The sequence below is a fragment of the Pseudochaenichthys georgianus genome, chromosome 3 (assembly GCF_902827115.2).
Source record: "Pseudochaenichthys georgianus chromosome 3, fPseGeo1.2, whole genome shotgun sequence".
Taxonomy (NCBI): Eukaryota; Metazoa; Chordata; class Actinopteri; order Perciformes; family Channichthyidae; genus Pseudochaenichthys; species Pseudochaenichthys georgianus.
In genome coordinates, this window is record NC_047505.1 from 11,916,046 (window position 1) to 12,182,780 (window position 266,735).

General features: G+C 41.2%; 1 protein-coding gene across 2 annotated transcripts; it reads left to right on the forward strand.

Moving 5' to 3' along the window:
• Positions 1 to 74,573: 74,573 nt before the first annotated feature.
• Positions 74,574 to 232,602, forward strand: cdh8 (cadherin 8). 2 transcript variants are annotated; one of them, XM_034079645.1, is made up of 12 exons: positions 74,574 to 74,808; positions 76,657 to 77,157; positions 124,205 to 124,499; positions 170,677 to 170,796; positions 199,778 to 199,945; positions 200,216 to 200,403; positions 206,568 to 206,815; positions 221,112 to 221,248; positions 224,116 to 224,237; positions 224,945 to 225,062; positions 230,121 to 230,372; positions 230,516 to 232,602. In XM_034079645.1, the coding sequence occupies exons 2-12, from the start codon at positions 76,900 to 76,902 to the stop codon at positions 231,007 to 231,009; spliced, it is 2,400 nt and encodes a 799-aa protein (XP_033935536.1). In that variant the 5' UTR covers positions 74,574 to 74,808; positions 76,657 to 76,899; the 3' UTR covers positions 231,010 to 232,602. The 2 variants fall into 2 exon arrangements, with proteins under 2 accessions (XP_033935536.1, XP_033935529.1); XM_034079638.2 differs by lacking the exons at positions 74,574 to 74,808; positions 76,657 to 77,157; positions 124,205 to 124,499; positions 170,677 to 170,796 and adding an exon at positions 191,142 to 191,256.
• The last annotated feature ends 34,133 nt before the right edge of the window (positions 232,603 to 266,735 follow it).

Consider the following 266,735-nt stretch of genomic DNA (forward strand, 5'->3'; position numbering starts at 1 on the left):
ATTGATTGAGCATGTTATGCTCAAAGGAGGGAGTGTCATGATTATACAGATATGTTGATTTCAGTGACGTTGTAGTTAATGAATAATAACATGTATTTAATAATAGGTCACATAACGACAAAAGGTATGCCGAAGCCTGGGCCTCCTCCAAGGAGAGAGTATTCCAGTTTTAGATATTAGATGAATAGAAGTGATGAATATGTCAGAACTCTGAGTAATATTATCCAAGTTTTGTCTACACAGGCTGGGAAAGCTACAGAGATACCAGACGAGACACCAGAAGAGACTCCTGTTCGGCCAGGTGAATGGGTGAGGGTGAAAGTTCACAAAGTGAGCTGATCCCGGTGGACGGAACAGTGAGAAGTTGTAATGCACTTCACACGAGCTCCGGTTTAAAGGTAAAGAAAAAGGAGCAAATTGACACCACCTCACACATGGTCACCCTTCACCGGCAACTTCCAGAACATTATTGGGAGTTAGGACTGATTTGGCAGAGCTGGAACAAAACAATAAATAGAAATAAGATAAAGATAGAAACAGCTCAAAAGACGAATTGTCTATATATTTTTATAGATTGTACACTAAAGTGAAAACCTATTTTTTGTTTTACATCTGAAAAAGAGTCCAATTTTCGTATACGTTATTATAGTACTCATTATTTAAATTCTGTAACTGACACAACCATGGACAAAATAGAGATGATGTCAAGAACAAAGCCAAATCAATTGTGGGGTCCCCTAGGGATAAGAGTCAGAATAGCATTGTTGATTGTGCTCATTACACTTGGCACCTTTCTGGTTGGATGGGGAGTACAATATCAAGTAAGACATGGATCCATTAGTCCACTCATAGAGAATGCCCACATCACTAACACAACTCCAGCTGTGTTTCAGAGACTTTCACTTATCCCCAGAGCCAAAAGATCAGCTGAGCAACAAGAGGAGGAGTTAGAAATACTCGGTCCCAAAGGTGAGGCGGTTACAATCAAGATGATTCACCCTATATGCAGTTCTTGTATCAAATGATGAGATGGGTTTAAGTGATCGGGATAATCAGTGATGGGGATTTACAGATTAGAGGAATCTCCAAATACACTGGATCCATGTTTTAGTCAGTACCAGAAACACTCCCTGTTAAGTTTATGGACAACCGACCGGTGACCTGAGCACAATTATTGAAAATGATTACAGTAGAAACAGGCTACTAGCCCACAAGTACAGCTTTGTACTTACAAACTCCCCAGCTGCAGATTGTGGCGACATTGCAGATATGTCCAGTCACACAACTTACTTATGTTCTAAATAACAGTGAGATTTAGAGTAATGGAGAAAATATGGGGACGTTCTTTTATAGTGTGTGAAATATGTGGTGCTTGAAACATGTAGATATTTTTAATTTATAGAAGAAAATGGTTTCCTGAAAGAGTTATTTGGAGTAGCCATGTTACAGTGGGTGAAAGCAATGTTTAGGGATATGGCACAACCATTAGTAGACATTAATTGGGTTTAGATGACATTTAACATCTAAGACAGATAGTAAGATTAGGAAAATGGAGTAGAAAGGATTGGATATATTTTTCCTCAGTGTGTTGGAATTAGCTATCGGTAATGCGTCCCGAGATCTCTCTCTCTCTCTCTGCCTGTCAGACTGCTACGACCCCATCTTCAGACAAATGACCTCACCACAGGAGACTCCTCCTCCCCTCCTCCATCGAACAGACAGAGAACCCGAGCCGAACCAACAACGACCTGAGGCATCCAGAACCAGCTCCACCTGAGGCATTCAGAACCAAACCAGCACGCTGACAATGAGGCAAACTCATCGGTCCCTAAATCAGGACACGAAGTTGCAAACTGAGCCACGAGATTTGGCACAAAAACAGAGTGGGTGACATGAGTGCGGAATACGCCCTCCATGCAACAGCGTAGAGACTGAAAAGGAGGAGATGAAATGCAAAGCAGTTGGGCCACTGGAAAGAGTTACAGCGGGAGGATTCAAGAGCGGATGGACTGAGGAGAGGACAGGACGGAGGAGAGGACAGAACCAGAGGAGTTGGCGTGGGCCAGCAGAACCTGAGGGGGTTGTGGCTTGACGACCAGAGGGGAAGAGAAGGAACACAGGAGTGAGTGAGTTTACACATAAACACACTTATTAGAAAATAATCCTAAAAACACACTGAGGGTAGAACATATTATTCAATCTTTTCATCATATAGACACATTATTCTTACAGAGATTCTTATTCATGTGAGAATTTGGGGAAGATTTAATTTGTTACAATATAGAAAGCAGACAAATCTTTATTTGAATGGAAAATGTTAAAGGTCGAGCTAGAACCAAGCCAAAGAAAGTATTCCAATCTAGAGTATTGATGTCTCCATTGTAGCATGGATATTACCATAGGAGAACTGTTAAGGTGGAAACAATATTTGTTTGTCGAACCAGATGTAGAGTTTTAAAAAGAAACTAGGCAAAGAGCGATTGCACATTTTAATTCTGAAAAACTAGTATAATTGGGAGTAATGCATACGGGGCCTTGGATCACTCATTTTAATGGTGCATATTTTCAACAACAAATATGGTTCAGGGAGAAGGGGTCGCTCAACCCACCCTGCAGATGTTTTAAATCTTACTTGCCCCTTCAGAGGGAGCGCACGGCACCAGAGTATGAGTTTTAAAAAACAAGTGCCACCACCTCCTAATGCTCATCCATTAATCAGTGATGACCTGACATTTAGAGACGTTATTTAAAAGTAGAAACATATCTGCCATGAGTGAACATTCCTGAATTGAACTACAAACCATTAAAGAAACCACTTCTGTTTTTAAAGTCCTTGTTAAAGGAAGGAGTAATTATCACATGCTCGGGCACCCAAGGTTCCACACACACTGTTAAAGGGGTTAGCATGGTTCTTCAAGGAGACCAGAATTGAAGATAAATTAGTATAATGCGTTGGTGATATTCCACTGGTTTTCACACCATTTCAGGGATTTTATCACATCATTAGAACAGACCACCCAAAGCTACTGAAGTGGGAACTTTCAAGTGATGAAACTCTACAACTGTTGTAACTGACCAAAATCTTCTCCCAGAAATGACTGTCTAGAATGCCGTACCCCAGAGTAGGTGTTTGGTGGTATCATGGAACTAAAACCTTGTACTCAGTCTTGCCACAGGATTGGACTGGGACCTGTGCACTAGCACAGCCAAGTGATGTTTTTTATGCAGTTAATCAACATGGCAAAAACCCCCAAAGCCAGTAGGGCTAAGAGACCAGTCCCAGGGGGAGTTTAGGCTCCACAGTGCACAAGGATAACATAGGGGGGCCTAGGAAAGGCCTAGATGTTGCATTTCCATGTCCTAACGTACCGATTGATCACGACGGCCTATTCTAGAGAACATATTACTTTCATACCTTAAATGGTATGAAAGGAGGGAGGGTACATTTCTCATGAGGAGACGGTTACAAATGCTAGCAGAACAAGACGACCCATATACAGATATTGATGAGATTGTTCAATGAATGTCCAGCTGATGTGATACTTTAAATTATGAAATCATGTGAAGAAGTGAGCAAACTAAAATGCTAAAATGGAGTGAATCTATTTATTCCAAGATAGTTTATTTATTCTTTATTATTTTTTAACTATTCTAATATGATAGATCTCATGTTTTATAAATCATTGCTATTTTAAAATGGTTTGTTTCTTTTCACTTTGTAAAAACAAGTGCCTTAACACTGAGCGTGGTGTGGGAAAGGTTTCTGTGAAAGGAGGGAGGAAGAAATGTTCTAATGCCGAGCCATTGCTGCCATTTTGAAGAATGATATTGAATGTTAACACGAGAAGTTATGCACAAAGGAACACTTTTATGTTTAAGCACAGTCAAAGTATTTTTTGTAAAGTTGAGCCTATTGAACCATTCCATTTTGATTGTATGTTTTTAATATGAGTTATGTACTATGCAGAGTTCAGATGAAGAACTCATTGATTTCAGTATTATACACACCTTTTAGGTGTGTAAGGAGGGACTGTTAGAAATTAAAATCAATGTTTTATGGCATAATGTACCTTAAACATACCGTCAGTTTAAATGCTATTTTATTCTGGAAAAACCCGGAAGTTCTCAATACCAAGCTTTTATTCTGAAAATCCGTCATGACGACATCCGGGACTACCGCCCATTAGTATCATTAAAGTGGCTATTGACGCCGTTAACATGTATTACATATAATGTTATGAAAGAGATAAGGAGGAGAAACGGCATGTGGAAGTAAGCAATGAATGTAAAATGTCGAAATCCTCTGTTTAACGCGATATCGGACACAGGCGAACGAGGGGGGAAGTCCCCTGCGTCACTACAGCTCCCAGAGAGGAGGAGCGAACAGCAGCGAACAGCCAGCAAGCGGGAAGGACGAATGCTTGGGGTCTTCTGCACGGCCATCACAGGGAGAGGAAGGCTGCAGCCTTTCTCTTCTGACTGAACAATATCCTGCTTGTAACATTACCGCGCTTTTTATTAATTAAAGTACCAATTTTGAACCTTCTCAGAGACTCCATTTAGTCTCCTTTTTAAGCTTCTTACCTGGACGCGAGAATAACGAATCCAGCATAACAGACCTCAACAGAAACTATGTTTTTAAACGATTATTTGTATGATTTGTACTGTAAAAGTGTTTACCTTTGCATACTTCGTTCATGGACTTCCACCAAAATTATTTCCTGTTATTTATAAAATGGTCACTTGAACCTGCAGGAGTCCACTCTTTATTCCAACCTGATCTCACCAGAATGCGTGACTCCACCACGACTTCTTAACACCACAATGCGTGGTGGAGTCACGAACTTTGTTACATTTGCGTGTCGGCACCACGCAAACAACCCCAATGTAAAGTGAATGAGGCTCCTTTGTCGTGGTGCACACACGCATTTCTACAACGTCCCGCAGTGAGCTTTTATTATAAAACGTTTTTTTAAATCTACTTTATATCTTGTAGTAACTGACGGGAGGCTTCTTTTATTTTATTTGTATTCATAATAATTAAAACAATTCGTCAGAATGTAAACATTACATTAGTTACGAATTTGTGTTCTCAAAAAACAGTGCATTGTGTGTAATGCAACTGTGATTTTTATTAAATTAGTTAGTTTTTAAGGAAGGCCAGAGCTTCAGCTGTGTCAAATAGATTGTTCCCTTTAGTTAACGTTATTTAAAAGATAATGATCATGTCCCCTGTATTGTATTACGAGCGTCCATTCCCATTGGATAACGGAGAATTGTACACCCGGAAGTAAGAAATCTCCTTACTGTCGATTGATTATACAGTGATATCTGCACTAATCATCGACTAAAAAACACAAAATTGTCCTTGTTAATTACACAACATTGATTGGTTTGAATTGTGTACAATGCTTTTGTATTTTCCCCCTTCAATTCGGAGAAACAAAGATTTTTTCGGAGTTTTTGGATGGCAGAAGACACTACACTACCCAGAATCCTCAGCTATCGTTTGGGACTACACCATGTGCTTAGCTTGACAAACCCCGTGATCAGTCCTCAAGCTCTTTGATTGGTTGACCTCCAACTGCATTCCATATAAAAAAGGTTTCGTAAAAGAGAAAATCATACTTTATTCAGCAGTGCTTGCTTTACTCTTTGAAAGTCATCACATGAATGCATTGTAATAAATGGTTGGCTGCATTAAATATTACACATCTGTCATAGTTCTTTATTTATCTACAGAGATCAGGCATCAGAATAGACCGGAAACTATTCTTTTACTGTTCTGTTTTAATTTCACAATAAATTAGTAGTCATATTTTGTTTTGATATTATTGTTTTTTATTAACTTCTAGACCTCTGGGTCATGTTAAGGCCATCTTTTCTGTGTTGCTGTGGGGTTTTTCCATCGCTTTTGTGTTACAAATATAAAGACAATAACAAAATAATATTCGTCGTAAACTAAACCAGAAACAGCAGTATATCTTATTTTGTTAACACTGTAAACTTGACAGCTTTTTAACCCAAACCACCTACTGGTTAAAGCACGTTATTACACGTTTAGAGTAATTGCAATGCAGGAAGATTGTGTTGCTTTTTAACGACTGTTTAAAATGCCTTTTTCTTAATGTCTTTCATTTTTGTAAAGCACTTTTGAATGTGTTATATTTTATGAAAACATTTAAATATTAAGAGTACATACAAAATAGTGGGAAAGTAGAAGGTCAATGATATAAATATAGAATAGAAAATATCAAGAAGATACTCAAATGATATCTAGAATAAAACAGTTTAGTGCCTGATAGGAGGATGTGCTAACTAATAAGGCTTTATTTAAACATTAAAGAATACTTTAGGTCAGGGATCACCAACTACATTTGTCCAAGGGCCGAAATGTAACCAATAGACACTATCGCGGGCCAGCGATTTTTATATAGCCCAGAATGTTATAAATAGTATTCAGATTATTTTTGGAATACTTGCTTTTTCCATAACAGATGGGTATGTTTTGGTGAACAGGAGACACTTATTTTACTGTTTTCATGGCTTATCAAGAGCACAAATACAACATCTTGGTGTCATTCTGGACAGCTCTCTCATCTGCACCCCACATAAAAAACATCACCCGGACTGCATTCTTTGTACTGTCTTAAAACCTTTCCTTGGAATATGTTATGAATTGTAAGGTGTCCTTGGGTGCTTTGAAAGGCGCCCCTAAATAGAATAAATTATCATTATTATTTATTATCTGAAACGATGTAATAACTTTTAAAACTGTTTCCAGTCACTTGCCCCATGCATTCAGCAGCAGCAGTCGGTTCACTTTGATTTGATCCCGTTATAAATGTCATCATTTAGACAATAAAGAAATGCTACATAAACGTTATCTTGCACATTTTATCTAACCATCTCCGTTTCTAACTTTCAATACATTTTAAAAGAGATCTCTCTCTCTCTCATATCTGCGTGCGGAGGGCGGGGCCTCACAGACACGCTGCATCTCTCTCGCTCACAGACATGCTGCAGCGCTGTGCAGTGTGCACACAGTCCTGCCGGTAATGAATATTACATTTTGTGAGGAAACTTTTCCACCAATAATTCCAATAAGTATTCACTTCAGGTTTACGAAAGTAATTGTAATCAGATTACTCGTTTTTCAAATGTAACGCCAGCTGAATATAGTTAGCCTACTTGATTTTTGTATTCTGATTACGTAACGCCGTTATGTATTCCGTTACAACCCAACCCTGCTTCTTGGCTACTGTCCCGCAGCTCCAGCCTCTCTGTTGGACTCTGTCGCTGTGGTGCAGAGCGCATTAACCAGACTCTTCACAACGAAGGATCACTTCTTCTTCAGGGGAGGGAAGGTTTCGCAGTACGCAGTCTACTGTCCCGCAGCTGCTGCCTCTCTGTTGGACTCCGGTACTGCACCTTACTCACGAGACGTTGTAAACAAAGAAATGGGTGGGGGGCGAACGCAGTAACCACTCCGCCAACGCCGCAGTAACTACTCCGCCAACGCCACAGTCACCCCCGTCGTGCGGGCCGGATGAGAATGTATGGCGGGCCGGATGTGGCCCGCGGGCCGCCAGTTGGTGGTCACTGCTTTAGGTTAAGGTCTTCATTTATAGGAAAAAAGCTTTGGGGGTATCTAAATATTAAGCCTGACAAAGTCTAAATTGCATGGTTTGTTTTGGAACTTGACAATTAACTTTCCTGCAATGTTAACTATGTTGAAGCACTTATTTTAACTGATATTATACACATTAATTATAATCTTATGTATGTAGATGGTATAAGAAATGTGCAGAATATGACAGTGTAATGGTGGAAGTATACACACATATTGATAGATGTCTTGTAATGCACTGTTGAGGAACCTGTGACTCAAGTTTTTCATTCATTACATAACTACACTGTTGTGTATATGATATGTCAATAAACCTTAGAAAATCTTGAAATCTTGAAAGGGATGTGCAAAATAGCAATTATATACAGTCTTTAATTAACTATTAGAGAATAACGAGTAATGAATATGCTTTAAACGGATCTGCAGATAAATATGTAGTCTTCTCAAGCACCAACTATCAAATATCTCGCCTGATTGTTGGCACTTGACAATCACCTTCACTGAATTTCACTCAGGTGTAACTAAAGTCTGATTTAAGGGCTGTTTATATTTCACATCATTAATCCAAATCTGTGGAGTAAAAATACCAGGTTAACCTTAAAGAAAGCCCTCAGGATTTTAAAAGACCCCCATCACCCCAGCCACAAACTGTTCTGTCTGCTGCCGTCTGGCAGGCGGTACCGCAGCATCCGGACTAAAACCACCAGACACAGAGACAGCTTCATCCCACAGGCTATACGATTATTAAACACCTGAACTTAGAAACAACATCCATAACATTCATCTGGCTGCTACTTAGAAATTATTTATCTAATATATCATATTCCAATCACTTGTATATAGACTCTTATTGCACTATTTTCACTATTTTGGGGGGGGGGGGTAGGACACGTTCGATTCCTGTTTTGAATAGTGTGCCGTCGATGGGTTTCATTCCATTTCAAAGTCCTTTTGGACGCTCTGTGTAAACTTCGTGCATCCAATCACAGAGGTTGAGGACTGATCACGGGTTTGTCAAGCTAAGCACACGGTGTAGTCCCAAACGATAGCTGAGGATTCTGGGTAGTGTCTTCGTCCATCCTAAAACTCCGAAAAAACATTTGTTTCTCCGAATCGAAGGGGAAAAATACAAAAGCATTGCACACAATTCGAACCAATCAATGTTGTGTAATTAACAAGGATAATCTGGTGTTTTTTAGTCTCGATGAGTAGTGCAGATATCACTGTATAATCAATCGACAGTAAGGAGAATTCTTACTTCCGGGTGTACAATTCTCCATTACCCAATGGGAATGGACGCTCGTAATACAATACAGGGGACATGATCATTATCTTTTAAATAACGTTAACTAAAGGGAACAATCTATTTGACACAGCTGAAGCTCTGGCCTTCCTTAAAAACTAACTAATTTAATAAAAATCACAGTTGCATTACACACAATGCACTGTTTTTTGAGAACACAAATTCGTAACTAATGTAATGTTTACATTCTGACGTTTTTTTTTAATTATTATGAATACAAATAAAATAAAAGAAGCCTCCCGTCAGTTACTACAAGATATAAAGTAGATTTTATTGTGTGCACCACGACAAAGGAGCCTCATTCACTTTACATTGGGGTTGTTTGCGTGGTGCCGACACGCAAATGTAACAAAGTTCGTGACTCCACCACGCATTGTGGTGTTAAGAAGTCGTGGTAGAGTCACGCATTCTGGTGAGATCAGGTTGCTTTATTCAAAGGCTCTCCGTACTGTGTTACACTGTAGAAGCACTCATGTGGGACGTGATGGCCGGGATCTGAAAGGCTACGGGTGCCATGGCAGGTTTACAGAGACCACCGATGAGAAATTGATCTGACAACCATTCAAGGGTAAATCCTTTCCACGAGTTAATTACTTTGGAAGAAGAAGAAAAAATGAACACGGCGGAAACTCTGAGACATCTGTGCAGAGTGTGAGAGCCAGGTATGTGCCGAGGGAACGTCACTACTTACCCACTGATGGATCACTCAAACTGCTCCGTGTGTGCTCTTGCTTACTCTAACTTTTTCTCCAAAACTCCAAGACGCTGTGTGACACACATTCTGTCGTAACACTGCCTATTGTAATACAAATATAAATGTTGTATGAACACATCAGAAAGGTTAAGGAATATGGTGGCAACTAATTGTATCTTAGTAAATGCATTATGAGGCAGTATGATTCATGATTGAATGCATTACAAAAAGTTGGAGTAATAATCGGAGGCAGTCGCAATTTCTACAGGCTCACACTTACCTGTTAGCATCTGGCATCTGTTAGCATCTAGCATCTGTTAGCATCTAGCTCTCCTGCTTACAAACGTTTAGCCATCCCTGCTTATACAAGTAGTAGTTTTAGTTGTCTGCGATCTGCGGAGGCCTACTCCCGCCTGTAGAGTACGGCTGTACTGAGGTGTTTTTCCTCTGGAGACGTCGCGAAGAGACGGAGCGACTCTGCATGCGATCTGCGATTTTCGGAGGCCTGCTCGTCGCGAAGAGACGGAGCGGCTCCACCTGTTGCTGCCTGCGATCTGAGATCGACGGAGGCCTGCTCCCACCTGTAGAATACGGCTGTAGCCTACTGGAGAGGTTTTTACCCCGGAGTCGTCGCGGAGAGACGGAGTGGATCCACGCTTCGGGCTTGGCCTGCTTCCACCGGGCGTGTGCTGCTGTGCGGAGGAGGATTTTACCACCGCTGGGGCCTGCTTTCCACCTGTCCTGGTTCTGCTGTTGCAGAGGCCTGCTTTCACCCCGGGGATACCACGGAGGGACCGGAGCGCTTCCACGCTGCTGTTTTCGCCTGTCCTTTGCTGCTGTGCTGATTTTGCTCCAGGAACATCGCAAATACTGTGTGCTGGTCTGGGGAAATGGCCCATATCGGGATTCTGCTGTGCCTGTTAACTGCTTCGGACTATGAGAAGATCTCTAGTCATTCTGAGAAGTCTACTGGATTCAGGTATGTTCTGCCACCCGCAGTGGGCATCCCTTGCAAAGGTTCGGATGTGTTGCTCAAACAATTACCGGTTGCCTTGTCACAGACAATCTGCTTGACAAAATATGTTTGTCTTTTTTGTTTTCCTGCGCTGATGGTTCTTCAGGACTGCTTCTTAAGCTCAAATCACATGCTCGTAGACTTTTCCGGTGTTTCTAAAGTAGATGACAATGTATGTGTGTCGCTTAAGAGGAAAAGATGCCTGTTTTTGTTGTTGTTATTACTGTCAGGAAATGTACAACCTAACCCTGGTCCGCCCAGTAGTAGTAGTCAGATCGCTACTCCTGCTGATTTTAAAGCTAGGTCTGGGTTGGGTCTCATCCACTTGAATGTGCGCAGTCTGTTAGGTAAACTAGATTTTGTCCGCATTTGGGCGAGCTCGACTGACGCTGACGTCATTGTTTTATCAGAAACATGGCTAAACAAATCTATTTTGGCCTCTGACATTGCCTTAAATAGTTTTAATGTGTATCGTACCGACCGGCCTAATAAAGGTGGTGGCGTTGCCATTTATGTTAAGAATAAATTCAGTGTAACCATATTAGTTTCCAAATCGATCAGTAAGCAATTTGAATGTTTAGCCTTAAATATAGAAGTGGCAAAGGGTCAACAGGTCATGGTAGTGAGTTGTTACAGACCCCCCTCAGCTGTCAAAGACTCATTGTCTTCACTAGCAAATCTTTTATCACAACTAGACTACAAGGAAATAGTGTTACTTGGAGATTTTAACTGGGACTGGTTAACTGCAGTGTCAGAGGATTTTAAAAACCATTGTATCTCTTTAAATGTTACTCAGATTGTTGACAGTCCTACTCGCCCTAACATTAAGTCCCCTAATAAATCCTTCCTAATTGATCTCATTTTAACTAATGTTCACCATAAATATTCATCTGTGGGAGTATTTGCAAATGATCTGAGTGATCACTGTGTTGTAGCCACAATTAGGGACACTAAGGTCCAAAAGGTTAAACCTCGCATTATCATTAAGAGAGACAAAAAACATTTTGTGGAGCAGGGTTTTGTGCATGATCTGTTTGATTTTGATTGGGGTAAAATCGATCTGTGTGCTGATGTAGAAACCGCATGGTCTTATTTTATTTGCCAGGAGCGCCATTGAACTTGACCTGCGATAAAGCCTTGACAGAGAACGTGTTAATGATGAAGCTGGGCTGACTGATGTGCAGTCATACAGGAGTCAGGAGGGGAAGTTGTGAGAGGTTGACCTTTGTGGACTGAATGCATCGTGGGCTCCCACCTCTCCGCTCGCTTGTTGGACCCATGGATGGTATCAAGAGAACTGGATGCAGTGTTAGAGGCGGGACCTTGATCATTGCTATGAAAGTTGTTCAGCCGTGCATAAAGCCAAAAATACCCTGACTGTCAGTGGCGAGCCGTCTTATTCTTGGTTTTATGGAGATCATTGATAGACATGCACCCCTGCGTACATTTAGAGTGAAGGGACGAGACAATCCTTGGTTTTCTGCTAATCTGTCCAGTCTCCTTCATGAGAGAAACAAGGCCTGGGCAAAGGCTAGGAAATCAGGCTCAGAGGTAGAATGGCTGCGTTTTAGGCAGCTAAGAAATAGCTTCACTTCTCATATCAAAAGTGCTAAATCAAAGTACTATCTGTCAGTAACCACAAAGAATCTGAATAATCCTGGAAAATGTTGGAAAGCCATTAAATCGTTATCCACCGGCGATATCCGTAATGAGCTACCTCCGTGCATTACCACAGCATCTGGCACTATATCGGACAGGGCTACTATGCTAAATTGCTTTAATGAGCATTTTGTGTCCTGTGGTTCTCTATTTGATTCTGTCACTAACTCTGCTTCTGTGAACACTACAGTATGTGACTCTGAAAAACGTGTGTTGGAAAACCCTTTTAGTTTTACCCCATTTACTGTTGATGTTGTTCGTGAAGCTTTAACCAAGCTAGATCCTAAGAAACCGGCTGGCCCGGACAACGTAGAACCTTTCTTTTTAAAGATAGCTGCAGATTTTATTGCTCCACCTCTTACTTCTCTTTTTAACCTCTCCCTCAGCACTAACACAATTCCAAAAGTGTGGAAGTCAGCGTATGTCCTGCCTTTGCTAAAAGGAGGGGAGGCCACCTTATTAAATAACTATAGGCCAATCTCTAAGTTGTTAGTTCTGGCTAAGGTTCTTGAACGCTTGGTGAGTGAACAGGTAAAGGTGTTTTTATGTACAAATGACATCCTGTCTAAACATCAGTCAGGCTTCAGAAAGCAACACAGCACCATCACTGCCTTAATGAAAGTGGTGAATGATGTGGCGAGTATTTTAGATAATAAGCAGAGTTGTGCAGCTCTATTTATTGACCTTTCAAAAGCGTTTGACACCGTCGATCATCACATTTTAAAGCAGAGGCTAGCCAGTATAGGCATGTCCAGCCATGCAGTGGGGTGGTTTGTAAACTACCTCTCTGAAAGGTCCCAATGTATTCATTTTGATGGGCTGTCTTCTGAGTGGTTGAACATTGCAAATGGTGTTCCCCAAGGTTCTGTTTTAGGTCCACTTTTATTCTCCATCTACATCAACAGTTTAGGTGAAAATGTGGATGAAGCTACTTTACATTTTTATGCGGATGATACCGTGATGTACTGTGCAGGTCCCTCCATTAAGGAGGCTGGTGTTAAATTACAGGCTGTTTTTAACATTATTCAGACTCAGCTCTCTGAATTAACGCTTCTTTTAAATGTTGAGAAAACCAAGGTAATGCTCTTTTCTAAAGCTATAAAGACACCAGAGCCTGTTTTAGATATTGTAACTACGCAAGGAATAAAACTTGAAGTGGTTACCTGTTACAAATACCTTGGTATCTGGCTTGATGATTGTCTCACTTTTAAACTTCATGTCAATAACCTGCTTAAAAAGCTGAGGGTTAGGCTAGGTTTCTTCTACAGGAACAAGTCCTGTTTCTCGCTTGAGGCCAGGAAAAGGCTAGTCACTGTGACCTTTTTACCTGTGCTGGACTATGGTGATTTGATGTATATGAATGCACCTGCCAATTGCCTGGTCAAGTTAGATGCTGCGTATCACAGTGCACTAAGATTTGTGACAAACTGTAAAGCATTAACCCATCACTGTACCCTGTATGCAAGGGCTGGTTTGCTTTCACTAACTGTACGGAGGCTCAGTCACTGGTACATTTTTATATACAAAGCCATGTTAGGGAAACTTCCATCTTATATCTGCTCCCTGATCTCACGGAAAATTGTAAGTGGCTACTGCCTGAGATCGCATGCTGTGTTTTTATTAAATGTGCCAACTGCTAGGACTGTCTTAGGGAAGATGGCTTTTAGATGCGCAGCTCCTCTGTCTTGAAATAGTCTGCAAATTAAATGGAAACTGAACAATCTGGTGCCACTAAATGTTTTTAAAGCTCGGTTGGATGCTAGTCAATCGGAAGCTATTGGTACCTGTTTATGTGGATAACTATGTAAATGATGCTGTATGATGTCCTTTTGTTGTTCTATTTATGTTTTTATGTTTCATGTGGAACTACTTGAGCAGGTCTCCCTTGAAAAAGAGATCAATGATCTCAATGGGATTTATCTGTATAAATAAAGGTTTGAAATGAAATGATAATTACTTTTTACATTCATTAATACATCCAATTAGTTAAGTTATTGCATAATGCATGTATTAAAACATGTTCCACCTAACTGCCTTATGTAATAATATATAATAAAGTTGAGGAAATGTCTACTCATTGTGTTAAGGCTGTTAAATGTAGCAGATGATTATAAAAAAGTGAACATTTTAAAAATGTTTTTTCTAATTATTACAAAATTAGCTGTTATAATATATAATATGAACAGTCAGTACATTTTGTTATAACATAAGACATCTTGCTTACATGCTCTCTAGTTATTGCACAATGTGTTGTTATAACATAATGATATGAACATGTATTACATTTTCTAATACATAAGGCGCTGTACATTTCATTTTGTTCTCCATTCATGTAAATGGTATGTTCCTACAATGCATCATTAAACTCACAAATCAGATTTGGTTATTTGGTCTCATTTAATTTTAGGAACAAATGCTGATTTGATAGCCAAGACGTATGTTTCCCTTTTTACACCATGTAACATCTTTGCCAGACAATTTACACATCGTCTCTGATTAGATTTGTGCATTTTAATAAAACCGTGGGTGAACCCCAATCTCCTCTAAGTGACTTTAATCTTCTCAGATTAGTCGATTTGTGCCACGCTTGAGTATAATGCAGTGAGAAGGGATGCATTTTTATGGATAAGTAGTCAATAACATCAGCATGTTACTGCCATAGTGCTCCTTGGCTGGGATCCAACCTGTTAATACCATTACAACAATACTGGTAAAAGGCCTGTTGGCTTGGCAAATTGAGCCACTGCAGGCTCGCTGGGATCTGATTGGATTTCCCCCCGGTCCTGCGGCTGGGAACATGTGTTTCTACCATCCCCAGAGTGGCTGTCAGTTTTCTGAATCCGATATTTCTCTCAAGTGGAGGAAGGACAGAACGGAGAGAGAAGCACCCATGGCTATTTGCAAAACACTCATTGTTTTATCTGCGTGGAGGCCTTCACAGTCCTCTCATTAATCAGTGACAAAGCCTTATTTAAGTGCTTGTTGTCCTGACCTATTCGTGACTGACGTTGGCATTTAAGAAATACCAGCAGAGAGCGTTGCCGTATCGGCAGTGTGGGTGGGACAGGAGTGTCCTGCGCCTAGCATTTCAGTCGGTAGCAGAGCCATTAATATGTTTCTCCTCAGAAGAAGCTGTCAGCTCGGCGACAGCCCCCTTCTCAGTCTCATCAGTCAGGGGGTGAAAGGAGTTCACTTGGGGTTGATGAGCTCAATGGGTGATCACCCTTTGTAATGAGAGCAACTGAGATATAGCGAGGAGAGCCAAGGAGAGACTAACACAGGGTGAATCACCTGTTCGGAAAGAAAAAAGAACGAATAGGGGAGCTTGAAAAGAGAGTGGATGAGAGATGCAGAGAGGAGAATGTGTCACAAAAGCATTCAGGAAGGGGAATCGGCGAGGTAGAAGAGACGCAAAATAAACACCACTGCCAACAGGATGTCATTATTATAATGATGAATATTCCGCCGTCCACCATTCCAACAGAAAGTGAATAGGCAGATTCGATGGATTTATTTCTTTGGAAATGTTATTTTAAAATGAAGTTATTTTGGTAAATCTAATGAAAAATATAACCAAAACATATTTTTTTAATGTTTTTAAATATTATTTTGTAGAATATCTTAGGCCCTCAGAGAGGGCCTAGAGGGCCCTGACGGCTCGCCACTGACAGTCAGGGTATTTTTGGCTTTATGCACGGCTGAACAACTTTCATAGCAATGATCAAGGTCCCGCCTCTAACACTGCATCCAGTTCTCTTGATACCATCCATGGGTCCAACAAGCGAGCGGAGAGGTGGGAGCCCACGATGCATTCAGTCCACAAAGGTCAACCTCTCACAACTTCCCCTCCTGACTCCTGTATGACTGCACATCAGTCAGCCCAGCTTCATCATTAACACGTTCTCTGTCAAGGCTTTATCGCAGGTCAAGTTCAATGGCGCTCCTGGCAAATAAAAGCTCTTCATAACTCAGCCACTTTATAAGCATGACTGGGTGATTGACAGTGGCATAAGTGATGAGGCGACAGCAGAGATGGATGGGAGGAAGAGTAGAGTTGAGACGGGAAGGATAGCAAATATTCCCATCAACTAGACACATATATTAAAAGGAGAAATCCAACCTGAAATGTTTATCAAGTGTACATATTTGTTTTAAAAATGGTACATTGCAGCATTGCTTTTCTGTCTACTTTCCTTTTTTTTCTTGATTGCAGGAACCCTTGCACTGCTGTTATCCACCTACACGTACACAGCACAGAGAGCCCTTTTTACTGAGAGCTTGTCAAAAACACAGTTCTGGGGAAAGTACAATATGACAAACTGAAGTAGATGTGGACAATAGAGGATGAGAGAATGTGCAACGGATGAATCACTCGTGACTTTTTGTATGAATACTCACTAAGTCCACAGTAATTGTTTCCAGAATAGAGTGGATATGAAGTGTGTTCACCTTTTATCAACTAATTGCACATTTACTTGCATTACATAACCAACTCATTGTGTTTCACTAGGCTGTTCATTTTGTTAAAAAAATTGAAGCAATTAAATAAATTCTATATTTATAAAACAAATTAAGGAGCGACTCAATTCAAGAAAATCAGATAAGAGAATACAGATCTAGTCACAGAACATTCTACAGGCAAAGTATCTACCCTTTTATTTACTTAACATACAGCATTATCTACAATCCTCTAGTTCAGGGGTGCCCAATACGTCAATCGCAATCAACCGGTCGATAGTGTGGATAGATCTCATTGGCATTTTTTTTTTAATTTAGCCTATCATCCATCCTTAGGCATTTGCCACTTGATTGACAAACAGGTAAGCCAGTCTGAGTTGCATTGTGCCATACGGGTTCATGCCGTTATGAGGGGGCCTCACCTCCTCATCTGAAGTGAAAATGCGGCGCAATTAGTATAAGCAAGCACGCCACAGTTTATCTGCCGTTTAGTCCACTAGCACCCCCCCCCCCCCCCCCCGACACAGATTGGGCAGGGTAGGTAGATTTGGGCTTGGTCATTTTAAAAGTAGCTCCCAAGCTGAAAAAGTGTGGGCACCCCTGCTCTAGTTAATGAAATTGGCTGTGTTACTGGCCTCAGGCCTAGGGGTACCTGGGCCAGCAGCAGACTCTACCTCTGTATAGTATATGAAAAACACACAAGGCAGAAATGTTAGCTTGTTTGTAGCTCAACTGCAGGATTTAATCTGCTCATTTGGAAACAATCCACAACAAAAGCATTTATCCATGCTCATTTCCATGAGGCAACAACACCAGAGATCAATAAGGCAACAGCATCCACATAACAACGATGACATCATGGTACAAATCAAACAGAACTGTACAATAAAATCTTCACACTCAGAACTCACTGTTATCCTCACACTCAAATTCCAATACAATACACACACTTCAAAGAAACATATACAACCTAACACAATCTACCTCTCATAGTCATTTACATCATACACCAAGCAACACGTGTCTACATAGTACTGTTTAACCTTAGCGTTAGCTCCGCTAGCCGTTAGCTCCGCTAGCGTCACATTGCACATAACTATACATAACTGCCTAAAACAACGATTAGATATATCACACTCAATCACAACACACTCATAACACTTATACCCCTTATACTGGGACACTATGGTGTCATTTGAAGGACTTAGAACCCACCTGTATATGAAAAACACACGAGGCAGAAATGTTAGCTTGTTTGTAGCTCAACTGCAGGATTTAATCTGCAGGTTTCTGCCCTTGCAGGGTTCTAGATCCTCCCGAGTGGTATCGCCCTCTAGTGATCAGTCCGCCACACAGTTGCAATGTAATACAGTTTAATGACTTCTAAAGAGACATCAACAATACAAAATATGGGGGTGACACTTTTTTAACTTAACTTATTTTTTTTAACAATGAACTGGTTTAACCCTTTACAGCTGTACTGAAACAAAAGTCTGTAGAATCTGTAGTTAAGTTCAGTGTTATTCAGTGGTCTTCACTACTCAATCATTAAGAATGAGTTTCATTGCATATGACACGACTCTCTGCCAGATTCTAAGCATGTTTCACTTTTGTGTGGAGCACCTTAGTCTGGGTACACCTGCAGTTGCTTCTTGTGAAGAAAAACAAAAAGTTAGGACAAGAACATTTTGGAAAGTTCGGAACAAAGTTTATAGATATATTTTTAAGTTAACAGTGTGAATACTTATTTCTCAACAAGAACAACACAGGTGACGTATTAAAAGCTCCTGTAATATAAATAGCATATCAACAATGGATCAACAGACTGCATGTAAGTGAATGGTTGATTATAATTCTAGCATTTATCAGCAAAATATTGTTATCGGAATCTTCTGGTTTCTGTTTGGAGTCTGAGAAGAGATGACAGGCCACATTTTACAAGGCTTTGGTTCTTCCTTACTACTTATAATGGTCTGTCAAGTTCCTAACCGGAATATAAACAATGACCAGTGCACAGAAGAGGAAGTGTTGGCCCGTAAGTAGTCATCTAAACGGAAAACAAATATTTTGAGCTGCTAAAATAAACGTGTAAAGGATTATAAATGTGTGTTGGGAAAAATAACTGCTCTTTGTCGAGGGTAAGCATCTTGATTCATGGTCAGCATACAAAAAAAAACGTCATCACTGCACCATTTTACAGTCGTCGGGTTCAGAGATCGATTGGACTCAAACCCAAACGAAAACACGAAGCACAACTGAATGCGATCGTTGACATTTGCTGTATGCGGAGATACGCAACTGTTTGCTAACATAACAACTTTTTAAGGTAATGCCACACAGTATACATGTTATACATCACTTGTTTCCACTGCCACAAAGGGACCAACAAATCAGTTATTGCATGTTCAAGAAAAGATTTATATGAAAAGAGGTCGTTCTTTGTAATTGTCCAGAAAACTGTCTACATGCAATATGTCATTTTTCTACGAGCATGCCTGGACAAACTATTGGTTTCTCCTCTCGCAAATCCTTTGGGTTTTAAGTAAGGGCATTAAGTTAAAGCGGCTCAAATAAGGAATTAAGTTGGATAATCAGGGATATTACAGTAATTTCCCCTCAGACAAATGGAGTTATTGCACAACACACTGTGAGTAAGGTTATAATATAATGAAGGTTTGATTGGCTTGTTGCTTATAACAGAAAATTAAAAAAAATTATTCAATATGTGTGATTGACCTTATGTACATTACGTTAATGTCCTGTGCATCCCAACATCTGTTGCACTAAGCAAAACAGATGTTGTGTTATGATCAAGGGCACTTTTTAATTGGGTTAATCGTAAAGCTTTAAATGAAATGGAATAACATGTATTTCCTTGAATCATTCATTTGGTTGATAGAAAAACACTGTTATAAAACTCTTCAGGAGTACACTAATTATAATCAGGGTAATTATGTTTAGAGATGAAACTTGAAGTGGTCTTGACCGAAGGACAGACAGTACGCCAAGTGGCTCGATGTTTTCCTGCTTTGGGTTTCAGTTCATCAAAATGAGCAAAACTCTTTGGAGTTTAGATTGCCATTGCTGAATGAGTGTAAAAAGGTCTATGTCGGACAGCCTTCAGTGGAGCTGTTAAAGCCTTCCATGGTCATACATGAAAAGAGGTTCATTTCAACGGGCTTTCAATATCATCACTCGTCCACATTACCATTAGCCGCTCTATATTTGAATTCAAGAAAATTAGACTACACTACTTGAAGTTAACGGATGAAAGGTTGTCTCAATGTACTATGCATGGGAATTATGATGGGGTCATAAAAACAGATCTTAAAGGAGTATTACCATTGTGCTGCACCGTTGCTTCCCTCTCTCCGACCAACTCCATCCCTTTTCTAGCCCCCAACCCCTAAACCCCCTCTATTTCACTCCTAAACCGATAATCCAGCCCCCTCCCTGTTGGGTCCACAGCCTCACTTTTTTCCCACGGATCACTTCATCCCACGTGTTGGTATTTGGAAACCCTGCTTGTCATCTAAGACCTATCAGAGCAAGGCAAGTCTTCCTGCCAGAAGTGATTATTAAAAGATGTAGGGGAGATGGAGAGGTGTGTGCGTTGGGGAGTGAGGTGGGTGTGGGGGGCAGTACGATGAGAAAGACAGGTGTTGTAGAGAGACGGAGAGAGAGAGGAGGCCCCACTTATGTCTTCCGATTCAAAGAGGGATTTTCACATTATGATTCTGCAACAGTGTATTGCATACTTCAAAGACCCTATTACAAAGACCTATTAGCATTCATGCTTCATTCACATGGAGAGTCCAACACCTGCATGGGAAACGGGCAGGATTTGCGGCGAGGAGAACTAGCTGAGGATCACAATGCTAGGGCGGATGACTTGGGGGGGGGGGTACTTTTCAGAGTGAGGAGTCATAGGACATGAATTTTAATTAATACCACTGTCTGAATGCTGCAATGGAGGAGAAGGCAGCAAATGAATAAGAACCTTGATGTTTATGCTTTGGTTCAGGATGTTTCATTGCAATTACACAAATGGAACACTTCTGAATGTATGGTTTTATTCTATATATTTTTCTCACAGAAAACAAATTCGACAAAAAAGCCAACAGTCGAAAGTCTTTTCTTTGGACCTTTCAGATGTTGTTGAGCCTATGGAGCAGAAATGAAAGAGTTTTCACATGTTTTACGTGTTGGTAAGTTTTTAGGGAAATGTTGTAATATTGCAACGTTGGGTTTAGGTGGGAGCAGAATTCCTGTATTTCTACTCACATTGTCTGAATACATATATTGAAAAACTAAGGGTTGATTTGAAGGATTGATTGCTTACTTCGCCCTATATCAGTATATAGCATGAATAATAATCACACATCAGTCATATTTCCTATGAATAGTCACTTATTAAATATGAATACCATGGTAGTCCCAAAAACAGTTCCTATCGTCAGAAAAGCAGAGACGGACGTCACACTTGGTGTGTCACAAAATGTGGTTAGTTTTTTTAAAGGGCCTCTGATTTTCAAAAACATATTTGTTTTCAGCAAATTACACTGCAACGGGTGTAAGGACTGCATTTGCCATGTACTATTTTCTCTAATGGATTAAAAAACATTTGGTGCTTTAGTTATATTTTTTCTCGGATACAAACTATATGTTCCCATTGCTTAAAGATTGTGTTCATGAATGCAAAATCTGTTTAGAGAGATTACCTTTGTGTAACATTTCAGTTTAACTTTCTATTTATGAGTTAAGTTGTATTGTACAACAGTAAGCAATAGGTGACCCTTTGTTCAAGGTTCTGTCTTTCAATGCTGTACAATATACATGACCCAAAAACCTGCAAGACACCGCATAGAAGTCAATGCAATTGATTTCCACAGCCATTTGAAAGGAATCTTTGTTATGTATGACGTCTATTCTTGAGTTCAACAGTCTGCTACTCTTTCTCACTTTGAGTTGCATACATGTAAATGGATTATGTCTATTTTCCACCAGCCTTAGGATATCGTTTATTCACTTAAGCATGCTCAAGCCGATGAAGGGCTTTTGATGCAACTGCTCTCTCTTGCTACACCCCACAAGCTGTTTGCTATGGTTCATTAGCTTTCTGTTGAGTTGACTGCTAACACTTTATATTGTTGCAGGCTGTTCATTCCACACATTTTCCAAGTGCTGCCCACTAGGAGAGCACGATTGCAGGAAGAGAGTGGCTGCCATTATATCGGGACAAATGTTGTGTTCGAAGAAGTGCCAGCGGAGTCGACAGTTTATTATGTGGACTGTGAAAAAGGTGGTATGCCATTAACCGTGATTCTTTTTGTTTGGCTGATTGATTTATCTTGTTAATGTGCTCAGAAAGAATGAGATGATAGAGTATAAACCAGATTCTGAAGAAAATAAGCATTATTGGGCCGCCAGATAGGGTTAGGGACACAGTCTGCGCCAACAGGGTCGGGAGGCTTTCTTTCAAAACATATTCCATTACAATTACATGCTGAAAAAAACCTTAGAAAATAAATAACTAAGATTTTGTTTAAAAAATGTGTCCTCCTAAATGATGTACATTATATGTTAGCCCTACATAATAGTATATTTGACAAATGCAGGTCAAGTTTAATACATGAATAGAAGCAAACACAGAATTGATGTTTAATAAATCAGGTGTCCACCTACTGCAATAAAAACAATTTTTTTACTGGCGCTATATTTTGAATAAAGAAGAAAGGAACCTCAATTATAACCAAAAAGAAAAATCCAGCAGTACATCTACATATAATGTATTTCTTATAATGTATTGTAACATTGTTGTCCTGCTTGTAATGCCTATATTAATCCGGGCCGTACTTTGTGTGGGTACAGTGACACCAACACACTCTAATTGGTTCATCTTAGAGTGTACGTTAGTGCACCATTTTTAAGGAAATAACCTCCAGGCGTTCCTGAAATATTGCATTAAGAAGAAAAGGACAGATGCAAGTTCACTTGGACGTTGAAACACCAAAATCTAGTCAGTCCAAGTAAACATTCGTGCTAAATTTAAGAATAACCTTCTAGGTGTTCATGAGATATTGCAGTCACGAGAATGGGATGAAACAAACAACCTCAACTCATTATGCCTCTTGTCACGACTGTCGCAGAGGCATAGACAACATTTGCAGTACCCAATATGTGAGAGATAATAAAGTGGTAGAATAATAACACATTTAAAGCAAGGGAGGTCTTTGTATAATGCCGAGTGGGGACATTGTTTCTGGAAAGGAACACTCCTGTTGAGTTTTTCAAATGTTATCTCTCAAAGATTTTAGCAACAAACGAAATTGCTTTCACCTCTATTTTATTAGGGTAACAGCAGACATTTCAGAGGTGGATGAATATCTGGAAAACCTTACAGGATAAAAGCAAAAACTATCGAACCAAACCTGCATTGTCAGACACCACAGTGAGGGGTGGAGGTTGGTGGACTAACCCGTTGCAGACAAGACTAGCACACAGTTACCTTGCAAACTGTGATCAGGCAGCAGAAGCAGCACATGGACATCAGCAGGCACCAGGAGCAGTTATCCGACCAGGCAGCAGACGGTTGGACCGATCAATACAGCTGCACGGAATAAGAAGTACTGGGCTTTAAATACAGATTGCACCTCTAAATGGATGTGCTTGTCTGCTCAGATACCTCCCAGTGTAAGTAAGCTTAGTTGGACTCATAGTAGAAAGACTTCCTCCCATACCTCTTCCTTATAATAACCGAGCAGCCCATCAGGTGCATGTTGCATGATTATCTATGGGTGAAACAGACAATAATTAGTGCTATTTACTGATATTACACTTAATTGAATGCACACATACAGCCTAAGGGCAACGTTAGAACACTTGGTCAAAGATTAAAACACATTACACACCTACTATCCATTTTATGTATCTGCATACACCTTTTACTTAGCTCTATTTCTGACTATAGCCAGCTGATGGATCCTCGTTTTCTCTGTGATCCATCTCCGTGTAAGACGTAGGAGCACTCGCCTCAATGAGAGAAAAGACAAACAACGATCAAAGTGGAATGAATAGAGAGGGGGAAAAAACAACAACCTGCAAAGTTAACACAGGATGTATTGCAAACGCTTTAATGAGTCTATTCTTAATTAGTGCCACGGGAAATCGATGGCTACCCCAAATGCTTGTCATTAACAAACGAGCAGACAGCTAACCCGTGGGACCCGAATAACTGTGAAATTGGGTGCAAAGCGTGTGTGGTGGCCTGCTGAGCAGAGCACTGACATGTGTAACATCTGGAGGTAAGAAGAGAATAGTTCATGTCTATCTGAGGCGTAAGAAGACTAAGGTTTACGACAATCTGGATTTGACCTTGACTCATCGTTTCTGTTATATTTCTGAATAAACAAAACAAAAATGCCCTTCTCTTTAAAATGTACCCCAAACAAAAAAAGTCTCACTTAAAATTCCAGGGAACTTTATTTCTTCGCATGTTTAAAGGGGCCCTATTGTGCTCATGTTCCAGTTCACATTTGTATCGTGTGCCTCTACTGGGACATGTGTCCATGCTTTAATGTTCAATGTTAAATGTTCTCACTTTCTTTTAGCCCTCTGTCTGAAACCAGAGCCCAGTCTATCACGTACAATGTGTTAGAGCGCTAGCCAATGCGAGTATTGATATCACGATGTCAAGGAAGTATTCAAAGGAAAACATATTTGAAATGGAAACAAAGGAAACAAATGATTGATTCACCACAAATACAACATTACTGTTTATTTTGAATGAAAAAAACCACTATTTCAAATTTGATTATTTTTTCAATTTCAAATGATGGCATTACATGTTTAACTTCATTAAACTGATGTTGGCTTGTTCATTTTTGTACATGTGTCTTTGTGATATCAGGCTTTATATATTATTATTGTTATAAGGAGCAGCTTTTACAGCTTTTGTCCTCAAATGCAATCATGACACTTATGTTTAACCTCTTTCATTTCCGAGTAAATCCGACTTATTAATGGATCCCCTTGCTTACTGATTAAGCTAACTGCAATCACCTTTCTAGAATTGAACCCACAGTTGCGTGATACACGACGGCATATCATGACAAACTCCATGAAAGACACTGTTGGTGTTTCAGAACTCTTGAGTGTGAACTGCGTCTTAACTTTATTCGTTTTGATATATCAAACCAGCAAACGGCATAGCGTTATAGAAGTGCTTCAAAGATGTGTCGTCTCATTTTACTTTACAGTAGGTATTTTAATGCTTGGAGACAGCATCATTTATTTCCATCGGGATCTGTCAGCGCGAGTTGCAGGCGGCGTATAGCTCCTGTTTGTGATGCCTTTGACTCGCTGAGAGTTTGATTGGAACACACACGTTTAAAAAAATGGGACAAGCCCTCTGACTTTGATGGATTTCCAGGCAATATTAGTCAGCGAGCATGTATCCCCCTAAGCTGTGGTGGAACTGATCGAGGTTGACCAAATAATCTGCCAATTCCCTCCCAAGAAATGCAGAGACGACAAAAAATCGTCTAAGTCTCCCAAGCCCTCATCCCCGAGAGCTGGATCAGCACTTGTGTCAAAATACCCGTTAAGAGCACAAGATTTGGACTTTAGAGAAGGTGGCGGGGAGGACTCGCAATTTCATGGTTTCACTTTTAATTCGTGTATAATCACACAATCGGGAGCGAGCGCCGAAGGCATTGTTCGAAGAATCGTGAACAAATGAAGCCGGAATTGTACAATCACGTCTTCACTCTTAAGCTTCCCACTTATTATTCAGGTAATGAGTCAATACTCGAGGACATATCAATGTTTGTGAGTCGTGTCGAGGGCTGGCCTTCAAACTCCCCACGCTCCCACTCATTCATCTCACTTCATAAAGCTTCAGGCTCCCGAGCCCCATAAGTGCTGGAAAGGATTGTGTCACTGTTTTTTTTCCCCGGCGATATAGTCAATATGGTTTATGAAGTTGAGGTCTCCCCAGGTCACATGAGAGCAGGACATGAAAGCCCGGCGCTCGGCCTCCACTTCACAAACAAGCTGTCCCTACTTCAAACGGGTGGCAAAGCTGGCCCACATTTCTACTCTTTTCACTTCCAATAGCCAACATCGCTAATGGCCGCCGGCTTTCTTCATCTCCCCTCTCCACCTGGCAACAGGGGTGGGGGGGCTCGCAGCCACGGCCAAAGGTAGGCCGAACTCTAACAGCTCATGGCAAATCGCTGAGATTTTGAACGTGGCATCATCAACATCCATTTAGAAACAATTTTCACTGAAGTGTAAAAAGCCTTTTTTTAAGAATCAGATTGTTCTTTAAAATGACATTTTTATATAAATATAAATAATGTAACCATGGAGTCTTTTCATTTTTTTTTATTAGTACGAATCAGAATTATTTATTTATACTGAGGACATTGGGTTTCATTACAGTGTGTATGGCAATACATACAGTGGTGTTTTAGGATTAATAATATGTTAATGCTGAATTGCACAGTTAAAGGTTTATTCATTTTAATTTAACTTCAAGCAGATTTCTTCAGTTTAACATTATAGCATGCTCTTATTTAATTTGTTGTCACCTAAGGGGTACTGTGTCATAAGGGTCACGACCTAAAATAAGTGAAAACGAGCAACACATGGATGAGAAAGGATTAATTGGAAAATGGAGATAAGAATAAACTGAGAATATTATAAATGGTTAATTTCCCACCACATCCTTTGACGTTCGCGGCTCTTCGTTCTCGGTGTCAGCCGAGGAAAAAGTGTGTGCCCAAGTTAAACCAGTTTTTGGGGCCAAGAGCTGGTGCTGCTGCAGTGGTCCTGGAACTGCTCGGTGGAAAAGGAGGTCTATCAAAATACAGTTTTTATAGTTTACAGAGCATGGAAGACTTAATTCCCGCTAAATTATGTTGATTAATCCACATTTGATCTCTTTGTTTCATGGACCTCATTGCTGGTTGACATTGTCCCCAATGGTGAAATCATTTCCTGATGTCTGCTTTGTTTTCTTGACATTTTGCCTCTATATTAGACACTATTATTATAATACCTCCAAGCTGTATACAATCTGTGTGTTTGCATACATGCAGCCTGCAGAATCATAATTCCTGTTTAATAATCACAATATATTTGCATGGCTACACTCTCTATTCCTTACATGGACCATATTTCACTCTATACTTCTCCACCGTGTTCTATATATTCTATAGGTGTAGGCTTGGTCAACATATGGTTGAAATGTCATCATTATTCCCCCCATATGCATGACAGTATAAATAAACATTCATGAAAGGTTTAAGAAATATGTACAAGGAAACATAGTGTGTTGGTTGTGAAACCGACAGAACTGTCTGTCAAACCTGGACGTATGATCCTTTCCCCTCACTGCCCCCGAGCATGATGTCCTCACCAGTAAGTAGAGACGGTAAACATCATTATCATCATCTCAGCATATAACATATCATTATAGTACATAGCAAGTACAGCAGCCTCCCGGTACAGTGTTGCCTTAAGGTAACATGGGAAATCACAGTAATGGAATCATTTAGGAATACAATAATTGTGCTTTTTACAGATGTAGTTTTAATGGCATTTCCAGTAACATAAGCTTCTATGATGTGTGTTTTTACTGATTGTTCCTACTTGTTATTTTATGTTCATTCTTTGTTAAGGGTGACTTAATCAGCACTGTCCCTGTTAAAGGTGGGGTTGGTAAGTTTGAGAAACCGGCTCGAGATACACTTTTTGTTATATTCCATGGAATGCTGTTAACATCCCGATAGCAATGAATATCTTAAGACAAAAAAATCCATAAATAAACGTCATCTGTGGAAGCCGTACTACTGTCAAAAGCACGACCAATCATCTGAGCCGGCCTGGCTAAAATAACTGGATGGCCTACCTGCCTGTCAGCCTTCCATCTGTGCACAAACTTATCTCGTGCCCTCATTGGTCATGTGCGCGTTCGTGTGTGTTGGAGGAGGGGCTCTGGAAGGAAGTGGCAGATTTTTCGGGCTGTGTATTTTCAAATTCTAGCGCACTCGAGCCGGTTTCTCCAAAATTACCTACCCCACCTTTAAATAAATGAGAATAAATTAAATAAGAATAATACACTTGTTTAAAAAGATGTCCTTTTCTCATATGTTTCCACCCCCACAAATGTGACAGCATCCATAGCATAGCATCACTTTCTAGTTAATTAATCAAAATCATATTTTCAGATAGAAAATGATGTTCATAATCATAAAAGGGTGGTTTAGAGGGTCAAAAGCAATGTACCAGACGTGTAAATGACTGCTTATTTTCTCTAATGTAATGCCTGTACACATCGGGAGCAAAACGAATTGAGGTGAAAATGCGGAATACTCTCATACGAATATTATATATCTTGGGCTTTTATTATGAAAGTTAAGAAAGGAAGGAGTGTAGGCTATATGGTATGTACTTCCTTCATCAAGGTTAAAAAAGAGTAATAAAGTTACAGTTTATGGAGCGTAAGTATTGCCGATTTCAAATGTTCATAAATATAGGCACAATTTGATGGGCTGATCCCTTTGTTCTTCCTTACATGGACCATATTTCACTCTATACTTCTCCACCGTGTTCTATATATTCTATAGGTGTAGGCTTGGTCAAAATATGGTTGAAATGTCATCATTATTCCCCCCATATGCATGACAGTATAAATAAACATTGATTAAAGCTCAGAAATATCACAATCACACTCAAACGTGCGCATTTTGCTGCGTAACAAAAGGGTCCAGTGTGAATGTTTTTATGACAAAATCAATAGTTCAACTAAGTATTTGTACAAGCAAATTGTATGAAAACAAAATGACCTAGCTGTGTTAAGCCTCTATACTTTCCACATTGGTCATAGCTGCTTCTATCCACTGATTCTGCACTATGCTGGTGTATACATGCATCCGTACGCATGTGTGTATGCAAACACAGATTATGCATCGCTGTCTCATCTGCCAGAGGAGCACACAGGCATGCCCTGCCTGTCTGCCACCCCAATCATCTCCACTGGCTCCCTCCACCCAACTTCCCCACTTCAGCCCAGTGTGTTGGGCCCCTCCCTCCCTTGCCGCCAATTTGACTGGAACAGCGAGTGCAGGCCGGGCAGCCTTCCAGGAGCCTTTCTAAAGCAGCTGAATATTCATCTTCATTACGGTATCACCACCCCCGCTCCGTCCAGGGCCGGGTCCTTTTAACAGGGAGCAAGTGATCCAAATGGGAAGGAGGGGGGGGTCAGACTCCAAGGGGTTGGTGGGAGGAGTTGTATTTCTCTTATTCTTCTTCTGTTCTTTCTTTTTTTACCGAATGTTGTGTAGGCAGTCTGCCCTTGTCAACGTATTTTTAGTATTTCCGTGGTGTTGTTGTTTTGACACAGTGGGAAGGAGACCTGGGCAAAGATGGCTGCGAATAGTTCTGGAGCTGATGCCATTCAACACGAGAAAAAACTTTGAAAAACGTCAAGAGCTGACAAATCCTGTTCAAGATATCTCAGGTGAACAGCCATTACATGTTCCGTTATCATTGCTGAATTCAAATTTCACACATTTGAAGTGTGAATTTCATTAAAATAGACGTGTGTCACGATTGATTTGACTGTTTATTGGTGGTTTGAGCATCACAGCTTTGAGCGGTGTCTTTCGTAGATGAATGTGGAGATCTGTGTCAAAAAGGCCAAAACGCTAATTTGCATAGCTGTACTGAGGCAATCAAAACATGCTCCATTGTGTGGTGCATATAAAACAAGAAACACTGAATATCTGAAGAAAGAGATGCAAAAATAACTTTTTCTGTTATTGCAAAGCCAATCAACACCTGAGAAATCACGTAAATCCACCTTGAGTAATGTCAATCATTGTGTTGACTTTCATTTTATTTTATTTAATCGTTTATTTGACAGGGACAATGCACATTAAGGAACACTTAAAACAAAAAAATGCGTCAAGTGTAAATATGCCAGATTTCAGCTTTGAGCTCATTTCCATCATTTTCCAGGCGCTTCCATGTCTGGAAAGTACATTTTGTCCAAAAGTGGTTCTTTGTGGATGAATTCCCCTAAGGGAGGGGGGGCAGTCCATGTAAACATTTATAAATAAAGCACATGCTTTTAAAAGACTTAACATTGTCAAGTGGTGGTTTGTCTTTCTGTCAAAACACCTGGATAGCTCTCTTGTACAGCTGTTCTATCAAATCAAGTTTTATTTATATAGCACATTTATAAAGGATTTTTGGTCGAGCCAAAGTGCTGTACATATAATAAAAATAGCCAACAGTAGAGACACTTTACAGCTAATACAATAGTTCTATGGGTTTCAGGTTTGTGGCACAAGCAAACGACTAGTTTGTCAAACAGTATTCAATGTAGGATAGCATCAGACAGTGGAGGTATGACTTTGCAGCATTGACAGTTAAGGTCTGATTTGTTTAAATGTTGCAAGTTGAATTTAATAGTATTGGATACTTTCTTAATATGTTTCTTAAAAGTCAGGTTCGCATACTGTTTTGTTTACGTTTAACTGTAAGCAAATGTTGATCCTTGTCCAAAGCTTTTGAGAGATGAGATTATGTCAGTCTTTTTCCCGTGTATGATGATGACCGCATCATCGGCATACATGTGCACATTCAACTCAGGACATACATATACACATAGGACACAACAATATTCTCTATATAAATATTTGGATCTTTTTTCGTTATGCATTGAGGATGAACCAGCCTCAGGAAACCAGCTGCTCTGTAACCTGATGGTAGGACAGCACATCATTGTGGAGGGGGTGTGTTATCTTTTAGGATCCTTAGGGCCATCGCAGGCACCTCTCACTATCCTTTATTCTCCGATGATGGACACCAATGTTGTTGTGACTTAAAAGTTACACTAGAAAATGTATATTCAGGGCGAACATATCCACAGTGTTTTTACTAAGCATCAGTGCAACATAATGTCACAACATATTTTCCATGATTCACTTTTCTGCCCCGTAAAACATAAACAATGTTGCTTCTTTTATCCATTTTAAGCATTAGTATTGGTGTTGTAATGGCATGTAACCAGGACTGCCCATTGATCTGAGGGACTGTGTTTCCCATTGGAGCATTAGCACAAATGTAAATATACCCTCTCCAAACAAGAACATGGAATGACGTTATTTAACTTTCAAAATAGTTTACGAGGACAAACGCATCTGATTGGCTAGTAGTCATTGCCTTTTTAGCCTAGATACTGGGTTGGTTATTTAGGATCATGATGAGGATCCACATTGGTAAGGGTTAGACTGGGTTAAGGGTTAAAGTGTTAAAGTCCAATGAAGCCATGTGTTTTTCTTTGTTTTCTTTTTGGCATGGCAACATTGACACCGTTTCAGTGTTCTAAATGTAAACAGGCCAGCTGAAAACTTACATCCCAACTAACTAAGGCAACTAGCATGTATTAGTTAGCTCAAATCTGCCAGTGACATTGCATCCGAAACTGGCTGGCAATTAAAAGCCTGCTTTCGTTAACTTTTGTAAATCAAGCATCCATGATCTAAAAACTTCAAAGTTGTTAATCTGGACTATTATTTTAAACTGCATAGTTGCTGTACCAAGATAAGCATGGCAGTCATAGCATGAAGATAAGCATGTTTAATTTACTGTAACAAAAGAACACACTAACTTATAACATAACATATAAAGGTTTGGGTCAAAGCAGGTACATTTAACCACAGGGGTTAGGCAGAGATTCGTCAGGATCCAAGGATCAGGCATTAGTGGGCTGACAAATATAACAACTGACTGGGGAAAAAGATTGTGTTGGTAATGAGACTCAGGTGAGCAGGAGGGTGTGTCGGTCAGGTTCCCAGGATGAGGGAAATCCGCGGGCATCGGTAGACAATGCAACAAAGCTTAATGAAGTGGAGACAAATGCGGACGGCAGAATTGGCAAAAACACAACTGAGAAATCTGTCATGGCGATAACAAGCTTGATACAGCTTTTTCATTCTCCTCTGAAGGTGAAGCATCAAACTTATTCTGTCGTTGTTCCTGCTTACCATCAGAAGTCCTCCTCTGTTTTCTTACAATTTGACAAGAAGGGCAAATAATGACAGTCACTCAGGGCGCATCAAGAGTTGGATCATTTTCAGCTCGGAGAATGCCAGGCCGTTCCTCAAAACTGCCAGAAGCAGGGAAGCGCACGGGGCCTGTGGCGCAGAACCAGCATGCTCTGCTTCAAACTCATTAAAAACAATTACAGGAAAAGGCCGCAGCTTGCCGCTTAAAATGTCTCCGGTGTGATTACGTCAGATTCTTTGAACTAACGTGACATATAGCATTTACATAAGTGTGAGATGACGGATAATGTAAGCTTTGTCAAATAATGTGAGCTAGGAAAAATAGTGGAAAATCATTGGTGCGGAGTTCTTGTTTGTGGTTTATCTCAAGGCATCGTGTGCACCTGAGGGCAAAGCGCTTCACAAACTGAGCCCCATGCAATATTCCCAGAGTCAAGGCTATTGCTTACTTTTTAAAGTATGTGTGTACATGTTACTCTTCTGTCAGAACAAATGAAGAACTTCTGCAAAACACTAGGCTTCAGGACAGAGACATTTTCTGCCAATTACATCAGTTATTTTCTTTTCAGTTCTGAGTCTTAAAGGGATTTGCCATCTTTTGCTGATATTCCCCAGATGCCTGTCAGAATATCCACCCAGCCTCTGCCTAATCATACGCAAAACACAGCACTGAAATATACATTACAGCTTTGTTTGGCATTGTTTTACCTCCTCGGCAATTAGGCGCACGATGCATCTATAGCCACTATGTTTTATTGATATGTGAGTCAGGCTTGATACCACCTACACCTCCTGAATATGCAGTGAACTGTAGGAGTGATTTGGACTGACATGCATCCAATGATGTGTAAATGTCATAAGTTGGTTTATAAAGGAAACGTTTTGCTTTCCACTTGGAAAGGACCATCTGCAAATGCAGTTTTAAGAAATATAAACTAGGTTAGAATGTTCGGCAGGTTATCAAATTGTACTCCTCTGTTGAGTGAGTAATTTTCTCGAAGTCAAAGTGTTTGCCTGAAAGCTTCGAAGACCTTTGGTAACATCGGTGTGCTCAATTTTCTCCGAACTAAGACGTTACCTCTTCGTAGAGTTTTCTTCTCCTCGGTGAATAGCCTTTTTCTACAAAAGTATGATTGAAATTGTCTGTGACAACCGCCACTCAAACTGAGCGGCCCATAACGACAAGAGAGCCAAGAACAGGCTTAATACTATTTATAAATCTCTGAAATGGCAGGGTTTGCAGGAAAGTGTGAAGGAATAAGGGATTGAGGGTAGGAGGTGGCGGCGTGTGTTTTTTTCCCCACCCCAAAGCTTCTTATGACCTTAGTGTTCCTCCAGTCTAAACATAGCCCCACTGCAGATATAATGGACCCTTCCAATAAGTACTCCTAAACAAGCATGCATTTTAAATCACTGTCGCATTGCAACACTGCTGTTCATGCTCAGTGGGAATGATCAGAAGAAATATGTAATAATTCATAGTTGTGATATTGTGTTCATCATCTGTATGCAAGCACAAAAGTTTTCAACGCAAAGTACGTTCATTAATTCTCCGAATGAAATTATCCTAATCCCTAAAAAAATAGTTTTATCCTACACACCATGATTTCAACTCTTGACTCTAAGGCTCCGCAATGTTCCAAAAGCACAGCAAGTGTTCAGTCCTACACCACCCAGTTCTAAGAAGTCCCAAAGGATTAGCCAGATTATTGAATCACGGCTTTAGATAATACCATCAGTTACAGTTTACTTCTGAGAACAGATTCAAGAAGGGGCAATATGGCAATGTTGTGAGTGTGCTAATGATAGCAGCAGACTTTTCCCTCCAAATAAGCAGATGCGGTGAAGTTTGAACAGCTGTCAAACGTGATGAGCGTGACACAAGTGCCTGCAGTGGAAACTCAGGGACTTTTCTCATGATATAGCGGCCTACACAGTAACAGATACCAGATGACAAATCGCGCTATCTGTGGAACACCTGGTGCGTCTCTTTGAGAGAAGATTCAGAGTGCAGAGGTATTACAATGTAACATATGCAGGAAAGATAAGTATAACAACTCAAAGATTACTCAAAATGACAACAACAAAGAAATCAAACACGCAGCTTTATGTCAGTTTATACGTACCATAGGCTTTTAGTATCTCAGAGTCTATAATCGTACAACTCCCAGTGGGTATGATGCATTGATAACTTATGGTACCCTCAAATGTGACTGAATCCGACTTTATGTCTTTGGTTGTGAGTTGTTCATTTAAGGTGCACATGTACACTGTCTCAAAGATGGCTCATATCGTCAGTTAGCTGAGTTTCTTCCCATTCCCCCGGCGGGGGCTATGGGGCTTAACAGGTTAAATTGTTTCGGGGAATGTTAAAGTGGTTCGGCAAATGTTAAAGTTTTTCGGGACTTGTACATTTGTCTCAGTTCTCGTAAAAGTGTTTCGCTAATGTAATTTTGTTTTATAAAATCTAATTTGTCTCTAGCTTTGTAAAAGTGTTTTGCATCTTGTTAATGTGTTTTTGTTAATACTAATAATAATAATAATAGATTTAATTTGTTAGCGCTTTTACAGGTGCTCAAAGACGCTTTACAGATATAGTGAAGATAAAATGAAATAAGGAACAACAAATAAATATATATATAAAGTTAAAGTCAAATAATACAAAAACAATCACACATTAAAAGCCAGATTGAAGAGGTGAGGTGATCAGGAGGACTTTGAAGCAGTAGCGTGGCGTGGGGAAATAATTAGGGGAAGCCAATAATATGTCCTTTCTTTTGGGTCGGGGGTGTGGTGGTCAATATAATAACGTAACCAGATGAGTGATTACAGCACCCGGTATCATTTTACACACATTTGTATCATACAGATGCAGGACTTACACACGCCTGTTATCTAACCGACAGGTCCGCACGCACTCTACAGCCGAAACTCTAATAAGCATTCATTCACAAACTAAATCAGGAGACCTTTAACGTCTTACGTCCGATTCACTCCTGTTTTCCTCGCTGTACACAGCTCCAGTTTGGGCATTGGCCTGTCATCAGATTTTATTTGTCGTTGCTGCTGTAGCGGAAGTTTAGTACAATTATTTTTGATTAAATACTCCAAATCTACACCCTCCATAATTGCACTTGCTTCAGTTGCTTGCTACTTTCTAACGGCGGTGCAGTGGCGCTATCTATCTTCTATCGATTAGATTTATGATTTGAAAATTATAAAAGTAGGGTAGACATGTGGATATTATCCGACTGAACAAAAAGTGCATTTATCTAACAGGTTCGTTTTCCACAGACCTTATTTCGAGCTATTTTCCAAAATCCTAGGGAGAAATCCCATTGCTTTTTTGTCGAGGGAATCCGAGCGCAGCTTACTTCCGGGTTTTAGGACGCGTCACTGCAACACTAAGTTGATGCGATTTGATTGGATTGTGAGGCAAGGGAAGCCAGCCGCCTCTGGCTTCCCTTGGCATGACCCTGACCAATCACAGGTTGGCAGGGGCATGACGTGGGCCTCATCTGATTGGTCAATCCCTCCATTTTTTTCACCAAGAGAAGCCAGTTTCGGCTGGCCCAAGCCCCCAGGAAGTGCGCCGGACTCAGATGAATATATTTGTGCTGGCCAAACGGCGGTACTACACTTCCGTTTGGTTGCAGGCCCGGAAACACTTTTTCCCATTGACTTCCATGGGGAAAGAGTGGTCTGTAAATCGTTGGATAATTTTTTTTAAACTAAATAAACTACCCAGTATGAACACTTGTATAGCCCTTATTAAAAACATTCGTTCCTCAAGTTGTAATAATGTGCTAATAACGTTATTCTGAGAGTTATTTCCCTCCGCATTATGAACGCGCATCTAACCCACGGGACCGCGCCCCCGGCACGTTCATGTTACGTGTCCCGACCAATCAGAGCACATGTGCTCACAGGGAGGGTCCCCTGCGAGATGGAGTTCATGACTTTATGAGCTGTTCATGAGCACTCATGAAACATTCATGAGCACTCATTATATGTTCCCTTGTCATGTTCATGAACCAAAATTCTTAAAATGCTCATGAACCATTTTAAAGAGCAGTTCATGACATTTTTATGAACATTGTTCATTCATATAAAGTTCCTGTTTTGCTCATGACAGACTTTTATGAGCAATTTATGAACTTTTCATGATCCAGCCAATCACAACATTATAATTAAAACCCCAAAAAGTGTGCATGAGTATTTCATGAACTTTTCATGACTATGAGCATTTCATGAATTTTGGATGATTGTGGCAAGTTCAGAATATTTTGGAATATTCATGAGCATTTTATGAACTTTTGATGATCAGTGTGATGTTTTTAAAGACCTCTTGAATATTCATCTACTATTTGAACATTTCTTTCTTTTTTAAAACTTTTAATCTTAAAACAAAACAATAGTGAATTTGAAACTGAACATTATCTGTATTTATTTTGGTGACATTCATATCATTTTATGGTTTATCTGTACTGTTTGAGAAGCAGTACGATTAAGTAGCGCCAAGGTGGAACCTTTGGCAGGTGAGCGGTGACATCTGGGTTACCTTAGGGGGGACACTTCCGCCCCCTCCTCAGAAGCAATCCAGACGATCAACCGGATCCTGTGTATAATTATTGCTGCTCCACTTTTCTGTTTTCTACAGGTCAGTACATAATGAAAATGATCGATGTTAACTTGTGTGAATTAGATATGATGTTGGAGATGTTTAGGAGAGTGTCTCAGAAGGTTTTGAGCATGTTTGACATAGTAACGGTATTTTAAAAATACTAAACTGTCGGCAACAATAGATGCCATTTTCGCGGGCTTCAGCCGCACCTGGGTAAATGTGACCTGAGCGAAGGCTCGCAGGCAGGTTATCTGCTGCGCACGGGTAATATGTTTTGTTTACCTGAGTGCAGTCTTGCAGGCACATTGCCTTGTTTTTTGTTTATTAACATTGACAGTGTATTTTTGTGATCTCCATAATATGTTATATTTGGTAAAGATAGATATATTGATAGAAAGTATTATTTGATAGCGTTATGTGTTTATAGATAACAACCTGTCCTTCACTGCAACCATAGCTGCTACAACCCGCTGCTCCAGATACATGCTTTACAACATCAGGAGGATGCGTCCCCAGCTGACCCAGAAAGCGACGCAGGTTCTGGTCCAGGCTCTCATCATCTCACGCCTAAACTACTGCAAGTCCCTCCTGGCTGGTCTACCTGCATGTGCCATCCGACCTGCAGCTCATCCAGAATGCAGCGGCTCGTCTGGTCTTCAACCTTCCTAAATTCTCCCACACCACGCCGCTCCTCCACTCCCTCCACTGGCTTCCGGTAACTGCTAGAATCCACTTCAAGACAATGGTACTTGCGTACCATGCTGCGAATGGATCTGGCCCTTCCTACATCCAGGACATGGTTAAACCGTACACCCCAGCATGTGCACTCCGCTCTGCATCAACCAAACGGCTCGCTGCACCCTCGCTGCGAAGGGGACCCAAGTTCCCATCAGCAAAAACACGTGGGTTTGCTATCCTGGCTCCAAAATGGTGGAATGAGCTCCCCATTGACATCAGGACAGCAGAAAGCTTACACACCTTCCGGCGCAGACTGAAAACTCATCTCTTTCGACTCCACTTCGAGCGATAGAACTATTAACAAAGCACTTATGGACTGGCTTATCTAAAGCCAGTTGAGTAGCACTTGAAATGTTTTTTCTCTATGAAACCTGATGTACTTATATGATTCTGTTTTCTTCAAGTTTGTATTTTGTTGGTCGAACGCACTTATTGTAAGTCGCTTTGGATAAAAGCGTCAGCTAAATGCAATGTAATGTAATAATTTATATTGACTATGTTGAATTTCTCCTTGAGATACAGTAATTGACTGTGACAGACAGATAACTTAAATGGAGAAATGTGATGTTTGTAAAGTTCAGCTATTTGAATGTAACTGTGTACTTTGAATTTTGAATAAGAAGCATTCCAGACGATCAACCGGATCCTGTGTATAATTATTGCTGCTGCACTTTTCTGTTTTCTACAGAAATTATTTATTGTTGCTGTGGTACCCAAGCTTTTGGGACCCGTAACAACATTTTTTGTGGAGCTGAGTGTCAAGAACTGCTTCAAATAGTGATAGGATTAATTGTAGTGCTCCACCTGTATGTTTGTTTGTTTGTTTGTTAATTTGAGTAAAGTTCCATTGTGATTGACATAATTGTTGTTTTCTATGGTTGCCAATTGACCCACAGTCAATGGTTCATGAACACTTCATGTACATGAACAGTTCATGAACAGTTCATAGCCAGCCATTGAATTATATTCAGTGACTGGGTATGAACTGTTCATGAACAGTTCATGAAGTTGTCATGAACAATTCTTGAAATGTTATTGGTTGAATATCCCTACACACTCACTGAAAACTCCATTTCATGAACCTGCCTAAAACCATATTCCATGAATTGTTCATGAACCATTCCAGCACAGGAGTGCCATTTAATGTTCATGTCACTTTCATGAACAGTTCATCAACTTTGTTATGAGCTGTTTATGAGCTGTTCATGAATATGGTTCACTAATATTTTATGAACTTTTCATGACAAGTTCATGAACAGTTCACTATCATCTCACTGGGGGTGGGGGCTGGAGCTATTGGAGCTACAACGAGCCGTTAAAGGCAGAGAGTGAAATTCAGTGAATACAATACACGGAGTTTACAGAGATGCTGTTTGAGAAACCAATGTGAGTTGCGTTTATCTTTACCCATGGATGCACAATAAGAACGGACCCATATCGTCTTACATGGACTGTATGATTACATCTTGTACCGTAAATGTTGTATTAAATAAAGTTAATATTACAAGTGTATGTATATATATATATATATTAGGGCTGTCAAACGATTACAATTTTTAATCAGATTAATCACAGCTTAAAAATTAATTAATCATGATTAATCACCATTCGAACTATGTCCAAAATATGCCATTTATTAATGTATATTGTTGTGGGAATGGAAAGATAAATGAAAGAAGGCGGATATATCAATTTAACATACAGTATCTATGTTTATTATAACATTTTTCTGCATGTCAAAATGAAAGACAACCCACACACCTATCAATCATCAAACCGTGGGGTCTTAATTCATTACGTGTTGATTTCCATCAACGGGGGAGTACACCCGACAGGGGGGGGGGGGGCTAGTGGAGTACTTCGTGACCACAGAGTGTGAACGTTGTGATCAGCTGTTTTAGCGCAGTTCTCCAGTGAAGGGGGGAGTCTCCCTCCGCAGCCGGTTGGCGTAGTTTTGGCACAGTTCCGTTGTACAGACCGGACGTTAACAGCAGCCCTGTCTGTGCACACGGAGACCGACTCTGTCGTCCGGTGATCTAACCGCCTTCTGGAAAAGCTTCACAAGTACGTCGGTACGCAAATGCGCTTTGTGACACAAGTGACGGTACGCATTTCAGATTACGCACATAACCTGCGTACCAGTTATGTGCACCCCTGTACCAGAGCCATATTATTACTATTATATAGCTCTGCCCTGTACTGCAGCAAAAGTATTCTGCGTCGGGACTTCCTGCAACAACACCACGCCGTTATCAAAGATGTTCTATTGTGAAGACGATCACTACGTGACAAAAGTGTTCAAAACCGTGGCTACTGAAATCAATCTTACTAACTGCTGTCTGTGCAATTTACTCCGCGCGAGTTGGCAGACTTTATTTTGTTTACTTTAACATCATTTTTCATGGTGGGGCTAAGCCATTTCTTGGTATGGGTGTAGCCTACCCCAGCCATACCCTGGCGCTGCCACTGGTGGCACGTATGGGGCGGCCATTCTGCACATGCGTTAAATATTTTAACGCAATTAATTCAAAAAATTAATTACCGCCGTTAACGCGATAATTTTGACAGCACTAATATATATATATATATACAGTGCAATAATTATTTCATGCTAAATGATGCTCTGTTGGATATCACTAGATCCTGTTACAGCGTAATATAAGTACATAACGATTGATGTTACATTAGCATAATTACTAGCTAGCCGCTAGCTGCTAACTGCCGCCTCGTTAATATCAAATCCATCATAATAACAAGTCATTACCATGCTGTCATGAACGTGCGGTGCTGTTACGTGTACGCAAATTGACGTGCTTGATGTGAACGAGCATTTTGGTTAAAGTTGCGCATGCGCTATGAGCGCATATACGGGTACTTCTCAGGCATGCCGGGTAATCTGTGACGTTCCACTCTCTCAAAAGTTGGGCCATTTTATCATCATGCGCCAATGAGCAACTCTCATAGGAATGAATGAGGCCCCCGCCTCCCACGCTGTATCCAGTTCTTATTATACATCCATGGGCTGGACTCCTCTCGCAACAGAGAGTGCAATCTACTGTTTCACCATAACATCTAGAGGGGCGCTGTTTCACTCTTTGTAAAATACTCAATGAGAATGGGGGAGAGATGGACCAGCAGCAACACACAACAAAGAATTTCCGAAACTAAACGAAGTGTTTTTATTTATTTATTAAAATTATAACTACAGTCCGAAAAAACAGGGGAAGCCTGTCTTCCCTTGGCCTCCAGGAGAAAACGCCACTGCTTTGAAGTTGATTCTTTGACGGACGGGGAGCCAGTGGAAGTTCTGGAGGACGGGAGTTAATGTAATTTTGTTTTATAAAATGTAAATTTGTCAAGCTTTGTTAAAGTTTTTCCAACTTTGTAATTCTCGTTTGCACTTCTCAGCCATCGTAACAATGCCATTAATTACAGTGCAATATATACTTTACTATTTACTACCATCATCTGGCAATTAACCTTTACACAGAGAAAGTAAAATGTCTTGGTAAAACCGTATTTATTTTTTGGGTTGTTTTTCAAATATTTTTTAAATGTTCTTGCTACTGTTGGTAAATATATATTTGCATCTGTGAGAGGCTTGTGGTAAAGTTAGTAAAAAACTCCAGGCAGCAATACATGGGATATTTTTTTCTTTACTTCTGTCACAGTCTCTCATCAGCCTGACTGTGGTCACCTACTCACACACCTGCATCACATCCAGTGGCCTGGTATTTAAGCTCCTGCCTCACTACACCTCTTTGCTCTCCACATGTAACGGAGCGTCCACACTACAGCTTCAAAAAAAGCTTGGAGCTGGGCGTGTCTGAAGCTTGGGGATTTTATTCGAGCAACGCGACCAACAACCAATCACATGAATCTCCCGCCCCCGACATACAAAGCAAAAAACCCGGGGGATTTTATGCGAGCAATATATATATATAAACTCCCCAAACAGGCGAAAACCTACCAGTTTCACCCACTGTCTCTGCCACCTCCCTCCATGACTGGTTCTTCCGGTTTGTATCCCGGTAGGTGAAGAGGGTCTGGTCATACAAAACCGGGTGATTTGCTACGGCGATAATTAGTTTCTCCTCCATCTTTTTTTGAAATATAGAAATGAACGGCGGGATATCTCTCCCAGCTTAGACGCGGTTTGATTGGCTAGGGCTTGAGCTGTCAGATTTTCAGAAACGGGATTTGATTGGCTGGCGCTGGCTACTCCGGCGTCTCAAGTTGAACATTGTTCAACTTCTGACGCCGGAGACGGCGGAGACGGACCGCTATGCTACCCACAATTCAGTTCGGCGAAAAAGCGAGAAACGTGACGTCAGATTGAAGCTGTCGACGCTGTCGTGTGGACGGGCCGTAAGAACTTCCCGCACTCTTTCCCGGAGTGATTTATCGTTGCAGACTCTGCCTGTTTTGGACCTACCTGTTATCTGGATTCCCCATTCCAGATTTCGATTCCAGCCCGTGTGTTTCCTGGTTCCTGTTTGCTTGTTCTGGTGGCTGCTAGGCGTTAGTGATGGCAAAATGAAGCTTTGAATGAAGCATCGAACCACTTGGACAATTGTGTCGGAAATAGGTTCATTTCTCGAAGCTTCAGTTACAGCGACCTCTCCTGGCGAAGTGCAAGGCTGCAGTGGGTTTAACGTATCTTTGCCTTGAAAAATATTCGATGCACACACACACTAAGACTGAATATCATGTTCTATTTGCAATTAAATATTGATAATTGTGTTTGTTGGGTTATTGAGAAGAGACTAGAGAGTGCTGGAAATTTTTTTGGGCGGGGTTATTTAAAGTTCAAAAGCAATGATTAAAAGTTCATCCAATACGGGCTTTGAACCAGCTTCGCGGAGGACATCACCGCATTCAGGACGCCGGCTCTATCCACTGGGCTATCTATTCCCTAAACTATTGAACTGTTTTTTTAATACTCTATTAGGGTCTGAGACCTAGGTCGGCGAAGCACGCAGCGACCGATAAACCTGCGAAATACACCCAAAACAGGGAAAACGACCGGCAAAAGCACAGAAAAGGTTCGGAAATCATGGCGGCTGATAGACTGCAACTTGCATAATTGATATCGTTACGAGCGATAACCATGCAAAACCCACAAAAAACAGGGAAAACGAGGGGCAAAAGCCCATTAAAAGTGGCCTTAATTATGACAGTAGGTAGCCCATGCGACTACAGTGACGTGGGCGATTTTGCACGTGCGTCAGAAGTGGTGACAATTGTGATGTGTAATTGGTTCCGGAACTTTAAGTCAAAAATTGCGTAGGCCACGCCCACTTCCGTTTTTAACGTAAACTCTAACTTTGGGTGCGGAGACGAACCAAAAAGCCTCTTGGAGGGGTATAAAATAACGTACAGGAAGTCGGCCATTTTGAATTTGGTGTCGGAAAAACGCGATTTTGCTTTACGATGATGTCATAACTCAAACTGACATTCTCAGAACGCCACCAAACTTCACGTGATGGTTAACACTGCGGCCCTGAACAGCTCTAGGTCAAAGCTGATCTTACTTAATATGGCGTTACCATGGCAATGGATCCTTCAACATAAAACACGGTGTCGCTGTAACTCCAATGGACACGGTCCCATCGTCCCCCAATCTTCACTTTTATATCACCGGTCCATGCCTCAACAGCTTTACATGAAATCTGAGATCTCATCATATGCCGTTGCCATGGCAACTGATCCCTCGCCATAAAACACAATGTTGTTCTAATTCAATGGAAAAACCTCCTAACGCCACCATACTTCAGATGATGGCTAATGGTCCGGCCTTCAACAGCTCTATCTCAATTAGGGGATGTCATCATATGCCGTTGCCATGGCGACAGATCCCTCACCATTAAACATGGTGTTGTCGTAATTCAATGGAAAATCGTCCAAACGGCACCAGACTTCATATGATGGCTAATGGCCCGGCCCTCAACACCTCAATATGACAATAGTGAGTTTTCAAGCCCTTGAGACATATATGTGTCAGTTTTGAGATTTCTTCAAATGTCGTTGCTATGGTAACAAAATGGTCGCTGTGAAACACGGTTGTCTCATAACTCCAGTTAACATGCTCCAAACGGCCCAAAAATGCACAGGTTTGATAACGATGTAGCTCTCAACACATCTAGACTTATTATGGGGTGTCATCAAATCCCGTTGCCATGGCGACAGATCACTCGCCATCAAACACAATGTTTGTGTTACTGCTGTAACTCAAAGACATTGTCCGATCGGCCTGAAACTTCCCACGTTTGCCAACGGCCGACTCCTCCAGACGCTCAATTGTCTTTGTGTTCACAACTTCTCCACATTTTGAAGTGTTTCCCGAGCCAGAACGACCTATCTTTCTTCCTGGCTTGCTCTATAATGATCCAATTCAAATGCAATTCCAACAACAACTCAACAGCAACAACACAAACTACGACAACAACCCACACATTGCGCATTGTTTTGAGAGAGAGAGAGAGAGAGAGAGAGAGAGAAAACATTGGCATACATAACAAGAAATAATGCAGACTAGGTAAGAGAGGAGTTTATCAAATATTTGTGATTGCTTGTGTGCATATTCTTATGTTTTTTTAATTATTGAAATATATACAGTTCTGTTTCATATGAGTGTTGAGAGCTGTATCCCAATTTTGACCTCAAAGTGCACCAGATTGAGGCATTTTAGGGGTGTAACGGTATCCGTATTCGTCCCGTACCGTCACGGTTCGGCACATGCAGTCACACGACGAATACGCCTTTTTTTTTTTTACGAGTGGGAAAAATTTCTCATTCAGGGCAGTATCCATTACACTATTTATAATCCAGGGGGCGGTATTGCGCCTAAAAGCTGTTTTCCAGCCGCCCTTAAACAACAAATGAAGAACAAGAAGAAACACAACAAAATGAACTAAATACAAGTAAAAGTTAGTATGGCGATTTCAGATAACACACATGAGCTAGAACCCACCTGCTTCTTTTAAATCAGCTGTGTGGGAACATTTCGGGTTCCCTGTGGACTACAATAACGATGAAGTGTGCGAGTGGTGGATCGGAAGAGGACGGTGTGTCGGCGTTGTTCGATAGCGGTGTGGTATGCTAATGGTAACACACGCCAAACATGCTAAATCACATCAGAAGGCATTACCCAGATTTGCCAACAACCGGAGCCCAGCAAAAGACAACAGCAGTTCAACAGCTTATCCCCGCTGTTTTTAAGAAGCCAATAGACATGAAAGCCGTGAAACCAAAATAAAAAATGGAAGCTTTTGGCATATGTTTTTCAAGACTATGCGCTCTTGAAACACTTTCTTATTATTTATGATGTAATATTTTCAAGACATTCTTTTTAGTTTTACAGCTTGATGAAACCTTTTTGTTTGACATCAGCCATTATAGATAATATGGCCATCTGAGTGTGTGTGGTACTGTTTGTGGTTTATTTTTAACTGTTTGATACAGTTAATTATTCAAAATGTCAGAGTTCCTTATTTTTAAACTGAAACTTGCACTACTGTTCAAAAATAAATAACAACAAACCTGTAATTATGCATTTGGGACTTTTTTTTGCTTTTTCTTGTTGTACCGAACCCGTACCGAACCGTGACCCCTGCGAACCGTTACAGCCCTAATGCATTTAACTTCAATTTAAAGAAAACAAATCTTCCCGGGGGTGCATGCCCCCGGACCCCCCTGGACGATGTGAGGTCCACCCACAAATACAACAGGTTCACATGATAGGCTACTAGATAAGTTTGCACACTCATTATATACACTACACATTTTTCTTGGATTTTTTTAAAATTGTAATTGACTAAACTCAGCCTATAAATAATGTTTACAGTTTTTCTCAATTGCTAACACAGTTTCTCAGAACACTAAACACAATTCACAAAACCCCACACCCAAAGTGCAAAACACCTAATTTCTCCTGCTAAATGAAGAACTGCACTCAAAACTACTTTTGCACCAAATATAACACACTTCATTCATAACAGATTGTTTGACCACCCAACTACACACTGCTGAGCATAATCTAAAGCACTTTCATCTGTTATGGGCTATGCTCTGTACATAGAGGTTTCTGCAGAGAAAGATTGCTTGAGTATACATAAATACAGTAAATGAAGAAATACAAATTAGTTGTTGAAAAAAATCACATTGTGCAACATGCCTCCCAGAACATAGTTACAGTTGTTTCTGTAACGCAAAACAAAAATGATGCTTCTTTCAAATACAAAAAATGTTGGAGCAAAAAACAAAGGAAAGGAAAAAATGCTTAGGCCGCAATGTGGGCTGTGTTATATGGACCAAGGTGGGCATGGCGGTGGAGGGCACTATTTTGTGTGATCGCAGCACACATTGTGATGTTGCCACCACGTTGGCCAGGGACATCTATGATGGCTCTGTGACCAATAATGTTCCTACCCGTTCTCCTGGTCTTTGTGAGGTTGAAGCCAGCCTCGTCAATACAAATAAATTCATGTCTGATGACATCAGCATCTATTTCCAGTACTCTCTGAAAACAAAAATTACAGTAACATCAATCAAAGTGGTTTGGACAAGTACAACAAAATGCTGTGCTATGTGTGGATTACTGAATCAATGGTCTATTACAGTACTTTAGTCAATGTTGTACTTACATCCGCATATTGATGTATCAGGTCTTTCACCCTTTCAGCATTTCTCTCAAAGGGCACCCTGTACAGCTGCTTCATCTGAACCTGGTTACGCTGGAGAACACGGGCCAATGTGGACAGGCTGACTTGCCTGATGTTGTTGAAAATGGTGTTGTTCCTTATGATGTGGCTTCGGATCTCTAAGGCTGCGGCCCCACGAGGACGAAAACGGCTAAACGCATAGGATTAACGCAAACGCAATCGCAAACGGCTTCCGTCCACATGCAATAATTATCCGGATAGTGTCTGCCCACACGAGACCGCTCCGTTTAGCTCCAACCGCTGGAGAAGCTGCAGTACATATGCAGGAGCCTCTACGTGGCGCTGTAACTTCCTCCACAAAAGCAGCGAAGAAGCATGGTTGTCATGGTTGCCTTTCTGTTTATTCTCCGCGGTGGGGGTCGAGGGAACCGGGCAGAGTTTTTCGCCAGTCAGCGTGTATTAAAGTTGAAATCTTCCGGACAAAATTATAAAAGTGCCGGTCAAAGGTCTTCTTTGTTATTTATTGAGCTTTAAAACAAATGAATAACGACTCTATATAATATAATGATAAAATACACGGAGCCTCTCTTTTTCCTCCTTCTCTTCGGACAGCGTCAGTGTTTGTCTCATGCAGCAGCTGATCCAGTAATGAGTGACCCGGCCGACAGTAAAAAATAAACATATTTATAACTAGTTTAGGGAGTTTGAGAGGTAATTAAAATAGCTAAGGGTGATGATCTGACTTGAAGTGTGTGTTTTGCTGCAGCGGGAGGAGCTGCAGGTGGGCAGAGCTGCGTGTCTCCGTCCTGTCAGATTAAACTTCACTCGCGAGAGAAAGATAAATAATCTGAATTCAGGATGCAGTTTACTTTGACGTGGGGGTGAGCAGCAGAGGTGGGGAGAGGCGGGGCTATTGCCTCATCATTATTGCTGTAGATGTTGCACAAACAACTGTAGCATGGTCAATAGCGTCCGGAGCACGATAGCAACTCTGCGATCCGCCATTGTTGTTGTTGTTGGTGGCGAAACACTTCAGCACTGGCGCGGGGTAAGCGGAGGTGAGCAGAAGAGGTGGGGAGAGGCGGGGCTATTGCGCAATCACTATCAGTGATCTGAAAATGTCCGTATAGGGCGCACACACGGAGCTGTTTGACCCCCCAGAGAGTGGCGTATGCATTTCTATCCACCTTGGGACCCGTTGTCGCTTCCTCAGTCGTTTAGTGCCATATTCGGTCGTCCTCGTGTGGCCGAACGGTCTATATGACACTAAACAGTAACGCAAACGACCAAATTCGTCCTCGTGGGGCCGCAGCCTAAGTGTGATGGCATTGTTTGCCAAAACCAAGTTTGTAACTGCTGCTTCCTGTGCCTCATTGAAAATCCTTAGCCTTCCACCTGCACCTCTTTTTTTCTCAGTCCTTCAGATAAACAACAAAGATATCGTGGTTGGTCAGTGTCTGTGTTGTATAAAAGTAAGTTTACCACAGTCAATTGTGCAGGATTTTTGTACAGTTATAGTATGCAACATGCCAACAATTAAATTACAGTAATGAAGTAAATACGTTTCACACAACAGATATAAGCACTGATATATCATGAATTATGCAGAGCTACAAACTGGTAACTAACCTGTTTTCAAGTCTAAGGGTCCGGATTACAGAGGCAACAGTAAATCGGCTTAGATTAGGCTGAACCCTCTGTCCAGCCTCTCTCATCGTCAAACCATGGTTGATAACATGGTCAATCAAAGTGGAACGTGTTTCTTGATCATTGGTCCATGTGTGAGGCATTTTGAATATCAGTGTTTTAAACCAGATAACACGTGAAATATATGTCAGATTCCTGTGTCTTATGTGGAGAAACGTGTGCAGTGGTTTGCAAAAAGTGCCATGTTGAGTTACAAATTGTGTGAAAAGCTGAAAACGTGTTTAGAGTTTTGGAGATTTGATCCGATGTTTTGCTCTTTGAGTGTCAATTAAAATAATTGTGCTTTATGTATCATTTTAGTGTGTTAGCAATCGAGAAAAACTGTAAAAAGGGGTTGAATCTAATGTTATGGATGATTTATAAAGATGTACAACCTTTGAACATATCCATCCAATCAGAACAATGCCTTGGACTTTTTCTACATCTGAACAAGAACAATCATGTAATTCAATTAAGTTATTGATCATAAAATGTCTTTTTCGTTGTTTCCGCTTTTCCAGAAGGAAAGTGCACAAACAGGAGTTCATGCAGTCCCATGTAAGCGATATAGTATTCAGCTACAGTGATCACTGGTGTGGTGAAGCTTTCTCAGTGACTGTAGGATGACTGGATCTCCTTCACCTCACTCCCCCTACTCACCGAGCTGCCACCGCTGTGTTCGGTTACAATTACAAGATTAATGGACGGGGTGGATTTTGGTTCACAAGAATTAATTGTGTCTCATTTCACTCCCATGCCCCGACAGATGAAACAATCAGGCCAGTAAACCTGGTGGTGATTCTTGTCAACACCAGTGCAGATTCAAATTAATAGACACTCAACAGGCCGTAACTTCCCCAGAGCAGACCAGGCAGGTTCAGGATATATAGTGGCTAATCACAAAGCACGGAACATTGTTTTGCTTTTTTCTCCTTCACTTATTTCCGACATGATTAGGGTCAAAGTGTTGTATACCGCGCATCTATCAGCTAAATGTCTGTACATTTACTGTAACCTCCACAAAAAGCATTATTTTCTAGTGGTTACAGTACATTTGGTAGAGGTAAAAAATGCAGTACATTTGGTAGAGGTTAGTTTTGTAGGTTCAGTGACAAAGCATTCTTTGCTAGAGCTGAAAAGGTCCTTTCAAAACTATAGAACAAGACATACCAGGCAATAAATTGTCTTTCTTGTTGTCTTGCATTGTAGTAGACTTAAAATTGACAAATGCAAGACATGCCCTACATCAGGGGTCGGCAACAGGCGGACCGCGGTCCGGATCCGGACCCAGACGCCGACCTATATGGACCCGGAGCTATAATCAATACATTAATAGGGGATTTTCGGCACCTCCCGCTTTTTTAATGCTGATTTGGGTGACTTGTCCGTCAGTCCGACTGACGGACAACTTCTCCCTTCAAAAAAGAAGACATCTAGACCGCAAAAATAATTAAACAAGCGAGTACCTGTTTTTCCTGGCCAAGGACAGGTTACTTGAACACAACACGAGCGTAACGTGTCTTCACGTGGTATATAGCCGCTTTCACACTGCGGTACTTTTCCCACAAAGGTTCATGCGAACTTAGTTCATGATCGCGTTCACACCAAAAAGAGCCGGTACTAAAAGTAGTTCATGCGAACCTTTTTACCCCCTCGAAAGTCCCTGCTAGAGAGCAGGGACTTTCGAGCGGCTCTTTTTTGAGAAAAGAGCTATATTCCTGATTGGCTGGGCGAATTGCAAACCACGCCCCGTAAAACTCCCAAAAAGTTTTGTGAAGCCGCCATTTTATTATCCTTGCATCTGGCGATTTACTCGGAAGGCTTCAGTAGAAGCTGCTGGGAGTCCCAGCAGCTTCTACTGAAGCCAGTCCGCAACTCCGGGGACTTCCGGCCGGGGACTTTGGGTGGCAGCTCTGGGTGGCAGCTCTGGGCGGCAGCCCTGGGCGGCAGTATACGCCGTGAAGTGGAATGCGGCCTGCCAGTAAACCCAAAGCAGAAGAAGAAGAAGTGACGTCAGCGGCTTCATTTGCCTAATCCACCCCCAGGGACTTTTTCTGGTGTGAACGCGATCTGTACTTAGTTCATGCGAACTAAAGAGTTCGCATGAACTAAGTTCGCATGAACCTTTGTGGGAAAAGTACTGCAGTGTGAACGCGGCTTATGTCTCGTCTGAAAGGAGTGCTGACAGAGAGCACCGGAACGCCACTCCAGCCCTTCAAATATTGCAGTACCCATAAGGAGCCGTACACATGCCGCAGTGTTTGCGTGGCTGTGTCTTTAGTTGTAAGCACAGTGGCGATCTGTTGTTATTAGCATCTGGTTAGCTAGCTATGCTAACGAATTTAAAGAGCTTTTCTCCAACCAGGTGGAAGAGAGCTCTCTCCTGAGAGGCTCAAATAACCTCAGCTCAGTGAGGTTAAGGCACACCTTGATATGATCATTATAGTTATTAATGAGACTAAATGAAAAACAGGTATAAAATACTATATGACAGTAACAAAAAAGTTGTTAAAAACAACAAGAATAGAGTTTAAAATGGGAGTGATTTGTAAAATATCCAAAAAGAAAAATCTGCTTACAGTTCTGTTTCATATGGGTGTTGGGAGATGTATCCATAGTTCTCTTCATGTTGCTCTCAAAGTGCACCAGATTGATGCTTTTAACTTCAATATTTTAAAAAAAATTCTTCCCCCCCCCCCCACTTAAATCATGTTCACATGGATAGGATACTAAATACATTTGCACACATCTTGTGTCCATATCTTTCTGTTTTGGTGGTCATGCCACACCGTGCACATGCATGCATATGTGAGTCATGGTAAGATATCTGGATTAAGAGGTTGCTTTTTCTTTGCACAGCATGAAAGAAAGGCCAAATGAATGGGCTGTGAGTTTAGTTTTTTAAGCAGAGGTTGAGTTCAATAATTTGTACGACCCTCGGAGGATGTTGTAAAAATTTAAAGGAAAAAGGTTCCCCACCCCTGCTGTAAATAATAATAAAAACCCTTGATTTATAACTTAACATCTCCGTCTCCTATTGATCTGAGTATATTATAAAGAATAGCCAGTTAATTGAAGCATTATAGCACAGGCCTTTGTCAGATGGTATATTACCAGCCTGTCCTCCTACAAAAAACGACCATATAGGTCGATTGTTCAGCAGCTAAATACGACCCAGAGTCACGTTTTAAAGTGTAGCACCTCCAGTGGTCGTGTAAGAAACAACATGCTCCTGTCGATTGCAAACGCTCCGGAGGGTCGTTTATTCACAAATAACCCTCTCTGGAAAATCCTAAATTGTGGAATAGTTTGGCCATTAAAATGCTTTTTTATTAGATTTCTAGCAAGAAGTGTATATTGTACTTTTATAATCTACGTCCAGTGGATGTGTAGGATCTACAGTTTGATAGATATACGAAGATGATTTGAGGTCTCGCCAGGAGAACGTGTATATGGGGCAGCTTCCATGTAAAGTTAGCGTGAAAACAGTTTTTCCGGTCTCGAAGTTTTCATAATAAACCGGAAGTATTCCCCACACTGTCAAATGATTACACAGTGATATCTCCATTACTCATCCACTAAAAAACATCAGTTTATCCTTGTTAATTACACAATATTGATTGGTTTAAATTGTGTACAATGCTTTTGTGTTTTTAACCTTCGATTCGGAGAAACAAATTGTTTTTTCGGAGTTTAGACACTACAGAGTTTCCGAAGACACTACACTACCCAGAATCCCCAGCTATCGTTTGGGACTACAACATCCGCCTTGCTTTACAAACCCCGTGATTAGCCCTCAAGCTCTGTGATTGGATATTGGAGTGGCAGTGCGACAAGGTTACGCTGTCAAACAGCTCTTTGAAATGGAATGGAACCACGCCAGACTATCCAAAACTGGACTTGGACGGGTCCAGCCCGCCCCCCCCCCCCCCCCCCCCCCAGAATTACACTTGCTGGCTATTGTGTGTTTCGCAACATGTTCTATGGCACGTCTCTACTGGGAAATGTAGTTTTAAAAGACGTTTTCGTATTTCCCACAATTAGAAGTTGCCAGGATTACACTGTATACATCCCTGGAGGTTTAGGGGATACGAAACACATTGGTGTTATCAAATTTAAAACATATAATTAATACATGGGTGAAAATTGCTTGTGTCCATAATGGGCAGCATTAATACCACATGACAGCTAAGGTCAGAAGAGCTTTATTTAACAGCTGGTCTTATGTCTGTGACCCCTCCTGTTGTTAATTGATAAGCCTGAAACATGCACTTGTCAAGGTTCAGATGCACATTTAGCAAATATGGCAGTAGCCATCGATCATCTTAAGATAAGATACTTTATTGATCCCAAGTTGGGAAATGTTTTTGTTACAGCAGCATGTAACTACTTTGTTCTACTCCACTACAATTCAGAGGTTAACCTGGTATTTTTACACTACTACATTTATTTTTGTTACTTTGCAGATTCTGATTAATGATGTGAAATATAAACAACCCTTAAATCAGACTTTAGTTACACCTGAGTAAAATTCAGCCTTATCAGTTTGTCTGTTTTGCACATCCTCCTGTTAATATCTTTGGACGTCCTGCACTAAACTGTTTTATTGTAGAGATCACTACAGTATCTTCTTGATATTTTCCATTCTATATTTCTATCATTGACCCCTATTTTGTATGTAGGCTACTCTTAATATTTAAATGTTTTCATCAAATATAACTTATTCAACAACTAAATTCAATAACGTGCTTTAACCACTAGGAGGTGCGTTTTAGACCAGTGGTCTAGTTAATAAAACATAATAATATCGTACATAATATGACTATAAACTTTATTGTGAAATTAAAACAGAACGTTAAAGGAAAATACAGTTTCAGTCTCTCGATGTGAAGCTTATGCATTGTACCATGAACCTGTATAGACCTGTAACAGTCAACTGCATGAGGAGTTGGAAAGGTAGTTCAGAAAATCAGTAATATCTTTAAAAACTACAAAAAAGTCCCTTTCTATCAGCTGTCCACCGTTATGGTGTAAATACAGACAGATCTACTAATTGGATCAAATATAAAAGTCAGCCGAATTAGTGTTGATACTGCAAGGAGACGTATTGTGTGAAAATAAATGGAAGATGTTGTTTAATTGTTGATATATTTATGGTCCACGTCACGTATTCAGTTTTGGCGGCATCTCTTCCAGTTTGTTAAAAGGTCTTCTGATCAGGGCTCTATAAATACATATCTAGGGCAGGTATGTAATATTTAATGCAGCCGAACCGTGTATTGCAATGCCGTTATGTGATGACTTTCAAAGAGAAAAGCAAGAACACTCGGAATAAAGTATTATTATTTTTTAATGTTTTCCGATTTCATATCACAAACACTATATCCCGACGTGCATTGCGGCGTGATTTTAGCCTATCAAAACCTCTGAAAAAAGAAATGTGTCTCTCAGAATCGAAAGAGAAAAACCTATGGGAAAAACACAAAAGCATTGTAGACAATTTAAACCAATTAATGTCGTATAATTAACTAGGATAAACTGATGTTTTTTAGTGGATGAGTAGTGCAGATATCACTGTTAAATCATTTGATCATTGGTTTTATTATGAAAACGTCGAGACCTGAAATACTGTTTTCAACCCGTAACTTTACATGGAAGCTTGCCGCATATACACGTTCTCCTGACGAAACCTCAAATCATCTTCATAATATCTATCAAACTATAGATCTTACATATCGACTGGACGTGGATTCTAAAAGTACAATATATACTTCTCGCTAGAAATCTAATCATAAAGCGTTTTAATGGCCAAACTATCCTACAATTTAGGATTTTACAGAGAGGGTTATTTGTGAATAAACAACCCTCTGTAACGTTTGCATTGAACGGGAGCACTAGAGGCCGACAATTTTAAAACGTAATTATAGGTCGTATTAAGCGCTTGAACAAACGACATATTTGGTCGTAATAAGGGCTTAAACAATCGACCCATTTGGTCGTATGAGTTGGAGGACTTGTTGCATATTACGCTGTTTTTTTTCTGCTTCGAATAGTTCTCTCTTTTTTCACCATACCTGTGTTTGCATCACTGTAACCAATGAGCACCTGCATGTGTATGAGAATGGCCCTGACACCATTTCAGCCCAGATTTACAAACTCCTGGCAGGACAAGCTCCAGCTCAATTCTCGCACTGAATTTAAAAAAAGTGAGAGAGGGACTGCAATATAAGAGGGAAAGAAAGAGAAACTTTAAAACTGTTCAATTGTTATGATGTGTAAAGACTGATATTGTTCTATAATCGTCTGAAACTGTTAAGTCATGATGTGAAATGGTTAAAAAAGAAAAAGGGAAACTCAAGCTGCTGCTACACTTTATTTTATTTATCTAAAATTAGGCACTTTAAGATGCATATATTTTCAAAAGCTATTTTATTTATTTTCTCTATTTTATTTTTAAATGCAGCCCGAGAGGAACATTACACATATCCACAGTATTTACTATATATCTGTATAGTTCAATGTTAATAGACAATACATATTGTTGTTTTTGAATTGTACTTTATTTGATTGGCAGTCAGCTGTTGATTACATGCAGACGTTGATAAAGCTGCAGCTACTTCAATATAGATCACACTAATTCAAGAAGCAAGTTAGACATTTTGAAGTTCCGGACCTTTGCATGGGGACATTTTCTCTAACTGGACCTCGTTGAATTTTAGTTGAATACCCCTGCCCTACATAGTAAACATTTCCTTAAGAATACATTGGATATATGTGATGTGCTGTAAGGCACACTCCTTAACAACATCAAATAAATACCCAGAAGCAAAGCTATTTTGAACTAACTAAACCGTATGGCAGCCTTGCAGGAGTCCCCTTCCCAAAACAGACACAGCAGTGCTGGTTAAGCTATCTCAACACACCCAATGGTAATGTGTTGTTATCAAAAGTTGAATATTTAGATTAGAAAAATAAACTTCCACACAGATTTCCATTCACTATAAGGCTCTGCTTGGTCATGCAGGGGATCATAGGCTTTCTCAAAGCTGATATAATCAATGATTTGACATCAGTAATGGATGAAATGACTCAATGTATGTTGAGGTGACACCCCCACAAATAATTATCACCCAACAGCGATTTTGTGGCCCTATCTTTACACTTTTGTTTCACTCTCACCGCTCTTGGTTAAAAAGGTCTAAAGACCCAATAGATACGACCTGCTCACTACCAAAAGTTAAGAGTTAGTGATTCCCTGGTAGAGATCTTAGCAGCTAAAGACCCACATTGTATTCTGTAGATGGTGGAGACCAAAGCAAGAGTGAATATTGGACTCCCATTCATCAGCGAACAGAAACCCAACACCAAAGGAACCCACATGTTGTACTTGATGTGTAAATACTAGGCAACATTTACTGTAACTAGTAATCCTTTAAACTTGAAATCTGTGCAGACAGGTTTACCGACCAATAATACACACAGCGTGGAAGTGCACCACCAGCAGCACACATGAGTCTATACTTTTTCTTTTAATGACAATAGACAGACCAACTGAAAATGTAAACTGCACCAATATATAAATTCCATGCAAACAGTTCACAATGTAGGCGTTTCAACACATTTTAACAAGCTTTTTTTTTTTTTGGTGTACTCTTTATTAAGTGATGTTCATAAGTTCTGGATCTACTACAAATGGATCACAATAGAATCATTTGGAAAAAATACTGTGATAAAATGATCCACCCTTCCTAGATGGATAGAAAAGAAGATTCAAGTGAGACTGTAAGTAGCTATATATTGAACAATATAACATATCAGAAATGACAATCAGATGGCGATATGCTTGTCTTGACCTCCTTTAGGGATATTTGAGAGCCTCTCATTGGTCTAAATCAGTCCCTCTACACATAGAGAACATCCTAACCTGTCCAGCACTGCCTCTGCAGCGTTAGGGAGAATGTCAAAGACCCTTTGATCCATTTTGAGTTTCCAGTGATGGATATTGGCAAACAGCTTGCCTCTGTGAGTAAGGATAACCTTCCATTTGATCAATCTTGCACCCGTCTCTAAGACTATACCCTCCAATAAATCAATAGCCTAGATGTGTTTGTCCTGGTGCATTCCATTCTCATCGAGCCCTTTCCTCTCATCCTGAAGTACCCTCCTCTCCTTTTGCTATTATCCACACAATGTCTTTGATTATTTATGTGCCTTTGTTCTTCTTTTACATTTCATTTTTTAGGCCTATTTGTCAAACACCATCTAAAAGCCGTTGCAAATTGCGTCGTCTGCTAATTTGTCATGATACAGTATTTCACAGTACTTCCCAGTGTTTGTCATCAAACATACTTCACACCCGGCTGTCTGTTTTGGTTAATTTTATAGAGAACAAAGGAAACTGTCTGGACAGTATACATCACCAGGGGAGAGGCCTTTTTGGACTGTGAAAGCTACACGATATGGAAAACCAAAGAAAGAGGGAATTTGATTGAGATTCACGACAATTTATCATCAAACAATGAAGTATGGCACTGAGAACAACAGGACTTGGGGTGTTAGCGTTAATATGTTTCCATTAAGATTATTCCAGCCTGGAGAAAAAAAACATTTTCCCTTTTAATTTCATGTTAGAACAGAGTCATTATTTTGTAATACTCACAGGAACAAGTTTGTGGATGCCGCAATTACATTTCCTGAACAAAACACTTTTGGTGCGGCGGTGCGATCCCTACAGGATTGACGGTCGCCTTCTTTCTCTCCCAAGATCCAGTGGAAGGGGGTGTTTTCTAATGACTTCAAATAATCTCACAGAGCGTCAGCCACATATACCAATTATTAATTAGAAACTGGAAATCCCTCCGAGATCTCGTCTTGGTGCGAGAAAAAAAAGAATTAGGTAGTCCCATGGTTGCCATGCTGCAAGCTATTTCAAGTTCATCTTCAAATGCAGGGTGTACTGCCAAGTATCCAAGGGATGTTCCGAGAGATCAATCAAAACATCTTAAGTGAGATTATATGATGTGTACATACACACAGGGACACACTTACATGATATCTTTGTTCTGGGTTTCAGTTATGCATTAACCTTTTGTCTAACTTTGTCCCCCAGTTACTTACTACTTACAAATGTTGGTTTAAAAATGTAATCAAGTACCTAGTTTGAAGCTTAAATAATCATTATAAGTCATCTGTTCCATCTGATTTGGAAATAATAAAAACCATTGGATTTCCAGCACCGAATACTTATGCATTGACTTGATAGTATCTGAATTATTTGTCTCTGAATTGTTCACATTGTCTAGAACTGCTTTTCAATGTTCACAAATTAATTATCAGAACATATACTGTATATTCAAGTTTCGAGTAACCGAGATTTGTTGAAAAAAATCTGTATAAATTCAGATTAAACATCCAGGAACCCAAGGAAAAGCAATGGATTCTAGATCAAGCCAAACATCATCCAGCCAGATCAAGCTTCGCTCATTTGATTCGTACAGTATAAGGCACAACAATGCAAGGACAGCTTAATTAAGAGATGTGAGAAATAAGGGGGGGGGAAATGACGGTATGAAAAAGTCAATAACATTTTATTTGTAGTTGTAAACATGCAAACGTGAGGTATTATAGTCATCAATAATCACATATCAATTAAACCAGCAATAACATGATGTATTGACTTATGTAGATATTTTAAGCAGGTGTTGAGAATCAGTAAAGGAGCATCATTTACATTTGTTTGGCGTCATGCCTGGGGTACGATTCAATATCTTAGTCCAATATTTACTTTTGAGCTGTTTTTTTTATCTCTGGCAATTCTTGAGGGAAATATCTGGCCCTTTTGCTGCTAAATGCTCCCCTATGTTCATTCTAGCTAGTTGCTGACGTTGTCTTGTTGCTGTCTGGTGCAGAGCAGCTGGTGTACAGTGTTTTTTTTTTAGAGCTTTATTGCCGTGAAAAACAGCAGTGACGAGTAGTATTTATGGGCGTTGGAGTATGTCAACTCACAACTCATACTCAGAAATTCTTGCTTATCTAGTAAACCTCCAGTTATTTCACATTTATCATAATCCACATACTATGCAGTTGGAACTCACTACATACTTACTTTCAGGTCATACTAAGAATTGAGAAGATAAAACAAGGCTAACCCTGACCCTAAAAATCTTGACATCTGGTGTTTTGTGCAAAAATCAATTCAGCTGTTAATGTACATGTGTTGCATAAAACAACACCTACAAGGGGAAATATCAACTTGTAATCTTGTCCGAATTCAAATGTTGAGTTGTACGACAAGCACCTGTATTGATAGTTATAGAAATGTGAACTCACATAGAGGTCAGGGGGTTAGTTTGTAATGTCTACAGCTTTTAGTCGAGTTGTCCTATACCCATTTGTAAATAAACAAAAATACATACTAGTAAGTTCTGGTTTGGAGAGTACTTTTCCTTGTTGTTTATGGCTATTGGGAAATATTGATATTGGTTGCTAGCTCACACTTACAAAAACCCGGCAAAAATACTACGTACACAATCGTCCATGCTGTGTATATATACTGACTTGTAAAATATATCACATCTATACCACTGACGTCACTGTGCATGAGATCTAAATAGTGTTAAGACTGTATTTAATCATACCTCCAGCTCTGTAGTCTGTATATACTGTAACATACTGTTAGAAATAATTGTACCTACATCTATACTTTATACATATTAGCATACTCATTACGTACTCTTAGAACATAACTGTTCACATTTTCTATGTATTGTAATCATATCTTCCTCGTTTTTTCTTTATTTAATATTTCACCTCGTGAATATTACTGTTCATTCTTTACACTTCTTTGCACTTTTTGCAACTCTGGTTGAATGTTGAATGAATGCTTCACTCACAAAATGACCAGTTGTATAAATTCCTTATCGAAGAAAACTTGCATAACTTCACAGTTAACTGTTATTTATCCCGTCGTATGCTCACTATCTTCCAAAAATAACGTTTTCTCTACAATTTAAAACACTTCCAAATAAAAACAAAGATTTCTATATTTGAAAACAGATGTTTTGTTAAAGTTGTGTTGTTGTTGAACCCCATTAACTTCCAAATAACACGTTTTGTTAATGATTTGCTTACCGTGAAAACAGGGTTTATGATTGATATAAAAACGTAATGTTGTGCTTTTTCCATCAGAATATGTAAATGGACAATTATTAAATCAACAATGTAAGACTAATTATGCTTTGAGGCAGAACTTATAATGTCTAGCACAATTCTTTTAGTTTTACAAATGTTCCCTCCATTCTTTCAGTGTCTCTCATTCTGCCCATGAATCAAATTGTACTCGACTGGCTCCTGGTTGACCATGACTGTAAGAACCTTGCATCTTCCATACATATATTGTGTACCACTTATCAGCAAAGACATTCATAAGACTCTTCCTCCGTCTATGGCCTGACGACAGAGCTCATCTTTCATCCTCGTCAACCAAGTGGCTAGTCTTCTTAATAAGCACTATTAAAGGTAAAGTGTCATTACCGCAGCACTCTGTCTATTCATTACAACCATCAATGTCTATTGATGTCCGTCCTCATCTCATCATAGGACTGCTCTGCTAGCACTTGTCTTCATCTATAACCTCCCTCTCACATTACATCCGATTAATGTCAAATTACCTCTTTTGAGCCACATTCAGTATTGCATCCCAAGGCTTGTAAATGTCACAACTGTAATGAGGCTGGTGGAGGGACAGACTGATGTTAATAGAAAGAGTCCTTACGTGACTTTATCTCAAGTTACAATACAGAACTGTCTACAAAATCAATGTTTAGAGATACTTAATCACATCAATCATATCAATAAATACAAATTGGTCACTTTCGTCGATCAAACAAACTCCAACTCCAAGAATTTGAGTTGGTTATTTGTGGCTTGTATAGACATACTTAAGAGACACAGCAATCACACTGCGTGGGTGTCATATCTGAAACAAATATGAACATTGCAAACTTTAACTGTGCGCAAAACGCTAGTTCACTATCTTGGTGTCTTGACAGTCCTTTGTAGGTTATGACCACTGTGGCCTCACAAGTGCATCACCTCTTCAACCGCTCCACCTAATAAGCTCTCACTAGAGCACAGTCACTTTCAAACAGAGGCTCTTAAAACAAGTGTAACACATCCAACACATGGGACGGGTGGCGCAGTGGTCTGTGCATCTGATCATCAGATCAAGGGGGGTGCTGGGGAACTCCAGTTCGAAACCTGCCGTTGTGTCCTTGGGCAAGACACTTCACCCGGATTTTCTCCTGTGGGTATTGTCCACAGTACATGTATGATATCAATGTGTACTTGTAAAAGTGCCTCGATGACTTTGAGGCGTGAAGATGGACGGTGTGGCGCAGTGCGCTGTGCAATGATCATCAGATCAAGGGGTGAAACCCACCGCTGCTGCGTCTGTAAAGCTGTTGTGTCCTTGGGCAAGACACTTCACCTGAACTTGCTCCTGTGGGTATTGTCCACAGTGACCATTGCATGTATAAAAAATATGTGTAATGTGTGTATCTGTAAAGCGCTTTGAGCACTGGAAAAGCGCTATAATAAATGCAAGGAATTATCCTGTGCATTAGCCACATTGACTTTCGAAGACATGCTAGTGTGTTTGGGACGGCAATGTTGCTCTGTTGGTCCATCAATCTCAATGGCTATTGGATAGAAAAGGCTAAGAAATTCCCAACACTATCCAAACTAATGGTTTCTGTGCTTTGTATGCACTGTATATGTCATTTACCAGCCTTCTCCTGAACATAGGTTCCCAGAAACAGCATTGTCGTAACGTTCCAAGAGAAAAAACAATTATTTTGGATTAGGTCTGTTTTTTGATAAATTTTTGTATTTGTATTTATTTATAGAAGGACCATGCATACAAAAACATTACTCTCAGCAAAGAGGAGAATTGCAATATGCCAGATTATAGCTAATAGCTAATTTCCATCTGTGGTCCTCAGGCAGGTTCATAACAATCAATAAACAAATAATAACATTGCATGATCTCTATCAGTCAAACCATTTTAAAACCGGATTTAAGTTGAGCTCAATGAATTAATACATAGTACACTTGAAATACACTTTCTCGGTCACTCAAATAATTATAAAGCCTGATTTAAATACAGGTTACGAACATAATACTTAGTACACTGCAAATACACTCAAAATAAAATATGACAATACAGATCAAATGAAAAAAACTCAGATTACATTGTAATTAATGTTGGCATGACTGGTTGCTTAATATCATTTGTTTTGCACCATAGGAAAACGAGTTAAAATCAGTACAGGTTTTAAGTTCAACTGGAAGAGTATTCCAGTGCTTGATGGCCGTAAACGAAAATGCTGACCGTCCAAAGGCAGTGCGCCTCAGAGGGATGGTTAGATCTGCATTTGATGCAGATCTGGAGTTTCTGCAACTCTGCTCACGGCGAAACTGAAAAAAGCCCCTCAACGGTGGTGTTGTAGAATTGTGAATGATTCTGAATACCAATCGAACTCGGGAAAGTAGAACAACACTATCAAAACTGAAAAGTTTGATGGTTTGATTTGAACACCAATGATGGTGTTTTAATGACTTTCTATCCATAACTTTTAAGGCTTGTTTATAAAGAACCTCAAGTGGTCTCATAGCAGCAGTGGCGGCGCTAGGGGGTGGCTACTTGGGCTCAAGCCCCGGATGTTTTCTGAAAAGCCCCGGATGTTTCACTTAAAAAGAAAAATGTCAGTGGCCTGCGTACTGCGTAGCCTTCCCGGCCCTGGAGAAGAAGTGATCCTTCCTAGTGCCTGACGAGTTTTAAGCTAATAGCCTATAAAGTTATGGATATTAGAAAGTTATTTTCATCGAAGCAGGCGCCACAAGCTGCAGCAGCAGCAGCAGTATCAGCAGCTGACAACAATGTCATCACCAGCAGTGAAGAAATAGATGATGTTTCAGGTTTGTGAATCTAATGGTGATATCTGCCCTCTGGCTGACTGAGTAAGAAGTGAAAAAGAGTGATGTAACGTTAATGTTATAGCTAGTAAACATGGGGTAACCACACTAAGTATACCCTTATATGTTAGTATGTATACAGAACTAAATGACAACAAATTATCCTAAGATGTAACGTTAAGCCTTCATACCTCAGTCTACTTTTAAGACACTAAAATAACGTATTACAATTTTTATTTTGTTTCCGTTTGTGGAAGTATACCAGCTCTCGTTTCAGTACACATAACGACGGAACCATAGCAACGGAACTGACAGGCAACGGAACTGACAGGCAACGGAACTGACAGGCAACGGAACTGACAGGCAACCCTCTGAATCAGACTCCGATTGGCTGTGACTGCATTCAGTGTCCGATTCAGAAACGTGACTCTTACACTCTTTACGTCACAAACAAAGATGGTGGATGAGAATAGATCTATAAAACGATAAGCAATGCGCCAGAATCAAGGTGAGACTATCTGCATCCTTTAAAACTCTACGCACATTCGTTTCACCGAAATAAGTAAACAACTGTATTTGAGTGAGTTAAGGCATTAGCTTGCTTCATGAAAGGGTGTTAATGAATAAGTGTTCTCCAGTGCCTTTTGTACGATTTAAGGTATTATTAAGGTAGGGTTAATGTTGCCCTCAAAGTGCACCAGATTGATGCTTTTAACTTCAATATTTAAAAAAAGAAATCTTCCCGGGGGAGCATGCCCCCGGGCCCCCAAGAGGAGGCGACGACCCCCCTAAAGGATGTTCGGTCCACCCCCCACTTGTAAAAAGTAGCACTTCACCCCTGCACCCCCCCCCAATAACTCCTGGGCTAAGCCCCGGATCTCCTACAATCCTAAATCCGCCACTGCATAGCAGTCTTAGTTGCTTGGGACCAGCAGGTTATACAGTAGTGAACATGTGATAGTATCATGGCATGCAAAAAGGTTTTCGATGCTTCTATGGTTAATGAGTTCCTAATATGTTTAAATTTGAAAATGTTATATTTCAGCTTTCTAGTCATGCTTCTAATATGGCTTTCAAACGTTAAAATTGGCATCCAAGATCACTCCCAAGTATTTGACCTCATTGACGTTTTCAATTATTTTACCATTCACACGAAGCTGTGGATGTGTGGTTGTTTTTTTCTTATTCGTAAAATACATTGTCACTGTTTTGTTAGTGTTTAAAGTAAGACACGAGTCATTTAACCATTGAGCAACTTTATGCAGCGTCAACGAGAGCTCAGAGGCAACCTGTTCAGCATCTTTCCCATGAGTGTAAACCACCGTGTCGTCAGCATACACACATTTTCTCTGGAAGTTTTTCCTTGTACGATGTGAGGGTCTAAGGATAGAGGGTGTCGTTTTTCTCATACTGAACAATCTGTGCTGTTGTATTAGCTGTAAAGTGTCTCTTAGGCTATTTTTATTATATGTACAGCACTTTGGCTCGACCAAAAATCGTTTATAAATGTGTTATATAAATAAAACTTGATTTGATCTGGACCTCCACATCCTCACAAACAGATGGGAGATCATTAATATATATGCTGAACAACAGCGGTCCAAGAATTGAGCCTGGCTTAGTTTCTGACAGTTTATCATTTATACGGACACATTGAGAACGACCAGCTAAATAAGACCTGACCCATTGTATTGTGCTAACTGACAGGTTGAAATTGTTGAGTTTTGATAAAAGTTTGGTATGGTTTACTGTGTCAAATGCTTTTCGCAGGTCAAGGAACACTGCTCCAACTATCCCTCCTTTGTCTAACTTAGCCTTGATTCCTTCCACTTATGGCGCGTTACCACTGCAGGCCTCGCTCGGTTTGGTTAGGCCTTATTAGGCCCTGCTCACTTTAATGCTGCGCTTCCATTACAGTTTAGGGACTGGGGTAGTTACTATAGTAACGCAGTGTAGGCGGAGCCGTGACGTCATCTTCAATGAGCGCCCCAGAAAAACAACACAGCCGTTAGCTCTTAGCACTCAGAGCTCACAGCTCCTCGTATCTGTTCAGAAACTAGACAAAAGTTAAACAAGTACAAACCACAGACTGCCTGTGTCATGGCGAATACAGTCGCTGGTTTATTTATGTCTGTAGGCCGTTGTTGTGAGTGTGGACGGTCGGAGCATATATAACGTTAGCTTAGCCAAGCTCCATTTAGAAAACACGCATTTTAAAAGGGTTTTTCGCCTGCCGTCTGTCTGCAGACTTGTCAAAGCATTAATTCATGGTTTTTACTAACCGGTATCAGTATGTTGTTACTTCGGCATCATTTAGAAACGTGTATTACAATTAAATCACGGTCAAATATGTTCATCTTGTTGTAGTTGTAGCTCCCTTGCCAGCGATTCTCTCTCTAGTTTAGCATACTCATCCCGACTCAGCCTGGTTGTTCCTGGCCCTAGGACCACGATTTAGTCGGGCCAGAAAAAAGGTGAATTGGGACCTGCTAGCCGGTACTAGATCAAGTGGAAACGCAACCAAAAACGGGCCCCGCATGGCTCGGCACGCTTAAAGCGAGCTACCCGCTGCAGTGGAAACGCGCCATAAATAGCAGCATGCAGTCTCAGTAGAATAATTGGTCCTAAAACCGAACTGCATAGGATGGAGTAGGTTGTTGTAGCTTAGGTGTGACACCAGCTGCTCTGCGACTACTTTGAACACAACAGGTAGAATGCTGATGGGTCTATAGTTGCCTACTTATTTCTTGTCGCCACATTTAAAAATTGGTGTTACAATAGCAGTTTTAAGAGCTGATGGAAATGTATTATCTTGTAATGATTGATTTGTAATATAGGTGATGGAGCTAGCTAAGTCCTTTTTATGTTTTTTTATAAATACTGTGTCTAGTCCCCAGTGATCTTTAGCCTTAGAATTTGATAAGGTGGAAAGGATTTTATTCACTTTAGTCTCATTTGTACAGTTGAGTTTGAGCACTTTTGTATCGTCAGCTAATGCAAGAAGCGGTTCTGTTACATTGAAACTGTGGGCCAATTCTGAAACAGACTCAATGAAGAAAGTATTAAAATGGTTGGCCACGGCTAGGCTATCCTGTTGTAGGGTTCCGTTTATCATAAGCTCAGTATTATAATTTTTTGAGTGATCCTTTCCAATAAGTTTGTCAATGGTTTTCCATAGTTTTTGAGAATTCCCCTTTGCCTGTCGAATAGTATCTAAAAAGTAATTTGCCCTTGCCTTTCTTAATTGAACTGTAACTTTATTTTTAAGACTTTTGTATATTAAGCGATCTGTTTCTAGTCCCGATTTTAAAGATTTCTTTAGAGCTACATCTCTTTTTTTCATTAATTCCCATAGAGCAGTGTTAAACCATGGTAACAGTTGTTTGCCAATACGCTTTTGAGGCATTGTTTTTGTATATTTAGCTACGGTTTGTTTTAAGGTATGTTTCAAATTATCACAGGCCCCCTCACAATTTTCACCATATGTCAAATCAAACCAGTCAGTTTGCGTTATTTCATTCTCCAGAATTCCCATGTCCCTCTTTGGGATGTACGAGATATATTTTTTACCCTTTGTTACATTGTGATTTTTGTAACGCAGCTTGGATAGCTTCCTGGCAACTAGAGTAAGGTAAGGTACATGCCAGTAACAAGATTGTATGTTTTTGAGACGCGATCCTCTTTGTTCGTTAAAATTAAATCCAACAATGTTTGTGATGATTTAGTAATTCTTGTTGCATTTTTAATTAATTGACTCATTTGAAATCTATCACTAATATCCTTTAATTTCGTCCTGCCTTTTATGTCTAACCAGTTAATATTAAAATCACCCATTACGATTGTTACCATTACACTGTTTGAGAATACTAGTTAAATTATCATAAAAAACACTCTTTGCTGTAGGTCAGGGGTGTCAAACTCAATTTCATCGCGGGCCTCATTAGCATTACGGTTGCACTCAAAGGGCCGGTTGTAACTATATAAATATACATATATAAATATATAATATATATAAAATAATGTATTATATTACATTATTGCCTCTGAATTGGATTATTATCGGATAGGGTAATAACTAACTACGTCTGAAAGCAGAAGTCTAGGGCAAATAATTGCAAGTGTCTTCAGTGCGCATGTCACAAAACGAGATGCATTGTGGGACATGTAGTTTATGGGCAACCTGCTTCTGTAAAGTGGCATGTAACCGTATAATAAACGTATTATAATCTTTGCAAGCTCTTGCGGGGCCACATAAAATGAAGTCGCGGGCCGGATTTGGCCCCCGGGCCTTGAGTTTGACACCCCTGCTGTAGGTGGTCGATATACAACAATTACATTAAAACACATTTCCTGAGATAGGGAGATAGTTATTCCCACACATTCAGTGGTATCACAGGATAATTCGATTTGTTTACTTTGCGGGGTATGGGGTCATACAGTATTCTTCCCAAAACTATGTCTGGCATCCTATTGGAAAAAAAACTATTCACCGCTTATGTTCGCTGTAAATAAGAAACTTAGGGCTTTAATACCTACATTTTTTGCATTGTTTGAATAAATTAGAATGTTATGGATTTGTCCTAAAGATATGATATAATAAATCGTTCAGCCATGCTCAAAGTGAAACTCTAATTCAACGCTGACCCGCAAACACAGCTCAGCTGCTTCCCTGTTCTCACCTGAAAAAAGACATGTTGCCCATTAATTAATGCTTACGATAGCTAAATTCAACATCTGCTAATTAATTGAAGTCATTTCAGTGTCAGCTAACAATGTTAGAACAGCATATAAATTTGTTTTTTAAAATGTGTTGGTGGGCTGTGTGTCATGTGAGTTAATTCACAAGAGTTCTATAAACCTCCTTTTATAGCGAAGCGTTCATGAATATTTAATATGTTGCTGGGTTTTATTGTCTCTCCCTGGCCATTTTATATATTCTCCACTTTATTCTCTCCTCCTGTATTTTTATGTTTTTCTGATCCCTCGGTTTGTGTTTTATTATATTGTTGTTGTATTGGAGTTTATGATTTTTATTTGCTGTTCTTTCGTTGGGAAAGACCTTTTTTCAGAAAACTTCTCTATGATAAAAGTTTATTATTATTATGGAGTAAATTAGGCCTCTATTCGGACATTCCAATAAGAACGCAATAGACTCAATATATATATAATTAAATATATGTAGTAAGAAAGCCTCATAATCATTCCTGATGCTGTGCTTGTTGCTGCTGCTGCTCTTCAACCTTGGATAGTCATTTGTCGCTCCATCCCCTCAGCGTCTTATTACATGCGTCCCCTAATGAACAGGAATAGAGTCCCTGTTTGTTCCATCAGCGGGGGACCGAGGACTGTCCTGCATAATTGGGAAGTAAGTGGAATAGATATGTGAAAGTGAATAAATAAGCCCAATGTAATGAGGACCAGCGATTCGACCGATGATAATTAAATCCGCCGTGTTTTTTAATTTGCATGATTAAGATGTTAGTTAACATTATGTTGTACCCACGCGTCGCAGGTTGTTCACTCTCAAAATATCAACATATCAGATTTCTCAACACTGCACTCAATTATCTTCAGGAGCTTTAAAACTATCAGCTAAATCAATTAACTTTAATCTGCAACCAATTAAAGTGTGACTTTTAGGAATGCTAATGTGTCACATGCTGTACTTATACTTCGGGCTCGCTCAAACACACCCACAATGTGTCAGCCACGTCAAGCGTTGGGGGGGATTGGATGCACATTTTCCGAACAAAACACTCAAAGTGTTTAAGCAGGAGGGGTATTTTAACATTCTCCTTACACTCCACTCAAATATAAGTTTGATTATTTTCCACGTTTCGTGATTCAAATAAGGTCAGGAGTGATTTGCATATTTTGACGTTTTAAATAATTCACAACTCAAAAAGAAAAAGGATTTTTAAAAACCTGCCGCAGTGGTTTTGAAAAGAGCCAAAGAGAAGGAACCAGCCAGGGTACTCAATTGTGCTGTTAATATTATACTGTCAAATGGAGAGGGCGACACTTGACAATGAAGAACAATGAGTATTTCCAAAGCCTTTTATGTCCACCAGCCACACGACTTTGAGTACAGCACTTTTACTGATATTCTATATTAACGTTTTATTGACCGAGACTGAGGGACAAGGTGAAGAGGAGGAAAATGAAGACACTTTTTGTCAATTCCGACACAGAGCCATTCCCCCTGCCCCCATCTCTCACAGTACTCTAATTCATGAATGGCATTGTAACGTCAGTGTAACCTTTCTTTTGCCCTAATGGTTTTGGCAGCAGCCCAGAAACTTCAGGAGATTCAATCTCTTGGTCACCTGGGAAATCCTGGTAGCATGATGTGAATGACCATTATTCCCAATGGTCTACCTTCAATTAAAGCTACATTGTTGATTGTTTTTCTCGATAATACAATCTTACCAGATGAGTTTGACATAGACAACAGCTTCAGTCTGAATGTGTCCGACCTTGGGTGTTTATACATCGTTAACTGAAACAAAACGTTTTACAACGTGAGCAACAAAATGTGTATTTAAAAAGATTAATATGAGCGTGTTTCGGTTAAGTTAAGGCCACTTTTGTATTAGGTTAAGGAAAGGTTGTGGTTAGGGTTAGGGTTACCTTGTGTAGAAGCCAATATGTAGTAATAACTATTCTTAATTTAATAACTGTCAGTAACGTAAACATTTTAACTACCCAATGTGTTAACTTACCAAACATTTTGAGAACAACTGATTTCCTGTGGAGCTAAATTGTTCACCTTGAAAACAATTCATAGGATTTTTACTGCAATCTAAATGTCACATGAAACCAGTGTAAATAAACCAGCTCCAGGGTAGGGCTGTACCCGGATATCCGAATATCCGAAAATGCGTTCGTTGGAGTACTATTCTGGTTTCAATTTCGTTATTCGGATATTCGTTTTATGGCAGCCGCGCTGTAGGCCTACTGCGGCAGCCAAATTGAATTTATTGAAATCTCCAATATCAACGTAAGAGCTTGTGCCTCTTCGGGGGTGCTAGCACTTAACCATAAACATTATCGTTTACTTTCTCCATCTTCATATGTAGATATTACTTTTTCTCTGTTAATCTCCGTCACGTTGTTTCCATAGCAATAACAACTTCCTGTCCGGCAGTGGCTCAGTCAGTAGGGGCTTGGACTAGGAGCTGTAGGGTTGCCGGATCAAGTCCCCGACAAGACCTAAAACATATGGAGTGTGGACTGCTACTTGGAGAGGTCCCAGTTCACCTCCTGCCCTGCCGTGGTGCCCTTGAGCAAGGCACTGGACACCCCCATTGCTCCCCGGGCGCTGTACAATATCTCCCCACTGCTCCTAGACTCCTGGTATTAGGATGGGTTAAATGCAGAGGCCAAATGTCACTGTGTGTGCTGTGTGCGTGACCATTAAGAGACGGTTTTAAAAAAAACAGCTCTAACTCTCCTTCAAAATAAAAGCATGTCCATACAAAACAGGAAGCCAAATTACACTTAAGACATATATACAACTGCAACGAAAGTAACAAACACAATGCAATATCCTTTTCAATTTCAAATAGCACAAATTGGGTTGTATACATTAACAAACAACAATACTGTAGAATAACAAAATGAATGCCCCGATTAAACCGAAATACAAGTGTTGAAGCGGTTCGCTGCTGATTACTACGCCCCTCCCCATGTGGGCAGAATATTCGCTGCTGATTACTACGCCCCCCCCCGTGTGGGCCGAATATTCGCTGCTGATTACTACCGAATATCCGGAGCCCGGAAAATGGTATTCGGGACAGCCCTACTCGAGGGTTATATGGAAACACTGTGGAGCTGTAACTCTCAACTCCCTGTATACTTACACTTGTAGAGCCTCACCCTAATACTTGGTAAACTTCTTGGTCTAAAAGTACAAGATATACATAACCATGTAGGATTTGTGTGATCTGCTGCGTAAAGATAACATTTTGGAATGTTGTTAACAGGAAATATCAAACTATTTTAAAAGTCTAGGGAGTATGATTTAGTGATATCTCGTGGTGAGGTTGCAGATTGCAACCGACTAAGAACCCCTCCCCAAACCCCTCGCCTTTTCAATGTTTCAGGGAACCAACAGTGTCCCTCATATTTCCCCCATAACTGTTAAAAGCCCATAGCTAGAGTTTTATCTATCCATTCTGGGATACTGTAGAGAAATGGGGGCACAACATGGCGTATTCCGTACGAGAGAAACCACTTACATGTGGATTTGACGTGTTCATTCTAGTCTAATGAATACACAAAACACACAATACTATTTTTAGATTACATTACATTACACATTACATTGAGCTGACGCTTTTATCCAAAGCGACTTACAATAAGTGCGTTCGACCAACAAAATACAAACTTGAAGAAAACAGAATTATATAATTACATCAGGTTTCATAGAGAAAAAACATTTCAAGTGCTACTCAACTGGCTTTAGGTAAGCCAGTCCATAAGTGCTTTGTTAATAGTTCTATTGCTCGAAGTGGAGTCGAAAGAGATGAGTTTTCAGTCTGCGCCGGAAGGTGTGTAAGCTATCTGCTGTCCTGATGTCCGTGGGGAGCTCATTCCACCATTTTGGAGCCAGGATAGCAAACCCACGTGTTTTTGCTGATGGGAACTTGGGTCCCCTTCGCAGCGAGGGTGCAGCGAGCCGTTTGGCTGATGCGGAGCGGAGTGCACGTGCTGGGGTGTACGGTTTAACCATGTCCTGGATGTAGGAAGGGCCAGATCCATTCGCAGCATGGTACGCAAGTACCATTGTTTTGAAGTGGATTCTAGCAGTTACCAGAAGCCAGTGGAGGGAGCGGAGGAGCGGCGTGGTGTAGGAGAATTTAGGAAGGTTGAAGACCAGACGAGCCGCTGCATTATGGATGAGCTGCAGATACATTAATGAAAAAATGTAATATTATATTCCCTTACTGTCGATACGTCAAAGTTAATCCTTAACATTGAAACTTGCAAGATGCATTTTTCTGGAACCAAAAATGGCCTCTTGGTTTTTTGCGAAGAGGCCTTATTTCCATGACGACAAGGTGTCACAGGTCATGCAAACTTAAACACCAAGTTGTTTTTCTCTTTATGACAGTTTTTCCTTGAAGGCACCTTTCCAAAGAGGAAAATATTTTTGCAGGATTTGAGGGTTGGGGTGACACAGCAGGGGGTGAGAGGGGGCCTACCAGTGACGATTACAATAAAGAAAAAGTAAAGAAGAAGGAGCATCAGGCTGAAAGCATAGTTTGCCATTCCTCAGGCTGGACACTGTTTCCATGAAGACTCATCAAAATGATTGATAGGTGTTAAGTGAGCCAAATGAGTATGCAGGGAGCTGGTGGTGGGGGTTCTCTGCAGAAATGTGTCCTTGATGACACTTACCCCTGCTTTAACAGGCTCATACCTGCGACTGAGAATACCCTGGTGTGAGCACGTTGTGTGCTTGAAGTGATTGGCCAGAGAACACATAACATATCGAGAATACAAGTCATGCCAAATAGTCAAGTCCCGCTGCGGTGAGTTGTGCAGAGTTTCAGGTGTTGAAGTCAGAAGCACACACTGCAACAGCTCTGTGATTAATACCACTGACAAAGCAGTAACTAATGATCGATTGAGGATGCTTGGATGCTAAGGACCATTTCCCCTTCACTTGCTTGCCTTTTTTTTTTTTTTTTAAAGCCATCTGATATTTTGATCACTGGCAGGTAGGTGGTGGAATTAATCACTAAGTTAAAGCTATAGAGCCTTCTCATTTTCACAGAACTCCACTCACAGAACGAGATTTTGAATGATGAGTGGGTTTCAGATTGACCTGATGTTAGCGGTGTGATTACCTTACGTTTCAGAGAACGTGCCATGCATGACAGTCATGTGGTTTGTGTAGAGTTGTATTAAGCATGAAGTAGGGTTTACGGTGTTGTGTCTGTCTGTCTATGTGTGTTGATGTGTGTCTGTGTGTCTGTCTATGTGTGTCTGTCTGTCTGTCTGTCTGTCTGTCTGTCTGTCTGTGTGTGTGTGTGTGTGTGTGTGTGTGTGTGTGTGTGTGTGTGTGTGTGTGTGTGTGTGTGTGTGTGTGTGTGTGTGTGTGTGTGTGTGTGTGTGTGTGTGTGTGTGTGTGTGTGTGTGTGTGTGTGTGTGTGTGTGTGTGAGGGAGGGGGCATCATCAAAGTAATTACACCACACCAAGAGGTCCAGCATATTGTCTGTGTTAAGAAAGAAGATGGAGTCACTGTTACGTCACTTATTGGCTTGTGGACTTGAGTTATGAAGCCTTGAGTTCAGAATGGTGTCCGTCCCCATCTTGCTTTAAACCTGAAGTGACACTGTGAATGAGGTAAAGTTGTATTTTTTGTAAAGGTAAAGTGGAAACATGGAAAGCACCCATAATGTGCAGCGCTGTGTGGTTGCAAATGAATAACAAGGTAGATGCACCCTCAAGCAATCCTGCTTGTATTGTACTCTAATTCAGACCATTATTTACAAACAATACATTGTGCTTTATCCTTTAATACGTCATCCAAGAAGACTATAAACTAGGGATTGAGGCCATATTCTTATTGGAAACATGTTTATGAAGATAATACATCAAGTAAGAAGTACAGTAATGTTCTCCTTCTATGCAATTGGACTTCTTTTTAAAAGCAATCTCTTATTGTGACCATAATAATGCAAAATTGAAGAAGACTAAGAACTAGAGATTGAGATCACAAACGTTTTGGAACAATCTTTACGAAGGTAATAAATTAAGCGAAAGAAGAATTCTCTCATAGACTTCTATGCAACTTATCTTTAAAACCAATGTAGGCTCCCCCTGCTGGCCATTAGAAACAATGTTACATGCACACTGGCACTGACTTCACTCAGACTTGGATGTTTTCCTCTAGGTTTACTTAAAGATGGGGTAGGTCATTTTGGAGAAACCAGCTCGAGTGCGCTAGAATGTGAAAATACACAGCCGGAACAAATCTGCCACTTCCTTACAGAGCCCCTCCCCCAACACACACATGACCAATGAGGGCACGAGATAAGTTTGTGCACAGATGGAAGGCTGACAGGCAGGTAGGCCATCCAGTTATTCTAGCCGGGCCGGCTCAGATGATTGGTCGTGCTTTTTACAGTACTACGGCTTCCACAGATGACGTTTTTTTATGGATTTTTTGTCAAAGCATTTAATATATTCATTGCTGTGGGGTAGGTAAGTTTGAGAAACCGGCTCGAGATCGCGAGAATTTGAAAATACACAACCGGAGAAAATCTGCCACTTCCTTACAGAGCTCCTCCCCCAACACACACATGACCAATGAGGGCACGAGATACGTTTGTGCACAGATGGAAGGCTGACAGGCAGGTAGGCCATCCAGTTATTTTAGCCGGGCCGGCTCAGATGATTGGTCGTGCTTTTTACAGCGCTACGGCTTCCACAGATGACATGTTTTTATGGATTTAATCATTTTAAAGCATTTAATATATTCATTGCTATCGGGATGTTAAGAGCATTCCATGGAATATAACAACAAGTGTTTCTGAAATAAATTACATACCCCACCTTTAAGTCTTCTTTTAATGTCTCATGTTTAAGTAAATATGATTATCTATTAATTCACTTTTCTTAACTTGACCTTCATCAGGCAAATGTAGTCTTGTATTCAAAACGTTGCAACTATTTTAATGTGTTTTGCAGGTTAGACAGGAAGCTTATTTGCAACTTTTAATCACCTCATCCCTCCTACACAAATGCCACACAGGATGGATTTGAAAAGTCGTTTCCTGCCCTGTTTACCGAACACAGCTGTGATGTTTAAATGAACAGCCGCCCGGAGCTGTCTTTTATCATACATTTAACTCTCCACACACACGTCCGATATGTGTCCGTCAATGAAAACTTCATTCATTCCATGAAGAGAAACATGGCTCAACATTTACAGCCTAATGTATTATGCAGCAGAGACTTTTAAATAAAGATGATTGGAGAATTCCCAACTGAAACGCAGCTGCAACATCAAAGTGTGAGTGGGAAGGAAATTAAACGGTACAGAAATAAATAATGGTAGACTTGATGTCTTTGCTAATTGGGATCTATGGCACTCGGGTCAAAAGGCCTCCACTGCGTGAGCCTAAGAGGCTGTTATGTTAAGGGGGAACAATAACATGTTGTGCTTTGACTCCCTGAATATGCATGCGCACACTTCAGGTTGAGTTGAGTTGGGAACGGGGAGATATCAGCATGCCGAGGTTTAATACTCCGTGGGTTGTTTCATCAAACGAGTGTCATAGCCCAGGGGACAACATCAACCTGTGTCACACAATACACTGGCCATCCTCTCCTTCTTCTTCTTCACTAATGAAGGCTGCTCCCCCCCTCCCCCCAAGGCTGCCAAGTATCCGGACAAACACTAGAGGGCCCTCTCTGTGGACAGCAGCATGGGCCCCCTTCTGCTGTCACTCACACTCAAACACAGCTATGCAACCATGACCTTTTCACAAACGGTTTTAATAAGACCTGGAACACTTCCTCTGCTACTTGTCTTTCAATAATGTGGGTTTACGTGTTTCCATCATGTCGAGAATACAAATAAACTGTCACTTTAAAGGGCCAGGGAATTCAATACATTGCCTTCAAGAGGATAGTTACTTTCTATTGTGCCAACTGGGCACAATGTCCATCTGTTTGCTGCCATCGAATGACAGAGTAAATGAGCTTCGGTTTCGTTTGACTAATTACCTGGCGTCCACCGATAACCGAGAGAGGCGAGGGTCATCTCAAATACAATTATAGAGTGGGGGAACATGCAGTAATGAGGGTTTTTACCTGCACACACCTATGTAATGTCTACAGCTACGGTGCACCCGGCAATTTGAGACGATAACCTTTGCGCGTCCGTGCCATGGGCAGAGCGGCATGCGTCCATGTGTGCGCCTGTTGACCCGGCTCCTCATCAACCCAATGAGCGCCGTGCAGGGGAGGCTCTCTTCGCCCCCGTGCATCTCTCCTCCAGCACCCTCCTCACTTTTCCAGTCGGCTCGCAAGCCTGTCGGAGCTCTTAACTACAAGCCCCACACTGCCTGTCTGTCACTCTACGCGTTGACAAACTGCGGGAAGGATATCTATGCCTCTTGCCTCTTCCGTTTTTTCCCTCGCTTTCCCATCAAACGCCTTTGAATGAAACGAATTGGGACTTTTAGTTTTTGCGTAACGAGAGAAACATCGTGAAATGATGCAGCAGCAGCAGCAGCAGCAGCAGCAGCGGATGCAAGTCTCTTTGGTAAGTCACCGTAAACCTAACAGGTATTACTGATGGTGTTTAGTGGATGGACTTCTTCTCTTTCTCCATAGCGGGGTTTCAGTGCTTTTTTTCCCCGGCACGGAGCCACGCAGCAAGTCTCCCAAAAGGTCTGCAACTTAGGCTGCTTTATTTATTCACATTTCACTCTCCAATGTCGCGATTGGTCTCGCTTAAATGCTGCTTATGCATGCTTTATTCCCGTAAACCGGACTGCTTGCGCGCTCTCGTGCCACATTTGATGCACTGACACGGGCTTATTGGAAACAACGTATCCTGAAATGGTAAAACTTCAGAGAGACAGGGAATTAAGGTAATGTGGGTACGTGATGCAGACTTTAGAGGCTGTTAAAGGCATGAAGTTGAAACTTATTGGGTTATTTATTGGTTTTATTTGACATTATAATGGAAAACGAATAGCTCATGCATGTGTATGGACTACCTTACAGCTCCGCCGCTGCCGGTGCTCGGTGTGCGGCTGAGCCGTCTGGACCGGCTGTTTTCTGCCGGGGAACTGTCCTACCCTCTTGGTGCTGAAACAGGCTGCTTAGTCACGATCCAAAATGACTTAAAATGCTCTAAAATAACAGGAACAATCTTATTTTCACGTAAGATATTTATGTTTAATTGGTAAAATGTATATCTGTATTTTTTCAGGTTTTGATTCTCATGTTCAAATGGTTTTTGCGTTTTTTCCTTAAATATATTCAACAAAATCTGCCCCAGTCTACGGGTTATAGTTGTAGAATGTCACGGGGTCCCTCCTCACTTCATGATATTGCAGTTGGCTTCAGGTGGAATGCGTTATTGTCCTTGGAATTGCTCTCCTGGAGCCACACACGCAATATGAGCACAGTGACATGCAGTGTGTGGCAAAAGTTACCGGAATGAACCGGGCTGTGATAGCATGTCCACCTGCATCAGATGAGTCTGAGGACAGCTCAAAGACAAACCTTTGTGTCTGTGCCTTTTTATTTTCGTCCTCTAGGTTTTGCATGTTTGGGATCAATGCATATCAGTGTGAAGCCACTGAGGTTGTAAAATGGATATTAAAGCTAAAACAGTTCTTGATTAAAGGGCAGAATTTACATATATTTCTCATCAGAGTCACTCGGATGTGTTTAATTTTGTGTTAAATAAAAGTTACATTTCATGCCTATGAGGGAAAGAGGTAGTTTGAGTGTTATAATACATCAATGTTGAAACACCGTCCCTGAATGCCTTCACATGTATCTCATCTGGATGATACCTGCAGCGCTGTTGACATTGTAGCGCTCACCTGCTGCCACTCCATCAATCTGAGGCTTAAAAAAATCTTGCGTGCAAGAATTTGATTGCAGAACGATGACAATAATTTCTACACAGAAAATGTATTGTGAAGACATTCATCATAAAGGGGAACATGTAATTGCTCAACATCTTTCCGGGATAATCCCCAGAACAACAGATTAAAGCAACGCAATCTGATGTTGTGGGCTGAATAGCCTCGGAGTACAGACATCCCCATTTGTGGTGCAATTGTAGCGGCCTTATATGGAAACACGACTGGGATAAAGTGCCATGAATGCTGCGGCAAGATCGTTCGCATTGATGAAGTGACATCTTGCCTTCTTGTCCCAAAATGAGAATTGTCTAAAAAACCCGTTTATTTTCCTTGCCTCCGAAACTGTTTTCCCTTCCCTTCTCATTCCGCCTGTCTCCTCTGATTAGTTCAAATGTTTATTGGCCTACACGCTCTTTATCCCTGCCTCCCTTTTTTCTCCCCCCACCTTCTTCAGACAACTCCTCAACACTTTAAGACAACTAACGGACAACTGCTTCCTTTTACAGGTCTCCCCCTCGGAATAACGCCAAATGGATGCTGCGCAGAGCTCCTCACCCCCTCACCAACTGCTATGGAGGCATGCCAAGCCATGCAAGTGACCTTTACCGCACCATGAATGTAGGCTCTGCAGTTCAAAGAGGACACAAGTAACCTTTTCTCATTATCTAAGAAGGAGCTGTTGATCTGACGACAGGAGCCAAAGAGAGACAAATAGACAGACAAACAAACCAAGACACACGGGAGACAGGATGCCACGGCGGTCAGAAGAGATGCTGGTGGATCTGTGGATGTCCTTGCTGCTAGTGTGGATTACTTGCGTTCCCTGCGTGTCTATGACTCCGATCATAGGCCCGTCGAAAAGTACACAAACGGGTGGGTCCGCAGCGGTGGTGAGCGGCCCTGGCGAAGGACAAAGATTACTGAGCCGCGCCAAGAGAGGATGGGTTTGGAATCAAATGTTTGTGCTGGAGGAATTTTCTGGACCCGATCCAATTCTGGTTGGCAGGGTGAGTGCTGTGATTGTCAGCGTTATATTAAGCTTTCTTATCGTGTGGAAACATTAATTCGGCCATTTGAATGCTCCCTCCGTTTATTTCTCCGTCTTCTTCTTCCCATGGGCAGTGGGAGGGTTTTGGGTTGTCAAGGGGAAGCAGAGATACGGGGACAAGAGAGAGGGATGGAATGCTTTTGGAAATAATTAAACTCATTAAATAATGGTTCTCATTCGCTGTGTTGGACGTGGAACAGATTTTAATGTTACTTTGGTACTATTTTCCACACACATTTTTTTATTTCAATCTACCATTTTTCACCCACTCTTTGACTTTGACATAGCATAAGAAAAACGTATTTAGTCGGTTTTCGTAATGAATAACACTGCGGGCTAATCCTGCGGCTAAGGGCCACCTGCTCCCTGGCCTGTGTGGAAGTGTCCGGCTGGTTTCAGGGGGTGAGGGGGGGGGGGAAAGCCCGGCCAAAGCAGCTTGTTCACAGCTCATTGCTGGGACTCACCTGGGGAGAGTCAGCCTGGCAGTCACGCTCACCCCCCCCACAATATCACCCAGCCACTTTGGCATGGAACGCGAAAGCAGGCCACGAAGGATATTTGATCTCGTTCAGTAATAGCTTTCACAAACAGTGTCGTGGCGCCTGATATTTGGTAATTTTTGTTTACGACACTTTGCCATTGAAATAGACAGCGTCCCCCCCATGAAGCAAAACAGCTGAGAAAAAGAAATCACTTTTAATTTCCTCTTGTTTATTTATGTTCCTATCCCTGGCATTGTCATATGGCTGCATCAATTAAACAGTTGCCACCATGTGGGATTTGCACCTGTGTTTTCCAACTACCATACGAACACAAAAATGCTGTTAAGTGATGCATTCAGTTTTTCAAGCGAGTCAATTAGGCAGCCTCTGCTGGATTCCACAATGGCTGCTCATCAAAATGCTGGAACACACAAACACTCATCAGGGGCCGCGGTGACCAAACATCAGACATTATAACTGCAGAAGTCTTAAAACACGGCCACAAAGACGGCATGTAATACCTACAATCATCACAGACCGAGTTGTGATTCATAATTCCAAGCTCACCCACAGTTTGAACACCGTGCTGCGTGAGTGTGAAACGCTGCAGGGGATTGGTGGCGCAAAATCAACTTCCCCCGTCATGAGGGATGCTTTCACTCAAGGCCTCTCTCAATGCTTTGCAACAAACTTGACAATATGGATAGGTTCGGCATAAGCATCTTCCTGTTGAAGGACATTCAAGGATTGGGCGCGGGTAAAAAGGGGGGGGGGGGAGCTCAGGATGAAGAAGAACTTGCCTTTTGCGAGGTGATGATGATGATGATGATGATGATGATGATGGGTTGCGTTCACTGCAAGGTTAAGTGCTCATGACTATGCCTGGCAGAGCTGAGATAAGTCCCGTGTTGAACCAAAGATGGCACGGTATTGGTTTATAAATCTCTCCCTTTTCTCTGTTTCTCACGCTTGATTACAAAATGAATCAAATGGGTGGGAGGTGTGATTCAAACGGGTCACGCAGCGCCGTGTATTTTGTAGTTTCCTGCTTTGCCTGTGCTATTATCAAGGAAGAGCAGGCCAGGCCTAGACTATTTCCACCTCATAGTTTTTTATTACCCAGTGTGCTCTGAGGTGTAATTATACGAAGCATCCCCAATCTACTGCCTGTGACTAGGCTCCCCTCAACTACACCGACGCCAGAGTGAGAGACGGTGCTTGTGAGAGGGACAGAGAGGAATTGTGCCATCGATTTTTAACCGCGTGTCATTCTCTGTGTTCTTTCTCTCGGCGGAGGCTATTAGCATAAACGCAGGGAAGTCGAGGGAGGAGGGTTTAGATGAGGCGGACGTGTGGAAGAGTGAGAAGGACGGCCACAAGGCGTGACAGCACCCTTCCCTTTCGCTGTTCTTCTCCAGCGCGCCGTTTTCCTGACATTGTGATTCACCGAACGCCGTGTTTTCGTCAGCCCCCGTCAGCCCCCGTCAGTCCCGCGGAGCAGACATGCGCTACCTGTTAAAGTGAAGCAGGAGAGACAGCTGTGAAAGCTTGTTGTTCGGATGTGGCTTTAAAAAGGAACACGGTGTTGGAAGGGATTTGAAGGATTACTCATCACGAGCCGGGGACGCTTCAGAAATAACGCGTCATTAAGAATAGAAACGGGCAAATGGAGTGTGAAGGTAGATAGGCGTGAATATATTACTCACACGGGGGGGCTTGGGGACACGCGCTCGCACGTTGTTGGCGACGAGTGGGAGATAGCTCTTCAACAGGTAGAGACCCTCATGTAGGCTATTGGAAGGCAACAGAGGGCACTTTAAGGTAAAGCAGCTCTTGCTTTACCATTCCACAGCCATAATGGAAAAGTGTAGCCTGGTTTTTAAAGTAAATGAGAGTCCCTAAGTGTTTAAGGTTGTTGAAGACCTTGCTTTGTTTTGGTATGAGGCCTAGACAAACCCGAATGCCATGTGTTCCCACCATTCGGCCTCTTCAATCAAAGATATGTCAATGACCCAGACACACAAAGAAGCAGCTCATTTACACCAGGCCATTCAAAGCAAACATCGCCTCAGAACAAACAGACAAACACGGAACAAATTGCTGTGTTTACATCAAAGACACGTCAGAATTCGTCCCTTTGTAATGCGTGGCAGATTGATGGCTTGAATATCTAACAGCCTCAGACGTAACTTTTCTAGACTCCCTTATTTACCCGACAATCATTAAGCATATGGTATGTGAGGATTGATAACGATGCGTCCCGCTCTGACGAATTGTTGCGCAGATCTGGTAAATTGACTGATCCCTCATCCCATTGTCCAACGCTTTTGTCCACCGCGGGATTGTATGTGTTATTTTTCGCACAAAGATAAATGATAATCAACCATTAATATTCATCAATTCAGGCTTGCACTGCAAGATTTCAAGGACTAACAGTGAAACAGAGCGGAAACAAGGCTTTGATTATTGATTCAGCAAAGAGAACGGATATGTTCCCAAGTCTTTGTGTGTGCTGAGAGAGAAATACAAGCGTCAGTCTTCCAAACAAGCTGTTTGACAGGAATCCCAACAAGATGGGCCAAAGTACTTTTAGATAGGTGCAGTAATGGAGGTCCGCAGGGTGTGTTGGCTTCAAGCAGAAGGGATAGTCTGCAGTTTAAGTGATGTATGCTTTGTATACCTCTACAATGGAAGACTCTTTTCTCGTACGGACTTTCCTGAGATGCTGTAATCCACTCGGGTGAAACTGATAAGAAACCAAAGCTTGGATTCATTGGTTACTTCTTGAGAAAACAGGTGCCCTTAATATGTATGCATGTATTTTCTGAAATGTGTTGCTCTTTTTTGGCACCTCAGTAAATCATTTTGTATCTGGGAAGTTTCTTTTTTTTGCCCCGAACGTTTTTTTTGCTTTGTTACCCTCTGCACTTTGGACTGCTGGTACACGATGTGGGATATCAGTCTATAAATACTGAAGCAAGCTACTTCTGCTCGGCTGGATTGCCTCGTTCTGTCTCTGTCCCCCCCACCTCCACCTCCACCTCTCTCCCCTCTCTGTTTCTCTGTAACCGGGTGATTATAGAGAGACTGACTCTTGAGCTCAAGTAAGCTCGCCTCCGGGGCCGATGAGGTGTGGCAAGATGACGTTGTTCGAATCTGTCCATGTGTTCGGCTTTGGCAATGCGAGGCAGCAAGGCAAAGCTGGGGTGGGATTGAGTCTTGACTGCAGCATACTCTCAGGTTCTCTGCCTTCCACAGGACAGACTTTTACTGGTTTACAGACCACATGTCGATCCCAGTTCTTGAGGTGTGTTTCCCCCTGCTGATGTTATCAGTGGTTATACGAATCATAGACATGGGTTAGAAGTGGCCTGCGAAAACCTTTTTCACATGGTTGATCACCATTACAGATACAATACATCACACACCTCTCGCAGCCTTAGTTATTATGTTGGGAGCAAAGGTGGAAGTAAGGTGCCTTAGAGTATACCACAGTCTGAAGGTGGAGGTCAGGGTGGGTCGAATGAAAACAGAACAAGAGCGCCCAGGAGCATGGAGTGTGTGACCATTGAGATACCAACCTCGTTTAGGGTACGTTACGCAACAATTCAAAAGCATGATTTTTTCCAAACCTAGCCAAGGAGTTTGTTGCATAACTCTAACCAAGTCATTTTGTTTGATTTCACAACGTTAACCATGTGTTCCCAGGACCGAAGTGGAGCGTCATATTTCCTCTCGTAGGGCTATACAGGGCTTTACAGCATTGCGTAAATGGGTCCTGACAAAGCGTCCGTATATGAGAATAAATTGTTGACCCCCTTCTTCACGGAGTAATGTCAACGTGGCCTTTGAGCAACGCTAATTCAACCTTCATTTGCATTAACCCCTTTCTAAGAAGCGGACATCTCGCTGTGCCTTTGATTGATTGATGCAGAGTGGGAGTTACCGAGAATAGTACCCGAATTAGTGCCAGTGATTGATAGCCATTATGACACATACATTATAAGCATTGGCTCGGTTATAATACATTGTCAAATACATCCCAAATTAGACGCAGTGAGAGGAGGTGAATCAGAAAGCTGTCAATAAACCGGGGAATGGAAAATCCCGTCTGTATGCTTGTTGGACTTCATTTTGGTTTCTCACACCCACAGCAGCTCGTGGAGATGCAGCTCTGTAATCTCTCTTCAGGCGGCACCACAAAGATCCGTATTGAGCTGCATTCGAGCAGCAGCTCCTCTGTCTCCCAGCCCTTAGATCTCCATCCCCTCCTCTTGTGTAATTTAGAAAGAAAAAAAACATGCTTACATCCCTCTGTTCTCTGCCTCCACCTCCTCTCCCTGCTCTGTCACCGCGCTCCTCTCTTTCCCCGAGGCTCACCTGTACAGTATATCACTGGTGGTGCCGGCAGGGCCATTATATCAATGGGCCATGGTCACAGTCTCCCTCTTCCTTTCCAAACCCTCCCAGTCTGTAATAAAACACAGGGCCCGGCGGTGGCTCCGATAGAGCTGTGGGATCACATTAGTGCTGCCCTCCAAGAGCTTGACAGGTTTTCTATGTCTCTGTGTTGTCGCCTGGTTCCCATTAAGAAGCAGTGTATGTATGTGTCGTACAGTAGTCCAGACGGCAGTGCTGTGGACTGAAATGAGATGAGCGGACAGGCTCAGATGGAGTATATTTAGACGGTAAATACAGCGTGTCCGTGAAGCTTTATAGCTGGTGTATCTTTGCAAACACTCACTGGTGTCATCTTCTTTGAAAGATTTCTCCCTAATCTGCTCTCTGTGTGTTTTGATCAAAAATGGCTGTGAATTCTGTTTGTGTTTCCAATTGACCAGTGACCTTGTGCTCGCTGGCGATATTGCTTTGAAAGCCACTGCTTGTATCTTAAATGTTATTGCTATTTTCAAATCGGCAGATCTTTTTTTCGAAATATAATTCCGTTTCCATGTCTATTTTCCGAACACACACACACACACATATAAACACAACGTGCCGTCTCTCCTCTCACATGTACCTAGTCACCGCTCTGCATTAAACCACACACTGTATTTTCCTCCCCGCGTATGACCACGAGGGAGCTGAAATCATGTTGCAGTTCAGTGTATCGCAAGGAGGCACATGACGCGTCTCGTCCGCGATCCCTGGAAGCTCTCTTGTGTACATGCATCAGCTGCAATTATAATTTAACAGGAAAGCACATCCATTCGCACGGCTTCAGAGTCCCCGAGCAAAATAACAAGCTTGCTGCTATCACTCACATCTGTGGCTCAGCGTGATTAAATCCATGTCGTACAGTGAGAGGCTCGGGCGGGGGCCACTTTCCTGAGCTCCTACACCCGAGCTAATTCAGAGTAAATGGCCCCTTTATGGTTTCACCTTGGACTGCGCCGCCGCGATTATCTCAATCCCATGCTGGTGTTTGTCAGTCAACGGTGTCAAACTCGTATGGCGAAACTCCTGAAAAAAGCCCCCGCCTCTCATTAATACTCCCCTACTCCCCACCCTTTTTTAACTGCTACTCTCATCTCCTCCTGCCTCCCTCACACTCTTTGGCCTGTGCGGAGGCGGAGCGCTTAGCAGGCTAAATCATCTGGCGCTCTGCCTTGAACTTTGCTCTAACTAATTTATAGGAATTAAAGCAGCTCACCTCAAACGCTTGGCCCGTGCACCACTCGGGCTAAATTAGTTTCCCAAAAAAAGGGCGGGATTTGTTGATACTTTATTTGGATTATTCATGTCAAAAAGCATCAAGAGATGCATTTGCAATTGACCAGGCTTAAGCCACTTGGCCTTTTATGTCTTGAGCTGGCATGTAAATGATTGTTGATAAGTCAGACAAAACACCAACCCTTGTATAATCGCGTTTCGAGGTGCGAGGCGTCGGACATCCTGCTTACTTATGAATCCAGTCAAAACACTGGCCCGAGCATCAGCGGCTGCAAATGAGGTTACAATTATTCAAATCAGATTATTCAAATCAAAAGATTATGATTATCTAAAACCTTCTAATTGGCCCGTGCGTCTAACATGGAAGTCGTGGGCACAGCAGCAGCAGCAGCAGCAGCTCAGAGATTCCTGCTCCGTGTGCCAGTGTGCTCTCTCAGAGCTCCATGTTTGGCTGCGCTCCCCAGGAGGCTTCCTCCTCTCCTATGGATAGAGCCCAGCGTATATGTGAAATGCTGCAGGCGGCTGCAGGAAGCTTATCCCCGTGCCTCTGCTCCCATGCAAGTCCCATCCGCCAAACTGGGACTGCCGGAGTAATCTGGTTAAGAATGGATGTTGTTATTGTGCAGCTGGATGTGCATTTGGCTTCACGGTTAGCTCGGAGCACACGTGGGCTGGAGAGACAATGGGGAGGGAGTTTTGGATCCAAGCGGGGGGGTAGTGAGTGCCTATTTCTGGCACTTGAAAAACGCCAGTCCTCCAACATCTCTTTACTTTTCCCTCCACATAATAACAACAAGCACGGTAAACAGTGGATGTGACATTTACTTGAGGGGTGTCTTCACCTATAACAGGTATTAAAGATGATGATTATCGTCGGCATGGAGCGGAAGGCGGAAGGTTGCTCACCTCAATCATTGAGTTGACAATAAAAACACACACACGGGAGAAATCAATGGTTTCGTCATTTGCTCTCTTCTCCCTCCCTTGACGCATCCACTCCTGACGCTGGTATCTGGGTGCCAACAGACTGTGGCTTTGACCTTTCTCACAAATGAATTATTTCGGTTTAATGATCCCTTCTGCAGAAAGAACAAAAAAAAGAGAGCTGAAATAAAAAGCCACGGGAGGAGAACAGGAGATGTAAAAGGGCACCCACACCTTTATAGACTTTTCTTTTCCCCTCCAACCCTACTTTCAGTCTGCCTGTGAAGACACCTGTATCCCTCTAATAAAGCCTGTGCCTTGTGTTTGCGTCTCCAAGGTGCATGTGATACATCTAGCCCGAGCCTTATAAATGAACCGACTTCAAGGAGAAGATCCTCTGGATGTAACACGCAGGTGGCGATGATGGAAACACACGCTTCTGTGTGTGTGTGTGTGTGTGTGTGTGTGTGTGTGTGTGTGTGTGTGTGTGTGTGTGTGTGTGTGTGTGTGTGTGTGTGACACTTTTGTTCCCTTTTCCACCCATGTTTGATTAATTCTTCTTCTTTTTTTCTGTCACATCAGAAAAAAGAGGGTGGGAGGTAGAGGAGAAGGTGGGGGGTATGCATGACAAATTCAAAACGTTATAATATAAATCCAGATGAATCATGAATGCTTAATGGGAATCAGGAGCCTAGACGTGCTGGATGTTAAAATTGTTCTCAAAGTATCCTGGTGTGAGTGCTTTGTCTGCCAGCCGCCGCGTGCACCAAAATGGACACGGCACGTTACGTCGCTTCGATGGCAACCAAATGAGGTGTTGGGGGACGACGAATAGCGGATGCCAGAAACATGTGACAAGCTTTTCGGGGAGTAGAGGCCGGCTGTTATCGAAGTCTGGCTAATTGCCTCTATCCTAGCCGCGGCCGCGTGTTGTTGTGCTCGTGGATCGGACATGCACCGTCTGATGAAATATTAACAAATCTTTGCTAACACACGGTCTTCTCCATTGTGTTTTAATGAAAGGCAGAGTTCCAAGAAAAACTTCTGCTATTATGAATAATAGAACATCCAATTAGTGTAACATCATCGCAGATGAGTTTGATAAAAGAGCTGTTCTGCTCTAATGTGAGGAGGAGTGTGAACATTTAGTTAAGTTATCAAAGTGTTTGAATGTGGTCGGGCCGCGTGGGTCAATTGCTTATGACTCGGCACTGACGTCAGACAAGGTTAAACTTAAGGGAGGTTTTGTTACGAAGATTTACATCCAAACACAACTTAAAGTTGAACTGAGCTGGATTTGGACTTTTTTCCTAAGGAAAGAAGCTTTGATGACGATACTGTGATACTGCACCTGTGTTGCCTTTTTGTCTTTGACGAGAGGAGGAAGTCATTTTTGTACATATTTGTGGAAGGAGTGCCTAAGCCCCAAGCTCCCACCGCAGCAGTCGACTGATATTTGAGAGAGGAACTGTTAACTTTATGAAGAATATCACATTACCTTCCAATGTTCAGACAATACTTGTTTTTCTACTCCCTTTCCCTTTTTTTTAAACCCTCACATAGGACATTTCTGTTTTTGCCTCATAAATTGTCCTTTATTTACAGTATAATCAAGTTTTACACATCCCATAAAATCAGCACAACCTCAGCTAATGATATCTGTCACTCATATTAGAGACTTATATACACTATAATAGGGGATATTTGGCTATAAATAAAAAATAAACCAAAAACGGAGCTTGAATTTTTAACTTATTTCATTAAAAAGAACTGCTAACCATAACATTGAAAGAAACATTCAATACAGAAAATTGCACACATTTATTATCATTGTATCAGAACTGATTAGAAGATTCTAACTTATTCTGTTCATTAGTTATGCCCATTCTTTTGGGCAGTGTCCATGGGCGTTCTTTTGCCAGGAATTGACATTTTTTGTCCTGCCAATTTTGAAGAGTACACATGATATATATCCTGTCCACAATCACACATGGCATGCTGAGCAGATTCGTCTGAATTTTCATCACCTTGAAAAATCTGCTCCAAAGCCTCAGCTGTAGTAAACTTCCTTGCCATACCTCAGTTTACTTTCAAAACACTAAAAGAACGTATTCCAAATTGTATTTTGTTTTCGCACGTGCAATTATACCGGCTCTCGTTTCAGTACACATAACAACGGAACTGACAGGCAACCCTCTGAATCAGACTCCGATTGGCTGTGACTGCATCCAGTGTCCCATTCAGAAACGTGACTCTTAGGTTGCCGTCGGATAATCCAAAAATCAGCTACTAAATTCTAACCCTATCTCCTATTCCTTGACCTCTGAGTGAAACGTCACGGGGTTAAGGGATAGTGGATAGGAGAATTCAAAAGGACTTAGGAGAAGAGACTGCGTTACTTTAGAGAATCCGACTGCACTTTCACTATCCGACGTGTTTATGATGCGCCAGCGGACGTCATTGTGTGCGTCTGCTGCTGTGGGGAAACTATGGAAACTACAGTTTTCTATACAGCGGACTACAACATGGATGTTTAATAAGAACGAGGGACTACTGTAAACTCATCTAGAGACTCTGCACCGTGCTCTGATGCTGCTGCTCTGCTTTATGAACGTGGACAACAGAGAAACATATTCTTCATGACCAAAGTTGGAATTGAGATAAAAAAGGAAAGTGAAACTTATGCTCGTCACCCTCTCCCTCCGGTCCACATTAATACAAATGATCCCAATACGTATGATTGTATGAACTATGAAAATATCTTAAAATCAATACAAATGTATTTATTATAAACGTTAGTCCTTAACATCTATCACTGTGTACATCACCATTCAAACGTCTTTTAAAAGTTGAACAAACCCCACACAGCTCAGTGAAATGTTGACTTTATTTGATCATTTCAGTAAAAACTAACGTTCATATTTCTCTTTTTGATTATAATACTGATGAACGTTCAGAACAAAGCACTTTGGCAACTTACCACATACATTTTAAAATGAGTATCCGCATCTTTTAAAACTTTACGCAGATTCGTTTCACCGAAATAAGTAAACGCCTCTCAATGAAAAACTTGTTAAGCCATGAGCCTGTTGTTCAGGTCTCAGGTTCGAAAATGACATTCCCAGAACAAATGACCATATCTTCCCTTCTAAAATGGTTAAATTAATAATATTTTTTCTCAAAGCAAGAATACACCTGTGAGTTGGATGTAGAAGTGTCAGAATCAATATAGATGTTTTTATTTTAAAGTAAATTCAGACACAGTAAAAAAATGTAAGTTATAGTGTCCGTCCAAAACAATTGTTTTACTTATAGTGAAAACCACCCTTGAATGATGGGATGGTAGACTAAACGCTTTAGGAATCCAAACTACAACATATAATAAGTACCCTGTATCAAGATTGATGCAAAACAAGTGAAATGTGACCTTTTTAGAGAGATTTAGCAAAACCCACTTCTGGGGTCATTTGGGTGGATTTTCCATATCTCTGGCCCCCTTGTTCGATTTTGCTGATTGACATCTCTTTCTAACCGTCAGAGCCAATGGAATCGAGGGGAACTCCCACATACTCCTTATTTGGTAATGTGTGTGTGCGAGACTGCCGCATAGCCAAGACCGGAAGCTGCGATAACTCTGGTGGCTACCATTAGCAGCTAACTTTTACTCTCCGATTTTTACATACAAATGGAATTATGGGTTATAAATAAAGAAACGTATTACCCAGAAACATTATTAACCTATGGATTAACCGATTCAGCCGCGTTTTTTCTCGTTTTAATGCCATTGAACAAGTCTTTTGATCAGATTGACAGCTACGGTGAGACGATCTCCCTAGAAGCTCCGTAAAGGTACGTGTTGTGATGTCTGTGTTTGCTTCCCCTGTCGCGAGTTCGGATCCCTCAGTGATGATATATATACCTAAATAATCTGTGGAACCTCAGCTTTAATCGGATATCTTGTATGTGCAGCTACGATAAGTAATAAGGGTATCTATTATCTTGAGTTCTGTGCCAAAGTGCGTTAGCATTTTTCGCTCAGGGGTCATTTAGATGATTCTTATGAGACTTATGTTTTGGTAAAAATGGTTTGTATCGTCAGTTAGCTGAGATTATTCCAATCTGGTATAACGCATTAATAGGTTCTTAAATATTAAGAGACACAGTGTCGTGAAAAAGAAAGTACCCGCCGGCGGGGACCTTGGGGTTTAACAGTTGTTTATTGCCGTTTTTGTAGTTTATTAGGAAAACACGGCATGTCTCTGGCTCAAACAGCTGAGAAGTTATGACGCTTTGAACATAACGTGATATTTGGGATCGTATACGGCCCCGTGGGTCTCAGAGGGTTAATAGGACTCATAGTACAGTTACAGGCGGTTATTTTCCTTGTATGTGTTGCCCTAATTGTCAGGTTGAGTTGCCAAGGGTTCTTTTGCCTTCTTTCCAATAAAATGGAATTTGATAGAACTCTGCTTAGGTGCTGAAAATATATTTGAAAAAACTCAACAGCAATGTCTCCCTCGTGAAATCTTGAACTTGTTACTCAAGATAATCCACAGAGTTTAGGAACTACTTATTTATCTAATAAAGAAGGTACTTATCTCCAACTTTAATCAACCTCAAAACAATCCAGATTGATAACAAGTAATACAGGTAAGAAGTTTGGATTCCACTCAATGTCCAATCTACAAAGCTATGTTGGAACAATTAGCTTTATATTGGAAAGAAGGCAGAAACTTCTACCTTTCTATATTTCCAATATTTGGCAAATCACACCAAAACTAGATTGATAAAGAGTACTACTGGTGAGAGGTTGATTTTGTGGTGAACTGTCTCTTTAAGTTTGTACTCCGCAAAGCGTATACCAAGCTAGGTGACAGCCACTTACTTGCATTTAGAAAGTGTTAGCCCAGATTGCTAATAATTAGCACTGATAAATCAGTGCTAATTATTATTATATAAGAACACCTGCTGAGACTTTGGCAGCTCTTCAACACTTAGTGTTGTGTCCAAATGACTCTTGGGACTGAGCAACAGCTAACCATTAGCCCATAGCTATTGAACTGTCTGAGTGGTCATTGGAAATGAAGTGAACACATTCTTTGTACTGCTCGCTCACACATCATTTGCACCAATCCCATAACAGTGCTGACACTGTTATTCACAACTAAATGGGATCCAAGTGAGAACACTACTGTCAAGGGCACTGCTGAAGAAAAAACTCAAATTGACTATTTTTATAAATGATGCAAAATGTTTCATTTCACTTACATTTTAAATAATAAAAAGCTTTTTAATAATTATAAGTATCAACCAAAGTGGCTGTTATATAATAGAGCTATCCATCTTCTTAGCTTATCCTGCTCTGGGTCACAGGAGGCTGGCACCTCTCCCAGCATGCACTGGGCATGAGGCGGGGTACGCCTTCCAGGCTGCCAATCTATCACAGGCTCTACACACATTGACACCTTCACACTCCCATTCACACCTACGGGCCATTTAGAATTTCCACTTCACCAGTTAACCTGCATGTAGCACCACAATGCGGCTTGTATTAATTCATGCTATTTTTAGCGTGTTTTCTCAAAAATAGAGCTGAGTGGCGTTAAACAAATATAAATAAGAGCTTGATTACCTTTTCAGAATTTAAGAAGGTTGCCAACAATATTATCCTTTGAGGAAATTATCTTTAGCAAGAAGTGTACTTAAAAATCTCACAAGTAGGCCTACGAGGAGCCGTCTCTTGGAGAGGGAACCCCCCGCTAGTCTCATGAGAAGAAGAGGGAACACTCTGCCAAATGGCACGGTGCCCTTTCATGTTACTTTCTGTTCTTTATCTGTGTCACAACGCCGTTAGCTGATGAAGACGTGGGAAACATGAGGCAGCGATTTTTGAATGGCTCCACAGATCTCGAAATGGGTTTTCATCCAGGGTTGTTGGAGATAGGGGGGAAACAACCTGGGCCAACCCCAACACCATTGTAGCCTCCATCTGGATGGAGGCTACAATGGAGGACCTCCATCACACAGGTCCTCTTTTCCCTCCATCTCAATCTGTGCGGCGCTCCCGGTGTTTACAGAAGCCGGCGCCCGCCTGAATCACCACTTGCCAAGATGTGGCGAGCTTATCAGTGTCTCTTCTTTGCACACGGCGGCACATAAACACCAACACACAGGCGCAAACACACACACATTGAGTGGCCAGATAAGAAAACATGACACTATCTTTTACCTGTGTGAGCACACACAAATGTGTCCGCAGTCAAAATGCTAATGTCATATCTGCTTTGATGACCTTTTCCTTTTTTGTTGATGCCCGGTGTTTCTTTTTATAAATACTCTGCTGATATCCTTGGATGTGTAATTACCCCGCCGCAGAAACACGATACCTCTTTATTAGTTTTCAGACAATGGCCTTCATCGTTCGGCTGAGTGCTGTGTGTGTGTGTGTGTGTGTGTGTGTGTGTGTGTGTGTGTGTGTGTGTGTGTGTGTGTGTGTGTGTGTGTGTGTGTGTGTGTGTGTGTGTGTGTGTGTGTGTGTGTGTGTGTGTGTGTGTGTGTGTGTGTGTGTGTGTGTGTGTGTGTGTGTGTGTGTGTGTGTGTGTGTGTGTGTGTGTGTGTGTGTGTGTGTGCAGTGGCGTAACAAGGTTGTGATTGCCCCCCCCCCTTGACAACGGCACAGCGAACTAAGAAGAGGATTACACCTGTTTCCTTGATGTTTGTCTCTGGGGAATGGGCCGGTAGGTCTACATAGACCGATTGCTATAATATAGCTTTTTATTTTGGCGTTGGGGGTCTCAATAGCGCCATAGAGTCCCCTATCGGGTGGGGCCCTTGGGGGAACTGTTGGACCACCGCTGGGCACAGCCAAATCCAGCCTCTCCTCCTGGCTGGCTGGAGAAGAAGGTTGCACAGCCACGGCCACGGATACAGCTTCACTTATGGAGCTAGATAGCAATGATGGTGGTGAGCTATCGTTAGCCTCCGGCTCCGGCTGCCGCTGCACGTCAACATTGCTAACGTTAGCGCTCGATTTCGAGGACGATGTATGACGGTCTAATTTTGTCAGTTTAGCTGTTACATCTCCTTGTTCTCTATTGTCCTTTCTCTTTTGAGTGCTGCTCTTGTGCTTTGGTTTGCTGCACATTATAAATGCAAGCTATTACATTTTTTATAATGCTACAGTACAGTACAGGTTGATTAAACGGTTCGCTCGTCACGCAAGGTATCACATGACATGAAAGGGAGCAGGGTCATTGGACAGACAAATTAATTTAGGTTGCTTGGTTACTTTGAAGACTGCGTGAACCGGTCAATGCCATTGGGGCCGCCAACAAAAAATATTAAAAAGGATATGAAAAAAAAAAATACTTTTTTTTTTTCATATTCTTTTTTAATTTAAATAAAAAAAAAAAAATGTTTTTTCTTTGCATGGGCCCCTTACTGGCTTGGGGCCCCGGTGCGTTGCACCGGCTGCACCGTCGATTGTTACGCCACTGTGTGTGTGTGTGTGTGTGTGTGTGTGTGTGTGTGCGCGCGCGCGTGTGTGTGTGAGAGGCTCTTCTGTCGTCCTGTTTACACAGCTGAATCCTACAGTACACCACAGTACAGGCTGCTGCTCACACGCCTACAAAAGAAGACGGATCAAGAGTGCGATTCTATTTATATGTCAACAATAATATCCATAATATGCCATTTATTATCCAGTTATTCATTTCATCGAGCTTCTCAGGAGAGATCTCGGTGGATTCATAAACGGATCAACAAGATAGATGAGAACAGTATGAAGGGATTTAACCCGAACGGTATTAGCCTACTACAGCATCGGATCCAGACGAAGATTCCGATCGGGTGTGTGTGTGTGTGTGTGTGTGTGTGTGTGTGTGTGTGTGTGTGTGTGTGTGTGTGTGTGTGTGTGTGTGTGTGTGTGTGTGTGTGTGTGTGTGTGTGTGTGTGTGTGTGTGTGTGTGTGTGTGTGTGTGTGTGTGTGTGTGTGTGTGTGTGTGTGTGTGTGTGTGTGTGTGTGTGATTGTGTGTGTGTGTGAACATACACAATGTAAAACCAGGCGCGGGATTCCTGCCTTTGTTGCATCAGTGGCGGTGAGCAGGGAAAATGCATGTCAGACAGGTCTCCGCGCATACTTAATGGGATCCTACTCTGCAGCGGCTCTGCATTTGTCGATAAGGATCACACTCCCCAGGTTCGACTCCGGGGATTAGGGCAGAGGCCGTTTGATCATGGTGGTTTTGCATGAGAATCACAAAGTCTCCTGAATCCTGTAGCAAAGGAGCTGACTTAGCTAATTGGGGGGTGCCGCTGCGTTCCGGGACGGACACTCTGTGGCTCCGCGTCGTGTCCCCAAGATGCCTTTGACAACGCCGCAATTACAGTGAAGTCAGAGTGCTGTGGTAATGATGCTTTCAGAGTGGAGGGCTGTTTTTGAGTTATGCAGCCAATTGACACTGGAACCACGCTTTCAAATCAAGAAAACACACATACACAGGGACTGGATAATATGTACGCAACTTATTCCAATCACAGCGGGCAATCAGACACGAAACTCAAAGTATATCCTGAAACGCTCCGAGGTGCGGTCCCTCTAGCATCCACATCGCGCTTAAAAGCAGCCAACGCAGCAAAAGCAGAGAGGGGTGGTGCCAGTTACGGAGCATAATTGCTACTAATGACCATTAGGAGTTTGGTTTTCATCCTCCAGGGGCTGGAGAAAAGGCCTTTCGTCTTATCAGTTCATTAGAAGCAAATAGAAGGGGCCGGTTCCTGCATATTAAGTAAACAGGGGCCTAACATGGTGTTACTCTATCAGGGGGAAAGCCTAATGGAGTGTTGGGAGCTCATCCTCGGCTAAAGCAAGAGTTCTAACAAATGGACAACTGCTCACAAACCCCTGCTGCAATTGTCACTTATTTCTCCAGTTATAATTGTATTCGTAAAAAACTAAAACTGAGATAAATAGTTGTATCAGCTCGAGGCATGGACTTTACTTTCCCACTCCTAGCGGCGGAGCGCTGTAGACCTTTGTGCCGCTCTGCAGTAAAGGCACTTGTGTTTTTCCAGCAGCAGTGCTGGCATCCAACTGTCAGCGATGGCAGCAACGTTTTTCCTCTCTGTGGATTCATTTGCATTATGCAAATAAAACATTGATATGGATCTTCTCCCCTCCGTTGAACATTTTTCACAGCAATTTGCCAAGCAAGTAATTACTTATTGATAGAATGATATTACACAGGAAATTGTTGTATAAAATGGCAAACTCATTGGTGGCAAAAAATAATAAGAATAATAAAATTAGAAATCATCAGTTAAATGGACATGAGTTTCGGAGGCTTGAACTCGTCATTTTTGTTCCCACTGCGCACTGTGGTTGCTCTCTGGTCTCCGTGGCTTTGTCTTTTAATGAGTTCCTAATATTATTAAATATACAAATTCACCGTTTCACCCGACTGCACTACGCAATGTTGTCGAGCCGCAGGAATATCAGCAATTATCCATATTGTGATGGAATAATACACCGTGTTTGTGTAACCTGTATGTGACATTGTCTCCACCAGCCGATAAAGCCCCTTTTCTCTGCTCTTTGGAAAGACGGTTGGGAAACAAAACTAATTCATTCTTCTGTTTAAGAGATGATACATCCTATCAAAACAAGAGCAGAGTATTGCAAACTGGAAATATGACTTTGCAACACTATTTTATTCAAATGGACGTGTTCAGTTTGTTTCAACGGTTTCAACACAACATTCACTGTTATGAATTAACAGGCTGGATTAAAAAACTGGTTGAATGTATTCGTTTTTCTTATATATATATATATTTTAAAGGCCAGTTTTAACATGGTAACCAGGCAACATCAAAGGAGCCCCTGTATGCTTTTTGTGGTTTTTTGCTTTCCTGTAGTGTGTTATATTCTCTTTGTGCATGTAAGTGGTCTGCAAAGGCTACAACCCCTGTGTTCCCTCCAGCGGGAGTTTCTCTCCCACACACTCCCCCCTGCCTGAAATGCTTCCATTGGACTCCTTTGTTTACTTTTGTAAGATGGTGACATCACTATGTAACATTTGCACTTCTATCGGCCAGCGCTCCAACACATTGTATGTGCTAAGGGGTGGGACATGTCTTATCAGTTGACCAATCAAAACAGAGCTTGACAGCTAACTAATTAGAGCAGACTGGGCTCTGGTTTCAGACAGAGGGTGAGAAGAGGTGTGGCAGCACGGAGACATCTCACAGTAGAGACACTACATACAAATATGAACCTGAAACTGATCAGAATATGTTTATAGCATTCAAAAACATGCAGCGCTTCAACACTGTCACCTCTGGGAACCTTGAGAAGAAAACTAAAATATAAATCAGTGTTAACTTCTGGAAACACGACTCATTTGTATTATCTTTTCATAATGACCCTTATCACAGTTATATTTGCCTTTGTCTGTTCCCACCTTAATTGCAGAAAGAAATTATCTCCACACACTGTGTTTGCTTCAGTTCCATTCTGGCTCTAATATCGAGCATCTCCAGAGATTGGCACCTGGAGGAAAACAGAAAAGAATGGGCCTGTGTGCAGCTGCATTTTCTTCCTCAGTAATCGAATCCCTCAAAAGGGGGCCATTTTTCTTCATCTCCCCAGGTCCACAGGACCTTTAAACAGAGCAAGGCACCAAAAGAAGGCGCCATACAACACAATTATAATTCCAATATAGTCTTGTAAAGAAAATGTAAACAGATAGCCAGGCTGCAAAAGCTGCCCCCATTTTCCCAGAAGACTGGTAATAAAGTAGAAAAGATATAATACTGGAAGAGGCTTTTTACCCCCTGTCCTTTTCTCACTCCAGAAATTGAAACGTGTGGCTCGCTTAGATGACGCTGGTACAAAAAAGGGAGATTTATGGGAGATTTAAAGGGGAGACGGCGAGGGGGTGGATTTTAGCAGAGGCGTTAATGCAGTTCTGCAAATTAACTCTAATGCACGCGTATTGATAAGAAGTAATGGTGGTTAGCATTGCTGGTAGAGCCCCCTCTTTCTGTGCATGTTTCGTCAAAGGGCTTCATTTCAGAGCCCTCCGCACTCTGACAGGGGACGCAAAGAAACCACCGACCCCCTCCAGAAATCTGAACAACAGCAAATTGGTGGCACATTTTGATTTGGAAGAGCGTGCTGCTTTCACATCCCGTTGTTCATCCCTTTCCATAGTTTGTTCCCCTCTCTTGAATATTCTGTTTGTTGTGTGCTGTCTTGGGGGGTAGCATTTGTGTTATGCCCGAATTAGTTTTTTCTCGCGTTTACTCTCCAATCATTGGAAGGCAGAGGAAACAGCAGTAGGCTGCTTATGATAATTTCCTGGCAGTGGTTGAAACTGGCCTAATAATAATGACTGGTAGTGGGAGCGGCATGGGCACACAGCTTAGGGCCGTGTGTGAGGATGCATGGGGCCAAATGTCTTTCTGCTGCACTCAAGCCACAGCAGTCAAGGCACTTCAAACCATCTATCATTTATAACCTCCGAAAGTCTTGTAACAGGGATGTGAGGTCAAGGGTGCAGTATGCAAATCAGCATTCATGGATTTCTTGCTGTTTTACAAACCGTTCACACTCCTAAACCTTCAAGTATTGACTATGATGCTCCAAATACCCCTCTCGACTGCAGTGGTTCTCAAACTTTTTCTGTCATTCCCCGCTTTGAACAGGTGGGCCTTTTCCAGCCCCACCTGTTCCTCGCCGCTCCAATACAATGGTAGGCCAAGCTTAACATGGTCAAATGTATCGTTCTATAACAGGGGTCTCCAACCTTTTTTAGGATGAGGGCTACTTTCAAAAAAGTAAAACAAGTCGTGAGCTACTTTTACTCCTCTTTTTTGTTTTTTTGCAGTGTATATATTTAGCACATTTTAACATTATTATATGCTACCTTTAACCTTTGTGTGCTGTTTGGGTCTGTGGGACCGGTTTTCAGTGAAAAGAAAATATGATTTTTTTTAAATGTTGAAGTTAAAAGCATCAATCTGGTGGACTTTGAGCACAAAAGCAATTTATGGATACATCTCTCACTCAGATGAAAGGGAGCTGTATACTTTTCAATAATCCAAACATCTTTAGAATATGATCACAACCAACAACAAATCATTTAAACTTGTGTATTCTTATCTTATGTTACCTAGTTAGCATTCTTTCTTTTTATTTATGCATATTTTACTAATCACTCCCGTTTTAAACTGTTTACTGTCCTATAGTACACATTGGAATGATTTCTTACTTTATTTTGTACAAATGGCTATATTAAATAGATAAAGGTGTGCTCTCTCTAGCTCTCTCTCTCTCTGTCTCAGAGGATGTGTGCTCCTCCGTGGCGATGATGGCTTGCGTTAAAAGATAATAATAAACATAGGCCTATTTGTAAAATGGGGGGACACAAACGGGATTTCGAAAAGTGTCACGGTCCTTATGAAGTGGTGAGGTGCCGCTCCACATTGCTTTTCTTCCTGACTGCAACGCTGTTGTGTCTGTGTGAGAGCGTTTCACATGTGTGTATGAGAGATTTTTACATATGTCTGCAAATGACTTCAGTTGTGTGTGTGTGTGTGTGTGTGTGTGTGTGTGTGTGTGTGTGTGTGTGTGTGTGTGTGTGTGTGTGTGTGTGTGTGTGTGTGTGTGTGTGTGTGTGTGTGTGTGTGTGTGTGTGTGTGTGTGTGTGTGTGTGTGTGTGTGTGTGTGTGTGTGTGTGTGTGTGTGAGTGTGAGAGCAGGCTCGGATTGGCCATCAGGAGATTCGGGACTTTTCCTGTTGGGCCGCTGCCGTTGGTGGGCCGCTGGCTCTGGTATAGGTGGGCCGTGGACTTTCACAACGCCGCTGCGCTGGTACCGCATCCGCCGCCGCAAACACCCGCCGTTACGGCTCTGGCGGCTCCGGCAGGTCCGGTGCAGCGGTGCTGTGAAAGTCCACTGCCGTTGCAAGTCTCCGGCTGTAATAATCCACTACCGCCGGCGAGGACCCAGGTTCGATTCCGGCCTGAGGTCCAAAACATTTTTTTTTAAAAATAAAAATAAATAATCTCCCTTTCATCGCGTCCATTCGCGACCCACCTATCACATCTCTGCGCCCCACCCCACACTTTGAGAAACGCTACTCTAGAGTCAGTTTGGAAAGAAACTCGTGGGCATAGTAATGAGTATAGACGAAAGTGACTCTAAAGAGCAACTAAGTCCACGTAGGGAGGAGTTCATAGTGGATGATTGGGTATAAAAACTCAACCTTGATTCATTTTAAGTTACCTAACGTGTCACTCATGTAAAGTAAACACAGTGCCCCTAGTAAAACAATAACTTGTAGATGTAACCCCTAATCTAACCCTAATATTGTATGTGAATGTATTGTGTATTCTCTTTTTAATTTGTGTTGTAAGATTCTTATCCTGCTAGTTAACCCCACTCTTTCAAAATGTAAGAGTAATCTGACTCATCTTTTTTTTTTATCAAACTGCAAGGACATTTTTTGTATCCTGATATCCTGTTACATCCATTACGCCGCCAAGCCTGGAAACAAACATACTTATTGTGAATCACAACATGTTATTTTCCGTAATCTTAGCAAGTACTTTGATTGCCTCAATCTAACCGAGTAGTAAAGTACTTAACTTGGTTTATGTTATTAGCATATCATAGAAATCCTAGCCCTTGCATACCTAATAATGCAAAATACGTACATATTCTGAATAAAACCATGTTCTTTTCCAAATCCTTACCAAGTAATTTGGTTGCTTCAATCTTACCAAGTAGTACTTAACTGACACCATGTACAAAACATTGTACACGAAAATAATGCACCGACGGTATACTCAGTGAGAAGTGACCCCAAAATGTCCTGACTAAATATCCAGATGTGACGAATTGACAATGTAACATTTTATGTAATGTATTTCGTAAATGTTCCGCAGTTTACACATTTAACCATGACGACCATAGTCTGCCGATGTTCTGAGCCATGAGGCCTGTGCGGAACATTTCCTGGCGTGAACTTTAGCATGACTGCGAGTGCAATCTCACTTAGCCCGGGAGAAGAGGCTCCTGGAGATGGTTAGTGGGATGAATGTGGCTGGCCGCGCAGTTTCCCACAGAGCGAAAATCAAAGAAAGAAAGCGAGAAGCATGGACTTGTGTGTACTTGTGTGCATGTATGACTGTGTGTGGGAATCACAGTCCAGGCCAAGAAGCGGCAAAGCCCGGCAGGCCGGTAAAGCGAGGAGGAGGAGGGCGGGGGGGCGATACAGTTTAGTGTGAGGAGGGGGAATGGCATGGTGCTGCTGAAGCTAGTCATCCGTCTGCTGTGACACCCAGCGTGGAAGATGTCCCCTGGGCTTGGGTGAGGCGGAGAGGAAGTGTGGTCGTGCAGAGGAGTGGGCGGCAGAGTGGAAGTGTCATCCGCTCTGTAAGTGTCACTGTCTCTGGTTCTCTGTGGCTCTGTGGCACATGAATCGCTGCTTCGCACTTTCTATCGCTTTCCAAAATGTTCCACCGCACAAATGGAAAAACATTGTTTTAACCCTTTGAACCCTGGACTGCTTCTAGAATGCCTTTCTACAGGCCTGGGGCTGGTTTTCGCTGGATATGCAAAACAGGGTCAATGGTCATGATACCAATTGTTGAGAACTCGAAGTCAAACAAATAAATAAATGAAATGTCCAGCTGTTGCCACTCTGAATGGAAGTATGCGACACTTCAGGGAACGTATTTCTTGTTTGGATGCACATGTCAAGGTAACCCTAACCCTAATCCTGGTAGAAATACACCACAGCAACTATTGTTTCCCTTTTCTATAGTCATTATTGTGCAAATGTACATATCATAACTTCCAGTCACTAAAGCTCCATGAATTGCACATCATGACCCGCTCTATCGAAATCAGTCGGAAGTCGCAACGGCTCATTTAAAAAATAAACGTGGATTTGCATAGAAAGATAGTTTTTCAGGGTTCGGGTGTTTTGTTTGATTTTAAATAAACAAAGTCTTGGCTTTCAGAATATCAAACTTTTATTTCCAAAATCACACGATAAATACATTTTTGAAGCTTGTAAAGGGAAGATGACAGGCACGTCACAGCAGGCATAACAACAGCCGGTGTTTCTCGTCAGTGTTTTCCCCGGGAAACAAACAATACACACAAACGCAAAATTACACAAACACACACACACACACACACTCACGAGCTTCCCCCAGACCAGTAATCCAAACGAAGATATTTTCCCTCCATACTACTTTGATCATTTATTAGCCGCTAATAGTGCTGTGTACCTGGACTCACATTCAGGTTCAGGTCCGGACTTGAACCCATGGCTTGTGTCAAGTTGTGAGAGTAACTAAAGTGAACTTATTGTGAGGTAATTATCAATTGAAAATTAACTCATAATCAACTCAAATTCATTGTGCTCCCTTCCAACTTGTGTCCAACATTTCTCTACAAAGTACAAATGTAAAAACAAATGTGTTTGCCACTTAGTCTACAAATGACTTATGACAGCAACTACAGTGAACTACAACAAAGTTCAAACATGTATTTCATTTACCAAACTAAAGTAACCAAACAGTCCCTGAGCTGACTGAGCCTAAATCCCTAAAACGTTGCTGAAAGGTAGAGTGTACATTAGACTATACGCATTACACTGTTACACACCTACTATACAGTATAGGCTACACTGTAGTGACTGTACAGTCAGAGTGTACTGTACTGTCTGTGCACCATGTATTTTCTACAACTCTACATGTGTACAGTATACAGTACATACTACATACATAGTGATGTACATACTGTTAGAAATTAAAATCAATGTTGATATGGCGTAATTTTGAATTAAATACACTATTTAATTTAAATAAATTTTATTCTGAAAAAACCGGAAGTTCACACTATTAACTTAATACTTTTATTCTGAAAATTATCCACTTCCGGTTAGCATTAGCATGTGGCGAAATGCTACGTTTTCAAACCGTGAATCGAAGGTGAAATGACATGTGATGTTGTACACGGAGCACACTGGGATTAGCAGTCATTTATTGACGCTGCATAACATTTATCAGGGAATGTTTAAATAACCACAGACACCAGAATATACGTAAGTGCTAGTTTTTTTGCGAGTCCAAGTACCGGTTCCCGACGTTCCGGTTTGAACTGGACTTGAACCGAAACTTTTTACAAGTCCAGTACCGGTTCGGCGTACCGGTACGCAGCACTAGCCGCTAATAATCAATCAGATCGATGGATTCCAGAGAAGAGGAAACTTTGAAGGCCTTTTTCTCAAAATGATGACTCTGTGACAGTCATTATATAATGTGACATATTTCGCTTAATATTTGGAGTACAAAAACAATCCTGATATCATTAGAAAGCTAGGATTTTCCTCTTTCCAACAGTGTATACAAGTATATCACACTCTCACATCTTCTTTGTCCCAAACTGTGATTTTTTCATTTGAAGGACTTTGCATTCTGACAGTACGTTATAAACATGAGAATACTTGCAAGATATCGGGACCAAACTGGCTCTCTGTTCGGTACAAAGGTAAACCTGAGTGTCTGAGTGTTCCAGATTGTCAGCGATTGGAACACTACTTCTAATGTAATGGAGTAGAGATTTTGAGGGAGTGATCCACACCGAGTCCTTGAGCGAGATACAACTGAACAAAACCATGACATCCCATCTATTGAAGGGATGAAGGGCACCACTTTTGTAAATGACTTTCTTAGCCCTTATTGGCAGGAGACACCGATGGGGAAACACAGGGAGAGACAGAGCGGAATGACTGCAACAAAGGAGAAGAATTGGGGAAATAGCTTATGTGCATCTCATCTAATAGGATGCTGGGGAGCCACAGTTGGAAGATGCTTTCATGGAGAAGAAGCATGAAAATTGTGCTTTGTTTGCCTGCTTGTCCACAGGTTATATTGCACACAACAAGCACACGGATAGGGCACATACCTAAAGAACAGCTATGCTATTTGGTGATGTAAGATGTGGGCGCATTCAGTATGCTGCACATATGATACTGGAGAACATGTGATCTGATGATCCTCCATTATGTTTTCACTTACATCCATTACTTTAGTAACAGCAGTACACAAGCATTTTGTATTTTTCAGAATTATACGTATGAGTACGTAGCAGCATGTAAATTACTGTATCAAAGATTAAAGTAATTTCTTTGTGGAATGGTCCATTATAAAGTGTTATTACTGATCCATTAGTTTGTAAGTAGCATGTTATAATCTAGTGGGTGAGTTGGAGTTGTCCTAAACATACTTATATACTGTTTTCTAGTTTGATCTGAAATTAAAAACAATTATAATAGAATTAGATATTTTTATTATTTTATCTTTTATTGCACTTTCTTCCTTTGACATCGAATGTTTATGTATTTATTTCAATTTTTTTCCTTTAGATTTCCTTAAACGTATCAACTGTCACAAAACTCAATGTCCCCTGGGAGAAAGAAAATATTCTGATTCAGATTTGTGTGAATATTAATTTTGTAGAGTAAGTATGTGCTATTCAATAATATAGTGGAGTAAAATATTTAGGAGGAGAAGAGTGAAGTGGCATGAATTGGAAATACTAAATGCCTAGTTATTTCTCACCGAAGCATTGAAGCTAATCCCCACTGTGTGTGTACACAATAGTTTGTCCTCTTTTAAATTTGAACTTATTCCACAATATCCAGCTTTATCCCCCAACCCTGGACCCTTCTCTTCTGCATCACTGGTGATTAATGGTGCTACCTTCAGCATCAAACCTCTCTCAGTGGATGACCCAGTTGTGCGATGGGGGAAAGACAAAGAGGATTCTAATGGCTCCTGCTTGCCAAGTGTGGTCATGATCCTCCAGCGCAGAGACAAGGCCTAATCAAAAGCCCCACACCGTGTGAGTGACAGCATCAAAGAGCATACTGCGGGGAGTACTCCCAACTTTCTGATTTCCTCGCAATTAAAGCGGGTGCGCAAATGGAAAACTCACACTGGGATGATTTCTGCCTTCTCTCTCCATTTGCCACTTTTCCTCCCGTAAACAACACGGGGCGCTTATCCCGTCCCGCCCGTTATGTTTGTGTACATTATTTCCCCCAACCCTCAGGGGGAGAGAGGGGGAGAGAGGGGGAGAGAGGGGGAATCTAAACAGAAAAGAGCAGAGGAATGAAAATGTAGAAAGGGAAAAGACGCCGCTGAGGAGAGGGGAGCGAAGGAAGTGTGAGCGAGGGCTGTATTTTCACACCATTACTATTTGTAGAGCGTTTTAGCACCCTGAGTAAATAAGTGTAAGTGTTGTGCTGCTGCATGAAAACATCTTTCTGGAATACGACAGCGCGACCCAAAGCAATAGTTGACCAAGAAACTATAAACACAAATGATTTGCTATGCTCAAAGACGATCTCTCAGCTCTGCTCCCCATTTTTAGTTTTTTTATATTTTGCCATAAATATTTCACTACAGACTCATCCAAATGTGAGGGCGAAAGAGGGATACAAATGTATTCTGTCTCCATCCCATTAGCGGATTGGCTACTGAAGTGCCGCTTCCTATCGGGGGGAACTCGAGCCAGGATGATGGAAATGACTTTCTGGCTTCTCTCTGTGTACTGCTACTACGAGGCCAGAAGAGTATTTCAAATCGAATTGAGTTTGTTGCATTCACAAAGAGAAACAATTGTTTGTGTACGACCAACACATTATTTCGCTTTCGGATACGCAGCCCAAACTTTTTGCATCCCGGCTATATTCACCTCTTCCAAAAAATCCCCTGGAACTGTTTGTTAATGTTATGTGATTGGTTTTGTTTCATACCTGCGTCCTTTAGACCTTCCAGTTCCCCCCCGCTCTCTACTCTCAATGTGGCTCCCAAGCTCTTCCATGTGGCTTTCATGTTATTAAATTAAAAGACCCCCGGTTGCTCGCAGCGCCCCACTCCACAGCAGCCTTTGGAAATACAGTTATTCTCCTGCCATTCTACTAACAATAGAATTACACGTAGAAGGAAACCATAGACATACATATGTTGTCAGGTAAAGCTTTAAGTGGCCTCTGGGAAATATCTATAAGACATTGTATTTCTTTTAATAAATACCAACTAATCCTACTGTAAAATACCAGATCATAACGTTTCTTACTTATCCCTAATAAAAAGGATAGCAACAACTAAACCAATTTAAATGAATAATAACTTAATAAACTCAAAATGTTTTATGGAAAAAATAACCCTGACATTTTTAATTAGGATCATATCTTTGACAATAAATGAGAACAATTGTTGAGCATAAAACGGTACTAATGACCCTTCGGTTAGACGGGATAATTATGTGATTAGGAATTAACGATGTATCCTTTATCTGTTAACTGAATAGCACAACAATATTGTTCATCCTTTATATATTTTTTGATTTGTGGATTGTTGTTTAGTTATTTCATGTATGACCCCAGCCAAGTATCTTGCTGTATCCCTGTAACCTTAACCCTACTTTCAAAAATTGAAAGTACAGTTTAAATTAAACCCCTAATGGTCCCATGCTCTCAAGGACCAATTCCTGATCACGTGGCGTCCTTCTTTTTTTGTTTTTGTAACCTTCCGTAAGGACAGTGCAGGTCAATATGTATGGCCACCCCGTTTCTGTGTGTAAGCATTTTTTGCCAGCATCTGGAGCGACTAAATGGATATTGGAAGCTGTTGCGGGAGCCGAGAGGATGTTGGACAATGGTTGAGATTGATGAGTGTTTGGGCGCTATCCCCGTGACCCCATCGCATCTGGCAGGAACAAAGTCAGGCAGGTGTGACAGCCAGCATCCATCTCGCAGTCAGCTGTAATAGGGAGGTGGCATTTGCGCACACACACACACACACGCTTGTTTTTTTCTACCCATTTTAGCAAGCAAGGATGCACATATCTATCACACAGAGGCCTGCTAGGGACGTATGCACAGTGACTCGAAAACAAAAAGATTTCCTGGCATTCCCCGCTGTGTGTCTTTCCAGGAAGGAGACGTTTTGTGACGCTGACTTCCTTCAAACGTCTGCGAGCTCTCATGTCTTATTATGGAAGACACATGACATGCCGTTCAAACGCGGCGTGCCCGCTCGTTAGCTCCGGACATGACAACCGTCGCAACATGTCCCCGTGAACGTGTGGAAAGCCCAGACAGCACACATGTTGGGATTCAAAGTGTTATTGTAGATGTAGGACAGCTTGATTTGGGGTTTTAGTTTAATAATAGATTTTAGCCTGTCAGTGTCCTTTTCTGGGATGATAGAGATTCTGCTCTGACCAAAAGGTCAGATCAAATCATTTTAAATGTGAAGTATTATTCAAATAGTGTTTTAAAGGAATGGGGTTAGGATATTCGGATTTCTTTCCCTCCATCATTTCTGAATCCCTGTCCATCTTGTAACTTGTCGACATATGTCATTTTACCTCGTATTTATCTTTGATTGCTCTTGTATGGTTTGTATTTTAAGAAGAAGAAGAAGACATACTTTTATCAATCGAGCACTGGATATTCAACCTACTTTATTTATTTAAATTATACACAGGTCGAAATACACATGAACACATTATATGTGGATGTAGAAACCCTTGCTTTGATATTTGGCTGTTTGTCATATGCACAAAAGCTACAGTGTATTGATCAATCTTGAGTTTAAGCTACAACAATGCAACATTAAATATACCTCACATAAATGTAAAATACATTAAATACTGCAGAAAAATAGTGCAAACCACAATAGAATATATAAAGTTAAATACTGTTGCTTGGAATATGTACTGTATACTATAATAATATAAATATGAAGCTATAAGGACTTGTGTGCGAATGAACATACATTTTCAGAGGGTTTTCACCAATATAAAGGAAATAAAAACAAGTGTATATTTCAAAAGCATCAACAAATGCAACTTTTCCAAAAACTATAGCAAGTCTGACGAATACAAAAGCTTTTTCCCTTTTTCAAACATATTTGTGTAGAAAGTGAGACCTGTGAGTCGTGTGACATTTAGGGAGCCGGGCCTGAATGCAGCCATGCAGGTTGTCTGCAGTAAAAGCCTCTCTCAGCTGGGTGGTCCGTGCCACCATTGTTAGTGCCTTACTGCGTCAAGCCCCAGGGTCCACCCCCCTTTCGTTGGCATGGAAAATCCCCCATGAGCCTCTTCTCTGATGTAAATCACAGGTAGGGGTAATGTGAGCCCGGCTGATGCACCGGCACTGTGGCGTGAAATCTCTGTTGACATTACCGACGGGCGATTCCAGAAAAAGACACAGAGCGAGAGCAGGGAGCGAAAAGAGAGAAGATGTGAGGAGACGTGAGCATTTCAGGGAGTCGCGTTTGAATCTTTTGACTTTTCCGACTCACCGTCTCGTCTTTGGCGTGACGGACTGAACTCGGTGGGCTTTCATCTGCAGTTTCTCATTGAGATGTTCTTTTTTCTGTCCTGTTGCAAGGATAATTCAACCTGCTTAATCTCCCAGCTTCAACACCCTCTAGGCCTCACCTGTTTTCTTACTTTCTTTGGGTAACCTTTTAACAGACAAAGATTGATTTAGTGTCCCCCAGCTCTGGTAGCTTTGTTTTCATGATGCGAAAAAGATAACTTGGAAATGAAGTGAGGGTATCAAGGGAATCAGGGAAATGGGTTATGAGGCAATTTCCATGCCCACTCCCCTCCTTCTCCCCAGCGCCAAAGGAACAGGTAAATGACTTTCATTTTAGTGTATGAAAATATGTAGTCTCGAGTATTCCAGGAGGGCTTTCTGTATCATTTATATTTCTTGCTTTTCGTGGAGGGAAAAGTTTGCCCTGTTTCGCCACAGGATATGATTATGTAAGCGAGAAAGATGCCTTGGATGTGCATCTAATGTGGCGTTCAAAGGCTGGGGGGATTCTGGCTCAGAGCGGCGCGGTAATGCACTCGATGGTCGCCCATGTGAGGTGAGGGTACGAGATAAAAGGAACGTGTCATCCCCGCGTTAAAACAACGGATGACTCCTTTCTTTTGTCTACTTTCCCCACTGTCTAGTGGCATCACGACACCCAGAGGGAGCGCTTGTTCTCGTTGCTGCCGTCCACTCCAAGGTGATCTGACATCCTAAAAAACGACTGCACTTTCACTCAGACAAGCGTGTTGACGTCGCTGCCTAGCCAAGACCCCCCCCTTCCTCCTCCACCTCCCTTACCAGTCTGTAGCCGGCTGCCAAGTGCTTCTGCGAAGAGGACGGCTTAATTGTTTCTGCCACAGCCATGCCTCTTCTTCATTTTTCTCCCTTTCCTTCCTAATCCCAGGGACGGGGAAATGGAGCTGTTATTTGCATGTCTAATGATACTCCATATCACAAGGCCTCTCAAAGGAGAAGGCACAGATGATTATTAATATAGCCAATGAAGCCCTAATTTACACAGCCTTTTGTTCTTAGGTCTGAGCAAAATGCTGCTTTTGTTCTATACCTTCTATGCTTTTAAAAAAAACATAAAGAGAGACTTTGAATGTGTTAAAGAGCAGCAGATTCACGCTGCCAGTTTGGAGGCTGTATTAAGCAACTGATGTACAAAAAGATACTTTGTCAGAATAATGTAGCAGGGATATTCATCCTACAGAGATGAGATCAGAACTCCTATTCTTGGATGTTTTACACAGACAGGCCACTACCCTTATTTTGGCAGCGTTTGGTCTCGCTCCATAACCCCCGCGTACATCTGACAGCTGTCCTTAGAGCAGATTTTGGCCGAATGCTCGCACATTAACCATTGATAACACAAAGCCATGCCTGCAGGGGTGTTTTAGGAAAGTGCCTACAGTCAGAGGCTTGATATAAGAGAAACACAAGTGCTAAGAAAAAGCTGTCAAAGCCCATTATTCAAGTCCTCTCCAAACGTATTGCATACCTGCAGGAGTTTTCCAACGGCAGCCATGCATGCCTCTCTCCAGCCGCGGTGGCAGTCGGCGTTGAAAGCGGCTAATTTGCAAGGCTATTCAGGTTGAGAACAATGACTCTGACAGCTCGATGCAGGCACCGTGGAGCACATCTGCATTTCTCCGCAGGAATAAGCCCCTAAGAATGGCTCCGGCACTCTAATTATGGAAATATGCGCATGTCTATATAGGGTATATGCTATACATGAATCACCTGAAACATGCTGATTCGTATGCAAAGAGAATCTGAGTTTTGACTGTGGTTCCCTGCACGTTAATTCATCCCAGAATCACAGTAGATGACGTAATCTATACTCTGACATACGGCACAGTATGTACATCATTAAAGGCGTGTGTTGTGTTCTCAGTCTTTAAGATGGAAAGTACAATCTACTTTTCACCCATCTATAATTAGATTAAAGTAGATGATAAGGAAAGCTACTGATCGGTTTATAGAATATCATTTCTTTAATGAATCCACATTAACAGCATAGAGAGCAGTTAGAAGTCGAAAGAATAAATCTGTTTTAAATAAATGTTGAGAAAAAAACATTCTTCAAGAACAAATGAAGGGCTTCTGGGTTTAATGGAGTATATTTATGGGGATTGCCGTCGCACTGTAAGTTTTAGTTTGTAAAAAGTTGTTTTATAAATGTGACATTTAAACAGGCATTGGAACTTACAAAAGAACAAACTGCAAAGACCAACCTGATCTCACCAGAATGCGTGACTCCACCACGACTCCTTTACACCACAATGCGTGGTGGAGTCACGAACTTTGTTACATTTGCGTGTCGGCACCACGCAAACAACCCCAATGTAAAGTGAATGAGGCTCCTTTGTCGTGGTGCACACACGCATTTCTACAACGTGCATTGTGTGTAATGCAACTGTTATTTTTATTAAATTAGTTTGTTTTTAAGTAAGGCCAGAGCTTCAGCTGTGTCAAATAGATTGTTCCCTTTAGTTAACGTTATTTAAAAGATAATGATCATGTCTTGTATTACGAGCGTCCATTCCCATTGGATAACGGAGAATTTTACACCCGGAAGTAAGTAGCCTATTCTCCTTACTGTCGATTGATTTTACAGTGATATCTGCACTACTCATCGACTAAAAAACACCAAATTGTCCTTGTTAATTACACAACATTGATTGGTTTGAATTGTGTGCAATGCTTTTGTATTTTCCCCCTTCGATTCGGAGAAACAAATATTTTTTCGGAGTTTTTGGACGGCAGAACCTACACTACCCAGAATCCTCAGCTATCGTTTGGGACTACACCATGAACCCCGTGATCAGTCCTCAAGTTCTTTGATTGGTTGACCTCCAACTGCATTCCATATGAAAAAAAACGTTTCGTAAAAGAGAAAATCATACTTTATTCAGCAGTGCTTGCTTTACTCTTTGATAGTCATCACATGAATGCATTGTAATAAATGGTTTGGCTGCATTAAATATTACACATCTGTCTTAGTTCTTTATTTATCTACAGAGATCGGGCATCAGAATACACCGGAAACTATTCTTTTACCGTTCTGTTTTAATTTCACAATAAAGTTAGTAGTAATATTTTGTTTTGATATTATTGTTTTTTATTAACTACTAGACGACTGGGTCATGTTAAGACCATCTTTTTTTGGTTGCTATGGGTTTTTTCCATCGCTTTTGTGTTACAAATATCAAAACAATAACACAATAATATTCGTCGTAAACTAAACCGGAAACAGCAGTATTTTTTATTTTGTTAACACTGTAAACTTGACAGCCTTTTAACCCAAACCACCTACTGGTTAAAGCACGTTATTACACGTTTAGAGTAATTGCAATGCAGGAAGATTGTGTTGCTTTTTAATGACTTTAATGCCTTTTTCTTAATGTCTTTCATTTTTGTAACGCACTTTTGAATGTGTTATATTTTATGAAAACATTCAAATATTAAGAGTACATACAAAATAGTGGGAAAGTAGAAGGTCAATTATATAAATATAGAATAGAAAATATCAAGAAGATACTCAAATGATATCTCGAGTAAAACAGTTTAGTGCCTGATAGGAGGATGTGCTAACTAATAAGGCTTTATTTAAAGAAATGTGCAGAATACGACAGTGTAATGGTGGAAGTATACACACATTGATAGATGTCTTGTAATGCACTGTTGATGAACCTGTGACCCAAGTTGTTCATTCATTGCATAACTACACTGTTGTGTATATGATATGTCAATAAACCTTAGAAAATCTTGAAATCTTGAAAGGGATGTGCAAAATAGCAATTATATACAGTCTTTAATGAACTATTAGAGAATAACGAGTAATGAATATGCTTTAAACGGATCTGCAGATAAATATTTAGTCTTCTCAAGCACCAACTATCAAATATCTCGCCTGATTGTTGGCACTTGACAATCACCTTCACTGCATTTCATTCAGGTGTAACTAAAGTCTGATTTAAGGGTTGTTTATATTTCACATCATTAATCCAAATCTGTAAAGTAACTAAAATAAATGTAGTGGATTAAAAATACCAGGTTAACCTTAAAGAAAGCCCTCAGGATTATAAAAGACCACCATCACCCCAGCCACAAACGGTTCTGTCTGCTGCAGTCTGGCAGGCGGTACCACAGCATTCGGACTAAAACCACCAGACACAGAGACAGCTTCATCCCACAGGCCTATAAGACTATTAAACACCTGAACTTAGAAATAACATTCATCTGGCTGCTACTTAGAAATTATTTATCTAATATATCATATTCCAATCACTTGTATATAGACTCTTATTGCACTATTTCACTATTTTTTCTGTGCATCTGTTTTATTGCGTAGCACTGTTGGAGGAGCCTGTGACCTAAGGGGGGGAGGGGGGTAGGACACGTTCGATTCCTGTTTTGAATAGTGTGCCGTCGATGGGTTCCATTCCATTTCAAAGTCCTTTTGGACGCTCTGTGTAAACTTCGCGCATCCAATCACAGAGGTTGAGGACTGATCACGGGGTTTGTCAAGCTAAGCACATGGTGTAGTCCCAAACGATAGCTGAGGATTCTGGGTAGTGTAGTGTCTTCTGCCGTCCAAAAACTCCGAAAATATATTTGTTTCTCCGAATCGAAGGGGGAAAATACAAAAGCATTGTACACAATTCAAACCAATCAATGTTGTGTAATTAACAAGGACAATTTGGTGTTTTTTAGTCGATGAGTAGTGCAGATATCACTGTAAAATCAATCGACAGTAAGGGGAATAGGCTACTTACTTCCGGGTGTAAAATTCTCCGTTATCCAATGGGAATGGACGCTCGTAATACAAGACATGATCATTATCTTTTAAATAACGTTAACTGAAGGGAACAATCTATTTGACACAGCTGAAGCTCTGGCCTTCCTTAAAAACTAACTAATTTAATAAAAATAACAGTTGCATTACACACAATGCACGTTGTAGAAATGCGTGTGTGCACCACGACAAAGGAGCCTCATTCACTTTACATTGGGGTTGTTTGCGTGGTGCCGACACGCAAATGTAACAAAGTTCGTGACTCCACCACGCATTGTGGTGTTAAGGAGTCGTGGTGGAGTCACGCATTCTGGTGAGATCAGGTTGGCAAAGACCTTCCTCCCATGATGTAGAAAAGAACCATGAGTGCACCTCGATGAACAATGGAAAAGGCAACACTTAATTCTAACCCTAAAATGGTTCCTGTGTTATTTGGGAAACAGCCAGTATTTTTCTTTGTGTAACATGGGTGTAATAACGGTGTAATATGGTTTTAATCAATATAAAATGTGCAATATATCACTAGAGATACAGAGTACTAGTTGTAACATGAAATTAACATTTTAAAATAAATTATGACACATGTAATTTTAGCCTAGATACATTTGAACGTGTTAATGAAAGGTTTGTTGCAAGTACTTGTTTTTCCCAACATATCGCCCATTCAAGGGTTAATACTGTATATCTGTACAGTGAAAGTACAGTTCAAAATAAGCCTGGAATAAAACATAAATTAGGGATGGGAAAAAGATAACCTCCCCTGCTGCGTGAAAACGTCTGAGTGCCCTACCTAAAGTCAAGAGATACATTACGATATCCTCCGTATGTTCTGACCTCCCTTCCTATCTCATTATTTGTACTCCCTATACACTACACCCGACTCTTGTTCCGCTCAACTTTCCTTAACGTGAGCCACAACAGTCCCCGCGTGAAACTCCACAGTCTGCCCGTGTTGCTCGTGACATTTAACAAGATCACAGGATCCCATGTTTGACAGATCCACGCTCATTTACTCAGCGGTTCAACTACGAACGGCCAAACGGGGGAAAGAGCCTGTGAGTGAGTGAAAGAAAGAGCGAGGGAGTAAGGGGGAGGAGGAGGGGGGAGTGAAATGTTGCGTCACCATCTGGACCGAGACACACATCATAGCGGAGAGCCGGCACATTGAATTAGACTTGCTACGGGATCCATCTGCACCTCGTGAAATCAATCTCATTGCTTGATTTGATTAGCTCGGCCACGCTGAAGAGAGAGAGAGACTGTTGTGCTCCTTGATTAAGCTTGTTTTCTTTAGCACCCCCCCCCCCCCCCCCTTCACCATGCTGTGTATACCGATGAGTTCTGTGCCCACAGGTAGGGTAATGACAGTAGTCGAGGTTAATGCTAAAAGATCCCCCTCTATTTAACACTCAGCATGCTCGCCGCAGCAGAGCTCATTTACACTTTGTCCACGGCTCTTTTAAAACGAGAACATTTCTTTGTGTTATTTATTTGTTTTGCTAAAATCACAGGTTGTTCTTGCGGAATTAATTCAAACTGCACTGCTCTTCACGGAAAGAAACATGCCGAGCAGCCAGGAATTGGTCAGAAGCTTCTTGGTGTTTCTTATGTACCCATTGTGTTCCTGGCGATGACGGTTGAGTCTGGCACACTCCAATGCACACACTGATTGTCTAATGTTGGAACAACAGGCTGTAATGAGCAGGCGGTACAAATCTTTACTGGATATTGCTCACATATACAATAGGTTATTCTTGAAGTGCTGTAGCCCGAAAGGCCTGGCCTCATTATGCAGAGTTGTATTATTTTCTTATTCTCTTTCTGTGGTGACACTGAAACATACAATGATTAAAATGCATCCACCCTCACAAACAAAAAGGCTTTTCATGGGTGGCTAAATCTAATTGTGCCGCCCTCTTGTTTCCAAAGGTAGCCGCTTTGACTTTGACTTATTCTCCAGAAGCAATAATGCACCGCTGGCAGTGAAAGGCAACACATGCGCCATTGCTCAAAGTGCAGGGATGGACACGGAAGACATTATCCCCGATTGACCTTGGTACAGATTGCACACACATCCAGGACAAATGATGTTGTGCTTTTTTGTATTTTGTTTGTCTCATTAATTCACGATTGAAAGTGAAAGGCAAACGCTTGCCAAATAATCCGTTCTCTGTTCTCACAAAAGCAGTGTGGAGAAGGTATAACACTGGGGGTCTCGGTACTGATTGTAATTACTGTAACTTTTCTGAGTGGAGTGCTTTTTCGATTACAAACCTTCACCTTTGCTTGTATGTGGGTCGTGACACAATCTCCTTTCCATTGTCTCAATAAAGGAATACTGTCTGCAGTGATAACACATGGAGAGGAACACTTGTTGGCCTCCATGAATACCTATTTGACCTCTCCATAGAGCAGTAGGTATTATTGTTCTGTCGCAAGAGATGAACCAAAATCCCAATGGATTGAATTCCTTCGTGGACAATGCAAGGCGACAACTATAGGCGCATTCACACTGCGGTACTTTTCCCACAAAGGTTCATGCGAACTTAGTCCATGCAAATTCTTTAGTTCGCATGGACTAAGTACAGATCGCGTTCACACCGGAAAAAGTCCCTGGGGGTGGATTAGGAAAATGAAGCCGCTGACGTCACTTCTTCTTCTTCTGCTTTGGGTTTACTGGCAGGCCGCAAACCACTTCACGGCATATACTGCCACCCAAAGTCCCCGGCCGGAAGTCCCCGGAGTTGGGGAAGGCTTCAGTAGAAGCTGCTGGGACTCCCAGCAGCTTCTACTGAAGCCTTCCGAGTAAATCGCCAGAACGCCGACACCTCCTCATCTCCACCGCTCCCATGTTTTATTTTGTGTTGCCATAAATTAGTCTCTCTGCGTTTCTGCGCTGGGCTAATGCTAATGCTAATAATGCTAATGCGAGGATAATAAAATGGCGGCTTCACAAAACTTTTTGGGAGTTTTACGGGGCGTGGTTTGCAATCCACCCAGCCAATCAGAAATATAGCTATTTTCTCACAAAAGAGCCGCTCGAAAGTCCCTGCTCTCTTTCGAGGGGGTAAAAAGGTTTGCATGAACTAATTTTAGTACCGGCTCTTTTTGGTGTGAACGCGATAAAAGCAACAAGTCCTCCAACTCATACGACCAAATGGGTCGATTGTTTAAGAACCTTATTACGACCAAATATGTCGTTTGTTCAAGCGCTTAATACGACCTATAATTACGTTTTAAAATTGTCGGCCTCTAGTGCTCCCGTTCAATGCAAACGTTACAGAGGGTTGTTTATTCACAAATAACCCTCTCTGTAAAATCCTAAATTGTAGGATAGTTTGCCATTAAAACGCTTTATGATTAGATTTCTAGCGAGAAGTATATATTGTACTTTTAGAATCCACGTCCAGTCGATATGTAGGATCTATAGTTTGATAGATATTACGAAGATGATTTGAGGTTTCGTCAGGAGAACGTGTATATGCGGCAAGCTTCCATGTAAAGTTACGGGTTGAAAACAGTATTTCCGGTCTGGCCGTTTTGATAATAAAACCAATGATCAAATGATTTAACAGTGATATCTGCACTACACATCCACTAAAAAACATCAGTTTATCCTAGTTAATTATACGACATTAATTGGTTTAAATTCTGTTCAATGCTTTTGTGTTTTTCCCATAGGTTTTTCTCTTTCGATTCTGAGAGACACCTTTCTGTTTTCAGAGGTTTTGATAGGCTAAAGTCACGCCGCAATGCACGTCGGGATATGGTGTTTATGTGATATGAAATCGGAAAACATTAAAAAAATAATAATAATACTTAATTCCGAGTGCTCTTGCTTTTCTCTTTGAAAGTCATCACATAACGGCATTGCAATACACGGTTCGGCTGCATTACATATTACAGATCTGCCGTAGATATGTATTTATAGAGCCCTGATCAGAAGACCTTTTGACAAACTGGAAGAGATGCCGCCAAAACTGAATAAGTGACGTGGACCTTAAATATATCAACAATTAAACAACATCTTCCATTTCTTTTCACACAATACGTCTCCTTGCAGTATCAACACTAATTCGGCTGACTTTTATATTTGATCCAATTAGTAGATAGGCTGTGTTTACACCATAACGGTGGACAGCTGATAGAAAGGGACTTTTTTGTAGTTTTTAAAGATATTACTGATTTTCCAACTCCTCATGCAGTTGACTGTTACAGGTCTATACAAGTTCATGGTACAATGCATAAGCTTCACATCGAGAGACTGAAACTGTATTTTCCTTTAACGTTCTGTTTTAATTTCCCAATAAAGTTTATAGTCATATTATGTACGATATTATTATGTTGTATTAACTAGACCACTGGTCTAAACCGCACCTCCTAGTGGTTAAAGCACGTTATTGAATTTAGTTGTAGAATAAGTTATATTTGATGAAAACATTTAAATATTAAGAGTAGCCTACATACAAAATAGGGGTCAATGATAGAAATATAGAATGGAAAATATCAAGAAGATACTGTAGTGATCTCTACAATAAAACAATTTAGTGCAGGACGTCCAAAGATATTAACAGGAGGATGTGCAAAACAGACAAACTGATAAGGCTGAATTTTACTCAGGTGTAACTAAAGTCTGATTTAAGGGTTGTTTATATTTCACATCATTAATCAGAATCTGCAAAGTAACAAAAATAAATGTAGTAGAGTAAAAAGACCATGGTTAACCTCTGAATTGTAGTGGAGTAGAACAAAGTAGTACATGCTGCTGTAACAAAAGGGGGAAGCTGGACCCGGGGGCTGGACCCGTCCAATTCCAGTTTTGGAAAGTCTGCCGTGGTTCCATTCCATTTCAAAGAGCTGTTTGACAGCGTAACCTTGTCGCACTGCCACTCCAACATCCAATCACAGGGCTTGATGACTAATCACGGGGTTTGTAAAGCAAGGAGGATGTTGTAGTCCCAAACGATAGCTGGGGATTCTGGGTAGTGTAGTGTCTTCGGAAACTGTAGTGTCTAAACTCCTAAAAAACTATTTGTTTCTCTGACTCGAAGGTTAAAAACACAAAAGCATTGTACACCATTTAAACCAATCAATATTGTGTAATTAACAAGGATAAACTGATGTTTTTTAGTGGATGAGTAATGCAGATATCACTGTGTAATCATTTGACAGTGAGGGGAATATATCCGGTTTTATTATGAAAACTTCGAGACCGGAAATACTGTTTTCACCCACGCTAACTTTACATGGAAGCTGCCGCATATACACTTTATCCTGGCGAGACCTCAAATCATCTTCCTAATATCTATCAAACTATAGATCCTACACTTCCACTGGACGTGGATTCTAAAAGTACAATATACACTTCTCGCTAGAAATCTAATCAAAAAGTATTTTAATGGCCAAACTGTTCTACAATTTAGGATTTTCCAGAGAGGGTTATTTGTAAATAAACGGGAGCATGTTGTTTCTTACACGACCACTAGAGGTGCTACACTTTAAAACGTGGCTATGGGTCGTAATCTAAGGTGCTTAAACAATCGACCTATATGGTCGTTTTTTGTAGGAGGACAGGCTGGATAAAAGAGTTCTCATGAACTAAGTTCGCATGAACCTTTGTGGGAAAAGTACCGCAGTGTGAATACGCCTAATGGATAACCTGGCAGTAAAAGAGGGTTGTCCTCAATGAGAATAACACTTTTTGGCACCATTTTTAGAATGTAAAAGACCTAACATATTTTAGATCATGGCTCGGGTTATACCTTTTCATATCCAATTTTCCACCACCGCGTATGTTCACTATACGGTTTTCCTTTAATGAAGTCTGTTGTAGATCACACCAGAAGGGGAACTTTTTCTGTCCAATTTGATAAAACACTACGTGCTATGAGACAGACTGGAGGGAAATTGTTCCCAAGAATACCTAAGTGTATCATATATCATGCATCGCGCCATCTGCTCCGTACATTCAAAATGTTATTGCAATATTTAGAATTACAGATTATTCATGTAAGTGTAATTAACAGAGTCAAAATCCAACAAATGGGAGGAAGAAGCGACAATTCATTCCCCGACATGTTTGAGCAGAATCTATGTGGAGTAACTATTTAGGCTAGCGTTGCCTTAGGGTGTACAGATGGGGAAAAAATGGTAGCTCTAATTTTACCACTTTTGGCAATGAATTAGCGCTCTTAGTCCCTCATTGCAGCATGAAGCCCTCTTGTATGAATTATTTGGATTTGCTTTGTGGGACTGGGTCACGTTGACCAGGAAAACTAGGCTATATTCAACACTGCACTATCAAATTAAAAAAAGTCAACATCTGGCCTTTACAAAAGGTGCTATGTTAGTGCATGGCCCTGAGGTTCCCATACATGTTACATAACAACATGCAATCTTATACAAATTGAATGGGTAACATGACATTTTACGGTCTGGTCATGCAACCTCGGCTAAACAAGTCTGTCAGGTTTAGTTTTGACCAGGATCTAACCAGACATGACATTTAGAGTCACCACCATGATGCATTATACAGTGCGCCACATGTTCACGCTGTAATACGTCCTCTGCAGTTTGCATCATTTGCTACATTAAATAACTTGAAGTCCTCCTCCACACAACACAACCACAAATGATATCCTGTGTTTGTTCTTTCTTCTTGTCAAGCAAAAAAGGGACTATACCTTTATTTAGTTTTACAACCCTACAGTAGGTTGTACAATTACATAACTTATCAAACGTATATTACATAAGGAAACCCTCAAGTTAAAGGTGGGGTAGGTAAGTTTGAGAAACCGGCTCGAGATCGCTAGAATTTCAAAATACACAACCGGAGAAAATCTGCCCCTCCCCCAACACACACGAACGCGCACATGACCAATGAGGGCACGAGATAAGTTTGTGCCCCGATGGAAGGCTGACAGGCAGGTAGGCCGTCGTTGTCCTTTTTACAGTATTACGGCTTCTACAGATAACATTTTTTTATGGAATTGTTGTCAAAGCACTTAAGATATTCATTGCTATCGGGATGTTAAGAGCATTCCATGGAATATAACAAAAAGTGTATCTCGAGCAGGTTTCTGAAACTTACCTACCCCACCTTTAAGTACCTTAAATACGAACATATTTAAGGTACTTGTTATGTACTTACTTAAGTATTGCCACTGTGTTTTATGATTTGACTACTCTGTATTTATCCAACAGTGACTAGAAAGACATTGTATGAACATTATAAATATATTGTGTTCATAAAGATCATAACAGTACTAAATTGTTTGTGCTCACTTGCATACAACCACTTGACCGTATTACCTAACCTTGTATATGAAATCAAGTTACAACTTACTTATAAACACATGTTGGAACTGTAAGTCACATACAACAATTGACAGTATCTGACATAATATAAGGGTCTTTCTTTTACTAGTAACATGACTTGATCATAATTAAGTACTTTTAATTGAATAGAGTTTTGAACAATGAACAATTCATTTAAACTTCTATATTCTTGCAAAGGGTCTGTCTTCTGTGTACAAAGGTGGGAATGGCTGTCCAACCATTATGAAGTATAAGAAAACCTTTGTGGTGGTCGTGGATAATGTTATAACAAGATGATCAAAATATACTACATTTGCCATTAAGAGTTTTAATAAGAGAAACAATTGCCTCGGCAGGGAGAATCAAAGAGTGCCACGATGTCTGTCTTTATAGCGATATATATTTCCTTGAACGACATTAAACACAACGTTACAAGGTTACTTTAAGTACACACACATACCGTTGGTTAAACAAAGCTACACTTCACAAAGACAGGGCAGTTCAACATAAATGGAGTATTCTTCCAAGTTATAAAATGCTTTAAAATGTGCTTTGATAATAGTTACAAACCATTATGGATCTCATTGAGTACTTGGAAGTATTGATACAGTGCTATAAGCAGATTATACCGCATTAGAAGGTTGTTTATAATGCATTTTAGCATCATAGAACGTGTTACTCTAGCGGTTGACCCTTACAGAGTACTAACTGAGGTAGCATTTGGAGGAGGCAGTGAGACGTGCTGTGTGCAGTCTGTTCCAGCAGACAGTAGCTGACAAGCTGCATCACAGTGACAGCATCTCCTCCCCCCCGCTCCTCACTTCACGTCTCCTTCTCCAGTCCTGCTGGTACATGCATGGGAGGAGCACACGACCTATCTACGATGTGCCCTGACAAGGAGCAATATCATTAGTTCCTCTGTCGGGCTACACTTAAGGATGTGGAACGCGGGAGCCCTAGGCAGGGGTGGGGGGGGTGGGGTGGGTTTGTGTGGTTGGAGCAGAGTCTGTAGAATCTTCCTCATTAGGACACAGTGATTGTTCAAGTGATTGCCATAAAAAGCTCGTCTTCAGCAGGAACTGACATATGTCCTCCTCCGCTGACAGAATAAGAAGTCCCAAGCAGTCCCTGATTGGGATTTGGCAAATGAAGGTGTGTGTGTGTGTGTGTGTGTGTGGTGTGTGTGTGTGTGTGTGTGTGTGTGTACAACAACAGGCACCATGCAAAAAGAGTGCTGTAAAGTTATGCCACGAGTTCAGCAGTCAACCAAAGCCTTCTTTATCGTTCTGAGCTGCAGCTTCCACGCATATGGCTGATTTGAGTACAGCAGCTTACGAAATAGTCAGTATACGCTTCCCCACACACACTTAATTCTCTAATGAGTGTTTTGTCTTCACGATAGATTCTGTTACACCAATACAATAAAGCATATTTATTACCTAGAGACCTTACATTGTAATACTTGTGGAGGTTGTCTGTGATTCCAATGCAGTGCTATGTCAGTAGGGTTAGGGTTTAGCTGCATTCACATGACATGATCTTTGCTTGTCGTGATGTTGGGTGCAGAGCCTTGTGGTAACAAAAGCCAGTAAAGTTGTGTTTCTACGGTTCCCTCCCCTGCTAGCTGGAGCCGCTTAGTATAGCTGTCATGTGATTGGAAGCAGTTCCAAATGTCAGCTGTGAACGAGATCAAAGTTGAAGTATTTTGCACTTAGAGCACATCGCTCTGCGACCATTTAGAGCGGTGCAGGCAATTAGGGCAGCGCGTCCACGCAGTCGGGCAGCTCTCATAGGAACACATCTTTGTAAAGTAAACATTCGGCAGAGCTTACCTTCCATATTTTGCCAGACACAGAGCTCGTATAATTACCGTACTTTTCGGACTATAAACCGCAACTTTTTTCCCCATTTTTTTTGTACAGCTAACGGCCACTAGGGAACCTCCTAAATCTATGGATTTTACAGGTAAAATTAACCACCTTTAACACTATGGGCTCTATGACCGGTCCGCGCCCGCCACCCGCCGGAAAAGAGTGAGACGGGTATCGCGCCTAAGTAAAAGTGGAACCGAGAGACAGAACGACAGCAAGACAGACGGACAATTTAGCTGCTGCGGCTTATATGCAGGTGCGCTTTATAGTCCGAAAAGTACGGTAGTAGTCTTCTGCAAATTGGTGTCTTTTAGTTGTTGTTTTTTTCGCTATCTTTTTTATTTCTGACTTGCTTTATTTGCCTTTTTGTGTCCTTGTAGAGAATATAATGACATGGGATATCATATTGTATAATCCCATAGAAATATAATCTGACTTTTTTTTACAACATTTCTGGTTGAAATGTGGGAGGTGACACGATCCATAGAGACCCATTCACAATGGAACATAATAATATATAAGTAGGCATGTATAATGTAATATTTAAAATATGACATATAACCTGATATTCTTATTTTTAAAGTATACTGTAGGCTGATACCATTGGATCGTTGCAGTACATTTCAGTAAATCACAGGTTTATCTTGTGCCAATGCCACAAACAAAACAAAATGAAATGGGGGTGATTCTGAATCATATGCGTTCCCTTGGTAATACCAGTCCTGTGCAGATAGGGCTTTAGATTGTACAGCCAAGAACACAAGGCTCTATTGCCACTGTTAGTCCTCAAACACAGTCAGGGATCATGATACTGTAATGTCACTTTCTTTCCTGAACACCACAGTCAATGTCGCTGACTGTCGGTGCTGTTTTAGTTTCCCAGGCAACTCACTTAATGATGGGGACCTGTGACAGATTCCCCCTTCAGTAATTGTACTCTTTGATGACTGTTTGTGCACTCCAGTGCGAAGGCTGTCTAGGAAGTGGGCAACCAGGGCATTTAGAGGAGACGTCAGCGTAAACAGCTGCAGCTGGTTACCCACCAACTTTCAGGGAATGTACAAAGTAGCAGATTATAGCAAAGCGATGATTGATTGCAAGACTTTTCTTTCTTTTTTATTAAAGAAAGAACATACTATGCCGTTTTTGTAGTAGAGGATTTAGTCATGGCTCGTGCTTACATAGAGAGGCGCACGATGTTGAAACTCCATTTGAATGTTACAAGCAGAGGAATTGATCTACTAACACAATGGAATGTGTTGCGTTTTAGATATCCATTCACAGGGCTTATCTGGTACATGACCTTCCACCTTGATGATTAGTTCTACAATGTGCTGCCCTCAGACAACACAAACCTTTGTATGTGGATATCAATTCATACATGTTAGAGCCAATACAGCCTGTTTTCTGATTAGTTGTTCCTTTCTTTTCTGCTTGATTTTTGAGGAAAACAATTTGACTAAGTTCATACCTAGTTATAAAGCAACTAAATGATCTTACCAGTCCATGACGATAAGCCAACACATTTTAACTGTGGTTGAATATTGTATTTTCATATTGCAATAACCAGGTCTTTGAGCCTAAAGGAACATGTCAGTTTATAAGAAATGTATTTGTACGTCTGCCAAGAAGATCAAGATTTTGGCTTTTTTTTGTGTTTTGTTTTGTGGCCTCATTGTTATGTTCTTGGTTGAAGGGTGTAATGGAAGAACCCATTGCAATTTGGAATGGAATCATTGGACGGTTACATGCATCATGTTTACATTTCGTTGAGATTGGGAAAATGATGAAAAACAAGGTCCTGACTGGAAAATGTGCACATGACCATCTCCTTAACTCTGAAACTGATATACATAAAACAGACCAAATGTTCTTTGGGTCCATTGTGTTTCCACATTTCGCCAGTCCATCCTTCACGTTTTTGAAATCACCATTGGCCTTGGTGGAGGTCTGAGCTCTCTGAGTGCCATTCTAGTATGAATTATCTTTTAAGGGCATTGTTATGCCTTTGTAGTTGAAAGTACAGAGATAAATGACTCCAATAAGAGTGATGGGAATAACAGGATGCATCAATCTCCATGGTCAACAAATACTACATTTGTATTGCAAATAATCAGCAAAAGCAGCAAGCCTAAATTCATTTGTTTAAGCCAGTGCACTCTCTCGTCTATATTTTATACTTATTGAACCATAGTTATGGATGGTTGTTCGTCGACGGATAGTTATGGATGATTGACGGTTTATTCTTGACCTAAAGAAAAGTGGACAAAAACAATGTCATGGTTGTTATGTCACATGGTTCTTACATTTATTTTCTTATAACAACTTGTATTCAACCATATAACACATGATACAAAAAGTCTCAATGGTGTCCATGGCCAAAGACGTCTTAAAGGTGGGGTAGGTACGTTTCAGAAACCGGCTCGAGATACACTTTTTGTTATATTCCATGGAATGCTCTTAGCATCCCGATAGCAATGAATATCTGAAGTGCTTTGACAAAAAATCCATAAAAAAACGTCATCTGTAGAAGCCGTAATACTGTAAAAAGTACAATGATGGCCTACCTGCCTGTCAGCCTTCCATCGGGGCACAAACTTATCTCGTGCCCTCATTGGTCATGTGCGCGTTCGTGTGTGTTGGGGGAGGAGCTCTGTAAGGAAGTGGCAGATTTTTTCCGGTTGTGTATTTTCAAATTCTCGCGATCTCGAGCCGGTTTCTCAAACTTACCTACCCCACCTTTAATACACATTCATATTTATATATTCATACATAACATAACATATATCACCAGCATATTGAGGGTGCACAGTATCCATGGAACTGAAGGTATTTAAGCTGAACTTGGTTGACTTTGAGCTTTAACACTAATTTTGACCTTGAATCATATCCGGATCAAACACATATTTCTACCTCAATGTGCATACAATTGTACTTGGGTGACCTTACAGTATAATTGCCATGCATCAAGATTATCTTGTGTATGTGTTGCTAAAAATATACATTCCATAACCACATCCAATATGCAAGCTGAAATAGTCCATTTGCACCCCTTTGAGAGCAACATGCAGCCATACATGCAGAGCTGCAGGCATACCACTACACACACGGAGTCACACGTAGGATAAAAAAACAATGACAGACCATCATTAATTTGAGCTCATTTAAAGAGTTTCTCAGTGGGCAGGATGTTGCGAGGCATTTGTGTTAATGAGCCACATCATTCATTTGAAATGATGGCACAATTAAGAAAACAAAAGTGCAAGGTGTGACAATTTAAGTGAATGTGCTTTGTCAGTGTCCGCAAACAACACCTCTGAGACACTATATGCATAAAAGCCAGCTTATAAAACATCGCGGGGGGGGGGGGGGGGTGAATTTAGAGGTCGGGATTCTCACCCGGCATATTTTTACCCCGCTATTTTGCACCCTATCCACGCTCCCACGGGAAGCGCTGTTGAAACACTGTGGCAGGAAATGAAATGAAAGCTGCTGAATGCAGATGTTGGTATACGTGTGAGTGTGGGCTCAGATGGGTGTGTGGGTTATTGAGAGGAATGTATATTAAGAACAAATACAAAGGAAGAGGGCTGACAGCCGTTTCACAACACTGCTGGATTTGTAAATGTTTTCCTCAGCGCCTCCCCTCTGAAAGTCACTCACCTCGGGGATCAAAAAGACTTATATTAAAGGCGACTTACAGTATCATAAGTGCTCCGTCTGTTTATGTGAATTAAACTTCCCTCATGTCCCTTTTTCCTTTGACCTTTTGTCATCTTGTGCTGTTGTATCCGCTACGCTCCAAATGTACCTTTTTTTTGTGTACGTACAGAAGCCTTTGCTCCTTTCCTCGGTCTACAGATGTTGAAACAGCCTAATGTAGCATTGTCACACTCATTAGTTATACTCAGCTCTGCGGCGAGTGGGAGCCATCCACTCAGCCTTGCACGTAATGCAGCCTTAGTGAACTAATGAAACTGTAATTACAAAAATAATGAGGAACATGCAGCAGCGTCCAGTAACTTAGGGCTAGCTATTTGCCAGCATGAATCATCATGTGCAGAGTTTCCTCGTACATTTTTCATGGGTTCTGGAATGCACATTCAAAGCACTTCTGGCTTCTGTGCATTCCAGACTGCAGGGAGCAATATCCCCCCACATTGTGTGTGTGTATGATGTATTTACAATGTATAATGAGGAACAATGTAGGCTAAGGTCCATTTCCTGTGCTACTTATAAAGCTATTGCCCCCAGTGGGCCTCATTTAGCAACGTGTAGGCTACGTTGAGCTACGTTTAGCATCCCTGCTAAACTAGTTGGGGCATAGCAAGGAGGAAAAAGAGCAACACATTACATGTATACTGTTATATGCATTGACATGGTGAGAACTTCGGGAACCTGCTGAGCATATCAACTTGCATTCATTACAACCCCCACAGCTGTCTCTGCTTCCACAGTGGAATCAAACTGAAGACTCCACCTTTTAACGTCATTATTTCCCATCTCTGTTTACTTGCAGCTACACACAGATTTGGATGTGGGTGGCAAGAACATCAAGTACGTCCTAGCGGGCGAGGGTGCTGGCACCATCTTCGCCATCAACGAATTAACGGGCGACATCCACGCCATGAAGAGGTTGGACCGCGAGGAGAAGGCCGAGTACACGCTAACAGCCCAGGTCGTCAACGCGGACAACGACCAGCCCCTGGAACCACCGTCAGAGTTCATCATCAAAGTCCAGGACATTAACGACAATCCGCCGCAGTTCAACGAAGGCCCGTACCGAGCGTCGGTTCCAGAGATGTCCGGTGTCGGTGAGTCACGATAAACACATTTCAGTTCTGGTCTGCAGCCTGATCAGTGTGTGAGAGTTCCAGGACGGCTGATCTCTAATGGGTTATTGCATGGACATAATGAGTGAGTAGGAACAAGAGGAAATGAGCATTGACATGCTTGCTTGTTATGAGTGTTTTGGCAAATGAAAATAGGACAAAGATAAATCATATAACTTCAGCCATAACTCAGTGCTGTATCGGTGTCATTCAAGGGTTCTTAGGATCTTCTTAGCAGTCTTTTTGTTACACTGGGTCAACACATTGAAATCACTCCCAACTTAAAGCCTCCTTGAAAGCTACACCTTCAAATTGGACAATTCCTTGGACTTTAGACATTGGTATCTCCACAGTGGCTGAAAGAATATTTACCGATCAAACAGCATTTGACACGTCCATCCCCTTTGCGTAATACGGGACTGTGTCTATGTTTACATGATTCTATGCACACCTTTTCACTCTTGCCTTCAACTCCTAATCCATTAACCCCTCGCCCTTATTCCACCTAGCTTAGCACGTTATACTTTTCTTGTTATGTTACTTGCTTGTAAGCGCTTTGAGCATCAGGAAAAGCGCTATATAAATGTAATGTATTTTTTTTTATTATTATATTCTCTTTATGACACATTATTGGGACCTTTCAAAGGATCTTATGCTCTTACTAAAGTGTTTTACCTTAGGACAATGTATGCTTTTGAAGTTACTCACTCAAAACTAAAAGCCAACTTATGTTAGACTCCCTGATAGCTACACCTTTTAATTTGGGGGCTAGACAAATCCATCGACAAAAGGATGTAACGACTAAACAGCCATTGAAACGTCCATTTCCCTTTGGTCTTTTGCACCTTAGACTGTGAGAAAAGCCATTACCTGCCAAATGTAAAAGTAATAAACATTGGTTATTTTATCTTAAAGCCAAAGTTATTTGAATGTGATGTTACAGATTCTTAACTCATCACAAAAAAGACATCTCGCATTTGGCTGAACCTTTTGTGTATAATTGTTGAGAAATGCTACCTTATGCTTTAATAAGCATTTGTGGTACCTAAAATAAGAATACAAATGTGTCCAGTTTGGGGAACATATATTTGTGCACGCCGTTTTTGGGATAAAACAACGTGTTGCCTTTGTTTCATGGTATTTTAACCAAGGATTTAAGCGTTTTTATTTTAAAAGCAAAATGGTTTTGAGTATAATTTTGTATCAGTGTCGTTTTTATGTTGGTTAGTACGTTTATATCAAGAACATAGGATCCTGGGAAGATAGGACCATGGTTACATACGGATGACCCTGCGCTAACACTGTACGTAATAACCCACTTGCAAATAATTCCAACTAAGAATGAACATCACCACATCAGGAAAGCTTGATTGAACTTGAATCCTAGAGGCTGAAAAGGCACCATGAGCACATTCCTGACATTCCACAGCAACATCAGCACTCGGCCGTCTGGCAAGCATTACGACAATGCTATTCTCAGCTTTGCATAGGTGAAGGGTCACACACTTTCTTATTGTGTGGAGCATTTGGTGAAAGTGTGGTATTTGTATTGCGTTGTTTAACATGTGTGCAGTCTATTATGTGGTATGAGCTGGTGATCACTGCGATCAAATATGTATGTGAAGATTAGAAAGTGCAGGATGTAATGTGTTGAAAAGCTGTGGGGAATTGACTAGGACACCACAGTGGATCACTTTATTTAGTATCAAAGGCATTCAAAATGTGACCTTTTTTCCCCCCTTCTCAACACAGTAGGAGATCTGAACAAACACAGCTGTAGAAAAGTCTATGCAAGAATCCTTTTAATTCAACATTCAAGCGTTTAAGTCTAATTATAGCAGAAGAGCATAAATGGTCTTACACTTAACTGTCACTTAGCTTGTCAACACTGACGGATGCTAATTGCCACAAGCTACCTTTCTTCCTTCCTCCACAAACTGGTACACAAACACTCTCCGTGTTGCCGTATGCTAATGTATTCATATATTCACATTCCATCCATGCATTTAAATGACCACTGCATAGATCACATCATTCAAATGTGTAGCCCATCGAGGATTGGCAGGAGCCTGGAAGTGGATCAGTACACTTTGTTGTTGTTTTTCTTCACGGGAGCCTTGCCACTGACCCCCAGAGCAGCGGGAGTCGTGTAGAAACATGTTTCCATCAGTAGCAGGAAAGAGATCATAGTGTGTCTTTATGCCGTTTTGACATCGGACGAGTTCAGCGTGGGTGCCGAGGTCTGCTGTTGGGCGGTATGCGCTTGTTATTGTGTTTTCTCATCAAGCTTCCTCTTGTTACCTGTCACGGAGCTGACACAACATGCTAGGGCAGATGGCGCAAGGTATGTAATGGAATCTCTTTTGGGAAATCCCATCTGTAGGCTGCAGCCTAGACGTCAGCTCTTGGAAGGCGATTTAGCATCTCGTGATCATGACTTCTGCTGAGGGAAGCAAAAAGGAAGAAAACACAGTGCAATATAATCCATGTAAACACGGAACAACAGTGAACTCTCGTTGTCTGAACTCCATTACTTGATCCCCACTGCTTATTGTTTTGGATCTCGCTTGAAATGCTAACGTATCTCTCCGAGGGTTTTGCCGGCGCAGTGCAGGGACATCCACGGTGATGGGGTAGCGAGCAAAGTGGTAGTTGACAGCACTCTGTGATTTGCCAGTGGGAATAATGCATAAGAAATGGAAAATCGGCGTCTCTTTGTTGATTGTTGTTCCCTTTTGTCACTACTGATTAATTAAACATTCAGTAATGCTCAGTTGTTCGCTTGAAAGCCTTTTTTTTTGTTTCTTCCTGCGAGTAGTTTTCCTCTTGTTAAGTTTTCGTGTGCAGCCGCACGGTGGGACGAACGTGATTCTCGGGACAAACAAACAAGAAGTCATTCATCGCCTAATATTCATATATAACCGGGTTCCTTTTACACTTTCATCTTTTGATTGCGTTGAAATGAGAATGTGTGCAGGCCTCAGTGGATTACTGGTGCAGGGGACAGAAAGCACAGGAAAAGGGGGAAGAAATTAAACGGATGTTGCTGCTGCATATAAGCAAATCCCCGAACTACGCATTACAGTGTAATCATGGCACATGCTAAGAGTCGACCAGCCGCCTGGTATTGCGTTCAGACAATGCTGAGGACGTGATTTTGCTTAGCGAGATCCCTCCTGCGTAGAATAACCAAACATGGAATCCGCACCGGCTGCTTCTCCTGTCGATGTTATCCACTTGTCAGTTCCACTCCAGGCTTCATCAATGTCTCAGCAGCTCCTCGCTTATCAGGAGTGTGTCCACGGCATACCCGGGACAAATATCAACACCCGCCTTTTATCTGCCAAGGACTACGGAGAGGTACAAAGCCCTTCTCATTGAATGTCACCATCCCCCCCCATAGGAAGCGGTCCGCACAGCCGGATGAGATATGTGACATGGGCCACGAGGTCGCCATGTTTCCTGCTCGCGGAGGAGCATAGAGGTTAATGGGAAATGAAGGAGAAAGAGCTTTTGTTCTCCCTTTTTAAAAGGCCCAGTCGGATAAGACGTGCGGCTCTCCGTGACTTTTCTCTGACTTTCATTTCCCTGAGAATGGAGGTGACTACCGTTCTAATTGTTCAGCGGATGGTTTCTCAAAGTACAGTGCAACAATGAGAGGAAGTGGAGAGCAGAGGTGGTGTTGGAGGAAGTCGGGATTGAGTTTGAGCATATTAATGTAAGGAGTCTGAATACAGGACTGCTGTGCTTGGTGGTTACTAAATGGTGCTGTTTGACAACGCATCTTGAAAGATGCCCACTTTTTAGTAATAAGAGAAAACAGCTAGTTATTTTTCTATCCAAATCCATAAGCCAGTGGAACACACAACACATTGTTTTTAACACAATTATTTATTCAGCAGACTTTTTCAGCGAATTTGACACAAAACAACACAAAACAATTGAATTCAATGAAATGGTTAAATAAGCAATCTTGATGCTAAATGCTCCACTATGTTAGCTGACTAGGAGCTGCCTGCCATGGTTGGAAATGAATTGGTGGGATGTAAAGCCAAGACAATGGATGAACAGATGGACAAAAGCTAGAGTGCAGTGGCCCGGGGAGCTCAGCATACTGTAACTATAGAAAATGAGAATGCGCTGCAAATACAGAAAACATAGAAATAAGTCCAGCACCACCCAATGGAAATGTAGGGAGGTAACTAACAATTGATACAAAATAACTTATTTATTTAGTAGATTTAGTAAATCTGCTCAAGTTCTGTACTTAAGTACAATTTACAAGTAGTTTTTCCATGTAATGCTGCTTTATACTTCTACTATGTTCTAAAAGGATAAGTTGTAGCAATATACTCCTGTACCTCAATAACTATACTTTTGTATATGTATTCTCTTTAGTGATTTAAAGTGGCCCTATTCTGTTTTTGGGGGATTTCCCTTTCCAGTAGTGTGTTATATATGTTTTTTTTTTTTTTAATGTAAAGGGTCTGCAAAGGCTCCCCCAGCCTGAAATGCCTCCATTGGACTCTACTTCCATTACATAATGACATCACTATGTAACACCCCGCTTATTGGCTAGCGCTCAAACAGATTCTGATAGGTTAAGGGGCGGGACATCTCTTATACATAGCTCTTTGGTTAATGTTTGGGGACATATTTTAGTTTCAGTTACAGTAAATATAAATACACACATTGCAGAATCTTTCTGTATTAATCCAAGACTACAATCTTTGACCATTTATACTTTGTTACTTGCTAAAAACGTCTATTTAATACATCTTAAATGATTATTCAGTTATACATTTCAGTCCCTTCGAAATGTATTTGCTGATGCAAATTAGTAATATATCAAGTCGGTTCTTTGGAGACAGTTGCATCTGCTGAGTTGGTTCATTATGAACAATCCTTTCCATAAACTCATTTGATCATCTTCACTAAGTGTAATAATTAGTGCAAATGTATCCACACATGTTTTTTTTAATTATCTATTAGATTTTGTGTTATGTTTGGTATAAATCCATGAGTTTTGTAATTTCCTCTGCCCCTAATCGTCAGACAAGTAAGGACAGTGTGGTTTCTTTTAATTGAAAGATATAAATTCTAATTAATATTTGATATTTACTCTCCATATTTCCCCTGTATTCTTAATTCCATATCCGATAGATAGTCATGTTTCCCATTCACTCCATGATCAAGTGAGTGTGTTGCTTATTTGAAAAAGCTTAGCCATGATAGGAATTGGAATTCATGTGCAGGGATAGCGCAGATCTCCGAGGATTAGTAGATCTCGTTTTCCTGTTAATGGGGTCTTCGACTTTAAGGCCAGTACAAGCTGACACATTCCCTCCGTATATCTGCCCACCATATGCTGGAATTACGAGGCTCTGCTCCCCGTCTGCAGCTAACAAGGGGGTTGTGATGTAGTTGGAAATTACAAAATCTGCTTGAAGAGAAGTTTCAGGTAATTAGGAGGAGGTCGCGAGACCATCCTCCCTTCGCGGGGGGGGGGGGGGAGGGGGCTGCACATGACAATAATTGCTACACTGCGAAACAAACTTGCTGAAAGTTGTTTTGCCGGATGGAGCCCGTGCGAAAGATGCCCCGGGAGTGTTGAGTGTGAGTGTACTTCATTATCAGGGCGATTAATAAACGGACGCGCAGACAGATGGCCCGTCTCCTCGATCAGCGGGCCGTGCTCTCCGATACCCCCGCAAAATGAGTACCTGTATGAAGGCACGGATCAGAGCCAAATGTGTCAAGATCTGCTAAATTGGAGCGCAGACATAAAATTGAAGTGACATTAATAGATTACCTGGAGTTGATTTGCATTTTCTCAGTTATTATGGGTGTGGGTAACAGGACTAACAGGCACAGACGTCTATGTAGAGGCCTTAATGATGTTTCTGATTACGCTCTCATCACCCGCGGCAGATGGGGAAATAAGTAAAGGCTTGTCAACGCAGATTTGGACGATAAATGAGGTGACTTGATCAAGGGGAGATGCATGGAAATGAGCGAGGCGCAGACCTTTATCGGCACTGATCGCCTCACGCTTTCAACATACAGCAGAAAGCTGTGTTGATAGATTATTTAATATGTATATGTTTTAGAAGTAATACACTCTTACATAATCCTGCATGAAAGATAACATTCTTAAATACAGCTGTATGTCTCATCAAAGCATGTGTTTCTGATAGATCCATCTATCTTTCTTAGTCACATTGCTCTGCACTCATGTATTTATCTACACATACACCTCTCTCAGATCAATACAGGGAAAGCTGAGCTATTTTCAGAGCATTTCATGCTCCACTTGGGCCAGCTGTTCTATTAATGATTGTGCTATGCAGATCTTGCAGTAAATCTCGAACATATCTCAGGCTAGGAATTTCTGAGTCTGAAAGCATTACAATGCACTTTTATTCACTTGAATAAACTGAGCAGTATTTCAGGCTTGCATCAACCCACATAAGTTGAGGGCGGCACATATTTAGTGGATCTTTTTATCTGGCATTTCTTTGTTGTGCTTTGAGAGCGAAGAGCGAGGTTGTCTGGTGTTTGTGTCTCTCTCCTCTCTGATCCCAGACTCTGCAGCTTGGCAGATGGACTGAGTGGCAGGGGGCCCCTGGCCCTTTAACATGGTGGGCAGCTGGGCCAGAGCTGGGCCAGTGCTGGGCCGGGGCACATCTGATGAGCAGGCTCCCGGGCTGGGCAGAGATGTGGCAGACCGAATGTGTGGTGGTGGTGGGCTCGCAGGCTGAGCTGGGGTCAGAGCAGTGAACCTGGCCGGGGCTGCGACCCTCTCAGGCCTGTCCGACTGCCAGGCAGTGTGCACGCCAGCATGCCCTTTGCTGTGGCCGTGCTAAATGGGGATAGGACAGGCCTCGGAGGCAGAGAGGATTTAACTGACATGCTGGAGTTTCTCTGCAAGTAACCTGCTACTCCCATCCATCTCACCTCATTTGGCAACAGCAGCTTCACTTGTGCATCTGTGTGTGTGTGTGTGTGTCCTCTGTGTCCTCTGTGTTTAGGTTTGCTTTAATCACATCTGTTTGCGCCTGTGACACTCTTCACCTGTCACTAACCCAGCACCATGGGTGAATAAACAGAACTGGACACAGGAAGCGGGGCCCTGTTCATTCCTACAGAAGTTGCCTGGTGGAGCATGAAGCAAAAAGGACTCTTGAGAACAAAAAGATATCCAGATCTTCAAGTCATCTCGGCCCATAGATCATTGTGCGCATTTTCCTTAAGCCCGGCCTCCAAGCTTTGTTACGGTTACGGGAAAATAACAAAGTTAAACACTGAATTAGAAGTCTCTTTCTCAATGTAAGTCAATGGGGAAAGGTGTGTTTGGGCTCAACACATTCACAAAAAGACTGACACAAAGTTTGTAGTACCAGCATTTTGCCGCTACACAAATGTGCTTCAGCGCCCGGCGCACTTCCTGGTGGGTTGACTTGGGCCCAGAGAGCATGAGCACTTTTAGTCCCGCCTCCAATTTGTCACGACACAGCTTTCCTGGCTCAGTTAGATATATGGAGGGGAGGGATATAATGATGGATTAATATTTTAGCACATTTTGTTACATTTTTAAAAGGTATTTGTGGGCCCAATGATGTCACGTGACTGACACAGAAGTTGTAGTACCATCGTGTTTGTCCAGTGCTTCAACAGCCGGCTCATTTCCTGGAGGCATGCCATCTTTTTTTTCTGCGATCATCCATTCTTCTCATGTCTGCAGCGACTGCAGCAGCTGATAGAGTCATTGCCTATTCAGCATGTCTTTGTTTCACGCTAAGCCACTACATTAGTGTATGTATAGAAACAAATGGAAAGTCAATTATCCCCCTCGCTAACACACATGCTGGTCCGGAGTAAGGGAAACAAACATGACGAAACACTCAGTCACAGCTGCTCAATATCAATACATATGTGTATTACTAATTCAACCAAATGTTATTTATTTTCCAATGTACCTCTGAATTATGGATGTAACATCATCAGTCACTCGTCCAGATGCAGTCAAAGAAGCCCTTTAGAGCCTCACGGGGCATTATTTAGTTTCTAGTACGCATGCAAGCAGGCACACGTGCACATGCACACACACACGTGCACTAATACACACACATTCTCTGCGTTAGCATAAAGCCGCGGCGCAGTCGTAAAGATGCTGTTGTTCAGGTGTAATGTGTCCCCGCTCCCCTGTGTAACCCGCAGAGAGGCACTCTCTTTGTAACTCACCACCTCTCTGCCTCTCATGCACACACTTGCTATGTGTCTCCTTCTTTCTGTACTTCTCCCTCCCCCGTTCTCCCCTCCTTCAGCTCGCCATCATTCTCTCTCGGCCTCTCCCTTGAGGGGGAACACAAAGTAGCTGGCTTCTAGGTAATGAAGCCCTTCAATGTGATCTGCATAAGATTGCCTCCCTCGCTGGCCTGGCTGCAGAGCCCCGATGAATAGCAAAAGACTCTCAATTAGACGAAGGACACAAAGCTCCTTCGCCACAGTGTCGTTTCTCAAACAAAGTCGCTCTTTTTTTGTTGTGCGCCGTGCCCATGAAGTAGAAAGAGACGGGAAAATGAAAAGGAAGGCGGTAAATAACAAACAAAGTTCATGAAAGGGAAGGTAAATGAGAGAGTGTGCAGCATGTCTACAAGCTGCCGTGTTTTTTGTTGTTGTAATAATGAGGAGAAGGATGCGAAAAGCTGAAGCCGCCACCATCTGTGTTGTCGCAGCCAGTGGATGTGATTAAATGGATTTCATGCAACAGGGTCAGTGGCCCACGGAACACGAGCGAAGCAAAGGTTAGAAATAAAATTAATTTGGCTGAATGCTTTTTTAAATATTTAAAAGGCTGCAGTGTTGGATTACACTCCTAAACAAAATATGTTTCCAGGGTTACTGTCCTGTTTAATTAAGTGCTGTAATGCACGTTTTTGCAGCGTTGGATTACATTTACAACTCGTCTCCCGCTGTCATACTGTCACCCACTGCTGATCATTGTATCAAGGTCAGTTAATCAATGTGAGAGTGAACACGAGGACGCAGGATCAGCAGCCCTGCAGAGTCACATCCATTGTGTCATCTGAAGACAGTGTAATGCCTTCACATGGGCAGATCCATTTACTGTGAAGTTCTCCCAAGTTTACTGGCTGACACTGGGAGGAAGCGAGTTATATTGTAACTAAAGCTGCCACTAGTCCATCGACGAAAAGATGATTCAGAACTAACTCTTTTAGTTGTTGCTGTCGTTTTAGCAACAATGCTGACGGACGCTAGCTTGCCTGCTAATTTTCGCTTGTTTTGTAGCACCACAATAGCCCAGTACACAAGTGAAATAGTTGTAATGTTGTCATTTCTATTATTTTTTTGACCAGGTTGTTTAATGATAAATGGCATGTTTGAGAGAATAAACACATATCAATAATACAACAACTGCCTTTGGCTTTTTGCTTGGCCATGGTGGTTGGTAAAGCCTTCCATCGGCTCGAAATATAATCTTTGCCCTTGTTAATTATCCATTGGTGTCAAACTGTTTTTTTTTCCACCGATTTAGCATTGAACCTCAACTCGAGGCTTGACAGATTTAAAAGCTATAAAACTAAATCAATCAAAGTACTTTGTTAAATCAACTTGCCTTCTGAACATCACACTGCATATAATGCAGGGCTTTGACTGTTAAATGATGTCGTCTCCAAGCTCACTATTCTGAGGCTTGACTGAACTCCTCCAGAGCCAAAAACATAAATTTGACTTTATTGTAACGTCAATGTAAAATTGTCCGTCCTTAAGTACAATTGCACTGCAGCCGTGATAATAGAGTGCTTTTTAATGGATACTTTAGTAAATTATTTGAGTCACCCTCATTTTGTACACCTAAAGTGACCAACCAGCTGTCCATATAACATCCTTTGTGTTCTCTGATCACAGCTTTTACTAGTCAACCTCCATTCAGAGCCCGACCAATGCGACTGCAAACTAAATGTAAGTGGATAAGCAAAACAAGAACGAGTCCTTGTGACCCATTGTGTACTTTACAGTGGACTTCTTCAGAACTTTCTGAAACCATTGATTTGAAGTACAAACAAGGAGTTGCTCCAGGGTATCGATACTCTAAATGGGAGCATAAGTTACAAAATGAACATCATGCTGTATTGTAGAATAATTCAAAGCTAAATATTAGGATCATAAATCAAGTGAGAAGCAGGAACATGTTCTCATACCTATACAGCCACATTTCAATATGCACCAATAGAGTCTTGCCCTTTGGAGGGAATGCAAGCTTAAGGGACTTTTCAGTCGCTATGTGACACACATTGTTTTGAAGCACACATATATCACGTACATGTGATTTATCAGCACGCTACAGCAGGGACCTTCGACCTTCGACCCCCAGCACACCACCGCAACACATGGCCTTGATGATGTTATTGCTTTTTACAACATAGCCCATATTTTGATGATAAAAAGGGTAGATTTGTTGACTTAGATGCAACCTCACCTGCATGTAAGACAGGGAAGTTTGATGCAGATGCCTGCAGTCTTTGGGCCAGTCCATATCACACCCTGCTGGAGATAGATCCGCTGTAGCTGGGCTGAAAGAGTCACATGACCACTTGCTCTTTCAAACAGTTACTCAGTTATTGCCTATTGGCCTCCATTCCACAGATGGCGCACTGAGCTGGGATCATTCACGGCAGTTTCCTTTTTCTTTGCTGCACAATGTGTTTGTGTTTATAATGTAAGAAAGAGGAGATCTGTAAATGTATCTTTACACTTCTGGAATAATTCATTACACATGTTATGGACTTAGCTATATTTCATTTCCCTTCAATATGACACAAAAGGTCAATTTTAAAAGATTTGTTGACATAACTTAATGTTATCAGTCAAAGGTCGGAAGATGAACTGTTTAATCAAGTGCTTGCAAAGCAGAACTCCCAGCAATGCTTTTTTGCATAAATCAACTACATTGTATCACACTTACTGGCATCCAAATATTGTTTTCAAAAAATATTAACATTTTTGTAATCGGTTCCAAAATATATTTGTGCAGAACGGATACCTTTCAGAGATCCTGTACTTGACCGAACCAACCTACGTTACATCACGTGGATTGACGTACATTAACATGCACAACACAAATAGAGGTACATGTACTACGATGTGCACTTCTGTTGCTTTTGGACATCTAATAATAATAATAATTCCTTACATTTATTATAGCGCTTTTCCAGTGCTCAAAGCGCTTTACAGATACACATTACATATATTTTGTATACATGCAATGGTCACTGTGGACAATACCCACAGCAGCAAGTTCAGGTGAAGTGTCTTGCCCAAGGACACACCGGCTTTACAGACGCAGCAGCGGCGCCTTGATGATCATTGCACAGCGCACTGCGCCACACCGTCCATCTTCACGCCTCGAAGTCATCGAGGCGCTTATACAAGTACACATTGATATTATACATGTACTGTGGACAATACCCACAGGGGCAAATCCGCACTGTCTGACAACTGTTTCTGCTTAAAGTCAGGATGGATGGATTGGCGTTCCATTGAATCTGTTCAAGGACAAACGCAACACATTTTTAATTCCATGTTGTCTGGATCTCAACACAACTTCCTGTGTGTGTGTGTGTGTGTGTCAGTGTGCTTCCTGATCAGTCGTGTTACATATCATCCACAAGTGACGAGGGGCTGTTTGAAGTCATGCTGGTGAGTAGGAGGTCCTCACAGTATCACTGCTATACACGAGCAGGTTCTGCAGTTCTCACCTTCAACTTGGCAAATGCTTACTCATATCTGCTAAGACGCTTTCTCGCACGCATTCTTCAGCACTCCGCTGTGGCTCGCCCATTCATAATTGAAGAATAGAGTTGTGGATATTTAATGCTGTGTTGTAGAGGCCTTTTTCCAACACACTCCTGCCTCCACTGCATTCATTCCACTTTGCCCCTTTGAGGTCCCCTCCTTGTATTGAACGGTGCGTCATCCCCACTTACTCTTGGCTTTTGTCAGAAAAGCAGGAACTTTTGCTCCACGGCTACGCGGCTGAAAGTCAACATGAATATGTGCTTCTGAGGGCTGCGCTCCCTTTTCATGCTTCAGGTGATTTTACAGTGTTGAGCAGCGAGAACAGGATCCCCTGAACTCTCATCCCTCCATTATTAATTGTCTGAGGTTCCCTGCAGGCAACAGGCGCTCGGTACTTTTAATATTAAAAGCAGGGATTGCAATCCATTGAAAGACATACTACTAGTTAATATAGAGTTACATTATGCTAAATATGTGTTTTTAGCTGTTCTTGTTTGTGCTGTGGATGCTTCAAGTGGCTACTGCCTGTCCTATTGGTCAACGCAACATAAATGCGGTTGGAACACATTCATCAAGGTGGTGGAGATTTGAGACTCGAGAGGCCCATCCAATCAGCGGCAGACAATAAAAGGGAGAGGCATACAAGTCGGTACAGCAAGGTCATTTGAAAAAGAAGCTGATAAGACGAAAGGATCAAATCTCCAGGACGAGCCTCCTCTTCATGTCTGTCCCTATTAACTGAAGCCCCTCGCCTGGCTCGCACAGCCCCGCCACGCCCTCAGCTGTCTGATACAATGAAGGGGAAGTAGAGGACTCAACTTCCTTTATTTTGCAATAAAATTAATGGCCTTGCTTGTAATTGTGTTGTTTAACCTTTAGTTTTTTCTGTTTAAGGTATGACTTTAAATGTTGTGTTATTGTATTTCCAAGCAGCACACAGAGTCCCATCCACTGTTTGGAGCTATAACTACGAAACGAAATGCACTTTAATTCATGTATATCCAAAAAAACATTTGGGATATTTTACACATCCATATTGAAGAAAGAATGAGGAATAACTTTGAATGTTTTTACTTAATAGCATTACATATTCTTGTCTAAAGGAGCAATTCAATTGAGTTTTGAACACATTGCAATAGGAGTTATTATTCATTATGTTGCTGATTAAACGGGGCACAAATAATGTACCCCATCTCCATTACACCTCCCCCCCCCCCTGTATCAGAGTTCAGTGAATGTTTTAGTTGTATCCAATCAGAAAACCATGTTCCTCCTCCAGTGTTATCCCCACAAAAGTAATGTACTATAATTTGTGAATATAGTAAAAATCTTTTTTATATATTACACATAATTGTAAGTATTAAGAGAATAAGAAATAACTATAAATGTTTTTAAGAATCGTTGACTAATAACTGAGCATAGTCATTATTCATTAATTTGCTGATGTAGTGCGGCACAAATATGAACCACAAGTCCATTTAGCTTCTTTTTGTTCTGGTCCGGGAAGCACTTTAAATGTTTATTCTTTTATTTCCTAGCTGAACTCCAACACACACACACACACACACACACACACACACACACACACACACACACACACACACACACACACACACACACACACACACACACACACACACACACACACACACACACACACACACACACACACACACACACACACACACACACACACACACACACACACACACACACACACACACACACACACACACACAGCAGGTTTACTATGTCACACTGGGGGCTGCTGTGTAATTGGCTGAATCTGCTCTCCAGCACGCTGCAGAGATAGCCCTTTAACATTTCACTTCACTTCTGGGGAGTGTAAACAAACCTTTGGATTACTAGGGGGGTAAATCCACATTCCAATATTTCTTTCGCCCCCGTCTTTCAAAATGTTCTGCCCCCACCCACGTTGAGAGTTTAGGGGCAGGTGTAGTTATTTGCTTAGTATGTGTGCATGTGTCTGTCTTCCTGTGACAGTCAGCATGTGATTCCACCGCTGGTATGCTCAGGTGTGGGCGAGTGTTTTAACATGTGTGTGGGGTGGACACTTTATGTGGCGGCATGCAGCTCTGTCTGTGTGTTCTCCGTGATGGATTGCTTGTCAGACGGCAGCATAGCACCGTTCTCACCATATGACGAAGACATTAAGTCACCAGTCACGTAGTGAGTTTCAACATTCCTCTGGGAAAACGCTTTAACCCTTCCCGCTCCGGGACGCCTGTCAGATGACAGAGTGTATTACTTAGAAAGGTGCTCGGTGCTAAAAACCTGCAGTATGGCTGGATTCAGTGGAGTTCAGCGTCAGTCACACATTGCTGTTAGATAGGCAACTTGCTGGGGTTGTAGACCAATGTCATTGAGGGGCTTGATTTTTGATTATTTTTTACAATACCTCTACAGGCTGTAAGAATAGACAATACATAATTGACGGAGCACATCTTGTTGCACCGCAGCATCATGGGGGAGTTGTTGCTCTGTCCTTTGTTTTTAATGCAACGTCATCCTCAGTGTTGTTGCTGCCCCCAGAATATGAAAATAGCACACTTGGCCAGAGAATACCCTATACAGTACATTCAGCCAATGCATTTGGGAGGGACTGTGGATCCTTATAGTGTGTTTCTTTGCATGAGCAACAGATTCTAATGCATACGATGGTGTTCAAATGTACTAAATTGTTATTCTAGTTCCAATGTAGTCCTTTTTTAAGCCTTATTATTAATTTGAGTCATATTTTTTACACACATTTGATCTCATACATTGTTTGTACTTAAACCTACACAAAGCAATTTACTGTAATTGTGTGCATCCTAAACGATCATTTTGTATATTCGACTAGTTTCAACAAGAAATATGAAGATGCAGTCCGCTTAAAAAACGGTGAAAGAATCAGGAATAACTTTTTTTCCAAATCATTGTGTTATGATAAATAACCATACGTTACTCACATCTGATATAACTTTGTTATATCTTGTATTATAGTATTTTTCAATTGCATTCAATATTATTGTAGTAATTACGTTAATTGACAGATACTGGTATATGAAACAACACAACCATCATCAGAACCAGATTCAGATATTACTCAATTCTGATTAGCCAATGGAAGTGTGGCATATATTTTTTTGATTGAATTCAAACACGTGATAGGAAGACAGACTCTTGCATAATGTCTAATCCCGTGTGACCCCGGTTTGCTAATCACTAATTTCATGTGCAAACAACAATTTCAACATACCGTGGTATAGGACAAACAGTTGTATAAAGTCCAGCAATCTGATCACTTTGAAAGTCGTATCATGTCTTGGAACCAATTTTAAACTTGATAGACCAGAATTCAAGCGACACGCTTCCTTTTCCTTCCTTGTTAACCCTAACCTTAACCCTGGTGTAAATATATATAGGGGAATGTTATTCTTTGTTGGTCTAATTGTATTTTCCCAAATTATACATTGGCTCTGCATTCACACAGAAATGTACAAGCACACACTGAAAGGTGTCTGAAGTTGTCCACTGAGCAGAATTGGGCTACACGCCTTGTTAAAGACATGTTGGCAACAGTGTACATTAGAAGCTCATTTATACCATTAGGAGTGACTTTGATCTCTGGTTTCCCGCTCTCAGGAGCTATTGCTGATAAAGCGCTGCAAAAATATGAACCGCAAGTTAATTTCCCACCAACGTTTTGCATGATGCTGAAACTTCTCTTTTCTATTATTATTTTTTCCCTTTTTTATTAAGGAAGCATAATTCACATTAAACACTTTTAACCCTGTGGCAGGGTTCTCAAATTAGGAACAGTTTGTTCATTTACCCGTGATAAAGTTGTTCATTAGAAAATATACTTTGCCTTATTCTTTGTTATTACCTCGCCATGGTAAATGCCTTGGGAGCAATTAAACATGTGAAGTGCCCAATTTTCCGTCCTCCACTTCCAGGCCTGAACTCTATCTGCACGTTGCACACATTTCCAATGAACTAATTAAAGTGAATCAATGACACAAGCCTTTAAAATGGTGGCATATGTCACGGCCATCAGTGGGTAACAAAGGACCCTCTTAATTATTTTGTTGATGCCGCTCCTGTAAACGGCTTGTCAAGACAGCAGACTCGGTAGCTTACTCTTTTCATAGGGATGCTATGTACATACACACACACACACACACAAATACACACAGTTTCTCTGTGTGATGGCTCACACTCTGCTTTATGAAAGACTAGTAATTGTAGTACAACACTGACAATGTAAGTGCTAAAGTGTGACGGCCCCCTTACTCCTCAAAAGTGCAACATCCCCTATCCATTATTGTCTCTTGGGAACAGTGTATTAGATGCTGACAACCATATCTTATCTTCAAGATACTTTTTTTCCTGTTGTTAGAACTCCTGTGACCTCCATTGTTTTAGTCCTAATCCAATTCAGAAAAGTTTTGTTACAGTATTTATTAGCATGATTATTTGTTTAAGAAGTAAGACGTAGTCACCGTAAAGCAGGGATGACTCCAACACGTCGATCGCGAGCTACCGGTAGCTCGTCAGCCCTCAATAAGTAGCTCGCCAAGCATTAGGAAAACACTGAAAACGGGTCCCACAGACCCAAACAGCACACAAGGGTTAAAGGTAAGCATATCATAATGTTAAAATGTGCTAAATATATACACTGCAAAATCGCGACTTGTTTTATTTTTTGTAAGTAGCTCTCATCCTAAAAAAGGTTGGAGACCCCTGTCGTAAAGCTACCCACTGGTACACGGATTATGTTTTTGCAGGTTTAAGTTAAAGGTGGGGTAGGTAAGTTTGAGAAACCGGCTCGAGATCGCTAGAATTTGAAAATACACAACCGGAGAAAATCTGCCACTTCCTTACAGAGCTCCTCCTCCAACACACACGAATGCGCACATGACCAATGAGGGCACGAGATAAGTGTGTGCCCCGATGGAAGGCTGACAGGCAGGTAGGCCATCCAATACGTTTAGCCGGGCCGGCTAAACGGATTGGATGTACTTTTTACAGTATTACGGCTTCTACAGATTAAATGTTGTTATGGATTTTTTGTCAAAGCACTTAAGATATTCTTTGCTATCGGGATGTTAAGAGCATTCCATGGAATATAACAAAAAGTGTATCTCAAGCCGGTTTCTGAAACTTACCTACCCCACCTTTAAGGTTTGGCGTATTTGACTCTTGCCAATCTTTGGATTTGGTCGTTTGCATCAAGGTTTTTCAGATACAAGAGAGTAGGGAAAGTAATGCTGATAAATACAATTTCATGTGACCAAAATGTTACGTCTAACTCAAAAGGTGTTTTAAAGTTCTAAGAAGGAAACATGGACAACGCCAACGACATGTCAACCAAAACTCGCGGAAGTGATTTCAAAACAAAAGCACTCGTTTGCTTGGAACGGTGATAATATAAACAAGGGGAAAGACGAAAACGCCCAAGACACACATTGAGCCCAGAAAATGAATGTTATTAAAGGAATGGTCCACTCATTAGATAATTAATCAAAACGTCAGTATTTAGTGAAACGTTATGTTTAAACCATACCCTGAAGAAATCAGCGATATTCCCCGGTAAATAATGATTTTATAGCTCTTTTTTATCAAGACCTGTATATTCCGTCTGGCCGCCGCCATGTTTGCCATTTTCAGTAGTCACGTGATGGTCGTGACGTCATCCATGCGTTCACTTTGTCAACACACGGAAACATGGTGGAGTATTTCAGTTCGGACTCGTCAGCAGAGGAACAAGTTTTGACCAATGTGAAGAGATTGGATGGGGGAATTCAGCCATACATATCAGTATGACAATACGACACCCTCTGTCCTAAGACCCTCACATCGTACAAGGAAAAACTTCCGAAGAAAACCCACAGTTTAAAGGGAACATGGGAGAAACCTCAGGGAGAGCAACAGAGGAGGGATCCCTCTCCCAGGACGGACAGACGTGCAATAGATGCCGTGTGTAAATTGAAAAGATAATACATTTGCAACATAGGTAGTCCAAATGTTTGGAAATGCATGTGTGTATAATGGGAAGATGATATAAGATACTATATGTATGCATGTAGTACCACCCTTGCTAGCGATTCCCTCTCTAGTTTAGCATACTCAGCTTCGTTGTCCCTAAGGCCATAGAATCACGATTTTATGGGGCCGGAAAAAACTGGGGTAAAATACACACTAGCCGGTACTACGCTATATGGAAAGGCCACCAAAAACTGTCCTGGCCTGGACGCTAAAACGGGGCTAGCCGCTGCAATGGAAATGCGCTATAACATACCTTATTCTTACTCCGAGCACTACTTCTGCTCCTCCGTCGCTTCACACTTGCAGAGGGCGATTTCTCAACTGGCCGAACTGGTGTCCTGGTCGGTGATGACACCAGAAAGACCGATGGTACTGCATCTCCATTGAGTAATGGTTGTTCCATAAATCCCATGTTATGTTTTACCATACTCTCAGAGTAGTCGTCCGGAAATGTGAAATGTTCGCTGCATACATGAGCCTGTGAATCTTTCGGTTCGGGCCGGCCACATTTCGCTAGCCACTGCCTCCGAATGTACTTCTTACGCTTACCTTTTGGCAACAGATGGAACCGAGCATTCCGTGGATTGTTCCTATCAGAATTGTGGCAATATTTCGCGATACAGTGAGGCATATTTGAAGAGAGAAACTACAGTAAATAACATGGAGATCAACGTGTCTTCGAAAACCAAACGCATGGATTACGTCACGTCCGGGAAATGGCGGCGCCCACAGTGTTGATGTTATTTCGGTATATACTCAGTTTAAAATCACTGATAATGTCATCGGATTAAAAAAAAAAAAAGAGAGACTGGCAGAGACTGGTCTGTTTTATCGGATGATAATTATTTAAAAATGAGTGTCATGAGCATACCATTCCTTTAAGGGCTGTAAATATGTGAGCCGCTCTATCGAAATCAGTCGGAAGTCGCAACGGCTCATTTCAAAATAAACGTGGATTTGCGTAAAAACAATGGTTGAAACTTTTATTTCCAAAATCACACGATAAATACATTTTTGAAGCTTGTAAAGGGAAGATGACAGCTCTCACTCTGCTCTTCCGCAGCGCCGCCCCCCTCCCTCCGGCTGAAATTATGAATGTAAGAGGATAGTAATCATAAATAACACGGCAGGGTCCGTTACAGTTTGTTTTCATCTGATTTCAAATAAACAAAGTCTTGGCTTTCAGAATATTAAACTTTTTTCGGCACATTCAGATGATAAATATAACTTTGAAGCTTGTAACTGCATAATTACAGAGGAGAACGGAGTAACTTAACGTCACAGCAGGCATAACAACAGCCTGTGTTTCTCGTGTACACAATACACACAAAACGCAAAATTACACAAACACACACACACTCGCGAGCTTCCCCCAGACCAGTAATCCAAACGAAAATATCTTCCCTCCGTACTACTTTGATAATTTTCTCCGCTGATAATCGATCAGATCAATGGATTCTAGAGAAGAGGAAACTTTGAAGGCCTTTTTCTCAAAATGATGACTCGGTGACAGTCACAGTATATAATGTCACATATTTCGCTTAATATTTGGAGTACAACAACAATCCTGATATCATTAGAAAGCTAGGAATCTCCTCTTTCCAACGGTGTATACAACTCAAAACGTGTCTTCGGGTCAATGCACCTGATTTCGATCCAATCACTTCCGCGATTTTCACACACATACATGCATTCTTCTCTTGTCTTCAGACATGCATATATTATTTTTAATATTAAATGTAAACATTAAGTGAATGTGCTTGAGAGCAAAATGTATAAATATCAACGTTAAAATGTATGTGTGAGTGAAAAATGTGTGTGAGAGTGACAGTGTATGTATGTAAAAGGAAAATATATGTATGTGAAAGGAGAATGTGCTTGAAAGGACCAGTATGAATTACTGCCTGTATGGCCAACCCAGTTTCACAAAAAAACGTGTAATAACTACGTTGGTCCACAACGTAGGACGTAGTATTTCTACGAAAACGCCTCTGAAATTGTAAAATCCCTACGTTTCTTTTCACCATTCATTCATTCCAATGGCTATGTCACGTGATCTTCACATTTCTCCCTGCAGAAAAAAAAAACATGGCCGAACTTCGTTTTATTCTCGGTGTAAAATGCCTATTTAAAGTTACTTTGGCCATCAAAATGCGTTTTGATGTCATTTGATGCGAGAAATATGAGTTGTTAATCTCAGATTATGTGTGCAGTGGATGTACATGATCTTTAGTTTGCTAGTTATTACGAAGATTACTTCAGGAAATGGTGTCTATACAACGTTTTCATTGTTACCAAGGTGGTTGCTAGGGACACTGCTATCGATATTATTTCTGTTATGTTGTGTAACTGTTTAATGGTTTTATCTTTATTGCTACCCCCTTCCCCGTCAATGTACAGTGTTGGTCCACAGCGCAAACGTATTAGTTTAACAAAATCCGCATCTAAAATGGTGCAGAAACGTTATTTTCCCCTGTGCAATTCCAGTCTCACATCTCACAGCACATCGTCATTAACAAATACCGGAAACAGACCGAAAACACTTTATTCCGAGTGTGCTTGCTTTTCTCTTTGAAAGTCGTCACATAACGGCATTGTAATACACGGTTCGGCTGCATTAAATATTACATATCTGCCGTAGTTCTGTATTTATAGAGCCCTGATGAGAAGACTTCTAGACAAACATGAGGAACTGCCGCCAACACTGGAAACGTGAGGTGGATCATAAATATATCAACTATTAAACAACATCTTACATTTCTTTTCACACAATGCGTCTCCTTGCAGTATCAACACTAATTCGGCTGACTTTTATATTTGATCCAATTGGTAGATAGGCTGTATTTACACCATAAAGGTGCACAGCTGATATAAAGCGACACCTAGTGGTTAAAGCATGTTTTTGAATTTCATTATTTTTATTATTAGATATTAATAGAATCCCTATAAAGTATGTTCATTACTCATTATTCTCTAGTTAAGTAAAGACTGTATATAATGACTATTTTGCACATCCCTTTCAAGATTTTCTAAGGTTTATTGACATATCATATAGGCCTACACAACTATGGTGTAGTTCAGGGGTACTCAAATACAAATCTTAAAGGTCCAAAATAAATGTTTCAATAAGACAAAGGTCCGTTTATTACGGTCATTCAAACTTTTAAACAATTGCAAAAAGATTCTTAACACGAGGTTGCAAAATCAAAAATAATCTGTATGCAGCAGTTTTCATTGTTATTGTGTCTGTGCTTGACCCCTCAGAGTCGCAGTGTAAAAGCTGAACAGTTATGAATAAAGGCAGCTGCACCCTCTTTCATTCAGCATTCCCATTATTGCTTTATAAATGTCTTGCCCCCTTGTGTGTCCACTGAGGTTCGTCAGGCCCAACACATCTTCAACAAACTCCCCCTTTGCCTCATCATAAAAACTCACAAACACCAGCAACTGAGCAATGTCAGTGGTGTCAGTGGACTCACCCGCAGCTAAGGAAATGCACTGTGCATTTTTTATTCCATCACAAAGTTGATTAATCAAATCACCAGCAAGTATTTATGTTCTTCTGGTTGCTGTGGAATCTGAGAGGGGGATTTGCTTGATTTGACCTGTTATTTTCTCTTTGTGTTTGCCTTCAACATGGTCTCCATCACTTCAGTCATGCATTATTTTATACTGCAGTTATTATCCAGTGGAAAGTCCTTACCTACTGGCCTAGTTCAATCAAAGTGGTTACTTTTTTTTGGCTGGGCAGTGTAGTTTTACACACCGTCTTATTTGACTTTCTCAGGACTTAAAACTGTTTTTTTGGGGGCAGACCCCCTCAAAGAAAAAAATATATTTACACATGTAAGGTCATCATCTTAATAGTTTTGTATGCTCATCCGTGAGCAGAGCATCAAGTTGACGTGTATTACAGCTGAATGCGGCGATTACCATTTTGTTCAGCAAAACGCCTCACAAACGTATTAAGATCAACAGCTTTAGTGCGTTTTGATTCAATGCTGAGTACAGCCAGACTGACAGTCTCTTCTTTGTCATTGTAGACCGCAAATACCTCATTCCTTCAGTGCTTGGGTCCGAATGCTTCTCGTTTTGCACCGTCCAGTTCAAATGAAATCGCCGCCAATCATATGTCCACGCTCGCGCTAGGACCGGGGGAGGGGTTACATGACGTGCATCTTGTGCTGCATTCACTTGCACTCGGACATTAGAGACTTTCTCTCATAAATGTCTGACGAGCGCTGTTTGCAGTCTATGGACATAGCGGATCATTTTGACTCGTTGCGTTGTGGCGATGTCTCGCAGATAACACAGATAATACATATGAAAAGTATAATTTGCTCAGAGTCTAGAGACAGTTGTGGTTCGGTCCGGATCCGGACCGGAGTCCGTACTTTGAGGATGCCTGGTGTAGTTGAATGAAAAACTTGGGTCGCAGGTTCCTCAACAGTGCATTACAAGACATCTATCAATATTTGTGCATACCTCCAGCAATGTTAACTATGTTGAAGCACTTATTTTAACTGATATTATACATATGTATTATACTCTTATAAGATGTATGTAGATAGTATAAGAAATGTGCAGAATATGACAATTTAATGGTGGAGGTACACATATTGAAAGATGTCTTGTGATGCACTGTTGAGGAACCTGTGACCAAAGTTTTTCATCTCCGACCTTGTCAGGTATTGAACAATCAATAAATAAAGAACACAGAATTATTAAATATAAAACACAGAATTTGTGTGATTATACTAAATGATTTACAAATAAACACCACTGCATATTTACAACTATACACATGCTGATGTAACGCAAATGTTTCCAACTTGGGATCAATAAAGTACATCTTATCTTAAGATGATTGATGGCTACTGCCATATTTGCACAATGTGCCTCTGAACCTTGACAAGTGCATGTTTCAGGCTCATCAATGAACAACAGGGGGGGTCACACACATAAGACCAGCTGTTAAATAAAGCTCTTCTGACCTTAGCTGGCATGTGGGTATATATATTAATGCTGCCCATTATGGGCACAAGCAATTTTCACCCATTTATTAATTATATGTTTTAAATTTGAGTGTTTCCTATCCCCTAAACCTCCAGGGATGTACACAGTTTAATACTGGCAACTTCTTATTATGGGAATTATGAAAACGTCTTTTAAAACTACAACTCCCAGTAGAGACGTGCCATAGATAGAGAACATGTTGCGAAACACACACTAGCCAGCATGTGTAGTTCTGGGGACGGGGTGGGGGAGGGGGGGGACGCGGTGGACCCGTTCAAATCCAGGTTTGGACAGTCTGCCGTGGTTCCATCCCATTTCAAGTGCTGTTCGACGCTCTGCACACTCTCCAATCACAGAGCCTGAGGACTATCACGGGGTTTGTCCATGGATGTATAATAAGAAGCGAAGCGGAGAGAATACTTACTTCCGGGTGTAATATTCTGTAAAGCAAATGAGCTGCTCCGACCCTCGGTCCTGACGGACTCCAACTTGTGTTTATTAATCAAACAAATAAATAAACACAAGGATAATTATGTGTTATTGTTGAGTAAATGGAGAATTGCACAGGGGAAAATAACGTATCTATTGTGGTGATTGACATTATTCACCCACGGATCTATGGGTTAGGGTATTGTTCTGCACGGACATTTTAGTGAGCCGGACTTCCTGTCTCCGCCGGTCTTCGCTTCCGGGGCATGAAGTTGTTTACATGTGTTTTGAGATGCTAAATAAAAGTCTAGCTTGTACCTTTGATACCCCGCCTCCGACTCCCATCTCTCGGCACCACACTATGCCACAATTTTAGATGCGGATTTTGTTAAACTAATACGTTTGCACTGTGGACCAACACTATACATTGACGGGGAAGGGGGTAGCAATAAAGATAACACCATTTTACACAACCTAACAGAAATAATATCGATAGCAGCTTCCCTAGCAACCACCTTGGTAACAATGAAAACGTTGTAAAGACACAATTTCTTGAAGTAATCTTCGTAATAACTAGCAAACTAAAGATCATGTACATCCTGCACACATAATCTGAAATAACAACTCATATTTCTCGCATCAAATGACATCAAAGGGCATTTTAATCGCCAAACTAACCTTAAAATAGGCATTTTCCACCGAGAATAAAACGAATGTCGGCCATGTTTTGAAATGTGAAGATCACGTGACATAGACGCCAGCCATTGGAATGAATGGTGAAAAAAAACGTAGGGATCTTACAATTTCAGAGGCGTTTTCGTAGAAATACTACGTTGTGGACCAACGTAGTTATTACACGTTTTTTTATGAGACTGGGTTGGTACGGCCCCTCATACACTTCCACTTCTCAGGCCCGCTTGGTTAATGCCTGAGACAAACACATATCCTGATGTGCCCAGCCTCCACAGGGCATTTCCTCATTCATGTGCCCTGTTCCTCAGCTGCGTTGTGCGGCCCATGCTGAAACACACACTTTACCATGAGTATGCATTAGTCCTATTATGAAGACTAATGGGCTGAGAGAGGCCGTGTTTCTTTTTGTGCCTTGCAATTACTTACTGTGCCTCCCTGTAATCCAAAATACTTACATCTTAGAGATATACATATAACGCATCATGGGGTAGAGGAGAGCCACCACTTATAGTCACAGACGGGCTGTAGATCATGTGAGTGTTGGTGGGAATGGTGACAAATAAATGGGTAAGATGTTGAAAGGCTGCATTGGAGAAAAAAAGGTCCACATAGCAGTTGTTTATGAGCATGCTTATTTATTTAAGGGTTGCCATAAATGCCCATCTGCAGCCCAGGAATCTGAAACACTTTGACTACTGTTGGAAAATCAACTGGCGGTGCTCCAAGTATGTCATCTTCTCCTCGGAGAGAATAGTCGGACGGGGCTGGATGGATGGATGAAAGGATGCCTCGACACGCTTGTTTTCTCCACCTCGTTACAAACGTTTCTGTGTTATCAAGAGCTTTGGCCTGCCACACTACGGCGCAGCGCTGCACTTTGTATTTGACAGTACTCTGCCTCACGGAGCTAATCGCCTCTTAATTCTTGCGTTACGCCCCGTCCGTGCACATGCATTTCAATCAAATAGGTGGTACTGTCCAAAAATAGTGCTGACGGCACTGCCTGGAGAGATTCGCCATCAGTCTCCCTGTCTGATCATGAGCTATTATCCTCTCTGCCCACAGACAGCAGGGAGAGCAACACCAGTGTCTGTTATCTTGATCAATACATAATCACTTTGCTGTCACCGCGATGGCGCTATCAAGGGACAGTCCAGCCCCACAGACCAGCCATTTTAGAGAAACCGTTTGGCACGCCATCATTCTGACCTAGAAAAGCAGGAGGCGGGGTGGGCATTGGCTAAGTGAAGGCTGGACTCATTTAAACAGTCATTGCCATGGGATGCATTATAACATTTTCACTATGCTTGGGTTCATTACATTCGTTTGCAGTGTGCTGTTGGGTTATGGGAGCAGAGCATTATTGACTTACCAACAGACTGACTACTGACAAGGAAGCAGCTATAGTAATTATAGTGGTTAACATTATTCATTACTATACATGGCTTTGTTGAACATCTATCTAATTGGCCGATGAATGCATTCGGAGATTTTGCAATTTCTGAGTAATAGACAGCTTTTTCCACATTTAATCATGTCATTGCACAGCCGAGAAGTCTATTTGTGTTCATGGTAATCAAATTATCTCTGGCAACAAGCAGGGAAAAAAAGATAATCGATGTTTTCCAGTATAATGTCAGACAAAGGCTATGCAGTCTTTCAGACTTACGGAAAGCTTTTTTAAACCAGATTTTCAAAACGTTATGTAAAGGGCCATTGCAAAGATTTAGTTAAAATGATCGTGTTGCTTCCGCTATGAAAAAAGACTCTGTTCCACTGCATACCAACGACTGCTACTGCAGAAACAGCAACGTAACTTAAAATGACAGCAGCACTGGTCGATGTTTACTGAAACTGTCCAAGTCTGTTCACTTTCCATTAACCAGTATTTAAACACTGCCAGAGCCCATATGTTTCCTTCAGTGTTTACTTCTTTAGCTGATTGTATTCTTTATTTACTGGTGATTATTTACTTACTTAATGAAGCCAAAGTAGCCACTGGGTTTTCTGATGGAATAAAACTAATGTTTCTCGTCCACAGCTTCCCGGCTTAAATCGACTTGATATTTTTCTGCGGATTGCGGATTGAACCGCACATAGTCCCTTGATCCTCCTTAGCAAAGGTCATGTTATGCTTAGCAGCATCTTGTTAGCGTTTTAACAACCTCTGAAATGCCCAAATTGACCAATCAGTATTTAATATTCGACTCAGCCGTGTAATAATGTATGTTAACATGTGAGCTGTTATGCTCTATTTGTCTACAAACAAACGCCATCATGGCAATGGTAGGTATTGTTTCATCAGGATTAATACATTGTTCAAACAATCCTTGGAAGGCAATTGCTTTCCAAGTACAAATTTATTTGATATCATTACAATTGTCAATGGGGTTTTGAATGTAGTTGTCTTCCTTTTAAAACAGACCCTGGAAGAAATGTAGCAACTACATAACTGTTTGTATGTAAAGAGGCCGATCCTGTAAGTTTGTATAGGTTTTTGTGCATGTTAGGGGTGTAACGGTTCACAAACATTTCGGTTCGGTACGTACCTCGGTTTTTAGGTCACGGTTCGGTTCGGTACGTTTTCGGTACAGCAGAAAAAATTATCACAAAACATAACATATTTTTTTTAAATTATTATTAAACTGTGAATAATGTATTCACTCAAATAAATACAAAATAAAATAAACATTAAGGTGCAGCATTTCGATGAACTGAAATAATCTGTATTTGAACTTTACTGTACTAGTACTCACAAAACATAAAATATTAGTTTTGGGTTTTTAATTATTATTAAACTATGAATATTCACTCAAATAAATATAAAATATAATAAAATAAACATTAAGGTGCAGCTTTTCGATGAACTGAAATAATCTGTATTTGTACTGTACTAGTTCAAAGCAGCCAGTTAGACATAATGACTTGCTTGTCATTGTATTTTCATGTTTTTTTTAAAGAAAGATGAACTTGTCCACATTGCTTGCCGAAAGGACAGATCAGCTGGCACTAGCAATGTCTCCTGCTGTGGAGAAAACCCTCTCTAGGGACAGAGGTAGCAGATACAGCCAGGTAGCGCTTTGCTAACATGGCAACATAAGGATATTTGGCGTTTGTAATAGCTTTGACTCGGTCTGAACTCTCTGCGAGCGGTGGAGGCTTAAATGCTAGTGGGAGTTGGGTTTGCACTTCAGTCTTTTGGTACCGGTGATATTCACGTTCGGGTGATGCCTTTTCAAATGAGTGCATGTGCAAGTCTGATGTATTGCCAGCCGCGTAACACATTGTAGTTGAACAATGCCGACAAACAGCGTTGGTTTGGTCCACCTGTCTTTGTCCGTCATCCTTGTACGTAACTGCGAAACCAAAATGTTCCCAAAACGGAGACTTCAATGGTGCTGGAGGATTTTCGAGCCCAACTTTATCTGCGTTCGCCATTTCGACAGTTCCTCAAATTACTGACTACATTTGAACGCATCCCTCTGACCAGCTCGTCCAATGAAATGACTTGCTCGCTCTATGACGCGCTGAACACAATGGGAGCAAATTACTCTGAATGCTGCGACGCAGCACCTGAGATTACTTCCAAGAAGTTGTTCACGTTCTCAATTTTTTACGTTTAACGTTATATTCGTTCGGTACACTTCGGTACACACGTGTACCGAACCGAAGGGCCCGTACCGAATAATTTCGGTACGGGTACGTGTACCGTTACACCCCTAGTGCATGTCAATCGTCTGCAGAGGCTAACATCGCAAGTTCTAGCCAGAGGGAGGCCCAATCCCAAACCACGCCCCACACCCTACCCGTACCCCTACACACTACCCCACCGTGGCGGAGTGAACTCTGTCTGTAGCCACACTCGCAGCTCAACGAGGCTCCCTCCTGTCAGATGGAGGGAGTAAACACAGCAGCAAGCTTTGGGACGTCCTCCCCTCTCTCCGGCAGGAACAGGAAATGCCGTAACTGTATGTAACAACGGTTTCAAATCACCATCTCTTTGACAAAAAATGTAAATTAACTAAAATAAAACTCCAAACATCTTTAATTGTGTTAATAGTTTTAAACCTGATGTTTATATGCGTCTTAGTTTTTACAGCAGTCTGTAAATATACACAACTTTATAATAACATGCACACATTTACCTTTTTCTAGACTAAACACAGGTGATCCTAAGTTAAACAAATATGAGGTTATCATGAGGTTCTTAGCATCGCAATTTATCAGCGGATGTTTGCTGGAACTACTTGTAAATAGCGTGTTTCCTGACGGACACACACAGCGTTGAGTCCGGTTGGTTTGGAACAGCACTTAATGTGGCGTGCATGTAAACATGTCACAATAGAGGCAATACAAATTAGATCCTGAAAGAGCATAATAGTGCCTTTTTTAAACCACTTGCTTTTAGCAACTAGTTAGCAAGCTTTTTCATCTGCAGCAAGTGACTCATAGCTAATAATCATATTGTATAAAACTAAAATAAGTATTTTTTTTATATCTGAGACCGAAGCATTTTAGCCACTAATAGCTATTAATAGTGATGACTAAAAGCTGCAGACCTAAAATATAACCTCTATTTATTATTATTATTATGACAGTATTTGTCATGTGTAGAACTCACTGTTTGCATAAACCACCAAATATTCTGTGCTGTCATGCACCTTCCTGCCCCTCTTTCCATTTTCTCCCCATTTTTCTCCCTCTCGCTTTTCACCCCGCAGTGTAAAGCCAGTCAGACATAAACAGTATTGTTTTACCCGGGTAGAGCTCACAGCGGGCCACTGTTAGCCCCGCGTCTCCTGCCACCCACAGCTCTCCCCATGCCTCAGTGATAACCCTTCTCCGTGGCTCAGTGGCTGCATACATATGAATGCCCCCTGTCTTCTACCCTTCACGCTTCTGAGCTGAGCAGAGCTGAGATGTTACACAGCTGCCATGCTTGATGGACGCGGGGATGTGCAGGAGAAGTGTGGCATTCCAAGCAATAGCAAATGAACTGTAATGGCACTTTCTTTTAGCGTGATTATAGGTATAATAGTACTTGAGCTGAGAGGGCTTCCCCGTGGTGCTAAGCATGCTGAGGGTGAATTCTGGGCAATGGGGGGGAAGCAGCTCATGTTCTTGTTGGATCAACTGGAAAATAGAACGTATATCTATACAAACATTATAATGAAGACTTTATGATAGCTTTGTCCGATGCAGTGGTTGGAACTTTGTAGAATATCATCACAAAGTGAGAGGAAGCGGTTTGCAGATTCTTTCTTTCTTCCACATTCATTTGATGTTTGACCTTTATCCTACATGATCACACATCACGTGAGCCATGCCTCATATTCCTTACCGCAAATGCACATTTCTGTGTATTTTGCACATTTCCATTCAAACACAACCTCTTTTATAACTGTACTGCTCTGTCACTTTATATTCTGATATACTGCATATTCTTGTATTCCCAGGGTATATTGAGGTATTTCTTTTAAATCATTTACACTTTATTCACACTTCATACTAAAATGAGTCAACTTATAATCATCCACATCTGAGACGGAAGCCTTTTTAGCCACTAATAGCTAGTGATGACTAAAAGCTGCGGCCCTAAAAAAGAACCTCTATTTATTATCATGACATTATTTGTCATGTGTATAAATCTGTTTCCATGTTTCCACATTTTGAAAACCATGGCACATAATCATCCTTATTCACATGCGTAGATGTAGAAAAGGGTTTCATTTTCAAATCCTTTTCCTGCCACCCTGCAGTACAGTAAGCATCTGAAAATGAGCATCTCCTGATGGCTCATGGACATCTTCACGACCTTCCTCTGTCTGATTATTCTCTCAATACTTAAAGGACATAAGCAGGCTGTACAGATGAAGCTGTGTTGTGGGATAATGTGTTGCAGAAATAATCTGCAATGTCCTTCCACAGCCATCGTGTGTCACATCGGGCTGCGTCCCCCAATTTATCTCCTTTCTGGTTCAGGGAAGATTCCTATTGATTTTCCATCACTGAGCCAGTGTACAGAGTAAATAGGAGGCGCGTGTCCTATTATTTCTGTCGGCTGATAAAACACGAGAATAGACCACCATGTCTTTATACTGGAAGGCCCATTTAGAAACCACAGGCCTTTCAATCAGCAAACAACAGCTGTAAATCACATTTAAATGTACAGTAATGGCATCATTTTGAAAACGAAGTGTGTTTAAATTAATGGTGTGCTATTAAATCCTGGCCATTTCCCGACGTGATTAATGAGATTACACTCATAGGGAAAACAAGCGTAAATTCAGGCTTAATGCGTGTTAAGGCCCGGATACACACCAAGCTGATTTCGGCCGCCGATGAGCGTCCAGTCGCCCTACTCAGAGTGGTGTGTCTCGCACCGTCGTGTCTTTTCGGCCGTGGCGATTCAATATGTTCAGCTTAGTGAAACACTATTTGCCTGAATGGGAGTGGAGCAGTACAGAACTTAAGTAAATGTACTTTGTTACTGTCCACAATCTGCCTAGAAGTATTTTAATGTTGTAGCTGGTCATTTTAAAATGTTTTAAAAATATACTGTTAGTAGGCTAGTTAAACTAATAATAATGCTACGGCTGCAGCTGACAGTTATGTAGGCACATTTTTATTTTTTATTTACGCTGTGTGATTAAAATAATAAACACAAATAGCAGGATAGGCACACATATTTCAACCCAGTCTCACGGCATTTCGTGTTATAGTCACGACATTTAATCTATTGATTCGTGATCACCAACACGATTTCCCCCTTTTTTTTCGTGTCACACAGACCGATTTTAAATGCAATGTATTTCTATTGATACTATGTTTTGTGCCTGCACCACGTCTTTTTATCTGGTCGGGTCTTGGAAGACCGGAAGCTGTGTGGTTCATAAAAATATTTTCTTACTCAATATCAAGCCACGATTATTGTTTTTATTTTAAATCGTATAATGTCTTTAAAATCTATTTTTGCCGTCCGTGAGGAAAATAAATGGGGCTCAGAACCTCAGAATACTGAAATCTGTATTTTTAAAATCTTTTTTTCCTTCTAATTTGTTATTATTTTCTAAATAACACACTGTTATTTACTCAACAATAGGAATGGGTATCGAGAACCGGTACTAAGTCAATACCGGTACCTGATTGGACGGTATCGGTATACCGTTAAGCCGCTGGACAAACGGTGCTGCTATCGGTATTATGTGTTACGTCTACTTCCTTAGTTTAACTCTAAACCATTCTGGTTGGTTGGGAACCCTTATCCCGTGTGATATATCTGGTTTGAGACCCCTCTGATTGGCCACTGTAAATGCCACTCGTCATCTCTCTCAACAGCGCTCTTATTATTGTTGTGAGACTCCCGCAGGCATGGTGGACAGAGCGAAGTGATCGAAGGTCTGGGTGCACTTTAAAAAATTTAGTGGCGATAGGGCTTCAGCCGTGCCGTGTGTAAATGTGACCTGAGCGAAGGCTCGCAGGCAGGTTAGCTGCTGCGCACGGGTAATATGTTTTATTTACCTGAGTGAATTCTTGCAGGCACTTCGCCTTGTCTTTTTTGTGTATATTCTTTCACACACACATACGGGTATTGGGCCGAGTGCGACACCGTACTTCCGGTATCCACCATTTCACGCGAGGTGCAAGCAGAATATCATAGTCTATTGCCTTAATCAATATCTAGTCAACTCTAAAATACCACATAAATGCAATGGCATGATAATATTATTGTGACAAGTGGGGTATTCACCTGGTGTTTCCAGAAATTAGATGTAGATGCAGCCAAAATCGACGAAGGCCACTTTCAAGGTTCGTTTTTCCATACATCTGCAGGCAGTCTTGTAAGGGCAAACCGACAACCCACACAGCTCTAGTCTACACTGGTAACGACTTAGAGCACACCCCTCCAGTCCAGAGATGTAATCCGAAGACATGCAGCGATTTCTTAGGTCGTTAATTCAGAAAAAAAACCTAGTGCGCTCTTTCTGACTACTTTAGCTAGCTGTTTACATTAGCACCTCCAGGAAAATGGCGTATTTATATATATATATATATGGCGCGCGTTGCATTGTGGGTAGCTCGTGACGTGACTGTGTGTGAAAGAATTAACACTGACAGTGTATTAATGTTAGCTCCTACACCTATAATAATTTGGCCTTTCATTGAATGCTTTATAAACCAGTTAAACGTACAGATGTCATTGTGAATTGGAAAACTGCATTTAAATGTTGTTAAAGGTCAACGTTTCAATGTATAGTTCAGCAATTGTTGGTCGTTTACTAGGAATTGACATATTTTAAGCTCAAATACATTGTTCTATGTTTAAACCTTCAGACACATTTTGACGTGTTTCAGTTCAGCACATCATTTATTTCGAAAAGCTTCGCAGTGAACAACTTAAATTATTCTTGGACACAAATGATATTTTGTCAGAACACCAATCCGGTTTTAGAAAACAACACATCACAACAACTGCTGCTATTAAAGTGGTGAACAACATAATTGAGGCATTGGACTGTAAAAAGTAATGTGCAGCTCTATTTATTGATTTGTCAAAGGCATTTGACACAGTTGATCATATCATCCTGACGGAAAGACTTCACAGTATCGGCTTATCTAGCCATACTGTAGGTTGGTTTTTAAATTATTTATCAGCGAGAACCCAATGCGTCCAATTTGGGTCCTTTTCTTCCTTCGTCCCGATAGCAAAGGGTGTGCCACAAGGTTCCATATTAGGACCCATTCTTTTTACCATATATGTAAATAATCTATGTAATAATTTAGCAAATGCTTCTTACCATTTTTATGCAGATGTCACTATTATTTATTGTTCCTCCGCTTCTATAGAGCAAAGTCTAGATTTCCTCCAGTCTGCCTTTGATGTCATACAAACCCATTTATATCAACTAAAGTTGGTATTAAATGCTGAAAAATCCATAGTGATGATATTTTCGAATGGCAAAAAGTTACCATCTATTCTACCCAAGATTTGTACTGCACAAGGGACTGACATTGAGAGGGTCACTACTTACAAATATCTGGGATTTCTTATTGAACAGAACTTGTCTTTCAAGTTACACACGGAAAATGTTGTTTCAAAGCTAAAAATAAAATTAGGTTTCTTTTACAGGAATAAATCCTGTTTCTCTTTTCAGACAAGGAAACATTTGATATCTGCAACGTTTTTACCTGTATTAGATTATGGTGACCTGCTATACATGAATGCCTCTGACCAATGCCTAAAGAGCTTGGATACTGTGTACCATTGTGCCTTACGATTTATCACTGGATGTGGATATCGAGTACACAATTGCACTTTATATGCTGCTGCTAATTGGCCATCTTTGTCTGCTCGCAGACTTTCCCATTGGTTGGGTTTTGTTTATAAATCTCTGCTTTGGTTGGTTCCCTCCTACATTTGCACATATATGTGTCAAAGAGAAAGTCTATATGGCCTGCGCTCCCAAGATTTTATTCAGATGCTGGTCCCTACAGTGAGAACAAAACTGGGTAATACAGCTTTTAGATATGCTGCTCCCACAGCTTGGAACAATGTACAGAAGGAGCTGAAACTCTCAGATGTAATCACTATGGGGGAATTCAGGTTCATCTTAAAGGACAGAGAGCACGACACCATTGGTAGATGTGAGTGCTCGTATATCCTAAAATCGTTTTAAATGTTGCCAGTTTTGAATGATTTTAATAGTTTGTTTTACTTCGCATATTGACTGGCTAATGTGCCATTTTATTTGTGTTTTACAGCTGTATTTGTCTGCCTGTCATGTCTGTGTTTTATCTGTTGTAACTTTGTACATGCTGCCCTTCTTGGCCAGGTCGCTCTTGGAAAAGAGATTTTAATCTCAATGAGTCTTTTACCTGGTTAAATAAAGGATATATATATTTTGTGATGATTTAAAAGTACAATCCAGAATAATATAAGTACTCGCCTTTATCTTTTTGCCATCTTCGCCTTTTTACCAATTTTTTCATATCACAGTTTTGCATGATGTCACTGTAGTACAATGTTTTAAGGATCTCTTGACGAGCTAGGTTGTCAGTTAGAAATGTCTGGATGAAGATGTAACTGATTTACATATGTTAAAAAATGCCTCTTTTCATCCTCTGTCTGAGGGAAAACCCCAAAAAGCACGATAGGGCGAGCCAGGCCCCTTTAAGTTATTTTATTTATTTTTGCTTTTGAGAAGCTAATATATAAGTTATACAGTTATTTCTGCAAGAAAATTACAATAAAATGACTGTTTAATCTTCATATGTTTAATCTTCATATCTTGTATTCATGTCTATAATTTTGAGCACCAAATTATTGAAAAGTATCGATGAGAGTATAGAAAAATACCGATACCGATAAGCAGTACCGGTACCGGTAAAATCCTAACGATACCCATCCCTACTCAACAATAACACACACTTATCCTTGTTTTTATTTATTTGTTTGATTCTATAATATCGGGCTTTTTTGCCGTCCGTCAGGAACTACATTTCAAAATAAAGTCACAGGAAACAGACGTAGGCGATACACAACTAATGAACTGATTATCCAAGATCCTCAGCTATGGTTGAAGCTCGGTGATTGGATGTTTTAGCCGCATTGCACGTTGGGATATGGTGTTTATGCGATATGAAATCCGAAAACATTTAAAAAAAATACTTTATTCCGAGTGTGCTTGCTTTTCTCTTTGAAACTAATCACATAACGGCATTGTAATAAATATTACACATCTGCCGTAGTTCTCTATTTATAGAGCCCTGATGAGAAGACTTCTGGACAAACTGGAAGAACTGCCACCGAAACTGAATACGTGACGTGGATCATAAATATATCAGCAATTAAACACCATCTTTAACTTCTCTTCACACAATACGTCTCCTTGCAGTATCAATACTAATTCAGCTGACTTTTATATTTGATACAATTGGTAGAAGGTAGCAGTGCACAGCTGATAGACAGGGACTTGTAGTTTTTAAAGATATTACTGATTTTTATTGAATATAAGAATGTAAATACTGAGTTGAGAGAATAGTCAGGGGTTTTGGGTGATGGGAGACACATCTATGCATTCAGAATTTCAATAGCTTACCATTAAATGACGGATATACCTTTCTGTCTGTGATGTTTTACAAATCAGATAGTAATGTGTAGAAGTAAAACATGTCAAATAATATAGCAATATCCTGTACAATTATGTGAAAACATGAATAAAACTACACATCTTCAGATGTTATACTTACATAAGTGTTCTACACTTATAATACAAGTATAATTTGTTGTGTTAACACCTTAAACTTGACAGTTTTTTAACCTGCACCACCTAGTGGTTACATACAAAATAGGGGGAAAGTAGAAGGTCAATGATAGAAATATGAAGATACTATAAGTGATCTCTACAATAAAACAGTTTAGTGCCGGATGTACAAAGATATTAATAGGAGGATGAGCAAAACAAATGGACCTTTATTTAAACATTAAAGAATACTTTAGGTTAAGGTCTTCTTTTAAATAAGAAAAAAGCGTTGGGGGTATCTAGAGATAAACATTAAGCCTGACAAAGTACTTAACGTCCAATATATTGCTTTCCTGCAATGTTGAAGCACTTATTTTAACTGATATTATACATATGTATTATACTCTTATAAGATCTATGTAAATAGTATATGAAATGTGCAGAATTTGACAGTTTAATGGTGGAGGTATACACACATATTGATAGATGTCTTGTAATGCACTGTTGAGGAACCTGCGACCCAAGTTTTTAATTCATTGCATAACCACATATAGTTGTATATGATATGTCAATAAACTTTGACAAATCTTGAAAGGGATGTGCAAAATAGTCATTATATACAGTCTTTAATTAACTATTAGTAGAGAATAACGAGTAATGAATATGCTTTATAGGGATCTGCAGATAAATGTTTAGTCTTCTCAAGCACCAATTATCAAATATCCCTCCTGATTGTTGGCACTTGACAATCACCTTCCCTGAATTTTACTCAGGTGTAACTAAAGTCTGATTTAAGGGTTGTTTATATTTCCCATCATTAATCAGAATCTGCAAAGTAACTAAAAAAATGTAGTGGAGTAAAAATACCAGGTTATTCTGCAGAAGCTTATAATTGTAGTGGAGTAGTATAACAAAGTTACAAAGGGGCTGGACCCGTTCAAGTCCAGTTTTGGACAGTCTGCCGTGGTTTCATTCCATTTCATTGAGCTGTTTGACACTCGGCATAACCTTGGCACACTGCCAGTCCAACATCCAATCACAGAGTTTGTCAAGCAAAGGGACTGTAGTCCCAAACAATAGCTGAGGATTATGGGAGTGTAGTGTCTTCGGCCATCCTAAACTGCGAAAAAACTATTTGTTTCTCCGAATCGAAGGGGGAAAACACAAAAGCATTGTACACAATTTAAACCAATCAATGTTGTGTAATTAACAAGGATAAACTGAAGTTTTTAGTTGAGTACTGCAGATTACTATGCAAACTTTGAGACCGGAAATACTGTTCTCACCCCAAGCTGTTGCCTAGCAACGCAATTCTGTTGATAGTTATTTTTTCATATCGCATTAACACCATATCCCAACGTGCATTGCGGCTAAAACATCCAATCACCGAGCTTCAACCATAGCTGAGGATCTTAAGTAATCAGTTCAGTGGGTGTGTGAAATACTGATTTCAGTATTCTGAGGCTCTGTGCCCCATTTATTTTCCTCACCGACGGCAAAAAAAGTCAACATTATACGATTTAAAAATAAAAACAATAATCGTGGCTTGATATTGAGTAAGAACATGTTTCCGGTCTTCCAAGACCTGACCGGACAAAAAGACGTGATGCAGGCACGAAACATACTACCAATAGAAATACATTGCTTTTAAAATCGTTCTTTGCGACACGAAAAAAAGGGGAAAATCGTGTTGGTGAACAAGAATCAATAGATTAAATGTCGTGACTATAACACGAAATGCCGTGAGACGGGGTTGCATATTTGCTATATCTTGCCCCACTGAAAAGGCACTGCACCAATACTGTTAAAATATTGGCATAGTTCATCCCTGTGCTGCTTGGCTCGAGCTGTAGCATGTAGCTATTTGTTGTTTGTATATATCACGCAGTCTGTCTTCTGGTTGCTTATTTTGAATGACGAATACACACTACTGCCGCCTGCTGGTAAGTAGTGCCGCCACATAACTAGGGCCAAGAAAGGGTGGGTGGAGGGGGTCTGGAGGACGGGTCTCGGGCGGACGGCCCGGGGGAAAGGCAGAGACCAAGGATGGGGTCTCGGGCGGAAGGCCCGGGAGCAAGGCAGAGACCAAGGACGGGGTCTCGGGCGGAAGGCCCGGGAGCAAGGCAGAGACCAAGGACGAGGTCTCGGGCGGAAGACCCGGGGGCAAGGCAGAGACCAAGGAGGGGGTCTCGGGTGGACGGCCTGGGGGCAAGGCAAAGTTCAAAAGGGGCGAAGGCCACAGCGGGCAAACTCAGGGGGCCGTGCATGAGGGCAAAAAGCAGCGGCAGGAAGAGTCAGGGGGCCGGGCCCGAGGACGAAGACCGCGGCACTCAGGGGGCCGGGCTCGAGGGAGAAGACCGCGGCTCTCAGGGGGCCGGGCTCGAGGGCGAAGACCAGACAGCTCCGGAGGCCGGGCAGGACCCGGTGTCGGCCGAACAGGAACCGGAGCCAGTGGAACAGGCTTTGGCAGGATCCCCCCACGGAAGAGGACCAGTAGTTGGCAGGACCCACGGTGAGACAGGTGATGGTGGGGCCTCCAACGGAACAGGACAAGGGGTTAGCAGGACCCCCGGCAGAAGAGTTGTCGGCGGGACCCCCGGCAGGAGAGCAGTCGGCGGGACCTCCAACGGCACAGGACATAGGGTTGGCAGGACCCCCGGCAGTAGAGTAGTTGGCAGGACCCCCGGCAGGAGAGTAGTCGGCGGGACCTCCAACGGGACAGGACAAGGAGCTGGCAGGATCCCCGGCAGAAGAGCAATCGGCGGGGCCTCCAACGGCACAGGACAAAGGGTTGGCAGGACCCCCGGCAGGAGAGCAGTCGGTGGGACCTCCAACGAGATGGGACAAGGAGCTGGCAGGACCCCCTGCAGGAGAGCAGACGGCGGGACCTCCAACGGGACGGGACAAAGGGTTGGCAGGACCCCCGGCAGGAGAGTAGTCGGCGGGGCCTCCAACGAGACAGGACAAGAAGCTGGCAGGACCCCCGGCAGGAGAGTAGACGGCGGGACCTCCAACGGGACAGACATACGATTGGTAGGACCCCCGGCAGAGGCGTAGTCGACGGGGCCTCCAACGGGACAGGACATGGAGTTGGCAGGACCCCCAGCGGAACCTCCAACAGACCAGGACATTGGGTAGGGACTTGAGACGTGACACGAGAGGGGAACTAGAGACGGAACTCCAGAGGGGACTAGAGGAGAGACTAGAGGAGGAACAAGAGGAGGGACTAGAGGAGGAACTAGAGGAGGGAACTCGAGAGGGGACTTGAGAGGGGAACTAGAGAGGGGACTCGAGGAGGGACTAGAGAGGGGACTAGAGGAGGGACTAAAGGAAGGACTAGAGGAGGGACCTCGAGAGGGAACTCGAGAGGGGACTGGAGAGGGGACTCGAGAAGTGACTAGAGGAGGGACTAGAGATGGGACTAGGGAATTGACTAGAGGCGGGACTAGGGAATTGACTAGAGGCGGGACTTGAGTAGGGACTAGAGATGGAACTCGAGAGGTGACTCGAGAGGGGACTCGAGAGGGAACTGGAGATGGGACTAGAGAAGGGACTAGAGAAGGAACTTGGGAAGGGACTTGAGTAGGGACTAGAGAAGTGACTAGAGGTGGGACTGGAGAAGGGACTAGGAAAGTGACCTGAGGAGGGACTATGGCAGCTGGGACCAGGACTGGGGCCGGAACCATGGCTGCTGGAGCACGGGCTGGAATCCTGGCCCTGCGTCTCCTAGAGGCCTTTTGGAGACTCTGTGGACCTTCAACAGGACAGTAGTCGGATCCCAGGAAAGGGTTAGAAGCTTGTGACAATTCTTCAGGGCTACTTGTAAAGGTTTGTAGCCACTCAGGCAACAAGCTTCTGAGCCAGGGCTTGCGAGCAACCTCCCGGCGTGCCTCCTTCAAAGCAGCCTCTTTACTCCGTCTAGATGAGGCGTTCTTCCAGGTGTAAAAAATGTACTCCAGAGAGTACCCAAGACATTCCGCCTGTGGGGCCAAAACATTAAAATCTGCTGAGTCCAAATGAGGTTGGTTCATTCTGTTACGAATGGGTGAAGCAGGTAGGACTCAAATGCAGAATAACGAAAAGCGAGCTTTATTAAATAATAAAGCTGTGGCAAAAACAAGGCAGAATCCAAAATATCCAAAGCAGCACAAGGAACACAGACCGTGGAATAACATGGAGGGGAAACAATGAACCGACATGGAACACAGGGGAAGACTAGACTAAATACATAGAAGGGTAATCACAGAACAAGACACAGCTGTACAGGGGAGGAGAAACACAAGGACAACAGGTTGAACACAATCGGGTAATCAGGGAGGGAAACAGACAGAAAGCAGAGAAGCAGGAAACGGGGGTGAACACTTTACACAATAAAACAGGAAACCCAAAGACAAGAAAAACACCAACACAGACAAAACTACAACGTGACATAACATGAGAATCGTGACACAGAGGGACATTTGCTTTCCCAGGAATTGTAATCTTTCAGTTTCTGGGCATTTCTCGAAAACAGAAGGACAAGTGAGTCGAATCCATTCGGACAGGAAGTAAACAAGATTGTATTCATCAATGGTAAATCAAGATGCCAAAGCAGTAGCATGCACTAGTCATCTTCCATTTTCACAATTTTTATGTACCCCAATTCCTGCCTCCACCATTATTTGTTTTCAGCCGCTATTCAGTTTTTTCCCGTCCTTGAAAGTCTGTAGGTGTTGTGTCGCTATTATTGTAATCTCAACAATGGTAGAAGCTTGAAATAAATAATAATGCCAGTCACTCTGTGGGCTACAGAGGGAGATTTGCTTTCCAAGGAAGCTTCAATGTCATCCTTCAGTGTTTGGACATTTGCTCAACAAAAGGAGAATAATTAAACAAATGAATTTAGGCAGGAAATACCATGATGGAACCTACTTCCATGAACATGTTTGACCATGTAGTGAACAACACTTTTTTAGATAAAGATGCACAAGCAGTAACACATACTGGTCATTAGTCTTACACTTGGTAAAGACTGTCTTTAGGATTATTTTTGTACATCCTAAATCATTCCTTCATTTTTTCTCGTCCCTTGAAGTTTTATAGGTGTTGTGTTGATATTATTGTAATCGCCACAATCAGTGGCACAATTTTTTTCCTGAAGCTCAATGAGACTATCATGGTCAGTAAAGGTTGGTTCATCTTCGCAAGATAGTATGCTGTTCTGAATACAGAATATGTCTCTGCAAACACAGTCTCTGACACAGCTCTCACCAAATTTCCAACTAAATCCTGTCCACCCTTCTCCGTGAACTCCTGGGCTATTTTGTGTGCTCTGGACGTCTCATGTCGTCTAATCTATTTACCTAACTTTCTGTCCCTCCACTCTAACCAAGGATGCCTGTTCTTAAATTCCATAGCCTGACTTTCAGTCCACAAGGCTGGCCAGGAGCTCTCATCTGTGTCCGAAACAAGGAGATAATATAAACATTGTGTTCTGTTTATGACTGCACACACACACACACACACACACACACACACACACACACACACACACACACACAACACACACACACACACACACACCACACACACACACACACACCACACCACACACACACACACACACACACACCACACACACACACACACACACACACACACACACAGTATCTCGCTCCCTTTCTCTTCCATTGATCCACCACACTAACGTTGATCAAGTTAGCTACAGTTACGTTAATGATAACCATGCTAATTTCACTTACCGGTTAAATTTGCGGAGCGCCGGGCTCGTTCTCTGTCACCTTAGGACAGCCACCTGACATGGCTCTTCTTCTGTAGTGGTAATAGGGGAAAACTTCGGAAAACATTGAAATATTGTCGTCTGTTTTCGTTTCATGTTTGCTTCCTGTTTAGCACTCCGCGAACTTGAATGGTGGACGGATCAAATTCTGATAACGTTAGAGAAACTTGGGGTTTGTCAGAGCCGTGTGTTGCTGTTGCTTAGCAACAGGCCACAGGCGACGGAAGCTCCAGACGTCCAAAAGTATTAGCGAAGAGGCGAAAGCGTGAAAGCGCAGTCACAAAATGATGTTCATCGCTCATTTTTAAGAGGGTATACGGAAATCACTGGCATTTTCTAGTGGGTATACGGCGTATACCAGCGTATCACGTAGGACTACACCACTGACCACAATGCTACAGGCTTCAAATAAAAGCCAGAGACAATATCCCTGGTACAATTGAGTTTTTGTGCCTGTTTGCTTGGCCCACAGCTGCATCCATTTCTGCAGTGTCCCTGACATTTTCTGAGCATTATTAAGTGGGGAAGGACGAGCTAATCTGCACTGATTTGAAACAGGACCAAAACACAGACTTTCCTAATCCCTTGTTTTTTTTATCATGGTGTTGTGGAGCATTGTACCCCTGTGGGAGGGGAAAGGAAGAGGGAGCTATTTCATGCTTCACCGCTTCCACTGTTTTTATGAAGATTTTATTTTCCCTACCCTCTATTTCCCCCCACTTCAATCTTTAGTGTAACCACATTTATAAAGCCTGTTTGCCATAGTCAGACCACCATTTAGAAGCACAAAAGTAATTTTCATAATTAGGGATGTGGTGCAGTGCAGCCTTCTCCCTTGTAGTAGTGGTAATGTAAACTTTAAGGCCGATAAGAGTCTGTATCTCGGAGAAAAGGAGGTGCAATTTCTTTAGCTGTCTCTCATTTTGTTCATTTGACAATTGCAAAACACCTTTGTCACACATGATAAAATGTGTGTTCTGCACTAGCACACCAATTTGGATTATTGCACACATCTGTCGGATCCTCCTCCTTCGCGTCGAAAGGAGCCAGTTGAGGTGGTTCGGGCACCTAGTTAGGATGCCACCTGGGCGCCTCCCTAAGGAGGTGTTCCAGGCACGTCAGCTGGGAAGAGACCAAGGGGTAGACCTAGGACCAGGTGGAGGGATTATATCTCTTCGCTGGCCTGGGAGCGCCTTGGGATCCCCCAGTCAGAGCTGGTTGATGTCGCCAGGGAAAAGGAAAGTTTGGGGCTCTCTGCTGGAACTGCTACCCCCCGCGACCCGACCACGGATAAGCGGGAGAAGATGGATGGATCTGTCGGATCACATTCATATAATTGGTGTTTCCTTACAATCCTGTCAACCAATTTGTTGGATATTTTATTTGCTTATCTAAGACATTTGTGGCAGTTTATTAAGCAGAACTGTGAGTAGCAATAGAATATCTTGCCGTTTATTTCCTAAAAAATATAGAGTTATGGCCTGAGTGGCAGGTTATTGCATTCAAGTCTATCAGCAGCTCACATCAAGTTGCTGTGGTTTTTCTGCTAGCACTATTGCAGAAAACACAAACACGGGTGAAAAGATAGAAACTCATTGATCTGCTGTGAACTGCAAAAGGCACTGGGTGTAACAAGCGGTATGGAATTTACAAGGTAAGCTCTGGAAACACAACAGCATGGGTCATCATAAGATTATGAATTACAAGAACACTTCTGTCTCCGAGGACCACTTGAGGTTCTCTCTCTGTGAAATAATTGGGTTGCAACGGTGCAAACCGCTACTCCAGTTAAGGTGTAAATGTGGCTTTCTCTTTGTTTTGCTGTTACAAGACCACTGATTTGGCGGCGACTATAAATCAATGGTAGGGACACGTGTCGCTGACGTAATAAAAGAAAAAAAGATAAGTATAATGGATCTGAAAAACATCTAAGCAAACTAAGACTAAAATAGTTAGTTTCAACAAGACATCATAAGGATACACTCTTCCTTGTCATATTAGTCAACATGATTTGCAGATATCTGTTGAGAAAGATTTGAGCTATTTCTTTCCCTACTAAGAAAATGTAAGAGATGTGCTTCAAATGGTTGTATCCCAGCTAATAATTGTTATGCAGAACATTTAAAAAAATACAAGTTGTACCTTTTGTGTAAAGCTCAAAGAAAGGTCTGGTACATTAATGATGTATTTTTCCCCAATCCACACAACAGCTGTGAGTCATATCTAACTTCACTAACACGTTTTTATATTCATGGAATCCAAAGTCTTAGAGCTGACTTGCCATATCAAACAATAGATGAATGTACAAACAAAACGCATGTGTAAAACCACAGACTGAATACAACATGGGCCGAGTCTCTGTGTCAGAGGCTACAACTCCTAACTTCTGGATAATCTAAAATGGGCTCAATGAACAGGACATTTGCCCCAGCAGCTAATAACATGAGCGAGTGCCATCCTGTCGCTCAAAGTGGCCACGCCCACAATACTATATGAGTAACCACACCTTTGATTTGTAATCATGTTGTGAAGTTGGCAATGTAAGGATTGGGTTTGACTTGCTGGAGCAAACCTCAAGGAACTATTGTGCACTACATAACCACATTACGTTTTTTACAACATTTCATTCATTATTTTCATTTATGAAAATGGAAAAAGCACGGTATGATGCAGTCCGTTTGCCATCTTTGGTATAGTGTGATTTATCAAAGGGCCTTGAACTGGAATGTTTTGCTTTGGAGATAAAAATATGTACTCAAAGAGTTGTATTTGAACTTCTTGTGGATCCAAGTATATGAAGTCATGACTGTCTTGCACACTAGTCAGAGGGTCAGCTGAAGGTTCGTTCAGTGCTTGTAGAGGCAGCAAAAGACAACACAGGCCGACAAGAATACAGATGTCTGATTTGTGAGGCTCTGTGCAGGGATTGTGTTTCCACCACATCTGGCACTCCTGTTTGATTTTCTGTTTTTTATGTCATGACTGAATCACCAATGTCTGATCCAGAAGTTGGCAGAGGTCTGCGCTACAGGCTTTTTCCTCTGCAGTGGACAGACGCAGGTGCCGGTGGCGGGAACCTGTGCCCTCTGCGGCAAGGGACGTCTCCCTTTGTTGTCAGAACACCTCTAAACATCTTTCACAGAAACAATTACCATACCATCTGTAGCTTCCTGCCAGCGTGTTGCTCACCGTCAGCATGTCAGCTTCTTTCTCTCTCACTTCCTCACAACAAGGCTGATGAGGAGCTAGCGAGGGTCACTGGGAATTAAATGGAGGTGTTTAATTGCGTTATAGTCTCTTTATTCCATTTTTCAAATGTATCTCACCCTAAAACCCTATAATGGAGCTGTAAATGGCGGATCGAATTGTCACAAATCTATTTTGTGATTAGCCTTGAGCGTCGGTATATTGATGAAGGTCCTTGCGTACATTTCCTGAAAACCTCAGAGCTAGTTTAATAAAGAAACCCCATTTACATTGAGCATTGTTGGTATGGAGGTAATGGCTCATTGCTCCTATGTAAAAGACATGGGGATAAGCGATAAACATTTTGAGAATACATATGCCCTTGATTACATTAACGTGGCCAACTTTTCTTCAGAAGTGTTTTTGTGTGGGTTTTCAGGCTTTAAGTGCGAAGACGTCATTATATTTTAAGCGTTCAGTGTGTATATGAGAGACGAGGCAGTTCTTCAAGACCAATTGCTGTGAAAGAATAACATGGCCATCCATTGATTCTGTTACATGTTTTTACGGACGACATTTTGGATACATTTGTATGTCAGAAAACATTTGAAAACAGGCGTAAATATCAATGTCCTCATTTTATAAAGAATGTAATGTCATGACATTACATTGCATTTAGCTGACGCTTTTATCCAAAGCGACTACAATAAGTGCATTCAACCAAGAAGATACAAACGTGAAGAAAACAGAATCACATAAGTACATCAGGCTTCATAGAGCAAAAACATTTCAAGTGCTACTCAACTGGCTTTCGATAAGCCAGCCCTTTATTAGTATATAAGTGCTCTGTTAGCAGTTCTATCGCTCAAAGTGGAGTCGAAAGAGATGAGTTTTCAGTCTGCGCCGGAAGATGTGTAAGCTTTCTGCTGTCCTGATGTCAATGGGGAGCTCAAAACCCACGTGTCATATAAACAGGACATACATTTTATATAAAAAAGTTCCTCTGTGGATACGTCGAGTATAAAGTAAAAATGAAACTCTATAATGTTACTCAAACTCCACTCCAGAGTATTAAAAAAAACAAATGTTAAGAAAATGGCCGTAAAAGAAAAGCATTTCAATAGTCCATATACTGTGAATACTTTAGTTGAAAATAAATGATATCACAATCAAACTCAATATTAACATAAACACCTAAATATGTATTTTGGATGGTTCTTTCCACCGGTCCGAACAGCATTTTAGCCCAAATGAGTGCATCAAAACTATTTTGGCCTGTGGTGTCTGGCTGTGTATTTCGAAGATAGTCAAGAAGGTTTGGAAAAGCATGGGGAGGTATTTTGATTGGACTTATACCCATTTAGTATATATACATGCTTTTATTTTAAATAACTGCCATGTGTACCTTTTTTTCACTGACAGTTGAAATGACTGTGAAGTTAGCAGCTGCTAAAAAAATGTGTTTTGGATGCAGTATTCAAATGTATATCTGGCGTTATTTTTCAAATTTGTATCAATTAACATTAAAAAGTACATCATTGAAAATGATTGTTGTGACTTAAGTTTGTTTTTATAATGGGTTGTATCAATTGAACATTGACATATTATTTAGGGTTAGAAGTGTTATGTTTCTTTTGTATTTTCAAGGTTTCATTGACACATGTTGTACAACCGTGGAGGACTTTGCTTTTTACGGAGATTCCCAACCCATCCCAATCATTTTCATACTTTTCCTTTGTTCTATATATTAAAATCCGGATAGAAAAACAACAATATCAATATCAAGCATGCCGGATACAGATGATACCTTTTTTTTTTTTTTTTTTGGTAAATCAACCCCACACAGGGTTGAATAGTCTCATCTTGATTGGCACAGCGATGTGGAGATGATTGCCTACAGAGTCATAGTTCCTAACTCTGTCTCTCTGCCCCACAGGTACCCCAGTTACCCGGGTAACAGCTACAGATGCCGACGATCCAGTGTACGGGAACAGCGCTAAACTGGTGTACAGCATTCTGGAGGGACAACCATATTTCTCTGTGGACCCCAACACGGGTAAGTGCGGTTCTGTGCTTGTTGGTGTTTTAGTTTTATAACATGAATCTCTTTTCGATGGAACAAATGTGAGGCCATCCCGGAGCATGTTTAACAAGTTGGTTTCAAGAGTCACCTCTTCAGGACAGCCATGTCAAGTTGATACAAAAAAATGGAAGACACAAAAGCAGGACACCTCTTTGGGGCCCTTTGTCAGCCAAACAAATATTCATTGTTTGGCTGACAAAGCCCGCCAAAGATCTCTCGAGATAGAAACGTTGCTTCATTCAATTTAATGGGAACTATTAATACAGCGTGCAAATCCTTTGTCTGTTTCTAACCAGCGGAGAGCATAATGTATTACAAAACGTAATGAAGGGAGGCCACGCCCATAATGGAACAAAAAGGAAAGAAATGGGCTTAACAGCGAGACAGTGATTACATCTAAGGATTATTTCAGAAGTGGTTTTCTTCTAGACGGGGCCAGGCACATCGGGTCAGAACCTTAAACATTGTCCTTTTTCATTACCTGCTCGACTTAGATAAATGAGCTTACAAGGTCACCTCAGGTCAAGTGGTGGGCTACCGGGACTATAAGTACGTCGAAATCACTGTCGGAAATAATTTGTCCATTGAAGGCTTTAATTTATTGTTAGATGTATGAATGTAAGCTCCTATCTCAGCTGTGTGGCCCATTTTAGGCTTTCAGGACCCAACTGTGAGTCAGACCGCCAACCAAACATGCAATTAACACTTTACAACGCAAGACTCATGGAATTAAAACATATATATAATTATTTAATGTCATTTTCACACCTCAAAGCTATTTTTTTCCAAGCTTTTAATGATCACCGGCATTTTGACTACCACTTAGCAACTACTCTTCCTGGGTAAAAACAAGTACATGTTGCATTAAAGTGAATCACATATATCGGATGAAAAACATCTAAAACAAAAGGAAAGAAAAATAAAACAAACAGTTTAAAGTGAGTGCACAAGTAACAGTAGTTCCACTATAGTGACGGAAATAATTTACTATAATATATATATAAATGACCAAGAAAGTTTAGCATTGATTATAATATAGTCATATATGTTCCAAGACATTTGTCTGGAGCTGCCTGGTGTTTTGTGTGATCATGTAGGCTTTTTCAGAAAAGACTATTTCACTTTAAATTAATGTGTTATGGCAAATATTAGCTATACTTTATTATATACCTCTGAATTTAACATTACTTTGCCCTAAATTAGTTTCTGAAAAAGGAAGGGGAAAACAACTCCTTAATGAAGCCTACAATTGAAGTTAAAGCCATTATGCTATATGAATATTGATGCTACAGTTCAATCAAGAATGTCGGCAGATAAATGTCTGAAATAGCAGAGACGATAATAACAATGAACCCCCTAAGGTTATGTGTATTCTGATGATGTCAGCTGTGTTTTACAGTGAGTTGTTTTGTGTCTGTATTGTATCTTTTGTCTCAGAGTTACAAAGTGGAAGAAAAACCTTACACTCATAAATTGTCCTTTGTGCGGCGGCAGCAGTTACTCCCGTTATATTAAGCCACTGTGTATTTTCCATTAGAAGTGGCTTTGTGGCTTTGTTTCCGCGGTGAGAGGCAGACCATGAAAGTCAAGCCTCTTCACGTCAAACACACCATTCAATCAAAAGCACAAATGACGTAATCCGTGTGCACAAATTATTAAATCAAGTGCAGAAAGGAGTTTGTGTTTCTTCTCAATGAGAACTCGCAGGCTCAATGACGGGAAGGACTGACCAAATGAATGAGCACAACCACAGACATTGGTTGTTATGCAGATGATGAGGAATAACGTGAACTTCCAAAACACATTTAACGACAGCATATACATATTTGATGATGATAATCAGTGGGAAGTTTTTTCTAACTTCCTGTTCCAGTCAAAAAGCATGTCACCAAATATTATGAGTTTAAATGTGTGTGATGCACAAGAGGAGGAAGTGTTTAAGTATGTTTAGTCTTGGATCAGCTGTAACATGCATCATGATGCATTGACCCTTCAGAACGTATGTGTTTCTTAGCAACACACCTAACAAACTATGATGATCTTATTGAAGAGGCCCTTTTATTCTTTTGGGGAATTTCCCTTTCCTGTAGCGTATTATATAGCGTTCTGTGCATGTAAATGGTCTGCAAAGGCTACAATCCCAAAGCTCCCCCCAGAGGGAGTTTCTCTCCCACACACTCCCCTCCCCCTCCCCCCCCTGCCTGAAACGCCTCCATTGGACTCCTTTGTTTACTTTCGTAACACTTGCACTTGTATTGGCTAGTGCTCCATCACATTAAGGCTAAGGACTGGGTCATCTCTACGCAGTTGACCAATCACAACAGAGCGGGCCAGCTAACCAATCAGAGCAGACTGGGCTCTGGTTTCAGACAGAGGGTGAAAAGAGGTGCTGCAGCACAGGCAGTATGAGAAAGAAAAAGAGCTTTTTGAACATTAAAGCATGGAGACATGTCCCAGGAGAGACACAAATAGGAACCTGAATGTGAGCATAATATGTCCTCTTATAAAATAATGCATCACGGCATATACAACTATCCAGCAGTTTATAAAGGAGCAAAACATTAAACATCTACAACAATAAAAAATGCAATATACAGATAAATATCGACATTTAGCAGCACAATGACTTTTAATACTTGTTATTTTTTTCTGATATAACTTCATTAATACTATTACATTTACTAAAGTAAAGTTTTAAATGCAGGACTTATATTTCCATATGGCGTTACATAAAGTTAAGGACCTGAATGCCTTTGGATCTAACCAACACCTTATATAATTCAATGTGATTATATGTTAATACTTTACTTTTAAATCAGTATATAAGCCTTTGTAATGCTCTCCGTTTGGAGTCTGTTAAAAAAAGACTGCACTGAGGGAGATGGTACCTTTAATATACATGTGTGCATTAGCCTAACATTTCATTCATTTTCTGAAGGCAGAGTAAAGGCATTTAAAAAAAGCCCTTCCCAGTAGACTAAATGACAACGTTGTTAACCGCAGTGCACACGTCTCCCTCACCAATTCTCTGCGAGCCCTTCAGGGACAACACGTGAACTCTGAAAGGGAGCTGACAATGCTGGTTATTGTTTAAAAAGTTGTGTAACATCAACAGGACTGCAGGTAACTCGGCCCATCTGTTATTCGTGATGTTTGTAGATTACGGCTGTGCGAGGCTGCTGTTAACTCAGGCTCCCGGGCGCGCTCCATTTCCCTCTACAGATGCACACTTATGTGCAAAGCATCAACAGTAAGCTGGGGCAACACATGTGTATAAGTGTGGGCACTACAACTGAAATAAGAACGGTATAGCTTGCATTAAAACATGAAATAATGCAGGAAAACAGATTGTTTATGTGAAGAAAATAAATAAAAACCCACACTGCTTCTGTGCTGAGAGAAAGACCCATATGTGAATCCCAATAATACTCAAAAGATTCAAAGGTAACATGATATACTTAAAAGAAAAGTAAAAGAAAACAAATAGTGAACAATTGAGTTGCAAGAAAAATATATAATATAGAATAAGATAAACAGAATGTTAATTAAATACGTGTTCAGGAGAATAAACAGTGTGTACTATAATAATATATACATATGTAGATATACGGGATGTATACAGGATGAACCCATTATGAACATACAGTATGTAGATGTTGACACTTGGCAGTTCTCCAAGGTCTTATTGTCTGTTTATATTAATACATGTAATAAGGTAACATTTATATCTCGCAGATCTCTCAGACTGACATCACTAATGGAAAGTATTATATGCACACAATATTACCCATATGTGATTGCGATCTGGATACTACAATCACCCAGGCCTGCTGAATGAGAGGGAAACACGTGTAGCCTTATACAGGAAGTAGAGGCTACGGAGACACAAACATGTGTTGGAGCCATGTAAAGCTTTTGAATTTGTAATGACAATGTCGTACCGGTATATTTTACAGTACGGAAACAAATGTATGATTTAAAAATATATATATTAATAGGAACTATTAATCTACTTTTGTGATCAAATATTTATGTGTTGATAATGGGCACCTTTTTATGAAAAGCTTCGGCCCAAACTCCCTGTTTCTGGCACTTAAGAGCTGATGTATCTTTTCTTAATGATGATTTAGAAGCAGTATCTCTCGCACAAAAAAATAACTCAATAAAATACCAACATCTTAATAGACATAGAGATACATAATTCTAGGCAAGGCAAGTTTATTATACAGCACCTTTCAGCACACGGCAATTCAAAGTGCTTTACTAATTAAAATAAAACACATTCAAGAATAAATACAGCAGAAACCCATTATAAAATGGCAATTAATAACAGGCATTAAAAAGCAAAGATAATAAAATAATAATACATGAATAAAAGCCATTCTGCAGTGTGGATATAAAAAGCTCACTCAAATGCAGCGAAAACAAGATACGTTTTTAGTCTGGATTTAAAAGTAGTAAGAGTTGCAGCGGACCTTTAATGAATTAATTCCAAGTAAAAAGACCAACAAATATATATATATAACTGTTAAGTTGTTAGCATCTGTATGGCAAAATAAATGGTCTTATTTTGGGCAGTAAAGCATTAAGTATTTGCACGGTACAATGCGTGTTCACCAAACACGGCTAAGCTAAGGCAGACTTCCTGTTTTATGGTTTGCTTACTTCCTGTTGGATGCCCTAAAAACGTCCACTCCCCACGAGGTGATTTGAATCGGCACATCTTTTTGCGGACCCCGAAATGAGTTTAATAATATGTGTTGTTCTGTTAACTTATCATCTCCGTGCCCGCTTTTAGAAAATCTGTCGGACCCCCCTTGCCTAACCTCAGCTGGCACTTTTGAGACAAGTGTATGGTGTTCTATCATGTGTGTCTTGGTTTAGCTTTGTCATCTGTGACCGGCTGTGGTTCATCAACGGGCCCGCATGACATTAATTATCAAAACTACTAAATGATAAGATTCACGTGGGCATCAGTGAGTTGCCTGTTTCCATTAGCTGATTGGCCGTCCTCAATGCTAAATGGGCTCACATGCTGCTCTGTAACATCATTGCATTCAAAGTAATAATAATAATTACTTCTTCCTTTCACAAGGCAGACTCTTCAGTAGCGTCATGATGCATAAAGTTATCTCCAAACAGACTCCAGATTGGATCTCTAATTGCTTTTTCAGCTGACTTTTAACATGTGTCTGTAAGCAATATGATTAAATAATGGTTGAAATTACATTAATAAGAAATGAGATGGAAATCGACTGCTCACAATTTGGAAAACAGCACACAATAAACAAGATTGGAGAAAGGGAGGCTCCAAATGTATGCACATAATTAGAAGCGACGATCAGCTCGACACAGAATTCGGGCTCGTCTTCACTTCTACATCGGCATCGTATTCTCCCTGCATCGTGGCTTTAGAAAGCGCGCTGAACGGACCATTTAAGCATTAGCATTCATGCTCGGTGTGATTGCGCAGCCCATGCAGATGGCTCATTCGAGTTAGCCAGATGTTTTGATGAATGTTAATGACAAATAAAAGGTAAAGGGGAAAACAACCATGGGGATGCGTTTGACACTTACAACGCCACATTGGAAATGAAAAGCATTCAATAAATAAACAAACATCATGCCCCAATTCATCACTGGGTTAATGGTCGGTGAAAAGGGAAAAATAAAGTTGAGGCAAATATCTATGGAAATGAGTGTTTGTCTATCCTCCCTTTTCAGTGATTAGGAATTAATTTGAATAATTAACGATGATCAACAGAGATGAGAGTGTTGCTCATGGCATGATGACGGAAGTGTGTGTGTGTGTGTGTGTGTGTGTGTGTGTGTGTGTGTGTGTGTGTGTGTGTGGTGTGGTGTGTGTGTGTGTGTGTGTGTGTGTGTCTGTGTGCACGTGGAAGAGGGAGTACAAGTGGCTTGTTTGTGTTACTCTTCTTATTCGTGGGTTAATTTGTTTGCCTGACTCCAGAGGAGGTGGGTCTACCTTGTTGATGCTGCTCAACGCTCAAAGCTTCACTGCTTGGACCAGTAACACAATGCAGCATAAATGTTGCTTTTGCACAATAAGCTTGAATAGTGATATATATCCAATGTAATACATTCTTGAGCCACTTATTCTGCACAATGAATTAGTTCTCATTTCATAACATTCCGATCCCTTTGTGAAGATCCAATGTACTCATTGAGAGGAAGGTCAAACCACAAAACCAGAACAAAGGTTTATCAAAATGATTGCTTGAGGCAGGTGTTTTCCATTCAAACAACATATCGACCAGTCCACGACCCACTTTATAATTCCAAATAGGCGATATACTATAACACTGCCTTCAATAACTACATGTCAGAATAATATGGTCAAAAGCATACATAATTGTACACAAGGGAGACCGGTAAACCTTAACAGCAGTTGTTGTTGTTGAAATAATAATATAGTGTCCAGGTATGTGTTTTCCAATCAAATTGCACCGCGAGCAGTCCATTACCGACTTGGTGATTCAAGATATGCTATAACACTGCTTTAATTAAATAACCAGAACACAGTTGCACAATAACAAATTGCTTTCAATTCACTTGAAAACATCCAGAATCTTATGTAATAAAGTAGTTAAAGTATGTATGGACTGAAAGCTACAGTATGTTACGGCGTATCACCTTGTAGTAAATACACCTAACATAATCCAATAAAAACGATATATACAAAACTGTACCAAAATAGTGGAATTTATTCAAATGAAGTTCAAATATAATGTATGTGCTTAAGTGGCTATTAAAGCCAATTTGATTATTTCAAATGATCATTTCAATGTTTAAAATGGCAACAATTCATTGTTGCAACAATAAAATGTTCACTCTGTTGTTCAGTGGGCCTGTCGTGTGAACATGTGAGAAGATACATTACATACTGTTTGAGGTTTTAGCTTAAAAGTGCTTAAAGATATTATCTTTTTTCCATGTTTTATTTTCATCTTTAAGAGCGCCTTAGGGTCCTCTGGATTTACTGTGAGACTCAGCACATGGATCATGCTGTCTATTCAATTAGATATGATAAGTATTATTATTGTAGCTGTACATTATATTGAATGTATACTAAACTGTCCTATAGTTTAATGTTTGATCTTTTGCTGCATTTACAATATTATGTAACTTGTCCCAGTATCTCTATACTGTATGTATGTATGTGTATTTATGTATGTACTGAATGTATGTATGTATGTATGTATGTATGTATGTATGTATGTGTATTTATGTATGTACTGTATGTATGTATGTATGTTCTTGTGTTTCAAATACTTGTAATTGTATCTGGATTTGTTTTTATTGGAGTCTAATGAAAGTGTTTCTGACAGGAAGTAACATAAGTAACATAAGATACATCAGTACCTAGAGAAAAATATGTGTCTTCTCAGTAAATGACTATGGATATAAAATATGTCTGATAATGCTTGGATACTGTGTACCATTGTGCCTTACGATTTATCACTGGATGTGGATATCGAGTACACAATTGCACTTTATATGCTGCTGCTAATTGGCCATCTTTGTCTGCTCGCAGACTTTCCCATTGGTTGGGTTTTGTTTATAAATCTCTGCTTTGGTTGGTTCCCTCCTACATTTGCACATATATGTGTCAAAGAGAAAGTCTATATGGCCTGCGCTCCCAAGATTTTATTCAGATGCTGGTCCCTACAGTGAGAACAAAACTGGGTAATACAGCTTTTAGATATGCTGCTCCCACAGCTTGGAACAATGTACAGAAGGAGCTGAAACTCTCAGATGTAATCACTATGGGGGAATTCAGGTTCATCTTAAAGGACAGAGAGCACGACACCATTGGTAGATGTGAGTGCTCGTATATCCTAAAATCGTTTTAAATGTTGCCAGTTTTGAATGATTTTAATAGTTTGTTTTACTTCGCATATTGACTGGCTAATGTGCCATTTTATTTGTGTTTTACAGCTGTATTTGTCTGCCTGTCATGTCTGTGTTTTATCTGTTGTAACTTTGTACATGCTGCCCTTCTTGGCCAGGTCACTCTTGGAAAAGAGATTTTAATCTCAATGAGTCTTTTACCTGGTTAAATAAAGGATATATATATTTTGTGATGATTTAAAAGTACAATCCAGAATAATATAAGTACTCGCCTTTATCTTTTTGCCATCTTCGCCTTTTTACCAATTTTTTCATATCACAGTTTTGCATGATGTCACTGTAGTACAATGTTTTAAGGATCTCTTGACGAGCTAGGTTGTCAGTTAGAAATGTCTGGATGAAGATGTAACTGATTTACATATGTTAAAAAATGCCTCTTTTCATCCTCTGTCTGAGGGAAAACCCCAAAAAGCACGATAGGGCGAGCCAGGCCCCTTTAAGTTATTTTATTTATTTTTGCTTTTGAGAAGCTAATATATAAGTTATACAGTTATTTCTGCAAGAAAATTACAATAAAATGACTGTTTAATCTTCATATGTTTAATCTTCATATCTTGTATTCATGTCTATAATTTTGAGCACCAAATTATTGAAAAGTATCGATGAGAGTATAGAAAAATACCGATACCGATAAGCAGTACCGGTACCGGTAAAATCCTAACGATACCCATCCCTACTCAACAATAACACCACTTATCCTTGTTTTTATTTATTTGTTTGATTCTATAATATCGGGCTTTTTTGCCGTCCGTCAGGAACTACATTTCAAAATAAAGTCACAGGAAACAGACGTAGGCGATACACAACTAATGAACTGATTATCCAAGATCCTCAGCTATGGTTGAAGCTCGGTGATTGGATGTTTTAGCCGCATTGCACGTTGGGATATGGTGTTTATGCGATATGAAATCCGAAAACATTTAAAAAAAATACTTTATTCCGAGTGTGCTTGCTTTTCTCTTTGAAACTAATCACATAACGGCATTGTAATAAATATTACACATCTGCCGTAGTTCTCTATTTATAGAGCCCTGATGAGAAGACTTCTGGACAAACTGGAAGAACTGCCACCGAAACTGAATACGTGACGTGGATCATAAATATATCAGCAATTAAACACCATCTTTAACTTCTCTTCACACAATACGTCTCCTTGCAGTATCAATACTAATTCAGCTGACTTTTATATTTGATACAATTGGTAGAAGGTAGCAGTGCACAGCTGATAGACAGGGACTTGTAGTTTTTAAAGATATTACTGATTTTTATTGAATATAAGAATGTAAATACTGAGTTGAGAGAATAGTCAGGGGTTTTGGGTGATGGGAGACACATCTATGCATTCAGAATTTCAATAGCTTACCATTAAATGACGGATATACCTTTCTGTCTGTGATGTTTTACAAATCAGATAGTAATGTGTAGAAGTAAAACATGTCAAATAATATAGCAATATCCTGTACAATTATGTGAAAACATGAATAAAACTACACATCTTCAGATGTTATACTTACATAAGTGTTCTACACTTATAATACAAGTATAATTTGTTGTTAACACCTTAAACTTGACAGTTTTTTAACCTGCACCACCTAGTGGTTACATACAAAATAGGGGGAAAGTAGAAGGTCAATGATAGAAATATGAAGATACTATAAGTGATCTCTACAATAAAACAGTTTAGTGCCGGATGTACAAAGATATTAATAGGAGGATGAGCAAAACAAATGGACCTTTATTTAAACATTAAAGAATACTTTAGGTTAAGGTCTTCTTTTAAATAAGAAAAAAGCGTTGGGGGTATCTAGAGATAAACATTAAGCCTGACAAAGTACTTAACGTCCAATATATTGCTTTCCTGCAATGTTGAAGCACTTATTTTAACTGATATTATACATATGTATTATACTCTTATAAGATCTATGTAAATAGTATATGAAATGTGCAGAATTTGACAGTTTAATGGTGGAGGTATACACACATATTGATAGATGTCTTGTAATGCACTGTTGAGGAACCTGCGACCCAAGTTTTTAATTCATTGCATAACCACATATAGTTGTATATGATATGTCAATAAACTTGACAAATCTTGAAAGGGATGTGCAAAATAGTCATTATATACAGTCTTTAATTAACTATTAGTAGAGAATAACGAGTAATGAATATGCTTTATAGGGATTCTGCAGATAAATGTTTAGTCTTCTCAAGCACCAATTATCAAATATCCCTCCTGATTGTTGGCACTTGACAATCACCTTCCCTGAATTTTACTCAGGTGTAACTAAAGTCTGATTTAAGGGGTTGTTTATATTTCCCATCATTAATCAGAATCTGCAAAGTAACTAAAAAAATGTAGTGGAGTAAAAATACCAGGTTATTCTGCAGAAGCTTATAATTGTAGTGGAGTAGTATAACAAAGTTACAAAGGGGCTGGACCCGTTCAAGTCCAGTTTTGGACAGTCTGCCGTGGTTTCATTCCATTTCATTGAGCTGTTTGACACTCGGCATAACCTTGGCACACTGCCAGTCCAACATCCAATCACAGAGTTTGTCAAGCAAAGGGACTGTAGTCCCAAACAATAGCTGAGGATTATGGGAGTGTAGTGTCTTCGGCCATCCTAAACTGCGAAAAAACTATTTGTTTCTCCGAATCGAAGGGGGAAAACACAAAAGCATTGTACACAATTTAAACCAATCAATGTTGTGTAATTAACAAGGATAAACTGAAGTTTTTAGTTGAGTACTGCAGATTACTATGCAAACTTTGAGACCGGAAATACTGTTCTCACCCCAAGCTGTTGCCTAGCAACGCAATTCTGTTGATAGTTATTTTTTCATATCGCATTAACACCATATCCCAACGTGCATTGCGGCTAAAACATCCAATCACCGAGCTTCAACCATAGCTGAGGATCTTAAGTAATCAGTTCAGTGGGTGTGTGAAATACTGATTTCAGTATTCTGAGGCTCTGTGCCCCATTTATTTTCCTCACCGACGGCAAAAAAAGTCAACATTATACGATTTAAAAATAAAAACAATAATCGTGGCTTGATATTGAGTAAGAACATGTTTCCGGTCTTCCAAGACCTGACCGGACAAAAAGACGTGATGCAGGCACGAAACATACTACCAATAGAAATACATTGCTTTTAAAATCGTTCTTTGCGACACGAAAAAAAAGGGGAAAATCGTGTTGGTGAACAAGAATCAATAGATTAAATGTCGTGACTATAACACGAAATGCCGTGAGACGGGGTTGCATATTTGCTATATCTTGCCCCACTGAAAAGGCACTGCACCAATACTGTTAAAATATTGGCATAGTTCATCCCTGTGCTGCTTGGCTCGAGCTGTAGCATGTAGCTATTTGTTGTTTGTATATATCACGCAGTCTGTCTTCTGGTTGCTTATTTTGAATGACGAATACACACTACTGCCGCCTGCTGGTAAGTAGTGCCGCCACATAACTAGGGCCAAGAAAGGGTGGGTGGAGGGGGTCTGGAGGACGGGTCTCGGGCGGACGGCCCGGGGGAAAGGCAGAGACCAAGGATGGGGTCTCGGGCGGAAGGCCCGGGAGCAAGGCAGAGACCAAGGACGGGGTCTCGGGCGGAAGGCCCGGGAGCAAGGCAGAGACCAAGGACGAGGTCTCGGGCGGAAGACCCGGGGGCAAGGCAGAGACCAAGGAGGGGGTCTCGGGTGGACGGCCTGGGGGCAAGGCAAAGTTCAAAAAGGGGCGAAGGCCACAGCGGGCAAACTCAGGGGGCCGTGCATGAGGGCAAAAGCAGCGGCAGGAAGAGTCAGGGGGCCGGGCCCGAGGACGAAGACCGCGGCACTCAGGGGGCCGGGCTCGAGGGAGAAGACCGCGGCTCTCAGGGGGCCGGGCTCGAGGGCGAAGACCAGACAGCTCCGGAGGCCGGGCAGGACCCGGTGTCGGCCGAACAGGAACCGGAGCCAGTGGAACAGGCTTTGGCAGGATCCCCCACGGAAGAGGACCAGTAGTTGGCAGGACCCACGGTGAGACAGGTGATGGTGGGGCCTCCAACGGAACAGGACAAGGGGTTAGCAGGACCCCCGGCAGAAGAGTTGTCGGCGGGACCCCCGGCAGGAGAGCAGTCGGCGGGACCTCCAACGGCACAGGACATAGGGTTGGCAGGACCCCCGGCAGTAGAGTAGTTGGCAGGACCCCCGGCAGGAGAGTAGTCGGCGGGACCTCCAACGGGACAGGACAAGGAGCTGGCAGGATCCCCGGCAGAAGAGCAATCGGCGGGGCCTCCAACGGCACAGGACAAAGGGTTGGCAGGACCCCCGGCAGGAGAGCAGTCGGTGGGACCTCCAACGAGATGGGACAAGGAGCTGGCAGGACCCCCTGCAGGAGAGCAGACGGCGGGACCTCCAACGGGACGGGACAAAGGGTTGGCAGGACCCCCGGCAGGAGAGTAGTCGGCGGGGCCTCCAACGAGACAGGACAAGAAGCTGGCAGGACCCCCGGCAGGAGAGTAGACGGCGGGACCTCCAACGGGACAGACATACGATTGGTAGGACCCCCGGCAGAGGCGTAGTCGACGGGGCCTCCAACGGGACAGGACATGGAGTTGGCAGGACCCCCAGCGGAACCTCCAACAGACCAGGACATTGGGTAGGGACTTGAGACGTGACACGAGAGGGGAACTAGAGACGGAACTCCAGAGGGGACTAGAGGAGAGACTAGAGGAGGAACAAGAGGAGGGACTAGAGGAGGAACTAGAGGAGGGAACTCGAGAGGGGACTTGAGAGGGGAACTAGAGAGGGGACTCGAGGAGGGACTAGAGAGGGGACTAGAGGAGGGACTAAAGGAAGGACTAGAGGAGGGACCTCGAGAGGGAACTCGAGAGGGGACTGGAGAGGGGACTCGAGAAGTGACTAGAGGAGGGACTAGAGATGGGACTAGGGAATTGACTAGAGGCGGGACTAGGGAATTGACTAGAGGCGGGACTTGAGTAGGGACTAGAGATGGAACTCGAGAGGTGACTCGAGAGGGGACTCGAGAGGGAACTGGAGATGGGACTAGAGAAGGGACTAGAGAAGGAACTTGGGAAGGGACTTGAGTAGGGACTAGAGAAGTGACTAGAGGTGGGACTGGAGAAGGGACTAGGAAAGTGACCTGAGGAGGGACTATGGCAGCTGGGACCAGGACTGGGGCCGGAACCATGGCTGCTGGAGCACGGGCTGGAATCCTGGCCCTGCGTCTCCTAGAGGCCTTTTGGAGACTCTGTGGACCTTCAACAGGACAGTAGTCGGATCCCAGGAAAGGGTTAGAAGCTTGTGACAATTCTTCAGGGCTACTTGTAAAGGTTTGTAGCCACTCAGGCAACAAGCTTCTGAGCCAGGGCTTGCGAGCAACCTCCCGGCGTGCCTCCTTCAAAGCAGCCTCTTTACTCCGTCTAGATGAGGCGTTCTTCCAGGTGTAAAAAATGTACTCCAGAGAGTACCCAAGACATTCCGCCTGTGGGGCCAAAACATTAAAATCTGCTGAGTCCAAATGAGGTTGGTTCATTCTGTTACGAATGGGTGAAGCAGGTAGGACTCAAATGCAGAATAACGAAAAGCGAGCTTTATTAAATAATAAAGCTGTGGCAAAAACAAGGCAGAATCCAAAATATCCAAAGCAGCACAAGGAACACAGACCGTGGAATAACATGGAGGGGAAACAATGAACCGACATGGAACACAGGGGAAGACTAGACTAAATACATAGAAGGGTAATCACAGAACAAGACACAGCTGTACAGGGGAGGAGAAACACAAGGACAACAGGTGAACACAATCGGGTAATCAGGGAGGGAAACAGACAGAAAGCAGAGAAGCAGGAAACGGGGGTGAACACTTTACACAATAAAACAGGAAACCCAAAGACAAGAAAAACACCAACACAGACAAAACTACAAACGTGACATAACATGAGAATCGTGACACAGAGGGACATTTGCTTTCCCAGGAATTGTAATCTTTCAGTTTCTGGGCATTTCTCGAAAACAGAAGACAAGTGAGTCGAATCCATTCGGACAGGAAGTAAACAAGATTGTATTCATCAATGGTAAATCAAGATGCCAAAGCAGTAGCATGCACTAGTCATCTTCCATTTTCACAATTTTTATGTACCCAATTCCTGCCTCCACCATTATTTGTTTTCAGCCGCTATTCAGTTTTTTCCCGTCCTTGAAAGTCTGTAGGTGTTGTGTCGCTATTATTGTAATCTCAACAATGGTAGAAGCTTGAAATAAATAATAATGCCAGTCACTCTGTGGGCTACAGAGGGAGATTTGCTTTCCAAGGAAGCTTCAATGTCATCCTTCAGTGTTTGGACATTTGCTCAACAAAAGGAGAATAATTAAACAAATGAATTTAGGCAGGAAATACCATGATGGAACCTACTTCCATGAACATGTTTGACCATGTAGTGAACAACACTTTTTTAGATAAAGATGCACAAGCAGTAACACATACTGGTCATTAGTCTTACACTTGGTAAAGACTGTCTTTAGGATTATTTTTGTACATCCTAAATCATTCCTTCATTTTTTCTCGTCCCTTGAAGTTTATAGGTGTTGTGTTGATATTATTGTAATCGCCACAATCAGTGGCACAATTTTTTTCCTGAAGCTCAATGAGACTATCATGGTCAGTAAAAGGTTGGTTCATCTTCGCAAGATAGTATGCTGTTCTGAATACAGAATATGTCTCTGCAAACACAGTCTCTGACACAGCTCTCACCAAATTTCCAACTAAATCCTGTCCACCCTTCTCCGTGAGCTCCTGGGCTATTTTGTGTGCTCTGGACGTCTCATGTCGTCTAATCTATTTACCTAACTTTCTGTCCCTCCACTCTAACCAAGGATGCCTGTTCTTAAATTCCATAGCCTGACTTTCAGTCCACAAGGCTGGCCAGGAGCTCTCATCTGTGTCCGAAACAAGGAGATAATATAAACATTGTGTTCTGTTTATGACTGCACACACACACACACACACACACACACACACACACACACACACACACACACACACACACACACACACACACACACACACACACACACACACACACACACACACACACACACACACACACACACACACACACACACACACACACACACACACACAGTATCTCGCTCCCTTTCTCTTCCATTGATCCACCACACTAACGTTGATCAAGTTAGCTACAGTTACGTTAATGATAACCATGCTAATTTCACTTACCGGTTAAATTTGCGGAGCGCCGGGCTCGTTCTCTGTCACCTTTAGGACAGCCACCTGACATGGCTCTTCTTCTGTAGTGGTAATAGGGGAAAACTTCGGAAAACATTGAAATATTGTCGTCTGTTTTCGTTTCATGTTTGCTTCCTGTTTAGCACTCCGCGAACTTGAATGGTGGACGGATCAAATTCTGATAACGTTAGAGAAACTTGGGGTTTGTCAGAGCCGTGTGTTGCTGTTGCTTAGCAACAGGCCACAGGCGACGGAAGCTCCAGACGTCCAAAAGTATTAGCGAAGAGGCGAAAGCGTGAAAGCGCAGTCACAAAATGATGTTCATCGCTCATTTTTAAGAGGGTATACGGAAATCACTGGCATTTTCTAGTGGGTATACGGCGTATACCAGCGTATCACGTAGACTACACCACTGACCACAATGCTACAGGCTTCAAATAAAAGCCAGAGACAATATCCCTGGTACAATTGAGTTTTTGTGCCTGTTTGCTTGGCCCACAGCTGCATCCATTTCTGCAGTGTCCCTGACATTTCTGAGCATTATTAAGTGGGGAAGGACGAGCTAATCTGCACTGATTTGAAACAGGACCAAAACACAGACTTTCCTAATCCCTTGTTTTTTTATCATGGGTGTTGTGGAGCATTGTACCCCTGTGGGAGGGGAAAGGAAGAGGGAGCTATTTCATGCTTCACCGCTTCCACTGTTTTTATGAAGATTTTATTTTCCCTACCCTCTATTTCCCCCCACTTCAATCTTTAGTGTAACCACATTTATAAAGCCTGTTTGCCATAGTCAGACACCATTTAGAAGCACAAAAGTAATTTTCATAATTAGGGATGTGTGCAGTGCAGCCTTCTCCCTTTGTAGTAGTGGTAATGTAACTTTAAGGCCGATAAGAGTCTGTATCTCGGAGAAAAAGGAGGTGCAATTTCTTTAGCTGTCTCTCATTTTGTTCATTTGACAATTGCAAAACACCTTTGTCACACATGATAAAATGTGTTTCTGCACTAGCACACCAATTTGGATTATTGCACACATCTGTCGGATCCTCCTCCTTCGCGTCGAAAGGAGCCAGTTGAGGTGGTTCGGGCACCTAGTTAGGATGCCACCTGGGCGCCTCCCTAAGGAGGTGTTCCAGGCACGTCCAGCTGGGAAGAGACCAAGGGGTAGACCTAGGACCAGGTGGAGGGATTATATCTCTTCGCTGGCCTGGGAGCGCCTTGGGATCCCCCAGTCAGAGCTGGTTGATGTCGCCAGGGAAAAGAAAGTTTGGGGCTCTCTGCTGGAACTGCTACCCCCGCGACCCGACCACGGATAAGCGGGAGAAGATGGATGGATCTGTCGGATCACATTCATATAATTGTGTTTCCTTACATCCTGTCAACCAATTTGTTGGATATTTTATTTGCTTATCTAAGACATTTGTGGCAGTTTATTAAGCAGAACTGTGAGTAGCAATAGAATATCTTGCCGTTTATTTCCTAAAAATATAGAGTTAATGGCCTGAGTGGCAGGTTATTGCATTCAAGTCTATCAGCAGCTCACATCAAGTTGCTGTTGGTTTTTCTGCTAGCACTATTGCAGAAAACACAAACACGGGTGAAAAGATAGAAACTCATTGATCTGCTGTGAACTGCAAAAGGCACTGGGTGTAACAAGCGGTATGGAATTTACAAGGTAAGCTCTGGAAACACAACAGCATGGGTCATCATAAGATTATGAATTACAAGAACACTTCTGTCTCCGAGGACCACTTGAGGTTCTCTCTCTGTGAAATAATTGGGTTGCAACGGTGCAAACCGCTACTCCAGTTAAGGTGTAAATGTGGCTTTCTCTTTGTTTGCTGTTACAAGACCACTGATTTGGCGGCGACTATAAATCAATGGTAGGACACGTGTAGCTGACGTAATAAAAGAAAAAAAGATAAGTATATGGATCTGAAAAACATCTAAGCAAACTAAGACTAAAATAGTTAGTTTTCAACAAGACATCATAAGGATACACTCTTCCTTGTCATATTAGTCAACATGATTTGCAGATATCTGTTGAGAAAGATTTGAGCTATTTCTTTCCCTACTAAGAAAATGTAAGAGATGTGCTTCAAATGGTTGTATCCAGCTAATAATTGTTATGCAGAACATTTAAAAAATACAAGTTGTACCTTTTTGTGTAAAGCTCAAAGAAAGTCTGGTACATTAATGATGTATTTTTCCCAATCCACACAACAGCTGTGAGTCATATCTAACTTCACTAACACGTTTTTATATTCATGAATCCAAAGTCTTAGAGCTGACTTGCCATATCAAACAATAGATGAATGTACAAACAAAACGCATGTTAAAACCACAGACTGAATACAACATGGGCCGAGTCTCTGTGTCAGAGGCTACAACTCCTAACTTCTGGATAATCTAAAAATGGGCTCAATGAACAGGACATTTGCCCCAGCAGCTAATAACATGAGCGAGTGCCATCCTGTCGCTCAAAGTGGCCACGCCCACAATACTATATGAGTAACCACACCTTTGATTTGTAATCATGTTGTGAAGTTGGCAATGTAAGGATTGGGTTTGACTTGCTGGAGCAAACCTCAAGGAACTATTGTGCACTACATAACCACATTACGTTTTTTACAACATTTCATTCATTATTTTCATTTATGAAAAATGGAAAAAGCACGGTATGAATGCAGTCCGTTTGCCATCTTTGGTATAGTGTGATTTATCAAAGGGCCTTGAACTGGAATGTTTTGCTTTGGAGATAAAATATGTACTCAAAGAGTTGTATTTGAACTTCTTGTGGATCCAAGTATCTGAAGTCATGACTGTCTTGCACACTAGTCAGAGGGTCAGCTGAAGGTTCGTTCAGTGCTTGTAGAGGCAGCAAAAGACAACAAGCCGACAGAATACAGATGTCTGATTTGTGAGGGCTCTGTGCAGGGATTGTGTTTCCACCACATCTGGCACTCCTGTTTGATTTTCATGTTTTATGTCATGACTGAATCACAATGTCTGATCCAGAAGTTGGCAGAGGTCTGCGCTACAGGCTTTTTCCTCTGCAGTGGACAGACGCAGGTGCCGGTGGCGGGACCTGTGCCCTCTGCGGCAAGGGACGTCTCCCTTTGTTGTCAGAACACCTCTAAACATCTTTCACAGAAACAATTACCATACCATCTGTAGCTTCCTGCCAGCGTGTTGCTCACCGTCAGCATGTCAGCTTCTTTCTCTCTCACTTCCTCACAACAAGGCTGATGAGGAGCTAGCGAGGTCACTGGGAATTAAATGGAGGTGTTTAATTGCGTTATAGTCTCTTTATTCCATTTTTCAAATGTATCTCACCCTAAAACCCTATAATGGAGCTGTAAATGGCGGATCGAATTGTCACAAATCTATTTTGTGATTAGCCTTGAGCGTCGGTATATTGATGAAGGTCCTTGCGTACATTTCCTGAAAACCTCAGAGCTAGTTTAATAAAGAAACCCCATTTACATTGAGCATTGTTGGTATGGAGGTAATGGCTCATTGCTCCTATGTAAAAGACATGGGGATAAGCGATAAACATTTTGAGAATACATATGCCCTTGATTACATTACGTGGCCAACTTTCTTCAGAAGTGTTTTTGTGTGGGTTTTCAGGCTTTAAGTGCGAAGACGTCATTATATTTTAAGCGTTCAGTGTGTATATGAGAGACGAGGGCAGTTCTTCAAGACCAATTGCTGTGAAAGAATAACATGGCCATCCATTGATTCTGTTACATGTTTTTAACGGACGACATTTGGATACATTTGTATGTCAGAAAACATTTGAAAACAGGCGTAAATATCAATGTCCTCATTTTATAAAGAATGTAATGTCATGACATTACATTGCATTTAGCTGACGCTTTTAATCCAAAGCGACTACAATAAGTGCATTCAACCAAGAAGATACAAACGTGAAGAAAACAGAATCACATAAGTACATCAGGCTTCATAGAGCAAAAACATTTCAAGTGCTACTCAACTGGCTTTCGATAAGCCAGCCCTTTATTAGTATATAAGTGCTCTGTTAGCAGTTCTATCGCTCAAAGTGGAGTCGAAAGAGATGAGTTTTCAGTCTGCGCCGGAAGATGTGTAAGCTTTCTGCTGTCCTGATGTCAATGGGGAGCTCAAAAACCACGTGTCATATAAACAGGACATACATTTTATATAAAAAAGTTCCTCTGTGGATACGTCGAGTATAAAGTAAAAATGAAACTCTATAATGTTACTCAAACTCCACTCCAGAGTATTAAAAAAAACAAATGTTAAGAAAATGGCCGTAAAAGAAAAGCATTTCAATAGTCCATATACTGTGAATACTTTAGTTGAAAATAAATGATATCACAATCAAACTCAATATTAACATAAACACCTAAATATGTATTTTGGATGGTTCTTTCCACCGGTCCGAACAGCATTTTAGCCCAAATGAGTGCATCAAAACTATTTGGCCTGTGGTGTCTGGCTGTGTATTTCGAAGATAGTCAAGAAGGTTTGGAAAAGCATGGGGAGGTATTTTGATTGGACTTATACCCATTTAGTATATATACATGCTTTTATTTTAAATAACTGCCATGTGTACCTTTTTTTTCACTGACAGTTGAAATGACTGTGAAGTTAGCAGCTGCTAAAAAAATGTGTTTTGGATGCAGTATTCAAATGTATATCTGGCGTTATTTTCAAATTTGTATCAATTAACATTAAAAAGTACATCATTGAAAATGATTGTTGTGACTTAAGTTTGTTTTTATAATGGGTTGTATCAATTGAACATTGACATATTATTTAGGGTTAGAAGTGTTATGTTTCTTTGTATTTTCAAGGTTTCATTGACACATGTTGTACAACCGTGGAGGACTTTGCTTTTTACGGAGATTCCCAACCCATCCCAATCATTTTCATACTTTTCCTTTGTTCTATATATTAAAATCCGGATAGAAAAACACAATATCAATATCAAGCATGCCGGATACAGATGATACCTTTTTTTTTTTTTTTTTTGGTAAATCAACCCCACACAGGGTTGAATAGTCTCATCTTGATTGGCACAGCGATGTGGAGATGATTGCCTACAGAGTCATAGTTCCTAACTCTGTCTCTCTGCCCCACAGGTACCCCAGTTACCCGGGTAACAGCTACAGATGCCGACGATCCAGTGTACGGGAACAGCGCTAAACTGGTGTACAGCATTCTGGAGGGACAACCATATTTCTCTGTGGACCCCAACACGGGTAAGTGCGGTTCTGTGCTTGTTGGTGTTTTAGTTTTATAACATGAATCTCTTTTCGATGGAACAAATGTGAGGCCATCCCGGAGCATGTTTAACAAGTTGGTTTCAAGAGTCACCTCTTCAGGACAGCCATGTCAAGTTGATACAAAAAAATGGAAGACACAAAAGCAGGACACCTCTTTGGGGCCCTTTGTCAGCCAAACAAATATTCATTGTTTGGCTGACAAAGCCCCGCCAAAGATCTCTCGAGATAGAAACGTTGCTTCATTCAATTTAATGGGAACTATTAATACAGCGTGCAAATCCTTTGTCTGTTTCTAACCAGCGGAGAGCATAATGTATTACAAACGTAATGAAGGGAGGCCACGCCCATAATGGAACAAAAAGGAAAGAAATGGGCTTAACAGCGAGACAGTGATTACATCTAAGGATTATTTCAGAAGTGGTTTTCTTCTAGACGGGGCCAGGCACATCGGGTCAGAACCTTAAACATTGTCCTTTTTCATTACCTGCTCGACTTAGATAAATGAGCTTACAAGGTCACCTCAGGTCAAGTGGTGGGCTACCGGGACTATAAGTACGTCGAAATCACTGTCGGAAATAATTTGTCCATTGAAGGCTTTAATTTATTGTTAGATGTATGAATGTAAGCTCCTATCTCAGCTGTGTGGCCCATTTTAGGCTTTCAGGACCCAACTGTGAGTCAGACCGCCAACCAAACATGCAATTAACACTTTACAACGCAAGACTCATGGAATTAAAACATATATATAATTATTTAATGTCATTTTCACACCTCAAAGCTATTTTTTTCCAAGCTTTTAATGATCACCGGCATTTTGACTACCACTTAGCAACTACTCTTCCTGGGGTAAAAACAAGTACATGTTGCATTAAAGTGAATCACATATATCGGATGAAAAACATCTAAAACAAAAGGAAAGAAAAATAAAACAAACAGTTTAAAGTGAGTGCACAAGTAACAGTAGTTCCACTATAGTGACGGAAATAATTTACTATAATATATATATAAATGACCAAGAAAGTTTAGCATTGATTATAATATAGTCATATATGTTCCAAGACATTTGTCTGGAGCTGCCTGGTGTTTTGTGTGATCATGTAGGCTTTTTCAGAAAAGACTATTTCACTTTAAATTAATGTGTTATGGCAAATATTAGCTATACTTTATTATATACCTCTGAATTTAACATTACTTTGCCCTAAATTAGTTTCTGAAAAAGGAAGGGGAAAACAACTCCTTAATGAAGCCTACAATTGAAGTTAAAGCCATTATGCTATATGAATATTGATGCTACAGTTCAATCAAGAATGTCGGCAGATAAATGTCTGAAATAGCAGAGACGATAATAACAATGAACCCCCTAAGGTTATGTGTATTCTGATGATGTCAGCTGTGTTTTACAGTGAGTTGTTTGTGTCTGTATTGTATCTTTTGTCTCAGAGTTACAAAGTGGAAGAAAAACCTTACACTCATAAATTGTCCTTTGTGCGGCGGCAGCAGTTACTCCCGTTATATTAAGCCACTGTGTATTTTCCATTAGAAGTGGCTTTGTGGCTTTGTTTCCGCGGTGAGAGGCAGACCATGAAAGTCAAGCCTCTTCACGTCAAACACACCATTCAATCAAAAGCACAAATGACGTAATCCGTGTGCACAAATTATTAAATCAAGTGCAGAAAGGAGTTTGTGTTTCTTCTCAATGAGAACTCGCAGGCTCAATGACGGGAAGGACTGACCAAATGAATGAGCACAACCACAGACATTGGTTGTTATGCAGATGATGAGGAATAACGTGAACTTCCAAAACACATTTAACGACAGCATATACATATTTGATGATGATAATCAGTGGGAAGTTTTTTCTAACTTCCTGTTCCAGTCAAAAAGCATGTCACCAAATATTATGAGTTTAAATGTGTGTGATGCACAAGAGGAGGAAGTGTTTAAGTATGTTTAGTCTTGGATCAGCTGTAACATGCATCATGATGCATTGACCCTTCAGAACGTATGTGTTTCTTAGCAACACACCTAACAAACTATGATGATCTTATTGAAGAGGCCCTTTTATTCTTTTGGGGAATTTCCCTTTCCTGTAGCGTATTATATAGCGTTCTGTGCATGTAAATGGTCTGCAAAGGCTACAATCCCAAAGCTCCCCCCAGAGGGAGTTTCTCTCCCACACACTCCCCTCCCCCTCCCCCCCCTGCCTGAAACGCCTCCATTGGACTCCTTTGTTTACTTTCGTAACACTTGCACTTGTATTGGCTAGTGCTCCATCACATTAAGGCTAAGGACTGGGTCATCTCTACGCAGTTGACCAATCACAACAGAGCGGGCCAGCTAACCAATCAGAGCAGACTGGGCTCTGGTTTCAGACAGAGGGTGAAAAGAGGTGCTGCAGCACAGGCAGTATGAGAAAGAAAAAGAGCTTTTGAACATTAAAGCATGGAGACATGTCCCAGGAGAGACACAAATAGGAACCTGAATGTGAGCATAATATGTCCTCTTATAAAATAATGCATCACGGCATATACAACTATCCAGCAGTTTATAAAGGAGCAAAACATTAAACATCTACAACAATAAAAAATGCAATATACAGATAAATATCGACATTTAGCAGCACAATGACTTTTAATACTTGTTATTTTTTTCTGATATAACTTCATTAATACTATTACATTTACTAAAGTAAAGTTTTAAATGCAGGACTTATATTTCCATATGGCGTTACATAAAGTTAAGGACCTGAATGCCTTTGGATCTAACCAACACCTTATATAATTCAATGTGATTATATGTTAATACTTTACTTTTAAATCAGTATATAAGCCTTTGTAATGCTCTCCGTTTGGAGTCTGTTAAAAAAAGACTGCACTGAGGGAGATGGTACCTTTAATATACATGTGTGCATTAGCCTAACATTTCATTCATTTTCTGAAGGCAGAGTAAAGGCATTTAAAAAAAGCCCTTCCCAGTAGACTAAATGACAACGTTGTTAACCGCAGTGCACACGTCTCCCTCACCAATTCTCTGCGAGCCCTTCAGGGACAACACGTGAACTCTGAAAGGGAGCTGACAATGCTGGTTATTGTTTAAAAAGTTGTGTAACATCAACAGGACTGCAGGTAACTCGGCCCATCTGTTATTCGTGATGTTTGTAGATTACGGCTGTGCGAGGCTGCTGTTAACTCAGGCTCCCGGGCGCGCTCCATTTCCCTCTACAGATGCACACTTATGTGCAAAGCATCAACAGTAAGCTGGGGCAACACATGTGTATAAGTGTGGGCACTACAACTGAAATAAGAACGGGTATAGCTTGCATTAAAACATGAAATAATGCAGGAAAACAGATTGTTTATGTGAAGAAAATAAATAAAAACCCACACTGCTTCTGTGCTGAGAGAAAGACCCATATGTGAATCCCAATAATACTCAAAAGATTCAAAGGTAACATATGATATACTTAAAAGAAAAGTAAAAGAAAACAAATAGTGAACAATTGAGTTGCAAGAAAAATATATAATATAGAATAAGATAAACAGAATGTTAATTAAATACGTGTTCAGGAGAATAAACAGTGTGTACTATAATAATATATACATATGTAGATATACGGGATGTATACAGGATGAACCCATTATGAACATACAGTATGTAGATGTTGACACTTGGCAGTTCTCCAAGGTCTTATTGTCTGTTTATATTAATACATGTAATAAGGTAACATTTATATCTCGCAGATCTCTCAGACTGACATCACTAATGGAAAGTATTATATGCACACAATATTACCCATATGTGATTGCGATCTGGATACTACAATCACCCAGGCCTGCTGAATGAGAGGGAAACACGTGTAGCCTTATACAGGAAGTAGAGGCTACGGAGACACAAACATGTGTTGGAGCCATGTAAAGCTTTTGAATTTGTAATGACAATGTCGTACCGGTATATTTTACAGTACGGAAACAAATGTATGATTTAAAAATATATATATTAATAGGAACTATTAATCTACTTTTGTGATCAAATATTTATGTGTTGATAATGGGCACCTTTTTATGAAAAGCTTCGGCCCAAACTCCCCTGTTTCTGGCACTTAAGAGCTGATGTATCTTTTCTTAATGATGATTTAGAAGCAGTATCTCTCGCACAAAAAAATAACTCAATAAAATACCAACATCTTAATAGACATAGAGATACATAATTCTAGGCAAGGCAAGTTTATTTATACAGCACCTTTCAGCACACGGCAATTCAAAGTGCTTTACTAATTAAAATAAAACACATTCAAGAATAAATACAGCAGAAACCCATTATAAAATGGCAATTAATAACAGGCATTAAAAAGCAAAGATAATAAAATAATAATACATGAATAAAAGCCATTCTGCAGTGTGGATATAAAAAGCTCACTCAAATGCAGCGAAAACAAGATACGTTTTTAGTCTGGATTTAAAAGTAGTAAGAGTTGCAGCGGACCTTTAATGAATTAATTCCAAGTAAAAGACCAACAAATATATATATATAACTGTTAAGTTGTTAGCATCTGTATGGCAAAATAAATGGTCTTATTTTGGGCAGTAAAGCATTAAGTATTTGCACGGTACAATGCGTGTTCACCAAACACGGCTAAGCTAAGGCAGACTTCCTGTTTTATGGTTTGCTTACTTCCTGTTGGATGCCCTAAAAACGTCCACTCCCCACGAGGTGATTTGAATCGGCACATCTTTTTGCGGACCCCCGAAATGAGTTTAATAATATGTGTTGTTCTGTTAACTTATCATCTCCGTGCCCGCTTTTAGAAAATCTGTCGGACCCCCCTTGCCTAACCTCAGCTGGCACTTTTGAGACAAGTGTATGGTGTTCTATCATGTGTGTCTTGGTTTAGCTTTGTCATCTGTGACCGGCTGTGGTTCATCAACGGGCCCGCATGACATTAATTATCAAAACTACTAAATGATAAGATTCACGTGGGCATCAGTGAGTTGCCTGTTTCCATTAGCTGATTGGCCGTCCTCAATGCTAAATGGGCTCACATGCTGCTCTGTAACATCATTGCATTCAAAGTAATAATAATAATTACTTCTTCCTTTCACAAGGCAGACTCTTCAGTAGCGTCATGATGCATAAAGTTATCTCCAAACAGACTCCAGATTGGATCTCTAATTGCTTTTTCAGCTGACTTTTTAACATGTGTCTGTAAGCAATATGATTAAATAATGGTGAAATTACATTAATAAGAAATGAGATGGAAATCGACTGCTCACAATTTGGAAAACAGCACACAATAAACAAGATTGGAGAAAGGGAGGCTCCAAATGTATGCACATAATTAGAAGCGACGATCAGCTCGACACAGAAATTCGGGCTCGTCTTCACTTCTACATCGGCATCGTATTCTCCCTGCATCGTGGCTTTAGAAAGCGCGCTGAACGGACCATTTAAGCATTAGCATTCATGCTCGGTGTGATTGCGCAGCCCATGCAGATGGCTCATTCGAGTTAGCCAGATGTTTTGATGAATGTTAATGACAAATAAAAGGTAAAGGGGAAAACAACCATGGGGATGCGTTTGACACTTACAACGCCACATTGGAAATGAAAAGCATTCAATAAATAAACAAACATCATGCCCCAATTCATCACTGGGTTAATGGTCGGTGAAAAGGGAAAAATAAAGTTGAGGCAAATATCTATGGAAATGAGTGTTTGTCTATCCTCCCTTTTCAGTGATTAGGAATTAATTTGAATAATTAACGATGATCAACAGAGATGAGAGTGTTGCTCATGGCATGATGACGGAAGTGTGTGTGTGTGTGTGTGTGTGTGTGTGTGTGTGTGTGTGTGTGTGTGTGTGTGTGTGTGTGTGTGTGTGTGTGTGTGTGTGTGTGTGTGTGTGTCTGTGTGCACGTGGAAGAGGGAGTACAAGTGGCTTGTTTGTGTTACTCTTCTTATTCGTGGGTTAATTTGTTTGCCTGACTCCAGAGGAGGTGGGTCTACCTTGTTGATGCTGCTCAACGCTCAAAGCTTCACTGCTTGGACCAGTAACACAATGCAGCATAAATGTTGCTTTTGCACAATAAGCTTGAATAGTGATATATATCCAATGTAATACATTCTTGAGCCACTTATTCTGCACAATGAATTAGTTCTCATTTCATAACATTCCGATCCCTTTGTGAAGATCCAATGTACTCATTGAGAGGAAGGTCAAACCACAAAACCAGAACAAAGGTTTATCAAAATGATAGTGCAGCGTTGAGGCAGGTGTTTTCCATTCAAACAACATATCGACCAGTCCACGACCCACTTTATAATTCCAAATAGGCGATATACTATAACACTGCCTTCAATAACTACATGTCAGAATAATATGGTCAAAAGCATACATAATTGTACACAAGGGAGACCGGTAAACCTTAACAGCAGTTGTTGTTGTTGAAATAATAATATAGTGTCCAGGTATGTGTTTTCCAATCAAATTGCACCGCGAGCAGTCCATTACCGACTTGGTGATTCAAGATATGCTATAACACTGCTTTAATTAAATAACCAGAACACAGTTGCACAATAACAAATTGCTTTCAATTCACTTGAAAACATCCAGAATCTTATGTAATAAAGTAGTTAAAGTATGTATGGACTGAAAGCTACAGTATGTTACGGCGTATCACCTTGTAGTAAATACACCTAACATAATCCAATAAAAACGATATATACAAAACTGTACCAAAATAGTGGAATTTATTCAAATGAAGTTCAAATATAATGTATGTGCTTAAGTGGCTATTAAAGCCAATTTGATTATTTCAAATGATCATTTCAATGTTTAAAATGGCAACAATTCATTGTTGCAACAATAAAATGTTCACTCTGTTGTTCAGTGGGCCTGTCGTGTGAACATGTGAGAAGATACATTACATACTGTTTGAGGTTTTAGCTTAAAAGTGCTTAAAGATAATTATCTTTTTTCCATGTTTTATTTTCATCTTTAAGAGCGCCTTAGGGTCCTCTGGATTTACTGTGAGACTCAGCACATGGATCATGCTGTCTATTCAATTAGATATGATAAGTATTATTATTGTAGCTGTACATTATATTGAATGTATACTAAACTGTCCTATAGTTTAATGTTTGATCTTTTGCTGCATTTACAATATTATGTAACTTGTCCCAGTATCTCTATACTGTATGTATGTATGTATGTATGTATGTATGTATGTATGTATGTATGTATGTATGTATGTATGTATGTATGTATGTGCTTTATGTATTGTATGTATGTACTGTATGTATGTATGTAGGTTCTTGTGTTTCAAATACTTGTAATTGTATCTGGATTTGTTTTTATTGGAGTCTAATGAAAGTGTTTCTGACAGGAAGTAACATAAGTAACATAAGATACATCAGTACCTAGAGAAAAATATGTGTCTTTCTCAGTAAATGACTATGGATATAAAATATGTCTGATAATGCAGTCAACAACACATTTAAAAAGGAAATTACAGTACTAGCCCGGTTAGCAGAAAATTGAAATGGTTGTGACAATAATACTCAAAAGTATAACACTCAAATAACTTCAGAATAAAAGCCAAAAAAGTGTGTAAAAGGAAAGTAAGCCAGTTGGATAGAAGCAATGACCAAGTAAAGCCATTTTACGGAAGCCAAGTTAAGGAAATAATGGTGAAGGCTTAAAGAAACAGATGAAACAATGAATTTACTCCATTGCAATCTTTCTGGTGATTGTATGTAAGTATTTTGTAAAGAAATGTCCAACTCTTGTCACACACATTCTCTAGTTGTTCAGATCATCAATGCCGTGTGTGACCTCCAAGAGCAAAGCTGACCCTGAAAGTGTGCTACATCTTGAAGGAAAATACTTCAGAGGAATGGAAAATGTTATTCATCACAGCAAAACATATTCTCATTGTCTGATGCAGCTCAGGACCAAGGCAGGGTGTCATGCCAAAGCCTAGCCTTTATGAGGGGTTTTATATTCATTTGATGATCCTGCGGGCCTCTGTTTCCTGAGTGGATTATCCGAATATGCCGATGCTGAGCCCTTTTTATATTATGCGCCGTGGCAGAGTCAATAAGGTCCATTCTGCATACAATATTCAAGATTATACAAGACAGACAGCATAATTCACACTCAATCAGAATACAAATGACTGCAGACGGCGGAACAACACACCAACACAGCTAATTCTCAGGGCTGTAGTCATGGCCACCTTGCCATGCTCTCAAAGACCTGGAGTAAACCTGTAGGGATTCCTTTCTTTAACCTTTTGCTTGTGTGGACCCCTTGTTGTGTGAAGTCATGGTGGAAAATAATGCAACCTCCAAACTGAGAGTAAGTTGGGTGTGAAGGTTACAGAATACATTCCTCGTTTTTCTCCTGCATGCTCACGTGAACATCGTTAAAACGATGCAGCAGAGTATATCTGTCATATTTATAATTGCACTAATGTGTTATGAACTGTTTCCATCTTCAGCGACCATAAAAATTGCTCTCCATGCGATGGATCGGGAGATGAGAGAGGAGTACCTTGTGGTCATACAGGCTAAGGACATGGGAGGTCACATGGGGGGCTTGTCGGGAACCACGACAGTCACCGTCACGCTAACGGACGTCAACGACAATCCGCCAAAGTTCTCTAAAAGTAAGTAACTGTGTGGCCTTAAATGTCCCAAATTGAATTAGGAGGAAAAACCAATAACCACCCGTGTAAACTAGTGTTTCTCTGATTGGTTATAATTGGGGAAAATTAATGTTATTTTGTAAGTTTCCTCAACCACGCACCTCAAGTTCGAACTGTTGTTAAGTCTAATGAGGATTTAGTGCTTTAGTGCTTTCCCTGACTTTCTTAAATTGACTGACTTTCTCAACAATTTCTCAACAATTCTCCAATCCAATGTCTATTCCTCCACAGGTTTGTACGAGTTTGTGATCCCTGAAGACCTACCGATAGGCAACATGGGCGGCAAGGTGAAAGCAAATGATAGAGACATCGGTGATAATGCCAAGTCAACGTATAACATTATCGAGGGAGATGAACAAGGCATGTTCGAGATAGTCACCGACGGGCAGACACAAGAAGGGATTCTTCGGCTGAAAAAGGTAAGAACTTGAAACAGCTGTAACATGGCTCTGCTCATGCTTTCTCTGTCATTGTAAAGGCCGCTACACAGCAACCTCAGACCAAAGAACACGTACCGAAGGCGTCCCGACTTTTATGTCCGCTACGTCGCCTGCATCGGCTACGCCGCCCGCCTACGCTCCCCGCCTACGCCGCCCGCCTACGAACACACCGCAAAGACTTCAGTCGACGAGTGGTAATAACTGTCCTTACCAGCAGGCAGCGGTAGTGTGTATTCGTCATTCAAAAGAGGCAACAACCAATCAGAGTGATTTCTTTGGCCGACTTTCTTTGGGAGGCCGCGGGAGGTGTGAACATGTGCCGTAAAGCAACGACGGTGCGGGACACACCAACCTGAGTAGGGCGCCGCGAATGCCCGACTGCCTCTGACTCCCAAAATCGGGTAGGTGTGTCAGGGCCTTTAGAGACCGTCAAGGTCCAGGAATGTGTAATACAGCAGGTGTTAGCATTCGCACTTGAGTTTTCCTTAAGCCCCGCCTTTGATCCGCTGCTCGGTTTCAAGCCCAAGTATTTCATTTCAATAAATATCAATTGATGAATGATTCAATAAAGATTTCAGGGTCCTACATTTCCAAAATAATAGTCCTTGCATCAAGCTGCTCCAGCTTCATTATTAAAGACATAAGCTAAAACTATACATATGTATGTATGTATTTGTAACATTGTATTAACATAAGTTCAGAGTTGTTGTTCTCTTTCGTATTGTTTTTAGGGTAATTATTTTCCCTTGTATTGTTCTGGAGAAATGTTCACTCGAAATTCTAACATTAAATATGAAAACACCAGGGCCTGCACGACTGTAGAATGTAGCTTTTTTCCCTATTCCATTAAAAAAACACTATTCCTTTCACATGGTGTTTTCTTGAGTTAAAGTATGAGCTTTCTAGATGGACTTTCTGTTTATGTGGACATTCAAGCAATTATAGGAAGTTTAGGGAACTTTTTTTTCAGAGAACATTTCCTTCTGGCATTTCAGTCTTGCCTATTTAGATGTAGAATTATTAGCTCATGTAGCATTCTAAGCTCATTATAACATATTATATAGTGATATCGATCATTGTTCTAACTTTAGTTGAATCCAGTTGAGCTGACACCCACAATGTCATCACCATAGACACAGATGGTCTTTACCTAATGCTTCCAGATGTTCTTTGTGATGCTAGCACAACATGTGACAGCTTCACACATCTACCACATGCCCCATAGCAACATCAGCAAAGCAGTTGCCGGTTAATTGCCTTGCTAAATGAAATATTAGTAATAGTTGTTAAGACAAGAAAACACAATTTTCCTGAGGAAAGAGTGTTAGCGACACTCCTGTCAACAAACCTAAGAATCTTACCTTGAGTCAAACGCATTAGCGCATATCGGCGTGGCACAATCTGCTGCCGGTAAAGTGTTCACAAGAATACCATTGTATTCATCATTTAACTTTGAAGAAGAACCAAGACACATTCTTTCCTGCTGATTGAATAATTATCCAAGGATCTCACACAATTGCACAATGTAATACGTTTCTAGATATCCAATATGAATATTTCCTCAAGCATAAAAGCCTTTTGAGCCCGTATATCGTTGCTTGCCTGTAGACATTTAAAGCACCCAATCCCGTTCCCAATTGGTTCTCAATACGGAACTGTGAGGAATAGACATTAAAAAAACGCAATGCTTTTATATTACACTGTGACCCGCAAGCATGTTTAGGCGCAGCTGTATCTCAAGGACATCTGTGGAGAATCAAACCAAGGTTCTCGAATCAAAGACACCAACGCTGTTTATATATGTATGCATTCCATATTCTACTTCTACCTTGCTGGAGGACGTTTGCATATATAGAATCATACGTGATTGATGGATGGGTGTTCTTAAGTCTTGAGTCATGGTTGGTTCGGCGTCAGGAGAGCAGAGCTATACATCACTCAAAAGCAGAATGCCATGTGTTGTGATGTAAAATGACATTACCCCAAGGACATGTGGTATGGCTTTGTCAAAATGTGAACTGTGTGGGAGATGGAATGGATAAGAGATAAAGCAATCCGCTGGTACTTCAATCCACAGCCACTAAAGAAGAACAGCAGTGCCGGAGAACAAATGCGACACAAAGTTATAAAATGTCCAACTGTTGACACAGCAAATGTCACATGTGTTAGACTTTTATTCAAGCTCCACTTCCATATCCTACAGAGGGGGCCTCGATTTCTCAAATCCTGCTCAGCTTTCTCTCTGCAGCCTCAAGTTGGTTGCCTTAATCGCTTAAGCAAGATAGATTATTGTGTTGGGGAAAGTAGCATTTGCACACTTAGTGTTTTCGCAATCCCTCCAGACAGGTTAAAAGAAGCGGTTGTTATGCTTTTACTCTTTTGTTCTACGTCTTCACTGGCGTTATCCTCAAACAAGGATGGCAGAAGAAGGTATTCATTGTAACTCTTTCCCCAACACGCCCTGTTGCTGCCAACTTCTGTACGAGTCTTTGAACTCCCATCTAACGTAAAAAATTGAATTATTACACATCCTTTGCGGCAAGGTTAAAAACATATTGATCTCACTGAGGTTGGAGAGACACAAACCAGGCGAGATATTCTTTTCTGTTTGGGTTTTTAAGCTTTTTATCTGCCAGCCCCCAGGCCTGTCGAGGGATGTTCGTGGGATGCTGAGCTTTCACCCCTGCAGCCAACACTGAACTTTGAAGTCTCTTGGCCTGTGTGTACATTCTGATTTGATTTAAGAGACACCAAAAGATGACACAGCAGTGGCGTGGGACATGGTCTTGGTGGGTTTTCCAACACGGGATAAACTAGACGGTCACTTTGTTGATTTGTGTAAGTCTGCTGTGCCACATTCCGAAATGTCTTCATAAGCTTATTTTTTCCAGGAACAAATAATAATTTAAACTGGCTATGCAACCTTGACTTAGTATGTGGCTCCACTGTTTTTCTTTTGCTCTCATGAATCTCAAATAGTATCTGTTCAACAGTATGCATACTAGCAAATATCAAAGCGGTTCTCGCTGGCTTACTTATTCTAAGTTTATTGAATTAATAATTTGAGCTGGTTAGAATATGACTTGTGTTTATTTAAAAGGGGCTGCCTTTATTTGATTTTGAAAGTAATGAATCAGACTTACAGTAACTCGGCGAATCAGAGAAGCCACTGTGTTCTTCTTAAACCACCATTTAATTGAGTATGCCAGCCAGTGAGAGCCCCTTTCCCCTCCTTAGGGCATTGGAAACAAATATAATGAGTTGCTGTCAAGTGGAAATATTTCAATATTTTGATAAGGGGAGAGCCAATTTTCCTGGAATTTAATGTGGAGTAATTTGCTAAATTAGTTGTTACTTGTTGCTAAAAGAAAAAAGGCAGCTCACAACTACATCTTCCATTAAAAGCTGCCTTTATTAAATGATGTTTTTATCTCCCCCACAGGCCAATTATATTGTCTATTATATACTACAGTATCATTGACTGCAAGACAAATCGCAAACAAAATTCAAATCGCCTAGAATTAAAATACGCCTTACCTCGTCTGTTTCAGGCCACATTTTGGCTTTTATCATGGCTTAAAAGTTGACATCTAAAGAAAAGTTTGGTCTCATTTTGAGCCAGACCATCTGCAAGTAAATTGCATACCTGATAAAGTATGCAAATATCTTCACCACCATCTCGATTGTGAAGGTGCCGGGAGAAACAATTTTGTGAGACTTATTTGTTGGAGACAGAACTCAGAAAACTGTACTCTACTTAGTAACCTTTTCTAGTATTAACAACTTATCAAAATATTTTGGCTAATGTGAATGATGTCCCTAATAGTGCTTTCAATCCCCAAGGCCAAACTCCGGAGCTTCGGGGACAGAGCCTTCTCTGTGGCAGCCCCGAAGCTCTGGAACTCCCTCCCCCAAGAACTCCGTGAGTCTGAGTCCCTCACCCTGTTCCAGTCCCGCCTCAAAACCCACCTCTTCAACTCTCTATCCATAAGCCCCCCCCCCCTCTCAATCACCTTCCTCCTGACTGCTTTTCTGTTGTGTTTTGTTTCTTTTTGGTTCTGTCTTTGTTTTAGTTTTGTTTGTCTACCCTCCCTCCCAAATGTAAAGCGTCTTTGGGTTCAGAAAAGCCCTATATAAAATTAATATATTATTATTATTATTTAATAGTGACCAAACCATGGATTTATCATTCAAGTCAGAATGTCCCTTAGCTGTTGAGCATTTTAGAGTCTGTAAGCTCATTGTTTTGTGACCCACAGCCTCTGCTAGAGAGATTAAAAGTGAATTTAGCATTAACATTCAACAAGTGGCCAAAACAGGACTCCAAATGTATGCTAATGCCGTCCAGTGTCCGCTGTATGAATTATTATTTGCCAAGACATTCGCCAGTATTTCAGCGTTTAACTGCCCTGATGAAGAACAATGTCCACTTTAATACACAAGTGCTATTTATTACCCCTTTTGATATAATTTGTTGACTTCCTCTTTTATTTTTGAAAAGGCATTCTTTCAAAATAAGTTTTCCTTTCTCTCTTGGTGTTTTCCCACCTTTGTGATTATTTGCCCCGCCCTGATTCTTTCCATCTGTGTGTAATCACCGTGTAGCCCTCATGCGTGCTTCCAAGCTCTCAAGTGTTCTTTTAGTTATTTGTCTGTTTATCTGCTCTGCCAAATGCTGTCCTTCCCTGCCTGGTTTCGGATCCAGAGTATTCTCCTGCCCCCCCGTATTGGACTTGCTTGCCTGTTTGATGGATCTCCAGGAGAAGAAGAGGATGGGGAGGTTAATAATGAAAGTGTTCCAAATAGCTTCCTCGACCATGGCGGAGCGGGGATTGGAGAGGCTTCGGGGCTTGGGCTGTCTACTAGTGCCCTGATGGCAGGAGTGTCAAAGCCTTGGGTCGCCTCCCCCGTCTCCCCGGCTGCTTCTGCCGTCTCACAGCTGGACCCCCAGACACCCCACGTCCCCCCGTGCACCCAGGAACTCTCAGCACCGGCCCTGTCTGACCTCAGGGACAGATCCTCTTGCTCTCTCCCTCTCTTCCTAACTGAATACATTACCCGTTGTATTCATCTCCCTCCTCTCAGTGCTTCTCTCTCCTCTAGCCAGCTCCTATCCCCTCAAGCGGCAAGGCCCAGTTTTGATTTCCTTATAAATCGCGGTTATGGAGCGTGGAAGTGACTTGATCCCATTATTCTCGTCGTACGAGAGCGACCAGAGGTGATTCCGAATGAAATTCTGACATTCTGGGGTGTCCTCAGAGATTCCACAAGGCTAAAATTGTGACTCTCTGCTTCCTTTTAAATATTAATGACGAGCCATCTGTAAAATAAAATACTGCATAGAAGTAGCGATTAAACAGATATGTCAGTCACACAATGACACGTCCTGTGCAAACTGTTTTTATTTCTCTTTGGAAAATTATACCTTCTGTTCTCATTCATTGTATGTGAGCTGCTTGTGGTAGAAGTATGAGAGCTCTAATAATCAGCTGTCACTGAGAGCATTAGTAGGATTTGTGTTCTTTCATGCAAGTAAAGGCTGGGACTTTTCAGATTAAAGCCCCCTGTGTGTTTAATGTCTACGTGGTAACAACTTATTTCCAATGATTGATATGGCATTATCATTTTTGTAGAAACATTTGAAAATGTGTTTGGATGCTCTGTGCAGTCAGCTCGTGTTTGCGGAAAAGCCTGTGTCCTTTCTTCCGTGTTTCTCAATACTGCCACTTGAGGGCACCACACTTTTTTAAAATAATTTTAATCACAGAGGGTTTAAGTAATTAAGGGTTAACATTAGCAAAAAAGTCAGTAAAAATCTTAGCAGCAGAAAGCCTACAAACGTATCAGTCAAGCTCCCACATTTCTCACAAAGAAACTTGATAGCAGTAAAAAAAAAAACATGTTAGTTGTACAATTGGTGTGTATAATATGTCATATGTTGCATCTGTGCAGCTTTCAAACCAATATTGAGAAGTATATGTACATATTCTCAATGTGGTGGAATAGAAGTGTAAAGTAGCATGACATGAACCTATTCATAATTGTGCAATACCTGAGTAAATGTACAACTTTAGTGTACACATGTGATTTGTCAGGAAGCAGGGTGATACTCACTGCTCCTCTCTCTTTGGTACTCCTTACAGGTGATAGATTTCGAGAGCAAGAGAGCCTACACCCTTAAAGTTGAGGCCACCAACATCCGCTCGGAGCCCAGCAACGGTGTGCCCTTCAAGGACACAGCTACTGTTAAGATTGTGGTGGAGGATTCCGATGAACCTCCCGTTTTCCTGAAAGCAGTCTACGTGCTAGAAGTGAATGAGAATGCCCCCATCAACACAGTCATAGGCAGCGTCACCGCCAGGGATCCGGACTCTTCTGCCAGCACTGTCAGGTGAGAGAGTGGATGCAATTCCACCAACATTGATTGTTTCCTGGACTTTTATCATTGGTAATCACTCTCATTGATATGGGTTGAAAGGGCCCTTACCCATAACCATGCCAGTTTGCCAGCAAGCCCCCGCCAACACAGCTATAGGGACTGTCACTGCCAGGGATCCAGACTCTACTATGGTAAGAGAGTGGATGCCAGTTTTCCCAACATTTAATTGGTTAATGGGTTTTTATCAGCCTCATAATGTTGGGTTGGGGAATGCCTTACCCCTAACTAGGGTGTAACGGTTCACAGAATTCACGGTCCGGTATGTACCTCGGTTTGGGGGGTCACGGTTCGGTACAACAAGGAAAAAGCAAATGCATAATTCCAGGTTTGTTTTTTTATTTATTTTTGAACAGTAGTGCAAGTATCAGTTTAAAAATAAGGAACATTTTGAAAAATGTACTTTATTACACAGTTAAAAACAAACCACAAACAGTACCACACACACTCAGATGGCCGTATAATCTATAATGGCTGATGTCAAACAAAAAGGTTCAATAAGCTGTAAAACTATATTACAAAATAAATAATAAGATAGTGTTTCAATCACAATCAATAAAAACCGGGGTCCTCTACTATTGCATAAGGGCGCAGCATAGTCGTTGAAAAACATATGCCAAAAGCTTCCGTTATTTATTTTGGTCTCTCGGCTTTCATGTCTATTGGCTTCTTAAAAACAGCGGGCAGAAGCTGTTAAACTGCTGTTGTCTTTTGCCGGGCTCCGGTGATTGGCAAATCTGGGTGATGCCTTCTGATGTGATTTAGCATGTTTGGCTTATGTTACCATTAGCATACCGCACCGCTGTTGAACAACGCCGGTGTTACCGAATAAAATGTGGGACGAACAACTGGTGATATTTTATAACGGTAGGCAGATGTATCGGGGGCGTGGCCTTTGTCGAATAACCAGGAAATACACATTTCGATCACTTCTTCTGTCGTTTACATTCATCTTTTGGTATAATTGGCTGGATAGGAACACTTTGATGCACATTCAGTACCAGTGTGTGAGGTTGCGATGCCGATATCCGGACGCGTACAGCGAGGACTACAAAAAGACACATGAGGTGACTGGGGATGTGTGTTCAAAACATTGCAAGCTTGAATAAATCATTTAAACCATTTATTTTTGCCAGACTTATTACTGAATATCGTTCTTAATGCGATACCAAGTCCATCTGAGACCGGTGTACTGTACACCTTCAGATACGCTTCAAAGTGAAGCACGTTGTTTACTCACAGTTTGAAAGCAGCGTGGAGAAGTCTTCAGCTGTGGAGCTGTCATCCGCCCAGGATAAACTGTGATACGACTTCTGTGGCTTGTTCTCGTTGTCAGTCTTATATTTGTATCATGTATCGTTATTAATATGTCGAGTTGATTTGAGACCCGTTTATACTTTCACACCCATCTCCAACGCAGCGTGGAGAGCTGTGGTAAACTGTGATCCGCCCAGATTAAACTGTGATACGACTTCTGTGGCTATCAACCAGCGATCATGTTTAATATTAAAGACTACACACATATTTATCCCTTATCATAATATTCCGCACTTATCCAGATACAATGTGACTGTTTACTCGTTTTGCAAAGATAGAAGCAGAAATGTCATTGCTACATTTGCAGGGATATTTAGAATTTAAAATGCTGCTTGATCGTTAATTTTGTTCTCGGCAAACAATATTATGAATCCTCTATTGAAAAATATTATTCAGTGTCCATCGACATGAAAATAACAACAAAGTTCATGTCGGACTCAAACCTGAGTCCCAATAGCAAACATCTCTCGTGTCATGCGCGTTATGAGTGAGCCACGGGTCAATACGATGTATATTATCATCACAGGTTATTTACTCACATTAACATTGTTAAAAGACTCACCGCAGCGAGGCCCCCCCCCGTTGACAGTTCACTAGCACCCCCCCCCCCAAGCATTCGAACGTGTCACATATTTTAACAATCAATTACTTAAATAAGCCTTTGATTATGTTCCGGCCCGCCATCTAGTGGCTCAGAAAAAAATTGGCCAAACTTACTTGGCGACCCCTAGTATAGTGGATACTGCCCTGAATGACAGCCCCCGTCTCAGGTCGGTTAAATGAAATCCTTGCTTCCCTCACTTGCGTCGTTTCCCTGCGTCTAGTCCAGGGGTACTCAAATACAAATCTTAAAGGTTAAACAATAAGTAAAAACAATAAGTGTGGCTTGATATTGAGTAAGAAAAAGGTTTATAACGCTGTGAGCATGGGTCTGCGGAGAGCATTTCTCCGCCATCCCAACTTAGCAGCCCGAAAAACGTTTACCCATTTAAACAGTCGTGGTAGGTACCTTGTTTGTTTTAAACATCATAAATACACAAACAACAATGAATACTTACAGGTTGTGTACCCGAATCTCCCGCTGGTCCAAACAAAGTAGGAACAGCAACGTTCTTCAGTGCCCTACGCTGTACATATCCGCCATGAATCGCTGAAAGGTTTGGGAAGCTTTGTTTCGTGAAAGGCTGGCAGAGGGTGCGGCCTCTGGGTATCCCCACGTAGCGATTCCAAGGACGAAAATGAGAAATCTCCAACGAGGTTTTCTGTGTTAGAGTTTTCCTCTCTACAGGGTGTACTTTGAGGGTTTGTGACTCTGCAGACCGTTTACATGCAGGAAAACCTTCATAACACACAAGGGGATGGGTAATAACTGGAAAAGCATGACATGGGCCCTTTAATTAATTCAAAATGGGAGTACAGTTTACTGTAAGTTTAACCTTTCTTTGTTTCCCATTTGATATTGACGGCAGTGATACGATTGAGAAAGAAAAAGTTCTTAAGTGTAACTTCAAGAAGCGATGTAGAGTATAGGTTAATAATGAGTCCTTTCAGGCTATAATGAGTTATTTAATAAAGGCTTGACACCAAGGCATGCAATTAAATCTCTTCATGCCGGTGACCTTTTGGAGGATGTTGCAGTGTCTTCGGCAGTGAGGAAGCGTCCCTCTCATTTCTACCAATGTAAAAAAAAAGAAGTTGGTTATGAGTTGAAGGCAGCACAACTTTCACATTCAATCTTTGACCAGCACTGCTATATTCTCCTCTTGTATGACTTATTCTTGGAAATACCACAAGGGCACCTTGAGGATAGGTTATACAGGCAATTTCTCTCCCTCCATCTTGGCATTTCATTAATTCTCTAGCGACTTGCTGACCGCATTCCAGGGACAACACTCAACAGGTTGTGTGTAATTGCCAGTGAGCAGCGAGTAGTCTGGGTTTCAAAGATTGGCTGAAAGCAGTTCTCTGCATTCTACTTTTTTCTCCCCACCACTTTTCTGGTGGCATCCTCATGTTTTAGTGATGAGACTGCCAGGACGGACTAAGCCCAAAGGTTGTGTGGACGCCCTTTCCTTGGTTAAACGTTTTTTTATGGTTAATGACATCTGTTTTCATCTCCGTCCTTATTTTGCTGTCATGGTGGATGCTATTTGGTTGAGCAGTTATTTGTATGTTAGAGTGAGATACAGAGAGCAGTTCAGCAAGGGATGAAGTAAATCATTAATACTTTTCAAATCTGCAAATGGACTACTTAAATAATCAATTAAGTTTTATTTGCATTAGTATTATTTAGTTTTTTGTTTAGGCAAGGTAACTAAGAATGGGGAAGGAATCGGACACAGCATTGTCTTAAAGAAATAGTGTTATTTCATAACATAAGTCCAAACTAGTTTTTATACTGAACAATTCCTTTGTGATTATGTGCATGTCACAATATTAGATGTTACATGGTAAATAATGTGGCCAACTTAATTTATAAGTTATCTATAGACAAACAAAAAACAGCTATACATCCGATTCATCTTGAACTTTTTTTATTGTGTATGTTTTTATGTGTGAAATTATTCACACAATATTAACATTTGTGTATAATTAACATTGTACATTTTTAAACATGGTTATTTTCTATATTGGTATTTGTGACACCTAATTCCAACCAATAGTCCAAACTATTTTATAAAAAATATAAAATCAATACATCCTCCCACGGGTGAAGAAATAACCTGAGAAGTTTTTAAGTATTTAATTGAAAAATGATTTCAATGATTAACTAGTTGATCGATGAATTAACAAACACATGCACAGAGAAGAGACATGTTATTGCAAATGTCTTATTGTATCTTAAGTGTAGACAAGTCCAGTACATTACTACATTAAACAGTCTCATACAATAATTTTCTTCTGATTTATGTGCAGTATTAATAGCCCGTCATGTGTTCGTTCTTGTTTCTCGCCTTGTACGGGGCACCATCATTGGAAGAAAAAGGGCCTACATAATGAATGAGTGTGTATGCAGATGACACCCCCCTGCTGACTTGATCTACTCACACATTTGCTGCTTTGACACTGTCCAGATATACACATCCTGTCTTGGCACTTTAATATTAAATGTTTTGAGCATGATGCAGTGTGAAATAGGTCATAAGATACCAGCTTCGTTCACTTAGTCTCTTGCCTATTTGGATTCTTCTCTCTTTATTTGTTTTTATTTTGCCCTGAGGTCATTCACTTACACTCACAGTGTCTATTTAGCTTTTAATCATCAATTTTATTTCTTTTTTTGGAAAAGCCAGGACAATGGATTGTTGCTCCGGGGCTTTGTGCGACTGTCAGGCGCCCAAAAATGTTCTCGCAGTCAAAATAAAACCTTTTGAAATTGTTCTCAAGTACTGTTTTAACACAGCTCATTATCAAACTTTCCATTCTCCGAGAGAAATTAGAGGAAGTTGTAAGTAGCTAATAGAATGCTGCAATAATCATCTGCCAACTCCTGCAAAGCCACTGATCAGCGTGGAGTCTGCTCCAAGATTACACACACACAACCAGACATGTTGGTGCCAGTTTGCATTTTGTCACAACAAATGGCTTTGCCTCAACATGTGATTTTCTTTGAAGTCCAAAACGTACATTTTGTATTCGAACAAATGTTCAAGATGAGCGTTGATCTATCACAGATGTCAAGTGTTTTCTTTGTAGGGGGTGAGATGAAACAAACTATTCTTACAGAGAGCTTAATATGATGCATCATCCCTTACCAGCACCATTTGATCTTACTTCACATTTGTATCTGAGCCTTGAGCTGATAAAATGATTACAGTGTGGAAGATTTTAATCCTTCCAGATATGCTGGCTAACAGAAGGCTGTAGCCTATGGGGGTTATTCCCTATCTTTATTCAAGAGCGTGGTATTTAAATTTGAGAGCATACTTTATGTATTTATTTCCCTCAAACCCTGTCATCGCACTCAAATAGTGCCTGCTTGCACTTAGATTGACTCTGCTTCTGCTCAAACTGTACGCTTGCACTCAAGATATATTGCTGCTTACAGATTTGTTCTGCTCTCAGATTTATTCTGTGCGCGCTCGAAACTTTTGTGCAACAATCCTGTCAAAATCCCTCAACCAATAGGAGGCCAGGTGTTCTTGCGGGTGCGTTCGCTTTACTTATTACAGCGTCCCGTAAGGGCGGTTACTCTTTGGTTTATAAACTCCCGCCTCCACGGCTTTATAACATAGCATACTGCACTTGTTTGATTTACAACTTTTTTTTGGGGGGGGGGGTTAAGCACAGTTAGTATATGTTTATAAAACGGACAAGTCAAATCAAGCAATCTGATGTTTCTTAGCCTTGATATAATGAGCGTATATCCAGGGAATAGTTGTTGTTACTTTTCACAAATCAGTATCCCTCCGCGTCTGAGAACTGTTACATTACGTCCGTCACAAAACTAATTAACTAACTAACTAACTAACAAAGCTTAAGATGGAAACATTTAAGGTTAACTTCGACCTCCGGGGATGGCCTTACTATGGAGGAGTGGATTGAGAAGTGCCTATCTCCAGAAAAAAAAAGCACCTAAACGACGACATTCGCTATCTGTTATTGTTGTTGCATAGCAACCACCTCACACTATGTGCAGAAGGCAACAAAGGGACGATTTTATTTTATTCCCGGGCTGATTTTTAGTCCCAGTCCGCCACTGAACGTAGCTATTATGTAAGGTAGTTGTAAATCAAACAAGTGCAGTATGCTATGTTATAAAGCCGTGGAGGGCGGGAGTTTATAAACCAAAGAGTAACCGCCCTTACGGGACGCTGTAATAAGTAAAGTGAACGCACCAGCAAGGACACCTGGCCTCCTATTGGTTGAGGGATTTTGACAGGATTGTTGCACAAAAGTTTTGAGCGCGCACAGAATAAATCTGAGAGCAGAACAAATCTGTAAGCAGCAATATATCTGAGTGCAAGCGTACAGTTTGTGCAGATGCAAATCTAAGTGCAAGCAGGCACTATTTGAGTGCGAGGACAGGGTTTCAGGGAAAGAAATCAATAAAGTATGCTCTCAAATTTAAATACCACGCTCTTGAATAAAGATAGGGAATCACCCCCATAGTAGCCTTAGTAACGCCTCTTACATGATGAGAAGGATGTTCTTTGTAATAAAGAATCCTCACTGAATAATCAGCCTTTGAAACATACTTTGTTTGCAGTGCATGCAGGGCTGCTATTAACAACTAGAAAATGCATTTCCTGCTGAAAATGCGTGTGAATGCTGTAATTTTTTTAACTAAACCCATACGTCACCAATAATGTATAACATATGTGGAACATGTACATGAACAGTATGAAGTCTCCATCAGACAGAACATAATAGGCTGAGACAGTCTTTAAACTCCAGTCTGTTTGTCAGTGTTTGTTTCTGTGCTGAGTACCTAATCATAACACCTAATCATAACACCTGTGTGTTAGCCCAGAGATCAAAGGTGTCCATGGTTACGACGTTACCAAACACCTGTGTGCAGAGATCAAAGGTTTCCGTGGTGATGTGCAGTGCTCTGTGAGAGGAGAGCCTTTCCATTGATCTGAATGAGAGATAAACCTCTTACATTTAAATGTTTTGCTGAAGAACCGTAGCAGCTATCTGTGAAATGTCAATGCGTGGAGCATCTCAGGACCCTGACGAACATCTGAGTCTGCTTTTTGTGTACTTTTGGGTCAATAATGTGGCATTTTTGGCAGAATTACTAAAGATGTGCAGCTGCTGCTCTGAGGAAAGATCAGGCTGAATTTACAATGTGCATTAATGGAGACATATTGAAAGAGGCATTTTGTTTAAGAGGTTTTCCTACGTTTTTCATGAAAAATGATGTCCAAGGAGTTTAGGGTTTGGGAGTTATGGCAGGTTTAAAACATTTGTTGGGCGAATTTCAAGCACTCCTCCACTCTGTTTTGAGGTCAAAGCACTCTAGACTTAACGAGTGGCACAATACACACTAATGTTAATGTTGGCGCAAGGTGTAGGTAAAAGAGGACTTGAAGGTTCCCATTGAGTTACATGTTAAAAAAATAGTTAAAATAGCTGAATATTTTAAAAAGTGTAAAATATTTTGAAAAAGTTGAAAGTTTCCCATCATGTGCTGAAAAGGCTGAATATGTTTGATATTTGAATGGTTTCTGTAGCTGAAAGTAGGCTGAAGTTATTTGACGGCAAAACATTGGCTGAAATAATAAGAAGAAGATGATTAAAGAAACAGAAGCACTATTGCACATCATTCACACTAATTATTTCCATTCTCATGATTATCCATTATTAATCAATTGATCATTCTGTCTTTTAAAAATATGAAAAATATGAAAGGTGGCTCCATCAAATGTTCTGCTTTATCTAAACCAACCCTTCGAAGCTCAAATCAATTCAATAGAGAATGATATAAAACAGGTAAATCCACACACTAGATAAGCAGTCACCTTGTTATTGTATTAGTCTTTGATTGAGATGATACTTACAGGGGCCCTTTTAATGATTTTGGGGTTTTCCCTTTTGTTCTAGATAGGTTTTTTGTGCATGTAACTGGTCTGCAAAGGCTAAAATACCTTTCACTTTCTGCATGTGTTTCCGACTGTTTCATCCTTGTTTCAAGCGACGTTCATTCATCTCGATTTTTCAGTTTTCTATCATTTATTTTTCTTCTAAAGTTTAAGAGAATTTAGCAGAAAATCTTGGAGTTTGATGTGTGGCAATTCTGTTTTTCTTCTGATTGACTAATCAAAAACCCACAAATCATTGTAGCTCTTAAAACAGTCTTTGTTTAGGTGAAGGAACACTTTTTATTTAAAGACTACTTTTTTAAATTTAAAATACATTTGATCAACCAGGGAATGAGGCAGTCAACACATGTCGCTCGTTAATCTCTACACTCGATTTACCCATAACTTACACTCATTAGCATACAATTATCGTCCTTCCTCTTGTCTCTTTTACTCATCTTTTATTTTGAATCTTTGTCTCTTAAGGATGTATAAGGGAAAGAGCATCCCAAAAAGAAAGCTGAGGTTAGAGAAGGTTGATCTATAGTTGAGGAGTGGCAGCAGCTTCTCAGACCCCCATCTGAACGAGCTACTGATTAGAATCACTCTCTGTCTCAATCCCCCCCCTCCAGCCGGACCAGACTAAACCGGTCTGAGTCTGAACCACTCGGGGGCGGGTGCTCTGGTGGGCTGCCATGTCCTCTGCACTCAGGAGACAAACAAGCCCTTAGCTGTACTTAATGCAGCCAACCAACAACATTTCAGGTGCACTCCATGAAATGCTGCCAGTATTGCTTCTCTCTGGAGCCTGTGCTCTGTCGTTTTCTACCTGACTGATCACAGATAAAAGGCAATGTGAGATCTGGCAGTCACTGTGTCTGACACAAACTGCCTATAGAATCCCTGTGACTGTATGTCAGTCCAACATATTGATACTGTGACAAGCATTGGCAAAACTAGCCTTGGATTTTAAACAATTCTATTTGATATCTTTGTTTTCGTCCTCCGTCTATTCTCGTCTTGGTGAGGGAAATGTAATGTAATTCTGTAAAGCTTGTTTCTTACTGCAGGCGTCGTTATGTTGCCTGAGCACAGCTGACAGCTAACATGATGTATGGTAATGCAAGGACTCATGTAAACTGGGTGGTTTTGAAATGTAATGTCGAGAAGGCCTTTTCCGCAGGACTTGTGGTTTTGTTATTTATGATTTACTATGGACCCTCCAGGAAAACCACGTTCTAGTAACACCTATATAAAATGCGTTGGCAATATAGAAGCAGTCAGCATTCCGGCGAAGGCCAACAACTGGGTACGGAGTTGGGGTTAGGCTTACCCTAACCCTGACATGTGTGGAACTCCCATTGGAGTTTCTGACATGAAAACAAGCAAAAATGTCACGGAGGCATTTTTTACTCTGCAGATACAAAAGGGAAAAAGCATTTGCTCTGTTGTTTTTCTATGTCCGGTCAGCATTCAGGGCACGGCCAAACATGTGGGTTAGGACTTGAGTTAGGGTTAGCCTGACCCTAACCCTAAATCCGTGGTACTCCCAATAGAGTTGCTGACCTTTATAACAAGCAAGAATGTCACTGAAGCATTTTTGTCCCTGCAGAAAAAAAAGGGAAGGAGTTTTTCTTTTTTTGTATCCATTCCTGCCAACTCGTCAGACACTCACACAGATGATACTCTCAAGGTGACACAATCACACTGTGCTCACATACGAAGGTGCACATTATCCTTTTCTTGGTCGCTTAACCTTTTCAGATAATGATATAGTATTATGTCATACAGGAAGTACATCATTACAATTTGGATGTACTTTCTCAGTATACACAAATTATGATATAATATAAATGGAACAAATAAATGATAAGATGTTAAACAGAATATTAATCACTTAATTACAATCATGATTGTAAGCAGCTTGACTTAGGGCTTGTGTAAACTGACTCTTGCAAACGTTTAATAGAAAATGAATTTTGTTTTTGTGAAATTACTGTCAATTTCTTGCCTTATAAAAGTTACAATCTCAAGGGATTGGAGAGAAATAATGTCCTTGATTCTAAATGAACGAGCAACGTCTCCTTGACATGAATCCCTAAAGCTAGAGGTCACAGATCATTCCTTGTTTTGTCCGTGTTTTCCTGTCAGTTTGCACCTCATTGTGAAACACAAGTCATTATGCAGCAGTGGGATCAATGCTCAAGGTTCTATGGTGCAGATGTTGTGGACTGTTATAGTGAGCATGTTGTTGGGTTCATCAGGCCTATACATTGGAACATATTATTATCTTCCTTTTTGTATGACATGTCATTACCTTTATAATATACCCGTATGATGTACAAGAGTTAGTTGCGGAAAGCTTTAACACTTGCTACGCAGCTGTTACGGTGTGTGAAGCAGGTAGGACTCAAATGCAGATTAACGTACAAATAATTCCTTTATTTCAAGGCTATGCTGACAAATACAGAACAGAACAGAACACTCACCGAGGACAAGCCAATACACAAGGAGGAAAATACCCATAACCAGACATACAAAACTACAAACGTGACAAAACATGAGAATCCTGACAGCAGCGCCCGGTAAATATTAATGGAGAAAATCCTATGACACGCATTATGTGATGGCAAGCGAAAATTCACTGGGTAGCATGAGCAATGACCGGGACTAAAGAGACAAAAGATTGCCACCCACAGAAACTCAAACAGAGAAGACGTCCGGGCCACAGTTTGAGTGACAGATGATCTTCCACAAAAACAGAGCAGAGACGCCACATCAATGAGCCAAGGAGAATGATGATGTCACTGATTACAGCTTATCTATGTGTATGCAGTGAACAGCTGCTGTCACACTGAATAGCTTGTTATGTTTCTATATTGAGGTTGAATAAATTGTGCTGCGGAGGACGCAGGTTCTAATCCCGCCTAAGGTCATCCCCTCTATCTCCCCCTTTCAAATTTGTATTTCTAAAAAAGGATAAACTGGCCAAATAAAAATCATCTTTAAAAAACGATATTTGTTGGTGGTTTCCAACATGTTTTACAAACTGCCTCCCTGCAAGGTTACACCGTTAGACTGAGGTCATCCCAATGGCGTTTAAAGTCATGTGTAAAGCAAAGCTGAAACGAGGCGACACACACTGTCACACGCAAACACATTACCACATCACACTCAGGGAAACCGCGCACGTACCACGCTGGATATCATTTTTTTTTATTTGCTTTTAATTCTTTTCACATCACGTTGTCAGTTTGAGTGACAGGTGGCAGAACATTTCAGGGTCTGTCTCCTCGCTTCCACGTGAGGCTGTCAGAGTTTGACTGGGATCCACTCAGTCTGCGGGAGTGAGGCTGCTCCCAGGTGGTTTGCTGCTGTCTGGCTGTCTTGAAAGTGCTTTGCGTCTGCAGGGCAGGAGAGAAAAGAGAGGGAGAGATGGGGGGGTGGGTGAGGGAGGGTTTGTGGGCTGGGAGTGGGTCCTTATGGACCTCTCCCAGCCCGGCGTCTAGAGGATTTTACACCATTTCATCTCAGAAATGGAAATGTCACGGCTCGGTACATCTCCCCAACAATTGGAATCTGGGCCAGTGGTTTTATTTATTTCATTTCCTCCCGTTCTTGTATAAGCAGCGCCCTCCTTCATATCAATTGTTGTTAGTGTGGCTTTCTGTGCTTTTCTCTTTTCCATCTCTCTGTATCCCTTCTTCCCTTTATAGCAACACTGGAGGGTTCCTGCCAACAGGTCTGCACTGATAGGGATGAACGGCTCTGCTGCAAGACCCAGGGTTAGGAGGGAAGGGTGAGCGGGGCGCCTGGTGTAGAGGGACGGCTGTGTGGGGACAGGGGGGCCGCGGAGAATTGGATAGGGGGATTGGATTAGGGAGAGCTAGAGACCCAGCTGGATGGAAAATAAAATACTTTGTGACTGTCGAGTGGGTTAGAGGGGGACGAGATTGTGAGGGATGATAGAAGAGAAAGGAAGGGAGACAGTTTGTCCTGGAGGCACGGAAACACGTGGCCTTGTGTTTTAGGTGGGTCGGATGACAGTTACGCATAATGGCAAATGAAGCCAAAGATGACCCATAGTGACGGATCCTTTTTTAAAACTCAGTTTCGTGTGGGCTCGTCCAAAGAATCTGGCTCTGCATGCCGCCACATGAAGGAGCGATGTCACAGCTTCCAGTAGCACCCGCACATTCTCTTTCATGTGCATTCCAATTTTTCTAACCAACTGCTCGAGTATTTATTTTTTTCCTGAGGAGTTGAATGTCACTGTGTCCTTAACAGAAGTTTCAACAAGTCAGTGTGTCAGAGGCAGGGTCACAGAGAAACTGAATCAAGAAAAGGAATTGATTTGTTTGTTATTTAAAAGTCTACTCCTTTTTAAATGAGTACTGCATGTGTTGCTTCATGACCTACACGTGGCGAGTGGTTTAAAAAGCAAACAAAATCATTTAGATCAGACAAGGTCACACAAAGCAAGCCGGTCATCTCCATTACATCAATTACCCCCCTCCCCCGCACTGTGTTGTTAAACCTCATGTGTGACACAATGCTGTCCTAACTCATTAATGCAAAGCCTTTGGGGGCCATTGAGTGTTGTTAACCCTGTTTGGGATCTGTCAACACCCCGTCTTTTATTCTGACATGACACGTACTAATGGTCTTTTTTCTGTGCATGAGGGAGGTGTAGCAACGATTGGGGGGGGAGGGCTTCTCTGACCTTATTAGGCTGTAATGCCCGATGTTGCTCAGGTTTAGGCTGTAATTATTCCATAGATAATATTGATTTCTTTCTTTTTATGTAAATCACTAGGCAGTCCATATGGCAGGGCGTGATCTGAACTGAAACCTATTTATGGAATACGGTAATAGTTTGATCAACTGAAGCCATCACATCAGTTGCTCTACCGTGCGTAAAGTGTGTGCCAGAAGGATTAGAGGTGTGAGAGAAAGTAGATTGAGTTGACAGCATGGAGCAACAAGATACAGACCCTGACCCTTCTTTCTATTATTTAAGAGGGGGCAACTCCACCGCTTGCAAAAAGTACCGTACTTTTCGGACTATAAAGCGCACCTGCATATAAGCCGCAGCAGCTAAATTGTCCGTCTGTCTTGCTGTCGTTCTGTCTCTCGGTTCCACTTTTACTTTGGCGCGCTACCTGTCTCACTCTTTTCCGGCCTCCAGCTTTTCCTGCTGGAGCCCGCCGCTTAAAGGTGGCAGGCGCGGACCGGTCATAGAGCCCATAGTGTTAAAGGTGGTTAATTTTACCTGTAAAATCCATAGATTTAGGAGGTTCCCTAGTGGCCATTCGCTGGACAAAAAAAATGGGGAAAAAAGTCGCGGCTTATAGTCCGAAAAGTACGGTAGTCTGTTTTGATAGAAGTCTATGAGAAAATTACCTTAATTCTCACTTGATTTATAACCTCCATTAAAAAATGTTTAACAAGCTGTTTTTAAGTCCTCACGTTGTCATTGATTGTTGTGTTTAGAGGGAAAAGCAGGGTGTGCATTAGGGCGTGGCAACATTGTGATTGACAGGTCGCTTAGGTGTGATTAAGCCCTAAATCTTTAACTCGTTCACAGTGTCTTTTCACTTCATTAAAGTGACTTCTAATATTTTGGTTGCCTGTAATTGTCTTGTTTAGCATTGGGTTGTACTTAGCACGACCCTCTGGTGTCAAAATGTAAAACTCAAGTCTTTTGTACTGTAGTCCAGAAATCAATGTGTGATGTCATGTTGACTATGACCTGCACTTCTTGTAAATAGTCCATTGTTCCAACCAAAGTAACACTTGACAATTTTTGGCATGACTTATCAGCTTTTTACGCTATGACTGTATTAACACCAGGACCAGGTACTGTTCCAGGCTACGCCATTAGCACGACAGAATGGAAAATACTACATTCATTCTACAGGAAGGGCTATCACAGGCTTGTTAATCTATAGGATAAGAAGTATAACATAAATGAAAAACATATATAGAAATAGGTCATTTTAAATTATTTTATTTTACTATTAATGTAGGCCTACCATTAATTGTGCTGGGTACATACGTATACTGTACGTGTATTTATTGTAAAGGTACAACTGTCATAAACTGTATGCTCAATGTGTCTCTAGGTAAAAGGACCCTATAGATATTTTTAAATACATGTTGTTTAAATGATATGAAAATGTACATGATTGTATTTGATGGACAGGATGGAGTGCAATTTAGACAATATGAGGTTCAGACCTCGGCTGCTGTTGGTAGGAAATTATAGTAATCAGACCTCTTAACATTGTAATGTCCCTTTTATGTACAGGTTTCTCCTGCTGGGTAGGACCCTGTTAGCCACAATACACAAAGGCTTGCCAAAGATGCTGCAGTGGGGGCTTGCTGATGATTGATTGTAATTGCAGGTACTTCATCGATCGGCACACGGACCTGGAGAGGCAGTTCAACATCAACGTGGACGACGGGAAGATCACACTGGCCAAACCGCTGGACCGCGAGACGGACATGTGGCACAACATCACAGTGACTGCCACAGAAGTCCGTAAGTAGACCCCTGACTCTGCTCACCCCTGCTGTGAAGACCATTCCTCCTGAATTCCTATTTTTGAAAATCAGCATACTATTTGACATGTATTAATAAAACATATTTTAAAACTTGGAACTGCAGGGAGACACATACAATATCCCCTTCCTCGACTTCATAAGTTGCCTTTGTCAAAGGAATCACTGACCTGCTACACACCATCCTCTGCTCAACACTATAGCACTTTGTACACGGGCGCTTCTAATCGCTCTGAACGTATGGCACAAACAATTAGCATTTGAATCCACAGAGGCATTCCATTTGTTAATTTGCTGAGTTTTGATTGAATTAAACAGCTCAGTAGTCAATTTGTGGAAGTGCAAGAACATTAAGACTTATCAAATAAACAGTTTTAAAGACATGCTTCGGAGTGGATCGCTCCAATGCCAGCATCCATTACAGATTAAAGAACATCTGCAAACCGCAAAACTCACTGACTATGTCAAAAATCTTGCCGGCAGAGCTACAACAAGCTCAAACCATATGTAAGGCTTTATTTGCATACAGATTGTTTCAGGGGGGCTGTATGTTGTGATAAAGGTTAATGTACCCCTTAAAGCTATTGGAATAGAAATGTACACAGCTTGTAACTCTTTTTTTCCACCCCCAGTCCTCTCTCCATCGCATCCTTTATCTGTCCTTTAATTTCCTTAATCAAAGGAAACACACGTTAATTGACAGAATGAAGTGAATGCCAACATGTTGTCATGATGTTTTGGCCATGCAACACACACACACACACACACACACACACACACACACACACACACACACACACACACACACACACACACACACACACACACACACACACACACACACACACACACACACACACACACACACACACACACACACACACACACCACACACACACACACACACACACACACACACACACACACACACACACACACACCGTTGAATGTGTCTCATTTGATAAGCCTTGTCATTTTCTCGCACCCATACATTTAAAGCATGTTGCCATGCCTCCTGGCAAAGTAACTGTGGCTCGAGATAGTGGCATCTCTGAGAACACCTAATAGGAACTTGCCAAAATATACAAGGCAGTTTTGCTATTCTTCACGGATGGGAGGGACGTCTGTGTCTTCTCTGGCGTGAAGAGGAAGAGTGTTCTATCCTGATGCCATTTGCGGCCCGCACGTTCTGCCGCCTCGCACCGGTTGACATCTGACTAATCAGACTCTATTCCCTGTCTGCTGCCGGGGGAAAGTCACTTTTGTGGTGGGGGGGGGGGGGGGGGGTTCTGTCTCCCTGTCTCCCTCTGCCCTAATCCATCTATCACCGTCTATCAGCCTGTTAATTTCCACTCTCCTCCCTGTTTACCGCGTCTTCTTTAAAGTGGCCTGTCCAGGGGCCTTTTTTCCTCGGGCATTCTGTCCACTGCGCTATGTTAAGGTTTTATTTGAAATCAATTAGAATTAATACAAAAACATGTATATTTGTCTGGTAAAGTTGTTTACCAGACAAGCTTATTGTAGCTAACAAAAGGTACCATACACAAACCCTACTCTGGCATTAATGAGTGCATTTCAATGTAGGAACAAGTTTCTTGGGAAATAAAGGTAACCCCAAATTATCATTATCTTGTAATCACACTGGCCACTCCAAATAAAAACATTTCTTGCTGCTCATGATTACTAATTTAAAGAGGCCCTATTGTGGTTTTTGGGATTCTCCCTTTTCCTGTAGTGTGTTATAGGTTTCTGTGCATGATAATGGTCTGCACAGACTAATTTCCCAAACTCCGCCCCCTGCCTGAAACACCTCCATTGGACTCCTTTGTTTTCTTCCGTAACATAGTGACATCACTATGTAACACTCACTATTCTAGTGGCTACTGGCTAGCACCACAAATTGTGCGTGATAGGAGTGGGACATCTCTAAACGGTTGACCAATCACAACAGAGCCGGCCAGCTAACCAATCAGAGCAGACTGGGCTCTGGTTTCAGACAGAGGGTGAAAAGAGGTGCTGCACAGGCAGTATGAGAACAATAAAGATATCTTTGAACATTAAAGCATGTCACAGTTAAAGAGCCACTTTAAAAAAAAAGCCTTTGATATTAGGCAAGAGAGTTCTTGCTATTGGCGACCATGACAGAAAGTCTTACTGCAAACGAGATCCTAGGATGCCCAAAGAAAACCAAGACAATACACTTGCCATTCATTCTACTTTTAAGGTGACAGTAGGGGCAAGTAAATGAATAAACAGAAGTCAAAATTAAAACACAACAGTATCATTGGCTAAAGTGGCACAACCCTCTTAGGCCCACATAAATTGCTTTAAAAGTTATCATTTGCACTGCTGATTAATAAACACCAACGTTTACAGGGACTCTCGAAAGGCACTGTCAATTACCAGAGATAAATTATTCAAATCCTATCTAATTAATCTGCCTTTTATTGTCTTTTTAGACTTCAGTTACCAATGACTTATTAATATGCATGCTTTAACCCTGATGTTTTAAACATGACGGTGTTCAGGGAGATTTCCAAATGCACTTTGAATGGGAATTTGTTCTTTCTTTTCTGGTGCCTAGACTCTGTTACGCATGTGACACCCGCTGAAATGTATATTGATGTGACTTATCATGTGTCCTCCCATCAGCTCAGGAAATGAAGGGAGAAATAAGGAGGGAAAATAAAGGAAATGAAAACTAGGTCACAGAATTTACCTGGGAGTTCATGCGTAACCTTGTTTTGTTTACAGTTTGATTGTCTTTTCTTATTTCTCTCCCTTTTTTGATTTCCTTTCTTTCTATCTATCTATCTATCTATCTATCTATCTATCTATCTATAATAGGAAATCACAGTCAGATATCGAGGGCAATCGTTGCCATCCGAGTAATGGACATTAATGACAATGCGCCTGAATTTGCCACAGAATACGAGGCCTTCCTTTGTGAAAATGGGAAACCTGGACAGGTAAGAAAAGAAGTGGCTCATTCATCAAACCACTGATCTATCTTCTCTCTCTCACTCCCTTTGCTTCTGTCTCTCTTTCCTCCCCTGTAATGATTGGCCACATTGAGTTATAGCCTATTTATTTCTCCGGGAAACTACAGAGGTGGGAGTCCAGTCCCTTTTCTCCCTTCCCTAGCTCTCCCTTCGCAGTGTGCGCAAAGCAAAAGGCGGAATGAGAGCGGTCAGCATTGATCAGAGTGGATTGTAATTCAAGACTGCCTTTCATGTCCTCCTCCAGATGGCACGATGGTTACCCAAGCCAAAACACTCTAGACAAGTACTTAGCATTATCCTTCTCATCAATCGACCTCATTGGAGGGACCTATGCACGTACAATAGGACGCTTTATTGGAAGGACTGATCAAAAAGCGGAGCCTAAAAAATAATTCTAATTTCCAATCAATCATAACGGCACGATAAGACCTATGATGACGGATTATCAGATAGAGCCAGGAGCCTGAAAAGAGTTCCAGACGAGACAGGACCTCATTGATAATAATCTCAAACTCCGGGAATGAATAGGGCATATATTTCATCAGGTGTGATGCAGCCAGTATTAGACTGAGGCAATCTGCGGTGGCAAAAACAGAGTAATGAATAGGCTGCCTCCTCTAATGACTTCCAGTCCCTCTCTGTATAATCTTCTTGTCTCTCTGCTTTCAACACAGGTGATCCAGACTGTCAGCGCGGTGGACAAAGACGACCCAATCCAGGGCCACTACTTTGACTATCGTCTCGTCCCTGAGATGCTCAACAACCCCAATTTTACTATAAAAAACAACCAAGGTGAGGAAGAAAAATAACTTACTTCTTTGAGTGAAGTCTCTCTACATTTCTTTAATGGCTTTCCAGGCTAATCGCTAACCCTCGGCGTGTTAGCCGTACTCGAGATGAAATGTGGTGGATCAGTATAGCTCACAATTAGCAGATGTGAAATTGTCTGGACACCAGCTTCTTTTTTACTCCCCAGTGCGTTTTGAGGGAAACTAAATGAATGGGATCCAAATGGCTTTTCCTGGTAGTCTTGCAGCTCAATGTAGGGTGACTTCCTTCCCTGAGCTGTTGCATTGTGGCAGATGGTGCTACATTTTTTGCTAAATACTCTGTTTTATTTGCCGTTTTTGCTCTGTCTTTATTCCATTCCTCTTCGCCTGCCTCTCCTCCATAACTGGCTCCGAACAGGCTGTGTTCATGGTGACGTTGTGTAATGTGTTCAGCTCTGGGCAGATCTTCTTCATATGGTACTAGCCTTCTGTTTCGGCGTAGAGGCTGCAGGCTAACTTACTGCAAGTGTCCATAAAATTCAGGTCATCAAATGGGCTCGCCATTTTTAACAAAAAAAAAGCTTTTACTTTTGAAACAGGTACTTCAGCAAGGTGGAACATGAGTGTCAAAATCACAGGCAATTCAAATATATAGATATAGTGTTACCTCTTTTGAATGGAAGGGACCTAATCATATTTTGACTGTCGAGAACATGCAAAATCCTGTCGGAAAACGGAGAGATGGTTAACAAGCACTTACTTGCTGCAAAATACTCTTAACTGCGGATCAACCTCAAAGGATATACATAATGCAGGACCTGGAACCCTGTCCTTTTGTTAAGAAGACATTTCAACGTTTCTTAAGATGATGTTACAGATAAATCCCCCCCAGAAATGTTTTCAGATTATTCATAAACACAGACCTGCGTTATTCCAAACAACAAAAGCCCTAGTCTTTAACCACAGTAAATATATGTTGTAGTTCTGCTCTATATATACTACATACTGCACCAACCACTTGTCTACGGTATTGCCGATTTCAAAGAGAGACAAGAAGCCCGTCGCACCATATCCCCCAACACTTCAGTGCCTATTTCTATCTGAATGTGCAGCTGTAGGAGACACTTGAGTGAAGAGCGTCAGGCTCCTGTGAACCTCCGTGGGCTGTTTTTGTTTGCGATGATGGGTTTAATTGTAAGGATTGTACAGTGAAGAGGTTAGAGGCTGCTCACACTGAGGAAGAAGGCCAAGGTTTTGACCAGCTGTATAACATACCAAGCACTCTGTCTCAGGGGTTCACCCGGCGGGGTCGCAGCACAGGCCAGCAGCAACATGCATTCACTATGCTGCCAAGAAATATGGCTGATAAAAAACCTTTCCAGAGTGATTTGCACCGTGTTAAGGAATTATAAAATAGTCTTGCAGTTTAATGTAAAACAACAAAGAAAATACCCCTTTCTCATTTAATTAGAACTATTACTTAATCTGGTATAATCAGTATTTCGTGGTGGAAAATATTTTTAATTACTTTACAGTTAGTGAATGTATCACAACTCTCTACTGATGTTTGTCAAGTCTGGTTTTAGCCTTTTATATTATTCAATAACCTGTGGCAATTTTTTTTCTCGCATCTCGTAAATTACGGCAGCTCGTTCGGTGTCCCAACACTTCAATCTACTACGTTAAACGATATAGCATCAGCAAACAACTTCATTGGGTTTAGGAAACCACATTACTTGACGAGATTTATGTAATGGTAATCGGTATGTTTGATATGAAGTTGAGGTTGACATGAATAAAAAGTATGTCAACATTAACATTTGCTTCCACACAGGACACCCGCACCAGCCTCCTGGTAAAAGTGTTCTGAACCATCCAGCCACCCATAGACTTCTTTCTGACCTGACTTCCTACTTTTGGTCAACCATAACAAGAGATTCTGACAGTGATAGGCTCTTGCCTATAGTTGCCGTGGGAGTTAGAACGGCTCCTTTTGATTTGATTTGATATACTTTATTAATCCCCGTGGGGAAATTGTTACTCTGCATTTGACCCATCCTAGTGTTAGGAGCAGTGGGCTGCCATTTTGAACGGCGCCCGGGGAGCTGTGTAGGGAACGGTGCCTTGCTCAGGGACACCTCGGTAGCACTTGGTCTTGCCGGGACTTGAACTAGTGACCTTCCAGTTGCCAAGCCAAGTCCCTATCGACTTCACCACCACCTCCTTGTGGTGACAGTGGCTGTGACACTGTTCAACTATCTATATTACAGTAGGATGAGGCAGTATGCATGATCTTTTATTCCTTGGTAGACAGCGACACTGACTCTGAAGCCGGTCAACCGCCAGGACAAAACACAAAAAAGCCAAATTAGCTTTGGCTTTGTGGCTAATGTACTCTTGTCCTACAATCACGGAGACGTGTCTTGGTTGCAACTTGTCTTGCTGTATGAGCAACGAAACATACATCCACCTTGGGGAACATGCTTGCTGATGATTGCAGATACTGCAGGCTAATTAGCTAATCAGCTAAAGCACCGTGAACAGCGTAAAGAAAAACCCTAGCCGCAAAAATATCAGTGTCCGCTAGTTTAGAAGTTAATTGTTGTGGTCCTTTTTTTTATATACCACTGCCAACCCAATAATGTTCTTAGCGTGTCAGCTACATTTCGCAGTGCAAGGTTGCTTTTATTGTGTCGCTCCATCTACTCGAAGGCTGGGAGGCTAAAGGGAGAGTTTCTGTTTTATCTCTAAAATATTTGTACCCCGTAAGCTATATAGTAAAACAAATATTAACAATATAAAAATCATGTTGACAATGATTGCCTAAAGGGATGGATTTTTTAAGTTTGACTTAAAAAGCTCAGAATGCTATACAGGCGGGAGTAGCTTGTCCTGGGAACTGAAGGGTCGCTGGTTCAAGTCCCGATCGGACAAAAATAAAGACTATGGCACGGTAGCTGGAGAGGTGCCAGTTCACCCTCTTGGCACTGCCGAGATGTCCTATAGCAAGGCACCAAACCCCCAACTGTTCCCTGGTGCCAGGAATCCTGGGAGCCTCTTCCCTTTGGCACCTGTTCATATAGAAATGCATGTGTATCTGTATAAGTCCTATGCCTGTGTGCATGTGTACTGTGTGGAACAATAACAGAGAGAAAAACTGAGAAAATAAAGAAAATGTCTTCTTCTTCACGTTAAAAGAGTGAAGAACTAAGTAGGGACCGATATTACATAGCTGTTTCGCAAACTCATGCAATACTGTACCATATATTACATTACGTATGCATGAAACCACTGCATTTACTAGAGCAACTATCCATAACATCAGTATGCAGTAAAACGAAAAGAAAGAAAAGTTTAAACAAAGTTATACTACTTGTACCAACATTACCCCTTTTGCTCCTTCTCATTCGTTCATATCATGTTGCTACTAATTTGGCATGAATCCACAGCTGTGCTTAGTTGCTCACATAATCTTAAGGGACTTCAACAAAATGGTTTCAGACTGTTATGTCAATGCTGTCATTTAGAACCTCCCCACAAAGCTATTTGTAGCAAACATTTATTCAAATGAGCTTTTGTTATGATGATGATTAATATTCAATGTACAGAGTTTCATCAGAACCCATCAGCTGCTCGATGAAACACTTTTATTGCACCTTAAAATATAATAGATAGTAAAAAAGAGAATTTTTATAACTCCTGTAAGTTCAATCAATTTGAAGGTTATCTGCACACCTGCCTCTCTCTTTGAGTAGCAGACCTTCCCTGTCAATTGGCTGACAGACAAGACATGTGTACTTCTATTTTTACCATCAATAGTTAACATAAAAATGACCTGTATATGAAGACGAGCCCTGATGGATTTCTTCAGTAGTATATACTTGCAAACTCTCCATGCACTGCGGAATGATCCAAATGAAATGGGACAAGTTGATGCTCATAAAGCAGAGCGTACCCCTTTGTGGCAGAACATAAATCTGAGCATATGTTCACTTGAATTACAGACTGTGCAGAGCAAATAATGATATGATGAGGCTTTGCATCTTTTGATCAAATTTTTTCTCTCAGCACGGCTCGTCTCTTTGTTGCGTATATCACAGCATCTTCTTAACCCTCCCTCTTCAGTGCACCCTCAAGCAGAGAGACAAAGGTTACACTATCAGACATTCTTGTACGTTTTCCATAAGATCAGCAGGAGTAGATTCTTATGGGAATGCAAGTGTTTGATAATGTGATCAGGGTAAGGAGAGCCAGCTAATGAGCAGACAGCTTCACAGAAGTGTCATCAAAGAGCAGCTGGCACCTTTCTGGGTCGACATGTGCCATCTTCTAAGTCAGTGTCGCCTGCATGGTCCCTTGATTCCTTGGGCTCTCAAAGGGGAATAGCCAACTTTGGCTCGCCCTTCTTCATAATTCCCAAATTGGAGTGTGGACAAAAAAGGAAGGTGGCTGAAATCGATCTAAACAAATCAAATCAAGTTTATTTCTATAGCACATTTATAAGCGATTTTTGGTCGAGCCAAAGTGCTGTACATATAATACAAATAGCCTACAGTAGAGACACTTTACAGCAAATACAACAGCACAGATTGTTCAGAATATCAGTATGAGAAAAACAACACCCTCTGTCCTTAGACCCTCTGTCCTTAGACCCTCACATCGTACAAGGAAAAACTTCCAGAGAAAACCCACAGTTTAAAGGGAACATGGGAGAAACCTCAGGGAGAGCAGCAGAGGAGGGATCCCTCTCCCAGGACGGACAGACGTGCAATAGATGCCGTGTGTAAATCGAAGAGATAATACATTTGACAGCATATAGACCGAATGTTAGGAAATGCATGTGTCTGTAATAAGAAGATGAATCCACGAGGATGTCAGCTACAATCCTGTGGAAGCCATCTAAGGCATTGGCATTCAAGAGTGTTAGAAAGCCTAGTGACAATTGAAAGGAAATTAGTTTAACCTCATTCTGCATCGATTTTCACACCACTTAAAAATAGTACTTCGGTCTGATGCTAACATGAATAACAATGGCGTTTTCACACATCTTCATCTCTGGCTTTACCTTTCTCTCTGACAGACAATTCAATCAGTGTCTTGGCCAAGCATGATACCTTCCGGCGACAGAAACAGGAAATGTACTTCCTGCCAATCATTGTGACGGACAACGGGAATCCACCAATGAGCAGCACCAACACCCTGACCATCCGAGTCTGTGGATGCAGTAAGGATGGCATCGTCCAGTCCTGCAACGTGGAGGCCTACGTCTTACCTATCGGCCTGAGTATGGGAGCTCTCATCGCCATCCTGGCCTGCATTATACTGCTGTTGGGTGAGGAGTTTCTTTATTTTGCATTGCCACATTATTGTTAAAACTTCCATGATCTGCTTGTACTAACAGAAAATGCACCTGCCAAAGCTTGACCGAGACTTCTATTTTCTATCTTCCTTTCTGTCCCTCCGTCTTTCTGACAGTAATAGTAGTACTATTTGTGACCTTGAGGAGACACAAGAATGAGCCTCTGATTATAAAGGACGATGAAGATGTGAGGGAGAATATCATCCGTTACGACGACGAAGGAGGCGGCGAGGAAGACACGGAGGCCTTCGACATCGCCACGCTGCAGAATCCGGATGGCGTCAACGGCTACCTACCGCGCAAGGATATCAAGCCCGACCTGCAATTCATGCCCAGGGCGGGACAGCATTCTGGTCCAAACGGCGTGGATGTGGACGAATTCATCAATGTACGGCTCCATGAGGCAGACAATGATGCCACAGCGCCGCCTTACGACTCCATCCAGATCTATGGATACGAAGGTCGGGGATCCATGGCCGGTTCACTTAGCTCACTGGAAACGGCATCATCAGACTCGGATCAGAACTATGACTATCTCAGAGAGTGGGGCCCACGCTTCAGAAGACTTGGGGAGCTCTACTCAGTGGGCGAGAGCGACCGCGAAACCTGACCTTTGGTTCGTTAGAAAAAAAGACCTTTCCGATTTCTTTTCTGTCCACATACTTGTGTGTTAAACGCTAGGGGGTTTGCTGGCTTTTAGAAACTGGTGTTTAAAAAAAAACTGTTAATAACAAGACAGGCCAACTTTTTGTATTCTTCTTAGAGTGAGGTATAGCAGTCGTCATCCCTACGTATCACTACGTCAAGCGCATTGTAATTGTTGAGCCAAACAATGTCTTTATTAGGAGATCTATGATTCTTGTGGAGTGTAACTTAGATTCCGTTGTGGAGTGTCTAGCAGTATTATGGGTGTTAGTCAATTGCTGAGGCTGCCAGTAGCAGCAAAACCCTGGGATTGCTGGTAGTTGCCTGATGAAAGGGAAAAAGGAATATTGTTGGGTTCTCTGAAGCGGACATTTCATGCTCCATGGACAGAAAGTTGGGCCTCAGAAAGTGCAGAATGACTCTTGTCCGATGTCCCCACCCAACTGATCGGCAATATGAAGAAAGTGACAATGAAAAAGCAATATATGGTCTACATTACAATGATGAATGTATGTATGATTTGAAAAAGGCAAAAAGACAAACCAGTATTGGCTTTAAGGTGAATTTGTTATAATTTGATATGTTCTACGGTGGCCACATTTATAATCTAAAGCCCAGAGAGGCTTGCTTTGTACAACTCTTTGTATTTACACGCTACAGGTGTGGATCGCAGGTGTTACTAGCCTATAAAAGACTGACGCGAAGACAAAAAAGAGAAATGTAGAAACTCTGAGGCCTTCTTTTTACAGAAGCAACATTAAATACAATTGTAATCTACTGTTTTTTGACAAGAGATGTGTTGATTCTTCATTATTGTTCTCAGTTTTTGAATTTCTGTTATTAGAATCATCTTTTATTCTGTGCTGACAATTTGAAGTGAGTGTGTTTTAGATTCTTTCACATTCAGCTGTTTTTTCACTTGAACACTATTTCATAACAGCCAAACCATATCATGAATTTATTGCAGTTGATAATGTAGACTAGATGCAAGCAAAGCAAACAAGAGCTCTAAGTAACAATACAGACGATCGAATTAATTGGGACTGCAGGAATGGGACCTTTCTGACACATGCTAATTCTGTGTAAAATATATCTCATAAATTCTGAGGTACAGCCAGTGAGCGTCTGAGCACAATAGTCCAATTGATACCAGAGTATATGTGACTCTCCCTAAACATCAAATCTCATTTAGGGAACACAGATTGCATTAGCCCAAGAAAAAGGAAAACACAAATCAAGACTATGTGCATATTGTGCTTACACTGTATGATATCAATAAAAAAGACTTGTAATGTACATAGAGTTACCGCTAATGTCATTAGCTTTCAATGAGGTGGTAGGTTTGTCTCTGCACGTTAGCTCTTGCACATAATGAGAATTTCAATGGCACTACAGCTGCGTGCATACTCAGTTTGTACTGATACAGTATTATGGCAGTTCTCGGTAGACTTAACAATATATATGGAATAGTCCTACATGCAGATCATATTTTGTACTGTGCTTTACTGCTTATAAATGTGTATGTTCAATTATTTACTCCCTGTACTGTAATCTAAGATACCCTGTATTGTTTCCTACTTTGTGAAATATATTTTTATAAATATCACTGATTGGCTGTGGTTTTCTTTTGCAGATGAGAACTTGAGGGCAATCAAACCTTGCACATTGGATATTCAAATTGTTAATGGGATCTTCCTACCATTTGTATACACCAACAAGGGGCGAATTACTTGTAATATGATAATTGGATAATGGCTTCAGAGAGAGCTGTCTGAAGTTTGAGAAAAGAACCCTAATGATGTTGCAGTGATGTCATCAGGGTTATTCGGCCAATGGCTTGGAGGCTACAAACTAAATGTGTTTAACAAACTTCAGGTGTTGAGTTTGAAAGAGTTTACAAGACATTGGGGAACTAACAACAGTTGCAAGTGATGGCATTATGAGAGCCAAGTTATTTTGGAGTTTGATGCTAGAGTTAAGAAATCTACTACTTTTGAACTATCGTTTGTTCAAACTGTGTCTTGTGATTCCCTCAACTTTATGGAGGTAGGTTGCTACAATGAATCACCTGGTCTGTTTTGGTCCTTGGTTTCTTATGGGTTTGACTAAAAGTTATTGCACCAATTATGTAAATGACAACATTTCATCAGCTCGTGGAAAGCCTTGAAGGTTGAAGAGAAATATCCAACATTGTAATGTAAATGTAGAAAATACAACTGGACCCATTGTCAAAGTAACAGGAAGGCTGCGCTGAATCTCGTATGCTTCATCAAACAGTGACCCTCTTTGTCACATAGCATATTCTGGCCATGGGCTCCTTTAAAAACACACATTGTTTGTTCCATTGTGTTTCCTGCTGCTGTGGTAAGCACGACATGGACTTCTAACCGACTTGACTCAACATTCTAGTACTACAGCTTTAGAACTGAACATGCACGCTAAGACAGCAGTAAGATCAAATCAAGTTTTATTTATATAGCACATTTATAAACGAATTTTGGTGGAGCCAAAGTGCTGTACATAAAATAAAAATAGCCTACAGTAGAGACACTTTACAGCAAATACAACAGCACAGATAAGAAAACAAACCATGGAGGAAAGAAAAGTCAAATGCTTATCATTTCCCAGCAGCTTTTCCTTAGTTTTAAAATGGTTATGATGTTGAAGGCAACCCTTCATCCCTATACAAGTTGCCGTTTTGCTTTCCAGAAAATAAACTGTCTTAAGAATGTGCTTTATCAGTTTGACATTATGAAGTTATGACAATTCAACTTTTATAAAATATAGCGAGCAATGCTGTTTAAATAACTTTCAGGATTAAACAGAATGTGTCCCTGTCACACAGATAGGAACAGAGCAGTCCTTTCAAATATGGTCACACTGAATTATATATATATAATTCTAAACAGCAAGATATAATTAGAATAATGCGACCTAATCTGCCGTCTATCACTATCTCTGTCTTATCAAACCAGGGGAAAAACAATGTAGACTTGTGTACGACTGTTATTCCCATCTCAGAGTACCAAGGGAGATAACAATTATGCATTAGAAAGGCCTTCATTAAAAATAATTAATCTGGTACGTAAATTGTGCTGTGTTACAGTGATATTCATGTGCTTCTGTCATTTATTTTATTTTTTATGAGCAAAGAAGATTAGATGTAATGCAATTTCCCGTTTCTTGCCACTTTTTATTTGTACTTCCCTTTGTTATCCTTTTTTTATACATGTTAAGCATTGTCTCATCTTTGTTAATCTTGTTGAAAGATTAGACTTCTGTTCGGCTCTATCTGATATTGAAGTTTCTCATAAATGACAAAAGATATTTGATCGTATCAATTACCGGCTGCGCCTCACTGAAGTCAAAGGCACAGCATCACACAAATCCACTTGTGCGTATGCCTATATATAGAGCGTGCAGTACAACATATAGGCAGTCAATTGCTCTGCTTGCTAAAGTTCTTGTAATAAAAACAATATGGATACTATTGCCAAAGATACATTTGATGTCAAAGATCAGATATCAGAGGGCTTATCATCTGATTCCACATTGCTTCATACCTTTTCCAAACTTTCCAGGAGAGGTGTTGGTGGTTCAGATGCTTTTACCCTCTGGGATTGGAAGTGATGTTAAATCTGGAGGCTGCTATCTGTACACAGCTGATCCATTAGTCAGAATATCAGCCACGGAACACATTTTACCGCCTGATATCTACAGCTGAATGATAGCACAAATTTTTTTCCGGAATGTACGACCCCGGCAGGTCAGCAGACTCATTTGTAGTCAATCTTCATGCACCCCCACTGCTGTGTATGGCTGCAGGTCTAACAGAGGTTGCCTAACGAAACAGTAAATCAAATTATATTCTTCGTTTTGTCACGTAATGGAAGTGTCCCTAGGGTGACAACCTTGCACTAGGTGTTCCCTGCTGATATTTGGAAGATCGTATAAGGCAGGCTCGTGGCTCTGGCTCGTGTAGAAACTGTAATTACTGTTGCCTGACAGAGATGCCCTCAATTACAAACAAACTTTGGTGCATGCAAATTAGGAAAGCCACTCTCTCTTCTGAATTTTTGAGATATGGGTATCATAGGTTGCTATGTCGTACTCCATGTTTGTTCTTTGTGCTTTTCATATTTACCATTGTACTGTTTGGATTGCAAAGTGTTTCCAAATTACTACTGTATACCTCAAATGGTATGTAAGCGCTTTCAGTTGTTGTTTTTTTAACCATAGTACATTGTATTTGTTAGTAACTAAAAAAACGACATTTGCTAAATGAATCAAAGCTTTTCAGACATTATCTCCCTAAGCAACTTTCCTGTTTTAAGTACAGTCCTTATAGTGTTAAGTATTTTATTTCAGAAACTAAAAATACCTCATGCTCTAGTCTAGTGTATTGTTTTATTCAATGTCTTTCCCTTTTGTATCATCTGCACTGTACAGACAACAATCATCTGCCTTACGGGCCATCCACACTACAGCTTCGACAGCTTCAAAAACGGTTTCCAACACGTCTGCCCATTGACTTTGAATGGGGTGACGTCACGTTGCCTCGCTTTTCACCGAACTGAATTGTGGGTAGCATAGCGGTCCGTCTCCGGCGTCAGAAGTTGAATGTTCAACTTCTGACGCCGGAGTAGCCAGCGCCAGCCAGTGTTGTAGTCAAGTCACCAATTCACGAGTCCAAGTCACCCTCAAGTCACCACTCTTCGAGTCCGAGTCCAAGTCCGAGTCACCAAGGGAGAGTCGTAGTCGAGTCCGAGTCCAAGTCCGAGTCACCCAAGGAGTGTCCAAGTCGAGTCCGAGTCATCATTACCTGTGTTCGAGTCCGAGTCCAATTCCGAGTCACTTAAGAAGAGTCCAAGTCAAGTCCGAGTCACAAGTCTTCATGTATTAATCTTCGTGGATATATGTTTTGAAATGTAGCTGCTCCTCTACATTGCTGTTATCCTGTCTATTGGACTGCTGTGAAGCGAGTTTGGCTACAATTCTTGTAATAGGTCCTATACAAATATAAAGCTTATTTCTAATATTATTATTATATATAAATAAACTATATTTAAAATGAGTTACCTTTTAGAGAAGTGATTATATTTGTATGCCAATATTTTCCTATGGTAAAGTTTTCGTTTTGCACTTTTATTTTAATAGTAATAAGATCGGGACTCTTATTTTGAAGGAACTTTTACGGGTTAAATCAGTTTACCGATAAAGATTTATCCCCAGAAAGCACATGGCTACATTCTGCATGTTAAGTAGCCATGTGCTTTCGTTATCGGCTGAATCTTTATTTATTGATTAGATCACGTTACTCTGATGATAGTGTTCAAGACAGCCTATATGTCTGAACTCAATCCTTAGAGTAATGTGTTACGGAGCCTTCTCTTCTATATTGTTTCCACATAACGAGCATTTTGCGCTGCTCTTTTCCAATGTGGAAGCAGAATGTGTGAAAGCATACAGCACGATGCGGGGTGTGTCTGTAGACATCTCTAGACTGGAACAGCGGGGCCCAGTACGTGAACTCGCCATACAGGAGAGATCAGACTCCAGAGAAAATGTGCTCGAGTCCGAGTCCAAGTCGGAGCGTCAATGTACGAGTCGAGTCCGAGTCATCGTGGGGGGGGGGAATTCACGAGTCCGAGTCCGAGTCCAAGTCATCCTGTGCGAGAATTCACGAGTCCAAGTCCGACTCGCGTCAATCAGTGCGCGAGTCCGAGTCGAGTCACGAGTCCCGAAAATCGGCACTCAAGTCCGACTCGAGTCCGAGTCCAGGACTCGAGTACTCCATCTCTGGCGCCAGCCAATCAAATCCCGTTTCTGAAAATCTGACAGCTCAAGCCCTAGCCAATCAAACCGCGTTTAAACTGGGAGAGATATCCCGCCGTTAATTTCTATATTTCAAAAGAAGATGGAGGAGAAACTAATTATCACCGTAGCAAATCACCCGGTTTTGTATGACCAGACCCTCTTCACCTACCGGGATACAAACCGGAGGAACCAGGCATGGAGGGAGGTGGCAGAGACAGTGGGGGAAACTGGTAGGTTTTCGCCTGTTTGGGGAGTTTATATATATATTGCTCGTATAAAATCCCCGGGGTTTTTTGCTTTGTATGTCGGGGGCGGGAGATTCATGTGATTGGTTGTTGGTCGCGTTGCTCGAATAAAATCCCCAAGCTTCAGACACGCCCAGCTCCAAGCTTTTTTTGAAGCTGTAGTGTGGTCGCTCCGTTACTCTCATACAAAAACAAATGTGTCTGAATTCTGTGATGAAGTAACAACATCTAATAAAGATGGAAGATGTCCTTTATTTATACTATTTCTTAATATCGGTAAACCCGACATGGCTTTGGAAACATAATGTGTCTGATGTGTGTGTGTTTGGGTTTTGATTTAGGCCCAATTCCAAACCACACCTCTTGGACAAAAAATGTAAATTAATAACAAAAATAAAACTCCAAACATCTTTAATTGTGTTAAATTTTGTAAAGCTCTTTTAGTTTTAAACCTGATGTTTATAAGCTTCTTAGTTTTTGCAACAGTCTGAATGTAAATATACACAACTTTATAATAGAATTCACACATTTTCCTAAGTTAAAAAAAAAATTAGGTTATCATGAGGTTGTTAACATCGCAATTTATCAGTGGATGTTTGCTGGAACTACTTGTACACAGCTTGTTTCATGACGGACACACGCAGCGTTGAGTCCGGTCAGGTAGGGCAGCAGGTGAAGTCAGGACCGATGCAGATTCGCTGTTTGAGGGCTTGATAACCCACTCCCCCTCCACACTCGTTGGTTTGGAACAGCACTTAATGTGGCGGACCCTCCGCGTGAACATGCAAACGGAGGGGTAGTGTGTAGGGGTAGGGTGTAGGGGATGGATTGGAATTGGGCCTTAGTCTGCTTCCCTTCCTACTTGCTGAACCTCAGTACTTTTCCATTCACCCAGCCACTCCCACCCACTCAGCTCACCTGGGCTCCCAGCTGCATCTCATCTACAACCGAGCCAGTATATACGTTTGTTCTTGCCACTCATGCAAGCCTCTTTAGAACTTGGCTCTGGACTGGTTTCCAGTTACGGACCCTGACCTGTCCGGTAAACCTTCTGAGATCTGCTTCCACGTCCTTGGTCAGTGTCTCCCCTTGGCTGTTGGCTGTCACTGGGGCGGCCTACCTACTGGCTTCCTGATCCTTGGCCCAGCCTTAACCTATCTTTTACCTGTCCGCTACATGTAGGTCGGACTTTGTCACTACTTGTGTTGGTTAATTGACCTACCCTTCCCTGTACCTGCTGAGTTTTGACATTAAAGGTCATTACTGGACACCACCCTCTGTTTCCAGGCACACATCAAATCTGTTACCAAATCCGCCTTCTACCATCTCAAAAACATTGCCAGACTCGGCCTTCACTCTCTGACTCTGTGGCAGAAACACTTGTACACGCCTTCGTCACATCCCGTCTGGACTACTGCAATGGAGTCCTGTCCGGGGTTCCCAGCAAAACCCTGGACAGGCTCCAACACGTCCAGAACTCTGCCGCCAGGCTTCTCCCCCGCACCATGGCAACATATCACCCCCACCCTCATCCACCTCCACTGGCTGCTGGTCAAGTCCCGGATTCAGTACAAAACACTGCTCCTCACGTACAAGTCCCTCCATACCCTCGCCCCCCAGTACTTATCGGACCTCCTCCATCCCTACACCCCTTCTCGGAGTCTGCGGTCCATCCCCCGCTCTCGCCTCCGAACTGTTGGTCACAGGACGTTCAGTGTTGCGGCCCCCACCCTCTGGAATGCACTTCCCGAGATCCGTAAAGCTGCCTCCCTGGACATCTTCAAATCATCATTAAAACACACCTGTTCACCCTGGCCTTCGGGCCCTAGCCCTTTATTGGTCCCCCGGCTTCCATTATTTTTTGTTTGCCCTTTGATTGTCTGTTTGTTTTGTTTGTCCACCATGTACAGCGACCATGGGTTCCTTGAAAGGCGATATATAAATATCATTTATTATTATTATTATTACCAACTGTTCCTTGCGTCATGTGTGCTGCATTTGGGTTATGGACCCAGCGCACACTAGAGGGTTTAAGGCACCCTTTAGAAGAGCAGGGCCCGGCTGGTAGATCAATCAATCAATCAATCAATCAATCAATGTTTATTTATATAGCCCAATATCCCAAATGTTACATTTGTCTCAGTGGTCTTCACAGTGTGTACAGAATATCAGTATGACAATACGACACCCTCTGTCCTTAGACCCTCACATCGTACAAGGAAAAACTTCCGGAGAAAACCCACAGTTTAATGGGAAACATGGGAGAAACCTCAGGGAGAGCAACAGATGAGGGATCCCTCTCCAAGGACGGACAGACGTGCAATAGATGCCGTGTGTAAATTGAAAAGATAATACATTTACAACATAGGTAGTCCAAATGTTTGGAAATGCATGTGTGTATAATAGGAAGATGAATCCACGACGATATCCATCCAGGACCTATGATCCAGGACCACAGCCACGACTCAAGATCCAGGGCTCGAGATCCAGGACACAGGACCGCAGGATCATCCATGACTCCGGATCCCGACGTATATAGACACCAAAAAGAAAGACATTTGGGGAAGCTGGTTTAATCGGAACATGAGAGTACACAGGTATAGACAGAGAGAAGGAAGAAGTAAGATGTCCCCTGACAAACTACGCCTATATCAGCAAAACTAGGGGCTGAATCTAATCAGCCCTAACTATAAGCTTTATCAAAAAGGAAGGTCTTAAGCGCACTCTTAAAAACGGATAGGGTGTCTGCCGCCCGAACACAAACTGGAAGCTGATTCCACAAATGTGGAGCTTGATAAGATAGATCGGCTCGCCAGTAATGGGGGATGTACTGGTGGATCAAACCATAACTGTTTCCTAACCAAAGACATCTTTGCTCGCTCGGCTATTGTTGGCTGATGGGTCTTATGCCCTCACCACATGTTTTGACTCTTGTGCAGGACGTTAGACTCTGTGACAGATCTGGCCTGCTGCTGGGTCTAGATCGGGATTATTTGCCTTGACCCGTCCTTGCCAGCACCGTGGATATTCATCTCCTTGGACATTAACCAATTAGACCATGCCTCTCTGCATGCTCCTATTAGGCAACCACTATAGCCGCGTTCACACTGCGGTACTTTTCCCACAAAGGTTCATGCGAACTTAGTTCATGATCGCGTTCACACCAAAAAGAGCCGGTTCTAAAAGTAATTCATGCAAACCTTTTTACCCCCTCGAAAGTCCCTGCTAGAGAGCAGGGACTTTCGAGCAGCTCTTTTTTGAGAAAAGAGCTATATTCCTGATTGGCTGGGCGGATTGCAAACCACGCCCCGTAAAACTCCCAAAAAGTTTTGTGAAGCCGCCATTTTATTATCCTCGCATTATCATTATTAGCATTAGCCCAGCGCAGAAACGCAGAGAGACTAACTTATGGCAACACAAAATAAAACATGGGAGCGGTGGAGATGAGGAGGTGTCGGCGTTCTGGCGATTTACTCGGAAGGCTTCAGTAGAAGCTGCTGGGAGTCCCAGCAGCTTCTACTGAAGCCAGTCCCCAACTCCGGGGACTTCCGGCCGGGGACTTTGGGCGGCAGTATACGCCGTGAAGTTGTTTGCGGCCTGCCAGTAAACCCAAAGCAGAAGAAGAAGAAGTGACGTCAGCGGCTTCATTTGCCTAATCCACCCCCAGGGACTTTTTCTGGTGTAAACGTGATCTGTACTTAGTTCATGCGAACTAAAGAGTTTGCATGAACTAAGTTCGCATGAACCTTTTGTCGGAAAAGTACCGCAGTGTGAACGCGGCTTTTGAGACCATGCAGTCAAGTGTTCTGAAGGGAGTGTTGAACTATAATTGGGGACACCTCCAGTCTGTCATCTGGGTTCCATCCCCAGTCCATTGGCTAGAACGAACGGTAGAACCAGGAGATGGAGATGGCCCTACGGTGCAGGTCTCTAAACAATCCTTGTCCTTGTAGCAGGGCCGGTGTTTGGCATAGGCGACATAGGTGGTGGCCTAGGGCGCCAGATCTGGGGGGGCGCTGCACTGGCAGCTCTGGGAGGGAAAACTATTATTTTTACTGTTTGTGCTCATCCTAACTTTCGGCCTTGATGTAACAACATTCATAATTAGGTAAATGTAACAGCCTTTTCACCCCGGTTACACTTTCCATTTGCCCTGTACGATGGGCGCTGGAAGTGATGAAAGTGGGGGATGTTGGCTTATCAGGCGCCCGCAGCTCACAGCCAAAGTGCGAGTGAGCGTGGGAGCGAGCGAGGGAGAGAGAGAGAAGGGCGCACCGGTACCGGCGCCAGGGATGTGCACAGGTACGGGCTAATGTTGCCCGGGCATGGGAGAGGTTATTTTTTTTTTTCTGTTGTGGTCGAATCAACATGATAAGCCACAATTACTATTGTAGTGTCTCGTTGCGGGAAACACACCAGCTTCATTTTTCTTCTACTACTTCCTTTACTTCTTCTTATAGGCTATGTAATTGCCCGTGACATTTTGAATAAATAACTTGTTTCAGTGTGAGCTCATTCCACACAAGTGTTTTAAACCAGGTAGGCCTACGTTTTTATTATTTATGTTCTATATCGCTAAGTGTGTGATTACACATGTTACGTATTATATATATTGTTGAACTGTCCTGTCGGCTCCCAGACCGTGGTCGAGGAAACAGGGGGGATGACTATATGTCGTCTCCCAGGGCAGAAGCAGCCAGCTTTGGGTTCAATAACCCACTTTACTGAAATGACTGGAGAGAGACGAGCTCTTCTCGGGAGGTCGTTGCATTTATTTCGCTCTTCTGTTTCACAAGATACATCACAGACCTCTGCTTTTTCCTGCTGCCTCGTTTCATTTCCAGGAAACATATACACCGCTCACTCACTCTCGCTCTACCATACCCACACCCACATGCACGCGCCACACCCCTCTCTTAAAGGGGTAGCAATCTCACTCTGCATGACCCTAATGTCATAACAATATCATATGTATTATACTGTATTGGTGCCGGTGCGTTAAGACCACCTCTAGTGTCGGATTTTGGAAAATGGATTTTGAGTTTTCTCATGGCAGGGACTTTACTTCCTCTTGACACCGTGGGTTATTTAAAAAAAAACACCTACATATACAGTACTTGTTATTGTGCTTCTGTCTTTCTGTGTCTTTTCATCTGCTCCGTAAACTCCTATTAAACATCCATGGTAAAGGAGAACACTTCGCTGTCCCGCTTCATTGTAGGATTTCTGCCATGTCTTTACTTCAGTTTGACCATCTCTGTTATTAAGTTATGGAATACTAAATAAATAGGTCATTAGATACCTTACCGTCACTGCGCTCATAAAGAATGATAAGAATAATGCGTATTGAACTGGTTTCATGAATTAGTGGGTTTATTTAAGGTAATTAGTTATAAGCACTATTTTATCAGTATGTCTGCAATGGTCCAACTACATTAGAACATAATTGTCCGCATTTTTTCTTTAGTAGTTTCTAACATTAGATATTTTAATGAGATATGGACCGCAAAACAAAAAATGTCCCTGGTTTTCATTTTAAAAATGAAGTCACAGAATGCAAGTAGTTGCCTTAGCTTATTTTGTAATGAGATGATGATGTGAATTACTGTTCAGATTAGTTAATGTAATAATCGTTTTGGTCTTATATATTTTTTCGGGGGGATGCCCTTTTTCCTGTTTAGAGCAATAGCCCCTCCAAATGTCTGTGCACGTCCCTGACCGGCGCTGTTGTTATTACTAGCATCTGGTGCTAGCTGCACTAACGGATATAAGAAGAAGATGATTCTACAACAGGGGTGGGGGAGAGGTCTCCTGTCAGACTGAGAGACTCAGTGAGGTAAAGGACTCTGAGTGTTTAGATAGCTAACTTTAGTCTAAGTTATCTCAGTGGGTCTCAAACGTTTTGATCACAATCTATGTAAACAAATATGTCCAAGGCACTCCTTTCTAATTATTGGGATGAACAGGTTTTAAATCATTTCAATGTACTATACGACAGTAAACCAAAAATATCGTTTAAAACTGGAGATAAAAAAATATGCATAAATAAATAAATAAATGTTAACTAGGTAAAATAAGATATAAATGAACAAGAAAAATAAAATAAGTTACATGTATTTGTTACTGGCTTTGGTAGCTTATTGGTTATGTTCACATACTTATTTGATTATTAAAATGTAAACCGATCTTTTTCAGCCAGCTAAAATCTCGCCTAGGGCAGCAAATTGTCTAGAACCGGCCCTGCCTTGTAGAATCAACTTTCTCTGGGTCGATACGCCAACAACACACTGACCAGCTTGTCCACTGGAAAGTCCCCATTGCAGTAGGCCTCCAGGTTATAGCCTCCATTGTTCCTGGAGAAGGAGGACTCCTGCCCATCTGTCCAAGGCATTCATCTGCCACCGGACCTGGGTGTAAGCGCCGCCAAGGGAGAGGGGGTTCAAACCATTAGGACTCATGTACTCCCTATTGTTGGAGGCGTCCAATGAGTGGCAGTGAGTGGGAGGATATGCATTGCTATGATTTTGAGTTAACTCTTTTTTCTTTTGCATGTAGGGAAATATTAAAAACATATGCTGCGCAAGATGTTCTAGAATTTGGCATTGATTTGATTTAATTATCTGTAATGCTGTAAACATATAACTATTCAAGAAGGCTTTGTATTAGTAAAAACTAGTTCATTAGCCTCTACATACACATGCATATAACTGTATTAAAAACAGAATCCCTGTGTGATTTTGCTTAGACAAATAGTTTTCCTACCTTTACTCTCAATAACAAAGTCCCAAGAGAATTCACAAATAAACACGTTTCTTTATTATATGAATGTATTCCCTCATTATGATTGAACTTATTCAGGCAGAATAACCTTAACTGTAACTTATTTTAATTAAGTTCCATCAAACAGTGTTTACATGTCTAATTTAGTCCACTTTGATCTTCTGCGAGGTTGCTGCGAGAAATATTGTACAACATCATTACAAAAGAAAAGTAAACAGTGTGATCAGGTGCAGATATAGGTAGTGGAATGGGTGCACTTGCACTCACAAAGGATAATGAAATTCCTCAAAGTTTGTTTCAGGAGTGGACAAAGTACTTTTGGGACCATTAATGTTCTTTAGAAGAAAGGATCACACTAATGTTCAAACCAATCTTGTGTTTTCGCCATTGGTCACTGGACCGCCAAAACACGTAAACACCATATGGTCGCAGCTCCTGCTCTAATTCATTCTGCTAGCAGTTTTCAAAATGTTGTTGACATGAAGGACTGTGCGACCGAAATTAATTCAGCCAAGTTTGACATCCAGTTAAGCCAAAGTTAGAACTTTTCTCTTCTCACATCCCGCACTTGACCTATAGCAACCTGTAATTAAACCCACGATAGTGTCATGTTTTCATAAGATAAGATGGTACTTTATTGATCCCAATTTGGGAAATGTTTGTGTTACAGCAGCATAAGAAGACAATACAATACAAATTCAAAGTCTAGAAATAATCAAGAAAGTACAAAATATACATGTTACAGAAGCTGACTGGCGGTGGGAGGAAGCGTCCCGGCGGATAGTTACTTTCTCCACCCAGGACGCAAGGGTGAATGAAGGGCCCCGCCTCCTCCCTATATGATCCCACTGTTGTGACACAATCGTCTTTAAAAAATAAAAATGATTGCTTGAATCCCAGTCTGAGTGTTGTTTCTCTCCACAAATCCACACTTCCACATAATGTTAACCGTACAGATTCCTCACTCGCTGCCCCAGTTGTAACTCCAGCAAAGGAAGCAGCTAGTGGGCATGCACAGGTGAGAGTGATAAACCGCGCTATGCGGGTACAGGGACATTATGGTCAGCGTAGCAGGGTTAGGAGACACACAACGCCGAGTGTAAAAACTCTGCGTGATGCATTTCACTGTTTGGGTGAATGCATCATGGTGGAGCGCGCGCTCTCGAAGCGGAGAGAATACTTACTTCCAGGTGTAAAATTCTCTAAAGCAACTACTATGAGGTGCTCCGACCCTCGGTCCTGACGGACTCCAACTTGTGTTTATTAATCAAACAAATAAATAAACACAAGGATAATGATGTGTTATTGTTGAGTAAATGGAGAATTGCACAGGGGAAAATAATGTATCTATGCCACAATTTTAGATGCGGATTTTGTTAAATGAATACGTTTGCACTATAAATTGACGGGGGAGGGAGTAGCAATAAAGATAACACCATTAAACAGTTACACAACATAATAGAAATAATATCGATAGCAACGTCCCTAGCAACCACCTTGGTAACAATGAAAACGTTGTATAGACACAATTTCCTGAAGTAATCTTCGTAATAACTAGCAAACTAAAGATCATGTACATCCACTGCACACATAATCTGAAATAACAACTCATATTTCTTGCATCAAATGACATCAAAACACATTTTAATGGCCAAACTAACTTTAAAATAGGCATTTTCCACCGAGAATAAAACGAAGTTCGGCCATGTTTTCTTTTTCTGCAGGGAGAAATTTGAAGATCACGTGACATAGACGACAGCCATTGGAATGAATGGTGAAAAAAAACGTAGGGATCTTAACATTTCAGAGGCGTTTTTGTGGAAATACTACGTCCCAAGTCGTGGACCAACGTAGTTATTACACTTTTTTCTTGTGAGACTGGGTTGGCCTGAGACCTGAAAAACAGGCTTGGGGTTTAACAGGCCTAACACAGTGTTATGGGGAATGAAGCAAAGCTGTGTATTAACGGAGTGGATGGACAGGACGCTGAGACTGGGTTTTTCACTCCAGTTTTGCAGCATGCCTCCTCCGTTCGCAGGCATAAGAGAGGTGAAGCTATCATCCAGAGGGGATATTCCTCTCGACAGAGGTTCAGACCCTGTTGCAAACACAGGCAGTGTCTGCTGTGCTCGCTCAAGACAGAGAGGAAGGGCACTCCCTGTACTTCCTGGTTCCCAAGAAGACAGGAGAATTCAGGCCCATTCTGGATCTTCGCAGCCTGAATCTCCACATTGCACGCAAAAAATTCCAGATGTTAACTATAAATCAGTTGCTGGGACTGGTGCAGCCAGGCGATTGGTTCACAACCATCGACCTGAAGGACACTTACTTTCATGTTGAAATTGCTCCAAAATACAGAAAGTATTTGCATTTTGCCTTCCAGGGTGTAGCCTACGAGTACAACGGACTACCGTTCGGCTACTCCCTATCCCCACGCTACTCCTTACTCCCTATCCCCACGCACGAGAGTTTTCTTTTATCCGGCTAGTCATGGCCAGGTCCAGGGAACAGGCAATGTTTTGAACAGCCCAATTGATCCTACACCTAACTAAGTTGGGCTTTGCGATCAATTGGAAGAATAGCACCCCCATACCTCACCAACAGGCGTTGTATTTGGGAGTGGTGCTCAATGCAGGCGCGCTACCGTGTCAGAGAACAGACGCGCGTCCCTGCTTCGGGCGGTTTGCAGGCTGCGACAGGGGGCAACAGTGACAGCTTTGACTGTCATGCAGACTCTGGGTCCTGCTCGGGTTACTGCATATGGGCCGCCTGCAGAGGTGGTTCTCCAGCCTGCGTTTAGATCCCAAGAGGCACAAATGGCGTCTGGTGGCCATCCCCCGAGGGGTTACGTATGGTAACCCTTGTCATATAAGCACAGGCGGAGCCCTCTACTCGGGGCCCTGTCTGCTTGCTGAAGAGAAGTGTAGGGTAACAGTCAGGAGGCGATGGGATGCACGCACATTCAGGTAGGCCCGCCCCGGGGCCGGCCACGTCTATAGAAGTCTCAGTGGATGAATGCTTACATGATATGATCAAGGGGTAGTACCCATAGAGTCCAGTAGAGGGCTTCATCTGTGCTTATATAACAAGGGTTACCATACGTAACCCCTCGTTTTGTTCCACGAGAAACTATGGAGCAGAGAATTTTCTTCCAGCCAGAGGTGATTTATTGTAGAGTTATGGCAGTTGGCATGAATGTTTTCCTGTATCAGTCCTTGTGACAACGGAGCTGCAGCAGTCTGTTGGAGAAGGAGCTCCGCTGACTGTCCAGCTGCAGGTGGAGAGGATGGGTGGGGTTATCCATGATGGACAACAGCCTGTTCTGTGTCCTCCTCTCCACCACAGCTGCAAAGGGGTCCAGCTTGATGCCGATGACAGACCCAGCTTTCCTGATCAGTTTATTGATCCTGCTGGTGTCACCGGCTCTGATGCTGCCCCCCCAGCAGACCGCAGCAAAGAAGATTGCACTGGCCACAACAGACTGGAAGAAGATCTCCAGCATCTTGCTGCACACGTGGAAGGATCTCAGCTTCCTCAGAAAATAGTCGCTGCTCATCCATAATGTGGAGGAGAAAGCGGCTAGAAATCCAAAAATAAATGTGTAGTGAAAAGACAATGTCTCTGCATGCTGAACATTTGTCCCAGCATCCTCAGCTGCTGAGCAGGGGGAAATGCATGTGAGTGGGGGCCAGTAGTCACTTCCTAAGCATTGTAGTGAGTGTAAAGTTATTATTCCAAACCACAATAAAACAGGCTGGAAACTAAGAAGTAAATTAAGAAATCTTTGCACAAATACAAGTATTTATTAACATATTGGTTTTCAGTTACAACATTATCCTGCAGCGGCTCGTCTGGTCTTCAACCTTCCAAAATGTTCCCACACCACGCCGCTCCTCCGCTCCCTCCACTGGCTTCCGGTAACTGCTAGAATCCACTTCAAGACACTGGTACTTGCGTACCATGCTGCGAATGGATCTGGCCCTTCCTACATCCAGGACATGGTTAAACCGTACACCCCAGCACGTGCACTACGCTCTGCATCAACCAAACGACTCGCTGCACCCTCGCTGCGAGGGGGACCCAAGTTCCCATCAGCAAAAACACGTGGGTTTGCTATCCTGGCTCCAAAATGGTGGAATGAGCTCCCCATTGAAATCAGGACCGCAGAAAGCTTACACACCTTCCGGCGCAGACTGAAAACTCATCTCTTTCGACTCCACTTCGAGCGATAGAATGACTAACAAAGAACTGCTAACAGAGCACTTATATACTAATAAAGGACTGGCTTAGCCAGTTGAGCAGCACTTGAAACGATTGGCTCTTTGAAACCTGATGTTCTTATATGATTCTGTTTTCCTCAAGGTTGTGTCTTCCTGGTCGAATGTACTTATTGTAAGTCGCTTTGGATAAAAGCGTCAGCTAAATGCAATGTAATGTAATGTAATCCTTCCCATGGAGCAATATTATGGTAATGCTGTGCAGAGGGGAAGGGAAAATGCCTCTTATTACACCTTTAATTTATCACCAATATGTTTTTTTGTGTTCTGCTTTTTAGCCGAAGAGAGGATAGCTGTGGTTTTGATTCATTGGTTGCTTACAAAGTGGTCCTAATCATGCAACATGGAGTGTCTTGCAATTAGCATTAATTAGCACCTCTGTTGGTGGATAGCACAGCCAGCAGAATTGCACCATAACTGTCCTGCAGCTTCTACGGTGCACCCGTGTTTTGGCTTCTGCCAAACGACTGCTGGGACCTAAATCAGTTCCTGAGCCTGCTCGTCCCTTCACAGCTGCCAAAGGGATGAAGGAAACGTGGCCCTGCTGGACGACAGAGTGAGTCTTATGAGATACATGGGGCTGTTTTTGGATTATCTTTGTTTGACACTTCTCTGTTGGAAGGTATTATAGCTGGTTACTTTTCAGCAACATCTTCTCAGAGAAAACACACTGAGAAGGAGGGTTTATCAAGCATTTGGATTGTACTGTGGTCTATGTTTACCCAACTGCTATGCTCAGAGAGATCCGAGAAAAATGTATCCAACAGTTGCAGTTAAAATTGTGTTTGAGATCGGCCTTAAAAATGTTCTCTAACATATATTGGAACTAGATGTATACAGGCTTGTAGCAAGCACCAAACAAATGTAACTGAAATGTCTCCTTCCAGATCATGAACCATGAAAGCAGTTGTATGTATGAACTACTTTATGACAAAATATCAACATGAAAAAGTGAAGTGAGAGTCTAGAGTTACTTGATCATTTTGTAGTATTCACTAAGTTCACAGCTTTGTTGAAAACTTGATTTTTATTCTTTTTTTTTTCAAACCTTATTTACGATTTTCTTAACAGTCCATGGTATTGGACCTTGTGTGGATGTAACATTGTTGAATCATAAAGCTGTGGGAATTTGTGTAGTTTAAGGATGTAGGAGAAAAGCAATTTTCCCTTTTCATTAGACTAAATTATAACTACCCACACACAACACTTCTAATCATCGTGTTAATCAGCCTTCATGTTCAGATTGCCTTTATTAGCCTAAACCATATGCTTTCAGAACAGTTTTATTTGTCATTCATCTAACAAAGAATACACAAGGACACCTACAGTATGTTCAAAAAGGCCTTAATTGGATTTTAAAAGGATAATCCAACGTGTTTTTTCAGAAACAAATGCATGTTACTTACTAGGTGAAAGCATGGACTTTTTTACAATTGGCATCCAAACTAATGGTGTCCAGTGGAAGTGTAAGGGAGAAATACTGTGTTGCATTATTGGTTCATGTGGGTTTCAGGTTTATATCTCCTCGAGCATCTACTGTTTTTGATTTCCTTTGAGTAAACTACTAAAGAGAAAGCAAAAACGGTAAGTAATGGTGCGATAATTATAAAGTAAGGCACAATATGATGCAGCACTTCACTGGAGAGGGTGTTCACAAAGTAACTAATCTGCACTTAATAAGGAAGTCATAATTATTTGTTGTTGCAGCTATATGCCAATTATCATTGATTGAGAGGTTGTGAGGAAAAGTTCATTATGGTATTGGTCAGCATGTAGATACACTGATATCTATCTCAATCTTTATTTAATTATATAGCACATTTAAAACAACCTTCAGTTGACCAAAGTGCTGTAATAACTACAATATTAAATAACACAATGGGATTACAATAATTAAAAAGATGATAAAAAAGCTAGAAACATATAACAAATACACATACAAATATAAAAATGTAATGTTCAACTAGTATTAAAAGCCAGTGCAAAGAGGTGAGTTTTTAGCTGAAATTTAAAAAGTTCAATAGACTCTGAGCTGCAACACTGAAAGCCCTGTCACCTCTGTTTTTTTTCCTGCACCGAGGATTCGGAACCACCAACATATTTTGCTGAGCTGATCGCCATGCTCCAGCTAGAGCATGGCGATCAGCTCAGCAAAATATGTTGGTGGGGGCAACAACTCAGACAGGTAATGTGGTGCCAGTCCATGCAATGATTTAAAAACAACAAGTAAGTTCTTGAACTGGATCCTGTAACTGACAGGAAGCCAATGAAGGTCTGCCAAAACGGGTGTGATGTGATCATAACGTCTCTTCCCAGTATGAAGGCGTTCAGCCGCATTTTGGACCAGCTGCAGGCAACGGATCAAACACTTATCAACACCAATATACAGGGAGTTACAATAGTCTAAACGAGACGTTATAAATAAGTGAATTAGCTGTTCAAATTCCTTACTAGGAAGATAGGCTTTTACTTTCCCCAGAAGCCGCAGCTGGAAGAAGCTTGTCTTGACAACTGAGCTTATCTGTTTGTCGAATTTAAAACAGTTGTCAAAGATGACTCCAAGATTTCTGACAGAGGGACGGCTGTAGGAGGCTAAGGGGCAGAGTACACTATTAAAGCCATCCAGGAGTTCAGACTGTCCAAATATTATAATCTCTGTCTTGTTTTCGATGAGAGTCAGGAAGTTGATTTCCATCCATGATTTTATGTCTTTCAGACAGCTAAGCAAGGCAATCCTAGATTCCATATTTGCTTTTATAGGCAGGTATACCTGCAGATCATCTATGTTTTTTAATAAGAGGCTGCACTACAGCGTGTTTAAAAAAGGATGGAACGCAGCCTGAGGTGAGAGAGATATCAAAGTTAAAATATATGACCCAATAGTATTAACCTGTTAAGCCCGAAGGTCCCCGCCGACGGGGACCATGTTTGACCTGTTTTTTTTCACAACACTGTTTCTCGGGGCATCTTAATATTTAAAAACCTATTAATATGTTATACCAGATTAACGAGAAGAATCTCAGCTAACTGACAACACGAACAATTTTTACAGAAACAAAACACAAGAAGCGTTAGCATTAGCCCTTAGCTAAAACGGGCAGATGCTACTTCCGGTGCTAACTAGCAAAAACGATCTTTAAAACTTAATATGTTCTGCACAAACTACATATCATCTTAAAGCTGATACTCAACAGATTATTTGTGTTATACGTATCATCACTGTAGGACACAAACTCACTGAGCTAGCAGCCAGAACAGAGAAGAAAAAAAACAAGAGTTTTCAAAACCATAACAATAATTATGTCTTACCATTGCTGTTTTGTGATCAAAGCTCTTGTTCAAGGGAATACAAACGCTGTTTAAGGTTAGTCCAATGTCTCTTAGTCACTTTAGAATTGTTCCTGATAATCTATCATTACATTCATGGCAGCAGAGTAGGTATAAAGTTTCGCAGTCCCAGCTAATGCTCTCTCACGTGCTGTTTACGCAAACCTCTCTCTACTTGATGTAAGTGTTTAGCGGGACTTACTAACTGTCACTCGATTCTATTGGCTCTAACTGTTCAGAAAAGGTGTCAATCACCCAAATCGACGATCCTGCGTAGTATAAACTACGCCCGCTCCGGCTCCATTATGCACAGAGCGGGTGCTAGAGATGCTAGCTGACGATAGCTATGATCATACCAGATGACTCTTCGTCGGATGATGAAGATCTCCTCCAGCCAGACCTGTATCCGGACAGTAGTGACTCGGATGTTGAACTTCCACCATGGGAAAGGTGTGTAATCTCTCTGTTTTTATATATTACTTATGTGTTTGGTGGAACTGCATCACGGTGTTAGCTTAGCCAAGAAGCTACAGGAATGATTAGGCAAAAATGCTAAATGGTGTTACTTGTCTTTTTGGAGTTACATTTTCTAAATGAATGGCCAGTGAATGAATATACATGTGTTTACTTATTTATTTGGTGTACTATTATTCATTTATAGTCCAATATTATCCTATAAGTATAAGCCAGTGAATTAATCTAATCTCTTTGTTTTTCCACATTTGTTGGATGAGGTGTGACCCCAGCAGAACAAAGCCACACACCCAGAAGACTTTCAGGGAGCAGCTTGCTACAGAATTGTTGGAGTTTGCTGAAGGCCCTGCTGAAGGCCCTGCACCTCCACCACCCCCTCCTCCACCACTCCCATGCATGCCCGAGTATTATGGGGAAGATGCCACCAAGGTCAGGAAGAACTGCAGGAGGTGCCTAGATGCTGGACTCAAAAGGGTGAAGACACCTGTGTACTGCAGGAAGTGCCAGGTCCCTCTGTGCTTCACTGTCAAAAACAACTGTTTCAGGGAGTGGCACGACCTAAATACTGGAACATTCAGGTAGGTATAAAGTTCAGGCAGGTATAACATTTTGCGAGTGTTTATTTAAAAAAAAAAAAAATACTTGTGTGTTGGTAAAATGTTTGTTATTTTTACAAACCTACAGTGTGGTTTTATTGTATAGTACGTTGGTAACATGTTTGTTTTTACATGCCAATAGTGTGTTGGTAAAATATTTAAAATAAATCTGCCCCAGTTGGAGTCAAATGTTACCTATGTTTCCGTTTTTTTTAGTACACCTACACACAATGACCTACAGTGTAGTTGTATTGTATAGTGCGTTGGTACAGTTACATACACACACAGCAACACTTACACATACCCACACAGCTACACTTACATACCCACACAGCTACACTTACACATACACACACCTACACTTACACGCACACAAATATTTGTAACATTTTTTTGGGTGGAATGAATACCTATAGTGATGATTCAATGTAATACAATGATTTTTATAGTCTGGTACCTGAAAAAGGTCAAATGGCACTGATGGAACCAAATGTGCCCAAATGTGCCCAAAGCTTATTCCGCCTGGACTTTATTTTCATAAACCTCTCTAAAAAGATCAAATGTCACTTGTTTTGCCTCAATCTTGATACAGGGTATTTATTATATGTTATACTTTGGATTCCTAAAGCTTTTAGGCTACTAACCCATCATTCAAGGTTGGCCTTCACTATAAGTAATGAGTTTTCTTTAGGCGGAGACAGGAAATTACATATTTTTGCTATGTTCCATCTGAATTTACTCTGACACAGAAAAATATATATTGATTCTGACACTTCTACATTCAACTCACATATGTAACCTTGCTTTGATAACAACAATTATTCATATAAACCTTTTAGAAGTGAAGTTATAGTCATTTGTTCTGGGAATGTCATTTTCGAGCCTGAAACCTGAAAAACAGGCTCGGGGGTTTAACAGGTTAAAAACGTCTTTCAGTAGTCTGGGAGGAATACTGTCTAAGGGGTATTGTGAAGGTTTCAATGTGTTAACCACATAAGATAACTCGGACAGTGAAACCAGGTCAAACTGCTCGAAGACAGCTGAGCACACAGGAGACACTGCTGGGTCTAAGGTGAGAGGAGGAGGTGAAGATCTGATGGCCAAGACTTTATCATTAAAAAATGAAAGGAACTTTTCACATGGAGTAGGGATGGCACAACACAGGGAGAGTTACATGGATTTAAAAGACAATTAAGAGTGGTAAAAAGGAACTGGGGCCTATTTCTGTTGTTGGACACAAGATTTGAAATAAAATGAGTTTTTGCACATTTAACGTCTGATATTCGCTTAAACCGTCTCTTAGAATCCCCAAGGAGACGTGAAGTTTATCCTTCTTCCATTCCTCTCTGTTCGTCTACATGCGCGTCTCAGGGCACGGGTAGAGTCAGTTATCCACGGTTCAGTCACAGGTTTAGGGTGTCTGGCCGTGAATGGAGTGATCAGGTCCAGAATATCCGTGCAAGTAGAATTAAAAAGGCTGAGAATCTCCTCAGCACTTGCATCACAAGATTCAATTAATGTGGAAAGCACAGAGTCATTAAAGGCAACGGAAAACTGTGACGCTGTCAGAGGATTCAGCGCACCTAAGCGGCTCTCCGGAACGCACGAGTCAACTTGAGAGCAAGGCAGCATCATAGTAAATAACACAGGCAAATGGTCCGAAATACCAGTGTCACAAATGTCCCTGATACAAACATCTAAACCATGAGACAACACAAGGTCCAGTGTGTGTCCCTTCTCATGTGTCGGGCCATTAACCGACTGTGTACGATTAAAAGAGTAAATTAGATTCATAAATTATTTGACGAGCGGTCGGGAATCACAGCACACATGAATATTAAAATCGCCAATAATTAAAAATCGATCAAAATTCAAGATAACCCCCGCTACAAAGTCTGAGAATTCCTGAATAAAATCCTTATTGAACTTCAGAGGGCGCTCGATCAAAGCACAGAGCACTGGAAGTGTTAAGTGTAGTTCGAAAAGTTGCAGCTCAAAGCTGGAGAAGCTGTTCGACGGAGTTTGACGGCAGTTAAAGCTGGATTTAAAGACCGACGCCAGCCCTCCACCTCTACCGGTGGTCCGCGGGGTGCTGATGAATGAACAGTCAGGTGGTAGAAGTTCCGAAAAAGCTGTTAACTCACCAGCACGAATCCACGTCTCCGTCAGAAACAAAGTCCAAATCCCGGGATTTAAAAAAGTCATTAAGCAGGAAAGTCTTGTTAGCTAGCGATCTAGCATTGATGAGTGCTAGGCGGAGAGTAAGCTCCTCTCTTCCTGGTTTTTGAATACAATCCAGTGGGCGAAGGTGTCTGTGATCCACGCCATCCCTGCGTATCCGCCTGGGGAAATTAGCCTGCTCCGGTAGGCTCAGTGAACGGCCATCTGGAAAGACGCGGAGGAGCCATCTCTGCCTTGTCATCGGGGCAGCGTAGCATCCACTGCTATTGAGGCCAGGGGCCTTTCCACTTAGAGATAGAAGGTAAGCCCTGATCCTTACGGCTTCTCCGCCCCGCTTTCCCCTTCGTCTTGGGCACTTCCTCTGGGGGATGGCACCTGGCGGCGCAGGTATGCCGGTATGCTTGAAAGAAGTGGAGGAGGAGGATTCGAGGTTGGCTCTCCTAAACATTGCTCTAATACCCCCTCCCGAAACGCTTTGATTTCCATAAGCGACTGGCGGTCGTAAACTAGTAGAGCAGAGACATTTTGACAAAAAACACAAAACAATAAAACTACTAGAACAAATAAAAGGCTGAACAGGCCTGGGAGACGTCTCGCCGTGCACACTGCTGGCGCCATCTTCCTTTTTTGAGTTTCCGTATCTAGGAACTAATCATTAGACTCCGGGTCAATGATAATTTGCAGTCTGCTATCAAGTAACATGTCATTAGGGACTATGTTTACATGACCACGCATATTCTGCTATTTAAAATATGGCTGAATTTAATATTGGTCATGTAAACGGGCCTTATTTGGATTGTAGAAGCTTCCAATCGAGAGGTGCTGATTTTAGGAGATTTCTTTGGAAATCAAATCTTTACAGTGCATTTGGAGTATGGGTCTCACTTGGGTATTTAACATATTGCATAACATCTTGCCTGTTAGGCCATCCTAGTGCATTCATAGTAAACCAACTAGAGATGCATGACCAAAAAGGAAGCCATTTCAAAATGTCTGGTTGTAAAGAGAATCATTATAAAATACTTTAAAATCAACATGTCTTTTGATATACGCAAACCATTGCAAAAAGGTTGACGGAATGGAAGACAGAGTTTGTGTTTACACCGTCAAACCAGTGAAAAAACGATGAAAGACTACTGTTTTTGACAGATTCATGTGATGAGAAAATCAATGGCAATTGTATTTTCAATAGACATGTAAAAAGTATGGTAGGAATATCTTCTTTTGGGGTATTAGGGCAGAAACTGAAATAATGTGTGCAATCAGAAGTAGGGCATGTCCTTTATTCAGAAACTTAAATGTCTTCTTAAACCCTGAAGAAAGAAACGTAATGGTCTTAGCATCTAAAGTTCTAACAGGATATATATTCTTGAAGTCATTCTGGTCAGGCCAAAATGACTTAAAACATCACTGTCACTTTAAAACTATGATGGTCTTTGTTATGAGTGTCTGTTTGTGTAAAGATCTTAGCCAGATAACTATTTAGATCTGCCTTTTGCTTTCAGTGTAACTTACTTATGTGACAGATGGGAGCAGTTTGCTATGTGTCATTTATCCTTGCTTAGAGGACAGCATAACTAAAACAATTGCTCAACTTACCCCACTCTCCCTACTATCATGGTAAATATTTCTTTACATGACAGATCTAGAACAATTTTCACAGGGTTTATGTGTATATTCAGGGCTGCACATAACTGGTGTGCAGTAGAGATGTTAAGATTCACCGATTCGCATCGGTGCACCGGCATAAACGTTCAAGATGCGAGTGCACCGGTTGAAAGAGTGCACATCGGCTACAGTTTGGGTTGAACCGGGTTGAACTCGCGATGCATCGATTGCGTAGCGTCTTTGCATCGGTAAAAAAACGATTCATTCATGTAAAATCCCCTCATCTTGTCAACGCTCAGCAGAGACGATCTTTGATATTTGCTTCGCCACTATGGAGGCCGAGAGTCTCAGTTATCAACACACACGGAAGTTGAGGAGAAAGAGAAACACAGCGCACCGAAAAATACCTACAAATCAAACATTTGGCAACACTTCGGATTGTTCAAGAAAGACGGTGTAATAGTCCTTTATGCTATATAGTTGACCGCAGGTCATGGAGAGTAATAAGGTCATGGAGAGTAATAAGGTATCCGTAGACCTTTGTATCTTTATTACTTAACAGGTCTACAGCCATGATACATAGATGTGGGCTTGCATACACACAGTATCACTCCGCAGCCACACCCCATCAGTAACGTCCTGATGGTATATGTGCGCGGCACTATATACTACAGACGGTCAACTTGAAAAATCGCTCGCAAATTGTTAACGATGCCGAGCCACTTTAAAGTACACAAGTAGTACGAGGAACTTAGCGACGCACATAAAGAGGCGACATGGGGTCTGCGGCTGAAAAGAGAAACCTGAAAGTTAGACTATGAGTTAAATCACTCAGTGAGGTGTTCTGTCAGAGAGAGTGGTGTTTAGTTTACAGCAGCCTGTGACGGCCAATAACAGTTTAAATGTCTTCCTTACTGTAAGCAGTTATGAAAGAGCTGTTTGTGAAAGGTTATTTGTATTCTTTATTGTTATAGAACCCACTGCTTTCTGCTCACTGGTGAGTTAGCCTATGAATGAGTGTTAAGCACATCAGGCTGGCAGCTGTATGGGCATTGCACTATGGTAGCTGTTATTTGCACATTGTTAATCATGAGCATTGTTTAACTGTGAGGTTTTATACAATTGTACTGTACTCTGGAGAGCTTTTAAAGGTAAACAAATAAACGGCATGATGAGATGTGCAGTACCAAATATGTAAAGCACTTTTTTGTTAATGTATGATGTGCTGCATATAAGGAATAAAACAAAAATCCTCTGTCGTACCATATTGAAGTATCATTATTTGTGCATAGTGTTGAATCGCATCGTATCGCACCGAATCGCATAATGTTGAATCAAATCGTATCGAACTGTATCGCAACAGGGGTGAATCGTATCGTATTGCATCGCCTGGTGTTTCAAATGTATCGTTAATGTATCGTATCGTATCGTGGCAACGTATCAAGATGCTCATCGCATCGGCCTCAGTGATGGAGATGCACATCCCTAGTCTATGATGTATTTTTGATCAGACGAGATCTCTCTCCCTGGTCTGTGTGCGAGGGGGCGGGGCAGTTTACACACACGCGGCTGCTACATGCAGCAACACACTGCGGAGACGGCGGAGAGAACGCCGCTCCGAGGTGTGGTTAAACTTTACCCATCTCGATGCTCGTTGCCAAAAGTGCAATAAGAGTTGAGCATGTAAGGGCGGTAACACGAGCAATTTGTCTAAACATTTAGCAAAAGTGCTCCACATTCAGACGGAGAAATGCACCGGGTTCGACTGTCTTTCTAGCAGCTCTGTAGCCCCGTCCACGAGTAACGTTTCCACGTCAGGTGTTATGTATGCTAGCAGCAACACACGAAGTTAACTCAATTCTATAAACATGGCTTAATGATTAGAGGTAACTGAGTTATTTAGTTTGCTAAAGTTTCAGCTATTCTGTTTACAATTATGTTATCACATTATTTATTATTTGCTAAAACACTGTTGTTTCTTTTGATGTGAAATATTATTTATTTAATTTAAATGAAAAGCAATGTTCATTTTGTAAACAATTTGTTTAGTTAATTTAATAATATGTATTTTTTAATCAAGTATTCATCTTTATTGTCTTCATTGTTAGTTTCCACATGCCTAAAACAACCTCAAGCTAAATCTAAAAGTTGATGGCTAAATAAGAGCGTTTGAGAAATTGTGCAAGGCATAATAGTCCGAATAGTCGATTAATCGTTTCATTACTCGATAGATTAATCGACCATCAAATTAGTCGTTTGTTGCAGCCCTAGTACAATGTGGGGTATTTTTTAAATACTTTACTAAACCACATTCAATATTATGTTAGACACAAGTTAGTTATTACTCACATATCAAAGTCTTTTCATCTGTAAGATGGAAGCATAGCTGGGTGCTGCCTGGAGAGACTGATGAGAGGGACACAGGCTGGCTTCAGCAGCTTTCCACACAAAGCCATCACATCTTCTCTTCCATAGTCCTCACTGTCCACTGGTGCTCTGTCAAAAGAGTGAACGTCACAGCTTTCATGTTAACCCTTTGTTACACAACATACAACCAACATGTGTCAAAAGTGACCCGAATTAGTTTTAATTGTAAATATCTTTGCAATAAATTACTTTAACAATTCAGGAGGTATTCCTCAATTAACCTGTTTTGGATCAACACCAATTGTTATGTTTCCCTTTCTTACTTTTTTAATAAAAATCATGTTTTTATCACTACACTACTAAGGCACAACATGGGTCAAACATTACCCGTATTCTTTTGCTATGTTATTTCATGCATGGCTGAGTGTTTCTTTACTATACATTTTCAAAAATAATTAATTTTAGCAGTGATTTGGACCAAGCATGTATGATGTAGTAACACAAAAAGTATTTTAGTTCACACAGTGTGACATTAGCTAGTCATGTTAGCTTGTAATATATAGAGCAGAGCTAACTAGCAAGTTAGCCGAACGTTAGCGGTTAGCTGTTTATGCTATGCTAGCTGTTGGCTACTGAACATTAACAAACTAGATTCCGCTGTAAGAAAGCTGTGAAACTTTACATTAAACTTGGCGACAACACTGTGACATCCCGCTGCATGTTTATGTGTAATTATCCCGTGTTGGAGACGAGAGGGGGGGGCAGCACTGCAATAAGCTGTAAACTAACGTTAGCAGCCACCTGTTAAGCCAGGTTTCCCGGGCGCAACATCTTGCAAGAAACAGCATCTCAGGGCTTCTTAACATTTAACAACCTATTAATGATGCATACCAACTTAACGGGAAGAAACTCAGCTAACTAGAAGAAGAAACGTAACCTTAAATAAAAAATAAAACATTCAAAAACTAAGGATTATCTAAATACATATGTAACTCCATTACAGTTGCAGGACTCACCAGATCTCAAGTCTTCTCTTCTTTGTTGACTACCCGATGCTCATATTTAACGTGTAGATGTAAAACGATACCGATATTAATCCATAAACTCCTGCAGCAGACATACAGACAGACAGACAGACAGCTCAGCTGTAGCTCGCAGGAGGAGACCCGCTCAAACTGAGTGGAGTGGATGTTTCAAATGTGAACGACAGTCGCGGACAGTTCTCATTGGCAGGTTTCTTCGATTACGTTTATATTAACCAATCAGGAGTGTTGTGGACTCATTCCAAACATGCCGTGTTTTGGCTGAATTCTATTTCAAGTGCCGTAGCTCTGGCTGTCAGCCAGAATCCGAAAACCATACATTATACAGTAAAACTAAGGCTTATTACTGTAAATTGACCAATGGAAAAAAAAACACAGCAACAGAACACATAAATAAAACAAGGATAACTGTGACTTATTGTAGAGTAAATAACAGTGTGTGTTTTAAACCTTGGTCCTCCCTGCAGAGATTTCTCCACTTTCTATGATTTTTATTTTTTTTAATGATATTGTCAACTGTAGATGTTTACAATATAGTAAGTTAGGAATTTAATGAGAACATATTTATTTACTTTTGTTTCAACATTGGATATTTTGTGTTTGTGGTGGATTCAATCGAATATTGAGAAAATGATTTATGTAAAAATGTTTTACTTACATTTTACGTTTTTTTTATTTGACGCTTTTTTTTGACAGTTTTATGTTTACCTTAAAATTACAAAGAAATATCTTAAAGTCTTATAATAGTAATACACTTTTATATTACGAGTTACATATTTAATTACAGATAACTACTTACTTTTTATTTTACGTACATCTGCATGTATTTTCTGAAAGTGCAAAAATACTGTAAATATTATATAGTAAATGTACTGTTAAAAAAAAAAAGGAAATAAACGTTATTTGTTGTTATTGTCAAAATACTTAAAATAATGTTTTGGGTTGTTAATTTATAGTTAATATCTGTCATTTTACCAGATTTTGCAAGTTATTTAAAAAAACATGATAATTACTATAAACATTTACAGTTATTTCCTGTTGTATCTGGTGTATGGTTGTATATGGTTATGTATAGGTTACATAATTTAATTGGGCACATAATCCAGTATACAGTTGTAAAGATTTCAAAGGGATCTACCCGTACAGCTTTTGCAAAGCAGCTCAGTTCCACAAAATGATGTAGATTACTATGATTTTCTCTATTCCAATTTAAAGACAAGTTTTATATCATTCTATAGAATTCTATAGAATTTAGTATAGGTTGCATCAGAGAGAACATGTCAAGCATGTTTTCTTTGAATGCTATAGATTTCTACATATTTCTATAGATTTCTACAGATATGTCATGAGTCGGTTCTGTCCTATAGAATTCTTTAGATTGTTATAGTTTTAATTATAGAAGTTTATAAAAAAGTACACATTTATAGTATTCTACAGAATGATCTAGAGATTTCTATAGGATTCTATAGAATTCTTTACCATGGCTTACAAATACGACTATGTTCTATAACATGCTATAGATTTCTACAAGATTCTATAGGATTCTATAGGATTTTATAGATTTTTTTGCTAAGGGATGTTGGCTTATCTGGCACCCGCAGCTCACAGCCAAAATGCGAGTGAGTGAGAGAGAGAGAGAGAGAGAAGGGCGCACCGCCCGGTACCGGCGCTGTTGTTATTAGAATATAGTGCGAGCTGCTCTAACGGATGTAAGAAGAAGATGTTTCTACAATGATGTGGAGGGAGAGTCCTCTCCAGTCAGACTGAGAGGCTGATAACTACAGCTCAGTGAGGTAAAAGACTCTGAGTGTTTAGATAGTTCACTTTAGTCTAAGTTCAAACAGTTTGGTCACAATTTATGTAAACACATATTTCCAAGGCACTCCTTTATAATTATTGGGATAAACAGGTTTGAAATCATTCCAATGTATACTATAGGACAGTAAACCAAAAACATCCTATAAAACTGGAGAGATAAATGCATAAATAAATACATGTTAAGGTAAAATAAGATATGAATGAACAACACAAATAAAATAAGTTACATTCATTTGTTATTGGCTATGGTAGGTTATTGATTATGTTCACATACTTATTTGATTACATCCACTTGTCTAAGATGATCACAACAGAGACTTTCGACCCAAAACCAGCTGTTGACTTGTGGATGCAAGCATCTCATCACAGACTCAACCACAGAGAAAGAAGTAGGCCTACATCATCAGCTACCATGTCTGACAGAGAGGAAGACAGAGAGGAGAACAGTCAGGAGGGTAGTGATGACAGTTTGTAGGATTACTGGTCGTGCTAATGTTGTCTTGTGTTCACCTCTGCATGTGTGTTCTGTGTTCACCTCTGCATGTGTGTTCAGTGCCGTGTGTCTGGCAAATAAAGTCAAGACCCCCTCAAAAGTTACGGTTTATTTCATTTTAAGGATGAGCACCAAGCAACATCTCCAGGTGCTCCTTTGAGAACCAGGGCAAAAAAGTGATGTGCACCGCTGTGTATATTGATGTTCCCTGGTGTGTAATCCTGTTGGTTTAAACCATAGACTGTGTATATAAATGGATGTAGTGTCTGTGTAGTCACCCATAGGATTCTGCAGAATCGCCGAGAAGCCTAGGCGGTGTCGCCCACTAATGGCCCGTCCACACAGCGGCGTGCGTTGACGCTTCACCATTCACTTTGAATGGGGTGATGTCACTTTTCGCCGAACTGCATTGTTGGAAGCGACGCGGAGCGTAGCTGGCGTTGCTGGCTGCAAAAGTTGAGCAATGTTCAACTTTTGGCGCCTCGGCAGAAGCGTCAGCCAATCAAATCCCGTTTATGCAAATCTGCCAGTACAAGCACTAGCCAATCAAACCGCGTGTATGCTGGGAGAGACTACGCAGGTCATTTCCTCATATTCCAAAAAATGGAGGAGAAATTAATTATAGCGGTAGTGAATCACCCGGTGTTATATGATCAGTCTCTGTTCATCTACCGGGATACAAACCGGAGGAGCCAAGCATGGAGGGAGGTGGCAGAGACAGTGGGTGGAACTGGTAGGTTTTCGCCTGTTTGGGGAGTTTATATATGATATTCTGAACAAACTGTGCTGTTTATTAGCTGTAAAGTGTTTCTACTGTAGGCTATTTTTATTATATGTACAGTACTTTGGCTCGACCAAAAGTCGTTTATAAATGTGCTATATAAATAAAACTTGATTTGATTTTCACTAGTGATGGGTCGTTCGCGAACGATTCGTTCTTTTTGAACGAATCTTTGAAGTGAACGAGATGAACTGATTCCTCCCACAAAACGATTTGTTTGTTTGAGTTGCCGCCTTCCGCCAAAAGCTAAAGAGAAGCTGTTCGCGAACGACGAACTTAAAGAACTGGCGGAAACAGTTCAGAACTGTTTCCTACAGTTCTTCTATCTTATATCCCTTTCTTTCAAGAGGAGGGTCTCGTTAGGGCCCCTCCGAAATACTGGATGTTCCAACTACACAGAGTTGGACTCAGTTAGACAACTACCACAAATACAATGAAGTACTTTACTGTTGGACTTCTACCACAAGTAGGCTACTATGAAGTTATTTTACTGTGTACTTTCAGTTATTCTCTGTCAAACTCCTGTGGCAGAAAATCATTTTATCTCTCATCAAATATAGCAGAAAACATACAGTTTAACAGAGGATTAAAACTGTAATCAGAGCCCTCTCATCTGAGCTCCGTTACACACACACAGGAGCGGGACATTCTCCTCCCCCTGTCTGCCCTAAAAGCTTCAGAGGGCGGATAGCTGGGCTCCGTAGCATCCCACTAGCTTAGCCGCTAGCTAAAGGTAAACATAGATGGGTACATTGAATAAATCGTCACCGATGTAGAGGATATATTTTTGTATTCACTTTGAACTCGGCCAAATGGAGTTTAATGCTTTTGGATTTAAGTTAGGCCACATAGTACGTGCATGGGTTTGAAAGTATAACGTGCTAGCCTGCTGTCAGGTACAGATTTATGAGATTCAACCAGAGATGGGGTCGTTACTAAAAAAATGTAATATATTACATATTATATATTACTTTTTAAAAAAAGTACAAAAAGAACAGACGTGATATAAACAAAGAACAAATAGCTTCACCTCAGCATGTGTTCTTTGCAGGTGTTTGACGTGGTGTTTACAGCAGTGGATAACAGCTTCTGGCCTGGACACAGTTTGCATCTCATCATCACATTCCAGTCTATTCTTCGGACGAACTCAAAATAATGGGCATACCTCCACCCCTCGAAAGTTATCGCTGACTCAGCCATGTTTTTTTTACTTTGTAACGCGTTACACCCAACTCTGGATTAAACAATGGCCAATTATCTTTCTTAAATAATATGTAGCCTATTCCCAGAGCATCATTTATGGGGCAACAAGGTGAGGTGTAAAATGTGTTTTAATATCATACATTTTACGCCAGCAAACTTCTTGTACGGACTTCGGCAGTAGTGAAGACTCACTGAACGAATTAAGTACAAAGACGAATCGTTCGCGCGAATGTGCAAATCACCAGAAGTCGTTCGCGAACCGGTGAACGAATCAGTGAACGAATCTTTAAAGTGAACTGAATCAAAATATTTGTGTCCCCGAAGGGAATCTAAATGCCCATCACTAATTTGCACGGGAGATTCATGTGATTGGTTGTTGATCTTGTTGCTCGCATAAACTCCCCAAGCTTCAGACACACAGCTGTGTGGACTGGCCGTAACGGCTCCGTCTAACTCCCGCCTGCGGGCAAAGAGGCGGGACCTCCTGCCACCGAGCTGGAAGTTCCAGAGCTAGCTGAGGATACCAAGCTAAGCTAACATGCTCAGCAGTGCTGATCTGGGATGCTAGCCGGCTAACCTACGTCTGTTGCTCCCGGTCTGCACATTTTACGTTGCTTAAGGCAAGGCAAGGCAAGGCAAGTTTATTTATATAGCACTTTTCAACACAAGGCAATTCAAGGTGCTTTACAAAAAACGAAAGACATTAAGAAAATGCCATTTCAAATCAGTCATTAAAAAGAAAAGCTAATAAAATAAACATAAAAAGAAAAAATACATGGATAAAAGTTAAAGTGCAGTCTAAGATATGAATAGTTCAATTAAAAGCAGCGACAAAAAGATTTAAAAGTAGTCAGAGTTGCAGCGGACCTGCAGGTTTCTGGGAGTTTGTTCCAGATATTTGGAGCATAATAACTGAACGCTGCTTTACCATGTTTAGTTCTGACTCTGGGGACAGAAAGCTGACCAGTCCCTGAAGACCTGAGAGATCTGGATGGTTCATAATTTAGCAGGAGGTCAGAAATGTATTTTGGGCCTAAACCATTCAGTGCTTTATAAACCAGCAGCAGTATTTTTAAATCTATTCTTTGACACACAGGAAGCCAGTGTAAAGACTTCAGAACAGGAGTGATGTGATCCACTTTCTTAGTGTTAGTGAGGACTCGAGCAGCAGCGTTCTGAATCAGCTGCAGCTTTCTAATAGATTTTTTAGTGACACCTGTGAAAACACCATTGCAGTAGTCCAGTCTACTGAAGATAAAAGCATGGACAAGTTTCTCCAAATCCTGCTGTGACATTAGTCTTTTAATCCTAGATATGTTCTTTAGGTGATAGTAGGCTGATTTAGTAACTGTTTTAATGTGACTGTTGAAACTCGGGTCAGAGTCCATGACTACACCTAGATTTCTGGCTTTATCTGTTGTTTTGAACATTGCAGACTGAAGCTCAGCGCTAACTTTTATACGTTCTGCCTTGGCTCCAAAAACCATTACCTCAGTTTTATCTTTGTTTAATTGGAGAAAGTTCTGACACATCCAGTCATTGATTTGTTCAATGCACTTACTCAGTGTTTGAATTGGAGAATAGTCTCCTGGTGAAATTGTTATCTAAATGTGTGTGTCATCTGCATAGCTATGGTAACTTATTTTGTTGTTCTTCATTATCTGAGCCAGTGGTAGCATGTTAACTTACCTTAGCTTAAGGTAAGTTAACATGAAACTATTCAGCAAAACTTTCAATAATAATCTAAGGTATTGAGTTTTGGGATAATACTTGCATACAAATCTTAAAATGCCTTCAAGTTTCTAAAAATATATAGGCTATTTTGTGATAAATTCAACAGTGGATCCAGCAAAGATTCATGCATGATTTTAGTTATTGATTTTTTGCTGTTACTTAATTATACTTTTGATAAATTCAAGTCAAGCTTAGTTACATGTGATGGTTGTCATGTCTAGGAAACTAATAGTGAAAGTTTATTCTTTATGTTAGTTTTGTCATGTCCCTTTGCCCTGTGCTTTATGTTTATTCCCTTAATTAATCATCCCTCTCATTTCAGGCCTCCACGCTCCCCGCCCCTTTCTGTCTCCTGCGTCCTTGATTGTTTCCCCGCCCTGATTGTTTCCACCTGTGTCCCCTTTACCTGTGTATATATTGTGGTAGCTTCCTCCTGTTCATTGTCAGTTCGTTGTCTTACTATGACCCACGGTCCTGATTACCTCACGGACTTCCCACGGATCTACCTCAGTGATCACTTGCTAGTTTTCCTCGAAAGAGTATATTTGTTTTCCTTGTTTTGATTACTGTGCTAAATTCCAGTAAAGTCTTTATTTTTGAAAACACTATCTGAGTCGTGCAATTGAGTTCATGCCTCAGAGTCTCTCCTTGACAATGGTAGCTAGTTAGTGATCTTACCTGTGTGCCTCCTCCGCAACCAGACTGTATAACTCTTAAGTACCAGTTCTATCTATTTTACTTTAAACAATTAAAAAGACAAAATCAACTAAATGTATTGAAATAACAATCTTAATTTTAGGTGCCTCTTCTTCTTTTAAATTAAACTTTCAGACGTGAGATATTGAAATACAGTAATAGTATTGTTTATTTTAAAAAAAACTGAGCCACTCCTTACAGTTAACTTCATATTGTCTAAAGCAGTGGTTCTCAAACTTTTTTCAATAATG

Excerpts from the sequence above, each read along its gene's own strand:
- cdh8 (XM_034079645.1), top strand. The coding sequence starts at position 76,900 with ATGCCACGGCGGTCAGAAGAGATGCTGGTGGATCTGTGGATGTCCTTG. Across the intron at positions 124,500-170,676 it reads TCCAGAGATGTCCGGTGTCG|GTACCCCAGTTACCCGGGTA; the intron begins GTGAGTCACGAT and ends TCTGCCCCACAG. Across the intron at positions 224,238-224,944 it reads AAAATGGGAAACCTGGACAG|GTGATCCAGACTGTCAGCGC; the intron begins GTAAGAAAAGAA and ends CTTTCAACACAG.